This window comes from Miniopterus natalensis, chromosome 7, assembly GCF_054644295.1.
Source record: "Miniopterus natalensis isolate mMinNat1 chromosome 7, mMinNat1.hap1, whole genome shotgun sequence".
In the NCBI taxonomy this organism is placed as follows: domain Eukaryota; kingdom Metazoa; phylum Chordata; class Mammalia; order Chiroptera; family Miniopteridae; genus Miniopterus; species Miniopterus natalensis.
This window is the reverse complement of record NC_142087.1, coordinates 10002146-10267912: the sequence shown is the minus strand read 5'-3', so window position 1 is coordinate 10267912 and position 265767 is coordinate 10002146. Positions and strand designations below refer to the sequence as shown.

Genomic DNA, 265767 nt, shown 5'->3' with positions numbered 1-265767 from the left:
GGTAGTTTGCAGTGATTGGGAAGCGTGGAAAGGATGGGGCTCCCCGCATGGAGGAAAGGGAGGAGGGGAGCAGGAGAGAAAATTCACAGGTCCACGGATCTGGAGGGGGCACAAAGCATAGGAAGGGGCCCACGCGGGCCTGTCCTTCTCCTAGGCTCCAGGGTCAAGGCCAGAGCCCCCTGGACACGAGGGCCCAGGAGAGCACCCCACAAGACCCTGTAACTGGGAGCTAGGCCCTTGCTGGACTTGGGGAGTGGGGGTGTAAAGCAGCCAAGCTGGCCTGTGTCTGGCCAGAATTTTTCTCCTGGGTATGCAGGCTGGGCTGGGGAAGATGCTGACGCTTATCAAACACACCGCTCCAGGCTCCGTGCCTCTTTTCAAAACCTTGCAAGGTCGGCGCTGTGCCTCCGTGGTCTAGATTAGGCGCTCTGGGAGACTGAGAGCTGAACCAACTTGCCCAAGGTCACATGGCTAATGACAGACAGAGGTTGGCTTCTAGCCTGTGTCTTTCTGAATTCCACGTGGTACAGGGGTCCTTTCCTACAGCACCCCTGCTTGCATACCCCCAACAACGGTAAGCTCACTCCTCCTGCCCACTCCCCCAGGCAGCCTGTCCAGTGGAAGGACAGCTCCGACTGTGGGAGTGTGTGTCCTTGTGTAGACCTTGCCTAACTCCCTCAGTCCCACCTTCAGGGCCCAGCTCTGCCACTTGCCTACCTCCTTTCCTCCCAGCAACGACCTCCAGGGTGGGGAGGAATCTTAAAGGTCTCACCCAACTCACTCATTCTTCTGGGGAAACTGAGGCCCATAGAATGGACTAAAACACCAGACTGACACAGAGAGCTGGACACCGTATGGCTGAAATGCAGCCATCAGGCCCTGCCCCCCATCTCCTGCTCCCCAGGCTGAATTACAACTCTTCGTTCATTCTCCCATTGCTTCTCTCCCTCCTTCACTCAGGGACATGTACTGAGGCCCCCACTACGTGCTGGGCTCAGAGAGCAGGAAGGTGAGGGAAGTCAGACCCACCTTGAGGTGCTCACGACCCAGTCAGGGGGTCAGGGCTGCAAAGGAGAGGGGTGAGGGGTGAGCCCCCATGATAGGGAGAGCCAGCCCTCTGGGAAGTGGCCTTGGAGTCAGGTCTGGGGCGAGGGTACTTCAGGCAAAGGGAACTATGGTGGGAGGGAGCATGGTATATTCTAGAAACCGCTGGAAGGCAAAGTGCCTGGAAGTGAGAGTGAGGGGAAGCTGGTGGGAGGTGAGGTCACAGAAGGAGGCTGTTTGGATTTTATTCTAAGCAGCAAAAACCATTTAGAGTTTTCTTCAGTTCACCTCAGGAGGAGGCTGGGCCCACCCCTTCTCCATGCTAACTGTGCTCTGTAGCAGGAAATCTCAAAAAGATGTTGCGACTCAGTGGGAGAAGCGAAGGGGAAATAACTACCGAGAGAGTGGGCTCAGGTGGACAGGCCCAGCTCCGGCTGCTACCTTACTGGTCCTCTTGCGGCCTGAGCCTCCACCTGAGGGCTGCTACAGCAGACGCCTGGGGCAGCGGACCTTGGTCCCAGCCGCTGTGTGCCTTTGGCCCAGTCACTTCACCTCTCTGAGCCTCGGTTGTCTCAGCAATGAGATGGGTTGAACACCTACTACCTCCCAGCCTTGTGGGGATTTAATGAGACAGATCCCAGTGCCTGGCACATAGTAAGTGCTCAGTAGATGCTCACCCCCTCTTCCTGTGTGGGACCTATGGAGATACTAGCCCCAGGCCTCATCCTGGGAGGGTCTCGTCTGCACTGTCCACCAGGGCAGCCTGAATGCCACGTGACTTCTGAACCCTGGAAATGTGCCCAGCCCAAATTGAGACGTGCCCCAGTGTGGAGCACACGCCGGATTCTGACAGCCTGGTACATAAAAGGAATGGAAACTATCTCATGAATAATGTCTCATATTGACTACACATTGAAATGACAACATGTTTGATACATTGGGTTACGTGAAATATATTATTAAATTAATTTCACTTGTTTCTTTTTCTTTTTTAAAAAAGAAGATTTTAAATTACACATCGGCTTGCACTTGATTTCTATTGGACAGCGCTGGTCTAGCTAATTACTCACAGTCGTAGGATGTTTAGACTGGCATTAACCACGCCATTAAAGCCATTTCGGGATTTCGAAAACACTCACAAGCAGAGCCTTGAAATTGGCAGAGACTCTTGCTGCCCCGTCGAGTTTAATAAGCACCCAGTTTGCAGGGTGAAGGGCCCTAGGAACCCCATCTCTCCGATGCAATTAATTGCATTTGATGGGAATTATCATTAGGCTCCTTGCTGGGACAACACAGATACGTGCCCCACATGGACATATCACTGGGTTTGGTAGAACACAATTTATGGTTCAGGTTCAAATTTGAAGGCTAAGGCCTAGAGGGATTCTTTGGACCTTGGACAAGTGCCCCTTTGGGAGGCCACAGAGTTGGGGTGTCTCTGGAAGAGCTGCTTGACTGCAGAGGTGACGGTGGATCCTTTCTGCCCTCCCCAGACAGTGACATGTGGAGGAAAATCCTCACCTGAGTCAGGAGACCTGGTCCTCAGCCTGGCTCTGCCATTTCCTCCCTGTGGGATCCTAGGCTTGTCATAACCCCTCCTGGGCCTCAGTTCCTCCATCTATACAATGCGGGATGGGGGGGTTGATCCTTGACGATCCTTCTCTGCTAAAAAACAGAGATTTTAAATTTTAGGTTTTAGATGAAAATCTTCTCTCTGTGTGACCCACTCAGGCTGGAATCCAGAAGAAAAATCTCAGAGTGACCCAGGGTCTTCATGGGGCTGTGAAGCCTGGCAAGGGCAGAGGCCAGGCTGGATGACCTCCCCCTTGCCCCTGTCTTCTGGCCCAGGTGTGGCCCTGAGCCTGGGCAGGGCTTCCTTACTGGGCCCCGAGTTCTGAGGAGGCAGAGTGCAGATGAAGCCTCAGAACCCACACAGATGGGAGGACCTGGGTCTGCGTGAAGGGGGCCATGTGGGCAGAAGGGCCAGCACCTGGAGGCTCATAGGAATGAAGACGTGGCCTGACTGAAGAGGCCTCTCACGGCTCCCGCCCGGCTTGCGGGGATGTGGGTAAGGAAATCAGCTATGAAAGGAGAGGAGTGTCCCAGACCTGGGTGGGAGATAGCAGCTTGATTTCCTGAGCTGCCCTCCAGATGAGACCCGGGGTTGGTGGCTCCCTCATCCCAAGAGGCTGGCTGGCCCAATTCAAGGAACACAAGAGGAGAAGCCGCTGTTGGAGTCCTCGCTGTGGCCCACCATGGCTCCCTGCATGAGATGCACCTGGGGACTGGCTGGGCGGGCAGATCCCCAGGTATCTCCCCAGCCAGGCTGAAGGAGAACCCCAGGGGTGGGGCCTGGCCTCTGTAGACACAACCGGCCTCTCCAGAGCTTCTGAAGTCCACTAACACCTCATAATTCTGTGTCTGGACTAGTGGTGCTCAAGCCCAGCTGTGCACTGGGATCACCTGGGGAATTTTTTTTAAAGCCTAAGCTTTACCCCGCATGAATTGTGTCAGAACGTCTGGGGTGTGGTCTGAGTATTAATATTCTTTTAAAGCTCCCCAAGTTGTCCCAGTGTGTATTCAAGGGCTGCCCCAGCCCCAAGTCAATTCTAACAGCCTCAAGATGGATGTTTGGGGAAAAGGGAAGCTTGTGTGGCTCAGAGAGGAAAAGTAACTTGCCCAAGGTCACACAGTGAGGTGATGGCAAAGCCAGTCCGGGAACCCAGGGCTCTTTCCTGAACCTGAGCCAATGTGTCTCCTGAGGTTGCATCTCCTTTTACAAACCAGAGCCCAGGCAGGCAATGCCCACAGTATTTCATTTTAATAATATTGGAACCTGATACAATCAGGGCCACCACCGTGATGGGGTGGGAACAGCAATGGTGATTAGCAGAGCCGTAAGTCTCTTGCTTTATCCAAATCTTGGGGAGTAATTTAGGAAATTTAATTAAAGGGGGAGAAATGGGGACACCTCAAGCGCCTTGCCTCCTGTTAAAGTGAGTGAAATACACCAGGCTGTAAAAGGAAATGCTGTCTGAGACGCAGCTCCGATGTTTTATTGCCAAGTTTTATTCGCTGATGTAAACGTAATCACTGGAAACTGGAGCTCTATTAATGCACATATTTTCACATATCTGGGCCCTGCTTGCCTACACCCCCTGGGTTTGTCCCCCCACCTCTCAGGGTCAGCCATGGTGTTTTCTGGGCCTGTCTCTACCAAGTCTGGCTTTCCCTGCCAGTTTCAGCCCTCTCACGGCAGATAAGAGTTTGACAGGATTCCATTGCTCCTCTGAGCTCAGTAATACATTTTGGAAATTAGGCGGATACACGCTGAAGCCATTGTTCCCCCTTATAAATGCGTTCCCTCGAAGCCTGTGACCGAGGGGTCTCTGATAAGCGCTTATGGAGCCGTGCTCCACATGTTATTGGTGTGTTAAAAGGTGCAACTCTGGGCTCACATTGCTCATTGTTAGGGGCTGATACATTTAAGTAGTTTCTCCATGAATCAGGCAGCTTAGGTATTTCCCCCACCTTGGCATTGATAGATGAGCAAAAGGAAGCCATTTAGACGGCACTGTATAGGGTGCTGGCCCACACGGTGAATGATTTCCAATGCCTGGTTTAATTTATTTTTAAATGAAATTTGCTATTGATTCTGGATTAAAAGGACAAATCTTACGGCTGTTACCACTGACAGAGCCATGGTGCTCAAGTGACACCTCTCAAGGAGGGGGAGGGAGGGTGGCCTCCCTGAGTCAGGGAAGGGTGTGGACTCTTCAGGGAGCTTGGGTCAGAGGTAGGGGGCAGTGAGAGATCCCTTGCTTGGGGGGCACTTTTAAAAGATCATCTTTCCTGACAGAAATACTTGACATGACGCTCACCTTCTGAGCTCCACTTGGGTAATGAAAATAGCAGTGATATTTGCCTCCTGGCAGCCACGTGACCACTAGATGCTTGTTTAATTGCCTCCAGGGATGGGAAGCTTACTATCTCCTGGAGCGTTCCTGGAGTGGAATGAGTGACAAGAGTCACCCACCCTGGTGGATTCCAGGAGGCTGTTTTCTGGGGTAGTCTTTGTTTACCTCCTGCTTCCACTAGGCTCCCAGCTCCCACAGCGCCTGCAGTTGGCACTTGGATCAGTGAAGCAGAAAAGAGAGGATGACACGGGGGAGGAATACAGGCTGAGGATTCATCCTGCCACTTCCAGCCTCTGCCCCACCTCAGTGTGCAACCTGTGTTGGATCGTGGATGTGGATGTGATTTATAAACTGTGAAGTGCAATTTAGGTGCCGTAGTAAATGCAAATGGGACAGAATGCTTAGTAAGAGTGTCCTGAGCTGGGGGACAGAGGACCTGGACCTAGTTCTGTCATGGTTGGCTGTGTAACTCTGAGGAATTCACTCATCCTTTCTGGGTCTTAATTTCCTAAGCTGCAAAGAGGGCACATTGAACTAGGCGTGCCTAGGTATTATGCCTAAGAGCACGGGCTCTGCAATCAAACATATTATGGCTCTACAACTGTCTTACTGTGTGACATTGGGCAAGATGCTTAACTCTCTGAGCATGCCTCCTTATCTGTAAATAATAATAATAATAATAATGGCCATGTATCATGTGTCATGTATTTGCTATGTGCCAGCCTGTTCTAAGTGCTTTCCATGTAGCTAGTCATTTAACCCTCACAATAATTTTGTGATGGGGGTATTATTATCTCTATTTTACACATGAGGAAGCTCAGGCACAGAAAGGCTAAGTAACTTGTCTAAGGTCACAGAACTAGCAAGTGGCAGGATTCAAAACGAGAGTCCACACTTGTAACCACAGTATTCTACTTTATATGGCCTGGTTGCTCTGAGGTTTAAGTGAGATAATTAAAGTTCTTAGCACAGTGCTTGGTAGACAGAGATGGGCCAGCAGAGGCTTTGGGACTGGGAGAAGGCAGCAGGCATCTCTTTCTGTGAAGGACTCAGGCTGGACTGTGGCCAATGGGGACTCAGCTAGATAGAGGGGAAGGCATGCATGCAAGCAGAGGGGAGGCACCCGGAGAGGGAAGGACATATTGAAGCCAGGGCATGTCAGGGAGGGAATGTGGAGGGGATTGTGCCTGGAGCAGAAGGTATGTGCAGGAGGTGAGGCTGGGACTTTGAATGCAAACTGGAGAAGTCAGGATTTCTCTAATAAACAAGGCCATAGGCGGGCTTTGAGCAGAGCCATTACAGCAGGAGCCTTTTCAAAGTCATAAAATCCCTCGAGGTCTGTCCTTGAAGGAGCCTTAGAGGTTAGTGGGTTTAACCCTGTCCCAGACTGTGAGGAGAAAGGACTCCTGAAAGTCAGCCAGTGGGTAAGTGGCAGAGCAGCAGGGTGTGGTCCTTCCTCGGCAGCCCCCAGGCCACCTCGTTTTCTCTTCTCTCTTCTAATCTCCTCTCTCTCCTTCTTCTTGCCTGTGCTGCCCTCCCTCCACTCCGTGGTTTACGAGAAGAAAAGCCCTGAATTCGAGCCCCTGTTTTGCCACCACATTCTCCTGGAGAGGCCTCAAGCTGGAAGTAAGAGTCCTGAGTTTCAGTCCTAGTGCTGCTACGTGATCTTCAAGACTCTTAGTTTCTCCATCTTTATAAAGAGGGAGACGGAGTCCTTTGCATTGGGAGCGAGGTTCACACGAATTAAGGAATGAGGGAACGCTTTTGTAGAGTCCAAGACGCCTGGCCATCCTTGGATAGCCTCAATACTACCTCTGTGGGGAAGAAGTGAGAAGTGAGTCAATCCGGCAAAAAAAAAAAAAAAAAAAAGACCTGCCCCTTCCTCCAGTGAATGTGGGCCCAAGACGCTGGGCGAGGGCGAGGACCTGCCTGCGGTTCTGAAGCGGCGCCTGTGGGCTGTGCGGGCACACAGTCCGTGCCAGCGCGCGGCCCTGCAGGGCGCAGGCCGAGTTTGAACGGACTGGGCATTTGCTGGCGACCGCAGGCCCCGTCGGGTGTGCCGCCCGCCACCATACTAGAAGGGGAATGAGAGGACAGTGAAGGCGGGGTCCCCGGGGCTCTGGCTCCATTCTCAGACTTGGGGCGCGGCCTACGAGGCGTGCACAGGACCCGCCCCGGGTTTGGAAGGGGCAGCTGGGCGTCGGCGGCGCCGACGGGGGGCCCTGTCCGCAGTGCTGAACCCTCGCTCCAGGGCCCGCGCGGTCCCCAGGCCTCGGGCGGGCCGACGGGCTGGCGCTGTCCGCCTCCGTGGTGCTGAAACCGCCGCGGACGGGGCTGGGGACGGACAAGGGCCGAGAGGAGGAGGGACCCGGCCCGGGCGTCAGCCAGCTCGCCCCAGCCTCGCCGTGGGACCTCGGGGAAGATGCGTCTCTACCGTAATGCGCCTCCTCATCTTCTAGACGGAAGCACTGGCCCGCCCTTGTGTCTGTACTGAAGGTCTTTCCCAACAGCCCCAGGAAACCGGCCAGGGAAGGGGTCAGAGGATCTAGCTGGATTCCTGCTCTTGGGAATGGGAGTGGCTTCGTTATCCTCGGCCGCCCCCCCCCCGCCCCAATATTCCCTCTAAGCTAACCGTTCTAGGGAGGGAGCCCGGGAGTGCAGAAGGGAGCGCCCCGATCCACTGCACCGGGCCCAGCCACTCCGTTAGAAGGAGCCCCAGCAGCTGGCCTGCCTCACTCCCATTATACAGACGCGAAAACTGAGTCCTAGAGAGGAGCAGCAGTAATAACTATTGAGCCCCTACCATGAGCCTGACTCGCTAAGCGCTTTACTCACACACGGCTTCGTAAATCCTCCCCACGACCTCTAGAGGCAGCTCTTATTCCCATTTCTCAGATGAAGACCAAGAGGCTCCGACAGGGGTAGATCACACAGGAAGCCAAAGGCTGCGGCAGGACTGCAAGCAGGCCTCCTGCGCCCCAGCCCTGGTTCCTGCCCACCTCCCTGCCACCGCCGCCCCCGTCGGCCGCCCGAGCGCGCCCCGCCCCGCTCGCCAAGTTGAGGAGTCGCTCTGCGCGCCGGCCTGGCGGCGGGGGAACGGGTTTCCTTCCTTACCCCGCTGGATGGCATTTCTGCTTCTGAAGCCGGCTGCGTTATGCTTTGCGGGAACCGGGTCCCCGGGGTGGCTTCCTCCACCCCGCCCCGCCCCCTACCTGTGCTCTCGGGCGCGGAAAGTTGCGGGTACCGCTTTAAAAATCCCAGCCTGGGCAAAACTTTGATGATAAATCAAGCGGCAGATCCCTCCGCCGCCGCCTCCTCGGGGCGGGAGGGAGGGAGCGGGAGGGAGGGGGTGCGGCGGCCCCGAGCGCGGTGGCCTTCCGCGGAAGGGAAGAGTCCCGCAGTCGGAGGCGGCCGGCTGGGCGTGCGCTCGCTGCCCGCAGCCGGGGCTGGGCCGGAGCCGGCGAGGGCTGGGGCCGGGTCGCGCCGGGCTTAGCGGGCAAGGGGCGGCGGGCGCAGCCGGGCAGCCAGGCCGTGCCCGGCAGGGGACGGCGGGCGCGGGGTCTGCGGTCTCACGAGCCCCGATGTGAGGCGGCGGCGCCCCCGGCCCGAGCGCGCACCATGGGGGCCCCGCTCGCGGTGGCGCTGGGCGCCCTCCACTACCTGGCACTTTTCCTGCAACTCGGCGGCGCCACGCGACCCGCGGCCCACGCGCCCTGGGACAACCACGTCTCCGGCCACGGTGAGTTCGGTCGCCGCCCCCGCGGACTTCCCCACCGAGCCCCACCCGGCCGCGCCGCTCCAACTTGGCGGTCCCCAGGCTCGAGCCCGCGCCGCCGCGGCGGGCGTCCCGCGGCGCCCTCTGCCGGGTCCATGGTCCTGCCCTGGCACCCTGGCCACCCCTGCGGAGGAGGGGGCACCCCGTGCGCACGCGGACCCGGCTCACGCGGAGAGCCCCTTTCGCCCCCCGCACCCACTCTCGCCGATGCACACCCCCCAGGACCACACAGACATTCACAGCCACGGCACTGCTTTCTCACACTCACAACTATCCTCACACATCTCCAGACACCTTCTCAGGTCCCCTCCTCACTCAGAAGCACTCACACTTATGCCCACTACACACGCATCACACACTATGGCCGGTGGGCTCCCACCCTGCCAGCTGGCATTTAGGCTCACACACTCTGCACAACTCTTGCCTGCCTGCCCGCCTGCAGACATACTGGCAAACACACACACACACTTGTGAACACACTTTGCTCACCCACCTCTCCCTGCCCATCTGCCTTTCCCCTTTGAGGGCTTAACCCCCCAGCTGCCCTTCCCTGCCTCTCTTCTGCCGCTGGGAAACCTGGGGGACAGAAGACCCTGCCTCTTGGTAGCCTGGGGCTGCATCTGCCCCTGTGGGGTGGGTGCATGTCAGGGACGGAGGCTTGGTGGGAGCCCCTCCAAGACACTGGAATAGTTGGGATCACTGCTTCAACCAAAGGCATGGAAGGGAAAAAAGGAGACCAGATGTTTCTGTCTGCCTCTGGGGTGAGCAGGAAGCCCCTGCCATCCTCTGCAGGGTACCACCACTCACCATTATCTTCTGCCTCAGAGGACTGGCATGTGGGAAATCTCAACTCCAGCCGTGGGAGCCAGGGAGCAAGCATTTCCTGCACTAGTTGCCTAAGTGTCAGAGCTCCTTCCAGCCCCAGAGGAATCCAAGTTGGCAGCAGAGTTGGATTGTCTGAGGCTGGCAGCTGTGGGGGCCCCTGTCCCCTGTGAGCCAGGCTCTGGTATGGGGACCAGGGTGTAGATAAAATGGAGACCCTTCCTCCATCCATCCCTTCCCTGCAGAGGCCCCCAGTCTGGTGGGGGAGGCTGGAGCGCCAGGGCTGGGCGCCGAATGCCCGGGGCTGGGGGAGGTTTGCACGGAGGGCCGAGAATTGGGTGATTTATTCTAATGGGAAAGAGTAAACTCTGGGACAGGGGTGGGAAATGGGGGTGGGAATAGATAATCAGAGAGGGCTTTGGCTTTACTCAGGTGTGGCAAATGAGTGGGATTGCTCCAGGGGGGATGGGGGGTTCCGAAGCTCTCCTCGGGGTCCCTGCTCTTTGAGAGCTATGACTCCCTGCACCCTCTCTGCCTTCCCATGTTTGGTAGTGACTGCTCTATGTATCATTTATGCACCCTTCGTATCCCTCATCTGATTCCTACCGATCTGTTTGGAGCAGTGGCAGACAGGAGGATTGTTCCAGTCCTCAGTTTATAGATGGAGAGGCCGAGGCTCAGAGAAAGAAGGGACTTGCCCAAGGTCACACAGTGAACGAGTGGCTGAGCTGGGGCTGGCCCCAGGGCCTGTCGGAAAAGACAACGCTTTTTCCAGGACATTCATCTCCCTGTCAGATTCCCTCCCATTCAAGGGAAGCTGGGAATTCCTCCTTCCGCTCCCCTCCTTGCTCCGCTCATTTCCTTGGCACGGTTGAAACTTACTCTAGGAGGGTTTTCCAAGCAAGGGCTTTCCTGAGCTTGCGGTCCCGGGAGATACAAGGACTGGGGCTCTGAGGTGTATGGTCACCAGTCCCTGGAGCACCACACCGCCCCGGATTTGGGTGCCATTCTCATTCCTGAGTACCCGAGGTGGTCCCCTACAGGGGAGCCAGCTTCTCCTTTGTGTGACACTTTCCACCTGCCCACCGGTGCCTGGTGTGCTTAGGGGCACCGCTCTGTCCCACCAGCTGTAATGTCCCCTCTGAACCCTGGAGAGGTCAGCTACATGGCCCAGAGGAGGAGGGGCTAGGTGGCAAGGATGCAGGAGACTGCTGGGGAACCGGCTTTTTCTCGACTGCCGACTGCCGATGTGGCTCTGGGCACGTGAGTCACCCTTTGGGGCTCCTTTTGCCCCTCAAGAAACGAGGAGCCCAGGCAACTCTGCAGGGGCCAGACTGCCTTTCCCCAACATCGCAAGGTTCAAAGTCACCGAGTAGTGGCTGCTGAGGAGCCGGCACGGCTGCCCCTCTGTGGGGCCAAGCGCTCGCCACCACAGGAAGGGTTTGGAGCCACTCGCTTAATCACAAAAAGAAACTGTTATTAATGATAGTGAGACGTGGTGAATAAGTGGGTCATGTCTAATAAGCCGTTTGTGTTCAGGAGGAGAATACCAATTTGATAAAAGCTGTGTGTGCTGAAAAAGCCCAGAAATTGCTGTTGAGCAGATTGGAGCCTGATCGGTTCATTATCCGAGGCTCCGCATGTCCTCCGCTGATTCAGGAGATGTGGCCGGGTTAGGAAGGTGTCTCCATGTCTGGCGTGGGGGTGGAGGCTGGAAGCGGGGCTCCTGGGGAGAGGCCCACTGACTCCAACTGCTTGCTGGCTGCTTACCTCTCCGGCTCCATCAGAGCCCAGCCTGGCAGCCAGGGTAGCGCCTTCTGCCTGCCTGACCTAGGGCTTGTCACAAGGAGAGCCTGTGGTCAGATGGGTCCTCAAGGACATCTGTCTCACTTCCCATCTCCCTGCTACCTCCCTTCAGCCCACTTCACAGAGGGCTTTTTAAAGGCACGAGGAATGAATGGGGAATGAGTGGTGCATGGCCCTTAGGGGGAAGCATCAGGAATTTGGAGGCTGGGGTGGTGATGGTCAGTGTCTGCTCCTAGTAGGTACTCAATAAATAGCAGCTATCTTGATTTTTCCTGATCAAAAAGGGTTAGCTCACTGCCATGGGCACGGTAGGGGTGGGAGGAAAGGGAACTAACATTTATGAAACACCTACTGTATGCTAGGTGCTGCCAAACCCTGCCAGTACTAACTCACTAACACTGACATTGTTCATGGAAGGCTGGAGTTGGACATGAGAGGATCCTGAGGTTCAGAGAGGACCAATGACTTGCCCAAGGTCACTTAGTCTACAGAGAGCTAGAGAGCTGTGCCTAGAATTAAGATGTGTCTGGCAGGTCTGGGCCTGCTTCTTTCAGGGCAGCCTTGAGGCGGGCTTGGCAGGTCATGCGACAAGACTTCTTCCCCTGCACAGTCCCATCCAAGCACACTCCCTTCCAGCTCCCTAGAGAACTGGTAAAGCAGTGGGTTCCACCAAGAGGAACTGGCTGCTCAGAAGGATGACAAGATCTTGCTGAGGCCACATGCAAGTTAGAAAAAGTCAGCTGGGCTGGACTCCTCCAGTAATCTTCCAGAACTTGTCCAGGGCAGGGCTCCAGAAGGGGATCGTTGTGCGGATCTTTGCAGACTCCCTGCTTTGGAATCTCCCAGAATGTTTATTAAATGCAGACAGATCCAAGCTCTCCCCAGACCCATTGGCCAAAATGATTGTTTATGGAACCCTGGAATCTGCATCTTAATAAGCTTCCCAGCTGATTCTCCTGCAGCCTGGAGTTTGGGAGCCACTGTCTTAAGTATTCACACATGTAGGGGTGGGAAATTGTCTAGCGCCAGGCGCTGCTGGTTTGGTCTGGTTTTGCAAGAGAGGGAGAGGTCCAGGCCGGAGTAGGTAGGTGGACCTTGAGAGGAGCCCCAGGAAGCCTTCCGCTGCAACAAACATCTATTCTCCCACCCCAGCCTGCCACACACACACACACACACACACACACACACACACACGTACACACACTCACACACCTAGGCCAGCACCTTCAATTATTAATATACCCTAGCGCAGACAAAGATCCTGACTTGGCCTGATGCTTTGTCCATTGAGTGATTCACTGTCCTGAGGTTCTCTCTGTTGCCAGGAGGGAGCAGTGGGGCGCTGGGGGAGGGGTGGGGGCTGCTGGGCCATTTGGCAAACAGCCTGTGTACTGAAAAATGACTCTGGCTCTCTCATGTTCCTTACTGAACTGTTGGTATCTCGCCGTCAATAAGCTGGCCAGTTTGGTGGCTGGGAGATGGAGACAACTGAATACTGTCTTCCGAAGGTTATGATGTTAAAAACGTGTCCGCCGTTGTCTCGGGTGTTAGTGATTATTCTATCAATTACGCCCGTAAACACTCGGCCGTGGGCTGAGGGTTTCCTGGCCTCCTGTGGGGAATTGGCCCTCACACACGGTTTTCCCCAAGTCCTTCACACCAATTGGTTTTGACACCTTGCCTATCAGCAGCTCCTGTGGCCTCTCCCCAAGCAAGGGGAGCTGCGAGGGGACAGTAGGATGGGGAATTCGCCGATCGCCATGGTGACAGCGGGGGTGTGGGGGAAGTCTCCTACAAGCGGACACGATCAGGGTCGATAGGAGAGTGGTCCCTTCCAACCCACCAGCTGCTAAGGCAGGAGATGGAGCTCTTGGAATGAATCACCAAGGCCCAGATCCAGCCAGCAAGGTCCCGTGGACCATCTTCGTCATTCCCTTTCACAGAAGGGAAGACCGAGGCCAAGGGCTAGAGAGCATTTGCCCCAAATTTCCTGGGAAGTATTTGACTTTTGGAATCACCTTATTCAAGTCTGTACAAATGGGGAGAGAAAGATACGGAAACAAATGTTTGAATGTCATGTGAGGGCCTTAAATGGCATCATCTCCTTTGATCCTCAGAAGAAGCCTAAGAGGAGGGACTTTCCCTGGGGGTGAGGGGGGGGGGGGGAGGCTAAAAGGCTTGCCTGAGGTCATGCACCTAGCAGGGGTAGGAGCCTGGATCTGAACCCAGGAAGGTGGCTCCAAGGTTTCTGTTCACAGAGCTGTTGAGGCCCCCAGAGAGAAGGAGGGAGAGGTGGAAGGACCGTGGTGGCCTCCACATTCCACACTGGGTGTGGGAGGGGAGCAGCAGCGGCAAACCCAGACCAAAACCCTTTCTCCGTGACCTTCCAAAGGCCCTCTGAGGCTGAAAAAAATCAAATGGCAGGGGAGGGGGAGCACGTGGTGTGAACAGTGACCTAAGTGGCCACATGAGCGTAGGTGTCAGAAAGAGGGGAAAGGTGGTGGCATGAAACAAGCCCACCTCCTGGGGCTTGGCCATGACCTTGGACTTTGGAGACCTAAGCAGCTGATGATGGGGTTATGGGAAGAGTCAGCCTCGAAGGGAGTTTGGGGCCAGCTGGGCACATGGGGGCCAGAATCCAGGCACTCTCACCCCACCCTCGTGTTGTAATGATTGGGGGCCCCAGGGCAGGGACAGGTCAAGAGTCCCTGTGTCCTGGCACCCACTACAATGCCCAGCACAGGGAGGTGGCAGGTAACGAACAGATGGCAAGAAGCACAAGGCAGAGGTCTGGGGTCCGAATTCTTAAACTTTTGCTCATTCCAAGTTAATGTAGTTTTAAACGTTCGTGTAATTTTAATTTCATAAGGAATCCAGTTTTTCAGTAGAAAAATCACAAAATTGGAGCCCCTCCTCATTCTTACTGCCTGTGGCCAGATCATCCATGAGTGGATAAGGCTGATTTCACCTTGCAGTGGGATACCCAGGCCCAGCCCCCTGGGGTGCATGAGATGCTACAGCCTGGAGGGTAATGGGGTTTCAGGGTGTGTCCTTTCCCAGACCCTGATGGGACTCTTCCATCAGAAAAAGGGTGGTGGTCTCACTGGGGGAAGAAATCCACCCCTCTACCAGCTGGTGACCTGGGATCCACAGCCCACCCACTGGTTCCCTCTGGTGCCTGCCCTATGGAGAAGTGAGGTGGGGCTGGGGAGGCAGAGGGGCTGCTGCTCCTCCAGGTCCCCTGCCTGCCGCTGCGTCCCCACCCCTTCCTGGGAGCCAGCGGAGAAGTCTCTGGGAATCGCTCCACCATCCCGAGTTGAAACCCTTCTTTAAGACCCCCAGGAACCCTCAGCAAGATTGGGTCTTACCTAAGAGATAATTTTAGACAGAGTCTAGACACACCTCTTATATTTTAATAGTTATGCATCTACTTTAATGTAGATTAGAAAATATAATCAGCACATCAAAAACTGATTTCACAGACATGATCGCTTAGAATGATACTAATGGGGATATTAAAAAATAGTGGGTTAGTTTATAGGAAAACATTCAGGTCATAATAGCAGGGTGGCACACAGGCACATCATGTGTGGGAATGACAGAACTGGGGATGTGCCGGCCACAGGTCACCCTTCCCCCTCATGCTCTCTACTTGTCATTCTGGAAACCACTGGCCTAACAGGGGCTACTGCCATGAGTTGGAGGTTTCTTCATTCATTCATTCATTCATTCATTCATTCATTCATTCATTCATTCCTTCATTCACCAAATATTGAGTGCCTGCCATGTACCAGGCTCTTTAAGCCACTGGAGACATATCAATGAAGAAGGCAGATAAGTTTCTTGTTCATACACCTAAACCTATAAAATATATGCATAAATTGTGCTAAGAGTTAAGAAGCAGAGATGGTGCTCAGTGGGGAAGGGCGCTCGCCCCGGGCAGTGAGGGTGCTCAGTAGTGAACTGCTCACCACCGAACGTGGGCAAGCTGGGCCCCGCCGGCTGTTAGTTGGAGATGTTGTAGAGGGGATTCCTGCTTTATTTCCCAAAGGACCAAAGCTGGTGGAGTGGGCAGAAGTGAGAACACAGTGAGTGGCTAATAGAGACCTGTCTGCCACACAGCAGTCTAGTGCTGGTGCTGGGATAGGGGCCCACGTGGGTGGAACTCCCAACTCAGAGGATGCCTAGCCTCACACCAGGCGGTGGGGCCCTTTGCTGCCTGCCGTGTTGAGGGGTGGGTTCGGGGACTCCTTTGGGACTTCAGCTCCAAGTTAAAGTGCTAGAGTTGGGGCAGGGGAAATGGGCCTTGGGCTTTTATTTACCATCCCCTGCTCTGCCTTCTGGGTGGCTGGCAGGTCCCTGCCCCTCCCTGGGCCTCAGTTTCCCCACCTAAACCATGCTGAGTGGCTCAAGCTCAAAGTGCTTCGAATTCTTCCAAGCCCCACCTTTTGCTGTCCAATCAGCACTGAGGATGGGGCCCATGGTGGCACGGAATTCACCCAGCACTTGGTGCTCAGCGCTCAGTGGCCTTCGGAGGTCTGTGAACCTAAATACCAGCCAGCGCTCATCAAGCATTTTCTGTGCCTCCCCCCTCCTCTCCCCACTTTCATTTAATCCTCATGCGCCCCATGAGGAGGGTGCTCCCATTTTACAGACCAGGACACTGAGGCTTACAGGGATGATGCCACTTGCCTGAAGGCACACAGTTGTTGAATGGCAAAGCCAGGCTTGAGCTCAGCTTGTGCGACTGCAGAGCTGAAGCTCTCCACCCGCTCATCTGCCCTGCTCCTGGCTGCCAAGGCAGGTGGGCGTACGGGCAGGTGCTTTGTTCCAGGGTGGCGCCCTGGACTCTCAGAGCTCACAATGCCAAGGTGCTGAGAGGCCTGGGTCTGGCTGCAGGAGCATGGGTCTGAGAGTCTAGGCTCCTAGATCTAAGTCCAGCACTGCCAGTGGGGAGTGGGGAGACCTGGGGGCATGCGTGGGACCCTGGGGGCACCTGCCTGGACGTTCTACAAGGGGCTGGTGTTTTCGTCTGAGCGAATGTGTGGAGCGAGTGCGTTTGGGTGGGAAGGAGCCTGGGTGGTCCTTCAGCATCTCGGCCAGGCTGGTTTCCTCTGCCCAGTAGCCTTTGCTTCCATACCAGCCTCCCCACCCCGCTGCAAGCTGTTGCCCTTGGGACAGAGCATAGAGGCTCTGGGAGCATCTGGAAGGTTAGAGCTGGAGCTGGAAGAGGGGGCCTCGCTCAGAGCTATCAATTAGGGGGGCTGACAGTGCCCATCTGTGGCAAATGCTCTGCCTGTCCCGCACTCTGGATCTTTCCACTGGTTTGTCACTCTCTCTCTGGGCCACTCTCTCTCTTTCTCTCTCTCTTCCTCTTTAGCTTTCTATCTCTGTCTTTAAATCTCTCTCCATCTTTCTTTGTCCCTTGCTCTGTCTGCTGTATCCATGCCCCTCCCTCCTCTCACCTCTGTCTTCCCTTTCTCTCTGTCTCTCTGCGTGTGCACACACACAGACACGCACACACACAGAGACGCACGCACACACACACACCTCTCTTCAGATGACATCTTGGATTATACATACATTTATTCTGTATATCATAATGACTTCCACAAGGAGCAGGCACTCAAGAAATGTCAGCTGAATGAATGAAGTGAGCAGGAGAATGAAAGACCAAATGGTGAAGCTACAAGGGACCCTGGAGTTGTGTAGACTAGGGATTCCTAACTGTTTTGGAGATCACAGTCCTCTTGAGCATCTGATGAAAACTGGATCATTTCCTCAGGAAAATGACGCATTGTTTTGCCGAGTTTTAGGGGGTTTGTTGAGGCCCTAGAGCCCACCCATGGTCCTCAGGAGGAACAGCCTTCATTTCACAGGGGGAAACTGAGGCCCAGAGAGGAGCCAGGGCTGGTTTCAGGTCACAGGACAAGTGTGCAGCAGGGCCAAGCGTGAACCTGGAATCCTTCCCCTCCCCCATAGTCCTCTCCCGTGACCTGGGGCAGCCTCTAGAATGAAGCTTCATTCACTTTCCCCAGCAAGTCCTTGGTGAATTCGTGTCTTCAGGGGGTGGGATAATGGAGGACAGTAAACCAGAGAGGAGAGCCTGAGAAATGGCGAGGGAAGGTGAATCATCCCAAGGGAGGGCTCTTTAGGTTTACAGTGAGCGTGGTCACTGTGTCATGGTGCAGTCAAGGAAGACGTCTTGGGGGAGGTGGCCTCTTTCTCAGCCAGTATCAGGGACCTCCAGGGCTGAGAGCTTGGCCTGACGGCCTGGGGCTTGCAGGGGCTTCATTTGCAGAGTGGTGTGTATCTGGCGAAGCAGACCTTGGAGCTTGGTCTTGATCTCCAGGGCAGGGGCAGCCTCGGCAGTTTCCTTGGTGGGGAAGGAAAAGGTGTGGCTGGTGTTTGGGTGGGTATGGCTGTGCGAGTGGGGACTTGGAGAGTGGAGTGTGTAATGGAGAGGCTGCTTGCTGGGGAAGGGGCTGAGTTTGTGGGTCATAGGGTGCTGGGCCAGCCGCAGTGTCCAGGGCATGATGGGAACGTGGGGGGGGGGTGCACGCGTGTGTGTAGAGTGCACTGGTGTCCTCTCTAGTGCTTGAGCACACCTAGCTCCTTCCTCCTCAGGACCTTTTCCCAAGCAATTTCCTCCCCTGGCAGCCTCTCTTCCGACCCCTCCTGCCTCTGGGTCTCTCCTTCATGGCTCATGTAGCTCCTCAGAGAGGCCCACGACCTCCTGGCAGGGCCTCATCGTGGTCACCCCATCAGGGCCCCCGGGCACCCATCAACATACCCGTCTTGCAGAGGAAGAAGCCGAGGCCTAGAGGGGTGCAGTAGGCCAGGGGCCCCACACCTAGTTTAGAGCAAGGGAGCAGAGCCCAAACTTTGTTTCCCCTCAGCCCGGCATGTTGAGGGTGTCTCATGGGGTTGGGGGTCTTGAATGACCCCCTTTCTTAGAACCCTAGGGCTTGGTTCCTGACTGAGGGCGGGGAAGGCGAGAGCAGAGGGCAGGGTGTCTGTTTTGCTTTGTGAGGTTTTAAAAAAATTATTTCCGGCCTCGGAGGCGGCAGCAATTACAGCCAGCTCGCTGGGGAGCTGTTTGCTGGCTGTCATCGGCCCCGGGAAAGGGTCCCTAATGGAGGCCCAGCGGCCAGAGCGCATGGCAGTGGAAATAGCGCTCAAAATGAAGCGGCGCTAATGGTTTCAGGCAGGCAGAGGCTCGGAGGGAGGGCAGGCTGGCTGTCAGCTGATGGGAAGGCCTCTGGGACTCACCAGCTGGTCTCTTTATGCCCCCAGAGACCCTAGGAGTGGTCCCTGACCTCCAGCTAGGCGCTGGGGGGCCCAAGCCCTACCCGGCTCTGCTGCTTTCTGTTATGGCCCCTCTTAGGCAGAGGGAACAGTAAGTGCAAAGGCCCTGGGGAGGGGCAGAACCCTTCAACTAGGGATTCTCTGGTTCTAGAATAGTCCTTGTGCTTGAAAAGGCCTAGGCCAGGCTAGTCTTCTAGGTGAGGAAAGGGAGGTGGGAGCTTTGCGGGTGGAGAAGCTGGAGCAAGACCACCCAGTGGGAGGCCGCTTGAGCAGCACCTGATGGTCACCACCTGATTCATCACCACCATGACGAGGCTCCATGGAGCCCACAGCATGCCAGACATTTACAGGGATGTACGATCCCATTGAATCCCCACAGCACCCATTTTACAGATAAAACTGAGGCTCGGAGATTGGCCCACCATGAGAATCTAGGTCAACCTGATTGGGGTTCAAATCTGGGTCAAATCTGAGGTTCAAATCTGGAATTCAAATCTGGGTCAGCCTGGTTCCAGAACCCACATATTTGCTGCCGCAGTCTCGGGGTTTCCCAAACACAACTGGGCAGGAGTGAGAGAGACTGGGAAGTGGGGGACTGGCTTTCATCCAGGCCAGGTCCTGCAGGGGAGGGACAGCGTGGCCACTCTGCTGTCTGCCCCTGACTGCTGGGCAACCTGTTCTGCTCTGGAGCATCCCTGGGATCTGCCTCAGTTTCTCCCCTCTTCTTGATCTCTGCATCTGGTTTTCTGGTCCCGTCACCTCTGCCTCTCCCCTTCTGCTCTGTTCTCCATGGCCCTGGCCCTCCTGGCTCCACCCTGTGTGCCTCCCCACATCTCTCACTTTTCTTTCTTCTCAGTGGATCTGGGGATGCTCCTTTCTGGGGTTCTGGGCACCTGCTTATCCCTGTGGCTGACGCAGCCTCCCTTTGCTTCCTCTGTTCACCCCCTCTCTGCCTCTGGCAGGCAGCCTGGATGAGCACCTGCCTGGGCTTTGGGCTCAAATCCCGGCCCCACCTCACTAGCCATCCGTGCGCTAGGCTCACCCCACTGACTTTGCGGGATGTGCAGGTGATGAGAAGACATGCCTGTGTGCCTTTTCCCGCGCTGGGTCCCCGCACATTCCCACACTTGCCTCTCTCCCTACGCCTTTCACTCCCTGTAGCCCAGACTTGTGGGAAGCGGGGGCGGGAATTCCACTGGGGAAACCTGCTCAACTCCCACACTCCTGCAAGTGCCAGGATATTTTCACTCTCCTCAAATCTTCCCAGGTCCCCAATTCCACTGCCATCTCCCTCAATATGTGCCCGTGGTCCTGGGAGGCACCCTGCCCCCAGCCCCAGGTGCCAGCACTGCCCTCCTGGCTGTGTCCGGGCTGGCTGGCAGGGGACCTAAGCAAGTGCCAAGCCTCTCTGTGCCTCAGTTTCCCCCTCTGTAAGGAGAATGATGATAGTGGCTACTTTATCATTGTTTTGGGGGTTTAGTGAGATATTTTATTTTATTCAAAAAACACTTCTATAAAAAGGAATACAACATGATATGCGCTACAGTGTGGATGAACCTCAAAAACATTATGCTAAGTGAAAAAAGCCAAAATCTGTGGTCCCAAAAGACCACAGATTTTATGATTCCATTTATGTGAAACCCAGCTTAGGCAACTCCATGGAGACAGAAGGCAGACTGGTGATTGCCAGGATAGGAGAGTGCTTAATGGGACAGGGTTTCCTTTTGGGGTGATGAAAACATTTGGGGATAAGATATAGGTGAATGCACTAAATGCCTCTAATTTGTTCACTTTAGAATTGTTAATTTTATGTTATGTGAATTTCACTTCAATTGAAACTAATTAAATAAGGAAACACCTCTACAGCAAATAATCTGTGCCAGGCATTGCACTTTGTAAATCTTAATGCATTTAATCCTTACAATAACTCTTTGGAGTAGTTGTAATTATCTCTATTTTATCGATGAGGAAACTGAGGCACAGCATCACCAGGTGCTTAGTGCACAATAAGTGCTCAAAATGTTAGCTATTTTAATTTGTATTGGGTGGGGCAGCTCCCCTCTTCAATCAGCCGGGGCTGGGCAGGGACCCCACCTGGGCGAACGTGCTTGTGTGTATCTGAGACTCAGCAGGGAGTGGGTGCCACCAGGTGCTGAGGCTCCACTGTGTCCTACACCCTGAAACAGGCTCTTGACCTGCTTTAGTTCATTGAATCCTCAAAATAAGGCTTTAAGCCATGACACATGTGGGAACTGAAGCTCAGAGAAGTGAAGCAACTTACATAAAAGCCACACAGCAAGTCAGGGTGCCTGCAACTTAGCATCTTCACCTGTAAATCCTGGGCTCCGCCCTCTCCCATTCCCCCTCTTTCCTCCTAGTCCCCTTGTCAACACTCCTGTGCACAGAGCATGGTCTGAGGACCCTGAGGCTGCAGAGATAACAAGGCCTCGGACTGTGTGGGACAGAGGCCCCTGACTGAGGGTTCACCCAGCAGGAGAGGAAACAGCTCCCACCAGGGCCAGCATTTCTTCGATGTCTCGTATTTCATTCAAAATTCATAAATTCTGTATTCTAGTCCATAATATATTCATGTTTGTTTTAAGACAAAAGTAATGTTGTTTCCCCACGTGGGGGAGGGAAGTCAGCGTCTTGGGGAGCTCCTTCCCAGGTTTGAGCAGCACGGACCAGAGGGGGTCCTCCGTTCATTTCTTCGTTCATTCATTCCACGGGCATGCATTCAGACCCCCAGCCCCTAAAATAGGTGCTAGTCCTCCCCACGAGCAAGGCACAGGGAGCCACATGGCGAGCAGACGGGATGCGGCGCCGTGAGCCAGACTGGAGGAACTGGTGGGGTTCTGGTCGCCGAGTGCTGGGAAGGCTCCAGGTATAGCGGCGGCGCAGGCGAGGTCGTGCGGTGGGACTGGGCCAGTGGCCGAAGCCAGCGCCCACCTGCAGCAGGACCTGCATCCCCAACCCCTTGGCATCAAGAAGAGAGAGTCCCTGCTTGGCGCTGCTCTGAGCTTGACGCCTCACTCTCGCCTATCTCCCTTGCTAATGAGAGAAAGTGGAGACTGAGGCATGTAGCCTTCAATAAACAACCTTTCCTGGCTAGAATTTACGAATGCTGTTTGGTTTTCATAGTGTTTATTTTTACACTTACCCTCTATTTATGGCAAGTGATGCTGATTTTTCGTTTATGGCAGTAATAAAAGTCTCCTTTTAAGCTGAAATTTTTTAAGTAAAAAGGGAAAGATGCTTTGAAAATAAACATCAAGTAAATTATAGTGCAGGTGGTACAGAAATCCTGCAGAAACGGCAAAGGTGGTCCCCAAGAGCTTGAGCTTGGGAACCCCTCTCTCGGGTATGCCCTTTCCTGCTCTGAGCTCCCCCTGACTGTTCAGATCCCTCTCAGCCTTCAAGTTCAAGCATGCCCCCTCCTCCTAGAAGCCTTCCCTGACTCTGTGCACACGGGCCTGCCCCATCCTCTCCTCGCCCTAGCACCTTGCACGACTGTGTGTGAGTAATGCACACCCTGAACAGCTGTACGTGGCGATCCAGGCTCAGGCCCGGCCATTGTCCACACAGCAGTCACTGGTGTGTGTGTCTCCTGTGGATGGTGGGCTCCTTGAGGGCCAGGGCCTGGCCTGAGCATCCTGGGAGCCCTGCACAGAGCCTGACCCAGGGTAGGGGTTGTTCTTGAGCTTCTGCTGTGTGCCGAAGCCGGCGAGTTCCCTCCACGCACACTGCAATTCCGTGAGCTTTTGTACACAATGGCCCCCTCTCCATTTCTGGAGAAGAGGAAATGTGTCCACTCCAAGAGGAAACAGCCTTTCATTGGCTCTCACCTCCAGTCCTCTTGCTGCAGGTGGCCGGCCGAGCCAGAGGCCACCCAGGAGGAAAGAGGACACTCAGTGCCTCCCAGGGGCTCAGCCTCTCTGCACCCTTCCCTGGGGGGAGGGGCTCTGGCTGTTGCCTGCTTTCTTGGTCCCTGGCGGCTTTTCCATCCGCTTATCTAGTTGCTCCTCTAATGGACATTTTATATCTCCTGATTTCAGGGGTGCAGTGAGATTCATAGATAATCTGGGGCTTCATTAAACACTCCCTCTATCCTTTCCCCCTATCCAGCCTCCCAGCTGGGAGTTAAGGGGGGGCTACACACCCTTCCAGCCCCAGTACCCAGCTGAGTTGGGCACCGAGCAGGCTCTCTGGAAATCGCCCCCCCAGAGTCACACTTGTTAATGCTGAAGGGGAAGGGGAGCGGGAGCTTAGAGAGGACTCAGCTTTTGGCCTGGAAACTTGCAGTCAGCCTTGGGGTTCAAATCTGACTTTGTTTCTTCGCCCTGTGTGACCTCAGGCACCAACACATCCTCTCTGAGCCTTGGTGCTCCTCCTGTGAAATGGGGCTGACAGTAAACAGAAGCACCTCATCAGGTCATTGGGAGAGTGAAGTAGGGTCCTGTGTACAGTGTCTGGCACAGAGGCGGGTTCCTTCCTTTAACACCGGGGCAGGGGGCTGGCCCCGATCGCCTCCCTGTTCTCTGAGCCTTGGTTTCTCCACCTGTAATGAAGGGACAATGGCCCTTGCACCCTGGGGTTGCTGTGAGGGTTATGTGGGATCAAGCACATCAACTTTCTGACTTGTTGAGGGCCTCTGAGCAGAAAGATGATCCCATAGGGTTGCTGGGGCTGGTCAGTAGACCTTAAGGTTGGACAGGGTGGGGATCTGCCGGTGAAGCAGCCGTGGCCCTTTCTGTACCACCAGCATTTGTTTACTGCCCTGGTGGCATTTCACATGACAGCTTTATGGGCTCTCTCGGGGAGCTGCCAGCTTACCTACCTGTTTGGCTGGGCAGCCCCTCGGCTGGGCCCATGTCGGCCAAGGTGGGCTTGGGCACCGTGGTCCTGAGGGCCACAAGGAGGGAGGGTGAGGGGGGCTGTCCTTCTGGGGCCTGATCAGGACCTCCCTGGTTGCCTGTGCCCATATATCTGTCCCCATCCCTCCTTTGTGAGTGCAATCCCCCCAGAATCTCTAGTCTGGCCCATAGTAAGTGCCTAATAAATGTTGTGTGAATGAGCAACTGGATGAATGAGTGATGACTACCTTTTTTATTCTTGTTTTTTTATTAGTTTCTAACTTAAGTTCTCTGGGTTTCTGCCTGACATTTCTTTCTCACTTTATTTATTCAGCACATGGCTAATAGCGCCTCCTACATGCCTGCTCCATGCAGGAAAATGCAGGGGCCCTGCCTGGGGCAGCTCCCAGGCTGGGGGGAAACGCAGACACCTCACTTACCTGTGACCTAACACACTCTAGTGGGGCAGGGAGAGGAGGACTCGGAGACCATCAGGGGCTACCAAGGAGGGCCTGGGTGGAGGGGTAGCCAAGGGCCTGCAGGGCCACTGGTTCTCCTGCTCTCTTCCCTTTGCCTCTCTCTAGCTCCAGCTCTGCCTCCGTTCCCCCGACTAGGAGCTGCTCCCGCCACCAGTCAGTCCTCCTGTTCTCGCTCTGGCAAAGATTGATGGGTGGGCTGGGGTGCAGTTCCTGTAGGCTTCCTGGAGGAAGCAGCCTCAAACCAGATTTGAAGATCGGTACAGCAGGGAGGACTGTGCAGAGGGAAAGGAGATTAGGGGCTGAACCAGAGGGTCTGGGATGGGGAATCTGAGCTCAGAGACAGAGGGAGTTGGGGGCTGGGCTGGGACTGTCTTTGCCAGACAAGCCCCTAGTGAGTCCCACTGGCTGCTTGGGGGAGAAATGAGGAAGGAGAGCAGGGACTGGACTGGTGGATGAGAGGCCATGGGGCCCAGGCGTGAGTGAAATGCAGATGTTGTGTCCACTGCATAGCCTAATGAGGTTATAAGGAAGCATCTTTAAAGCCTTTCTGGAGAAGATAGAATTTGAGCGAGAAGGTGAGAGAGAGCAATGCTGTTTGTTGAGCGCCTACTATGTCCATGAGGCGTATGTTGCCCTCCCCTGCATCCTCTCATTCTCTCCTTTTTTCAGAGAGAACCCGAGGCTCAAAGAGGTAGAGGGGCTTGTCCTGGTTACACAGCTAGGGGGTGGAGGAAACAGGATTTGAACCCAGACCTGAAGGCAAAGCCCTAGATAGCCCAGGGTCTGAAAGGTTAAGAAGGAGGTCAGGGCCCTGCTCTTGAAGGGCAGGAAAGATCTTCCAGGTCATCCCCTGCCTTTCCCAGAAGTGAAACCAAGCTACTAGGGCCAGGGTCACGAGCTGTTTCCTGAAGGTGATGCCCTGATAACTGGGCCTGGGGTTGTTAAATACCCCCCCCCCCCCAATTAAAAGCAGAAAGGAAGAAGATGTTGCATACAATGAGCCTCTTTCTCCTCCTGCAGAATCCTAATTTGTGGACACCGGTTTTAATTGTCTTCCCAGAGAGCCCAGCCCTGCTCGGGCCCTGGGGCTGGAGAACACAATTGCATCCTTCACAAAAATCTATAATTATACCTGCCTCCCAGGGGACTGGCTGCAGGGAGTTACCTGGCAGGGAGGAGGGCTTGGGGACAGGAGGAAGTCAAAGAGGAGAGATGGATTTTATGTCCTAAACTCAGCAAGGATGCTAATGTGGAGATTGGGGGTCTGGGCAGCTGGAGGGAGGAGGTGGGGGTGGGGGATCGGGAAGAGGAGCTACAGGAGCAAGGTCTAGAGTCCTCTTGAATTGGGTGCAAATGTAACTACCGACTGACTCTTAACCTCTCTGAGCCTCAGCTTTCCCACCTGAAAAATGGGCATCATCATGATCACACCGATTCCATGGCATGGCAGTGGGAGCGTGAGAAAATGTGTGTAAAGTGCTTGGCTCAGTGTCTGGCACGAAGCAAGGACTCTGTATTAATTAGTTTATTACTGTATCGTCATCATCCAAGTTAGGACTGATCACCTACCCGTTTCTGGTGCTGAGACGATGTCCCTGCTCAGAGTTAGGAGAGGGAGCAAGACCCTCTTGCCAGTCAGAGCTGCCCCCTTTCAGTGGAGGTGGGAGGAACTGAGCTGCCCTTCTCTAGAGGTGTGTAAGTGGGATGCAGACGTGTGGAGCCCGGCGGCTGAATTTCACCTGATAATTCAGACCAGGTTCTGATGGATGCCTGTGGACCCCTGCCTGGGTCTTGGTCACAATTACTGGTCAGATGTAGGTTCAAAACCCAGCTGTGTGTGAATCTTGGGCAAGTCATGCCATCTTTCCGAGTCTCATTTTCCTCACCTGTCGAATGGGAGTGAGTGGATTAAAGTGTAATAGAGACACAGTGTCTGCATAGTGCTAGGTATGCAGCAGATGCTCAACAAATGGTGTGGATTTTTATTTTTAAACAAGGCTCTCTGGCTTTCCCTTTCTGCCTTGGCTCACACCACTCCCTTCCTTCTTGCCTCTGCCACACATCCTTCAGGGCCTGGCTGACATGCCACCTCCTCCTCTCTCAAGCTTCCCTTCCCCCAAGTAGAAGCGACCACCCCTTCCCAGTGTCCAGGGCTCTGCTCTTAGGACATACATTACTTTCTCTCTCAGATTGTCTGAGCTGGTGGGGTTCTCGGTCCATGAATTCTAATCCCCATTGTACAGAGGAGCAAACTGAGGCTCAGAGAGGAGGAGAGATTCTCCCAAGGTCACACAGCAAGTCTGTTGGCAGAAACAGGCTCTGTCCTCCATCCCTGGCTCCCAGTCCTGCACTCCGGATGCTTTCCTGGACACCCGGCTTCTCCCTGAGTGATGGCGGGGGATCCTGGGGCGGTGCCTGGAACAGGCCTTCATGTTGCCATCTGTGAACAGGGAGACTCAGATATGCCATCAAATGCACAGAGCCTCAGTTTCCCCACTTGACAGTATGCAAACATACTGCCCCCTTCACTACTAAGGTTGGGGCCAGTGGGTTCTAAGGGGGCCTTCCCCACCCCACCCCACCTAGGCAGCTCCTGGCAGGGTCAGAGGGAATCAGAGCTTGGGACCAGAGCCCACTGTGGGAAGAGCTGGTGGCCACACCCACACCAACTTACCTGGTTCCATGATTTCTTGGAGCCAGACTCTTTCTCCATCTTCTGACCAAAAGTGTCCCCCGCTTCCTGGCTCAGGACTATCTGGGCAACACCTCCTCTGGGAAGCCTTCCCTGCTGGCCTCAGGCTGGGTGAAATGTCTCCTCTGTGCCTGCCCAGGCCTTGCACTCAGAATAAAACAGACACCTCCCCCCCCCCCCCTTCTGCCCCACAGGACCCTGTAAGGTTGGCCACTTCAGACTGTTTCTTTTTAAGGAAAAAGAGCTCTATAACCAGCAAGAGTTTGAATTCTATGGGAAGACTACGGGCTTGGGAGCCAGACAAACCTGGGTTCAAATGCAGGCTCTAAGAGTTGCCTTGGAAGAGTCACTCCCTGGCACTGGGCCTTGGCTGCCACCTCTGAGCAGTGGGGACATGGGAGGGGCGAGAAGCTGAGGCTGGCTCTGAGTCCTCGCCTGCTGGGATGCCAGTCAGACATGGCCCTGAGCACCGGCTGTGTAGTTGGTCTAAACTGAGATGTGTTGTGATCATGTAAAGTACACAGTGGATTTCCAAGACTTAGCAAAACAAAAGAATGTAAAATATCTCATTAATGATTATTATTATTTGAAATAATATTTTGGATATTTTGGGTTAACTAAAATGTTAAAATTTATTTCTCTTGTTTAAAAAAACGTTTGTTTTTTTTGTTAAGCCTCACCAGAGGATATTTTTTTCCATTGATTTTTAGAGAGAGAGGAGGACGGGGGGTGGGGAGGGGAGAGAGAGAGACATCGATTGATGAACCTGCAACCCAGGTACCTGCCCTTGACCAGAATCGAACCCGAGACCCTTCTGTGCTCAGGCCAACACTCTAACACCAAGCCACATGCCAGGCTTTTTTAACTTTTTAAATATGGCCACTAGAAACTTAAAGAGTCTGCATGCCTCGAATTTGTTTCTGTTTCTGTTGGACAGTCCTCTCTATGTGACCATTCCTGGGATTCAAGGGCAGAGGCGGCTGTGTGGTGGGTCCACCAAGGCTTTTTGGGGTGAGAGGGCCTGGCCAAGGACTTGGGGCCTGGGGCCTGACCTTGCCGGCCCTGGCTGCTGAGCAGCCCCAGGCTAGACACTGCTGCCTCTGATCAGTAAAAAGAGCTGGCGGCCAGGGTCAGAATTTTCAGTCATTTTGGGCAGGCCAGTGGACAGAGGGAGACTGAACGAGGGTGAGCAGAAGCCCTGTCCCTCCACAGGTCACCCCCCGATGGAGCCTCCACCCCCACCCAAGGAAGCCCACCTCAGCCCTCCCTTCCACGGGTGTTTCTGCCCTGCTGGGGGGGCCTTGAGGCTGCAGCAGCTATGGGCCGGGTGGGGGAGCTAATGGGGGCCACGCTCCTGGGTGGCCCAGATGCCACCCGGCCCCTTTGTAATCCAGATAACCTGTCCCGAGAAGAGGGAAGGATTGAAATTACAGCTCAGGACAGTGTTTGGAGAGACAGACGAGAGACAGAACACATGGTGGGGAGGGGCCTTCGACGGGTAAAGCGGGGCTTGTTTTCTCCTTCACCTGGCAGCGTGGCGGGGTGCGGGCGGGTGCGGCTCCTGCTGGATCAGGGGATAGTCTGCGTGGGATTTGCTGGGGGAGCTGGGCCCAGGTGGGGACAGCAGGCAGGTGTGGCTCCCACCGCACCTGGAGGCCCTGAGATGATGGAGAATGGCCCACCTGCTCCACACACACACGCAGGGCACCTCCCTACTAACTGTCAGGAACCACGCAGCCCCGGGGAGCCCCGGGTCCCTGTCCTCATGGGCAGTCAGCGTATGCGGTGAACAGACATGTGACGTGACCGGGGTGGCTGGAGGTGGGGCTGGGGGAACCTACTCTGGGTGGTCAAGGACAGTCCGCCTCTCTGCGGGGCCAGGTTTGAGCTGAGCTTTGAGTGGCTTGGCAGGCAAAGAGGGGCCAAGGGAACAGCATTCCAGGCATTGGGAATAGCCAAGGCAAGAGTGAGGTGGGAAGAGGCATGTTCACAGGACAGAGAGACCTGGGGGAGGTGGGCAGGGCCTGACCCCCAACCTGGTGGGTTATCTCCTCAGTGCAGTGGGGGGCCGGGAGGGTTCTGAGCAGGGGTGGCCAGGCCTGATTTGCTTTTACAGAGACAGCGCTGGCTGCTGTGCACTGGGGTTGGGGACAACCCGGGAGGGAACTGGGATGGAGGCGCCTGGAGAAATCTGGAAGAATTAATGAGAAGGGCAGCTTCCTTTCTGGCCTCCTGGCCTCCTTGCTCCCACTTTGCAACCCAGCCCTCCTCTGATCTGTCACTCCCCTGCGTGAGTCTCCCATGGTGCCCACAGGCTCTGGGAGAGAAGCCCGGCTCCGGTGGGGCACTCAGAGCCCCAGGCTGGCTCCTTCATCCTGTCTTACCCCCTGCTGCTCACCCCTCGCTGAGCTGCTCCAGGTGCCCCACCTGAAGCCAGGCGGTTCCCACCTGCAGGCCTGGCTGCTCCCACTCTCCCCACCTCTCCCCCCCACCAGCCTGTGCCCACCGGCCCTGTCGTTCCTGACCCCCGGCCACTCCTCCCCGTTTCTCCGCACAGCCCTGTTCACAGAGATGCCCCACGACATGACGGCGCGGACAGGCGAGGACGTGGAGATGGCCTGCTCCTTCCGCGGCAGCGGCTCCCCCTCCTACTCGCTGGAGATCCAGTGGTGGTACTTGCGGAGCCACAGGGACTGGACCGACAAGCAGGCGTGGGCCTCGAACCAGGTACACCCCAGGAGACGAGAGTTGGACTGGGAGAATCCCGGCCCCCGGGTAGGGGGTGTCTCTGCCCCTCATCTCTTCTGAGGGGCCTGGGCTCCTGCTGTCTGTCCTCTAGCACCCACCTATCTCCCTCCCTTCCCCCTGAAATGGAGGCTTGTTTTCGGGCTGGAGGCAGAGCCAGGCTGAGCACTTAGGACAGGCACAACCAGAAAGGCCTCCAGAGGGCACAGAGTGTAGCTACAGGCGGCTACACTCTTGTGTACAGGTGGGGAAAGTGAAGCCAGAGGGACAGAAGCTGGCTCCAGGTGGGTCTCCTGAGTCACCTTCCATCACTGCCCCAAGCCAAGTGGACAGCTGTTTTGTAAAGGCCCCTGCAGACACAGCAGGCACCGTGGCCCAGCTCACAAGCACCCACGCCCCCTTCCGCACACATGCAGGCCCACCCCGCAGCCGGGCACTGCATGAGCACCTGCCTCTACGCACCGACACGCTCATGTGTGCCCGCCACGGGACCGGGTGCTGTTGGAGTCCCTGCCCACACACCAGGGGGTTGGCAGTTGGCAGTGGGGCTGGTGGCAGGGGGTGGGGTGTACTCCGTACCCTGCCATCAGCCCCATTGCCAACTGCCAACCCCCTGGCTGCCCGAGGATGTTCTGTGGACAGAGCCTGTGGGTCAGCGCAGGAGTACCCATGCCCCCGGGTCCCTGCCCCTCAGCTGGCATCAGTGCAGAAGTGCTGTGCTCTCTTCCTGAGGGGCCCAGCGGGAGCAAGTCCCAGCCGCCCCAGTGGTCACAAGCTCCGTAACACACCCCTCATGACCCTTCCCTTCCCCGCCTCCCTCACTGACTCCCCCACGGACTTGTCCTGGGATCACTCCTAAAGAAACTACTTGCACTTGAGTCCCATCTGGGGGAGCCAGAGCTGAGACACTTTCATTCCCACATTGTGCATGTGCAGATAACATGCAGACGCACACCTCTCTGCCCACCCACTCACATACGAACACGTCCACACACCTTCCTGTGCATACGTGCGCAGGGTCTCACATTCTCAAAGGTTCATCCTCTGACATCTGCACACATACGGAAGAGACTCGTGCTCCTGGGAATGTGGACTCCCCAACGCACGGGCTTAGAGGACTGCGGTGCTCGGAGAAAGCCCGCAGGCAGGGGAGCCGGTCTGCAGCTGGATGCCTCGGGGTCAGCTTGCAGGGAACGGCACGTGGGCAGGGCTCCGACAGCATCTGCTGCAGACACGCGCTCATGTGTGCGACACACCTGAAAATGCAACACACTCGCAGGTGTACAGGCAGACACTCCCACAGACACACCAAGCAGACCCACGGCTTTCCTTCACACATACCCACCCCACTTACCCCCAGATACCCACCTCGCTAAATGCATGGCACACACGGGTTTTGCCCTGACTCACTTCCACCCCCTGAGTGGACACAGAGCCGAGGGACCCCCAGCTCCAGACCCAGGGGCTCCCAGAGTGTCACCTGCTGTAGCTAGAATCTTAGCTGTTGTCCGAACCCCCACCCTGTGGTGCTAATGGCTTGTCTCTGCTTTCTCCACCCCTCCTGCTCCCAACAGCTAAAAGCATCTCAGCAGGAAGACGCAGGGAAGGACGCCACCAAAATAAGTGTGAGTTCTGTAATGACTTCTCACAAGGGCGCTAATGGAGGACACAGCTGTAATTTAAAAAAAAAAAATCTGGTCCAGTACAGTGGGGAGCTTGGGCAAGAAGATGGAGGAGAGGAAAAAAGAAGGGGGGTGGCTCTGATCTGTTTTTTAAAAGCTGGAGATTTTTCAAGTTCATTGAATGACAGGCACAAAAAATGACAGGGGGAGAGAAGACACATTCTCTCCTGTCGGGAACCAAGGCTGCGTGTGTCCCTGATGCTTCATGTCTGTCTCAGCAGCGTTTTTTATTTGTGGAACCAACAGGGCCTAATGAGACTGAGTGGGCTTTTTTCGGCCCCTCATGACTGACAGCTGCAGCCTCTCACGGTCACTTGGGTCCTCTGGCTCCTGGGGCGAGGCGGGTGGGGGAGCTGTGCCAAAGGATTTCAGGACTGGCTGGGCCTTTTATGCATTGATTCATTTTATCATTGCTACACCTCTATAGGGAAGGGCAAGCACTCGCCCATTTTACAGGTGGGGCAACTGAGGCTCAGAGACTTGCTAGAGGTCATGGTGAGGCTGAGCTGACTCAAGGACTTTGTCTCTGGGCTATGCTGGAGCCCAGAGAGGTGGGGAACCCAGAGAGACAGTTTTTGTGGTGAAGGGCACCCAAAGGGGCCTGGAAGAGGCAGGCAGAATTGAGAAAGGAGGTGAAAGGGACTGAGTAGAGGGGCAGGCCTGGGGATACATGTGGCCACAGGACCAAGGTGGGATTGTGCATGGGGCCTGAAGTCAGCTGGCAGAAAGCTAGAAGTCCACCACCAGCACACTCAGCAAATGCAGGTGCTGCAGGGTATAGGTGTGCATGTGTGGGGCATGGCCTCTAAGTTCATTCTTCTGCTGCTGCTTCCACAACTTTTCAAGGACTTGGGGAGCTCAGGACCCCAAAGGCAACCAGACACAGACACATGGAGGAGCCACAGCAGAAGTCACAGTGTAGGGTGGGCACTTGGAGGCAGGCATTGGAGGTGGCAGAGTAGAGGCAGGGAGGCCTGGGCGAGGTTCCCGCAGCTCCTTAGGCAAGAGGTGGCCAGATGAGAAAAGAGGGCCTTAAAAGCATCATTTGTGCTGTTTGCTGCAGGGCCTTTCAGAGTTGGGGTCTGGAAATTTGAGCCATTTCCAGTTTCGGGTGGCTGCTGGTCCACCCCCTGTCTACCCCCAACCCCTCACCCCCACTCTCTCTCCCAAGGGCATGTCCCTAGGTAATGTCCAGTTTCTTGCTCAAACACCCACAGGAAAGTTCAGACAGGTAGGGATCTCTGTGTATATTTATACACCCGCTCATCGTGGCCCTCTCTCCTGTGATTTTGTTTGGGGTTTAAGGAGCATCTCAGGCAAAGGAGAGAATAATCTAATTGATTTAGAGGATTAGAATTTGAGGCTGCTGGGCCCCACGTGAGGGGAATGTGAGGATGCTAATTAGTTAAATAAAATAAATGTGCTCGGAGTGATTGCGCAACCACTGCCCCGCACCCCCAGGCCCTGCGACTCTGTACCAGCTGGGGCTCCGGAGATCTGCTTAGGGACTCAGTCTCAGACCCGGCGCCTCCTGCGGACAGTGTCACACGCGTGACTGCTCTTAAATACACAGACATTCAGCTGGCCGGCGCCTGTAAGCAGCTGCCCACCCTAGTTTCCTGCAGTCTAGGAGAAGGTCAGACTTTTTTTTGTCACCTTCAAGTCTCTGGGCTCCCTGCTCACCCTCTGGGCTGTCTCATCTTGCTTGACCCAGCTCGCCTTCCTCTCCCAGCCGTGCTGCCTTTCTGCCTTCTCACAGGCCAGCCCCTCTGTCTGTCCCTCTCTCTTCCTCCAGCGCTGAGCTCAGGAAGCCAGTCTCCCTGGACCCTGCGACTCAGCCAGAACCCTGACTTTCCCCTGCTGGCTGCGTTTTCGTCTGTAGTTATCCGTTCCTGTGACTCCCCCTGGAGACAGTAGGGCTGAACTGTGCCTGCCTGATTCACGGTTACATTTCCAGAGCCTAGCATGGTGCCTGGCACATAATAGGTGCCCAATGAGAAGTTACCAAATGACTGTCACGCATACATACACACACCCAGGCCAATGGGTGCGTAAACCTGGACAGATTTCGACACACGGACATGGTAACATGGCATGCAGCCCATGCCTGGACTTGCATGTATGCAGGTGACGTAGAGGAGTGAAGGACTCGTGTGGGACTTCACTCCTTCCCATCCTGCAGAACCCAGGCCCTATTCTGCAGGAACCAGCTGAACCAAGTAGGAATTCCAGCCCAGTAGTCCCGTGTCTTCTAAAAATCCCAATTTCAGTAGAGTATCTCCTGATTTTTAACTGTTGGAACCAATTTGATTTTTGGAAAACACCATGGGAGGCAAACAGTGCAGTTGACCAGCTGGGCAGCTTTGGGGTTCTGGGGGGGCTCAGTGACCTGTTGGGGCACCGTGGTTACCCTGAGAGGGTTCAGAGAGGCTGTGCTGAGTGTGGGGTTGGGACTGTGAGGACACAGTGGGGCCAGCACTGAGGTCCTGGGAGCCGAGTCTTGGCTCCAGCTCTGCCCCCTCCCCACGCCTCCCTTTCCCCACTCACTGCTAACACTTTTATGGAAACTGTAAAGTCCTATGGATTTGGCCATGTGAATGATAGTGGTTACTGGAGTGGAAATTTAACATGAGTTTGTAAATCACAGACTCCTGTTCCCAGCACACACCGGGGTTGGAGCTGTGAAAGAGGCCCAGCTTCTCTGCAGGGAACCGGACAGGAACCAAAGGATCTGCTGTGTGGGTGGGAGGACAATAATAATAATAGTAATGCGGATAACATTTATTGAATGCTTGCCATATGCCAGGAACCATGCTGAGCACTTTACATGAATTATCTCATTTAGCTGGGGGCCTGGGGGAGGACCCCTGACCTTAAAAACATCTCTCCAGGTAGTGTGTATTTGCCGGGGATTCCGCCATCAGGGCCTCCTGCCTGTGGCTCAGGCAGATTCTCCTGCCTATCAGCAACTTTCAAGTTCTGGAAGTTTTTCTTTTGATCTAATTGAAGTTCTTTGTTTTACAATTTAGGTTAGTTTCCCCTTAACCAGTTTTGCAAGTAGAGATGGCTCCCAACTTTCTAATTTTAAGATGAGGTGAAATTCTCCACACACACCTTTGCTCCCAGGGGGCCCAGCTGCCTTCATACAGGTAGTTCCTCCTTCAGTCTAACTGAAGTCATTTGTGCTATAGATTCAGTTCACGTAACCCGCTTCGGACTTGAAGAGCCATGGGAAGCCCAGGTCCCCATGTACATGTGGCTCAGTGCTCTGGTCCACTCATCCTAACCCTCCCTCCCTGCCAGCCAAACCCCAAAAGCCAGAACAGCCCAAGAGCTCTCAGGAAGCACACTGCAGCCCCATCATGTATCTCCATATATGGTTAGTTAAAAGGCATCTGCGTTTGTCAGATCAACCAAGTGGCCCTTCAGCTCAGGCCCCTCCTGCCCTGCCTGGCTGCCCCCACCTGTGGTGCACATGTGGGTGCCGCCGGGGTGGGGGCCGGGACCCCTGGAGCAGTCCACGCAGCCTGCGTCCTTCCCAAAGTATTATCAGCCCGAGTGGCGGATCAGGGTTTCCTGTGATGTCATTTTCTTCTATAGACATTTCTATCTTTTCTTGAAATTCCTGCAGTAACTCACAGCACACACAGGGCATTAGGTCCTGCAGTCTGCGAGGAAGGCGAGACGCATGTGGATGCAAAAATCACTCCATCTGTTATTGGGGAAATTGAGGTAACCCTTTCCCCACTGGGTGCTACGGGTGGGGTCCTTAACCATATTGCGAGAAAAAGAATTTTCTGAGGCTCACACGGGATTATGAATGATTTTTATTTATGTGGAATTACATCTCGGGTTTCCAAAGTCCCATTTCCTCTAGTCCAGTTGTAGAAGAGTGTAGTGGGGGCTTCAGTGGAGCTAAAATCAGAGTCGGTGTCCAGAGTTTCCGTTTCATGTTGCAGCCGGGTCCGGTTCAGCATCAGGCTAGTTCATACAGTCCATTAGTCCACTGTGAGTGGGGTCCACATGGCATGGGCCACAGCAGAGAATGCCAGGAAGCAGGAGTGAGAGCCCCGCAAACCAGGAGTCAACCAAGAGAGCGAACTCCTTTGTTTAGGGAATTAAATATCCCAAATTTCACGCCCTTGCAGTGGCCACTCCCATTCTGGCCAATGACCTGTTCCCAGGTGTGACTGACAGGCAATACCTTCCCAATGTCACCCCCATCTTTACTGGGCACTGGGTACCTATCTTCCCTTTGCCCAGACCCCTGGGAGTTGTGTCTTCCTGGAGAAGCTGCCCAAATGACATGCCTATGATATATGGCCTTCCCTTTGTGCCTTTCCTGTTATTAATAATTAGGTTAATTACAACAGTATCACATCCATCCTGGGAATCCATAGAGCAGCCAGCCTGCAGTTGAGGGCTGGGAAGAGGCCTCTTCTTAGGCCATGGTCACACACACCCATGCCCTCAGGGTGCTCCCAGTCAACGTGGGAGATGGATGTTAACCCGATAATCACACGATGAAAAGTCAAATGACAATTGCGATCATCAAAATGAAGAGAACTGCCTGGGAGTCTGAGCCAGTAACAGGACCTGACCTTGCCCGGGTGGGGGGGTCTGGAGGGCTTCCTGGAGGAGGTGTTATTTGAGGTGAGCACTGAAGTATAGAGGAGTTGACTAACAGTAAGGGGAACTTCTCTGGGAGTGTATGTTGGAGGAAATATTGGAGGCTGGTGTGGCCAAGGGGAGGCAGGGGTGAGACCCCAAAGTGCCCCCCCTCCTGACAACCACTTCAGGGATCAGTAGTAGGAAGGGTTCTAAGCTGGGGGCATTTTGAAAAGATCTATCTGGCTGTCATGGGAGAACAGGTTGGAGGGGGCCCAAGTGGCTTCGGGGAGACCCAGGAGGAGGCTGGGGTAATGACCCAGATGAGAGAAGCTAGGGCCTGGCTCTGGCCAGTGCGCGAGGATCTGGATCCTGGAGGGGAGGGGAGGGGAGGGGAGGGGAGGGGAGGGGAGGGGAGGGGAGGGGAGGGGAGGGGAGGGGAGGGGCCCAGTGATGTTTAGAGGAAAGATGGAGATTCGGAGATGGATTGTGCCTGAGTGTGGAAGCTCAATGGGAATGATGACTTGGGAGGGTCAGGCTACAGTAGGGAGGCTTTCTGGGGCCCAGATTTGGGGAGACCCTGAGTTGGGTTCTGAACATGCCGACAGGCCGGTGGAGTGGTTGGGTGTTGCTGATGGAGGCACCGGAGTGGCAGAGCTCAGAGCAGGACCTGGCCTGGGGCAGGGACCATCTGACCCTTGTTCCCCAGCCCAGCCCCTCCCCGGGGCCACCACATCACTCTTAGGCCTCAGCCATGAGGCCACATGTAGGAAAGGTCTGGCACCAGGGATACGCATTGGCGGTGCTAGAGAGAAAAATACCAGCCTGTCTGCTGGATGGCCAGGGGCCTGGCCTTGCCTGGAAAGGCCTGGGCCACAGGCAAGCAGGGAGGAGACTGCTCTTGGCCATGGTGTGGACTTGCCTTGCTTCTTTCAGCATAATTAGGTGCTTAATTGCACCACTAGGGCCTGTCGATGCTTGTGTCGCCGTGATTATGATTTACAGCCAGGCTGCCGCGTGGGGGTCTCTTCTTCTGGCCTCTTCAGTCACATTAGACGTCTGGGCTGCAGGATTTTCTGCCCAATTTGTGAATGATGAGATCCAACAGGATGCTTCTGCCACCCCCAGGAAGCTGAAGCAGGATGATGGGGCCCCTCCCACAGACTGTCCCTGAGAAGAGCTAGGCTCCCCTAAAGCATGGAGGGTTGGGGGCCTGGGGAATGAGGTGGGAGGGGGTGGAAAGACAGACCTGAGGTTTCCTGGTCATGGGAGGCTCCCCACAGATGTGTTTAAGTCTGGTTTCTCTCACCAGCTGGGAGCCTTGGGGAAATCACTTCACCTTCCTGAGCCTCAGTTTACTGACCCATACAATGGGTATCTTAGAAGTGCCTGCATCATGGGGTGTTATCGTGAGGTTTAAATAAGATGTGTGGAGCTTTAGCACGTGATCTCACAGTGGCCATAAACATGAGCTACCAGCACCACTATTACTGTTATTGTTTTATTATTGCCTTCTCCAGACACTGCTTAAAAGCACAGATCACTGGGGTGGGAGGGAGCAGTGTGTATGTGTCCTTCCCCTTCGCCCCGTGAGGTCTGCACTCTGCATGTGACTGTGAGCCCATGCGGGCATTGCTCTGTCACCAGCGCCTAGCTCAGAGGGGGTGCTTGATAAATGTGTGTCAAATGAATGGATGTTATAGCCCAAGAAACCCAAGGCCAGGGAGCTGTGACTGTCAGGGTCAGACCCAGCCTCCAGTACCCCTGCAGTGTTCCTGGTCCCCAGTCCCCCTCCTCCTCTCTGGAGAGGAAGAGCTTCTGAAAGCCACATGTGTTTGCTGGCAGAGGGTGACAGGGAGGGAGGGAGCCATGGAAGGAGGGAGCCTGGCCAGGCCCTAGCGCCCCGGGGCGAGCCAGGGTGGGCAGAGGGGTGGGCCCGCTCCATGCTCCCTCCCTAGGAGCGGCTGCTCCCAGCGCCTCACATTATTACACCATTAGCGCCTTGTAGGGCTGACAAATGAAGGATAATTAATATCCGTGAGGGAAACAGATGTTGAGGTAATTCGTTCCCGCTGTGCATTTGCAACAGCAACCCCTCATCCCCCAGAGCCTGGCAGGGCCGCAGGACCTCTCCCTGCCCTTGGTCAGAGGCCATGGAATGGGCAGGGCTGGCAGCCTCCAGCTGGGCCCAGCCCCAGCCACCACGAAGGGGCGCCTGGCCCCCACCGAGGGCTGCTGCAGGGGCCTCCCACTGCTCGCTATTGGGAAGTTCTGCCTGCGGCCCACGTCATGCCTCATGCTGAACCACAAGCCTGTGTTTTCCTCCTTCCTTGGGGATAATGACCTCGGAATGAGGGAGGATGGGCCAGGCCCCCTGCTGCTGCCCACCTGCCCTCTTCCCTTCTGGAGTCCCACCCCCCTCATGGCCCTGCCAGCTCCTGCTGCTGGCAAAACAAAATAGATATTCCTTCCCTCATGGAATTTATAATTTAGCCAGAGAGAGGAACAAAAATCAAGTCAACAGACAAATCCATTAAGTGGTTCTCAAACTGTGATGACTGCTATGAAGGAAACAGAGGGTTATGATGGAAGGTTTCTTGGAGAAGGTGATGTTTGAGGATGAATGGGAGGCAAGTAGGTGAAGAGAGATGGGGCAGAGCCTTCAGGTACAGAAACCAGCATGTGCAAAGGTCCTGAGGTCAGAAAGAGCTCGGCATTTGGGAGGAGATGAGAAGGACATTTGGGACCAGGGAGGCCAGAGCAGACGAGTGAAATGATTGGAAGTCACATGTGTGAGTGCCCAGCAGTCTCTCAAACAAGTCTGCAGAGTGAACATACCCCTTTGGAAACCATGCTCCTCAATCTGGCTTCCTCACCGTACAGGTCATTAGCAGGGGCTTCCCCCTCCAGGAGTTGGGGCCTGGTGAGAACAGAGCAGCTGATTGTCTTCTCCCACCCTCCATGGGCTCAGTGCCATGGCCCCAGGTCTGGAGCCCAGTCAGCTCTCCCCTGGGCCTGGTGAGCCTGTATGTGAGAGGTGGTAAGATTACTGGGAAGATAAGGGGGTCACCAGCTGGCAGTTGGGAACTTATCTCCGATGTTCTGTCTAGATGGGGGCAGGGGCTGCAGGAGGTGGGGCAGGGAAGTAAGAAGGGCCTAACTCAGAAGGGGCCAGGGAAGGATGGAAGCCCCTTCTCACCACTCCCTCCTCTCCACAGGCCCAACTGCCCCCTTCCTTTTTCTAACTTTTAAAAATTTGAATTGTAGACTTACAGAAAGTTGCAAAAATAGAGTCCTCTGTATCCTCTGCCTAGCTTTCTCAGTGATATATTTTAAATAACGGTCCAGCTGTCTTTTCTCACTTAGTTGAAGAAAACTCACAGTAGCTTTATGTTCATAGCAGACTTACCCCAATGTCCATCAACAGGTGGCTGCATAAACACTTTGTGATATATTCACGCGATGGGATACTACACAGCAATGAAAAAGGACAGACTGGGACATGCAACATGGAGAATCTCGCTGATATCATGTTGTATGAGACAAGCTGCGCAGGAAAGAGTTCAAGAACAGGCAGAACTAATCTATGATAGAAGTCAGGGTAGTTAACCCCATGGTAGGGAGCATTGATGAGGAAGGGCCACAAGGGTGCGCTCCAGAGGGTTATAAACGGCCCTGCCTTGCTCTGGTTGGTGGTTGCACAGGGAAACACTTGAGTAAAATTTTATCAAGCGTGTACTTTACTGTATATAAGTTAAATTTAAATTTAAAAATAAATATTTAAAAACCCAATCAAAGAAATAAACAAAAAGCCAGAGTATAAAGACAAATATCACAGACCCTTGTTTTGTTCCCCCAACGGGGGTGAACAGTTATTAAAATACTGGTATATTTGTGATCCGCCTTTACTTTTTTTAAAGAAATAAAACATTTCGGACTAAGCTCAAACTCACTTTGCAGCCCATCCCGGGTCCACAGCCCTCCCCTGGCCTGCATCCCTAAAGGCAGCCTCTCACATGAGGCCAGTGTTCCCTCCTGTCTATTGTACACACCCAAGTCTCCAAAACCAGTCTAGAGTACTTTTATGTGTTTATTTACAGAAATAGCATCACACCGTAGGAATTTTGCAATGAGATCTCCCTTCCTGCGAGTCACTGGGCTAGCCGTGCCTGGCGCTAGGTTTTCCCTTTTAACTGCTGTGCCGTTTTCCATAGAATGAACTGACTTCCACTTACGTATCTGCCCTGTTGATGGACATGGACGTTGCTTCTGCTCTTTTCCGTTGCACTCCGTGTGCCCTTGTGGGAGTGCCTCTGGGGCCCCGCCCTGGAAGTGGGCTCCCTGAACGCCCTCCTGTCCTCCTGCCGCCCCATGGCCAGGTCACAGTCTCTCTGTCGCCCCCAGGTGGTCAAAGTGGTGGGCAGTAACATCTCCCACAAGCTGCGCCTGTCCAGGGTGAAGCCCACGGACGAAGGCACCTACGAGTGCCGAGTCATCGACTTCAGCGACGGCAAGGCCCGGCACCACAAGGTCAAGGCCTACCTGCGGGTGCAGCCCGGGGAGAACTCGGTCTTGCACCTGCCCGAAGCCCCGCCCGCCGCGCCCGCCCCGCCGCCCCCCAAGCCTGGCAAGGAGCTGCGGAAGCGATCCGTGGACGACGAGGCCTGCAGCCTCTAGACTGATGCCAGCCCCTGCCCCCACGCCCCTAAGGCTGTACAGAGTGCATGAGGAGCTGCTGGACGCTGGGGACGGGACTGCCTGGGTCCAGCCGCCTCCCCATCCCCCAGACCGCCTGTGGCCACCACTTAGGCCCTCTGACCACCACCCCTTTGCTCAGCATGTAAGCCCCACTCAGCCCTTCCTTTTCGGATCCCTGTGGTGACCTGGCTCGGAGGAGGTGGCCCTGGGCACCATGGGGACAACCACCCCGGACACTGGGGCGGGACACCACGCTGGGGCCAGGCTGCCCTCTTTGGTCACCAGCTTCAGTGGAGTCCAGTGTTTCGCTTTGCTTGCTTGTCCCTGAATCCTGTCCCTAGCCTGGGCCTCCCAGCCTTACTCTCCCTCCTCCCCACCATCCCCTGCTTGGACCTGGGGATATGGACAGCGACCCCTCCCCGAATTTGGACTTGAATCTCTGAGCAGAGCTAGGACCTCTCCCCTGGCGAAGAGATGGAGCAAGAGCCCCCTGGAGAGCCTTGCTCTGGGGCTGTGGCCCATTGGCAGGGTCACTCACAGGGGCCCTGGGAGGACATGGAGAGGCCCCACTGCCTCCTGGCGGGTCATTCATGTTCAGCCTCCCTGTCCCACCCTCCGGGAAGGTGGGGGGCCCAGGTATCTCTGCCCCTTCACGCAGAGGGCCTTACTCTTCTGACCCCATGGCCCCATGCAGAGTTTTGCACCAGCAGGACCCCTTTGAGGGTCTTTGAGGCTCTCCCAGGAGCCCCCTCTGCCAGCTCCCAATGTCTCAGCCCTCTCTGGGGGTCCATGCCAAGCCCAAGGGCCTGGGGCTGTTGGGAGCCAAGAGACCCCAGTAGCAATCCCCTCACAATTCATGATCAGGGGAACACCTGCCCCTGGTGATGTGTAAATATTTTATTGGGCTCAACACCCCCTCAGAACTGGCTCAAACCTCTGGCCACCCCTCAGCAATGGCATGGGGGACGTGGGAGAGGCTGAGGGCTTTGCCCCGGGGGTGTGTGGGTAACCCTATATACATGATTCAATCCGTGACTACCAGCCAACCTGAATAAAGTGGTTTAAAAAACCCCTGGGCAGTGTCTTTTTGGGGCATTTGTGTCTGGAAGCAGTGCAGCGGAGGAGGGGTGGGGACAAGGGGGAGGGCTTGGCCAGCCCACACCCACGCCTCACTCAGCATTTTCTCACTTCTTTCTGCGCCCAAGCACAGACCAGGAGCTGGTAGGGACACAGGGAGAGGGCGAAGGAAAACCAGCCTTTGTCCAGCACCAGGCGCTTGAAATTTGCTTAGATTTTGAGGTAATCACATATACAGAAGAGTGCATAAAACATGTTTACACTGTTTTGTGAATAAATTATAAAGCAAGTAAGGGTGAGCCAAACAGTACCCCAGAACAGAGCCCCCAAGTCCAGCCCACGAGTCTTTCAGATCCATAGCCCCTCTCCTCCCTCTCAGAGGTAACCAGCCCTGACTTTCAGGTCATCATAACATTAATCGTTGTTTTTACAGTTTTACTGCCTATATGTATGCTAACTTAAGCAATACAGAAAACCCCAACCAAGAGTCGAGGATGAAGTGTATGGGATTTGCACACCTGCATGGGGGATGGCCCCTTGGTTTTCACTAACCTCCAATGGCATGGCAATTCAGCATTCCCTTCTCTTACGAATGTAAGCAACAAACCACAGCAGCATTAGCAGTAACTTGTGATTTGTCACCGATAGAAAGCACAGATATCATCACATCACAAAACAGTTATTGCAGGTATCTCAGAACGTTGTTTACACTCATCACTACTCCAAATTTATGGTTGTTATTAGCTCTGCCACTGGATTTTGTTATTTAATGTGCTAATAAAGAAGAGAGTTTATTTCTATATCACACTTCAAAAAATATATTTTGAAAACCATATTTCAATATAATCGGTTTGCTTTATAATCCTATCATTTTATTTTATGCAGCTAAATGTGTTATGCAGTTAAAAACACTATGATAAGAAGGGTCCATGGGCTTAGCCGGACTGTAAAAGGGGCCCGTGGCCCAGAAATGGTGGGTGAACATTGTTCTAAGCCAATGCCAGTAATTCCGTTATCCCAGCCTGGGACTAGTTTAGGAAGTGTCATGTGACCTGGGGTGTCAAATTTATAATGAGACCTAGCTGGTCTGGCTCAGTGCTTAGAAGGTCGGCCCTTGAACTGAAGGGTCTCAGGTTCAATTCCGGCCAAGGGCACGTACAGAGGTTGCAGGCTCAGTCCCTGCCCTGATTGGGGTGCGTGTGGGAGGCAACCAATTGATGTGTCTCTCTCACATCGATGTTTTTCTCTCTTTCTCTATCTCTCCCCCAAAGGCAATGGAAAAAATATCCTCGGGTGAGAATTAAAAAAAAGACCCAAAAAAACCAAAAAACACCAAATTCATAATGAGATGCCAGGGGACATCTGCTGGAAGGAGAGGGGAGTCCTCCTGGGAAAGGATCCTTGAAAGGGAAGTCGAGGAAGACATACTTTCTTCCTCTGCTTCTGATTGTATGAGCACAAGCCCTGGAATTTCTTCCACCACTGGGTAACCATAGGAGAGAAGCTGATCCCACTGAGCTGCAGCAACAGCCCAAGGGAAAAGCCTGGGTCCTTGAGGACACGGTTGACCTGGTGAATTAGCCAGATATGGAACCTCTCTACATCCTGTTATCAATAGACCCCTTATGATTTAGGCCAGTTGGATCAGTTGTCATCTACTTGTAGCCAAGAGCATCTTCTCTAGTCCACTGTGCTAGTTTTTTTTAAAATTTATCTTTATTGTTGAAAGTATTATAGATGTCCCCCTTTTCCCCCGCTTTGATCCCCTCCACCCCCACTATGCTAGTTTTGTTCTCTGATGTTTTCCATGTTTTGTCCTGTCATCGGGGTGACCTGGAGAAACAAGCCAGCTCCTTCTTCCATCTGGACCCTTATTTGGATTGGTCAAATCCTCTTTCCTTGAGGCTGAACATCTTCAGGTCCTTCAACTGGACTCAAAAGGCATGGTTTTGAGACCTTTATCTCCCCCTAACATATCTGTCTGTCTAGGTCAGTGGTTCTCAAACTTCAGCATGCATCAGAATTATGCTAATGTTTGTTAACATTAACTTGTCAAAGTACATTTCTAGGTCTCACCTCCACAGCTTTAGATTCAGCAGGGCTGGAGTGGGTCCCAATAATTTGCATTTGTAACAAATTCCTATAGGATGCTGATGCTGCTGGTCTTGGGGACCACAGTTTGAGAACCACTGGTCTAGGTCGCTATGAAAACATGGTTCCCCAAAATGAGACCACTGCTCGAGATAGGGTTTAATTAGTGCTAAGTAGAGTGGAAGTATCATCTCCCTCAATGTCAACAGTATGCTCCTATTATTTCAGTCTAAATTACAAAGTGCTTTGTCATACTGTTGAACTCTGTTGCCAAAACTCTGAAAACCTGTATGTACACAAGGCTCCTAAACTCTCTCTGTACTCTATAGACTGGGAAGCATCACTGGATGAGTGCTTGATATGTGCCAAGGGTTTTTAAAAAATATATGTCTTTATTGATTTCAGAGAGAAGAAGAGAGAGGAAGAGAGAGAGAGAGAAACATCAGTGATGAGAGTTATTAGTTGGATGCCTCCTGCATGCCCCCTATTGGGGATCGAGCCCACAACCTGGGCATGTACCCTGACTGGAATCAAACCTCGATCTCCTGGTCAATGCTCAACCGCTGAGCCATGCTGGCCAGGCAGGGGCTATTATTTTTTAAAAAAAAGATTTATTCTATCGATTTCTAGAGAGAAAACAAAGGAAGGGAGAGAGAGAGAGAAACATCGATATGAAGAACATCGATTAGCTGCTTCCTGCAGGCCCCCTACGGGGGATCAAGCCTGCAACCCAGGCATGTGCCCTGACCAGGAATCGAATCGGCAATCTCTCGGTGCCTGGGATGACACCCAACCAACTCAGCCACACTGGCCAGAGCTATGTGCCAAGAACTTTAATGAGTTATCTCATTTAATTCTCATAAGAACGCTTGAAATGGGTAGTTATCTGTTTCTGGGGAGGCCGATGCCCAGAGAAATAAAGAACAAAACTTCCCAAGGTCACCCAGCTGGTAAACAAATGAGGGACCCAGGATTTGAGCCTGGGTTATAGAACTCTGTAATTAAGAACTCTCCTCCTGCTTAACAGCATCTATTAATCAGCTGCCCTTTGGGACCCAAGACAAATTTACCTAATTGCACCTCATCCAGCTCATTTCTCTTTTTTGTCTACAAGGTCATCAAATGTGATTTTTGTCAAATGTCCCAGGTTTCTTGAACCTCCAATATCTCTTCCATCTGAAATTCAGCCCTTTCACTGCCCTGACTCTCCCCCCCACCCAAAGGAGGTCAGGATTGCTGAGTTGCATTTGCACCCACATGGGTTTGGTATCTGAAAGTGTTAACTGTGGGCACATTTTAATAAAGGCCATTTTCTAGGCTACTGCTAATAAATGTTCCAATTTAATATGCAAATGTACCCCAAGTGATTTAGGGTGTGCTGGGCCTTTATTGTTCTAGTTGCAGTTATTTTGATTTAGCCTGTAGCATTGTGGTTAATAATTTAGTAAGCAACCTTATTTTTTAATCTTCCTTTGTCCTCATGCCTCATCCTTTCCCACATTAAGGGACTTAGGCCTACAAGAACATTCAGTTTGATTAACGATCAATCCTTGAGTAAGTGTAGCTACAAAAGGACTCCATCCAAATGCTAGGAAAGGCTTTAAGTTCATGAGTTTTCACCTTGTTGGTGAGATTCTTGGTTTCAACATAATGAAATATATTGACTTACTTTATCCCTAGCAGTGCTTTTCACATTATGTTCTATTTTACCTTATATTAACATTGTTAGACCAATTTTCTTGGTTAATATTCAGCTGGGATATCTTTTTCTGTCTATGTGCAACATTTCTGTGTCATTGTCTTAGGTATATCTCTTTACATGGTTTATAGCTGAATTTTGATTTTAAAAAAGATTTCACCTGATAGTCTCTGTCTTTAATAGGTAAGTTTAATCCATTTATATTTATTGTGATTACTGATTTATTTGGACTTATTTTCTACAATCTTTGTGTGCGTGTGTGTGTATTGTGTTTTATATTACCATGAGATTTCTTTTTGGGGTAAGGGAAGCACATGTGGTTATCTTTTTTTCTTTATTGACTTTTAATGAATAATATTCTTTAGCACCCATCCCTTTTCCTCCCCACTGATTTGAAGGCTGTAAACCACATTTCTTTCAATGATTTCATTTTAATTTTTTAACAGAGTACTTAACTATATATTTTCCTAATAATATAAAGTTATTCACTATCTTTGTTTTCCTCTCTGTAAGACAACCTCTTTAATACAATGTACCAACTGAACTGCCCCATCCCATCTTCCTTGTTATTGTTGAGAATTTTAGTTCCACTATTTATCACAAAAAGGTATTTATATAGTCAAAAATTAATTAGATTTACCAATATATTTGGCCAGTTTCTGTATGTAATGTTTTCCTTCTTTCAGTTTCCCTTTTGCTGAAGTACATGCTTTAGTAACCCTTTCAGTGAAGGCAAGGGTGGTAAACTCTCTTAATCTATGAAAGTCTGAAAATGTCTGTAATTTGTTTTCCTTTTTCACTGTTTGTCTAGCTATGTATTAAGGTAGGTTGGTAGGTAGTGTTAACTGTGGGCACATTTTAATAAAGGCCATTTTCTAGGCCATCATTTTCCTCAGCACAACCCACATCAGTCACCCCACCCAGGCCCTCCCTGCTCCAGCTACAGGGGTGAGGAGCAGCTGAAGGATGATGCATTCACAGAAGGGGGAGTTAATGATGGGCTCTGTAGCCCAGCCCACACTGCTGACCTCCCTGGGACTGAGTGGCTGCCTTTTTGGGTGCTCTACCTGAGGAAGCTAGGTCCACTCGGCTGCCCTTCCCACTGTCTATCAGGCTTGGGCTCCAGAAAACTCAGCAGACTACAGGGGACAGCCATGTCCCAGACCTGTGTGTCCAATAAGGTAGCCGAAGTTAATAAAATACCATATTCACTTCCCCATTTACACTAGCCACATTTCAATGCACAGTAGACACCTGTGGCTGGTGGCTACCAAACTGGATGGTGTAGATACAGAACATTTCCATCACAGAAGAAAGCTGCATTGGACAGTACTGCCCAGAAGACAGACACCTCAGGTAGTACTGACAGAGGTAGAGTACTGAGAAAGAGGCAGGTGAGGGGGCTGGTTTACACTGTGCCAGGCAGAGCCCAGCGGGATCACCATGGTCCATGGGTTCCATGCTCTGCAGGGGAAACAAATGAGAGAGGGGAAGGGGTTCAGGCAAGGGTAACTGGGGTGCAGAGGGGGCTGGAAACATATCTGTGTCTTGTTTAAAGGATGAGTGAGCATGGGTTCCTCAGAAGCAGATGCTGGGACAAAGACTCAAGAGCAAGCAGTTTACTTGGGAGGTGAACCAGGAAGGACCTGCAGGGAAGTGGGGAAGTGAGCCAGGGAAAGTGTTCATGGCCAGGCAAGTGAGACTGTGAACAGTGGGCTCCAGCTTGCCATGGATCTGGGAGCCAGTGCAGAGCAGCAGCTCAGTCATCCTGCCCGAGGGTGGGGGAGCTGGGGTTTATATATACCAACATTCACCTGTCATTAGCTGAGGCCTGCTCCCAGGGTGTTAATTTTGCCAGGACTTCTGGTCTACCAAGTAGGAAGGCAGAAGGTCTTCTGTACTTGTAGAAAGTCTTCAGGCAAAGAGATGCAAACATGAGGCAGCTGGAAGTTGGCTGGAGCACACTGAGGTGGTGAGGTGGTAAGACCTGAGGGATATGGCTGGGCACTCAGTGCTGTCTGCTACAAAAGAGTAAACCCAACATCTTTAACCCCCAGCCTCATCACACACACACACACACACACACACACGCTTTCTGATTACATACCTCTGACACTGGCTTCTTCTTTTTCCTCAGACTCGCCCTGCTCCCTCCCACCACAGGACCTTTGCATACACTGTTCTGTGTGTCTGAAACACTCTTCTAGTCTTTCCCATCCCTTTTTATCTAGTTAAGTCCTACTTATTCTTCAGATCTTGGCTCAAACATCCCTTCCTCTAGGTCCCCTTCTCTGAGGGACGCCACGGCCCCACCCAAGGACAAGATCAAGTCCTGTTGCATGAGGTCCCAGCTCTCTGTCCTACAAGTGTGTCATTATGTTTGTGAGGATAGTTAATTAACACTGTCTTCCCCATGAGACTAAGGAAGGGATCTTGCTTCTCTTATTTATGGTGACACATAGTAGGTCTTCAAGAAATGCATGTTTAGGTGAATGAATGAATAAGTGAATGAATGAATTCCAGTCAGATTGACTAAGACTCCCAGTAGCCAGAGAGAGAATCTACTAGCTAAAGACCCCAGGAGGAGGGGGCTAATTAGCAATTCATTAGGATCCATTTTCACGTCTGTAGTCAATGCTAATCACTTGTTTGTTTAAAACAGGAAGTTCTGCACTCATTAAATCCATTAGTAGAATAAATGAAAATGTTTCTCAGGGAAGTCTGGCCTCCCACACTGGAGTATAAATGCAAGGGCTTCACCCCCTCTTTTGTATAGACTTGCCAGAAGTCAGCAAAGCCCATGCTCACAAGCTGGAAATAGCCTGGGCTAGGACCCCAGTCCCCTCCCTCAAAGCAAGACCGGAGGAACCTGCCTCTTCCGCTCTCTGAGCTCAGTTTCTGTCCCTGTGAAATGGGCACAATATTCAGTGTCATGGCTCGTTGTGAGGATTAGACGAAGCTGCATGCCAGGAATGTCAGCTCACACCTGGGTATTACCTTTCCGATAGCCCATCGCAGGTCTAACTCGAGAACGTTACCCGGCAGCCCCACCAGTAATCTGACCACTGTCTTGAACTCTATTGGTTCAGTTAACCAACAGATTCCGCTCTCCTTATAAGCAGCCCATGTTTAGAGGATGCTCGCAGGCCTCGGTGTGCTCACCCTGGCCTTGCATTAGCTCATTGAATCCAAACAGCAAGACCAACCAGGTAGCGTTTATGATCTGCATTTGCAATGTGGAAACGGGCTGAGAGGGAAGAGGCGCTTGCCCAGGGCTTTTCTCCTCCCCATGCTGAGCAGCCTCCTCTGGGGAGCTGTCCCTGACCCTTGAGACAGAACTGGTTGCTCTCCCGTCTGTGCTCCATCAGGTGAGTCTTACTCATCCCCATGTACCCAGGCACCTGGTGCTCTGCAGTCACCTTTGCCCGAGCGCTAGCTACATACGAGCCTCCATGCTCAGTGCTTACTTTTCATGCATTAAATCACTGAGTTTTCCCCAAAATTCTAGGGGGGTGAGCTACTACTATTATCCCCATTTTATGGATGGGGAAACTGACTCGTCAGGGTCACGCGACTGGTAAGCGTGATAAAAGACAGAGGCAGCCTGCCTTCAGAGCCCATGCACTTCGCCTCTGGGAGGACTGTTCTGTCCTTGCCATAGGCCTCAAGGAAGGTGGAGGAGAGGCCTTGGCAGTGGCCTGGTAAGGGTGAGCTCCGCCCTCCATCCAACCAGAGCCCTGCAGAAAAGCCCCGCAGAGCAACTCCCCCAGGGCAGTGCCACCAACCCATTCCTCAGGCCCCCATCGAGTGCCCACTGGAAGTAGAGCGCCAGCCCACCTTTGGGACATTGAACAGAAGCCTCGGCCTTTTCTTCAGTCTCCTCACCGACTGTTCCCACCTCCCACTAGTGTGAGCAACACCCCAAACGTGTTATGTGAGCCTCTGTATGCGCTGCTCCCTCGGCCCCGAGGGACCCTTCCCTGGGTGTGCAATGAGAAAATACCGCAAAGCTGGCTTGGATGGCTTCTCCTCCATGAAGCCTCTTAGTTTCCTTTCAGTTCAACTTCATTGTCTTTGTCGTGATGACCAGCTCCTGCAGAGCACTGCCCAGGGGCCAGGCCCAGAATCTGGCACTTTATTAGTCTAATTCTCACCATGCTCTCAGGGAGAAATTATTTCTATTCCCACTTCACCAAGTCTCAGATCGATGAAGAGACTTGCCCACAGCAGCAGGGGCCGGATTCAAACCCAGGCTATCATCTCCAGAGGCTGTGCTCTCAACTGCTGCTCCCGACCTCCTCCCAATACAGGCTTTATTGCGGCCTTCTCGTGATGACTCGTCTTTAGCTCTCCTCTGAGCCGAGTTCCTAGGAAGCCTGGGAAAATGTTGGTTGAACTGAAGTTTCCAACCTGCTTATTTTGGATCCTTTTGCCCAAGCCCTGGTGTCACTGGTCATATGACTCGTCATGTGATGTTAGCGGCCTCAGGTTCGAATCCTACCTTTGCCCCTTTACCTGATGCCTTTGGGCCCATCAATGGATAGCTCAGTCATCCTAATGAGAGGAAGGCGCAAGCCACGGCCCTGTCCAAGGTGCTGAAGATGCAGGTATGACGGCAACCCCTCCATGGGGGAAAAGCTCTAAGCCGCAGACAGCTGTGGCATGGGCTGGGATCCCTGAATTCTTCCTGGGCAGCCAACAAAGGCTCTGAGGCTCAGCCTGCTTCTCTTAGGGTGCTAAGGAGCTCAGATGATCTAGGGCATGAATGGGAGATCATCTCCCAGAATGCACACGGGGGCTCTTGGGGGGCCACCTGCACAGCACACGGCCCAGCCCCTGAAGGGTATCCTCTCTGCTTATTTAGATTAAGTAAAGCTCCCCTCCCCCCAGCCCTGGTTCTCTCTGAGAAATGCAAAGCACAGGTAAGGGGCCCAGATGATGTTAGGCTCCTAACATCAAAATGTGTTCACCATAGAATTTTAGACTCACAAATGCCTTATATTTAATAATAAACAGTTTTGTGAGTAAGTAAGTTACACACATATGTAGCTAAAAATATGTATTAAAGGTATAATGTAAAAAGATTTCTCATCACTGGTCCCGTCACCCTTTCTAGAGGCTGCCACTTGGTTGTTCTGAGAGAAATTCCACACATACTGTACCCCCGTGCCCCATACATAGTAGCATTGTTCTGCTTGCCTTTTGCTTTAATAATAATACATATATATGAGTGTGTATATATATATATATATATATGCAGAGAACTAGCTCTTTCTTTTTAAAGGCTACATGGCACACTACATGTTCGTAAGGCATTTAATTAGCCAGGCCTGTCTGGGTGAACCTTTCATTGTTTTCAATCTTTTATTAATGCAAACAATGCTCCAACGAACATTTTATTTATGGTCTTTGCCTGTGGATAAGCAAATCCCTAAAAGCAGGAGTGCTGAGCCGAAGGGTATGCGCCGTGTAAGTTCTGATAGTTACTGCCGTTTAGTTCATTTTGTCACACGGATGTAACAAGCAGGGCAGGGCAAAAGTGGGCTTTCAGTCCTGAGTACATGACACAGAGTTTATTCTTGAATTATTATTTATTAATTACTGTCTTATTTTCCATAAGAACAACTGTAAATCCACTTTTGCCCAACTCTGTGGTTCATTTAACCAGCCGGTTCCTCCTCCCTCCCCAACACCCTCTCCAGCTTTCTTTTTAACCCCGTCTTTACTTTTAGGAAATAGTGAACAGCAGTGTTGGTGACTCTTGATGTCCATTCTTCAGTATAGAATTTCTGTGTGTGTGTGTGTTGGGGGGGGGGCATTCAGTCTCGTCTGGATGCACGTCTGTCTTGTGATGAAGTTATTTCCTATCTTTTGCTTTCAATCTCTTGAGATATTAATGTAGAGCATTAGGCATAATGCCTGGCACATACTGGGCATTCAATATTTGTGAGTTTCTGTAAAAAGACAACACTGCAGTGAATTGCCTACGCATGCACGTCTTTGTGTGAGTGTGAGTATGAAATTCTTAGGGGTAGAATTGCTGGTCCAAAGGCATGCGTTTAAATTTCACAGATTTTGCCAACTGACCTCTGAAGAGCTTGTACCAATTTACACACCCATTTCCCCACATACTTGCCAACTTTACTATCCAATCACAGATGTTTAAGGGGGCGGAACATGCTGGGAGACTATTTGTCCAAACCCTTTCCCTAGCAGACAGGGAAACTGAGGCCCAAGGAGGGGGAGGAGGTGGCCAAGGTCATCTGTGAGCCGTGGTACAGTTCCATTCCCATGTCCGAGCAGTGTCCTGAGTGAAATGTGTGAGCACCGGGTGGGGACCATGCGGTGAGGAAAGATGTGAGGATGGGTGAAGGGGAGGTGGGGTGCACTGAGGCCTGACTACTCCGCACCTCTGCCTTGGGGGATGCAACATGTTTCGTTTCAAGAAGAAAAACTTCTGCCTCTTCTCCACTACTCCCCCCACCTCCCCCGTCTCCCCAGGCCCCCCCAACATCCTTTCCCTTGGAAACGGCCTCAGAGATCCTGCACGGGGCCGCCTCACTTCTGAGCCCGCCTGTGTGGGAGGAAGCTGAGGACCTGAGGGTGCTGACTGAGAGAGCAGGTGGGGACCCGGAGCTGTTGTGCAAGAAGAACGTGCGTTATGTAAGGAAGGACAGGGGCGTGGGGTGGAGGCAGCCGGTCGGGGTCGTCACTGCTCTTTAACCCTTTCTGGCTGCAGAGGCAGGCAGCCCAGATGCTGGGGGAACGGCTGCGGGGAGAGACATCTTCATAACTGGTTTGTGCTGAAGGCCTTGAAGGGAGGACGGCTTTGTACTCTGGGTAAAACTGTCGGAAAAGGTAGAACAGCTCCTAATCTAGGAGATGATTCCTGTGGGAAATCAGGCTGCTTTTCAAGCGTAATTTGAAAAGCTGCTGCCTCCAAACTTCCGTGGTGGCGCGAGCGGGGGTGCAGAGAAGAATGCCGTTTATAAAGCAATCAACGCCGAGGCAGAGGCAGCCATCACTCAGAATTATTTCCTGAGATTTGGCCTCAACCCCTCACTCCGGAGGGAAGGCAGCACCGGCGCTTTGCTTCCAATCAAGCCCGACACAGGCTGGGGCGAGTCGCACAAAGGGAGAGCCCCCCACCCCCCACCCCGCTCATCTCAGCTGGGGCTGCGGGAAATTATTTCCAGGGCTCCTCGACTCCCCGCAGCGAGCCGAGCCGGAGGAAGCCTCATCAGAGGTCCCATCCATCTCACTTCTTACTTTTAAACTTTAAAGAACATATTTATGTGCCTCAAGTTGCCCATGAACCGCGGCGTGTCAAACAGTTTGGGGTTGATGGAAGAGGTGCATTTTCTCGTCCTGGGACTTTCAGAAACAGGTTTTCATCACCGGTCTCTCCCTTCCAATTTCTCCTGTATGCCACCGCGAGATGAATATTCCTGAAACGCTGCTTTCAATACATTACTCGTCTGTCCAAGAACCTTCCAAGGCCACTCCTTGATCTCTTAAGGCCGGATCCCCAGATTGGCAGCTGAGGCCCTCGGTCAGTGTGGCCTCTAACCTCTCACACACCCCCTCCCAGACTTCCTGGCCCCCACACCTGCCTCGCCCCACAGATTTGGGGTGGTGGATGGATGCCTGTCAATTCTGCCCCTCCCCACCCCACATCTCCATTCCTGAGGACCATGCAGCACTACATTTTGGGGAAAACCACTCACTCCACCCCAGCTCTCTCTCCGTAAGGTTTGGGTGACCTGCCCTGCCCACCAGCCTCCAGGCCTGCCCATGAGAATGCTCTAGATCACGGGTTCCCCAAAATTAAGGCAAAAAAATGCCCCCCCCATTTTGAAGGAACATGGGCTAAGAATAATCTTTTCTTTTTTAAAAGGTTGTAAAAAAAAAAAAATCAAAGACCATGCCAGACAGACTCTATGGCCTGCAAAGCCTAAAATATTTACCAGCTGGCTATTCCCAGAGAAAATTTGCTAACGCCCGCACAATGCCTGGTTCAGTGTGGGGCAGAGAACCCCCGAGCAAGTCCCAGGATCTGAGCTGCCGCTGTCCCACGGATGTGCAGGCTCTCCTAGGTCTGTTAACTGAAAGAACAGAGCCTTGGAGCTACGGTGGCCATCTCTGACACTTCATAGAGAGATGGCTGAAGACAGGCAGCTCAGGGAAATCGGAATCAGAAGAGGGAGGCAGCTGTGGGATCTGGAGCCATCTGGACCTTTTGGTTATGAGGCCAAGACATTTCTTTTTGCTCAAGCCAGTGTGAGTTGGGTCTCTTGTCAGTTGCAGCTGAAGCAGTTCTGATGAGCACGGATATTGGCAGGTATGCCCAGGAGCCTCTGGGCATGTTATCTGGAATGGCCGGTATCTTCTCTGCCTGCCAAAGTCTGCCTGTCCCACCACGATCTTGCCTCGGCCACTGCAGTGGCCCCCCCTCTAGTTCCTGGGTAGTTTTGAGATTTACCCATTCACTTCCTCAGCTACGACTGCCTGGAGGAGTGTGCCCTGGAGGAAGAAACACGCATTGCCGGAGCCCCAGGCATCTGCTAGACACTGTAAACACCACTCATTGTTCCTCCCCAGGCAGCCCCCCAGAGGCAGAGGTGGGAAAATGAAGTAAAGTGAGTCGCCCAAGTCACGCGAGTCAGAGTCAACCCCAGGCCTGCTGAACTCCAGAGCATCCATGTTCTTTTCACCATATGGTGCCTCCTGAGGACCACAGACGACTCTTCACAGGACACCTGTATCCAGCTCTCCACTCTCCTGAATCCTCCAGGAGCCCTTCACTGCCTGCAGATCAGAGCTCAAATATCTCCACCCCAAATCCAAGGGCCTTCAGTATCTACTAACCTCACCTAGTCACCCATCCGTACCTCCAGCCAAACCAAGACTGGAAAATCTGGAGTGAAAGGAGAGCCCCTCGTCACCCAGTGGGTTTTAGTGGGGATACGATCACTTGGTGACGCCTCCGCTAACAAGGACGCACTGAATCAGCTGGACAGGTTCAAAATCAAAGATGCCTGAATCTAATCAGTGGAGAGGCACCCTAATTAGTTTTGTCTTTTTTTTTTTTAATCAAGTGCAACAATCTGCCTTCGGGAATCCAAACGCAACTCAGGATGTCTTAACTCAGAGGAAGAGATGGGTTCCTGGAGTGCCGCGCAAACCCTCCCCTGCAGACCATCTCCTGGAGAGCAGCCCGAGCCCAGCCTGACCCCAGGTGCTTCCCAGGCTCAGGATGCATGTGCCTGCTCCCTGCCTCTCCGTGCACCCCGGGCCCTGGGAAAGCGGCTGCCTTAGTCTCATTGGGAGCTGGGAATGCTCCATAAACGGCCCACCTCTGACCCGTCTGCCAGGATCTGGAGATTGAATTAGCCGATCAGAGCGTCCCTGGTGGAACTAGGAACAATGCTGTGAATCCTTTTACAATCTCCTCAATTAGAGGGTATTTCCCCCCTCTCCCAAAGGAACATCATCCCAGAGCTTTAAAACTGGAAGAATGGTTCTCTCTTTCAGGGGTTCTTAACTTGGGGTCCCTGGGAGTCATACGTGAGGTCTCTGGAAGTGCGCATAGAATGTGAAGCAGGCTGAGCAGGCCCAGCCGAGGAGATGGCGTGACTGCAGTCTTGGGGGATGCGGTGCCCCCCTGGGAGTGACCAGGAATGAGGAGGAATGTTTCCGGGGAGTGGGCCCTCAGATTTCGTCAGATTCCTGGAGGGGCCCAGAGTCCCAAGTCTCTCTCTCTGGCTCAATTCCTCTTTATGGGCGGGAGAAGTGAGGTCCAAAGAGAGGGAGGGTTCCCCAGACCAGAGGCAGGCTGCTGCCACTTAGACCCAAGCTGGACAGCCCACTGCCCTTGCAGGGAAACCCCATGAGGAAATGGGGGGCCTCCCTGGAATTGGCTGGGGACCCTTGCTCCAATATGTCCGCATGCCAACCACCTTCTGGGGCTTTTAGAGCTTGGGGATCACCTAAGTTACTGGAGAAGTTAGCTAGACGGTGCCTCACCGCACAGCTGAGGAAGCACCCACCATTCCCGGCCCCCTCGGCATGTGTGCGCGCGTGTGCACCTGAATTTACATAATCTACGTGTTTTCAATCACCCAGCTAGAAAAACCAAGTACTCATCCTGCCTTTTCCACACAAACTCCCTCAAGGCTACGGCATGGTGGGTGAAGGGAGGGTGCCCTTACACAATACTCCAGCCAAAAGCAAGCGGGCACGGTGGGCCTAGCGCAGCTCCACGGGGCCACCCCGAGGATCGCCGGGGACTGCTAGGGCCACAGGAGATGACATTATATGCCACCTGATGGAAGTGAGCACCACCACCTAGGCAGGAGTGGTGCCAAAAAGCAAAACCAAGCAAACCTGATTAAGGCCCCTGTTCTGCCTCCCCACTGACAGGAAATACAGGTGGTAGGAGGAGCCTGTGCCCTGACCCCGGCAGGGATGTAATGGGTAAATCCAGGCTGTGGGGCATGCTGGGGCAGAGGGCCGTGTTTCCTCAACGTAAAACTTACAGGGCAAAGGGAGGGAGGGGGCATCTATACATGAGGAGCAACGCATGGGGGGACACATGGACGACAGCAATGTACATACCTTATGTGGGCCGATTCCCACACACTGGGAAAACGGAAACACTGAATAAAGTATTAAAGGGCCATTGTTAACTTTTGTAGGCGTGATAATGCTCCTGTGATTGCATGCTTAAAAAAAGGTTTGGAGCCCAGCTGGCGTGGCTCAGCGGTTGAGCACTGACCTAGGATCCAGGAGATCGCAGTTAGATTCCCTGTCATTGATGTTTCTCTTTCTCTCTCTCTCTCCCTCTGAAATCAATAAAGATGTATTAAAAAAAAAAAAGGTTTGGATATGACATTTGGGTTTTGCTTGAAAATAACCCAGGGGTGGGTGGGGTGGGGAGGTCACCGGGCAGGAGAGCGACGAAGCGAGGCTGGCCACGTGCTGGCAACTGGGGCAGCTGCGTTATGGGTACCTGGGGCGTCAGTATACCGGTATCCCCAATCAACAGTTAAAATAATCAATCTACCTAAATCTAAAAAACTGTCATGAGCATTTGCTTTTGGGGAGAAAAACCGAATGTCTGGGAAACGGGAGACAAACTTTCCACTGTTTCTATTTGTGCTGCTTGGGTTTTTATACCACGGCTCTGGATTTTTCATTCAAGAACACACACTTTTTTTTTTAAATCACCCTATTTAAATAAAAAGCTTCAAAGTGAGTTCTTGATCATACTTTTCATCCAAGAAGTGTCTTTATTTCATTTTCTTCCCAAGAAAGGTTAGGTGCAACGATTCAGTCCCATCTCATTATTAGAGGCGAGGGAGGTGTGTGCGTCTGCCATGGTGGCTGTTCTGAAGACTCCTGGGTGAGGGACACTTCCTCGTGGTCCTCAGACACTCAGAGGACACACAATGTGACGCGCAGTACAGGTCTCTGCCCACGTGTCCTCAGCTCTCCGGTGTGTATCTGTGTGTCTGGGGGGGGGGGTGGCCTGTGAGGCAGCTGGGGCCTTGAAGATAGTACGCTAAGGAGTTAAGCCCTTAAGAGCTGCCAGACAATGTCAATTGAAAACACCAGGTATGAAATATAAATAACAGTCAGCTTCTTTCCTTCAGTCCAATTTCTAAGCAGTTGTGTGATCAATTTATAAATCGATTGGTGTCTAATCCACCTTCGAGGTCTTCTCTGCGGCAGCCATGGCCTTCAGCCAGGGTGGAGTCAACCCCTACCCACAGGCGGAGGAGGAGGGGGGAGGGGGGAGGGGAGGGGAGGAGGGAGGAGGGGGGCTCACTGCAGCTCCTGGAGCAGGAGGAGCACGTTGGCTGTGTATGGGTTCTGCTGCCCTGTGGCCCCTCGCAGCTGCACAGGGTGGAGGGCAGGATGGGGGGGGATGAACTGCTCAGGACAGTACAGTTCGTTCAGGAGGAACCAGGTGGAGTCCGGGTCTACCTTCATCAAGTGGAAGAAAACCCTGTGGAGAGACAGACATCAGTGAGAGGGAATGGTGGTGGCTGGGGATACAGGGAGGGGAACCTGCTGGTGTTCTACCCAAGAGGCTACTTACTGGGCTATTTGAGAAAAACAGGTAAAACATCAAATCACTTGAGTAACAGAACCACCTAGTTCATACGACAGGGCCATTTGGATGGTCCCAAAGCCCAACAGAAACAGATGTGAAGACTTTCATATCCCTTGACATACAGAAAAAAAGTAATTAGTCTGAGCAAAACAATATTGACATCAAACAAGATCTTGGCAAAGAAACTGGTTAAGTTCTGGCGTCCACAGCAGGAGTTTTCATAAGGAAGAAAACGGACTGGGCCACCCTTCACGACAGGCTCCGCTTGGCGCACAGGACCAGGGTGGGCTCCCAGTCCTGCTTGGGGAACCTGGGCAAGACCTCCACTTCTGGGTCTGCAGCCCTCACTCAGCCCCCAGCTCACTGCTGAACACTGTAGCTACCCTTTCTGGCCACGGGCAGCCACGGACTCTAGGTGGGTTGGACATGCTTGTACAGGGATCAGATCGTTCTTCTCCTAGGACAGGACCAGCTGAGCCCTGTCCTGTGACCTTTGGCAGAGACAGGGCACTGGTGTCCCCTATACAATACAGACAGAGCTGGAGGGCCGTGACCACCTGACACTATAGACCCACCACGGGTGAGGTTATTTTGGCCTGAGCTGTGGGGTCACAACCCTGTCTCCTATCTGCTCATATCCCATTTCTGAATATCAGTCGTGTGCCCAGGGCCACCGCAGTGGGCAGTCCAAATGTAAATCTCATATACTTGGCTGACTCAGTGATCCAGAGTCTGGCTTTTCAACCCCAGGAAGGATGAGGCCCTTCCGTAGCTGGGCAGCTCTCTCTCGGCCATCCTGCCCATCACAGTTCAAGCATCACGTGCTCAGAGAGGTCAGCCTTCCTGAACCACTGTGTCTCGGTGGTTGCCCCTTATTTATTTATTTTTAGGACAGCCTTCCTAGAACTTATCAACTACCTGTCTATTGGCCATCTCCCTTCCTCACAATGGGGGCAGGGACCGTGTCTGTCTGGCTCACTGCTGCACCCCAGGCACCTGATGGGCCCCAGGTTCTCACAGTGAGTAAGGACTTCTTAGATGGCACACTAATGACGGAAGATGGCATCCCTCTCTGGAATATTTACTCTATAAAGGGATCTAAAGGAGAGGTCAACTGTTCACCACCAGGGAAGGACTAGGGACTGTTACTAACAGGACTTGCATGACCACAGACAACACTAGCTAAGTGGATGTGGAAGATTATTCAACTTGTCTCGGTTTCCTCATTTCTAAAAATGCAAATGTATTTCACTCAGGGCTCTGCAAAGGTTTAAATGAGAAAACACAGACCCAGCCTGCACAGTGCCTCACACACACGATCCCCAACTACAGGCTAATCGAGTGGATGGGCTCTACTTGAGGACCCCATTTTATTCCTAAAGATCATTCCTGGGAGCCTCCCCATACAGCTGGGCATCAAACAGGAACTTACATGCTTGCTAGACGGAGCTAAATCCTGGTTTTAATTATGTTAATCTGAAAAGCCTGTGCACTTTGTTTTCTTCCCAGGTTTTAATGTTCATATGCTAAGGAGGCAAGAGAGGCAGGTGGAGGGGGCACTTTGAAAAATTTTCTGGCCTGTTTTGCACCTAGACAATTCAAGTTGTTTTTACTCAGGATAAGCTTGTGTTCGTAACCTCAGCGGTAGACGCTGGAGAAGTGATTAGAAAATTCCAACTCACTGTCTCCACTTCACTGCAGAAGGAGATGGGGCCTGCGTGGGAGACAAGTTTTGTTTAAAAACAAATATCTTTGATAATTAGAGTGGCAAGGGGAATTATGAAAAAACCGCACCGAAAATGGGAAGCAGATTCCTATTGACACGTGACACAGCTGACAGTTTTCCCTGGTGCCAAACACTGTCAGAATGCAAATGGTTTCAGTTCGTTTTTTTCCCAAGAACTGGAACGATCTCTCAAGCGACAGCATGGCACACTCTCATCTTCAAGGAATATTTTGATCTGGGCAACTCCCAGCAAAGTGGGGCCACAGCTCAGTTCAGACGTAGCTCTGCTCTGACTTGGGGGCATAAAAACGTCGCAAAGTTCATTTTCTAAGCCCTTTTAACATGCTAAATGTGAATGTTGTATTTGCTGGCAGGAAAGGAAAAGCCACCCTCTTGGCCCTGTGAGATCTCTAAATAAGATGTTAACAGGGTAGCAAAGCAAAAACGTGCACAAAGTTCACCTTTTATTAAGCAAGAGCCAAACTCTTGGAAGAATTATTTTGGGTCTCATTTCTTACCCTCTTAAAGGTGCAGAGTCTGCAGAATGACAGGAAACAATGAAGTTCCTTCTCCCACCTCTGGGGCTCAGAGCAAATGATTTTGCCTCTGTGACCTGTTTCTTCCTTTCTCTAAAGGAAGATTATCACACCCGCCCCATCCTTCTCACAGGTTTGTTCCGAGGCTCTAAGGAGATGAGGTGCAGGAAAACACTTTGAAGTGTATGATGAAAACACTGTTCCTTCCAGAGAAAGGGTGTGTGTGTCTCAGGAATAATTATCACTACCAACCCCAGCACACTGCCATGCCACGGAAAACTCCCAGACACACGGAAAAGGGCAGAACGGCTCTTGTTTCACTCCTCATTTCCTTCATACTGACTTGGGGGGTCCTAATTCTCAGCCAAGTGGGTTATAATTTTGTCCACTATTTTAAGGGAGAAACGAATGCAATATTCTCTGCCCTTTGCATGCCTGAGGTCAGGAGCAAATACCTTGCCATGGAACCAGGCGTAGCTGTGCCCTTGCTTGGCAAAAGGTATGCAACCTGCTGAACTCTAAACAACGACACATTCTGAACCTGGATTCTTGTGCATTTTAAGCTCCTGAAAGCTGAGCCTGAGCCCCATGAAATCTTGTCTCAGTACTCAGTAGCCCAGCTTTGCTCCAAACTCTGGTACCACTTGGTCCTGGGCCCAGTTCCTGCCCATCCTGGGTCTCCTGGAGAGTGGAGAGCAGAAAGCTGACCTCAAAAGCCCTTTTTTGCATAATCCAAAGCCAGAAGAAAAGACAGAACCTCTGCTTTGAACCAACTGCCCAGAAAATGTTCCTAATACATCTTGAGACACGGCAGGGATGGCTGCTGAACACGCCAAATGGCCAGCTCCCTCTTTTTTCAAACGCAAAAAGGAACACTTCAAAAAAATATGTATGTACACGATTTAACTTCTGAACAAAAATTTCTTTCTCCATCCCCCAGGCCCAAATCCATGGCTCCAGGGAGGACAGTTATCAGGAGATTATCTGGTCCCAGAGTCTGGGGGGCACTCAGCTGTGCCTCGTGCCTCCAGTGTCCTGAGGCGAGTGATTATCTCTCAATAACCTGTAGGGCCGTGTAGCTTAAATGATAACTTGACTTTAAAAAATTTAGAACTCGCTGTTAGGCAGTTTCTAAGCAACCTCTGTTTCCATGGCAAAGAAGCCTGGTGTTTATACTGATTTTTCACTTAAAATGCGGTTTTATTGAATTTCACTTCATGCAGGCAGCCATTTCCCTGCACTTCAGCCCTACCTACGATTGACGGGTATCAGTAAGTATCTAATAAACTCTAGACGCAAATCCACAGAAGCGGCTCACTCCTTTGAGATCAATATCAGGGTGCTCCGGGTGACAGAGCTGGGGCTGAGGTGGCCTGGGACGGTAGGAATCTGGTCGGCTGAGTTTGGGTCCCATCTCTTTATAGTCTACCAAATGTTTCCTAGCACTAGGTCTGGCCCAGGCACTGTGCCAGGTGTATGGGACACAAGGATGGGTGGGTGGACAAAAAGACTCTGGCCTCAGGCTCCCTGTCTGATAGAGAGGACAGACTAATCGCAGGGGCCCATGGCGCAATTCAGAGAGGGCCCTGCTAGAAGTCACGTGTGGGGTGCAGCCAGGGTGGAGGGGACCAGGCAAGTTTCTTTCTTCTCTGTAAGAATGTGAAGCATCAGATGAGTTCTAAGGCCCCTCTCAGCTCCAACACTCCACAGCGGTTCCCAAGCACGGGCGCTGGATCGCAGGCCCTTCCCCCCAAATGTGGCAAAATGGAAAAGAAACCCCTCTGCTGCAGATAAAAATACCACCGAGTATGTCCTCACCATCTCAGTCTAGACAACATCTGCTCAAAGGGAGCTCTAGAAAACCAGCAGCCAATCAAGGCCCAGTAAAGCCAAGTAAACTGTAAGGGAAACTTAGAGCTCCCGGCCTCCTGGGTGACAGGCGATTCCTTCTCTGTCAATTACCTGCTTGAGGGGGCTGCCGCTGTTGTCTCTTCCTCCGTGTATAAAACGCTCCCACGAGCTGCCTGTGTACATGCCAGTGGTAAAGAACCGTGGCTTTGTGATTTATTTATTTATTTACTTGGGCTCCTAGAGCAGTTATTCAGAGATGTCTCCTCAGGAACATGAGGCAGGCTGTCTCTACATGGGCAGGACGAAATGCAATCGGAAAATCAACTCCCTTGTTGGAAAGCAAGCAGATTCGCAGTTATTTTAGCTTTGCGGTTAGTCCCTCTCTGGCAGAACAGCCTCCGTGCTCTGCTTTTCTCTGGCCAGCTCTTGTCCTGTGACTCCATACATGCTGATGCTACAAATGAGGCTGTCTGCTTCCTCTGAAACAAATGGATGCTTGGGGCATCGACGTGTCCTAGCCAGCAAGCAGTGGCCAGCCGATGCTTCCATACTCGGCAATTTACTCTAATGGGTCTTGGATCACCGGTTAACCAGTATTTCAAGCCTGTCCTTTCTTGCTATTCAATTTAGTGATCTCCCCCTGAACGGAGGTCGTTTTTTGTTTCTAAATGCTGGAAATGGAGGATTATGACTCGAAGCAACGATTTACTCTCTAAATAAATACTACCAATTACCTTTGCAGCTATACATTCTCGTTAGACTTGTTCCAGACCATCCATCTATCAATCTAACTCCAACCCACATACTCATACAGAGACTGATATTAAAATATTTAAGTGCAATGGGGACAGGATTTAAAACCATAAACACCAGTAGAAGCTTATGATGCTAATCGTGCCCCTAAAGTACCACAAGACAAAGTATCATAAATGCAGCGGAATGACTCCATTGCTTTGTGCATACTTAAAAAGATACGGCACTGAGAGGACTAATCTGTTACAGGCAATTCAAAAATAAAACAGAACCTAGAAGGGTTTAAATCCCACTGGGGCAGGATTTAAAAGCAGCCCCTTCCATCTGGCCAGCTCTCCTGCCTCCAAGCCTCCCACAGGCCTATATCCCACAACGATGACATTGCTGCTAGGCGTAGATTTTCCAAAGTGGCCGTGTGCCAAGGACCGAGGCAGCTGGCTTGGGCCTTGGCTCCCGCTGGCTGCACTCTCAGGCCACACGCAGTGTTTCCTGCTCCTCCCTGAAAAATTCGTACCCTTGAAAATAAAGACATCTCCGTAGCTGCCTACCTATTTTGCCCCCTCCCCCTGAACCGTTTCCCTGGAACCCACGCTCTGGCATGAAGCCAGCAGCCTCTGCTGACGGATGCTGTAAGGAACAGCTCTAGGAAATGTATTGTATTTACTGCAAGGGTGGTAGGGCTATTAGTCACAACAATACCCAGTGTTCTTCTAAGATGACCCACGGAGAAATTTTCTTAGGGTTCAGGACCAAGGAGAGCTGTGCTTCTTTCTGAAAAGCTTTCTTTTCTTCTTCCAGCAATGACCAGAATTGCACAACAGGTGCATTTCCCTCTTTGCTCTGTCTGTTAGGAAGCCCAGAGCCGCAATGAAGGCTAATCTCTAGCAACGGTGCAGGGCTCTAAGCCTGCATTTTATACATTAACCTCAACCCTAGCTTCACCTTGTTTTCCTTTAAGAAATTTGCTCACCCCCTATTTTTCTTGTTGCATACACTTAACTTGTAAGATGCCCCAGGTCTTTTTGGGAATCAGGAGGAAGTTTAGGTAATAATAACTACCACTTACTGACTTTTTACTCTGTGCTGATATTCTGTGCTGAAGAATAATCTATATGACTTTACTGAATCCTTATAGTAACTCTATTAGGTGGAAAATAATAGATATGCTTGTTCTAGTTTTGTAGATGAGGAGATGGATACTTTGAGAAGTAAATCACTTGCCCAAGGTTTCACTGCAACTGAGCCGCAACAACAGACCAACGCAGTATTCGCCTTTGAGATCTTTCAACTCTCAACACAGTACCTGCTCACCCCAAAGAATCTTTTATTATTTACTTACTTATTTATTTATTTAAATCCTCACCTGAGGATATTTTTTCCATTGCTTTTGAGAGAGAGTGGAAGGGAAATAGAGAGAGGGAAACATCAATGTGAGAGAGAGACATTGGTTGGTTGTCTCCCGCACAACCCCAGTGGGGATCGAGCCTCCAACCGAGATATATGCCCTTGGCCAGAATCAAACCCGGTCCATTCGGTCCACAGGCCAGTGCTCTAACCACTGAGAAAACTGGCTAGGACCCCCAAAAGTCTTTTAAATAAACACCCATATAATACAATCAAGGCATTTTCCTAGCTACTTTACTAGGTACTGAGATCATCACATTCACTCCAGCCTCTCAGGTGTTCAGAACAGACCACAGAACCTGCAGAGTGATGCCATGGCTGCCTGTGGTCTGCCAAGGCGTGTGCTATCTGAAATCCACTCTGTGCAGGTGGTCCAGCTGCCAGAGCACCAAGAACATCCTGGTTCCTGACCCAGCATGGTGCATACATGCACACGCACGCCCAGGCTTGCCTTTCCCACTGGGTGGCAAAATGGTTGGCATTGGCAGACTATCAATCACATGGCAGCACTGAGGAAGCAGGGAAAGGATGGGTAGCATTTGATTTAAGTAGCACAGAGGTCCCTGCCTTCAGATCTGAAACCCAGCAGCCCACTTTGTTTGTAATCTGCATGGCAGATGTCTCTTATCTGTGACACCAGGAAATCATGCCTATATATGCGCAGCAAACAGCTTCAGATCTGAGTGTATTTTTAGAACAATGAGCCTGGAAAAGAAAAGCAGCAATGCCTGTCAAAAGATGGATAATGGGAAAGCTAACTACTTGGGTCTGGATTTGTCAACTATTAATCAAATGTCGAAAGGAAAAATATCAGGAGTGCCCTCATTTCCATGCTGGGTGCAGTCCAAGGGGGAAACAGCTCTGCGGTCCAAGCTCAAACAAACTGCCCACACCATTTGAGGGGATGAGCTACTAATTTCAAGCTCAGCTGAACTAACGGATCACCTCTGTGGCTTCTGATCCATTCAAATATAATAGGCCCAGGTGTGGGTAGAGAGAGGCACTGGGGCTCTGGCAGGGATGAAATGAACGAGCCTGTGCCAGTCTGCTCGTCCAGGGTTTGAAGGCATCACTGGCTCTTTGATGGGCTGAATCCTACTGCTAGAAAGAAAGTGGGAAGTCCGTCAGTAAATGAACCTTCAAACCAGTCCAGACTTCTCAAACATAACAGGCAGTAGGGGGAGGTGGCACAATTAACATGAAAAAGACCATTCTGAGTGGAAATGCTGTTCCGATTTCAGTCAAGATGAAGCAACAAAAAATGCCATGTCCAAGTGTATATGAGTGTGTATAACATATACATAATAGTCATGCTTGGTGAATTTATATATGGATCTCCCACATAGGTGTGTATACGCACGTAAACATACACCTGAAACATAGGCACCGTTAGGGCAGAAGCCTCCTCTCTCTTGCTCCCCGCCATTCTCAGTGCCTAGGACAGTGCCTGACACACAGCAGCAACTCAGCTAATCAGGGGAATGGGTGAACCCATGCAATTCGTCTGCACAATGACTCCAGGAGAAAGGTGTTACTACCATCCCAAGTTTATAGAGGAAGGAAACGAGGGAAAGGCAACTAAGTCATATGCTCAAGGTCACAGAGCCAGTAAGATCTGAACCTAGGTTTGACCACCTCCAAGCCTGGTGCCCTTGCCCTCATATAAAATGGCCAGGCAGAGGATGCTAGGAGGGCACCCACACTGCCCCCACACTCCGAAGACTGCAGCACCAAGTACCTGCACAACCAGAAGGTGGCCAGCTCGTCACTACCTGCTAGCACCCTGCACCCCCACCTGGATTCTGCGGTTGGGAAGTGGAGGTGGGACAGGGGGTGAAGACCAAGTGTTCCTTTATCGTGAGTCTTGTTGGGCACAGACTTCATCTTTTAAAAATAGGTATCATTCTGTTTGTTCTTATAGCCCCAGGGTAGAAAACTCACTGGATGATTTAAGACCTCCCTGCAAAAGACAGGGAGCCTCAGAGGCTGCTCAGATAGGACTGGGGAGTATGGTTTTAACAAAGTTGAGTTAAACCAGGCTGAAAGCATGCACTGGCTTGAAGGAAAAACACAGAAATTTGGGGTATGTGCTCGCATTTCAAATTCCTTTCATGTTTGGGAAGGAAAAGCTCCATGGCCAGAAAAGGCACAGAACTGTGGAGGCCCACTGCATGCTGGGAGATAAATCAGAGGCTTCAGGGGCTACGTGGGAATTTAAATCAGGGAAGTTGGCCTATGCCAAGGTTGAGAAGGGGGCGTGGCTGATCGGACCTGTTATTCCATAATCCAAGCTTACCCTCAGGGACAGTGCCTTATTCATACCTTGTGGTATGCTGACCCCTCCTCCAGACCCCAAGTATGATTTTCTCATTTGTTATCCATTGAAGTCATTTAACTAGATGCACTTTGGGGGAGCTGGTATTTTTTCCTGCATAGCCAGTTAACAGTGACACCTGGTGGTAACAGACAGCAAGGTTATACCCTGCCCTCTACCCCCATCCCTCCCCCAAGTTGCAAGATTTATGCCCCTCCTTACAAGGCACCATTTGCTAGATAAAAGCATTAAACTGGAATGGCACCTCCGTTCTTAGCGTTTACAGCCTTGGTTATATCAACCACCCCCTGATCAATTTCCATTTCTAGAGTTTACAGCCTGATGTAAAAGCCTGCCACAAAGGCTATATTTAATACGACAAATTAAAAAAGCAAACACAGGCTTGGTCATTCTTTGGAGCCAGGAAAAGCAAACAAAAGGAAGGAAAAAACCCAAGTGTAATGCACACAAAGAGGAATTTTTATGGAGCTGCCGAGTTTGCCTCTATTCCAACTCCAGGGAGGCTGCCCCTCAGGTTCCAACAACCCACACGCAGACGTACAGACGCTGGGGCTCACTCGCCTCCTTTCAGAGCAGCCACTGGCCCTCACGGGTTTCCTCATCAGCCCTGCCAGACAGAGTGGCCACTTCCAAAGCAAGCGGGTCATGTGCCCGGCGTCGGAAATGCACGACCTCCGGGGGAGCCGGGGTTCTTTGGACAGCTCTGGCTGTACTGGTTCTTCTGAGTACTGAGCTAAGGCTAGTTTTGTAACCCTCTGGTGACAGGGCTCCCCCTTGGGCCCTGGCAACGAGCACAGCAGCCTTCTCTTCTCCCAGGAGCGGGTGGGCAGCGCACTGACTACTGCATGGGGAGCACTGAGGGGCAGGTGTGGAAGCAGGAGGCCAGCAAGGCTTCTGCAGTCCTTCAGGGGTAAGATGAGGGTGGCCTGGCCTGGAGGCTGGGAGGTAAAGAGAAGCCGACAGTTTGAAGAGAGGTTTTGTAAGTGCGGTAGAGACAGGCTTCCCTTCTGGGGTATGAAGGAAAGAGAATTAAGGACAAACAACTGGATGGCTGGTGCGGCCACACACTGACCTTGCTCATCAGTCCCCGCAGGTAGGGCTGCTTCCGTGCTAATCCGCCCGCCCACCTCCCTCTCCCCACCCGGTAATGAGGCTCACGGAGAGCCCAGGCTTCCCATTGTCTCAGGCTTCCTCTCCCGCTTAGAGAGCTTATTAATTTTTGAATCGGCATGCCAAATCAACTCCGGATCAAGGCCCACTGATGTTTTCTCCCCTGACTTCAAAATAAGTGTGCAGATGATGTGTTTGTGAAGCAATCAACCCTGCATTTCCTCCCCACCCAGCCGGCCAGAGGGAGGTCATCTGACTACCCCAGAGGAGTGAGTGCCATGGAGCAAACAAAGGCGCCGCAGTCCAGCGGTCTGGCTGCACTTTCCTCCACCCAGGCACCTTGGGCACCTACTCAAGATTCAGCAAAGCCCAATTGTGGGCTTGTGGTTTTCACGGGGAAGATAGAAAAGAAAATGGAAAGATAACGAATTGTGAATAGTGGCTTATGGATGGGTTTAAACGTAAAGGTGAGTGTGGACAGGTGTGGAAAAAGGAGATGGGCAGGGGCTGTGACGATCAGATCTTTGTAACTCTCAGTTGTAACAGGCCCACAAAAGGATTTCCTTCAAGATGAACTCATTATGTTCTTGAACTGTACTTTAAATCACAGCACAATTGGCTTTGGGGTCACTGCCCAAGGGTGACCATTTCCACCCTAAGTTGGTTCTCTAAGGAACAGGATATGTGGGGATAGGAAGCTGGTTAGATGTGCACCCCCCTTTCCCACCCCCCCATGCTGGAGAAAGCATGACTGAGTCTGGCCTAGGGGATGTGATGGGAAAGAGAGAAAGAAAAAATGGAACTGGGGAAATCAAGAGCAAAACATTGCGAAGGGCAATAAATCAATTCAAAAAGGTATTTCCATGGCTCCCAGAGAGTGCAAGGTTTATAAGGGAGCAAGGAGGACCCTCATTTCACAGTCAGAGCAGCCTGTAGCCCTCGGGGATGAGATTACTCCTACTCCATCAAGGAGGACCAGGGCCATGTTTCTGGAAGCCTAAGAAGGGGGAGGGGCTGTTTCTTTGCTTGGACATGTGGAACTGCAGGGACACAAAGCCAGGACACATAGGCTAGCTTTTGCTCCAGCAGCTGACATCCATGGGGTCGCAGTTCCAGGGTGCAGGCTGCTTCCAGCTAAGAGGAAAGCTGGATAAAGGGGGTGAGAGTGCATTCTGGATCTCAAGTCTGGGGAATGCTGCTGTGCTCAGAGTTTTAGCTTTTGAGAAAAATCCTTTAGGACTCAAGGAACCAGATATAGCTTCTTCCATTAGAGGTGGCACAGCTATTCTTAAGTAAGCAAAACTCTTGGAAATGAGAATCACGTAATTTCAGAGTTGGAAAAGGCCCTTTAAGCCATTAGCCCAGTGGTTCTGAACATGTCTTGGTTCACAGACTCCTATTATAATTGGACGAACGGCAAGGACACCATCTAGAGAAAGGTGCATGTGTCTGCTTGCACACACCCAATTTTGCATATAATTTGTGAGGATTCATGGCACCTGATGCCCATTAAGATGCTCCCTGGAGTCAAAGTAGCAAGATCAGTAACCCAATGCTTTCACTTTAATAGATGAGGGAGCTGAGGCCCCAAGAGGTGCCAGGGTCACCTGGCCACCAGACAAGCAGGGCCTAGAAGCAGGTGGCCCTCGGCCAGGAGAGCGCCCTGTCTCCTGGGGTGCACCATCTCTCTGCGTTCTCCCCCTCTGGCATTGTTGCTGATGTTGCAGTAGAGGTAAAGGTCACTTGCAAAGAGAAATGCGTCTAGTAAAAATATCATCTCTAGAGGTGGTGCAGTTAAAAAAATCATCCTAACCTAGCAAGAAGACAGAGAAGAGGAAAGCGCAGAGATGCCTCAACTCTGCTCGCCATTAGCAAATCATATATAATTTAGGACAAACGTAAAGAGATGCAGATGATCAAGCAGACGTACCTCCTGGCAGCCTCTTGCAATTTCACGGGCTGTTTGGCGCTGAGGTAAATCAGGCAGGCATCAGCCACTTTATTCAGGTCACCCTCACCTGCAGAGAGAAAAAACACAACAAGCGCTAGCCTTCAGACTTCATTTGGGACGAGCAGCAACCAACTGCTGTCTGGTGAAACTGGAAGGGCTAGGCAAGAGGCCGTGGGCTCTTGACTCCATCCCACAAGTCAAAACACACATCAGGGTAAGTGGATAAATGAGGCCAAAGTAAGGTCAAAGGACGTGCACATGAAGGGAGATGGGGGAGCATGGCTAAGCAGACAGTACAATGGTGGGCATGAAACAAAATGCAGACTGTGTCCAGGTGAGACTGGCTGGCACCTACCTAGGTCCAGTTTCTCGCAGAGGGGGCCCAGGCCCTGCAAGACAGCCAGCTGCAACTTGAAGGCCAGTGTGTGGGAGTAAACTGGTCCAGCCCTGGCACTGACGGAAGCCTGGGTGACTAAGGAGCCAGCCAGCTTTGGCAGGACATCTTTACAGAAACGGCTTCGGAGGAAATCACCACACTTGCCTCCCAGGGTACGCAAAACCTGCAGAAAGAGCACCCAAGTTGGTGACTGAACATCACCAAGGCAGCAAGAGAGCTAAAGAATGTTTGGTAATACAACTCCATCTAGGTCTCTGCTTGAAAAAAAAAAAACAGAAGTACTGCTGTTAATTCCTTGCCCCTGGTTTGAGATCCTGACAGTTACAAATTTGGAGGTCTCTGTTCCCAAGGTCTGGCTGCCTCTATTTGTAACTACAGATTACACACAGAGTAATTCAGAGGGGTCTTGGGTTGGATGGACATGATTAACCCCTTGATTTCCTCCCTTTTTTGTTAAAAAAAGGTCTTAAAGCACTTCACATAGGTCATCTCTTGAATCTTCCTAACATCCCTGGAGAAAAGACTTGTGTTTTTAACTGTAGCTAGCTGAACAAACACAAACACTGAGGCCAGGCTGCTGCCATGTGCGGGCATTGGGAAGGTGTGGCTGCCTGAGGCCCCTGGCTGAGGAAGGGCAGTGTCCCCATGGTCGGACCGAGTCAGAGTTCCTTCTGTTCCACTGCACAATCTCTATGCACATCACCCTCATGCCATCTTTCACAACAGCCAGTTTCTTTGCATGTCTCATTTTAAACTTTCTCTAGCAGAACATATTGAAATGTTGTGCCCCGCTGCACAAGACTGAGTGTACAGGAGAACAGGAATTTCCTTAAAAATTGGTAAGCAAGGCATAACCAGTGCAGAGAGTGCTTGCCGACTCTGCAGAGAGTAAGGCACTTATTCCAGGTCCTCAGCTGAACTGCACTGACCTTACAGGCCTCAGGTGGCATCAGCATGCCTGGCAGGGGAAAAGCAGCCTTGGTTACAGGACATACACCTTTATATTTTTTCATGTTTCTATGCTTGCTGTCATTTCAGGTAACCTATTACTTTTCATCAAGGAAAGCAGCACATCTGAGTAAGATTTAGCAAGACCTCCACCCCCCCTTTCTTTCTCTCTTGCTCTCTCTACACACACACACACACACACACACACACACACACACACACACATCACTTTGTGTCTGAGAAAAATATTAACAATTGTATATGTTTTAAATGTAGGCTTGTGCTTTGATCTGGTATATGCTGAAGAATCTTACAGAAAACCAAATTACCTTTGCTCAGTATCTTTGCTGCATTCTTGGCGTTTTATATCCCTGCACATCTTTCTTTGCTTCGTTGTGTTCACCTACTTCTGACTTATACTACCTTGTCATGGTAGATGTATCTCTGTAGGATGCTTAAGTGCTTTTTAGAACAAGAAAGAATATAAATAAATCAGCTAAAATATGTGAGCTAATACAAGCCAAACTAAGTCAGGGGGAATAATACTTTATATATATGTAGGGCTTTTAATTTTCCAAAACATTTTACCTAACAGTTCCATTTTATCCTTGACGACACTATGAGGAAGACGGGACAGATGTTCCTAAGCTCAACCTGAAAATGGGTGTTCCTGGGCTTTGCCCAAAGTCATTTTGCCGGCAGAGGATGCCCATTACTAGAATCCAGGTCCCTTCACCTTGACTCTTGGGCAGTGCAAAGAACATGGGTGTGAACTCAGAGATGTGGGTTCTATCACTTGATTGCTGTGCGATCCTGAGAAAATTCCTTAGCTTCTCTGAGCTTGTTTCCTCCTCTGTTAATGACATCTACTCTGCAAGGCTGTTATAAGGAGATGAGCACATGTTTGGGGAAGTGCCAAACACACCACCTGGCACACAGTGGGTGCCCAATAAATACTGGTGGCCCTTGCGCCTACTAGTTCACCCCGCTTCAAATTCAGATGGAAACTGATGTTTATTTTCTTCAATGTGCTTTTCTGATTTTTTCTATACTTTCTTCAAGGTATATTACACTGCAATCAGAGAAAAAGAGAACCAATCCCCAAACACACTGGTGAGCTCTGTGCTCACTCCCCTCTGTCCCCATGATGGTGGTGGGCCGCCAGGGCAGTACCTTGAAGGCCCTGAGCACTGTCAGGGGGTCATCATTTGTGAGTCGATGCACGAGGGGGGGCCAAGCCCGGTGAGCCAAGGGGAGGAGCTGGTTCCTATGGGACTGCAGAACCACCACGCACAGATCCAGCACATCCAAGACCTGAAAGGAAAGAGGGCACGGCTTCAGGAGATAGGAAAGGCTTGAGACCACGGTAATCAAGTCCCCATTTTAAAAGAATAAAATTTAGAAACTCATTATTGGATAAATATTTACTGAGTCCTAACAACACGCCAAGCACTGGCTAGGTACTCGGTGTGGACACACAGGGACAAAATTCCTGTGTTTTCTTGCTTTTGTGGGGCTTATGGTCAACTGAAGAAAGACCTGAATTAGGTACCACCCAAATAAAGGGAAGATCTCCAACTGTGACAGATGCGAGGAAGGAAACCTGTAAAAGGAGACACATGGGATGAGTAGGAGTTAGTCATGAACACAGAGTAAAATGAAAGGGTGCTCCTAGAACTGGAGATAGTGGTGAGGAAGACCCAGAGGTGGGGAGCTAGCAGGGCTTAGAAACAAACAGGGCGTGTGGAAGAGGACAGAGGAGGGTATGGGGGGGCTGGACCACATACGTGTCAAGTTAAGGATTTTTCATTTCCTACTAAGGGCAGTGGGGAGCCATCAAAATGTTTTAAGCAAGAAAGTGGCATGATACAATTCATGTTTTAAAAAGGCCATTCTGGCTGCTGGGAGGAGAAGGGCCTTGAGCGGGGCGAGAAGGAGGAGGCCCTTTAGGGAGCCACAGGCAGGGAGGAAAGCAAGGCACCACAGGATGGAGGCTGAGAAGTGAAAGGATCTGTTACCTGTTTTGGAGATGAAATGGCTTAAACCGCTGCCAGACTCGACAATGGGGAGATGAAGAGAGGTATCAAAAAGAGCTGTGTGGGTTCAGGCTTAGCAAGTGAAGAGAGACAGGTGCTGCTGAATGAGACAGGAACGACGGAGGAGTAAAATCGAGAGGTTGGGGCTCAAGCTGTTACTCCTGAATGGAGAGGTCAAGTGGGCAGCCGAGATACAGGTCAATCTCAGGAGAAAGGTCTGGGGTGGCCTAGATGTAAACTGCACGTTTCACCTTCCTGATCTCTTGTCCCTCCAGGCTCACCAGAAACAGATGCTCTGCGTGGGCATCAAGGGCAGTGGTCAGCATGTAGGCCTCCCTCCCACACAGCTGGGCGACCTTCACAGAGCAGGTGAGGGTGCATGTCTGAGTCAGAAAGACAGAGTGAAGTCTGCCAACGTTGAGCAGTAAACCTTTATTAAGTGCCTACTATGTGCTGGGCACAGTGAGACTGGAACAGAAGCAAAGAACGAAAGAGGCCTGCACCCAAGGGGTGAACAGTTAGGCAGGGGAGTAAGAGAAACCTCATAAACAGTGGAGAGCAGAGTAGCACAGCGGAAAGGGCCCTGGCATCCCTGGCTGGCTTTGAATTTGAGTTCTGTTATTAATCGGGCAAGTTACGCCATACTTCATTGATTCAAAGACATTTTCTCCTCTGCCTGAAATGCTCTTCTCTCTGCCTTTGCCTCTTTGCATGGCTGGCTCCTTCTCGAACTTCTAAGTCTCAGTTTAAATATTACCACCTCAGAGAGGAACTCCTGACAACCTGATCTAAGTCGGAATGTAAGCTCCAAGTCTTATTCAACAGGGGTTGGTAGGATAGGTTCCCAGTACATGTTTACTATGTGGGAGAATTGTTTTCCATCATAGAACCTGCTTACCACCTTCATAGCATTTCCTCAACCTACAAGTGTGTGTTTTTATATTGCCTCTTTCCAAACCACAAGAGACAGGAAGTTCTTTGAGGACTGGCCATGTGTGCTCCACTTCCCTCTACACCCTCTGCCCCACCTGCAGCAGGCCTCAATAAGCTCTGAGTGAAGAGATGAGTACATGAATGAGTGTGCATGTCATACTGGATGCTAACTGTTTTGTATTTATAATCAATAGCCCAGTGAGGTAGGCACCATCATCTCCTTTTATAGATGAAGATGCCGAGGCTCAAAAAGGTGAATTAATTACTTAAGGTCACAAGGCCAGTAAGAGGCAGAGCCAGGACTTGAACTCAGGTCCCTAGGTCTGACTCCAGTGTTGAAGCTCTCAATAACTATGGTGTGTACACAACTGCTACAAAGTCTCCATACAGGGGAAGACACTTCCCTAATGGATCAGCCAGACAAAGCCCTGCAGGGAGGAGGCACTGGAAAAGTGCCTCCTGAATGGAACAGATGCATGCTAGGAAGTGGCTCTGGGAAGACTGAACATTCCACAAAACACAGAGGCTGAGGTTCAGAGAACCTGTGGAGCAGGGTTTCTCAGCCCACACCCCTGAGCAGGGCAATGTGCTCTCATCACTAACAGTAATTCATTGAGGCAGTTGGGTTTCTGACTCCTGCTGGGTGGGGAGGAGTGGGCCAGGCTGTATTATTTTCCTTTGGATGTTAAGATCTTCCCCTGATTGATTCTGAAAGCTCTGTCCCCAGTGCCCACCACACTGCACCCCACTGCCCTGTTGTTGGAGTCACGACCACACAGTTTAAGTCCTTGCTGGTGGGAACACTGCTTGGGAAACTGCCAGCAAAGGAAGATGTAAGATTAAGAAAAGTGTTGGTGTTTTTCCTGGGATGAAAATAGAAACAGAAACAGAGATAAGGGCTAGTGTCAGGCTTGGAAGAATGACCGTTACTTTGAAGTACTAAAACCTACATCTTGCATTAAGTCAGCTCAGAAAAGGACATCCTTTCCAAAGCATATCCCTTTCTTTCCCTGGGAAATTCAATGAATCTCCAAAACTTTGTAGTTTTTAATCCCACAGAGGGGACTCAGCTCCTTTTGGCATCGGAGCTGATACAGAAAGACCTAAGAATGTCACCCCACAGATAAACTCCTCCTGATGCTTCTCCTGGCCACACGCAGGGACCAGGAGATAAGGGCAGCCACTTGCTCATCCTCGCAGTTGCTGCCAACCAGACCGAAGCTTAGTGCTGCTGCTCCGTGAACACAGGGAAAGGGCCACACACTGACCTTCAGGCGGATTCTCAGATTTTTATCTGACAACAAGTGGATGCAACGCTCCATCACATCCGTGGCTATCTGGATGTGCAACGGCAATGGGGGCTCCACGTGGGGGCTGGTGTCATTCTCCTCCACTTTGGGAGGGTCTGGCTGCTCCTCTGGAAAAAGAGCACAACCGGGGACAGTATTTTAGGAGATGCTCGACTTCAACTTGATCTCCCAGCCTCAGATCAGGAATAGGACTTATGAGGGAAAACGTCTAGGAACTGATCCTAAGGAAACCATGTTAAATCTGGGTCAAGATGTGAGTCAAGATATTCACCAAAGCATTAACAGTAACAGATAAAAACTGGGGGGGAACCTCCATGCCCATTCACAGGAAAATGGTTTTATAAACCTTGGTACAGCCACACAATAAATAACACGTAATAAGGGGCCTAACATTTGTGTTTACCAAGGGCTTTAATGACAAGAATTGTTATGAAACAATACTGTGTTAGAAAGAGAAAAGGAGGGTACAGAATTGCACACATTGAGAGCATTATTATAGAAACCTTTATGTAAAGGTGAGAGGGAGTACAACAAAGTATTAACAGAGATGGGGTCATGAGATAATTGATGACTTTTACTTTTCCCCTGTACCTTTAGTCTTTTCTAAATTTCCATGAGTAAATATTTACAATAAAAACATAAGAGAGCAAGGCTCTAATGTGGAGCGCTGAGGCTGCGGAGTTCCCTGGGTGGCCTCTGGCCCTCTATTCTTTCCTCTTGGTTCACCCTTTGACCAAAGGGGGTACATGTCTGTCCAGCCTTCAAGATCTTTTGATGGCCAAGTTTGAGCCTTACTTATTTCTGTATGAGAGAGAACACCAGGGCAGCCTGGTGCAATACACAGGGATGGGGTTTGGTTACAGGTGGTTGGTTCAAGTTTTGCCTGCACAACCTATTATCAATCCTCTCACCACACATTACCTCATCTGAAAAAAGAAATAAAGCATGTATACCTTATTTGCCTGTTGAGAGTTAAATGAGGTGAAGCTGCCAGCTATTATCATTCTTTCACTGCCTAGAGTGCTTTGTTGCATGAGAGAGGTATACATTTGTAAATCAAAACAACAACAAAAAGACTTGAGAGTTTCATGAAACCCAGGCCAAAATCCCTACCCTGAAAATTTTCTGTTTACTTATAGCCTCCAGCGTCCCCCCAGACCCCCACTACCAGCTGTGCTCACTTCCATTAAGCTGAGCATTGCTCCCTTAACTTTTTCCCATTTCAGTTTCCTCTGCTGGAAAAACAGAATCTTACAGTAGAGGCCACACCTGTCTCTACCAGATGCTGAAGAGATAAATGAAAATGCATTTGTACAATGCTTGGGTTTCTTGGAGAAAGGGACCCCAGATACACAAAGTGCTTTTATTGTGGTTAAAATAAAAAAGCACATGTCAAACCAACATCAATCCAAACATTCTTTATCATGCCAAGTGTGTGGCATGTACTTGATGAGTGACAATTATAAGAACGACAGGCTGTGCTTCTCTTCCCAGAGGATTTGTTGTCTGAAATTCACCTGCTGCAGAATGTTATTGAGGGACGCGGATTTTTCCGTTCCTGGAAGAAAGGTTTGATTCAGTCAGTCTGCTCCTAGTAAACGTCAGCTAGAACCAGAAGATCCTAATCATGAAAGAATGGATTCAATGACACTGCGAGAATTTCAAATAAGAGTGGCAAATCCAGATTATGAGAGATCGAGCTGCCTCCCCTTCTTCCAGTTTGAGCGAGAGGTGTAGTTCATGAAAAGAAGGAATGGGTTAGTTCAAGAAACAAAACCGAGGAGAAGAAGCCTGACAGATTTATGATCAGAAAACTCTGTCCTTGGGGAAACCAATGACTCAACTCTGAGTAAATCATTACTCGGGCCCTGTGATGCTGCCCTGCTATTTAGAAGGAATTTGTTGAAGTTAGCTGCATTGAAATACTATTTCCTGTTATCCTGGAAGTACTGACTTCAGTTCATCAGAGTCTCAGAGTAGAAATTGTAAAAAAAAGGAAAAAGAAGAAAAAAAGAGAAATCTGCTCGATTCCAACCTAACAAACTAATTTGGGACTCAGTTCAATTTAGGATAGTTCTGAGACCACCAAGCTCATTATAACTTGGCATTTTATATTTGCAGAGGAGATTCTAATAATTTATTAATCCTTTTGTGACCTGAAGCTCCAGATTGAGCTTGTGAATAAAACAACAGGCCAGAGCTTCAGCTAGCCTAAGCTCCCCTCTCCTTTATCATATAAATTGGTAAGAAAAACACCGAACCCTCCTTCAAACAATAAATAAATGGACAAGCATATGAGAAGACAATGGGCATAAGTAAAAAACTTGTCAGGAAAGAAGCAGAGAGAAAGATGTTCAACCTTTCCACTAATCAGAGACGTCAAAGTAAAATAACAAGAACCATTTTAATTTAGCAAGAAGTAAAACTGGTGATAGCCAATGTTGGGAAGGTTGTGGGGAAACCAGTATCAATCCTGCACTGCTGAAGGGAAGGTGTAAATTGATACAACCTTTCTGGAAGGCAATTTGGCAAGCATAAAATAGTGTTCATCTCCTTGACCCAGAAATCTTACTTCTGGGATTTATAAAGAAATTTGCAAAGAGAAGGAAAAGGTCATGTGCACAGAATCATCCACTGCAGCTCTGTTTATTACAGTGAAAAGCTAGAAGCAACCTAAACTTCCCACAGGGGAATGGATACTTAGTAGCAGCTATTAAAACATGAATTATTAAAACTCTATAGCAACATGGAGAGTTCTTTGTTATATAACAATGCAAAAAGGGCATAATGCATTTAAACTGAGGCCGCAATCATATAAAAATAGGTTTGCCAACAAAAAAGAATGGAAAAAGATTACACAAAAGGTGAGAATGCCTATGTTAGCATGGTGGAGTTATGAGTCACTTTTCTTATTTCCAAACTGTCTTTAACGACATTTCATTGTTTTTACAATAATCTGCTTTAAAAAGAAAAGACCAGCTGAGCCAAAATAAATTATACTGACCTTCCTCATCAAACTCCGAGACATTTCCATCGGCCAGGTCCTTGTCCCTGAGGTAGTTCAGCAGAAACTGTTCAACGTCTTCGGCTGTGGTGTTGTTCTCAAATCTGTTCTGGAGAGCTGCTGATCTTTGGTTCAAATGACTTCCCTCCTCCCCTACACTTTGCTCTTGGAGTTGCCCAAGATCACTTGTGTCTGGGAACCACTGGGCTGTAAATAAAGTGTTAGAATGATCACCTTGGTCATTGAAAAGTCATTAATACTTTACAAGTAGAATAAGCTCTTTGCCATGGTCTGCATGGCCCCTGCATGATCCAGGCCCTACCTGTCTCTAACCTTATCTTCTAACCACTCTCAGTTGTCATACCATCTTTCAGTTCTCCAATGTGCCAGATGTTTTCCTGTCTTAGAACTTTTGAATATGCTGTCTGAAATACTTGACCCTACGCCACATCTGGCTAATTCCAACTCACTTTTCGTGTCTTGATGCAAATATAGCTTGCCCACTAAAGCCATCCCTTGACTCCCCAATCTAACCTAGGTCCCTTATATGCTCTCTTATGTAGCGCCGTGTTCTTTGCTTTCATATCAACTTATCATGATTTGTAATTATATTTGTGTGTACTGTTTAGTATCTGAATCTCCCATTAGACTCTAGGCCCCATTGATCACCACTGGAAATCCAACATGCCCACACACAATGGGTACTCAAAAATATATGCTGAATGAATAAATACACTAGATTGGAGAACATGTACAAGTGACAAAACTCTGAGTACAGGAGACACTAATGGACACATTAGCAGAAGACAGGCTCTACGGAGCCATGAGTGTGAACATAGGCTCACATCTGTATTCCTGACATAAAATGTTTCCGAAGGCTGCCATTCTCTCCCCACAGCTTTTCCTTCTTTAGTGATGCTTCAATACTTCTGATGTGTCACCACAGAACAGCCTTAAACATCACTGAGCTGGTGGTTTTCAAACTGTGCCTTGAGGAGCCCTAGGGCTCTGCATAAATGTCTTGGGGTCACAACAGGGAGGTCAAAAGATAGCAGGCTAAACAGGGTGGGTCTAGGGTTTCCAGCCCTTCTTATCCAGAGAAGCTCTAATTTCAACAATTTTTGTACATTGGAGTCCTGGGGCTTCATTTCAAAAAGACTCTTAATACTTAAAGAGTGAAAGAACAAGAAAAGATCACAGCCAGGATTTTCGCTCTCTTCATGCAGACAGCAGGGAAAAAGCCTCTGATAACCTTTAGCACTTGCTAATCTCCTTTCCATCAAGGAGCATCTGCACAGAGCCAAGCAACAGCAGGTGGGGATGCTGGGTCAGGCAACTGGGAGGAGCAGAGAACAAGTGCTGGAGATGAGAGCCTTCAATTTGGAGGTTCCTACATGTAGGGGTCAATTACAACATTTCTTCAATGCCTCATCCCCAGACATAAATCAGTCCCGTGAGGCACCCTAAGGGATTGCATTCCCAATGAGTTAAAGTCAGGACCAGCATTCACACTGGTAAAAGTAGATAGGCTACGAAGATTATTTTCTAGATTTAAGGCTAGTTCCAGACATTAAAAAGTCTTTGCTCACAAATGGCTTTTCAACATATGAAATGAAGCTCAACCGCACTCTTAATGCAAATTAAACTATAATAAGATGCTATTTTTCTCCTATTAGATCAGCAAAGATCAAAAAGCCAGTAATATACAGTGTCGGTGAGGGCGTGGCATAACTGGCACTCTTACATTGCTGATGGGAGTTTAAATTGGCACGAATGCTTTGGGGAGCAATCTGATACTCTATCCAAAATTTAAATGTAACACTCTCTAAGCCAGCATTTATCTTAGGAATTTTACTCTACTGATATACTTAGACATGTTCAAAATGACTTACAAAGCTATCCATTGCAGCATTTTTTTTTTGAGGTGGTAAAAGATTGGAAACCACCAAAATGTACACCAAGAAAGGGCTGCTTAAGCTAAATTATGGTACAGCCACACAACAGACTATTATGCAGCCATGAAAACAATGTGGCAGCCCTGCATGTACAGATGTGGCACAATCTCCAGGTGCTGAGGTATGTGATATGGATGCTTTCTTTCTTTCTTTTTTTTAAATATATCTTTATTGATTTCAGAGAGAGGAAGGGAGAAAGAGAGATAGAAACATCAATGATGAGAGAGTCATTGATCAGCTGCCTCCTGCAGGCCCCTAGCTGGGGATCGAGCCCGCAACCCGGGCATGTGCCCTGACTGGGAATCGAACCCCGATTGCCTGGATCCTAGGTCGATGCTCAACCGCTGAGCCATGCCGGGCCGGGCGGGATGCTTTCTTTCAAAGCTACCTTATTGTTTTGTTGTTATGAATAAATAATTAGCCAACCAGTAGTTGGTGCTTAGTAGTAATTTACTGGTGATGGCTCTTGCCCTCACTGTGATACCTAATATTTTTCAGTCAGTGCTTATGAAACACTGTGATTACGGTAACCTGATTTCCTAAAACATGTCCTTGTTTCTTTTAAGACATTTTGGAAGTTCTGTGTGACCATACTTCCACTCCCATCTTAAAAGAGTGACCATCAGTTAGACAACTGTATACTTTGATGTGTGCGAGACTGATCAATTCCACTTCAGTACTGCTCTCCATTCAGAATGCAAGTGTATTCCGGGTTATCTCAGAACTTTCAGAAAAGCTATCCCCAACTGTGCTTCTTTTCCTAGGATGCTTTCAAGTCAACCTTACCCACTCTGATTATCTTCTCTGCATTGGAGACACCCTCCTCCCCCATTTCAATTTACAAAAAAAGTGCTACACAGGATTCCTCCCTGAGAGATGACCAAAGACATCATCAATCCAAGGCAATTCAATTTACAAGACCCAAATTGAGATAGCTCCTGAGAGCTACCAATTAATAGGCTTTTTAAAAATATACTTTTAAAATCTCAAATTAACATGTAGTCGAGTTCCCCAAAGTACTAAAGGTATAAGTCTTGAGTGTATTTGGATCATGGAAGTCAGACATAGTCTAAAATGTATAAGCAGTTAGCCAGTCTCAGTAGTGTTTCCAGGAGAGCAGGGACCAGGTTCTTCTTGGTCACTGCTGACATCTCAGGGACTAGTCCAGTACACAGGTCTTCCAAGTGGTTGCAAGATACAATCTGAACTCCTTCCCTTGGTCTACAAGGCCCTGTAGGGTTTGTCCTTGCCCACCTTTCTAATTTTACCCTGTATCAGCCCCTCCACCATGACCTTTCTTCCATCTCCAAAGACCCCAAGTCCTTCCTTCCCTCAGGCCTTTGCACCTGCTGTTCCCTTTGCCTGAATGTCTTAAAAACCATAAAGAGGATGTTGACAGCTCTGTATGTACTGGTGGGCCCTTCTCAGTCTTCAGGTCTCAGCTTTAGTGCCACTGCCTCAGAAAGGCCCTCTTTCACCACTTACTTTTATCCAAAGAGCTTATGTCTACTTAAAATAGCCTGTCCCTGACACTCTCTTGTATTGTCTATTTTCCTCACAGTGCTTCTAAGATTCTGAAATGAGCTTAATGACTTGTTTAGTTGTTCATCATCTCTCTTGAGGCAGCAGGGAAGCTCCGTGAGTTTACTTGCCTTGTTCCCTGCTATATCCTGGTTACTTAGCACAGTTCTGACACATGGCAGGCATTCCTTACTAAATGAATGAACACTGCCTGTGAATGTTCATGAATGAGTGAATGAACACTGGAAATGGCATTAGCTACAGGACCAGAGGGCTGTCCCTGTTTCAGTAATCTCCCAAGAGAAAATTTCTTACATGGTCTTGGTTCTCTCAGCTGATAAGAGGAGGTCAGTGACCTTTCCATATACTTTGGAGGCTATTAGCAGCACTGAAATAAGTACTGGTGCTATGCTCTAATTTAGATAAAAGGGACTCAGGTATACAGCTCATTATTTTTTTCATTCAAAGATTGACTATCCAGTTGAGGTATTCTTTTTTTTGTATAATCCAAATACTTTACCATTTTAATGGTGGCTAACACCTCTGACACACCTCCAACATGATCAAAGGGAAGGAGAGAATCTCAAATCACCTCACACAATTAAAAGGTTAAAAGAAATTTTCTAGACCTGCTCTGTCGAATATGGCAGTCACTAGCTACATGTGGCTATTTAAATAAAAATTTAAAAATCCAGTTCCTCAGTTGCACTAGCCACACATAGCTAGTGGTTATTGTATTGGACTGAACAGGTACAGGACATTTCCATCATAACAGAGTCCTACTGGACAGTACTGTGCTAGATAATCTGTGGACTGAATAATTCATGTTATGCCTGTTCTCCATTAGCATAGATACTGCTCATTCTTAAGTATCGTCAGGAGCAGCTTGGTATATTGAAAAGGAAAAAAAAATCATAAATCCTGATTTTTCTCCTTATTAATTGTGTGACCCTGGCTAAGTAGGAGCTCACCGAGGCTTAGCTCTTATCTGTAAAACAAAAATAATATTTGCATTTAGTCTGCAGGGCTTATGTCCCTGGCACGGAGCAGAAGCTCAATAGATGGTAGAGATTATTAAAAGTGTGTGTGTGTGTGTATATATACATATATATATGTGTGTGTGTCTATATATACACACACACATATGCATACAATGGAACCCTACCATAACATGTGGGGCTGGACAAATTCAAATAACATTCCAATTTAAACAATATTAAAATAATGTCCTCTATAGCATAACCACAAAGAAAAAAACAAGGTTAGGCAAATAAGGATACTAGTCCTTCCCCCAAACAGCACTAAAAAGGGCTCTCAATGTACCTAATGCTGCCAGCAGGGCGTGCAGAACACTGACAAAGGAAGTAGCCCTCTTATCATAAAACTGGTCGAGGGCGGCCAAGATGTCCTGAACCACATCTGCCACCAAAGGAAGCAGGCTAGCATCAGAGTTCCGCAGCATAACTTCCAAGACCTTTGGGGTGTGGGGGTGCAGAGACAGATGACGCAGATTTAAAGAGATCCCATTCACCAAATAGTCTGAATTTTGATTGATCAGGTGCTGTGGGGAGTCGTAGCCACAAGCATGGCAAATGTCCATCATGGTGCTGGTAGCTGCCTGACTGATGAGCAGGGTTTGGTCTCCAGCCTTCTCTAGTACTGGGTAGAGGGCTGACATCAAGAGCAAACGGAAGTCTGTTCCTAGTGCATATGCAAAGTGGCCAATCCCTTCCAACTGGATGCATATTTGCCAGATGTTGCTGTTCATGGAGCAAATAGTGGGACTTGGTTTTGAGAAGGCTGGAAAAGATGTAACTTGGCAGGTGTGTGCGCCAGATGTGATGGCCTGGGGACCTGACTGCTTCATTGTTAGCTCCTCTCCCATTTCTTCAGCTTCAATACAAGTGACCAAATACCAATTTTCCTGGCTCGTGTATTCTTCAAGTAGAGATGTCACAATCTCTCTCAGTTCCTCTGGGCTTGTTTTAATGTGTTTTTCATGAAGATTTTCCACTTCCAGCCCAGCAGCCCCCACAACCAGTTCATTAACGATCATGGCGGCTTGCTTTCGGTAAACCACAGATTCATGATACAGCTCCATAAAGTGATCCACAAGCAAATAGAGGTTCCCATAAAAACCAAGAAGCTGACAGACCTGTCGCAAGAGCAGAAAAACCCTCTCATCAGTAAAGAAGCGGAAATATCTCCTCTGGATCTGGCTCCTTGGCTGTGCAGCTGAGGTCTTCGGAGAAGCAATCAGATGACTGGAGTTCCAACGCCGCTCTTCAACAATTTTGACGTCAGCCACATCTAATTCTAGAACTTGGATAAGCGCTTTGGAAAGGCGCTGGAGGTGGGCCACAGAGTTGAGGACAAAGTTCACTTTGGGGCCCAAGAGTTTCAGGTAACCAAGTAACAAGGAAAGAGTAGAGAATTTGCCTTGATCATCTTGGGAGTTCATCAGGCGGGGAAGAGAGGTGGCAAGGGAATGTAGGTTTTCTGACAAGATGTCAGCAAAGGCTCTGCTACCCACCACTACTTTCTGATCTGCAAAATGTCTCAGAACTTTATTGCACTGGTCTTGAACTTCAGGACTCTCATCATTTAGTAGACCCACCAAAGCCTTCAGAAGGGGACCAGCTGATTTGACCAGTGACTGACTGCACTTCAAAAGAAGAGCCTCAACCAGGTCTATCAGCTCCATCCTCACCTTCCAGTGTGGGTGAACTGAAACGCACTCGATTATCTTTTTAATAAGGACAGTCAACTTGTCGCCAGTATTTTTTACCCAATTGGCTTCCCGATGAACCATCAGCTTTGCTACTCTGTGCTCCACCGCAGGCTCTGCTTGGACCTCGGAGGTTCTTCCGAGCTGCTCATCAGCCATAACAAAGCCCACTGTCCTGTAAAATATCTTTAGGGAAGATACGACGATGCTGTGCCCTTGTTTAAAGTCTCCTGTGATAACCCTGGTCAGTGTGGTTGAAATTCCAGGTAAAAAAGAAGCAAACAAGTCCCCCAGCTGCTTCTGCTCAAGCACATCCCAGGACCGCGGATGGGCATCACAGTCACACTGAAAGAGTAGAACCTGTAAACATTTTAAGGCAGCAATCTTAATTTGCTTTGACCTCTCCTGCTCCGCTAGGCCTAGAAGTAATGATACCGCAAACCCTAAACGAGGCAGAGTGGAGGGCTCATAAAAAGTCAGAATGATGTCCCCGTAGGCCGAGTGCATTAATGTGCTAAGGCCCTGGATCACAGCCAATTTCAACTCCTCGGACACAGCAGCGGGTTTTTGGGAGCTGGGGGAATACAGACAACAGGAGAGCTCCGAAAAGAGTTCCCGGAGAAGTTCCTGTTCCTTCACACATGTCGAGGAGAGGACAAATGTGAGGCACTCCACCACGCTTTGGATCAAGCGCTCCCTTTTGGGACCTGGGGCCTTCAGGGTGAACCGCAAAGGGAAGAGCACATACTGCTGGAGTTCCTGAAGGGCCGAGCCACTCACGGTCTGCAGCTGTGCCTGCAGCTGCTCCACCTTCTCCACGGTCTGCGTCCTCGTGAGCTGAACACAGATGGGGCGTAAGATGCCAAAGGCCTCCTCAGGAGTATCACACACTGCCATTGTGCACTTTCCCTCACAGAGGAAACATCCTGCAGGCTGGAGGAAGGAAACTCTTCAGTAAAGAAGTCAAGTTCAAAGAAAATACAAAGTGAACTTGCCTTCATTCATTGAACAGGCATGTAGGGGGGACTATGTGCCAGTCGCTGCCCAATGCGCTAGGGGAGATGGTCCCTGTTCTTCCCAGTCTAGTGCGGGAAGCAGAGAGACAGTTACAACACAGTCTGTTAAGAATTAGGATAGGCCCATGCTTATGGTCCTAAGTGAGTGTGGAAGACCCATGGGCCAGAGCCCTGGAGAAGCCAGGATGGGTTTCATAGGAAATGCTGGAGCCAAGAGTTGAGGGAGGAATGAACAGGAATCTGTGGTCTAGTCTAAGGAGTCTGGATTTTAACTAATGAAGCACCGCTTAAAGTTTTTTTTAACTTGAGGCATAACATGCACACAGTGAAATATACTAGTCTTAAGGAATTTCTATGTATGTAGAGACCCATGTAACCACTACCCAAAACAAGGACATTGAAGGGGTGGAATTGGTGAAACTTACCGAAATGGTAGAATTAAGAAAGCAGAGAGTCTAAGGTTTGTAGGTCAGGTGAGGACCATCATTCGTAAAGAGATACAAAATATTTCCAGCACCCTGGAAAGCTCCCTCATGCCCTTCTGCAATCAATTCCTATTTCCCCTGCCCAGAGGGAGCCACTATTCTGACTTCTATCACTATGGATTAGTTTTGCCTGTTCTTGTCAACCAGAAGTTTTAAGCAGGGGAAGATAAGATCAACTTCATGCACTGAGAAGATCCCCTGGCAGCCAGTAATTCAGGAGAAGAATCAGAACTCGTTGAGACTGAAAACAGAAACAAAATGGAAAAGAGTGACCAGAGAAATGGAAAAGCCAGGAGTGCACATTATCACAGAAATCATGGGAGAAAGGGACTCAAGCAGGATGGGAAGATGGATGGCAGGCAGGCGCGCAGGCAATGAAAGGAGGTAGGTTTAAGGTAAACGAAGGAGCTGAGCCACTTAATACAAGAGAGTCTCTTTTCTCTGTGAGGAGAAACTCAAAGTCATGGGCTGACAGTGGACAAGAAGAAGGGTAAACAGAGGGCTTGAGGAGGGAAAGAAAAGTCTCAAATATTCCCTTTGGGGAAGCAGAGCATGCTGGGAAGACATAGAAGTGTGGCCCAAGGGTACTGAGGACTGAGCAGAAGCTGGAGACCATAAATGTGTACAACTGTAAAATGCAGGCACTGGATGGAGGCTTAGAGACCATCTAGTCTGGTGGTGTCTCTCTTACTCTTTTCTTCCCTCTTCCTCTCCTCCCCCCCATTTCCCTTCCTTTCTTCCTTTCTTTTGGCTCTACTTGCTAGGGCTTCTGAACAGATGATGGACCAGACATCTCTCTTGTTCATCTCAGGAGTTTCAACAAGATAACCTTGGGTGTGCTGAACTATGTTCTCAGATTATATGACAAAAACTGTAATAGAGCTAATGAAGTGGGAACATTATGTCTAAAACTAAACTTATCTGCTCTTTCTCCTGTATTCTCTTTACGAATGATGGTCCTCACCTGCCCTACAAACCTTAGACTCTCTGCTTTCTTAATTCTACCATTTCGGTAAGTTTCACCAATTCCACCCCTTCAATGTCCTTCAAATCTGTTGATGATGATCATTTATTTAATGTTGGACTGACTATAGCAGTTTCTTCTCTGGTTCCCTGCCTTGTGTGCCTGCCCTTCTTGAGTCCACATTTCATGATGACATGTAAGTAATCATTCTAAACAAAAATCTGATCACCTTTTTTCATGCTTAAAATTCTTCAACTGCTCTCCGTGCCTGACAAAAGTGAAAACACTTTTTTACCATGGCACACAGGCCACTTCACCATCAGGCCCCTACTTATCTTACTGACCTCACCTCTATTGCTTCACCCATCAAACTTAAAACTGTATCCATGTAAAATTATAAAACTTGCAATTTCCCACACAGGTGACGCTATTTCACATCCGCCTCCTTTGTTCTGCACCGTATACACCACTACTATCGTATTTAGCATCCTGTATTACTCTGTATACGTCTGTCTTACCTACCTTAGACTGGGCATACCTACAGCTTCAGCCTTCTTAGAAGGGCATCTGGCACCTGACAAGCACTCAAAAAACAACTATACATATTCTGTGATCAAGTAGGATATAGTAGGGTGTGGCAGGCCAATATTCCTGCTGACAACTTTAAAAAAACAGATAAATTACAAAAATCATTTCTTAAAGCATCAAATAGAAGTGGAAGCAGCAACATGATGGACTGATACTCTAGTGAGGGTGAATGTTCAGAGTGAGCCAACAATCAGGAGCTTCTTTTTCCCCCTTGGTGCATTTGCTGATCCTGGACATGAGCTCAGGATTCTGGTGTGGCCCAGGTCAAGGGCTATTACTAAATGAAGAGAAATTATAATGCTTTTAATACAGTCATGCGGGGTTGGGGTGGGGGGGAACTGCAGTCTTCAGGGATCTCAAAATACATGACTTCTGGGAGAAGGATGGCAGAGAAATGACTGAGAAATGTTCAAACAAATGTAAGAGATCAACCCACAGATTCATGAAGCTCAACAAACCCCAAGTTGACAATACAATGAAAATGCTGAAAACCAAATACAGTCAAATACTGAAAACCAAAAATGCAGCGAAAAGTCTTTAAAGTAATGGAGCAATAAGACTGACAACTTCTCAACAGAAATGATAAAATCCAGAGGACAACAGAATGACATCTTTAATGTGCTGAAAGAAAATAACTACCAACCTTGAATTTTACATTCCACAAAACAATGTTCAAAACTGAAGGTAAAATAACGATGTTTTAGACAAACAAAATCTGAGAGAATTCAATGCTATCAGGTCTGCACCAAAGGAAAAACATAAAGGGAGAAAATGAACCTAAACAGAAGCATAGAAATGTAGGAAGGAATGGAGACCAATAAAAATAGATCAATATAAAAGAGTATAAACTGTACAAAAAGATAATTATTATGTCTTTTGTAGTTTAAATATATATATACACACACAAAACCAAAATGCAAGACAATAATGCACAAAAGGGTTGTGGGGGGTATTAACAAATTAAGTGTATTAAGAGTCTAGCAGTATCAGAAAGTGGTAAAATAATTTGTATTAGACTATAACCTGTCAAGAATGCATGATGAAATCTGTAGGGTAAGCTCCAAAATACTGTAAAAGAATATATACCTAACAAGTTCAGAGAACAGTAAAAATGAGATGACAAATATTACTGATTTATCCCCACCAAAAAGGGTAAAAAAAAAAGGAAGCAAAACCAGTAGGTCAAGTAGAAAACAAATAAGACACCAGCTGCCCTGGCCGATTTTGCTCAGTGGTTAGAGCGCCACCGGCGGACTGATGATTCCTGGTAAAGGGCACGTGCCTCAGGTGCAGGCTCAATCCCCCGGCCCCAGTCAGGGCATGTGCAGGAGGCAACCCATCGATGTGTGTGTCTCTCATATCGATGCTTCTCTCTCTCCCTCTTACCCTCCCCTCCACTCTCTCTAAAGAAATCAATGGGGAAATATCCTCAGGTGAGGATGAACGGCAGCAACAAAAAAGGAGAAGATGGTTGGCAGGAGCCCTAATGAAACAGTGATATTAATTCAGTTTCTCAACGGAGGCACTATTGACATTTGGGGCTGGACAATTATTTGTTGGTGGAGGGTTGTCCTGTCCATTGTAAGATACTTAGCAGCATTTTTGGCCTCTGTCCCCCAGATGGAAGCAGCATCCCCTCAGGTGCAGACAACCAAAAATGTCTCCAGACGCTGCCAAATGTCCCATGGAGGGCAAAAATCGCTGCTGGGTGAGAACCACTGGTGTAGAGTCAACATAACCCGTCAAAACTCCAGCAGGATTTTTGTACAAAGTAACAAGATGATTCTCAAATTTATATGGGAATGCAAAGCATCTAGAACAGCAAAGACAATCTTGAAAAAGGAGGATTAAATTGGTAAGCTGTGGCAGTGTAAGTTCTGACCCCACCTGATTTCAAGATTTACTGTAAATGTACAATAATTTAAGGCAGTGCAGTGTGTTACTGTCATAAAGAAAGACAAAGAAGTTAGTGGAACAGAAAAAGGCCCAGAAATAGCCCCCACATATAAAATAGAGAGTCCATATATAGACTCACATACCTGACAAAGGTAATGCTGAAATGAACTGAGGACATCTGTACTACTTTCAACAATGAAGATTTTAAAAAAGAAGAAGAAAAGAATGGTCTTTTCAATTAAAGGTGCTGTGTCACTTGGCTGACCACATGAAAAAATATATGTGTCTTGGTTCCATTTCACACCAAATTTAAATGTAAAATGTAAAAAAAATAAAGCTTTCCAAAGAAAATGGAAAACATCTTTGTGATTTTGGAGTAGGCAAAGATTTCTTTAAAAGGATACAGAAAAGGGCTAACCCTTAAAAAAAAAAAAAAAAAGAATAAATCTGACTACATTAAAATTAAGAACTTGTGTTCATCAAAAGACACCAATAATAAAGGGAATAGACGCTATAGTGAGGCAAGAGATTTCCTATATATTTGACAAAACATTCATATTCATAATATAAAAGATTTTTAAGTAAATTAAGAAAAAGGCAATCCAGTGCTTCCTTCTCCTCCTCCTAAAAACCTCTCCCACCCCACCCCCAACACACACACACACACACCCCAAAAACAAAATAAAAAAGAAAGAAAAAGGTAATCCAACATGGAAAAGGGCTTGAACAGACATATCACAAAAGAGGATATTCAAATGCCCAATAAACATATGAAAAGACATTCAACACCATTAGTCAGGAAAATGCAATTTAAAATCACAATAAAATACCATTATACACCTGCCAGAAGGGTTAAGCTGAAAAAAAGGGATAGAAAGAAAAAGAAAATATTAGGCGTTGGCAAGGATATGAAGCAACAAGAACCCTCATTCAGTGCTGGCAGGACTGCACCTATTATTCTAAAGGTGAACATGCAGTGCTCTGTGATCTAGTAACTCCATTCCTTCATGCATACCCAACAGAAATGCATGCACAAACGTATCAAAAGATGTGCCCTGGAATACAACATCCACCATCGCCTCCCAACAGAAACTACCCAAATGTTCATCTACGATGGAGAAACTGTTATAGTCTCTCAACGGAGTACTATACAGATGAAGATTTACCACAATCGAAATCTTCAGAAGAATGGGTTACAGACTCGGAAACACATAAACTAGATTTCTGTGAGGAAGACAGTATAACAAACTGCTACTTTGACATGACTATAAAAGGCAATCATATACCTTTATGGGATGGCCATGAAATCACACTTGTGTGACAATATGTCAATTACAGAAGGAACTGTTTAGAGATTTAGAGCCTTAGGAGTCCTAGACTCTATTCCTATAAAATACAACTCTGATTATTCAAAATAGTGCTGCAAAGTTTGATGTTGATATAACTGACAGCAACAGGAGCACTCTGGCCCAGAAAGTGATACTAGGATGAGGCATTCAGAACAAGCCGATTCTCTGGGTGGGCAGAGAAAACAAACTAGAGTTCGACTGCGGCGGAAAGTGGCTGAATAAACAAAGCCTGAATAACCAGTTCTTGACTGCTGATGGCCCTCAAAACCTCTCCTAGTTCACAGTTCTGCTGCGGTGGTGGAAAGCAGCCCCAGGGGAGTGGACCCATTCCCCCTGGTGGGTGGCCTTATCCCCTCCTCCCCATCTCTGTCTGTCTCTTCACGGGCCGGCTATGTAAGATCCCTGGGCCATGGTGCTGGTGGTGAAGACAAATGGGACAGTCTGTACAGATTGCTATCTTTATAGGCACTTAAAGGATAAGATTGTAGATCACAAGGTACTTACTGTATCATACAATCAAGAAGTGAAAAAGGGAGAAAAAAAAGAATTGCAAAGGAATTTGGACAAAGAATGAAACCAGCAGGTAAGTGTTCATGGAAGGAGGAGACTATGTTGGGGTTAGGAGACTAAATACTTGGGGCTATAGAGGAGGCTGCTCAAGGTAAAATACCCGTCACAAGCAAAGGCTAGAAGAAAACTCATAGTACCTAATGAGCCAAAGAGACAAGACAAAGGTGCCATCGAGGCAAGTGAGCCACACCTCACCTAGGCATGACATCTGACGACTTGTTCTGGGCCTTTGCACTTGCTGTTCCAACATATATCCTCATGGCTCATTCTCTCTCCTCTCAGGCTTTGCTCACATGTGAATTCTGAGTAAAACCTTCTCTGACCACCCTTATTTAAAACTGCAACCTATCCTCACGCCTCCTCACCCTGACACTCCCTTATCTCCTTTCCCTGCCTCTCAAATTTCTCCATAGCACTTAACACCATCTGTCAAAACGGATGATCTACCAATTTATTTATTGTCTCTCTCCCCTCACTAGAATACAGGCTCTATGAAAGGAGTGATATTTGACAGGTCTGTTTATTGCTTCTGGCACAGAGCAGGTATTCAGTAAATGCTTGTTGAACCGACAGCCATAGTCTAAGGTCTGGCTCTCTCATTGGTAGAACTTTAATATCAGCTATGTCTGAACTGGATTCTGGGTAAAAAAATGCCACACTCTTCCCTTGGCATGAGTTATTCCCAATAGTCGTTGATCTGACCCATTATGGGAAGATCTTATTAGATGCATTCTCAGGGGCAATCATAGCTCTAGATTTTGGCTGTACCCAGAGGCTTTTTCATACAAATGGCCTCTCCTGCCTCAAACAAACAGCATCTGGCCTCTGCATACCTAATACCTCTTGCTAAGTGGCCCCAGACCTGGCACTAAGAACAGCCAGCCTTGGTTTGCAGCTTGACCTCTCCTGGGCACCTCCAAGCCCAGCACAAGTACCAGTCATCTGTAGATCACTCTGTAGGTTGTTCTGGGTGACCCCAGGCTGGGCACAGGTGGTGGTGACCTTGCACCTCCTGGGTGGACCCAGAGCCAGTATACCCAGTGGACAGCTTTAGACCATGCTGAATTACAACCCAACCACATCCACGAGTGATACACTCAAGGGGCAGAGTTGGAGAGCACCAAAATCCCATTGAAGCAAGTCCTGCTCCTCCATTGTACTGGCAGCTGGTCCTCCCAGCTGATCAGTCTGGGTTCAATCCCTCCCAGTGACACCAAGAGCAATCAAGGCTCAACGACAACAGAACAGTGCATACAGCCCACATAGGAAGACACCTGGAGTGCCCAGCTTGGGTAACTGAGGAGGCTGCACCACTGGGCCCTACAGGACACCTACTACACAAGGCCACTCTACCAAGTCTGGGAGACACAGCAGCTCTACCTAATACATAGAAACAAACTTAGGGAAGCAGCCAAAATGTAGAGACAAAGAAACAGGTCCCAAATGACAGAACAAGAGAAAAATCTCCAGAAAAGAACTAAATGAAACGGAAGCAAGCAAACTATCAAACAGAATCTAAAACAATAGTTGTAAGGATGTTCAGGGAACTTAGTGAGAACTTCAAGAAACTTAGTGAGAATGTCAACAGCATAACAAAGGACATAGAAACCATTAAAAAGAACCAGTCAGAAATGAAGGATACACTAACTGAAATAAAGAATAATTTACAGGGAATCAACAATAGAGTAGATGAGGCCAAGAATCAAATCAGTGATTTGGAATATAAGTAAGCAAAAAACACCTAAGCAGAACAGCAAGAAAATAATCCAAAAAAAAAAAAAAAATGAAGACAGTGTAAGGAGCCTCTGGGACAACTTCAAGTGTACCAACATTTGCATCATGGGGGTGCCCGAAGGAGAGAGAGAGAGTGAGAAACTGAAAACCTATTTGAAAAAATAATGAAGAAAACTTCCCTAACCTGGTGAAGGAAATAGACATACAGGTTCAGGAAGCACAGAGAGTCCCAAACAAGATGAAACCAAATAGGCCCACACCAAGATACATCGTAATTAAAATGTAAAAGGTTAAAGACAAAGAGAGAATCTTAAAAGCAGCAAGAGAAAAGCAGTTAGTTACCTACAAGGGAACTCCCATAAGACTGTCAGATGACTTTTCAATAGAAACTTTGCAGGCTGGAAGGGACTGGCAAGAAATATTTAAAGTGATGAAAAAGAAGGACCTACAACCAAGACTACTCTACCCAGCAAAGCTATCATTTAGAATCTAAGGACATATAAAGAGTTTCCCAGACAAGAAAAAGCTAAAGGAGTTCATCACCACTGAACTAGTATTACATGAAATGTTAAAGGGGTCTTTCTTCTTTAAGGAGAAAAAAAGATAAAAAATATGAACAATAACATGGTAATAAATACATATCTATTAACAAATGAATCTAAAAAGAAAACACAAGATAAATGAAGAAGTAGAACAGAGAACATTTTGATGGTTACCAGATGGGAGGGAGGCTGGGTGAAAAAAGTGAAGGGATAAAGAAGTACAAATTGGCTATTACAGAATAGTCATGGGGATGCAAAGTACAGCATAGGGAATATAGTCAATATTATTCTAATAACTATGTATGGTGTCAGATGGGTACAAGATTTATCAGGATGATCACTTAGTCATATAATGTCTAATTACTGGGGTGTACACCAAGAACTAATATAATATTATATGTCAACTGTACTTGGAAAAATTAAAAAATGATTAAAAAAATAAAATAAAGAATACCAATTCTACACAATCTTCCTAGAGAAAAAAGAGGGGGAAATATTTTCCAATCCATTTTATAAAGCTAGTATCACCATGATACCACTCAAATCTAACAAAGACAATACAAAAATTTAAAAAGATTGCAGGCCAATTTCCCTCATAAATATAGATGCAAAAATCCTAAACAAAATATTACAAAATAGAATATAATCAGCAGTATGTAAAAAAAGTTATACACCATGACAAAGTAGGGTTTATTCTAGGGATGAAAGGCTGGCTCAATATTTGAAAATCAATCAGTGTAATTAATATTAACAGGCTAAAGAAGAAAAATCACGATTATATCATCCTCATCTTTCAGACCTCTAAATGTTGAAGTGTTCTAGGACTCAGTCACACTGGGCCCCTTTTCTTTCTACACCTATTCCCTTTCATGACTCCCACATTTATACCTCTAACCCAGATCCCTCCCCTGAACTCCAGACCCATAAATCCAACTGCCTGCAAGACATCTCTACTTGAATAGGCATTTCCAACTTGATGTGTACAAATCTAAACTCCTGCTCTTACTCCCCAAGCCAGCTCTTTCCTCCATTCAGTAAATGAAAAATCCATTCTTACGATTGCTTAGGCTAAAACCCTTGGGGCAATATAAACTCTGGTCTTCCTTTTCCACCTCATATCTAATCTGCCAGCAAATTGTTACTGGTTCTAAAATATCCCCAGAATCTGACCCTTTTCACCACCTCCATCCTAGTCTGAGTTATCCGTTCACTAGAGTTATCACAACAGCTGCCAAACTGGTTTTCCTGCTTCTGTCCTTGCTGTCTATTTTCTACTTAACAACCACAATGCTCTTCTTTTATTCAAAACCATCCAATGGACTTTCATTCACTCATATTGCCTCAAGTCCCCAAGTGATGTGGTCCCTGGCTACTTTTCTGAGCTCATTTCCAGCCTTCTGGTTCATATCACTTCAGCCTTACTGTACTCGTTGCTGCTCCTCAAAAATACCCAGAGTGGTCTAACCTCAGGACTTTGTACTTGGTTTTCCCTCTGTCTGGAACAATATTCCACCACATAGCATATGGTTTGTTCTCTCATTTTCAGGGTTCTGATCAAATGTCACTGTATTAGTGAGGCCTTCTCTGCCCAGCATATACAATAGCCTCCTATCCACCCATACATACATTCCTCACCCCTCTTACCCTCTTTGATTTTTATTTAAGGCACTCATCACTTTCTGACTCATTTTATACTTGCATGTTTGTTTATGTACCTTCCCCTATAGAAGTTAAGCTTCCAAGGACATGGATTTTGACTGTTTGCCAAGAATAGTGTTTCAGACATAGATACTCAAAAAATTATTCGCTGAATGAATGAGTAAACCACTGGATCAGGAGTGAAGAATTTGGGATCTGACATCAGATAACCTTCCTATGTCCAAGTGACATCGGACAGATTACTCACCTATGTTTTATGTTTTCTCATTTATCCAAGAGTGATAACACTCTCCACCCCATAGGACTGTTGTAATGATTAAATAAAAGATTGTATGTAATGTGCTTAATACAAAGTGGTTTGGAATAAAAGTGCTCAGTATATGACAGTGTTACTTAATACACAAAGATAGATACACTAGATTTGGACTTAAAGACAATAGGTTATAATTATAATTAGATGTTGACTGTGTGAATTTAGGCTATTCATCTCTTTTATAGTAATTCACTCAATCAGCCATGAATCAGGTGCTGGGGTAAAAAAAGATAGAAAGATAGAGTCCTTTTCCTCTGATTTAGTTATGTGGTCTTGGGTAGGTCCCCTAATCTCTCTCAGCCTGTTTCTTCATTTGCCAAATGGGAATTACAAATACCTACCTCACAGCTTTGTCCTAAGAATTAAATGAGTTACTATGTCTGGCTCACAGCAACTGTTCCCTATGTTGGCCATGATTATGATTCTAGTCTGGAGAAGCATCTAAGCAAAAAACTACAATAGTGTTAAAAGCAAAAACAGGCATCAACTAGAAGACCGTCTCCTAATTGGAGTCCACCCACAAGTAAGTTCCTTGACAATCAGGAAATAACTTCCTACCACCATCCCCAGACCAGAAGGGCAAATTTCTCTGCTGATTTGATAACTGGAATCTAAAACTTCTTAATAACAGTTCAGGGGTTCAGAGTCTGAAACAGTGTTTCTTGTTCTTTTTTTTAACCCTCACCCGAGGATGTCTTTTCCGTTGCTTTTCATATAGAGTGGAAAGGGAAAGGAGGAGGGGGAAGGGGACGGGGAGAGAGAGAGAGAGAAACATCTATGTGTCTGTTGGTTGCCTCCCGCACTCAACAACTGGGGCTGGAGATTGAGCCTGCAACCGAGGTATATGACCTTGGCTGGAGTTCAGCCCGGGACCCTTCAGTCCATGCGCCGAGGCTCTAACCACTGAGCCAAACCAGCTAGGGCATGAAACACTATTTCTTAAAGGAAGTCAATGGACCCACTGACTTCTCTGCCTCCAACTCCCTCGCAAAGTTAGTATTACTTAAATATAAGGAACAGTAAGTGGGCTCCCAGAGGGCAGCATGTACTTTCCCCAATAAAGCAACCAATTAAGAGCCAAGAGGAGAATAGAGTGTTTTATGGTGGTGCTGTCAGACCTGAGGTCAGAACTGGACATTAAAGGGTGGGCCCAGTGAGGAGAGGAGCCACCTTTGAAGAAGGAACAGCAAGACCCACGGCATGGAGGCGTCAAAAGTGCATGCACGTGGGTGGCTTGGCAGAGCAAAGAGCTTTTGGGGGGGTGGGCAGCCCGGGAGCAGTGTACATGGGGGAAGAGTGCGGCCTGGACCCGGTCAGGTGAGAAAGCCCCCCTCCCACACCCAGGCCCTGCTCTCTCAGCTTCAGTGCGCCCTCAGGATCCCCCTCTAGGCGCTCCCAGTGGCTGATCTCCCTCGGGCTCCCGCCTCCCTTCCCTTACCTCGCCGTCCAGCCTTGCCCTCGCTCTCCCGCCTCCTCCGCCCCGCCGGAAGTGACGCGCTAACTCGCGCGCCGCGCCGCGCCGCGCCGCGCCGCGCCAGAAAGGTTCTGCGGGAGCCGCGGAAAGGGTTCCGGCGGGACGCACTGCGCCGGCGTGCGCGGGAGAGCGGTCCGAGCGCCTTCCGGAGGCGGCCGAACTGCGTTCCTTCTCCCGGCCTGTCGCTTTCGAAGTGCCCTGAACGCGGTTCAGGGAGGCCGCCGCCGCCTCTGGAGGGGCGTTTCTACAGCTCTGAGACCTCCCGGCGTCCAGCTGCTCCGGCCCGTGCCCTTTGACCCTGCCCGCGGCGGGGTGAGAGGTCGGTGGCCATCTTGTGGCGGCGGGCGCGGGAGGCTGTTACTGCGGAGACCCATCCCCCCTACCCCCTGGCCGGCCTGGCAGTCTGTCAGTGAGTAAAGAGTCCCGCGGGCGGTCCGGTGAGGCCTCGGCCTCGTGCCGTCGCTCTTCCCGCCGCACTGGGCGGCCCAGGCCGCTCCCCGCCGGGCCTCGTCTCCGCCACCATGTCCTCTTTCTCGGAATCGGCGCTAGAGAAGAAGCTCTCGGAGCTGAGCAACTCTCAGCAGAGCGTGCAGACCCTGTCCCTGTGGCTCATCCACCACCGCAAGCACGCGGGACCCATCGTCTCGGTGTGGCACCGCGAGCTCCGCAAAGGTAAACACCCTCCCCCCGCCTCCGGGGCCCTCCCGGCCTGTCCTCTCCCCGGGCCTCTGACTGCGCCTCTGAGATTGGAGACGGTGTTATCCCTATTTTTCGGGAGAGGAAATGGAGGCCCGGGAAGGTTTTAGGTACTCGTCCGAGGTTCCGTCGCCCAGACGCCCGGTTAGCCAGCCGTTTGACACTGGTACTATTATTATCCGGGCAGCGTGCGGCGCCTTGGGGATATCTGGCCCTGGCCTCTTGTGTGCCTGGCGCTTTCCTGGGCATTTGGAGCGAGAGCCAGCAGACTCTGGAGTAAGACTGCCTGCATCGAGTCCTGGCTCAGCCACTTACTGGGCGATATTGGGTGAGTTTCTCCATCTCTATGCCTCTTGTTGTCTCATCTGTAAAATGAGGACTGGGATAGCTGCCACTTACAGAGCCCTTATTCTGTGCCAGTCCATTATGCCAAGGCCTGTACGTATCTCCTCGCACTCAGACCCCAGAACAGCCCAGTGAAGAGGGTAGTTACTCCCGGTATAGAGAGGTTAAGGGACCACACCACGTAGGCTCCTCTTCTCATGCATCTTTCACCAATTCTCGACCCTGCTCACATCTAACAGACATCCCTTGAGCTCAGCCTGTTATGTACCAGGCACTAGGTTGGGTGCTTGAAAGCATGTTGGCTCCAGAGGCCAACTATCTGGAATTTCAGCCTGACTTGGACATTTACTGTCCCCAGCAGCTTAACCTCTTTGCCCCTCTGATTCCTAACCTATAAAATGGAGATGACGGTGTTTACCATGCCTTTATTATGTGCCAGGCCCAGTACTGATATCTTTACATACATTGTCATTTTCTTAATTGTCAGAGTCCTGTGAAGTAGAAAATTTGCAGATGAGGAAAATCTGAGGCTGTAGTGAGGTGTAGAGAGAATAATGTAAGTAAACATCTAGCCTGGTGTTGGGCACAGTATAAGCATTCAATAAATAATGGTGAGAGGGGATTACTGATTGCTCAATATGAGGCATGGTCTTCACCTTCAAGTTGCTTACAGCCTGGTGGAGAAAGATGGTTACCTACACAGTTCTCGGATAGTTCCCCGATGAGTTCCACAGCAGAAAGCTGAGGACAAGAAGCTTAGAGCTGTTTTGGACAGCCTGTACGTGTGGTAGGCCCTTTATAGCATAGGAAACAACCTTTCTCCTGTTCTCTACTACTTTTGAGGCGGGGATTCCACTCTGTTTTACAGATGAAACTAAAGTGGCTAAGTGGTGTATATATTTTTTAATATATCTTTATTGATTTCAGAGAGAGGAAGGCAGAGGGAGAGAGAGAGAGAGATAGAAACATCAATGATGAGAGTCGTCATTGATCGGCTGCCTCCTGCACGCCCCAAACTGGGGACTGAGTCCGCCACCCGGGCATGTGCCCTGACCAAGAATTGAACCAGGATCTCCTGGATCCTGGGTCAATACTCAACCACTGAGCCACACCTGGCTGGGCAGCTGAGTGGTATTTTTAAGGCCTTGCAACTAATGAGGCTCAGACTATATCAGGCTGACAGACACCAAAATTCAAGATTCTTTCAGGAGACTCAGTTCTAGCTCTCTAGCAGACACCCACCCCCAAATATCATTACTATCCTGAGATAGGGGTCATTTCAGCCTTCTGGGAAGTTAGGGGATAGAACCTAGAGCTCTCAGAACCTCCTTTATGTAGCCCACTGTGCCATTCAGATATTTCCAACATCTGAGATGGGAAAAAATGTGAATCACCTCTATAGGATCCTATCTGGTAGGATCTGAAATGGGTCCATCTTAAATGTCACTTGTTTTGTGAAGCCTTCTTGATTCCCCACCTCACCCTACTTGAGTTAATGGGGGGGGGGGCAATTTAGAAAGTGCGTTCATTTATGAAGCTCCTTTAACCATAATCTCATGTGATGGAAAGTTATGTTATAAATGGGCCAGCATTATTATCCCCATTTTATAGATGAGAAGATAAAGGTACAGAGAGATTAAGTGCTTTGTTCACGGCCACACAGCTAGGATGTGAGCCCAGAGCTCTCTGACGCCAAAACTTGTGTTTTCAAGTACCCAGTGCCTCAGTGCACTTAATAAGTGAAAGTGATCATAACCTTCCAACCAAACCTGTAGTATTTTTGTTTATTAGAATTAATCACTGCCTCCATTGCACACCAATTTAGCATTTACAGTTGACCTCTGTATCTGTAGGTTCTGCATCCAACCATGGATAGAAAATATTCCAGAAAAAAAGTTATGTTGTAGCTGACTAAGTATACTGTGTAGTTAGGCCTAGGATCGTGGTCTGTACTGAACATGTACTTACTTTTATTTTTCTAGTCATTATTTCCTAAACAATACAATGTAACAACTATTTACATAGTGTTTACATTTTATTGGGTATTATAAGTAATCTAAAGATGATTGAAAATATACAGGATTTGCTTAGGACATGCAAATGCTATATATCATTTTATATAAGGGACTTGAGTATCTATGGATATTGGTATTGGTGCAGGGGTTGGGAGGGTGGGGAGGCCTTGGAACTAATCCCTCCACACATAATACCAGGGACTACGGTATTTCATTCTTTCTAGCTATGTCTTTTTCACTAGGTTGTGTTTTGAGGGAGAAACTAGGCCTCTTGTTTCTTTGTAACACCTACAGTATTTAGCATGGTGCCTGTTACAGTTAAAAAGTAGGTTAGGAATTAAATTGTGGTCTCTGACATTTTGAATGAACAGCACCAATACAACTTTCTGTGATGATAGAAATGTTTTGTATCTGTGCTGTCCAGCAAGGTAGCCACTTGCCATAGGTGGCTATTGAGCACTTGAAATGTGTGACTAAGGAATGAAAGTTTTAAGTAAATACAGTAAAAAATTTAGTTCCTCCATTTTGCTAGCCACAATTCAAGTGTTCACTCGTGTGGCTAGTGGCTACCATATTGGATAGCGCAGAGCTAGAGGATGCTCTTGCAAGTATCAGGATACAGCTTCCTAATATCCAGGCTGTCTTCATGAATTGAAAATGCCCCCACACTAAAGTGGAAAAGATTTTGTGCCCTAATGTTCAAATTGACCAGCCCCTTTGGTTCTAGCCCACCCTGAGTCTTTATAAGCAGACATTTCTATCAATGGTCAAGTCATTTTCCCTAAGATTTTCACAGACTTCCTCTTAGCTGCCTTCAGAAATATTTACTAGACTTACAAAAATTACTTTTTCTTGCTTAAATACTACTTCGATTGCTGATATATTATTTTATAGGACTAATTCTTAATTTATCTTTTTGAGCTCTGTTCTCTCCTTTATGGAGCCGTTTGGTATAAAATGCTCTTAGATGAATATTTTTTGCTAATGTTTTTGTATCTTGGCCTGAATGCAAATAAGCTTTTTTTCCAAACTTTTCTAGATGTCAAAACCAGCCAAAAAGTGAAATTTTTTGGCTAACTAGTTATTTAAACTTTGCTCAATAACTTATTCCACCCGGTTTGGAGTAGGCATAGGTAGAGTGTGAAAAGATCTATTTTGTCATATTGGAGAGACATATGAACAAGTGAGCTGTCACCTGGGGCTGGAGTTGGAAGGTGTATGTGTTGTGTGCATTATGACTGTGTGTTCAGGTGCTCTAGGGCTTTGTCATATCACCTTTACACTCATGATGCTTATGTTGACTGTTCAGGACTGTGGAGGGATAAAGTTTTATCCTAAATAAGACCCCATTGCTAAATTTAAGGATGATGAAAATTAATTGGCATTGTAGATAGTGAAAACTTTGGCTCTCTGGCCTCCTAGCTATCATATTTGTAGTATTAAAAAATATATCAAGTCTTTCTTGAATGGCCATGACATTTTATAATATGAATTCTGGGTTTTTTAACCATTAAGTATATGGAATCTGTAAAGCTTCAGATATGGAATCTGTAAAGTATATGGAAGTATATGGAATCTGTAAAGCTTTTGTGAAGTTACATTTGCTTTGTTGAAGTTCTGTTTTACTTTTGAACCTGTTAACTGTCATGGCATTATAGACTTGGTAGTTTTACTGGCTGTGACATCCCAGAACAAGGTTTGCTTTTATAATCACACCTTTATAGCAACATAGCCCCAGGTTTCCAATATTTCTCACCAATTGGTCATCAAAATCAGGTTTAATTTTTTTGAGCACTCTAAGTCATCAGTTTAAACTGTAATATGCTTTTTAAATCTTATTTTTAACTTGGGTTATTCTTCTGTAGCTACATTTAAAAATGTTAGATCTTACGCCTGCTGTGTCAGAACTTATACATACTGTGTGCATTTCAAAAGGACGAGCGGTTTCTGAGAGGAAGGGCTAGGTGTGTGTAAAGGTTGACACAGGGCTTGCTTGAGTTTTCTAGGTACTTTGGCATTGGAGAAAACTTAGTGTTTTGAACTATCTGATTGTGTTTTTATTTCTTTTCAAAGAAAACTGGGATCAAAAATTGTAATGATGTAACTTTACGGTTGAGAAGTTATGTGCATAGTAGCCAGGAAATTCAGTAATGTTCCCCCAAGCAACTGTAACTCAGACATAGTGCATGAAGTTTTTATGGTTTAATATATGATACCATATAGAGTAATAGGAAGTACTACATAGAGTATGTATAAGAGTGAAAAATTACTGTTTTTGTGGGAGTCATGATTTTGCACATTCAGATTTCAGATGTGTAAATTTTCATTAATAATGTAGCATTAATGTATATTTGTATTTGAGATAAATGTCCATTGGTGCATCTAGAGATTCCTCTGGATTGTAGAGTTGATGTAATTGACTGATGGTGGTTATTAGAATGTTCAAAGAGAAATTCTCAGTCTAGGAACATAAATTACAAGACCCTAACTCAGTCTTTCATTCTGTAATATTTGATAATTAAGAGTGAGTTAGAGAAGTTCATTTTTACAATAGAGTAAATGAAAACCTTGGCTTTAACATGTCTCCTGGAGAATATTCACTGCTTATCCTTCAGGAATTTTCCTCAGGTTATCTTCATCTTTCCTGCTCATTAATACCCTGGTTAAAATAGCACTGAAGTAAAGATGGCCCATTCTTGTTTTGTTTTTTCCAAAATCGTGTTCTCAAACCTCTTTTGTCAGAGGTGTCAAGGTGGTTTTTCAAACCTGTAGCAGCCTTGGCCTCAAGTAGATAATGCTTGTCTTAATGTGTATTTTAGGAGTAGCTTAGGGTGAAATAATTGTGAATTGAGAATTTCCTTGGTGTAAGTTAAATTGTCTTCTTTTCTTTTTTCCAGCCAAATCAAATAGAAAGCTTACCTTTCTGTACTTAGCAAATGACGTCATCCAAAACAGTAAAAGGAAAGGACCTGAGTTCACTAGAGAATTTGAATCTGTCCTTGTGGACGCTTTTTCTCATGTTGCCAGGTATGTTGTCTCTCTTTTTGTTTTGGTTTTAAGTACATTACCTTTCCTCTTTTTTGTTCTTTCCTTTTACAAGGTAACTTTTGTTAATTGACAACTTGTACTTTATAGAGATGTGCTTTACAGGGTGGTGCAAAAGCTAAATTATGGTTTTATGTTTTGCTGGGCCATTAAAAACTACCTCAGACATGTAAACATTTTGATGCATTGGGAGATTCAGTCTAGCACTTGAAAGATCCTTTCCCTAGATGTGGTCATTTGTTGAATTCATTTCTTGAATATGGTATATTTTTCTTAGTTTGGCTGAATTGTCTCATTAGCTTATTGTCAAAAAACAAAAAGCCAAATAGTACAAGGGAATCTTCCAGTAACAAAACCTTATTAGCAAGAAATTAGTTGCTTAGGCATTTATTTTTACCTCCTTCCTTCTGGATGTCTAGATGTCTGGTTTACTAGAAATAGTGGTCATTACTATAACTGCAAAGATAATTACTAGTGTGGAAAGTAGATATTTGCTCTGGCTATATCATATGAAGTCTCTGCCACTGTCATGTTTTATAACAGAGAGGCCTGGAGCATAGAGCACACATATAACTAGTATCACAGAAAACATGTATTTTATTAAAAGTTTCATGAATCATTCTTTTCATTTAAGAACAAATGGTTTTTCCATAGACACAAGTTAGTTGCCTAGGAAGAGCAGAGAAAAACTATTTTTCACTAGACTATTACTCAATAAACATATAAAAATAATAAACGTCTTTGCAAAAGGAAATTGGGAAGGGCGCAGAGGAGACTGGTGGGTTAAATAAAAATTATTCTAGTGTCTTAAGTGTAAGTGAAAGGTCTTAAATGTGAAAATAAGTGGCGTTTCATGAAGATTTGAAACATTTGAAGGAATAAAATGAGAGACCCAAAAGAAAGAAATGACACCTAGCTTTCTAGAGATGGAAAAAAAGACTTTTGTTTGTCTACTACATAGCTGGCTCACTCTTTTGATGAACGTGGGCGCTGAAGAAAACGTGTTATGAATTTGAATAAATACTGTGTCCTTATAATAGAGAGTAAGCCTAGAACAAACTACTAAAGTAGCTGTTTAAAACTGCAAGACAGGCATTTTCTTGTTTTGAGATTTAGTTCTGTTTCTTAGGCATTGGCTGTAGCTCTGCCTCCAACACTGAGTGACTTTATATGTGATACTTAGCTTTTTGAGCCCAAGTTTCCTAATTAGAGTTGTGAGGCTAAGGTAAAACAGTATGCTCACCCTGGCTGGGTAATTCAGTTGGTTAGAGCCTCATCCTGATACACCAGGGTTTGCGGGTTCCATCCCAGTCAGGGCACATATAAGAATCAACCAATGAATGCTTAAATAAGTGGAACAACAGACCAACATTTCTCTCCCCCACCCCCCACCCCAAATCAATAGGGGAAAAAATGCCCTTGCTGGGTAGCTCACTTGGTTAGATAGAGCCTTGTCCTGATACACCAAGGTTGCAGGTTCAGTCCCTGGTCAGGGCATATACAAGAAAAAAATAAAGTATGTTTTCAAAGTATGTTTGAAAGTACATAGTTCAGTGACTGATTTAAGGTCTTTGCTCCTTCATAGGAATATTACTAAATTATAAACTGAAGAGAAGGGCCATTTCTTTTCTGTGTTATTTTTTTTCCTTTTTCTGTATCCTAAGCGCCTAGTAAAGTGTCTGGCACAGAGCTGCTGGGTTATGTGGCTTTAGGGGATACCATTTATGTAGCTTTGCTATGGATGGTGGTGTCCCAGGAGCTGGGCAACATTGTGGTCTGCCCTGGCACAGAGAGGGATTCAATAAATATTTGATGAATTTATTAATTAATTTAGGGTATAGGAAATTGACTAAAATAGTCTTCTACAGCATTAATAAATATAACATTTTTATGTAAAAATTGAACACTAATTGTTAGCTGCCCCAAATCCAGAAAAGGGTAAGTAGAAAGGGGTGAGAGAAGGGGAATGGACAACACTGGGATTGAAAATCCTTTTTCTGCTTGGTAACATCTTACGACCTATCTAGGAGGAACTGTGGCATTGTGGAGAAAATAAACTTGGTCCTTTTTAATTTAAAAAAACCCTAATTTATTTACTTGATTGTTATTTATTTATTTATTTTTTGCATTCCTCTAGTTCTTTTAATGTCCTATTTGGGTATTATATTTGGGATCCCCATGTTTCCAAGCCCCCTCCTCGCCCCTTGTTAGAAGGGCCAACCACTCCACTTCAATGTTGATGTACTTATCAACAGCTAGACATGCTCTCTGTATGGTTTTCTTGTGGCCAATTGATGAGCAAAGATAGTTGGCCTATTAATATTGACCAAAATTGATTAGGAATCTTTTATGATAATTTTCTACCTCTTCCCTCACCCCCCAAAATTCCCAAACCAAACCTTTCAAATCAGAGAAAGCTGCCAAGCTCATAGGGTAGGTTTAATTTGAATAGCGGTTTAATTAACCAGATTTTGCACTTTTTAACCACACACATGCTTCTTGTTTTCTTCTCAGTTTGGAGATGGTTGTGCACCTTATTTTTCTTTCATTCAGCATGTCTCTGAGTGCCTTCTGTGTGCCAAGAACTGATCCAGACAGTCGGGAGCAGCCCTGAGTAAGGCAGGCAAGGACAAATAAATGAACAAGATACTTTGAGAGAGATAAGGTGGACGTGATAGAGTAGAATAGCATTCTAGAGCAGGATCTTCTCTAGTGTGGTGAAGGCGGCCTCTCAGGAAATGACATTCGAGGTAATTGTGTGAAGTAGGAACTTCAGGTAGAAGTAATTGTGGCACATTAAGAGGATCAGAGTGAAGACCAGTGTGGTTAGAGCACTGAGCAAAGGGGAAAGTGGCATCCATATGATATCAGAGAGGTAGGCAGGTGCCACTCACATATGCCTTGTAAGTATTGCAAGAGAGGATTCTGTTCTGATGGGATGTCAGAACTGAAGTGTTTTAAACGGGGGAATGATATATATTCCATCACATTGTTAAAAGATCCCTCTGGCTTGGTTTGGAGAATGGATTATAAGGGCCAAGGGAGAGGCAGGGACATTAGTTTGGAGGGTCTTGCTCGAAGACAGTCCAGAGGTGACATGGCTAGGACTCAGAAGCAGTGAGAAGATTAATAATAGCTTCTGTTTATTGAATGTTGACTTTGTAGATGGATTTGCTTCCCCCAACCCCCCAAGTGTAAACTGATAGGGTTTATGGGAGTGGAGTAGGAGTTGGTAGTGAGGGAAAAGAAAAATCAAAGAATATTTTTAGGTTTTTAATATTAAGGGGATGGCCAGTGGTACCCTTTATTGGGATGAGGTTTGAGGAAAAGGTGATAGAGGAAATCAAGAGTTTTGTTTTGCCATGTTAAGTTTGATGGTAGATATTCCAAGAGGCAGTGCCACATAGGCAGATGGATAAAATACAGGCATACCTTGTTTTATTGTGCTTTGCGTTACTATGCTTCACAGATGTTCTTCACAAATTGAAGTCAAGGCCCTCCACCAGCAGCCCTAGCCGGTTTGGCTCAGTGGTTAGAGCGTCGACCCGTGGACTGAAGGGTCTCGGGTTCGATTCTGGCCAAGGGCACATACCTTGGTCAGGGAGCAAGCGGGAGGCAACCAATCGATTTGTCTCTCTCGCATCGATGTCTCCCCCTTCCACTCTCTCTGAAAAGCAATGGAAAAAATATCCTTGGGTGAGGATTTTAAGAAAAGAAAAAAAGACCCTCCACCAGCAAAAAGAATACAACTTGCTTTATTGAGATAGCTACTGAATTGTGGTCTGGAACTAAAGCCGCAGTATTTCTGAGGCATGCCTGTCATCTGAATCTCAGTAGGAAATTGATTTCTGTAGACAAATTTGGAGTTAGCACCATGTACGTGTTTATTTACCATTGTGCCATGAGTCCTGAAGACCACTCCTAGGTTTGGTGATTTGTTAGGAGTACTCACAGGACTCAGTATATAGTTGTACTCAATAGTCGATGGTGTCAATGAATCAAAATTATACTGTTTTTTTAAAATCCTCACCTGCGGATATGTTTATATTCATTTTTAGAGAGAGAGAGAAACACTAATTGGTTACCTCCCATAGACGCCCCAACTGGGGATCGAATTCCCAACCTAGGTATGTGCCCTGACCAGGAATTGAACATGCAGCATTTTGGCGTACAGGACAATGCTCCAATCAGCTGTGCCGCCTGTCCAGAGCTATACTTTATTTTTTTTGTCAGATGGGCAAAAACATTTTTTTGGTGTGCCGAAGAATTTAGTAATTAGTTTATGTGTGCCATGAGATGAAAAAGGTTGAAAATTGCTGCAGTGGAGTCATACAGGATATGTACTTAATTCCTCCTGCATTGAATTATGACAACACGTGTGAAATGTATACCTGGATGCTCATTAGAGACTCAGTGCCCAGTTTTTATTGGGATGTGCCACAGGCATCCTCTGCTAATATTTCAAAAAGAAAGCAGGTGTTCAGCACATAAACAATATTGTTTGAACAATTTAGGCACAGTAAACCACCCTTATTAGTTAGGAAATGGCAGGAACACTTCTGAAACCCAGGTTCTCAGATGCCTGCCAAGGGCCAACCTTATAAGCAGGCCTTTCTAAGGGCAGCAGTCTCAGGCTTGCTATGTTAACTCTTTTCTGCACAGTTGCAGAGGAACATTTCTGCTCCAACTATACATGAGGTGCTATTGGAAGTGTTGTAGATACTTAGAATTCTTGCCCTTAGTAGGCTACCATAGGCCTACAGTACATGGGATAAGACAGAAACACCGAAATTATAGCAGTTGTATCAAGGAAGTGCCATTAAAACTGCAAAGGAAGAAAAGGCCCCCAAGCCCGGCCAGTGTATCTCAGTGGTTGTCTACCCATGAACCAGGAGGTCGGGGTTCGATTCCTGGTCAGGACACATGCCCAGGTTTCGGGCCTGATCCCCAGCAGGGGGCGTGCAGGAGGCAGCTGATCAATAACTCTCATCATTCATGTTTCCATCTCTCTCCCTCTCTGAAATCAATAAAGACATTTTTTTAAAAACCAAAGAAAAGGCCCCCAAGCTGGCCTGATACTTCAAGCAGCAATCCTGTGTGTATAATACACACTTTTTGCTTTTTAGATCAATTTTACAGTGATTCAGTTTATAATCAGAATTAAAATACATACTAAGTTGTGTTCAACATAACAAGTTATGTATGTAATTATCACCTTCCAGTGTATTCATTGATGGTGGCAATGATTTTTTTGTGTTTTTTCACTTAAAGATTTCTCAATTTAGAACGGAGTTAGTGCAACGTGAAAAGAGAACTCCTTCTATTACAAAACTACTTTATTGCTTTAGCAGTATCCAGTTCTAGATGCTAAAGTGACTTCCTTTTTTTGGAGCTATGGCAAAACTTCATCAGTAAAAAGATTTCTTGACTATTATATCTGTAACTTTTAAACTTATTTGGCAAAACCTTGACTTAATATAGTTCTCAAAGAATTAAGCTATCCTGGTGAATTACCTATTAAACTAGAGCTCCCTTTTGGATTTAGCCTTTAGTAGTGAAAGCCTATTGAAAATGTCCTTAGGTTATAGCAGGTTTGAGCATCAGTTTCCATTGTATAGTAACATGGCTGAAGCTCAGTTGTAAGTCTTGATTGAGTCCCAAATATCCCCAGGGATGGTTGGTGGGTGGGTGCTGTCCCCTCCCTCCCCCTCCTTTTTAACTAAATCTTAGATAATAATTGGTTGTCATGATTAAGGTTTCTCTTTTAAGTGAAAGGAGAATTTGCAGAGAACAATTTTATGTTAAAAGTACCAACCAGTTAATTAAGTTCTGATTAGTTATGATTTGGTTATACTATTTGTAATGACTTTGTTTTTCTAAACCCTACATTTGATCACATCAGGGACTTCCCTTTGCCGTCAGGATAAAGGCCACATGCTTACTATGGTATTCAGGGCCCTCTATATTCTAATTCCACTCTGTCCCACCAGATTCTCTGCTATTTCTGTACACTCCCTATATACTTAAGCTACCTGAATCACTCACAACTTGTCCCTCTTCTCCTTGTTTTACTTTGAGGGTTCCATTCAAAGGAGGGGAGATAACATGAGCAAAGGCACATGCACAAGAAAGAGCAAGTTCTGAGTAGAAAATCAGTGTGGTCCAATGTTGCTAGAATGTGAAGTCATAGGTAGGGTATGTATGGAAAGGTGAAAGGCTACTGGGTCAAGCCCTAGAGATCAGGACCTAGGCCTAATTCTTTGTATTCCAAGCACAGTATTTCATAAACTTTATTGAATGAGCAGGTGAGTGCTTAGTTGATGTCTGGCATGAATGACCTTGATGTAGTAAGGTGATTGCTTTAAATTAACTAATTGTATGGCTTACTGAAACCTATCTAAAATTTTTTTAAAAGATTACAATTAGACAAATGTTATTGTACTTATTCTAGGGTAGATAGCATTGGGCAGGGGGAAGACAGATCCCTGCCCTTATATTAAAATGGAAAGAGTGAAACAAGTAAACTATATAGCATATCGGAAGATAAGCAATGTGGAGAAGGGAGTGTAATTTTAAATAGGGGCATTAGAGAAGGACTCACAGTAAATGTGTTGTGTGAGCTAATACACACCTAGAGGAGAGCAAATGAGCCATGCCACCATCTGGGGGAATGTGGTTCCAGGCAAAGTGAACTTTAAATGCAAAGGCCCTGAGGAAGGAGGGCCAGGGTAGCTGTTTAGGGGAGGGAGGAGGTGAGGCCAGAGAACTAATGGGCTTTGTAGGCTTTATAAGGACTTTCACACTTTTATTCTGAGGGATAATGGGGAAGAGCTCTGGCAGTTTTGAACAAGGGTGACAAGGTCTGCTTTAACGCAACAGCTAGAATTCTATTTTTTAAGTTTGTTAATAGATTGTAGGAGGACAAGGGTGGAAGCAGGGAGACCAGTAATGAGGCTGGATTGTAATAATCAGTTAGGAGATGATAGTGGCGTGGATCAGGTTGATAGCAGAAGAAGAGGTAAGAAGTAATTTGTTTCTAGATATATTTTGAAGATGGAGTAAAAGTGTTTTATCACAGATATCAAATAATTAGTTTATACCTTTGTTTTATAAACTATTAGTAGAATTTTTTTCTTACCCTCACCTCAGACGAAAAGAAAAAGGGTTAACAACAGCAACAAATTAATTTGTATGTACCCTGATTTAGTACTTTAATCACAATTCAGTTAAATTTGACACTAATAATTCATAACTAATATAGTCTGACCAGATTAGGCTGAAAACTTACCTCACCTTAGGTATTGACATAAATTTGAGAAAAGTGCTGTCAGGGCTGAGGGTGGAAATTCTCATCTCAGTTGATTTGGGATGATTTCTTCTTAAAGTTCCATTAAATTTAAGATACTGACTTAGTTATGCAGATGTCAGGTTATCTCTCCTTGTCATTCAGTGTAAGATCATTGACGTCCAGATAGCTCTACAGTCCAGAAAAATTCATAGTTACAAGTGGAAGGTGAGGGAATTTGTTTCCCTTTCAGAAAGCCTTGCCTGGCTGGGCGTGGCTTAGCGGTTGAGCATTGACCTAGGATCCAGGGGATCGAGGTTCAATTCTGGTCAGGGCACATGCCCGGGTTGCAGGCTCAATCCCCAGTTGGGGGCGTGCAGGAGGCAGCCAATCAATGACTTTCTCATCATTGACGTTTCTCTCTCTCTCTCTCTCTCTCTCTCTCTCTCTCTCTCTCTCTCTCTCTCTCTCTGCCTCTGCTTCTCCCTCTCCCTCTCCCTCTCCCTCTCCCCCCCCCTTCCTCCCTCCCTCTCTCTGAAATCAATAACTATTTTTTTTAAAAGAAAGAAAGTCTTTCCCCACTCTTCCACTTGCTGTCTCACACTTTAGGTAAGCCACCAGTTCACTCTGAATGCTAGTTACAGTTACCTCATTGAAAAACTATCTGTTTCAAGAGTGTAATATGTCAAGAAAAAACTGTCTAAATTACTAAGGACTGTATTATGCTCAGTGTGTTCTAAGATTATCTATTCAATACTTTTGTGTGAACATGGAATACAAACCTAGCCCAGAATTAAGGTAATTATGAAGCAATTAATTTAAAGTTGAAATCAGTCTTGGCATATATGTATATATGATTGTATTTGTACATGTAGAGGTATTGGTGTGTTAACACTGATGAGTAGTAGTGACTTTATTCCCCATTTTAAACATTTGTATTTTTTTAATCTTTTTTTTTTCTATCCTTAAAACTTTTGGTCCCCTTTAATTTCCAGCAGAATGTCTGGCACTAGATTTCAGTTAACGTCCTCTTGAAAAGCAGGCTGTCACAATTGATGGTATCAAATCTGATTATTATGTCTGTAAAAATCCGCCATTGGCTTTTTGCCCTATTTGCCCCATCTTTCAAAGGGGATAAAAGACACAGATTAATCTCTCACTCCGACACAAGAAGAATATAGTTTCCTGGTCAAGTTTTGGGTATCCACTTATTACAATATATACCTTACTTTTCCTTCTGTTTTAAATGTGTAAATCATTTAGTCAGTTGTTGATTATTTTTTTAAGTACATCTATCCTAATTAAAAACAAAAAATCTTAAGCTTATATATATCTTTTCATCTTTTCTGGGCAGAGAGGCAGATGAAGGCTGTAAAAAACCTTTAGAAAGATTGCTGAACATCTGGCAAGAAAGAAGTGTGTATGGCGGCGAGTTCATACAGCAGCTGAAGCTGTCTATGGAGGACTCCAAGAGCCCTCCCCCCAAAGGTAGAAACATCACCACATGTTTACAGCTCTTGGTCTTTGCCTACTTTCGAATCAAATATGAAAAGCTGCAGTGGGGGTTGCTGTGAACCACCAGCGATTATATGATTCTTCAAAGAGATGATCATAAACGATGGTGAGAATTTATGTAGTGCTCGCAGCGTGCAAGCCTGGTTCTAGTATTCATGCTATTCATCATCTCACACCCTCACTTTTGCTCTGTGTTCTCCTTGGCTCTCCTGCCTTTCAGACTTTCTGTGTACCAGGGAAAGACACAACAGCATTTTTTAGAGTTGTGAGCAACTAGGAAGTACCCTGGACTAAGATTCTGTCCTAGCTCTTCCCCTAATTACTGTAGGATCGTGGATAAGTCCTTTAGCCCTTTCAGAACTTGGTTTCATTAACTACCAATGTTGTTTTGGACCATACTTCTGATGATTGTCACCTTGCTGTCTGAAATTGACTTTGGTCTCTGTTGAACTCGGGATATTCTTGGGAAGTGTATACATGTATGCGAGTTTTACCAAGTCCTTGAGAGCTTATGTTATTTTCTTTAAAGAGAAGTAAAGACAAATGTTATTTGGTTCTTTGGCTTCTAGTTAGTTGCGGTTTAATTTTAGCTGACATGGAGTGACCTGCACACATACTCGTGCCTAGAGGATCAAGTCCACGTACTAATACGTTCTCTAGGGCTCTTGAGAGTCTGGCTCGTCTGCTTTCCTAGATTCTCCTGCCGTTCCTCTTTGTATACCATATTCTTTTGGCCACACCCAGTAATTTCCCCTCTGGATGCTCTATTGGTGCCTCTTCCTTTGCATTTGTTGTTACCTCTGCCTGAGATGTCCTTCTGCCCCTTTCACTGTGTGGTGAACTCATTCTTCGAGAATGCTACTCATCCTGACACCTTCCCTAGTTCGTCTCGCACATGTGGCCATTCCCCCCACGTTCCTCTGGTACTTCTTAAATGATTCTGCTGTAGAATACAACCATAGTAATAGCATTCATTTGGCAACCCGTATTGTGTACCTCCTGTGATCTCTTCCAGGTCTGAGTTTATATGCATTTGAAGTGGGATAGCTTTCCTGTGAAACTAGAAGTTAGAGACTCTCCAAGAATGATACAAGTGCTTTCAAACTACAGGTCATTGTTCTTTTACTTGGAATTGATTTAAACCAAAAAACAATTTTGGAGCCGCTTTGCACAGTAACTTCTGAAAAGCAAGATGTTTCCTACCTTGGAATCTGGTGATGTTTGTATTGTGTCCTGTGGTGGTGTTCTGCACAGCATTGAGAAATTATTCAGCACTCTCTGCCTTCAAATTCATTGGTAAACAGTGCTGATTTTTAAAAATACCTTTGGGCAAGTAGGAGAGCTCTGAAATACAATGTTTGAAGCTAAGCGTTGAATTTCAGTTAAACAAGCAGTTGCCAGACATGTGCTTTGAGTAAACAGCTATGCTATAGGAAAGAGAGGAGTGAGAAATAGTTCTGCACTTAGGGAGCAGTCAGACAAATTGGGGAATTTGTGGCCGTGGTAGGTTTGAAAATACCTCCATTGGGTTTCTTAGTCTTTTGAGCATCTTGATATTAACAACAAGAGAGGCAGTATTCCTCTGTGTGGAGGATAATGCTGATCTAAAGATAGTTTCTCCTCTGTTCTATAAAGACGGAAACACATCGTAAGGGTCCAACATGTGTATTAGTCCCAGTCAACCACTCTGTCTTCTCACTGTCTTCTTTGGACCCGAGTTATCAGAATATTTTACCACAATCCTTTCAAAATATTGATGATCTCTCCAGAAGTTTATTTCCAAATTTAAAGTCTTCTTATACTTCAGATTTAATTCATAACTTTAGAATTTATCTTTGAAATAAAAATTTTCCTGTGTAACTTTGACAGTTCTACCATTGGAGAATGCGTGAGATTAGGAATTTTGTTTTAGAACTAGACCATTCTTGAATTATATACCCGTCTCCCCAGGTGCAAGACCCAGGGTTTCTAAGGTTGCCTCTCTTTTTGGAAATACTCAAGCTTTTGCTTGACTGAATGGAACTTTATTACTTACCTGAGTCATACATGAATCACACAATATTGTATAGTTGTAGAGGGATTTAGAAAGGAAAGGCAGATACAAAGGAAATAGCATTTATTGAGCATATATTAGGTATTAGCCTCTCTGCTCACTGCTTTTCATGTTAGTTTATTTTAGATCCTTACCACTACTCTATGAATTTGGTATTTTCATATTTCAGATGAAGATACTAAGGCTCACAAGAGTATAGTAATTTTGTCCAAATACATATAATTGATAATGGAGAATTCAAATCCAGATCTATTTGACTTTAAAGCCTGTGCTTTTTATATCATACTTTTTTCTGAAAGCATAGCAGATTTGAATTAGGGTAAGAATTCATGAGTAGTCACCCAACTTTCCTGGGTCTTAGTGTGGTTACGTTAGCTATTCAGAGCAGGGTTTTGACATCAGACTTCCAGAGTATGAATCCCAACTTTGTCATTTCCAAACTTTTAACCTTGAACACAGCATCTGACCTATCTGGGCCTCAGGTTCTTCAGTGTACTTTATGGCTGTAGATAGTAATACTTTATAGGGTGTTTGTGAGTATTACTTGAGATAATGTAGAAGATGTTAAGCGATGATGTGACTTTTATTTGTACCCCCCATTCTAATATTTAATATCCTGAGTTCCTAAATACGAACTCTAGCAAAAGTAGAAGGAGACTTACTAGTATTTTTAGTTTCTCAGATTTTGTGCAAGACTAGAAAGCATAGTGGTTAAGAGCACAAGCTCTAGGTTGCACTTCCCTGGGTTCAAGTCTGGCCCTGGCCACTCAGTTCAGTGAGGTGATCTGGATAAAGTGCTTTCAGGGCTATGCCTCAAGTGTCAGCCCTTTGTTTGTTGCAGTTTTTTTCTTTCTTTCTGTGAGCAAAGTTTAATGTGCTTTTTAAATTTTTTCTTTATTTTGCAGGGAGGGAACAAAGAATGAGGAAGCTGTTGCAAACAATATTTCCTGATTATTTTCTCATTATAAAAGAAATACAAAATTTATGGGTTTTTGTTTCCTTTTCCCCAGAAAATTTCAAGTGCATTCTTTAGAAGATCCAGCTTTATAGGCAGATGACTACATTTTGTAATGTGACTTGAGAACCTTCAGACTAACTTTTTGCCTTAAAATTAGTTTCATAGTCTGCCATAATGTATGAAATTCTACCAAAATTCAGGTCTCTAAGAGGCATACCATAAACACTTAGGTAACCAGGATTACTTGAAAGTTAGGTGAGTACAAGTTCCGCTGGAGACACAGGGACAGGTTGGAAGATAGAAGAGAAGATGTGCAGAATGAAGGCAGAAGATTTCGGTCACTTGTAGTGTTTGCCCTGCCTGTAACAGTGTTTGAGTGAGTAAAAAGAGTATAAATACTGTGGTCAGAAGCCAGATTGATAGTGGAAGGGTGCCTTTTCTTAAATTTAGATGCAGGAAGGGGACTGACAGATTTCCTAGGTTATTTCTAATGGCTGTGTGATTAGATTGAGAATACTGGGCGTCATGACTGCTAACTTTGTACAGATGAGTCAGGGTAGTCACCAGAGCAGGCTGTCCTATTTGTGTAAAGGAATGCAGTGATAGTCATTTCTGGTGCAGCACTAGCGTTTTCCAAGCTCTGTGCTTCCTCTCCTTCAAGGGGTTTCAAGCTCAGGCCTGTTGACGCCTTCCTAGGTGTTACAGGGATGTAAAGGAATGTTTCTGTCAGAGGTAAGGTCAGTGTCTGCCTGTGACCATGCAAAGTAACAATGGCCACATACTGTGGGAGTTAGAGGGAGATGATGCCTGAAAGAGAGAGGGAGTACTCAAGATGGTATTACCATTACCATGTGTAAGTAGGCTTTGCACTTAAGTGGCCAGACATTCCACGTTTTTTAATAAAGGCACAATGGGGTGAGAGCTCAGCTTTAGGAACGTTAATTTAATAAAAGTGTAGTCTAAGTTGGAAAGGGAGCTGCTAGAGGCAGGGAGACCAGTTGGGATATTGGTCTGGACAAGGCATGGTAAGGGGCTATGGGAAGGAGCAGAGAGGAGATATGTAGGAGACCCCTCAGAGCTGTGGAATCTGCTAGAAGTTGGGACTTTGGGAGAATATTCTGGTGGTTCCAAGGTATCATACTTGGAAGGTGAGGCCAGTAGAAGTGTTCATAATGAAAAGTAGCTCAGAAAAGATGATCCCTATGGGGGAAATGATGAGTAATTCATTTCCAGTAGGTCCTCCAAGTGGAGATTGGTGAGAACTGGAAAAAGAGGATAATAATGGTTATCTCCTATTATTGCTTCCTCTTTCATCAGAATGGCAAAGGTCAGAAATGCCCCTAAAATTATTTGCGTCAATTTCATTTCAGTCTGTGTCACTCTGCGAGTCAGTGGCAGCATGAAGTGGTAAAAGGAACTCCAGCCCAGCTAGAGTGGCTCAGTTGGTTGTGCACCAAAAGGTTGCTGGTTTGATTCCCAGTCAGGGCACATACCTGGGTCGCCGGTTTGATAACTGGTTGGGCAGGTGCGGAAGACAACTGATCGATGTTTCTCCCCTCCGTCCGTCCCTCCCTCCCTCCCTCCCTCCCTCCCTCCCTCCCTCCCTCCCTCCCTCTCTCTCACTTTCTCTCTCTCACAGCATGTCCTCAGGTGAGGATTAAAAAATAATTTAATAAAATAAAAAAAAGAAACTCCAAATTAGGAGACAGATGACTGGCTGTAGGACCCAGACCGATGAGTTCTTAAACTTTGGACAAACCACAGCCTGTGGGCCTTGATACTCATGAGAAATAAGGTGGGGAAAGCAGAGACAGGAGTTTATCTAAGGCCTGCCAGTGCCCAGTCAGTGATTCTGAGTATCTTGAGGTATTCAGTGATGTGTGGTTTTTATATATAAACATTTTTGTATGAGAGTTTGAAAACTGAAGGATTCAAGTTTTAAAATTTTTTCTACTTTATTTAGTATATTTAACAATTTATTGAGCGTTCTTCTAGGTGTTTGGAAGTGAACAAAATAATACAAATTTGTTTTTTTTGTTCTTATGCTGAAATTCTTAGTGGCTAAATGCCTATGTGGGTCATACCACATACTACACATTCATTAGGCAGCTACTGTGTGCAGATTGCCACTAGATATTTCATATGCAAAGTATATCCTAATAGACTTCTGTTTTAAAAATACAGCAGCCCTTGCATCGCATAGTAGTCAAGGACTGTAAAAGTGACCATGGATGCTGAAACCACCATACCAAGGGATTTTAATAATCAATAGAGGAAGTTATGATTGTTCTGCAACTTTTAAGATTTTTCTGTTAAAGAATTAAAATCTCCCTGTTGATTACAATTGTATATATAAACAAAGATAGTAAAACTAATATTAGGGTGCTCTAACAAAAAATTAGAAACATTGAGAATTGAAGTGTTTATTTCTTTGTAACAAACTTATCAAAAGTGATTTTAGCAGAACTTGCTTGTACAGTTTGTGATCCAGAACAAGCATCTTTTCTGTCTTAATGAATTGTCATACTGCTTTCTAACTTTGGATCAGCTTCCAACATTTTATTCTTTATTTTCAGTGTCATGAAAATAGCTTGGAGAGTTCCTTTGCTATACAGCTCTTTGCCGGCTGCATTCCCCCGGACGCTGTCGTTTTCATCACAGCCACTTTCTTCATTTGTGTTGATTAGTTGGCCTTCACTAAGTTCCTCTGGCTTTGAATCTAGAGTCTCTAGAAGCCTGCGGCAGTGCCAGCATTCCCACAGCCAGCCATTTCTGCTACAGCTCCATTGACGGTCCTTTCAGATTGCACTTCCAGCATTAGTTTTAGTTTTAATTTCTTTGCTGCTCTTTCATCTTTGACCAGTCACTGACCTTGAAGAAATGATATGGTCACCGATCATGATGCACTTCCATTATTTGCATAGTGATTTGTGGACTGAAGTTAGTCACAAAGCTTGCTCTTTATGCAATTACTCATAGTTAATGTGCCATGGTAAATGAAATTTGGACCATGTTGTTGAGGAACTTGTGGTGTTTAACTAAATCATGGTAACAAATCTGTGCATACTAGAATTGTACAAAGTGAGGACTGCCTGAATTGCAAAAGTTGTTTCTTATTTTAGTAGAACAAACACACACATTAAGAAAAAATAAAATTCATGATACTGACTTGGCTTTCATATCAAACATAGCTTGTCCAGTTAATGTGTAAGGTAGAAAACAGGAACTGTGTCCTTGGTTGTAGAAGAAAATGTTCAATTAAGCAAGAATATGTTCTGTTGATAACATCCAGAGTTCTGAGGTAGGTGCATTGTGACCCCTCATTTAACAGATGAGAAGATAATTGTGTGGTGCTAAGTCAATGTGACTGCCTTGAAAACAGCACAGATTTTTTTAGTCAGACCTTTAAATGTGTTATTTAACCTCTCTGAGTCTTCATTTTCTCACCTGTAAAATGGAAATATTACATCTTAGAATTGTTGGAAAGATTAAATGTAAAAAAACTATTGCAATGCCTGGCCCATGTTAGGTATCTGAACCTAAATTTATTACTTAGATTTATGTTCCACAGTTGTTTGGCATATATTTTGTATTGTACAATTTGATGCAAAATGGATGATCTTGGAATTAACACATCTATCATAACAAGATAAAAGCACACAGTACAGATAAAAATGTAACCTGTTAGTTTCAAAAGTGGTTAATTTTAAAATGGAAACTGAAGTAATTTCTCCTAGTGATATCTATCATATTTTTCATTAATGGTTATTTTTAATTTTAAGGTAAGATTGTTTTGTTTTTAAAGGGATAGTTTAAAGGATATTTGTATTTAGAATTTTTGACACAATTTCATTGATGGGTTTCTCTCTACTATTTATTTTCTGAACTTATCCTAGAAAGCATAATGAATCTTATTTATACGCAGTATATTCTTTATAAACCCTTGCACACATCGGCTTACTTCATTACATTGTTTGATGGATTTCTTACCATTTTACTTCTTCTGTTAACTGTTTTTTAAGATGAGTTGGTAAGTTTCACATGATTTTCAATGCTTGTTTTGAGTAGTAATTTTTCCAGTGAGTGAATCTGAGATGACAAAGGCCATTTTGACTCTTTTCAGTAATGTAGAACTACCACCAATTTAAAATAAAGGTTAATGTTACACTATCTCTGGAAATGACCCCTCCTGCTCTTTTTTGCATGTGACCATTGTACATAACATTTGACTCTTACCTTTGCAGGCTTTGGTGACTCAAATTTGTCACTTTTTTGTTCCCTGTAGCAACAGAGGAGAAGAAATCTCTGAAGCGAACTTTTCAGCAGATACAAGAGGAGGAGGACGACGATTACCCTGGAAGCTACTCCCCACAAGATCCTTCTGCAGGACCCCTCTTGGTATGTCCTGCCCCCAGAGGATAGGGCACAGTAGCGTGGTGAAGTGACCTCTAGTTGGAGATTATGACCACAAGGTGGCGCAGGCGACCAGCACTGTGGAATCCCCAGAGGGTAGCTCTCAGGGCACTGGGTGCAAGATCCACCTAGCGAAGCTTGCCAGACAGCAGGCTTGACTTTGCAGGCCAGGACTTCGGCATGGATTTATGTTTTATAGTGTACTTGGACCTGGCATTTTTTCACTCCTAGAAATTGAAAATATTCTTTAAAAATAGATTTTTGTGACAGGATGTAGAATTTTATTCATGGTCTGCAATGGGCTTTTAAATGTCAGGAATGATCTTTTTTAGAATTTGCCTCCACCTCATTTAACTCCAACTAATTTTTTTAAACCCCATGTGTTAACAGATAGTGTTGTGTTTTATTGTATAGACTGAGGAACTAATCAAAGCCTTGCAGGACCTGGAAAATGCCGCATCAGGGGATGCTACTGTCCGACAGAAAATTGCTTCTTTGCCCCAGGAAGTGCAAGATGTTTCTCTATTGGAAAAAATAACAGGTGAGAAGGTAGAATTTGGGTAAAAGATGAGGGAAGAGGGACATATCTCTAATTCATCAAACCCTATGGCATACTTAGGTCTGCACTTATAGACTCTCCATTTAGTATTTGGTGCTCTGCCATCATGGGATTTGGAAACATAGCTCCATGCTAAACAGTGAAGCTGCTGGAATAATCCAAGCTTGACTAGAGATTCTAGGAATTACTGCAGAAATGCTGGTGTGCCACAACTTGTGGCACTCTAAGGTCTGTTGAAAACATAGTGCAAATTGTATGGGCTGGGGACAGAGGGGGGAAGGCATTGAACTCATGACCCTCTTACTAAAAAAAAAAAATTATAATTCAGTGCTGTGTAATTTATACATTGCACATTGACACACCCCATAGATCAGGGGTGAGGAACCGTTTTTGTGCGAAGGGCCATTTGGATATTTATAACATCACTCATGGGCCATACAAAATTATCAGCTTAAAAATTAGCCTGCTATATTTGGTCATTTAATTAACTCACCAAATGGGCCAGACCAAATGATTTCGCGGGCCTTATACGACCTATGGGCTAGACGTTCCCCACCCCTGCATAGATGATAGTGTCTTCAGTGCCAAGAACTCTAGGTGTGTGTGGTTGTGTCAGTTTCCCCTATTGATGATCACTCCCAGTTAAACAGGGAGGGGCAGTTGACATTATCCTCACTTTATGCATGGGAAATTGAGAGGAAGGAATGAAGCTCTGTGCCACACACTTCTACTCTTCGTGCTAGTTAATCTTTGGAGACAACTGAATGTAAGTCCCTGTATTACATAGGAGGAAATTGAGGCTTTGAGATGTTAGGGGTCTTGCATGAGTAGTGGCTCTTGGGTTTTCAACCTAGGCTGCAAAGCCTATTTTTTTCCGATGACGAAAGCTCAAACCTTTCATTCCACTCTTTTCTGATGGCCACTGTTTTTTCCCTTTCAGTCCCTTGACTTAGCTGCTTCATTAACTTCCTTCATATCCATTTAAAGGAAATTGAGGTTGCTCATGAAATATTTCCTTCATTCAACAAATATTTGAAGCATACTGTGTAGCAGATGCTCTTGGTTTCCTACCCATATCTCCTCATGGCTTAAGTGCCAAAAAGAAAAATAAAGCAGGGGTGCGATGGTGGAGATAATTGAAGGATGTACTATTTTAAAGTTGGTCAGGGAAGGCTTTTCTGGTGAGATGATCTTTGATCAGAAGCCCCCCAAATGAGGAAGCAGGCCATGAGGTTATCTGAGGGGAAGACATGCTCCCAGGCAGAGGGAACAGTACATGGAGAGACCTTTAGGCAGGAGTTTACTTAGCTGGAGAACACAACACAGAGGCCTTCAAAATCATACAAGAGTAGATACTCTCCCTCCAGAGAGCAGGCTTGTACTATTCCTCCAGCCCCTCCTTCCCACTCTCCTCCTCCCACTGACAGGTATCCCCTAACCTCTAAGGGACCCCATGAAACATGCAACCAGGGGAGCAATGGGCAGCGCAGCTGGTCCTGGGCTAACCCCCTGAACCTGTTTCCAAGGCCCCCTTTTCTCCGACTTCCCTGTGAGCCAAGGCAGCCCAGCCCAGGCTCTCCTATCTCTTCTTCTATGCCCTTTCTTCCTTCACTCTCCTAAGTCTATTTTTACTGTGGTCAATAAATTCTTGCTTGCTTTTCTACAAAAAAAAAAAATCATACAAGAGTCATTTCAGCTTACTCTCCCTGCTTCCCCAGCCCTGACAGTGAAACCTTACCGGATTCCCAACCTTCACTCCCCTTATGTCCTCATTTTCTTCTTTACTTAGCTTAGCGTTTTTATAATCTTAAGAGTACAGTTCAGAAGTATTAAGTACATTTCAATTGTTGTGCAACCAATTACCAGAACTCTTTTTATCTTGCAAAACTGAAACACTGTACTCACTAAATAAATAACAACTCATCATCCCATTCCCCACCCCTGGAGGCCACCATGCTTAGATCCAGCTTTTCATCTATCTCTATCCTGGATCTGCGCAGCTGAATGTGGCTGAGGAAAACAACACACACTGGCTGGCTGCCTGTGTGGACGGCATGCTCTTTTCTAAACCAGCTCCTCTACTTGTTCCTTAGACCTGTTCCTTCTCACCTACTCGAAGACATTGCTCCAACAGATCTCTCCTTTTCTCTTGCATCTTCCAATTTTTTTCTTCTACTGGATCATTCTTCATAGCATAAAAACATGTTTTTTTTTCCCATGTGGGAAAAAAATTTTCTTGACCCGTATGTTCCCCTAGCAGAATATCTTAAATAGATTGCCTGTGTTCATCTGGCTGCATTTTTCCTCCTCTCATTCTCTTTTGATTCTACTTTACTGAAACCGCTCTTACCAGTGTTGCTGATGACCTATCTCTCCGTTGCTAAATTCCATGGTGAATATTTTGCCCAGTCTTAACTTGAGGTCATCTTAACTTGCCTTCAGTAACATTTGGCCCAGTTGGTCATTTTTCTTTTTCCTGAAAATATTTTCTCACTTCCTGTGGTAGACAGAATAATGATCCCCTCAAAATGTCTGTATCCTAATCCCTAGAACCTGCAGATATATCACTTTACCTGGCAGGAGGGACTTTGTGGGTGTGATTATGTTAAGGATCTTGAGATGGGGACATTGTCCTGAACTATTTGGGTGGACCCAGTGTAATCACATGGTCCTTATAAGAGGGAGGTAGGAGGGCAAGAGCCAAAGGAGATACAATTATGGCAGCAGAAGCCAGGGTGATGCACTTTGAAGATGGAGGAAGGGGCCCCAATAATAAATGTTAAGATAACATGTTTGTGTTGCTTTAAGCCACTAAGTTTGTGGTAATTTGCCACAGCAGCAAACTAGGACCTGTATTTTAGTTTTCTCCTCTCTCTGGCTCTGCGCTTTGCGTTCCCTTTGCTGGTTTCTTCACTTCTCCTTGACCTCAGTGTTGAGTCCTTAGCCCTCTTCTCTAGCAGGCTCACTGACAGTTGAGCTCATCCAGTTTGATTAAATAACAGGTGTTTGTTTTGTTTTTTGCTAAGGATCCCTACTTGATATCTCTAGTGTTAACCTCTCTCTTGACTGAGGCCCATACATCCAACCTCCTATGCAGTGTTACTAGTTGGCTATCTTGATAGACATTTCAAACTTAACTTGCCCAAACCAAACTTCTGATCTCCCCTCCAAAACCTATTTCTCTCATGATCTTCTCCATCTTAGTAAATGGCCCCCCCATTATTTCTGTTGATTGGGACCAAAACCAGCATCTGACACCTTGCCACCACCTCCGCTGCCGCCACCTGGTGGGAGGCACTGCCGCCTTCATTTGGAGTAGCAGTCACCGCCTACCTGGTCTTCTTGTTTCCTCCTTGCCCCCACCATCATTCTTTTCTCAGTACAGTAATCAGAGTGATCTGTTAAATGGAAGTTGGATCATGTCTCCCTCTGCTCCCCCAATCCCCTAGAATAAAAATCAGACATTCAGTGGCATCCATAGTTTGGCCCATTACCACATAGACTTGCACTACTTTCCCCTCGCTTGCTGCTTCAGTCACATGGGCTTCTTGCCAGTCACTCTCCCCTCCTAGGGCTTTTGTTCCTGCTGTTCCTTCTGTTTATAATGGTCTTCCGCAAAGAGTCCTGTGTTCTTCCCCAGGTAGTTCTCTAACTTCCTTCAGGCAGTGGTTTACATATCCTCTCAGTGAAGCCTACCCCAACCACAGCTACAGTTCTCCCTTCCAATGCTTTGTTCTTCCTCTCCTGCCTAATTTTTCCCCAGAGTTCTTATTTTCAGCTGATAAATAAGGAAAATATAGTGTGTAGTTTCTCTTTCTACCTGAGAATGTAAACTTGGGGGCAGAGAGGTTTTGTCCTTTGTGTTCCCTGCTGACTGATAGCCTAGAACAGTGTGGGGCACTCAATAGAAGCCCAGATATTTGCTAAGCTAATTGGAAGGTTTTGAGCAGAGGACTGACAGGTGTAAAAGTCTAATTGGAGTGGGCTTAGTGACCGTGGGAGGAGAGAGGGTGGGTACCAGGAGTGCTGTAAAGAGAGCAGGGAAATGGGCAGTAATTGGAGAGTGACCTGTGGTCTGAAGGTAGAGCATTGTGTTTGTGTGCTGCTGGTGGTGCTTCAGGAGAGGAAAAGAAATCAGACATGGGGAAATGGGGGACATTTGCAGAAACAATCTTGGAAAACAAGAGGTAATGGGATGCTTGTGTACAAGTGGATGGCTGGCTAAAAGGCACACAGCGGTTCATCCATGAAACAGGGAGGGCAGAGCACCTGAGGACCGCCACAGGTAAGTTTTCTGAAGTAAGCATCTTGCTGCTACTTTTTTATTGCATTTTTTCTATAGCTTATAAAACTTTACAAGTTATTTTTCTGGGTTGTAATTATTTGTGTGAATGAATTATCTTCCTTGTACAAGTTCTTAGAGAATGAGTATTGATATTTTAAAAATCTTAAATATTTTTGTTTGTGTTGTCACTTTTTGCCATGAGTACTTAAATATCTTAATGAATTAAACCTTAATGAATTGAAAATTTTCATATAGTTAAACAAAGCCTAACCACCCCAGCAACTTATTCTCAGACTGGACAGCCACTATAGAAGAATAAGTTTCACTGTCCTCTTTACCCTCTGTGACTGAGATTGCTTCTTTGTGTTCCTGCTGGTTCACTCCTCCTTCATCAAGACCATCTTTTTGTTTCCCTATCCCTGAAGGGAATAGAAGTGCCTGATCATGGGCATCAGACTTAATTCAGAGTCCCTCAACTCTTCATCTCCCAATATTTATATTAAGAAGGCACCTACACCCTGGCCGGTTTGACTCAGTGGTTAGAATGTCGGCCTGCGCACTGAAGGGTCGTGGGTTTGATTCCTGGTCAAGGGGCATGTACCTGGGTTGCAGGTTCAATCCCCAGCCCCGGTCAGGGTGCGTGCAGGAGACAACCAGTCAGTGTGTCTCTCTCACATCGATGTTTCTCTCTCCTTCCCTCCCTCTCTGTAAATCAGTGGAAAAAATAGTCTTGGGTGAGGATTAACCAAAAGAAAGGAAGGCTGCACCTAAAAGCCAAACAGTTGCCAGAGAAACGGTGCTGTGAACTCTTAATTCCCAATTACCTACGAGAGTGCTGAGGTCTCACCTCTGACAACTTGTGATAGTTACGACATATCTGTATCACTGTACAACTCACTTTAGTCTCATAGAACTACTGGAGTCCCTGGTGCTCTTTGTGTCAAACACCCATCTATTGTTTCGATCTTTAAAGGCCTTTTTTAAAAAATGAGCTATACATATTTAAAGATCTCATGTTATCACTACCCATGTGTAATAATTATATTTGCTCTTTTAAATGTAAATCGTCCCTTTGTCTCCCTCTCATTTCCTGGTGTTGGACCTCTTTCACCACTTCTAAGAACACCCTTTCTTATGCTTTGGTACTTCATCAGTTTCCCCAAACAATGAGTTGCAACCCACTAATTAGAAATGAATCAGTCTGGTAGGTAATGACTAGCATTTTGTTTTTAATGGAATAGAAGATAGAACACTTCACACATAGTAAGGATAAGTACTGTTTTATGAAACTTTTGTTTCTTTTATTTTTATGTGTTTATATAAAGTGTATTTCTTACTGTGGGTCATGTTCAAAAGCACTTGAAAGCCTCTGTTTTATCAGACCTGATATTTTGCTGAACGCAAGAGAACTCATACCATTTCAAAGTTTGCATAGTTTAAGAGGTAGAATCCTATAGGTCTATTTTAGAGACCTGGTTTTGAGCCCCAACTCCTTAGCTAACCTGATATCAAACCTGTTACGTCGTGTGTGTTTTTCTTACAGTTTCCACATCTAAGGAGTGCTAGCTTTTGTATTCTTTATAGTGCTTGTATTTTGCATTTCAGAGGATTGTTCAAAGAATACTTAACAAAATAATAGGACTGAAAGTCCTTTTAAATTCTCAGAGGCATGGAAAAATTATTTCATGTATGACATTAAATATTTTTCTGTTTATTTGTAGAGCTTTTGCAGGAATAGACACCTAGAAATGTTTGCCAGATTCCCCTCCTTGTAAATTTGCCTCACGCCAAGTAATTCAGAAATGTCCTGTCTTGTTGACAGGAGTGAGTACCTTTGGATCTCTCCATTGGCCAGTCCATTTTTTATCCGCAGGTTCTGGCTTATTCTGGACTCTCTACTTTTAGAGAAAAACTGTCAACCTCCCCCAGAAATGTTTGCAATGGTTCCTATGTGATTTGTATATTGTCTCTATTTTTTGGTCTTATTTGTACTTAGACAAAGAGGCAGCTGAACGTCTTTCAAAAACAGTAGATGAAGCATGTCTGTTACTAGCAGAATATAACGGGCGCCTGGCGGCAGAACTGGAAGACCGGCGCCAACTGGCTCGGATGTTGGTGGAGTACACCCAGAACCAGAAAGATGTTTTGTCAGAAAAGGAGAAAAAACTAGAAGTGAGTACATTGCAAGGCAGACCTAGACTTCCCAAGTTTCCTTTCCTGTACACCACTTTAGGAGGTTTTTATTATGCCTTCATTAGCACTTTGTTTTTCGTTTTATCTTTTAAAACTGCATGAGATGAAAACATTCAGATACTGCAGTTATTTGAACCTAATAGAAAATTGAAGTCACATTTTTATATATCCAAGAAAGAACAAATTGGAATGCAGGAAACACACAATGAACTCTTAAATCACAGTGTTTAGGATCTTAATGTTGTTTTAGTTTGAACTCAAGTTTTTAAAAAATCGTAAATTGAGGAACAAAAAGAACAGGAGTCAGCAAAATCAAAGACTTTATTTGGTGGTGTTTAGGAAATGCTTAAAATTTTTCTTTCTTTTGGATTATATTGAGATTTATTTCTCACTTGAATCATGCTAAAACCAATAAGTAGTCTGCCTCCAAGCCCTGTCTGCAGTCAATTCTAAAATTTCTGTCATGTTTATGGAGCCCAGTTCTGAAACTATTGAGAAGGAACTAATTTTTACCCTGAGTTGACATTAGTCTGAATACCTTTGGGAAGGGGCTTAAGAACTAGTTCCTCACCATGCATTTATTTGGCTTCTTAATTAAGTACATGGTGGTTCAACATCGTGCTTAGTCCCTTGGGATAACAGCCTCCAGTGTGGGCCTTTGGGAACTTTTGCTTGCCCCAGGCTACTAGGCTTCCTTTTCAGTAGTGTCTGCATCTCTTTTTTAAAAAGAGACATGAAGAAGAGTTGCAGCCAGTGGTTTGGGACAAGGGGACAGTTTTGAGTTGGAGAATCAATCACATATTACAAGAAATACCAGAGTAGATGAGGGAGAGAGGGGATAAGCCCACCCTGACTCAGGAAACACTGTTCTCTGGTACCTAGGGAGGGAAAATTGTGCTAGTCCTGTGGCTGAGATTGTGTTTGCCTTTGAACACAGTCATCTGACTTGAGGGGGGAATTGAATGATGGACACTTTTCATCCTATCCTTACCTGCAGTGATTATGGGAGTGATGATGGGTAGTGGGTATTGGGAACTTCATATTCCTAGCCAGCTTGAAAGTGGGAGATGGGAAACAGCTGCAAAAATAGTACGGCTTAGATTTAGAAATCGACGCTCACCAAAAATCCTAAAGGGAGCTTCGCAGGCAGTACCAGACGGTCATTTATCTGAAATGCTCGTCTTTCACTGAGAAAGCATTTTCAGCATTGTGCCCTGGGACTAATAAGAGAGTGTAATTAATGATTCTGGTTGTAAGTCACCATGCCATCTGTTGAACTGCCCCCTTGGCGGCACATTAAGGGCTTTCTCTGATCTGTCAGACATTGATTATCATGAGCAGCTGTTGTTGGGTGGCATGCAACCATAGAGGACAGTCTTTGAGAGAGATATTGGGTTGGTAGAGTGGATTAACTGTTTGTTCATTTCCCTTCCTCACAGTTGCACTTTTCTCCTTATATGGGGGGATTATTCTGGTTTGCTAGATGCCATGAGGGGTCATTAAGGCAGAGGGACGATCAGAGATTGGGGTCAGTTCTGTAGCTTTCCAGCCCAAATTTCACTACTTATCTAGGCATTGGAATTCCATTTCTTAAGAATCAGAGCAGGAAGGACCCACCACTGGAAAGTACAGATTCTGAACTAAAGATTTCTATCCCAAACCATGTCTCTCGGCCATTTGAGCAAAATCAATTTTTGTAAAAATGGAGCTAAATTTCCTGCATTTAAAAAAAAGCAAATGACTAGATACAACATAAGATGTTGAGAGAGGTTTCAGTTCTTTCCTTATGCTTGCTAAAAATGTGAACAGTCTGCTCTCTAGATTCTAAGATTTTTCTCTCACATCCTATAATAGACTGATCCTATTTCATTATCTCCTCATGGTGGTGGTAAAACTTGCTAATATGTGCCACTTGAAAGATACATTATTACTATGAATTCTTCCAAATCTTCCAAAAGACTCTTATTGATGAGGACAGCACATAAAGCACATCTATCTTTTTTCAACATTCATTTTTAATACTGCCCATTCTTGTTTTTAAAACTGCCACATCAGAATGCTAATGAAATCTTACATTTTCATCGCTTCATTGCCTTCAGTGTATAAATACATGGAATTCTTAGAACTTTGGGAATGTAATTATTTAAGAGCCTATTTTCTTCCCAAAGTTCTAATTTCTTAACTCATTTTTTCTTTATAAAAGTTTATAAATATTTGTTTTGTGAGTGGAATTCAGCACTTGATATAATCTTTTTCTGTGTAGAAGAGGGTTTTAAGTTTGAAAAGTGGTTTTTCTGCAGATATTTTTTAATTGAGAAATATACAGAACATTAAAAGTAACCATTTTATAGTCCAAAACATTTCACATTTTATTATACCAAAAGAAAACTCCAAACCCATTAACCAGTCACACCTTGTGCCCTGCCTTCTCTTAGCCCCTGGCAGCCACCAGCCTGCTTACTGTGTATGGATTTGCCTGTTCTGGATACCTCATAAAGTTGCATTTGGTTTCTTTCACTTATCATAATGATTTTGAGGTTCGTCCACATTTAAGCATTTATCAATACCTCATTCTTTTTTATGGTTAAATTGTTCATTGTTTGAATATGCAACAGTTTGTCCATTCATCTGTTGTATATGTGGATTGTTTCTCTCTTTTGGCCATTGTGAATAATACTGCTGTAAACACTGTGTACAAGTTTTTATTTCTCTTAGGTATATGTATGCCTAGGAATGGAATTAGAGTCATACAGTAATTCTGTCTTCAATTTTTTTGAGGAACCACCAAACGGTTTCCCACAGCAGGTGCACTATTTTACATTCTCACCAGCAATGTATGGGATTTCCAGTTTCTCCACATCCAAGTCAATACCTGTTACTGTCTTTTTTTAAAAATCCCAGCCATCCTAGTACATAAGAAGTGGTAACTCATTGTGATTTTGATTTGCGTTTTCCTAGTGACTACTGATTGAGCATCTTTGCTTGTACTTGTTGGCAATTTGTATATCTTTTTTTTTTTTAGAAATGTCTATTCAAGTCCTTTGCTCATTTTTTAATTGGGTTGTTTATTGTTGAATTGCAAGAATTCTTTATACTTTTTAGGTAACAGACTCATCAGCTATATGATTTGCAAATGTTTTTTCCCATTCTGTGTCTTAATCACTTTCTTAATAATGCTCTTTTTGAAACATGTAAGTTTTGAATTTTGATGAGTTCCAATATATGTCTGTTGTTGTTACTTGTGTTTTGGTATTATGTGTAAGAATCCATTACCAAATCTCAGGATGTGAAAATTTACTCATATATTTTTTTCTAACAGTTTTATAGTTTTAGCTTTTATATTTATTTAGGTCACTGGTACATTTTGAGTTAATTTTTGTATATGATGTGAGGTAGGGACCAACTTCATTCTTTGCGTGTAGATATCCAGTTGTCCCAGCACCATTTGTGGAAGAGACTGTTCTTTCCCTCACTGAATGAATGCTGGGCACTTTTATCAAAACTCAGTTGGCTAGAGATATATGAGGTTATTTCTGGACTCTCCATTCTATTCCACTGATCTGTCTGTCTATCCTGTGTTGGTGTCACACTATTTTGATCACTATAGCTTCATTTTAGTATCAGAAAATGTGAGTCTTCAAACTTTATTCTTCTCTCTCAATATTATTTTGGCTATCAGAGGCCTCTTGCAATTCCATATGAATTTGAGGATCAGCTTTTTCATTTCTGCAAAAAAGGCTGTTGGAATTTTAATAGGGATTGCATTGAATCTGTAGATGGCTTTGGGGACTCTTCGCCATCTTCACAATCTTAAGTCTTCAATCCATGAGCATGAGATTTCTTTCCATTTTTCAGATCTTTAATTTCTGCTGCAGAATTTTTTAAAAGTATGCTAGGGTGCCACTTACTGATGCATTTGATATTATAAAAGCCCTGTTTATGTGCTGTAGGTGTCAGGGACCACTGTACAAGGCAGTAATGCATGTCACCTTTCAGTAGGCTGTGTTGATCCCACCTCTAGAAGGTAATAAGTACATATGCATGTGTGCTCGACAAAGTTACTGGGCACAGTCATGACAGCCAGCTTTGGCACGTAGAGGCCCGGATGTCTAAGTGAAGCCTTTAACAGGATTATTGAGCTGGATGTAACTAGAGATCATATAGTCTGACTTCCAAATTGGTGAAGAAACTCAAGACCCAGAGATGGGAGTTAGCCACAGACCAGGAATAGAATCCAAGGCAGACATCTTGGTAACTCGGTCAGGTTTGTGTTTTTGTTTGTTGTTTTGTTACTTCTAAATTTAATTCCATAAGGTCAGCAGCCGGAAGACATCCTACACAGAAGAGTAACTAAAGTTGAATCATTTCAACAATTCGCAAGAATCTTGTTTTAAAGAAATGACATCTTATGTAGGGGGATTAAAATGGTTGCATCATGTGTTCCAGAGTGGCCTCTAGTATATACCCTTCTAAAGCTTGAGAGTACCCATTCTGCTACCAAGATTCTAAATACCTGGTTCTCCCTGTGACTTTGCATGTTTTTGCTCTGAGAGGGAGGATTGGCTCATTGAACTTGAAACTGCTGCTGTTTTCCCTCAGCTTGGCACCTCCCCCTTGGTTGTAATAAGTACTCAGGAGTAGAGCCTTATACTTCAGACAACACAGCTGGGAAAAGGGAAATGGCCCAAGTGCCTTGTGATTCTTCATATTTCTGTTTGTAATTTGGTTATAACAACTTGAGAAATTCTTTGGCTATAGCTGCGGGAGTACTAAACCAAACTGATGGCCATCTGTTGTTTTTGGCAGCATCCCCCACCTTCCTGCAGGATGCAAATGGTTAGAAGCATTCATTTCAGTAATGGGATAGGCAATAGGTGGAGACAGAATCAACTTTGGAGTAAATTCTCCCCAATTCCCATGACTGGCCATCAAGGCCAGTATCTCATTGTCCATTAGGAACAGATGGGACCTGGTGATCTAATCCTCATTTTAGATGAGGAAACAAAGCTCCAGTCTTCTATGAGCAGTTAAGGTGACAGGAGATCACAAGGACCACAACCCCAATCTCCTGACTCCTGACTCTAGGAAGGAACTGAGAGGCTCTGCCTACAGCTGCCTCTCACAGCTCTGTAGCCTAGCCCCACCTAGTCCTTTGCACTCACTGCCCTTCCTTCACATATAATTCTTCCCTCCCAACACTAACAGTGCTATCAGCACCATGGGCTGTTAGAACAGTTGTTGAAAAGGTCAGTCTGCTTATACTGGTCAGGTGGTCATGGGGTCTTGTATTCATCCTTCCTTACATAGCAGGCCATGGTTTGCACTCTGCTTTTTCATCCCTGTTTTGATATAGGAGCCTTTTCCCCCCCAGGTTTTCCTCCAGTAGGTGAAGACTTTTCTTGAGTTGTGTTTCTGTGAGTAATACGGAGTTTAGAGGCTGTATGTTGGGGCCTTAGATTCCTTTCATGTCAGTCACCACTGACCCTTATAGCTCAGGCCAGATTTACAGCTAGAACATCAAGGTGCATGTGTATGTGCATTCTTTCTATATCACAATGTTTGTTCGTCTCTTCATTCCAGGAAAAAGAAGACACATTATAATGTACTTTGCATACTGGTTAACCTAAGGGCATGAGACTTCCCATCAAAAAAGTGACATGATTTCAACACCTAGAATTATGTGCTTTTAGCCATAGCATTGTTTTCATATGTATAGCCCAACTTTTGGTGGTTCCTCCTCCTTTCTGGAACAGCTCCACTGAGTTTTAGCTGGTGTATGTAGTACTAGTTTTTTATATTTGTAAAGTATGTATATACACGTAAAGCCAAAACATCATCTTGGCCCCTTGTCACTGGGCTCATCTGTCAGAACAGTAATCCTTAGTCAGTTCTTTCTTTATTTCTTTTATTCTGATTATAAAAGAAACACATCACAGGAAACTTGAGGGTGAAAAATCATATCTCACTGTCCAGAGATAACTACTTTTAATTTTGGTATAGTTCCTTTATTTTCCTTCCTATTTTAAAATTAAAATGATCATAATGTGTGTACAGTTTTCTCTCATGCCTTTTTTCCCCACTAGATCATGTTCCCATATGAACAAAAACTTTATAAGCATTTTAAACGACTGAATACCTGTAGTTGGGTATTCAGTGATTATTTTTATTGAGCTTATGTGTTTCTTTTTTTTTAATTTCCTTTGGACTAGCTTTCAATATTTGGATTATTTTTTTCCCTGTAAATTTCTAAATACAGATTCTAGGTGTATGTGCAGCTATCTGCCTCTCTTATAGTATGCTGAGGTCGTATATATTTCAAGGTCTTTGCCACCAGTATCTTAGACATTCTTGTTTTTTTGGTGTTTTTCCCCAAAGCACCTTAAGCACTCTAGAATTTCATTGAGTTTTATAAACAGAAGATAATGTGTGTGTAGACATATACATACATACACACATGTTATGTAAAGACTAATCTTTGTTTTATGAAGGAAAGAACAGTGAATAGTTTAATTAGACAACTGGACCTCTCTTCTGAGTTTTAAATTATCTGTTTACATTTGAAGCAGCTGTGGGAAAAATAGCACATACTTATGATAACATCAACTTCAGTTAGCATAACTTTGAGAGCAGAGTTCAAATTACAGAAATTTGAGCTCGTGTCTGAGTGTCCATTTGACCCAATGGGTACATGCTATTTTAAGCGAAGATCTAATTTTAGACTTTATGAGTATCCCTACTACAGGCACACCTCGTTTTACTGTGCTTCACTTTGTTGCACTTCACAGATGTTAGATTTTTACAAACTGAAAGGAAGACCCTCCACCAGCGAAAAGATTACAACTCACTTTATTGTGGTCTGCAGATGAACCCACAGCATATCCAAAGTGTGCCCGTGCTGTTATGGAGGGCTTCCTACTCCCACTTCAAGTTGTGACCTTTGAAGAAAGTCAAATTGGTGTACTTTGCAGTCTTGAAAATTACATCTCTAACTTTGTTTTCCTCTCCATGAAATTCGGGGCTTGAAATAAAGTCAGAAAGTCTTTTTCCATGATTAGGGTAAAAATGTTCATGGTTACAACCGGGAGTCAAAAACCTTTGCCAGTGAAGCCCACGAGCTCTGGGGCGTGGCTTGCCTCAAGTGCTGGAGTGGTGGTACCAGCCAGCTGTCCTTAGGGCTTTGCTGGCCTCCCTATTTGTTCTCTTCCATATTCAGATCATGTAAGCACCTTTAGGAAAAAGTGTGGGCAGTTCTCTTTCCATTAGCTACTTTGAAGATTTTAAGCAGAGTAACTTTGCGAATTTCAGCTCAACAAAAATTTACCAGTGGCTTTCTAAGCATTCTTGGAATTTGGGTAGTGATTTTGAATGGACATATCCCTTTTTTCCTTCATGATGTCAGGTATGATGTATTTGGTGCTTTTTCAAGTCCTGTTTTGCCCAGCGTTTTTATTCTGGGCATAGACTTAGCAGGAGTGATTCCCATAAAGCTACTATTACCCCAGTTGTGATCCAGTGGTGAGCATCTGTAATGCCCATGCCAGGTTCCTTCTGCTTTCTCGGGGAGGCCAGTGACCCTCATGGCCTTTTATCTTTGCTTTGGTTTTCATTTATAAGGTAACAACCTTATATTCACTTGGGACAAACAGGTTCCAGTACTTGTTTGACATGAAGTTTTTAGTATCTGCTTTTCCTTATCATGCAGGGCCTTGAAGGCCAACTTATTTTCCTTTCTGCGGAAGAAGTCTCCAGTAGACTGGCTGAAGGTGTCCTCACAGACAGCATGCTTTGCCTCTATAATATATACATATATTTTAAGATCTCATTCACACAAGCACACCCTGCACCACTACCGCTCTCCCTTTTTAACTATGACAGTATCTGTTTTCCCTTGCTGCCTCTACTTTTGAACCCATTGCAGCATGGCATGCATACCTACATTCCTCTGAAGGAGCTGTCTTCAGAATCCCCCACCTGCGGTAATTTCAAAAACCAAGAGATACTTCTCATTCTGTCTCGGCTCACTTTCTCCTCTTGGCCCTTTCTGTGGCATTTAATACTATTTATTACCCTCTATTGTTTTTCCGTCTCCAATTTCTTATACCCACTCTCTGTTAGCTCTAGTTTCTGTTGTTTTTACCCTTTAATAAGCTTTTCTCCATCGTTGTCCTGTTAATGTTGATTCCTGTTTCCTTTTTCTCATTCTGGACCTTTTGCTTGAGTGGCATACTGATGGCTTAAATATAGATCTCTAGCCCAGACGCTTCCTTGTAGTTTAGACCCATATATCTTATTTCCACAGACACCTCAAACTTAATATGGCCTTCCTTGTAACCTTTCCTTTCCTTCTCTTTCCCTGTCTCGTTGGAGAATTGCATCGCCATTCATCAAAACCAGACACTAGGCCTCATCCAGTGTTTCTCCCCTATTTTCCTCATCTCCCAAATCAGTCAGTTCAGCCTCCTCTTACCCTAGACTCTCCCTCAGCTCCTCTGCTGCACGTCTGCCGTACGACCTCCCATCATACGTTTTTCATATTGGAGTAACCACCAAGCCATTGTGATTTTCATCTCCTCCGTTTTTCTTGAATCTGTTCTTCTTGTCTTTGTCTCTGTCTCCACTTCTACCACCTTAGTCCAAACTCATCTGATCCCCTGCAGTAGCCTCATTACTGCTCCATCTGCATTTGTTCCTATGTCCTGCAATCCATTCTTCACATGGCAGCCCTATGATGTTTTCAAAATGCAGCACTGAGCATGTCATTCCCCTGCTTAAACACTTAAATGGGTTTTCATTACTCCTAGAACATAGGCCCAAATCCTTGATGGTCTCCCCTGCTACACACACCCCATTACTTGGCTCCTGCTGACCTCATCAGCCACATATCTCCTGCTGTGCTCCATTGCATGTCTTCTGTGCTGGCCTTTTTTGTCTCTGGTTTACCTGTGCTAATCCCTCTGCCCAGAACTCTCTGCCCTTATGTCCCACCAGTTAACCTTACCTGGTTGATTCCTGTTCATTTTATATCCCAAGTCAGAGAGTTTTTCCCCGACATCCCACTCCCATCTCTACCCTGTAAAGCAGGGGTGGGGAACCTTTATTCTGCCGGGGACCATTTGGATATTTGTGACATTATTCTCAGGCCATACAAAATTAGCAACTTAAAAATTAGTGTGCTATATTTGGTCGAACATTTAATTAACTCACCCCCAGTGTGATGGCTGGAACTGCTTCTCTTCGGTGAGGCCTTGGCAGGGACAGACCGTATATGGCCTGCAGGCCAGACGTTCCCCACCCCTGCTAAAGCTACATCTCCCCCCAACCCCAGCCCCATCCCCATACATACTGTCATAGCTCTCTGTCTTTCCTTCAGAGCACCATGCAGTTTGTCATTCTGTTTATAGGCTATTTGGTTATTTCTCTGACCAGATCATAAAATCCTCTCTGTATTGTCATTCTTTCATCACCAGTCCTACCCCAGTGACAGTGTCATGATCTCAGGTGGCAGCTCGGTTCATCTCTAGGCTAGGTCAGAGTACAGTTGACCTTTGAATAACACAGATTTGAACTGTGTGAGTCCATTTATACTCAGATTTAAAAAAATATATACAGTTGGCCTTTTGTATGCTGGGGCTTTGCATTAGAAAATTCAGCCATCTGCAGGATCAGAAACAGTATTTTTGGTCCATAGTTGGGAATCCATGGATGTGGGGGGCTGACTATGCATTGTTCTTTCCATTTTATATAAAGGGACTTGAGCAGTTGGGGGGGAGTAAAAAGTTATATGCAGGTTTTCAACTGCTTGGGGAGTTGGCGCTCCTACCCCATGTTGTTCGAGTCACCTGTGTACCTTTGATGGGGACTCCTTCCACGTTGAGAATGTTCCCACAAGATCTAGGCTTTACTCTGTACACAAATTTTTTCTCCTCTCTTCGCCTTAGATTGATAGGATTGGACTAGGGTGCCACCTAATTGTGACTTTTTCCCCCATCTTGGAGGCCAGGGGTCCTTTCATTTTCTCAAGCCATCTTCTAGTAAGTGTGCTGAAGTTTCAGGACACACTCAAATAGTTTGAGAGAGGAAGGATTTTGTTTCCCATTAGTAATTCTCTTTTTATTCAACTCTAACATATAAATTAGATTAAATAATGCTCATAAAATAATAAACATAGGAGGAGTGTTCTTTCCCCCTTCAGATCTGCTAATTCAAATTGAACAGTTTAGCAAGTGCCTGGTCTCATTCAAACCCCACCCCATGGTGTAGACATGATTTCTAATCCTGTCTTATTTATAAGGACACTAAGCCTCACACAGTGAAGTCATGTCACTATAGGCAAGTGGTAGGGTAGGATTTGAACTTGGATTTTTCCAACTTGGAGTATTTTTCTGTTCTATCATAGCAGCCTCTCTTTTTTTGTTTGCTAGTGGAAAGGAATTGACGTCTTTTTATTACTTGTAGAGAGAGCTGTATTCAAATACAGTGCAGTAACCTACAGACTGACTACCTTACCCCAGGCCGACCTTCTAGCACCTAAAACTGTAGTAAACTGTGCTCAAAATATTTTGTGTGAGAAGGGTGCCTCTCCTTTCTACCCTTTGCTTCTCAGCTGCTCCCCAGGAATGCTGGACTACCAGTGTTTGGCTCAGAAGGAGAAACAGCTGAAAGGTCTGCCTTTGATGTATGTCCACACAACATCAGTAACCTGGCTTTCTATTCAAGTGGTCCTGAAGGAAGCCAGTTTGTGGGGCTTTGTTACTTGTGTAAAACTAAATTTTTTGACAGTTAACTTTAATAAGAGATAGATAGCTAATTATAACTAATAAATAGTTCTTGTGCGTTAGTGTTTGGTCTTATATAATGAGGGACCTGTTACATACGTAATGTAAACTTTTTTTTTTTAAATATATATTGATTTCAGAGAGAGGAAGGGAGAGGGAGAGAGAGAGAAACATCAATGATGAGAGTCATTGATCGGCTGCCTCCTGCACGCCCCCTGCTGGGGATCGAGCCCACAACCTGGGCATGTGCCCTGACCTGGAATCAAACCCCGATCGCCTGGATCCTAGGTTGATGCTCAACCGCTGAGCCACGCTCAGCCGGGCTGTAATGTAAACATTTTTGAAGGCCCATGTGCTTTTTAAAATAAGTCTCTTTCAAGGCATTTAATGGACATCTGTTTAAGTTGTAATTATTTATCTTTATAATTATATTTGCCCAGTCCTAAAATTGATTTTATTTTTGTTACTTTAGTTATGTGTAAGTACTAACTCTTTATTCTTCCTTGCTTTTGCAAATCCCTGTCAGAGGGGTTTGGTGGCAGCAATATAAGCTTCCTGTGAACCCTGTGTAAAGGGTTCTCTGGGGGGAAAGAAAACACTTGGTTTGTGGTGACTTCAAGCCTAAAAAGCCCGTTCTTGTTTGAGTCCTCCAGTGGGTGGGTGGATTGCTCTGAGAACATTTCTCTCGTCATAGCCATTTTTTCTTTTTTCCTTCTGGGAAATACTTTGTGTGTGCCTTTATTACTGGTTTTGGTAATGGAGCTGAGAAGCCCTGAGCACTGGAATTGGAGCGACAACTTCCTCTTTCCTTGTATCTTCCCCAGCATCTTACTCAGCAGCTCCAGCCTTGCTGTGACACCCCAGAATGTATCATTTTGAAATGTCGCAGCTGCCACTAAGTCATATGGGAGCGTGGAGCTTGCTGGGAGAAAGGTGCAGGTCAGTGATGGTCGTCTGTTCCTGCATAGATCCTTGAAGAAAAATTAGAAGTGGCATTTTTATTTTCAGTCCAAAGATTTATATGTTGTATTTTCCTTGAAAACAAACAAATAAGCAAAAAACAAATGAAAGAGAAGGGAAGAAAGAAAAAAATTAAGTTGTGGTTTTAAGTAGAAGCTGTGATTTCTAAGCATAGGTCCTTGTGAGCCTTATTGGCTGGAGAGAAGCCCCCTGGCAGGATGAGGGGGTGCTGAGTGGGCATTTTAATGTTGGAGTGAGAGCCAGTTTCCCCCCTCTGCTCGACTTTCCCAGCCTTCATGTGATGAAGCAGTTCTTTGACTTAAATTCAGTGTGGCAGGTCACCTTTAAAACAAGTCCTTCATAAATTGCTTCATGCATAATGACCCTTCAGGACTCTTAACTAGGAGTAGCCGAGCAATGGGTAATTTTTATGTACCATATGCCCTGTAGCCCAGGAGGGCAAGATAAAGGAAAACATGAGTCTTAATACTGGAAATCTTGTTTCATCAACTCAAGCCCCTGCCTGTGGTGTTATTTCTAACACAATTTTTCTTACGTAAATACTTCCTAGCAAGAAAAATATAGGCTTGACAATGTTTACATTTTGCTCAGTATTTCTTACATGAGTTGCTAGAGGAAATGCTTACAATTTTGTTTGTTTTGAAAATGAAATTCCTGCAGAAGGGTCATTGCAATGTCAGCCTTTGATCGTTTTTAACCCTCTTATCCCAGAGCTGGTCTGCAGCATCTGGTCTAGCTTACTGCTCTAACCAAAAATGGCAAAGAATGTGTAAGCCTCGCTCCTTTCAGCCAGTTGTCTTGGTGGTCTGTAATGGGCTGTGTTCACACAGTGTCAGCTGGATCCACTGGAGCAGGGTGATGTCAGAGACACTTTCTCCTGCAACTTTGGACAGCCTATGAGCTGAGATTCCAAAGCTTTGCCAGGAGCATAAATCCTAGGCATTATCTCAGAACTACATATTGGGCCTTGACCCTCTTCATTTTAAACATGTCTTGGCAGCCAGATAAGCGCAGGCAGTTTATCACAGATGCCCACTTTCCCCTCCACCTCCTCCTCAAGGATCCAGATACAAGGGTAGCAGCAGAAGTCTGATAGAACTCTTACCTGTTTCACGGCTCCCCGCGGCCTCTCTGGGGTGAGGTAGAATTCGTTGCAGTAAGTACATGTAGCCAGGTGGAGGACTCAGCTCAACCCCTCCCCTCTACCACCACCCGACTATAAATTATACATGAACAGGAAAGAAAAAGCAACAAGACTGCTTGAGTTTGCCTTGTCTTTTGCTTGCCTGTTGCTCACTGGTCACGAACTGACTCGTGTTTCCATTCCCAAATGTCATTGACCTCTTTTGGATCACTTTATCTCGAAATTTAAATCTTTATATATACCAAAACAGCAGTTATTGCTCGAAGCAGTGATTCCATGGAGAGGACGCGTCAGATCCAAGAGACGTATAATCTGGCAAAAATAATAAAATACGGAGTTTTAGGATGCTTTATAAAAGTGAGAGTGGCTGTAATTTGCAACTTTGAGATATATACGGGTGAGGGCAGAAAGTCACAACAGGCTGTATTATCCATCTTACAGCCTTTTCTTGATTCTCAGCATCATATTTACCAAGATAATTACTACAACAGGTATCTACAGCTGAACTGTTAAGAAGAACAAGACATTGGTCTGTGGAGCAATGAGGGAGAGCCATGGGCTGCCGGAACTACTAAAAGAAAAGTAGCCGGCCACCCAGGGGAGTTCTGGCTCGAAATAGCTGATCAGCAAGGTGTTTTAAGATTGGTAGTGGAGGAAAGGCAAGTGCCTGAAGACGAGAATACAAAAAAGAGATGTGAACTGTGGTTGAGATGAATCAGCCGATAGGGAGAGAAGAGTGAAGAGCAGGAGCAGTGCAGCAGCGTCATCCTGCTGATGGAAATTGTGTCTTGATCCTTCGAACTCCTGTACCAGGCAGGTAGCATGAGTGCTAGATTAAAGGCTTAGTGCTCTATCACACACAAGTGTAAGGTATTTCACACAAGGCACATGTAACCACCTTGCCCCACATCATTTCTCAACCTGACTGGTGCTCGTGTGCTAAAGAGATTGTGGGACGCAGCACACTTAAGCAAGTCAGAAGAATTTGAACGGTCTCATCACACTGAAGTTAATTTTTTTTTTTTATCGTGAGAAGAAGCCTGGCGTGGCCGGACATGGCTCAGCGGTTTAGCATCGACCTAGGATCCAGGATATCGTGGTTCAATTCCTGGTCAGGGCACAGGCCCGGGTTGTGGGCTCCATCCCCAGTGAGGGACATGCAGGAGGCAGCAAGTCAATGACTCTCTCATTATTCATCTTTCTATCTCTCTTTCTCCCTCTCCCTTCCTCTCTCTGAAATCAATAAAGACATATTTTTTTACAAAAAGAAGGGGGGTGGAAAAGCAGCAGCCTGGATTTCTTCTGAGAACAGGAGTTGCTGAGGGCAGTTTAGAACCTTGTAGCAGCAGAGCTTGTGGATCACACTTTAACCAGAAGGCAGGCTGGTAGGTTGAGAACAAAGATGTTCTGATTTTCTTGAGGTCTGTTTCCTTAACCTGTCCAGAACCAAAGAGAAAACTGGAAAGGCAGCTATTGAGGGAGTGCTGTGACCCAGCCAAGGCAGCATAAGAAGGGGAAGAATTGAAGGCGGGAGTTGTTGTATTTGGGTGATAGATTTGTTTGGATTCACTCTTAATTTTTTTGTTGGTCTATGGAAACATATAAAACTATAGATGACTTTATATGGAAAAAGGCTAAATCTTTTTTGAAAAGTGGCAGAGGTGGGGGAGATCACAGTCAGTTACCACTGAATCTCTTTAGGGACTATAAAATTACTACAGCCTCAGTTTGACCTAGTCAGAGCTTGCTGTGAATTCTAACCTGCTCATCTCTCCTCAAGGCATAAACAAGTAACACGTTTTAATAGTTTTAAAGACAATCTTTGCCCGCATTTGGGTATTCAGAGTATATAAAATACCTACACACTGTTGCTGGTGCACTTACACCACTTGGCCCATAGGGTTTTTTTTAAGGCTATTTTTTAGAGCAATTTCAACAAAATTAAGAGGAATGTACAGGGATTTCCCGTGTCCCCCACTATCAGCATCCCCCACCAGAATGGTACATTTGTCACCATTAATGAATCTACACTGACACATCCTAATGACCCAAAGTTCATAGTTTACATTAGGGTTTACATTGGTGTACATTCTACAGATTTGGACATACCCATAATTACAGTATATTCACTACCCTAAAAATTCTCTGTGCTCTGTCTATTTATCCCTACCCTCTCCAACTCCTCTCTCCATAATTTTGCCTTTTCCAGAATGTCATGTAGTTGGACTCTTAGCCTTTTCAGGTTGGCTTCTTTCACTTAGTCTTATGTTTTTAAGGTTCTTCCATGTCTTTTTATGGCTTGATAGCTCATTTCTTTTTAGTGTTGAATAATATTCTGTTGTTTGGGTATACCAAAGTTTACTTATTCGTTCACCTACTGGAGGACATCTTGGTTGCTTCCAAGTTTTTGCAATTAATGAGTAATGCTGCTGTAAACACTCATGTGCAGGCTTTTGTGTGGACATAAGTTTTCAGTTCCTTTGCTTAAATACCAATGAGCGTAATTGCAGGATCCTATGGTAAGAGTATGTTTAGTTTTGTAAGAGACCACCAGACTGTCTTCCATAGTAGCTGTACCATTTTGCATTCCCACCAACAACGTATGGGAGTTCCTGTTGCTCCACATCCTTGTCAGCATTTGGTGTTGTGTTCTGGATTTTGACCATTCTAATAGGTATGTGGTGATATCTCATTGTTTTAATTTGCATTTCTCTGATGTCTTTTGCTAACATGCTCTTGACAGTATCTTTCACAGAGCAGGAATTTTTTCATTTTAATAAAGTCTAGCTTGTTAGTTCTTTCATGGGTCATGCCTGTGGTGTTGAATCTAAAAAGTCATCACAAAATTAAAAATCATCTAGATTTTCTCTATGTTGTCTTCTAGGAGTTTTATAGTTTTGTGCTTTACATTTTTACCTGTGATTCATTTTGAGTTAATTTTTATAAAGGATGTAAGACCTATGTCTAGATTCGTTTTTTTGCACGTGGGTGTCCAGTTCCAGCACCAGTTGTTGAAAACACTATCTTTTCTCCACTGTATTGCCTTTGTTTCTTTGCCAAAGTTCAGTGGACTCTATTTATACGGGTCTATTTCTGGGCTCTCCATTCTGCTGCATTGATCTATTTGTCTGTTCTTTTGCCAGCACCACACTGTCTTGATTACTGTAGCTTTATAGTAAGTCTTGGAGTCAGGTAGTTCTGATTTTGTTTTTTTCAATATTGTTTTGGCTATTCTGAGTCTTTCCCCTCTCACTATAAACTTTAGAATCAGTTTGTTTCCACAAAATTGCTGTGATTTTGATTGGGATGCATTGGATCTATAGATAAAGTTGGGAAGAACTCACATCAGAACAGTATTGAGTCTTCCTCACCATGAACATAGAATCTCTCTGCAATTATTTAGTCCTCTGTTGTTATCGGAGTTTTGTAGTTTCTTCATACAATCTTGTACATACTTACCTGAGTATTTCATTATTTTGGCTGCTAATATAAAGACTGTGTTTTAATTTCAAATTATCAGTTCATTGCTGGTATATAGCAAAGCGATTGACTTTTGTGACCTTGGATCTTGCAACTCCGTGTTTTTTAACCCTTGTCAGTGACTGTCCCTTTCTTTCCTAGTACAGCCCTATACCTAGGCTCATGCATCTGCTCTCAACTAGAATTCCCTATGGAAAGAGTAACCGGCAGCATGAGGAGGTGTGGGCAGGACCCCTCAGCTTTCAGAGTGGCCTGCAGAGAGGACTTTCATGTGGAACATATTTCTTTTTATTAAAATGAAGGATTTTTTATGATATAGGGTACTACAATAGTAGCCTAATTATGAGGAGATAACCCCACCCGAGAAGAGCAAATGGGATTTCTGTTTGTTTGTTTTAAAGGTTGCCTGGGAGAGAGTTATTTGAACTTAAGGTGGTGTCTAAGCCGATCAGCTGCCTTTCCTTTTTTCCTTCTTAAAGAAGGGCGCATTTTCTCTTTTTTATTTTTAATTTTAATGTCTTAATTGATCTTAGAGGAAAAGGAAAGGACAGCGAGAAGCACCAATTGGCTGCCTTCGCATGTCCCTGCTGGGGACTGAGCCCAGAACCCAAGCATGGGCTCTGACCTGGAATCGAACCTGGTACCTCCTGGTTCCTGGGTCAGTCCCACCACGGAGCCACACCGGCTGGGCAGAGCTGCCTTTTACCTCAGATGGACTAGCTAAATCAGTCTGAGGATCACCCAAGAGTGAGAAGCCTCGGATTCTAATCCCAGCTTAGCTCACTAGAGACTCAGTGACTTTCAGACTGTTCTTGAGGAATTCCTTCAACTAAAGTGCCCTGTGGCTGCCAGGAGAGCATGGCTCCAAGTTGAGGCAGCTTTCATTTGTCAGCTCTGGTCAGAGGATTTGGGAAGGGAGTAAGGGGTAGCTATTTAGTAACTAGTTTACCCTTTTTCTACCTAAAATTCAGGAGAAGTGAATTAAATGAATCCATGTCTAGTAATAGAGAGTTGGTCTTCTCTATTAATTTCCCTTGAAGTATGTAAAACCAAGGAAGAAAAATGTTTGTAGAGGGAAGGACAGGGAACCTTGATGTTTTAGATGCTCACATTTGAAAATAGTCTTCAGTTTAAGATTTAAAGCTGATTAATGTTGTGTACTTGCTCATAATATTATGTTTTATATATTATTAATTCTTTGGGCAATGGTGTTGGACACGTACTGTTTAGAGCCCTGCTGGGCATGGTGGATGCTGGGTGAAAGTAGATGGGTCTGGTTCTAGCCTCCTGAAGCTTTCAAGTTTGATGGGGAGTCTTTATTAATAACTTATATGTCATGGTTTTAGTTGTATTAATTATACAAATGGAAAGAAATGGGGTACCCAGAGAGTTTACTTTCTTTCCCTGTCTCTTCATTTGATGACCTGTGTGAGCAGCCATCATTTCAAGGGAAGGCTGCCTGCCTGCGGGAATGTGAGGGCAGAGCCTCCCTGCCCGATGCCTGATTCCCCTCTCCCACTCCTTGCTTGGACTTCATCTTACAACTTGAACTGAGTGTTCTTCATTGAACTTATTTCATGTCTCATCACTCTTCTCAGGAGTGCTAATGCCCTCAAAGCCTCTGCCTCTCCAAGAGTGCATAAGGTGTTGGCACAAAGGAATCTAGAGCCTAAAGAAAGATCTTATAGGTGACCCAGTTCCTTTATTTTCAGATAAGGAAGGTGAGGATGAAGGAAGAGAGAAAACATGTCCACAGTCACACAGCACGTTAGGGTCAGAGCCAGAACTAAACCCAGGTCTTTGAGTCTTAGCCCAGTGCTCTCTGTTATGTTCCTGCAAGAGAGGCATTAGTCAGCAAGGACCCAGTCTCAGGAGCATCCTTGTCTTTGCGGGAACACTAAGGAGGGTGGCATAGCTAGAGGGAAAAAAGACAAGCCCCACGGGGGCCGTAAACACAGACTTCACATGGCTGGTGGTGGTTCTGTACAGATCTACCAAGAGGGCCTGCGCTGGGAGCTGGGGAAAGAAAGCAGTATACTCAGCTCCCGCCATCAGGGGAGTCATAGTTCAGAGGAACATGGAAGTCTAACATGTACCGAGAGAGTACCTAAGAGCAGCCTGCTAGGGGCCCAGGTGTCCACTCAGTGCCCAGGAGCATTCCAGAGCAGGCGGAGATGGGGACCAGTCTCCTGGGTGAGGAGGGAAGATTTTCCTAGAGAAGTGGGACTCAGGGAGGCAGGACTTTGCCTGGGACCTGGAAAATAAAGACATATGTCTAGATTGTGTTCCCCTCTGGGTTTGAGGAGAACCCTGAACAAATGGCCCTGCTGGCAGTGGCCTGTGCATCAGGGCGTGGGAAGGTGTGAGGAACACGGGTGGCAGGAGCTCATTTTAGAAGCCCTTGAGCTCTGCGCAGTCGTGGAGATGGTGCGGTGCCTTTCTTCTTTCTCGGGATGGGGGGGTGACTTGATGAAAGCTGGGCTTTGGAAAGATAAGCTGGTTTGTGTAGGGGAGACTAGAAGCCCCCTCAGGGACTTCTCAGGGATGGAATAAGGAAGTCCTGGACACAGGTAGTGGCATTGGGTGTTTTGAGCTCGTGTAGTCATTGCGAAAATGATAAATCTGGTTTAATCTCTTAAATTTAACACAGAAAGTATAGTTTTATAGTGCTTTTTCTAGCCATGTCTAGGTGTAGCCTTCAAAACAATTGTAAACCCTAAGTGTCTATATTTTATTTTATAAGGCATTTTGAAATAGCTAAGAACCAAATAAAAGACATTGCAAATACAAAATGTCACTTCTTTTTACTCCCAAATATCAAGTGCTAAGTGAAATAGCATTTCATGCTGTTAGCAGTATTGAAATCTGCTTTTCTTTTTCATATAAAGTTGCCTTTTTAAAAATTTTTTTTTTTATTTTAAATTTTATTATTGTTTAAAATATTACAGATGCCCCTTTTTCTCCCCATTGACCCGTTCCACCCCGTTCCTTCCCCCTCCCCAGTCCCTCTCCCCACCATTGTCCATGTCCTTGGGTTGTGTATATAAAGTTGTCTTTTGAGAGTTTGAAAGCACCCGCACTGTCCTTTAGCTGAGTGGGGGGGATGGTCTGGTGGAGGGAAGTGAAACACGAGGGCGCAAGTGTCTGTACTGGCTTCTTGGACCTGACTGCCAGCACCAAAGACTTACGCATTGTTTTCTCTTTGTCTTTTAGGAATATAAACAGAAGCTTGCTCGGGTAACCCAGGTCCGCAAGGAACTGAAGTCCCATATTCAGAGCTTGCCAGACCTCTCATTGCTGCCTAACGTCACAGGGGGCTTGGCCCCCCTGCCCTCTGCTGGTGACCTGTTTTCTACTGACTAGGGCAGGTGCCATGCCCCAGATTCCCATCTCTACCAGCAGAAAGAAGAGGGCAAGTCATGGTTGGAAGTAACCTTGTAGCCCCTGGTTCTATCCCTCCTTCCGCCTGGCCCCCAGCCTCCAGAAAGAACCACAGACTCTGGTTCTCCTCTCCAGCCTCTCCTGTTGAGCACAATTCAGAACCGTGGCAAGTGGAATCCAGTTTAGGTTGATATTTGGAAAGAATACAAACTCTCCCACTTTGTGTTTTTATGCCCCTGTTGGTTTTCCATTTTTAGCTCTCTCTTTATACTCAAGAAGTTATGAAAATCATGTGTACTTCTGGATGGTTTCAGAAGAATCTTGTCCTTGATGATGGCATTGTGTCACAAAAGCAGCTTCTGTCTGAGCTGGGCTCATTCAGGTTGAGTCAGGCTTCCACTGAGGGGCTCGCCCTGGAATCATTGGCTCTCCTGACTCCATCAACCTCAAAGGGAGGCACAGCTGTCGAGCAGCTTTGTCACAAGGAGTTTGCCAAATATGATTCTCCCTTACCATTACTTCTAGCGATGTATAGTCAAGGGTTTAGGTGCATTTGTTTTGTAAGCAGACTAGAGAGCCTAGCAAGAAAATTCGGAGCTGATCTGGGACATAAAATCATAGTTCAGAGACAGAGTAATAGGAATTACAAGGATGAGTTAAAACTAAGTAACTTGCTTCAGGTTCCTACACACAGCCTTCCCAGGCTGCCCTTATCAAAGACCCACCCAATGTCATTGAGCACGTTCCTAAAAACAATCTTTTGACCCCAGTTGGTTGTGAAGGTGCGTGTTAGAAATGGCAGTGGTGGGCCCCGAAAGCTAACGGCATGCTGAGAGCCTGGGCCTGTGTGGGTGTTGCTTTGGCCCTTTCTCTTGGGGAGTAGGGCACACACTAACAGTTAATTCACTGTGTGGGCATGTGTCCTCAGGACGGTGACTAAACTTGAATATCTCCCTTGCAAATATGATACCGCGTGTTCATCTGCCTGTCAGTTCACGCCCTTGCACGTGTCCCCGTGCCCAGGAGTACTTTGCAACAGATGTTATTGACTAGCTCATCTTGGGCAGGGGAAGGGGGAAAGTTGGGGATATTAATTTTGGGTTTTAATTCTATTATCATGCCAGTTGACATTACTACTATATTATGTAGTTAGAGAGGATTTTTACCTTGCTTTTAGTAAAGGTTAGGCCTGCTAGCTATAAATCATTCTAATTTGGCAGGCTTGTTTTTGACATTGGAAAGGGCAGAAAACAATTTGCCCCAATAGTGTAATAGGAATTAATAGCCCAGAGGCTGAAATCCCAAAGCTATAAAAAGGGATCCAGTGGAGGGGGCTTCAGATTCTCCATTATTCTGAGGATTACCAAAAAGCCAATTACATGTAATTTTACATGCTAAACATGTTAAAACATAACCTATGTTTTTAAAAGTACAGCAGGCTTCCCTTGAAGGAGCCCTCCTGCCTGCCAGTGAGAACAGTGGAAAGTCATCGCAGGTACTCGGTTTAACTCTGTGTAGAGCCTAGTAGCATTTAAGCTATCTTTCAGATTTGAGTATGGACTGTGTGTTTCTTACTGACACTGCCCATTGTCCTGTCCTGGTTAAATTAATGAGTCTCTGTATAAAGTTTCCCTCCCAGAGGCCATAGGGCAGTGGTGACTTTACTAACATTGCGAGATGAGTTCCAGTCTTTGCTGTTTGTGCACAGGTGCCCCTCCCCATGCGTGTGCTGCTTCAGTCCTACCCAAGCATGCTTCTGAACAGACCCCGGACATTCTGTGTGCTTTCACCAAGGAAGCAAAGTTTTACTAGCCACAAACCAACCTAAAAAAGGGCATGGTAGATGCTGTTCTGATCGGCTAGATGAAATGTTAAAACAGAATGAATCTTGCACACTGATGTTTTATCCGATTGAGCCTAACCAGCCATTGGTGCATAATTATTACAGCAAGAGCAAGAAATGAAACTAGCAATTATGTAAATGAATGTGTTGGCCTCTTATCACCTGTTACTACTAGTGGACTTCCTGTGAGGAGGTTAGTTTTGGTGTTTTGTTTTTTAATGAAATGCTTTTGTTTTTTAAATCTGATTGTTCCACATCCTCCCCAAGTGTGCTTTACTTCATTTGTTTAATTTAAGGATCTGGTTGGGGGGAGAGGGCTTTTGTTCTGTTTTTCTTCTTTACCTAGGGCATCGGTAGACCTCAAAGGACCTTTCCTTTAGGTCGTATTCCTCAGAAAGTCTCCGTTCTTCCCCCTTTTTTTCTTAAAGAATATTTTTAAAGCTTAAATTTGTATATTAATTTAGGACTTTATTTAGAAGTATAGGCTGTCTTTGGTGGCAGCAGTATATTCTGAAATGTCTCATAGATATATATTTTTGAATAAAGATGGTGTTGTTGGACGACATTGTGTGATGTTTCCTTTCCCTGCCCTTTTGCAGAACACTCAGTGCTCTCTTTGTGAGCAGTGGGTAATTAGAAATCACCAATAGGGATTGTGCTGTCTGCACAGAATCTTGTCCCCTAGGAGTTTTTGTGGCCCTTAGTGGCCCATAAATACTCAGCATTTACAAGGTATTTTCCAGGGGCCTAATTAGCTTTAATTAGGCAGCCCACACAGCACCCAGAAGAGGCACCTCCGCAGTTTTATCCTCGTAGGGAAGTGGGTACCAGTGGAGAGAATTTGAATGACTTTCTCCCCAGTACCACAGTCTCTGACAGGTTAAGACTTGCAAGTTCTTTGATTCCAGAGCTTTTGTTTGCACCACCAGGCCTCCTGAGAGGTTTGATTTTGGCAGTACAGTGAAAGTCACTCTTGAGCAGTGAGAGGAAAGAGGCATGCCTTTAAAAACATTTTTGCTGGGTTTCCTTTCTCCTTTTCACTTTTAAATTCAGTGAAGCGTGTTGACTAAGTATTGTTGGTTAAAACTCAAAATAATAGATGTTTTTAAATAGTTCCTTTTGAAGTAATTGGTGTTTGGAAAGATGGTTTTAACCTTTCCACTGGGTGAGGGCAGCATTTGCCAGGAGTAGGGTTACCCATTTATCTCCTGATGCAGAAAACTGCAGTGGTTGGTCCTTCAAGACTAAATGCAACTCAAGCTGGAGTCCAGAGTTAGGAGAGGAGACTGCATTACCCAGGTTCTGTCTTAAAATATAAAGGTTCAATGTAATGTGTGGATCTCGAGAGACAAGATCTCCTTCTGTGTCCCCTGGTTTCATGGCCTAGTTAATGTCTTCACTCCTACCTATAAATAGTAAGTCCATAATTCCTCCAGTTTAATTAGCACTTCAGGCTACAAAATGTGACTCTGAGGTCCTCAGAGCTGAAGATGGAACTACCCAAGAGTCCATGAATCTGTCAAAATGCTTAACTTTCGTGATTAGAGCCATTAGCTCTCTGTGTGACCTTCCTGGGCCAAGTTTGTCCCTCTGGGCCTCAGTTTTCTTATCTTTGAAATGTGGTAGTGGACTCAGTTATTTCTAGGTTCTCTGCCAACCCTAAAATCTCATGATTGTTGTGTTGCATGAGAAGAATGCAGGGCCGAAGTCAACGCTGGATGGCATGTCCTAGGTTCCCATATCAATGAATAATATCACCATTGTGCTAACGTGTAGAAAGCATATATGAAACCCTGGAGATCGTCATCTAAAAGGATCATAACACAGAAGCCTGCCAAGACTGGGAAGATGGGGAGTAAAGATCTTAATTCATTGGGCACAAACAATCTGCATTTGGTCTATTTCAGATCTTTAAGAAAAAGCTCTTTTCCAGCCTGGTTTGCTATCTTACTTTCTCCTGGGATCATTCATCTGGCTCCACTCATTCTCATTGCCACCTCCACAAGATTTCCATTTAACAATTCCTCTCCCACTCTGAGGCACAGATTCAATTAAGAATCCGTTCTTCCACATAGTAGATTGGGATCCCTACAGCTTTATGTGGTGTTGCAAGCCCAGTTCAATTTTTTAGACGCCGAAATAGTTTGTGTTAAAAATTCATTTCTACCACTGGTTTGATAAATATTAAAATTAGCAGTATAAATCAGCACTTATCTAATATTTTTTTATGAATGAGAAGAGGCAGCTGTGCCCAGTGATAACCCACATCTCTCACTGCGATGACCTTGGCAAGTCCCTCAACCTCCAGCCTTTCATGACCCCGCAGCTTCTTGAGGAAATGAGTGAGGGTCACTCAACAACCTCTGGAATCCTCTCCACGTGTGAAGTTCCATGACTAGGCTTCAAAATAATTTTTCTACCGAAAATCTTACTTACAATGCACTCCACAGATTTTTAAATGCCAGTTACCATAATTCCTAGTTAGGAAAATGATAAAGTAGTTAGAAACATACTTATAAACTTTACATGAGATGTTTGTAAAAAGGGCCTAGTACCATGTGTGGGACAAATTAGGGGCTCAATGGTAGCTGTTGGTACATTCAGCAATGAAAGTAGGCATTTAAATTCACATGTAACAGGAGTTTAAAATAGATTTTTTTTGTAAGGCAGCAGTAGATACCACATGCCTACACCATATGCTATTTTTACAATGGAGATGGTCAAAAACCTGTAGCCGCCTTGAACCCAGGTCACCCACATTAAGGGTATTAAAGAGGAGTTAGAGTTGAAGGAAGGCGCTTTTGGGCGAGGATTTCTTTGAAGAGAACCATTTGTGAGTTTTGAGTCTCCTAAGGGAGGGCAGCAAATGCCACCTGCCTCTGACCGCAAGGCTGGGCAAGGGGCCTCAGCGGAGCTTAGTATGTTTGGTGTAGGGAGGTGATCCGGTGGACTGGACCCCTGCCTGGGAAAACCTAAAGGGTAAGATGCCAGCGGCTGGCCAGGAGCTTTGAGGATGGAGCCAGGGAGAGGTGGGTGCAGCCTCCACTCCTAGAGCCTGCCTCCTGCGGGCCAGGCGTGGACGGCACGCTGGGGAGCCGGCGAGGGTCATCTCGGAGCCTGACCAAGAGCCAGGGCCTGGCTCATGGGGGTGAACTGACTGGCCGTGCCGAGGAACAGGCAGAAAATAAAGACACAAGGGGTAGGCACCATGCCTGAGAGGCGCCTGGGCGAGGACGAGCCTCCCAGGGTGTCGGAGGAGCACACTCGAGAAAGTAGTGAAAGGGGCCGAGCCGGTGCCCAGCCACAACACCTCGAGCAGGGACTTCCTCTGCGGCGCCTGCCTTTCCTCCCTGCCGCTGCCCTGAGCAGGCCCAGAAGAGCTCAGCTTCCGGGGGTAAGCTATTTTTGATTATAACATGGGCTTGAACATTTAAATTTCTGGATTGGAGCTGTTTTGCACCTTAAGGGTAACTATGGGACTTTCTACTACTGTTATTACTAAATAAGATTGACTCGAGAAGTTGTGGAAACCTGAGTTTTCTTCCAGAGCTAGCAGGTGTACAAGTCCCACAAATTGGATTTCAAGGGACAGATGGAAACAAAAATAAAGCTGCTCTGTGGCCCTGGCCAGTGTGGTTCAGTGGTTAGAGTATCAGCCCACACACCAGACGGTCTGATTCCCGGTCAAGGGCATGTGCCTGGGTTGCAGGTTTGATCCCCAGCCCGTCAGGGCCCGTGCAGGAGGCCACCAATCGATGTGTCTCTCCCTCCTCTCTCCACCCCCTCCTTCTCCCCCCTACCTCCCTCCTTTCCACACTCTAAAAAAAAAAAGTCAGTGGAAAAAATAGCCTCCGGTGAGGATTAGCAAAGAAATATAAAAATGAAAATCAAGTTGCTTTGTGAATGGAGTTGCACAAGCCTGCTTATTCATTGCGATGGTTACCCACATGATTGATTCTCGCTTCATTGTTCTGTTGGTGTGAACTTGGAACGTTCGCTTCCACAGCTGTGGCTGGCTTCTTACTTAGTGAATTTGTGAATCACCCTTCTGCGTGTACTTGGGACACATGGTTTTATTATTGTGGTAAAATACACATTACATAAATGTACCATTTTAGCCATTTAAAAAGTGTGAATCAGTGGCATTTAGTATTCGTGATGTGCGAACATCACCACGATCTAGTTCCAGAACATTTTCACCCCTCAAAAGGAAACCCCACAGCCATTAGCGGTCACTCTCATTCCTCTGAGCCCCCCACCCTGGCAGCCACTAACCTTTTTGTCTTTATGAAATTGCCTGTTCTGAACATTTAATATAAATTGAATCTACGCGATGTGACCTTTGAGCCTCTCTTCTTTCACTCAGCAGTGTTTTCGAAGTTTATCCATGTGGTAGTATTGTCCGGATTTTATTCCTTTTTATGGTTGAATAATATTTCATTGTATGGATATGCCATATTTATTTATCTATCAGTTGATGGATATTTGGATTGTTTCTACCTTTTGGGTATTGTCAGTAGGGCTGCTGTGAACATTCTTGTACACATTTTTGTTTGAATACCTATTTTCAATTCCTGTGGGTACATACCTAGGAGTAGAATTGCTGGATCATATGGTGACTCTATGTTTAACTCATTAACTCATCATATGCTTTTCCATAGTGGCTGCACCATTTTCCTTTCTATCAGCAATGTATGAAGGTTCCAATTTCTCTATGTCCTTGCTGTGTTAGTCAGAGCTCTTCAGAGAATTAGAACCCAAACAGGGCGTGCATATGTAGAGAGAGGGTCAGATTTATTTCAAGGAATTGGCTTACACAATTGATGAGGCTTGGTAAGTCCAAAGTCTATAGGGGAGGCCCAGCAGCTAGAGACCTAGGAAAGAGCTGCAGTTCAAGCCCAAAGGCAGGCAGTCTGCTGGCAGAAATTCCTTCTCGCTCAAGGGCCAGGATGTCAGTTTTATTAAGATCTTTGACTGATTAGATGAGGAACACCCACATTAATGTCATCCAAAAAACACCTTCATAGACACATCCAAAATAATGTTTTACCAAATATCTGGGCACCATGGCCCTGCCAAGTTGATACAAAACTAGCCATCAACATATTCCAACACTTGTTATTTCCATTTAAAAAATTATACCTTTGTTAGTGCTCTAGGGCTCTGTAATAAAGTACCACAAACTGGGTGGCTTAGAACAACAAATTTCTTGTCTCGGTTCTGGAGGCTAGAAATCGGAAATCAAGGCATTTGCAGAACCATGCTCTAGGGGAGGACCCTCCCGCGCCTGTCAGCTTCTTGCAGCCCAGGCATCTATCATTCCCTGGCTTCTGCCTCCACCTCCTTCTGGGTTTTTGTCCAAATTTAACTCCTTCTTATAAGTACACCAGTCATATTGGATTAAGGTCCACCTTAACAACCTCATCTTAACTTTGTTAAACCTGTGAAGACCTGATTTCCAAATAAGGTCACATGTACAGATCCTGGTGGTTGGGACTTCAGCATACAGTGTTTTGCGAGGGAACACGACTCGGTCCATGACAATAACCCTCCTAGTGGGTATGAAGTGATACCTCCTTGTGGCTTTGATTTGCATTTCCCCAGTGACTGAGGACATCGAGTGTCTTCCGTGCTTGTTGACCATTTGTATCTCTTCTTTGAACAGATGTCTATTCAAGTTCTTTGCCCATTTTTGAATTGGGTGTTTGTGGAGTTATAGGAGTTCTGTATGTGTCCTGAATAATAGGCCCTTACCACATACATGGTTTGCAGATATTTTCTCTCACCCGTGGGTGTCTTTTTACTCTTTCTTGATAGTGTCCTTTGATGTCTATAAGTTTTAATTTGGGTGACTTCAAAATTAAGTTTTTAATTATTTAATTAAGTTTTCTTTTGTTGCCTGTGCTCTGGTCTCACGTCTAAGTAAACACTGCCAAATCCAAGGTCATGAAGGTTTACTCCTGTATATTCTTCTAGGATTTTATGCTTTTAGCTCTTGTGCTTAGGTGTTTGATCCACTGAGTTAACTTTTGTGTATGGTATGAGTGAGTTCATCTTTATTCTTGCACTTCCTCAACTTTATTCTTGAATTCTAGAGTTCAACTTTATCCCAGCACGATTTGTGGAAGAGATTGTTCTTTCCCTTTGAATGGTCTTGGCACCTTTGTCAAAATTTCGAACACTTTTAAAAGTGAATTTCAGAATTAGCTTAAGCACAGGCGTACCTTGGGGATGTTGTGGCTTTGGTTCTGGACCACCACAATAAAGCGAGTATGGCAATAAAGTGAGTCACAATTTTTTTGGTTTCTAGTGCACGTAAAAGTTATATTTATACTATACTGTAGTCTGTTAAGTTTGTAATAGCATTATGTCTAAAAAAAACAATGTACATGCCTGATAAAAAAAATACTCTATTGTTAAAAAATGCTAAGCATCATCTGAGCCTGTTGGAAAAATGGTGTTAATAGACTTGCTTGACCCAGGGTTGCCACAAACCTTTAGTTTGTAAAAATCGCAATATCTGTGAAGCACAATAAAGTGAAATGCAATAAACCAAGGTAAGCCTGTAATGGTTAATTTTTGATTATTCAGGTTAGCCTTGAAGATCATTTCCTAGCTCTACATTTAAAAAATTTTTTTTTATTGATTTCCCAAAGAGGAAGGGAAGGGAGAGAGAAATGGAAACATCAATGATGAGAGAGTCACTGATCGGCTGCCTCCTGCACACCCCTCACTGAGGATTGAGCCTGAAACCTGGGCATGTGCCCTGACCGGGAATCGAACCGTGACCACCTGGCTCATAGGTCGACACTCAACCACTGAGCCACATGGGCCAGGCCAAGCTCAACATTTTATAACAATCTTGACAGAGCCTGGCTTCCTGGTAGAATTGTAAAACAAAAATATTCATGAACTAACTCCAAACATAATTTCCTTAAAGGTCTCTAACAATCTTTGACGAATCACCATCTATTAGTTAAATAACATTTTAAAGTATAAACCAATAACGAAAACAACTAGTGTAGAGTTCTACCCACAAAAGATTAGGTGCTATGGGAATGGCCCTCCACCATAAACAACTAGAAAAGCAGACAAAATATTTAAGACAAATGTTTTCAGACACTGGACATCAGGAAGCACAGACCTGTGAGGCCCTGAGAAAAGGGAAACCAACAGGGAAGAGAGGATTACCCCATCTTTCTCGTTGAGGGTGCTTCCAATCTGCAGCCCAGAGATGGGGACCCAGAGGCCCACTGTATCGCTGCACCGAGGAGACAGAGATCAGAGTTCAGGAAGGCTGATGTGGGTAGAATCTGCAGGGAGAAATAACAGAAAAGAGGTAGCTGCTCAGAGACAAAGCTGCTCAGAGACAAAGCTGAAAATCTTGATCCTTAAGTGAGTTCTGATCAGAACGTGTGTGTGGGATGAAACTCCATGAGTCCAGGGAAAGAACAAACAGCAGTAGGCCAGATAATTCCCTGAGATCACATAGGTCTGGGAATAGTTGTAGTTCCTGCTAACTAGGGTGGAGAGGCTTGTAATACACAGAGCATTAGATAGAATCTTCAAAAGGTCATGCCTTTGCAGTGGGGCTAAATTAGTACTAGCGTAAAGGCTGCTCTCAGCCTGCCAATAAAAACTTAATAATTAGCCTCAATCTGATCTGCCAGTAACTTAACTTCTTCGCAGAATAAAGTCCAACATTGTTTGAAGAAACACAATAAAACCCAGGATTCAACAATGTAAAATTTACTATGTTTGGCATTCAACAAATAGTCACCAGACATGCAAATAAAAGAATGGCCAGAGCTAGGAGAAAAAGAAATCAATAGGTCCTAAGTGACGCACTATAAAGTTAGCCAGCAGACATTAAACAGCTACTATTCAGATAATAAATAGTCAAGGATATAAAGGAAGGAAATCATGAGCACAATAAGGAAAGACATAGGCTATATATATATATTTAAAATCCAAATCAAATTTTTAGAGATGAAAATACAATATCTGAAATTAATAAACTGAATGGGATTAACAGCATATTGGACACTGCAGAAGAAAATATCAGTTAAATTAAAGAAATAAACAGAACAACCTGTGGGGATAATACCAAGTGTCAAAAATATAGAACAGGAGAGGAAAGGGAAAGAGATAGAAAATATATTTGAAGAAATAATGGTAATTTCCAAAATATGATGAAAACTATAAAGTCACAGATCCAAGAAGCTCAGCAAACCTCAGGAAGAATAAGTGAAAAAACACTACCCATGCTAAGACACATCATAGCCAAACTGCTGACCCAGTGATAAAGAGTGAAAAGAAACATAAACAGGAATGAAGATCGGAAAGGCCACAGACGTCTCGTCAGAAACTCTGCCGGCCCAAAAGGACGGCCTGGCATCTCTAAAGCATTGAGAGGTGGGGGAAACCCTGTCAACCTAGAATTTTGTATTTAGCAAAAAACGTCTTTCAAAAATGAAGGCGACGTAAACTTTTCCAAAGCAGCAAAAGCTGAAAGAACTTATCACCAGTGGACCCGAACAATAAGAAATGTTGAGGGTCCTGGCCGGCGTGGCTAAGTTGGTTGGGCTGCCTCCCACACACCAGAAGGTGGTGGGTTCGATTCCCAGTCAGGGTGCGTACCCAGGTTGCAAGTTCAAAACCTGGCCGGGGCGTGTGCGGAAGGCAACTGATGGATCTTTTTCTCCCACATCGGTGTTTCTCTCTCTCTCTTTCCCTTCCTCTCTCTGAGATAATCCATTTTTTAAAAAAAGAAGAAATGTTAAAAAGGAAGTTGTTCAGACAGAAGAAAAATGATACCAGATGAAAATCTGGATCTACACAAAGGAATGAAGAGCACTAAAGACGATAACTATTTGGGGAGAGAAGTATATAATTTTATTTTATTATTTAAATTTCTTTAAAAAATAATTGAATATTTAAACAGAAATAACATATTTAGGGTTTATAACAGGAAAGCAAAATGTATGACAAGAATAACTAAGTCAGAAGAAGGAGAAATGGAAGTATATCATTATAAAGATATAGTATTTATGGAGTATTATGTCACTTAAAGGTAGAACGTGGTAAGTTAAAGATGTACATTTAAAAACTTAAAGTAGCCACTAGAATAACAAAGAGTTATAGCTTAATGGAACAGATTGACGAATCTCAGAGGGAAGGGCAGTGCAGTGGGAAGACAGTAACCGAAGAACTTACATGCATCTATTCATCACCCATGGACACCGAAAATAGTGTGGTGGAGGCCTGGGGGGCGCAAGAGTGGGGGGAGTGTCAATGGGACGGAGAAAAAGGGGGACATGTGTAATACTTTCAACAATAAAGATAAATTTAAAAATAGTGTTGTAGCTATAAGTCAACAAAGGAGAGGCAGTAAAATCATAAAAATTACCCAATTGTTCCCAAAGAAGGCAGACAAAAAGGACAGATGAGACAAATAGGAAACAAATAGCAAGATACACTAAAACCTGATCCTATCAGCAATCGTATAAAATCTAAATAGTCCAAATATCTCAAAAGGCAGAGATGGGCCCGGCCAGCATGGCTCAGTGGTTGAGCGTTGACCTAGGATCCAGGAGATGCTGATTCGATTCCTGGTCAGGGCACATGCCCGGGTTGCGGGCTCGATGCCCAGTTGGGGGCACACAGGAGGCAGCCGATCAATGACTCTCTCATCACTGATGTTTCTCTCTCTCTCTCCCTCTCCCTTCCTCTCTCTGAAATCAATAAAGACATATTTTTAAAAAAATAAAAGGCAGAGATGGTAAGCTTTTTAAAGTGCGTGGTTTCAGGTGTCAAAGTCACCAAGAAAAACACAACTCATGTAGACACACCCCTCCGCTCTGGTGCTGCAGATGGAGGCCCCTGGTTCCTCCTGCTGGGAGCAGATACAGCAGTAGGGTTCTCCAGGTGCCGTAGGACGCACAAAAAAGTACACATGCAGCCTGTTAGTGGGGGACAGATACTTCCCACCAAGGAGATTCACCAGCACAGGCAGTGAGGGCTCCTCATCCTCCTGTGAGGAAAGTTTCGGGTCCCGGGTGCGCTCTTATGCAACTGTGCGAAGGTCACCAGGCTGTGTATGACTGCCTTTCCCAACATGTTTACTGCCTGGCCTCTTGCAAGAAAGAGTTTGCCCGTATTTGGATTAATGTAATGTGCACTTCAGCCAAGAGACCATGATGACTTCTGGATCATTGGGCTGTGAATGAATGGCGTCTCCATTTATTTTTCCTAACTTGCACTTTTATTTATTTTTATTCTTATTTTCTCTTTTGGCCTCAATCAGAAGGACTCTGCTCAACCCGCACCCCCACCCCCAAGCGGCGCCCAGGGGTGAGTCTACTGACATGTGCACTTTTTTTTTTTTTTTTTGCACTTTTAAAATGTCAGATGCCTAGGCTGGGTAGTTACCTCCCTGGCCCAGGGACCCACCGGGTAATTGTGTCCTGTCAGATATGCATGTGGACTCCAAGCCAGCCACTTCTCTGAAGAGGATCTTTGTGATATTGCTGCCCTAGAGGATTCTACTTCAGTTAAGTCAGATTAGTTCACTCAGCATGCTCTAGGCTAGAGCAAAGAGCCTGATTTTGGAACTCAGGTGAAGTCCCAACTCCATCACTGCGGAGAAGTCAGGATGGGGCAGACTAATCAGGAACACTTGGTATTTCCAGATCTCCCTGGAAGCTTTCAATCCCCATGTCTAACACTGACAACTACATGGAGAGGCGGCACCGATTACGAGCACCAGCTGCAGACTCCAGTGACCTGAGTTTGATTCCCAACCTCCCCACTTAACTGGCACTTTGGCCAAGTGACTTCACCTCCCTTTGTACTCTGGGGATGAGAGTAATGGACTCTCTTTCAGAGGGTTATGGGAATTTAATGAATCAATATTGCTAAAGTAAGCTGAGCTAACTAAGTATTTGTTAAATAAATACAATCTGTTTGCTGAAACGGAACAATCTGTGCAAACTCTGGGCATGTGAGCCTAGGATGTGGCACAGCTGGGCTCAGCCTTTCTTCCCTGGAGGTCCTGGAGCAAGAACTACGTCCACTTATTTTATTTTATTATTATTATTTTTTTAGAACTATGTCCACTTAAAGTCACAACTGATGTGAAGGTGCTGAAAAGGGACACTGGCTAATTGCAGGAGGGCGGCCGGGCTTCAGCATCAAGGCCTCCCAGGATGGAATAGATGACCTGGAGTGGGTTAGTCTGCAGGCAAGGGGAGGGCAAGTTTGGTGGTGCTCATGGGCTATAGATGAAGACAGGCCTGATTCTTACTCTGAGGGCAGGAGATGGACATTTAGTGGGGAGCTACTTCTGGCTCATTTTCAGGGAGATTTGTTGCCCCGCCGGGCTGGCCTACTCTTCTTGTCTTGGGTGCTATAGGGAGCTTCGTGATGCAGGTAGAGAGTAGGACGAGATAAAACATAGGAGGCCCCTCCCAGAGCTAATAGTCCCAGACTCTAGTAATTCTGCTGGCTTTGAGGTATGACTACTGATAAGTGTGGTGGGAACGAAGCCATTGCTATTTTAAAGCTCCAAAGTTTGATGCTCGCCAGGAACTCTATTAAGAGTATCTGCCCAGATTCCCCAGGCTGCCTCTTGATGAAGTGCTCAGCGGCCTCACATGGCTAGAGGAACCCCCACACACTCGTCCCATAGATTATGAAACATGGGTGGTGGCGACAGCCCCTGGTGAGGTCAGAAAGGCAATTTGAGAGCTGCCATTGCTCAAGAACCCAAAGACAGACCTCCAACCCCTTTTTTTAATATCAGCGGTGGCCGTCTTTGAAACTTCAAAAGGGCCATCCAGACCTGGCCCCTAGTTTGCCCAGAATGCAATGGCATCTGGACTTCATTTCCGTGGCCTAGAAATCTGTGAAGCCATTCCCAAGAGTGGCCCTATTACCTGCCTCGGCCAAAACAAGCGTGAGAGACCTGGTTATGAGGCAATTAAAGTTTATAGGCTCTGGAATTACATTCTGGCATGACCTGTTATATCAAGCTCTCCCTTCCCACCACCATCTTCTTGACCGGCCATGGAACAGACTGGTAGTGAACTCCCCATTCCTGGAGGCATGAAACAGAACCAATGGGACCACTTATCCAGGGAACAGGTTACAGAGGTGATTCTCAAATCCGGTAGAATAGATGCCACAAACTCAAGTGCCTTCGTGGCCTGGGAAGGCGATGGAAAGGTTGGAGTTTGGGCAGCTGTGGACAGGTGAGTGTGTGACAACCACTCCGCAGTTCAGCCAAGTGTTGGCATGACAGGAGGCAGAATGAGTGTTGCCAGGTGGTCTGATTTTTCTCTGAGAAGATGGAAATCTGGATTTGTAAAAACCTCTCCGATTTTTAAATGCTGGCAAAAATTTGAATGCCAGCGGGGAATTTTTTAAATACCACTTTGTTTTTGCAATACCGGTTTGTTTGCAGTCTTGGTGTGTTTGCTTGTTGTTTGCTTGTTTTGAAATGCTAGTTTGCCGCTTTTGCACGTCGAGAGTAACTCTCTGCAGAGGATCTGAGACAGGAGTCTGCAAAGCTGACCGTAGTCTGAGGAGGGAGCCCTGATGCTAAGAAGGATCTGTTAGCCTCGGATCAGAGCCTGCAGGTGCCTTAAATCAATCCCATCCACTTCTTGCCACCGGCTGCAGAGGCAGGAGCACTGGCCTGAGAGGGGGAGGCCTGGATCGCGGCCTCTGCCCTGTCACTGATTCCCTGTGCGACCTTCTCAGGAAAGTCACTGGCCTTCTCTGGCCTCAGTTTCTTCTGCCACTGGCCCAGGTCACCTCAGTCCCTGCCTGCTCAAAGGGTCTAGGGCTCCATGTGGGAGGAGCCCAAAATGGAGACTTTTCAAAGGCAGGGCTGGTTCTTGATTTGGGGTGAAATGGCTGTTTTCAGGGCCAGTCATGCATTTTTAAGTAGTTCCAAAGCTAAGAGAAGAATTTACCAGAAAAGAGGCTTTGCGAGAATTTACCAGAAAAGAGGTTTCTGAGTCTGCGCCAAGGTATCAGGGCTGATGGCAGTGATCCGCTAGCATTTGCCAGGTGCCAGTGGGGAGCTTTAGGTGGTGATAGAAGGCAAATGGGGCTCATGACAGATGGACAGTGGCAGGTGAGGGGTCACCAGAGGCCTGGCCTCTCCTTGCTGTTCTCACTCGCTCTGTAGCCCGGGAAGCCCTTCCCCATCTCGGCCTCAGTTTCCTCTTCCCAAAACAAGGAGGTTGGCTGACTGGTTTCTGAGCCTCCTGTAAGCCCTGGAGATCTGTGATTCTAACAAATTTATGTTTTTCAAGTTGTAGTTTTATCATCTGCACAAGAATTTTAATTTTTAAAAAATTCAACAGATGTTACTTACGTGCCCACTGGTGATGGGCACTATGGGCGCAGCTGGCAAAACCAGATACAGTCCCTGCCCTTACAGTCTTGGGGGGTAGGGGGTGGGTGTAGACAGTGACCAACCAGATAAAGGAACAGTGTGCCTCACCAAGAGCTATGACAAGTTTTCAACAGGAGACTGGAACTGAGTCAGGGCTAGATGGGGGCAGCTCATTCAAGGAAGCAACCCTTGAGCCAAGATCCAAAGGGTGATAGGGGTCACCTAGGAGAAGGAGACAAGAAAAGCATTCCTGGAAGAGGAACAGCATGTGCAAAGTCTATACCAGGAGGGCACAAAGCACGTTCAATGCACTGAAAGGAGACAGTGTTGCTGCGGGGTGAGGCTGTCAAGGCTCGGGGTGAGCCAGACCTCGCAGCATCTTTTTGCCTAAAGAGAACTTGGGTCCTCATGCTGAGAGTGTGGGGAGCCTCAGAAGGGTTTTCAGCAAGGAAAGGCAGGGTCCGATCTGAAAAGACTCCTCTGACTACTATTAGGAAGACTCAGGTGATAGTAGAAGGGATGGGTGGTGATTGAGGGGAGCAGAATAGATACCGAGGTGACAAGGGAGGAAGTGGTGACATGGTGACCACATCCGGGTGCAATATAATGAGGGCCTGGCCAGAACTGAGACAATCAAGAGAGAGCAAGTGGTCAGACTTGAGAGCTATTTAGGTTTCTGAATTAACAGGACTTGGGAGTAGATGAAATGAGGAGTCAATTCCTGGCTCTCTGGGCAGGTGCACCTGAAAGTGAGCTGGCCTCAGATCTGTGTGTGTGTTGCAGGAGCAGCCCCCCGATGTAGGCAGCCTCTGAGATGGCCCCCAATGACCCCCTATTCCTGTGTTTCACACCCTGTGTAATTCCCTCCTGAGTGTGGACTTAGTGACTTGCAGTGAGCGAACAAAGTACGTCAGCAGTGGGGATGAGGGGTTGGGTTATAAAAGGACTGCGCCTTCCATCTTGGGTGGGCCTCTTGCTCTCTCTTCACTGCTCGTGCTGGGGGAGGCCAGCTGCCTTGACAAGAGGTGGCCTGTGGCGAGGCCCAGGTGAGTGAATCTTGAGAGATGACTGCCACCAAGATTGGCACCTCGACTGAAACCTCGTGAAAAACCTTGAGTCAGGACCACCAGGGAAGCGCGGTTCAGATTCCTGCCCCACAGAAACTGAGAGCTACTATTTGCTGTTTGCAGTTGCTAATTTGGTAGTAATTTGTTAGGTGGCAGTAGATAATCAATACAACCCTCCCTCACGTAAGCTGTGCTCTCAGCTCCCCTGGGCCCGGGAAGGGAAGGGTTAACCCCAGAGCCCAGGTCTGGGGCGGGAGGAGGGGGTCAGCAGCAAGGTTAATGCCTCCAGCTTGAGGGCAGTCCATTACGGAGTTATCTGCTGGCTCAGCCTACGTTTGGGTCCGCTGCCAGCTGTCGGCCGTCCTGTGGTGCCTGTCAGAGCAGGGCCCAGGGCAGGGGCATTCTGGAAACTGACAGATTTATTAGCAGCCTCGCGCTCTGCATCTGCCCTCAATGTGCCAGCTGCAATAGAGCCAGTGAGGCGACGGCAGTGTCCGTGTCCGTGTCCGTGTCCCTGGCAGGGTCAGGCCTGCCTCACCTCCTGGGCTGCAACATCTTCCCGAGCTCGTGGCTCCAGCTCTGCTGTGTTGAGAGTCCCGACCCCAGAGGCTGCCCATAACCGCAGCCAACGTGTATGGAGCAGCCCCTGTGTGATGAGCCCTTGCAATCACCATCTCATTCGACCCTTAATAACCCTGAGAAAGTGGGAATACCTGTTAGCCCCATTCCTCAAGTAAGCAAACTGAGGTCTGAGATCCCGTAGCTGGAAAGTTCAGGGCTGTCTGACTCCAAAGACAGCAGCTCTATTGCTCCATGTTGGGCCCTTAGAGGACCATGTACAATCCATTTGAGAACAGCCATAAAAACATACCCAGACCGACCCAGCTAGCATGGTGCTTCAGGACGTGTGGTCTGAAATGAGACTGTCCCAGTCACAGGTCCCCACTTACTATGTGACCCGAGGAGCTGGTGATAGAGCCTACCTCATGGGGCTGCATGGGGGATTTGGAGAAGTCAAAAGCATGAAGCCCGTAGCACAATGCTGGGCACCTAGAAAATGCTCAGTGTGGCACTGTTTGCAAGGAAGGATTTGCCTTTGTAGACGGGGTCTGTGGCGTTGAAGAAAAACAGGACCCAGCAATAGGGAGCCTTTGAACAGAGTGATCTTTATTCTCTGTGCTTGTGGAGAAGCCCCAGCCCAACACCCACCACACTCGGGGGCTGTGCGCTCCACCAGAGAACTGGAACGAGGAAGATGAGCCTGGTGGGGCAGGCCGGGAAAGAGCAAGAGAAATGTCAGGGGTGGGTTTTCTCTGAAAGCAGAGCCTAGGAGAGGGGAGTTAACTCTTGTAAGATTAGGGATTGTTACAAATATTTCCTGGGGTTATAAATCCTGACTCATTTTACCAGTTTACCAAAGAGATTAAGTTGATTTAGAGAGGAGCCAAAAGAGGGGAGAAAGGCCACCCGGGGCTGAGTGTAAGAAGAGCTGAGGTCCAGCCGGGGAGGGCCTAGCCTCTCACTCTGAGCCCAAGTTCTTTCTCCAGCATCCCTGGACGCAGCCCATCCTGTCCCTGCTTGAACCCTTCCAGTAACGGGGAGCTCACTCACACATGGAAGAGCCTATTTCAACAGGTTCGTCTTGGAATGTTTAAAACAGCTTCTTGCCCCAAGTGCAAAACTAGCCCTCAGCAGCTTCATCCAATAACTCAGTAGGTTGTTGTATAGAAACATATTTTTAATATATTTATTTTGTATCTAATAAAAAATGCTAAACATTCTTGTTACTTTAAATAACACAGTGGTCAATTATTTTGAGGTTTCCATATACATAATTATATCACCTCTGTCGACATAAGGAATTTGTAGAGGATTTTTATGAGTTTATTTAAGCCAAAACTGTTAGCATGCCGGGAAGCAAGATGTCAAATGCTCCGGAGAGTGACAGTTTTACAGCTTTTCACGAATTCGGAAAAGGAGGGAATGTAAGGAAGATTACAGAAGGTGGGAGAAAGCCAGGCAGGGATTGGATTATGGGATCGCTAACAAGATTATGTGCTGCCTTGAGGGTGGTTGCTTCCCAGAGGTCTGAAAAAAGGGAATTACTCTGGCATCTTAAAGGTGTGTTAACCTTGATGCACAAGAACAGGGCTTGCTTGAGGCAAAGATAAACCTTTCACTAAAGAAGTTATGGGTCTGGGCCCTGGCCTGGTAGCTCAGTTGGTTAGTGTCTCCAGGTGTGCCAAGGTTCTGGGTTTGATACCAGGTCAGGGTACATACAAGAAGCAACGAATGAATGTATAAATAAATGGAACAACAAATTGATGTTTCTCTTTCTCTAAATATCAATCAGTCAATCAATCAAGAAGTTATGCCCAGCCGGGCGTGGCTCAGCGGTTGAGCGTTGACCTAGGATCCAGGCGATCGGGGTTTGATTCCCGGTCAGGGCACATTCCCCGGGTTGCGGGCTCGATCAATGACTCTCTCATCATTGATGTTTCTATCTCTCTCTCTCCCTCTCCTTCCCTCTATCTGAAATCAATAAAGGTATATTTAAATAAATAAAAAAAAGAAGCTATGGGCCCTGGGGAGTGACTACTCACCATGACCTGCCAAGTTAGGAATTTATGATCAGATCACCCAGTGAGGTTACTTTTTGTAGAACCCCTTTTTTTGTCCACACCTTTGAAAGATGACTGTTTTATTTCTTCTCCAAATCTTACCTCTTCTATTTTTTTTTTCTTGACTTACAGCACTTGTAAGATCTCCAGTAAAATGTTGAAAAAGTGGGTGCCATGGGCATCCTTGACTTGTCTCTGATCTCAAAGGGAGAAATTTGCAATATTTTACCATTAACTCTTTGCTGCAGACATAATCTTTATCAACTTACAGATATTGCCTTCTGTTCATAACTTCCCACAATGTTTTTAAAGTTTTAAAATCGTGAATAAATATCAATATTTTATCAAGTGGTCTTTTGCATGTTGTTTTTGCCCTTTAATCAGGTTATGTGCTGAATTACATGAATGGGGCCTCAGCCATCTTGAGAAAGAAGAACAAAGTTGGAGGGATCACAATACCAGATATCAAACTATACTATAAAGCCACTGTAATCAAAACAGCCCGGCACTGGCAGAACAACAGGCATACAGATCACTGGAATAACAGAGAGCCCAGAAATCAACCCAGATGGGACTACATCAAACTAAAAAGCTTCTGCAAGCAAAAAACAAAACACCACACTAACAAAATGAAAAGGGAAGCCACTGTGTGGGAGAATATATTTGCCAATGATACATCTGATCAGGGGTTAATTTCCAAAATACAAAAGAACTTTTACAACTCAACACCAGGAAAACAAACAATTCCATTTAAAAAATGAGCAAAAGACCTGAATAGACACTTCTCCAAAGAGACATACAGATGGCCAAGAGACATGAAAAAATGCTCAACATCACTACTCATTAGAGAGATGCAAATTAAAACCACAATGAGTGTTTATTTTTATCAATTTTCAGCTCCTCTGACAGGCATTTAAGACTAGAAATCTCCTTCCATGTATTGATTTACCTAAACCTATAAATTTTTATATGAATTTTCTTTGTTATGAATTGATTCAAAATATTTTCTGGCTTCCTTTATGAGTTCTTCTTGAATCCATGGGTTATTTAGAAGTGTAGTTTTAAATTCCTTAGCATATGGAAAATTTCTAATTATCTCATTATTGATTTATACTTTAGTATATAAGGAATAGCTGTTTAGATAACATGCTCTATGTGATTTGGAATCTTTAAAACTTCATAAGACTGGCTTTCTAGCCAGGTTACAGTCAACTTTTGTAAATTATCTTATGTGCTTGGAAATAAGGTGTTGGATGCAGGGTGATCTATGTATGTCCATTAGGTCAAACTTGTTCATTGTTTTGATGAAATCCAGTGAGTGGAGACTGCAAACGCTCACTCCTACCTAGTTCTTCTCTCTTTTCTGGAGACATAAGCAAACTATTCTCAGTACCCTTGGAGATAGGAGAGACCATGTGACCAGTTCTAGCTTAAGAGATGTGAATGGGCCCTGGCCAAATAGCTCAGTTGGTGAGAGGGTCATCCTGATATGCCAAGGTCGTGGGTTCAATTTTGAGTCAGGGCACACGCAAGAATCAACCAAAGTATGCATAAATAAGTGGAACCACAAGTCGATGTTTTTCTCTCTCTCCCTCTCCTTTCCTCTCTCTCTAAAATCTATAAAAAATAGAGAGAGAGAAAGGTAGATGGAAGCAAGATGTGTAACTTCTGGGCCAAGACATTTAAAGTCCGTGCCACCTTCACACTTTCCCTTCTTGAGAAGCATTTGTGGAAACCACAGGATGAATTGGCAGAAACATGTGGTGGGAGAGCCTGGATCCCTGGGTCACTGCATGGAGGAGAACAGCCCTGGCAATTGCCTGATTCCATTGGACTCTGTGTGAGAAATAAACCTGTGCTGTATTAAGTCACCAAGACTTTGGATCTTTTTGTCACTGTAGTATCTCTATCTGGTAAATACGTCTTCTATATCCATACTGACTTTTTATCTTCATGTTCTGTCAAAAACTGAGAGTTGTATTGAACCTTCCATGATGATTTGGATTTGTGCATCTCTCCTTAGAGCTCTATCAATTTTTGTTTTGCACATTTTGAACCTATGTAATTAGGTTACAGAAAATTAAAATAGTTATATGTTCTGGTGAATTAAAACATTTAATACAGTGCCCTTCGTATCTCTAGCAATACTTCTAATGGGGTCCTTTGAAACACAAAAGTTTTAAATGTTTATAATGTCCGATTTATCAGTCTTCTCTTTTATCACTTGGGCTTTGGGTGTTGTATCAATTGTTCTATTTTTTAACCTGAGTCCCATGGTGGGTTCAGTTTGTGGAAACTCACGAGGCCGTTATAACCTGTGCACTTTTCTGCATATGTATGAAAGACTTCAATACAGAGTTTCTTTAAGGGGGTAATAATAACTGCAGCTTCTTCCACTGGGTCATTGTGAGGACTCAGTGGGTGGTCAGATGAGTGCACAGTGCTTAACAGAGTGTCTGGCACCACTTAGTGCTAATACAATGGCAGCTGCTATTGTTATTATTGTTAAAATCTAGCTCTGCCTCTTATTGGCTTGGTCGTCTTGGCCCCAAGTCACTTCACCTCATCAGGTCTTGCTCACCTCATCTGTATAATGGGTTAGCACCACCCACTTCACTAGAGCCATCAGACCCTCAGTGACACAAGATACAACATCGTCAAGCTTGAGGTCGGCTCCGGGGAGGTCCTCACAAAAGCTTGGGTCAACAAAACAGGAAAGAAGAGAAAGAAAAACCAGAGTCATGACTGAGAGAGACAAAATGTCAGTGTTGTGAAGGCCAGGTGGCTGCCAAGATCTGGCTGTGAGCTCCGTAGAGCTTCCATGAGCAGGCTGGCCAGCCCTGGGAAGGAATGAAGGGGGAGTTGCGAAGAGAGAGTTACTTCTAGGTGGAGCCCAGCCTGGTGGTGCCAGGGCGCCCGGCTCATTGTGTAATAATCAGAAACCATACCTACCTCCCTCTACCCACTAGTCCCCGGCACTGGTTGCCCCTATTTTATTCCAGTTCCCCATCTTTGCCCAAACAACCCTCTCCACCCACCTCTACTTCCTCTATGCCATTCTTGCCCTTGAGATCCCAACAAGGAAAACTTCTCTGCCCTTCCCCCTCCCTGGGCCACTCCATAGCCACTCCCAAGTCCCCACTTTCACCCTCGCACAGTCACCCCTTCCCTGGGGCGGCTTCCTAAAGCATCAGGAGATCATATCACCTTTCTCTCATATCCTCCAGCAGAATAGAATCCAAATCCTCTGATCCCGTGAGCAGGTCAGAGAGCGTGTGAGATCTTGCTCCTCTGCGTATGTCATCAGTTTGGCTCTTATGAAAATCTTCAAAAAAAGGGGGGGGTCAATGTTTCCAGGGGCTTGAAGCTTATACCATTGGGGAGATTTTTTATAAAATATAACATGCGTATAGAAAAGGCACACATGCCTGGCCGTGTATCGCTCAGCGGTTGAGCGTCAACCTAGGATCCAGGCGATCGGGGTTCGATTCCCGGTCAGGGCACATGCCTGGGTTGTGGGCTAGCTAATCAATGACTCTCTCATCATTGATGTTTCTCTCTCTCTCTCCCTCTCCTTTCCTCTCTCTGAAATCAATAAAGATATATTTAAAAAAAAAAAAAAAAAGAAAGAAAAGGCACACATCATAAGTGTGCACCTCTATGAATCCCCCCGAACTGAGCAGGCCCGTGTAAATCAGCACCCGGCTGAAGAATCAGACCATTACCAGCCCCCTCCCAGACACTCCCCTGGCTCCCCTTCCAGTTGCTACCCTACCCCTAAAGGTCACTACCACCATCTGACCTCTAACATCATAGACGAGTTTTGCCTGGCGTTGAACTTCACACTGAACCATGCGGTGTGTACCTGTGCCTGGCATCTTTGCTGGATGTGTTGTGAGATTCAAGTGACCGTTGCACACAGCCGTAATCTGTCCCTTCTCCTTCTTACACTATTAGTTTGAACGTATCCGTCCTGGCGTTGAACTTTCAGGCTGTGTTCAGCTTCGGGCCACTCTCGCACGTGTCTTCCGAGGGCACGCTGACTCGGCGCTTCTGTTGGGTAACCGTCCACGAGGGGAGCTGCTGCCCGTGGGAAGATACCGTGGATGGTTTCCCACGGTGGTCCTGCAATGTCTGCCCCTCTGCCAGCCGCACGGGAAGGTTTACCAGCTCCCTCTGTTCACTGGCACATCGTGTGGAGGCGGGCAGGGCAGGGGGCTTATTCCTCCTGGCGAGGAGGCCGTGTTCAGACACCGTGGTTTCCATTTGGGGGGCACCCTCTTTAAGGAAAAGCACATAAAATGGTGAATATAAAATTGGGCACAAAAGTGAATATTTATTAAGAATATGAAAAGAAATCACAGCAATTGCTGGAGATTTTCAAGCCTCGGATTCCTTTCTTCTGAGCTTTCCCAGAAATGCTTACATGAAAGTGCTTCCCGATAACAACCTGGCCCCCGTCCTGCCTGCAACACGCAGCAGCTGCCTCAGCGGCCCCCGCTGTGGCCGGGCGGCGCGGCCAGGGTCCCGGGGCCTCGCCTCGCAGCCTCCTGGGGAATGGCCTCTGCCTGGCCCTCACCACCTCTGCGCCCGCCCGCCCTCACCATCTCCTGGCCCGACTCCTCTTACTTAAGGGATCAGCTTCCACATTAGCTTCTCAGAGGCCTTCTCTGACTTCCTTGTCAAAGACCCTCTAATTTCATAAATCCATGTCACTTGACAGGTGACAACAGAGCAGGAGGTGAGCAAATGCTGTGGACCCAACCTGCCTCGTTGGTGCCCTGGCTCCAGTATTTTCTAGCTGTGTGACTCTGGATATGTCATGTAACCTCTCTGGGCCTCAGTTTCCTGGCCTGTGGAGTGGAGAAGGCAATGCTAGGTCCTGCCTCGCAGTGTGCTGTGAGGGCTCAGCAAGTTAATGCAGGTGACGCCTCAAGGGGATGCCTGGCACCCTGGCTCACGATTGTAGTGTCAGCCCCATTTTCTCTCCTGGCACACCTCACCTCGCACCGGCGATCTGCTTCAATGCTCATCACCCCCCAAAAGAAACCCCATACCCTTTAACCACTACCCCCTTCCAATCCCTCAATCCCTCCAGCCCCAGGCCACCATCAAGTTACTTTCTGTCTCCATACATTTGTCTATTCTGGACATTTCATATAAATGAAATTATACAATATGTGGTCTTTTGTGACTGGCATCTTTCACAGAGTATAATGTTTTCAGGGTTCGTCCATGTTGTGGCATGCACTAGTGCTTCACTCATTTTCATTGCTGAATAATACTTCATTTTATGGATATACTACATTTTATTTATATTCATCAGTTGGTGGACTTCTTGGTTGTTTCCACCTTTTGGCTCCTATGAATGATGCTGTTATGAACATTCATGTACAACTTTCTACATGGTCACATGGTGTCATTTCTGTTGGGTGTACAAGGATCAGAATTGCTGGGTCATGTGATAACTGTATTTACGAGCCCAGCCTTCTAGCTCTGGCTTTCTCAGACCCTGGGGTGCTGATGGGGGTGGAGGGGTAGGGGGTGCTGACAGGGGTGGGGGTGGGCGGAAACTTGCCATTTCCGTTGCCCAGGGTCTTCGGACTGCCGTCAACTTTCTGGGTGACGTCTAGTGAGCTGTCTTATATCTCTGAGCCTTAGTTTCCCCTTTGGGAAATAGGATGATCATCTCTCTGGCCTGTTCTGAGGAATGGCTGAGATGATAAAAACCCAGCTTCGTGTCCATTCATCCAACACATTCTGGCTGACTGATGTACTTCGCGCTCTTCACCGCAAATGAGCCTCACAAGCCCTGCCCTTACCGCCTGATGATTACCGGTGTGACATCTTGTCCCAGCCTCACAGTATCACTGGAGGAGTCCCCTGCTGGCATCCCATCTCCCAGAAAAGAAACGGAGAGAACTCCAGAGCTCAGTCCCTCGCCTCCATCCCCCTTTGGACTTAATTTTAGAGCCTTCGAGAACTGAATTTTTTGAAATTTTATTGAAGCAGGCCATACATACAAAAATAGGACCATTATATAACGATATAGTTGGCACATTCTCACGGGCTGAATGTGCCTGTTTAACCAGCATCCAGATGAAGAAAATCAGGGCCATTCCAGCCCAGGCTCCCGCCGCCAGGGAAAGCGGCCCGACTTCCGAGGCCCATGAGCTCCGCCTGCCCGTGAGCGCGCGCGTGCAGCTGTGTTGGTAACAGCCTTCTGCGTCTGCTTCCTTTGGTCCCCTTCGGTCTGCGAGGGTCTCTGGGCTGTGTCATTACGGATCCTGTGTTCTCGAGGCTGATGCACCATCGTTTTCATCACTCTCCTTTGGACTCTGGCTCTTGAAACGGTGCAGGGCTTACCAGCTTCCCGGGTGTATGTTCCTGTGTCTCTGCCCAGGCCCGAGGGCAGGCGAGCGGGCGGCCGGGAGAGTGAGCTGACCCAGGCCTGGCCTCCCCCCGGGCGCGCGTGCTTCCCGGGCGCTCCTGCCTGGCCCTCCACCCGCAGCTCCTCCCTCTTAGATTCTATCAACGGTCTGTTATTCTGGGCTTGGCTTGAGACCAGGGGGTGAGCTGGCAGGCATCCTAGGCAAACAAGAGCAGCTGGAGAGGACAGGAACTCTAGGGGTGGGAAGGTGGCCCCAGTCAGACCTGCCCACACCATGTTGGCCATCAGGGCTTGCGTGGGGGCCTCTGCCCCGATCATTCTGGAACAATTTGGGAGGGGAGGATTCAGGTAGAAATCGGGCCTCCTCTGGGCTAGGCTGTGCTCTGGGGAGGGCAGGCTGCCTGGGTTCAAGTCCCAGCTCTGCAATGAAATCTATAAAATGGGGGGAAAACAGAGACTGTTGTTTGAGGAGTAAATAACTCAGTGCACGTGAAGGCTCCTGACCTCGAGTGAAGTTGGCTCTCAGGGTTGCAGTGTGCCAGGAGCAGCCCGTGTTTTCTGGGCACCATTCTAGTGGTCCTGCACATTGGTCATGAAAGGAAACTTCATATCATCCTCACTCAGCAGATGAGGAAGTGGAGGCACAGAGAGGTTGCGAATCCATGGCAGGGCCAGGCTTCGATCCTGCGTCTGTGAGGCTCTGCCCTCCGGGAGCTCCGGATTTAGGGCACACACAAACAGCTGTTCCCAGCTCAGGCTGCTGAGTGTGGTAAAGGGCTTCCTCCAATGTGCTGAGGGGAAGCAGAGGCTGAAGCAGATGGCTGCAGTCCGGGAAGGCTTCACCGAGGAGCAGGGTTTTGAAGGCTGAGTAAGAGTTCCTGAGGTGTTCTTAGCAGAGGAAGCAGCACTAAGTATCAGATACTCAACTCCATCGCCTTCCCCACCCCCAATGCCTAGCCATCTCTGTTTTCAGGGGCTGGAGCCTGAAAATGATATTTTCCAGAGCCCCTTGCCAACTAGGTTCTTATTAGGATCTGCCAGTGGGGAGAAGGCAGGAGGGTGAGAGCTGCCAGCCTGCCCATGGCTCCTGCCACAGCCGACTTCAGCAGGCTTGGTAGATCCCAGCAGCTCTGTGGGTTCCAGGGCTGCAGTGACCACACTTCCAGCAGCTAGGTGGTGCGGACAGGATCCTGGGCTCCTGGGCGACTGTCTAGGTGGCAGCTCCTTCCTGATATCTGCTTAGCACGCCTCCCTCTGTTCTTCCTGCCTTTCAGATGCCTTTGCAATCAGTTTCCCTTATGAACTCACTCTCTACCTGAAATAGCCAGTGGTTTCTGTTTTCCAGTGGGTTACTAATTGATAAAATGTTCAGACAGTCCAGGCCAGAAGCAGGGTGTAGTGTTCAAGGAACAGAAGGATTCAGCACCCAGATAATGTAATGTGTTTATTTTGATTTATTTTTTAGGTGCATGTCATGTCTTTCAACATGAGTTCCCTGAGGACCAGAGACTGTCTTCTATCATCTATTCAATCAACAAACAGTCAGTGCTTCTTTGGTGGGGAATGAGGTGCATGACCAAGTTCCCACACTCCTGGAATCACAGTCTGCACATGGTGCCATCCCCTATGATAGCCAACAGCCACCTGTGGCCACCGAGACTTGAAATGCAATGAGTCCGAACTTGAGACAGGCTGTCAGTGTGAAATGCACACCACATTTCAAAGACCTAGTGTGAAAATAAGAATGTGAAGTATCTCACTAATACTTTTTATATTGATTACATGTTGAATGACAATATTTTGGACATATTAGATTAAATAAAATGCATTTCACCTGTTTCTTTTTACTCTTTTTAATGTAGAAAGATTTTAATTACATATGTGGCTTGCATTGGGGGCTCCTGTTACATTTCTTTTGGACTGGTTTTATGAGAACTGACTGAGTTCAAACACATTGAGTTACCAGTTCAGAATTTATTAGTGCCTATTTCAGAGACACTTGGTCCCTGCCCTTGAGGACTTCAGATAGGATGGCGAGGGGACAGACATACCAACATGGAACTAAAGTTCACCAATAAATGTTTGAGTTGGTCCATGTTTCAGGGCTCTGGGGGCCTGAGAGGAAATCTGCGAAGATTTCACAGAAGAGATGACTTTGTTGTTAAGCATTATAGGATGAGTAGGAATTCACGAGACGGGCAAAGAAAAAGAAGGCATCTGGGTTCAGGGAGTGACACATGCAAAAGCTGAGAAGTTGGCAAGTGCACATGGTGTTTGGAGAGATACAGGAAGTTCATTGTGGCCCAAACATGTTTTGTTTGAGAAAGAGACTAGCGAGGGAGCCAGACCGTGCAGAGCCTTGAATGCCAGTCAAGTTAAGACCTGGCTGGTCTCAATGTGAATGAGCTCACCCACTCGCCCTCTTCAAAAGCATGAAAAGGACCAGACCAGACCTTGTTTGAATGTGCAAAATAAATGCTTTTATTTCAGTGCTTGCTCTCTGTGGCTCAAAAGCCTATCTACTGCCTGATTGGAACCCAAAAGCATTTATAAAACCGTAGAGAAACAGAACAATATTTATATAGAACATAGACTTGTCGGCTCATGTTGTGATTCTTCCCTGTGCAAAGCAGCAAGTTCTAAGTGCATCAGCGTGACTTTCCCCAAGGCCCTCTCTGGGCTTTTGGGGGCCCTGGAGGCTGTGACCCCACTGCAAGTGGAGAATGCTCTCTTTTTCCCTTGTCCAGCCTTAGGGAGGCCTGGTCACGTGGGGAGTGTGGGAGATTAAGCCAGAGATGACAGCTCATAAGCTCTCTGAGCTGTGTTCCAGGGCCCCAGTCCTGCAAAGAGGGGGTGGCCGAGGTGCTGACCTAAGTCAGTTAGTGAGCAGCACAGGCAGTTAAGGCTCGTGTGGAGTCTAGGCATTGTGGTGGGTAGGCTCATGGGTAGGACAGGGGCCTCCGGGGCTCTTTTCCGTTGGAACTGGGGTCTGATGGAAGGTGCCTGGGCACAGGTATGGGGCCTGGTTAGGGCTGGGGGCAGAACAGTGACCCTGGTCATGGTTTCACTCTTAGAAACACCCTGGGCATGTTGTCTGAGGCTCTGTGGAGCCAAGGAGTAGGACCTGCTGTCATTTGCAAGGCTGGGTCATACAAAGCACCATAAGCGCAGAGCTGAGAGGGCCTCGCAGACAAGGACACCAAGGCCCAGAGAGGAGAAGGCAGTGGTTGGCAGGACTTGGGGCTCTGACCTCTTTCAATCCTTTCCCACTTGCTCACCCCACCTAGGTCCTTTTTGATCAGGTCCCAAATGGCCTCTCTGACATTCTCAGGTCAAGGTTGGTGCCATGACCTGGACACTGGACTCGGAGTCAGAAAGCCTGTGCTCTGCTCCCTTACCTTCATGTTACCCAAACTTTCCAATATCCACAAGCCCACCCGTACAGAGTGGGCCAGCTCCCTTCTCTGAGACTCAGTTTCCTCACTTTGAAAGCAGCTCCCACTCTGTAGTTTCCCATGTTGATCAAATGGGTTGGTGGCCGTGACAGTGCTAGCAAGTGCAGGAAGCACCTGGCACGTAGGTGCTTCACAATAGTGAGGAGGGTGAGGGACACTGGGCCAGAGCTTCTGGAGTGTAGGCGGAGCTCGAGCCTGGCCTATCCCTGGGACCCTCCCCACCCCTACATGTGCTGGCTATCCCAAGGGTCCCTGGGGCCTGGCATGGTCTGGGGAAGGGGTACAGGGCACTGCTAGGCTGGTGAGTTCCCTGACCCAGCCAATGGTCACACTGTGTCTGTTTTGCTTCAAGGGCCTATGGAGTAGATCCAACATTATGTGGGTGATAGTCTCTCTCTAAATGGCACCTGTGCTGGAGGAGTAGGCACGGGTCCCTTTCCCCATCCCAAACCCAGTCAACCAAGGTCGGGGTTCCCACTGAGGAGGCACAGACACTGCTCACAGGTAAGGGGGTGGGAACCAGGCACAGGGGACAAGATGGGGCTGGGGCCCAAGGAGGGACTAATTTTCCTTATTAGTTTGAGATAAAGATTGGGGTTCAAGTTGGGGGCTCTCAGCTGCCTGAGGTGGAGCTGAGCACGGGAGCTCCTTAGGGGGGGCCAATGATGACGTTCCGGTAGCCCTTCACGGCCTTTAGCTTATTGCTCTCAAAGTTGACCACCAGCTTGTGGCGGCCCACGTGGACAGGCAGCAGGTCCACTCTGACCTTGACTTCCTTCCCCGGCTCCACGGGGTCCGGGCTGTGGAGGGAGGAGAAGAGGTTGAGGAGGTGCCCAGGCCTGTTCCCCACGGTGGAGTCAGGCCAGGATGACCCGCGGCTACGGGCAACTTAGCCCAGAGCCTCCATATCCACGGATGCACAGCTCAATGCTGACAATAATGACAGCAATAGATGGACCCACTCACTGCTCTCTGAGGGCCCTGTTGTGTATACAGGGGCGTGTGTGTGTGTGTGTGTGTGTGTGTGTGTGCTCATGCACACGTGGAAGTGGACCATGTGCTTGGGGTCAGAGTGGGTGTACTCAGGTAACCACAGGTGTGAAAACACTGAGCTGTACGTGTGTGATTTGTGTTCTTTACTGTATGGAAGTTACACTACACTAATAAAGTGAAAAATAAGAAGTGTATATGCTGGTATGGGCACAGATGTGCATCTAGGACACACGTGTGGACAGTGCACACAGGTGCAGAGCCTGTGTTTACGTGAGGGCCTGTGTGTTGGGGGCAGGTGCTTAGTGACGGGATGCGTCGTCGTTCAGGTTTGTGAAGACACTAGTGTGGTGTGGATGTTGAGGGGATGAGAGGGTGGGAACTCTGCCCAGAGGGTATTTAGGAGGGGACACAAGGGTGTATTAGGCAGGTGTGTGGGTGGCTGTGAGGAGGGGTTATGGCTGGAGTTTGGTGCCCATCAGCATCTGCCCTCTGCTCCCAGGTTCCCACTGGAGTGACCAACACTTACATGTCCACCGTCTTCTGTTTGTCAGTCAGGCCAGCCCCCTCCACAGTGATGGTGCAGCCTTCCAGGGGCACGGTGAGTGGGTTCTGCAGGGACACCTCAGCCACCAGCTTGCGGTTCTGCTTGGGCTCTCCCAGGATCTGGGATAGGACATAGGGCAGATGTAACGGGCAGCACTGAGAGAGGGGGCCCAGAACCCCTCAAGGGCAGGCAGGGTCCCTGCTGGGCCATCTCTCTTATTTGTTGCAATTTAGCCCAATGTTTGCTGAACAAAGCCATTCCCACTCTGCCACTCTCACTCCCTGCCTCTGTACCTCAGTTTCCTCATCTGGAAAACACAGGTGATGATGCTGGCCCAGGCCTCCTTCATGGAGCTCCAGGGAAGCTCCATGCAACCCAGAGGGGGTAGAGTGCTTCCCTTGTTCTAGGGTCTAGAGTGGGAGGATCACAGGCTTTGGAGCCAGCTGATCTCTGCCCCTTCCCCACTGTGTGACCCCCTGAAAGTCATGACCCTCTCTGAGCTTAGTTTCTTCATGGACGAGAAATGCCTGGCCGTAGGGTTCTCATCAGGATTACTGAGCTAACAATGTGCAAGCTCCCAGCAGAGTGTCTGGCACACAGTGCTTACTCCCTCAGCCTCTGCTCTTTATCATTTATTCATAACTGCTGCATTTGGGGTTTGGGGACTGTGGCTTCTTGAAGTGAATCACTATGATGACAATGATGATGGTGACAATAGTCAGCTTTTATTGAGCCCTTACAATGTGCTGTATATGGTTCTATGTGCTTCTTGTGGTTGCACGTTTAATCCTTACAATGCCCATTTTACAGATGAATAAACTGAGGCACAGAAGAGCAAAGTAACATGCCCAGGGCCACCCAACCACAAAGACAGGCAGTCAGACTTCAGAGTCTATGCCCTTGACTCCTCCACCTTCCCTGCCTCATCAGGGCCCCAGGCTCTGGAGATCTAGCTCTAGGAGTTCTTCAGCTTCATGATGCTTTTCTTTGATGAAGCCAGAATTTGAGGATCCCTGAGGTGTCAAAAAGCTTGAGGGTGCAGGGATGCAGGTGCACTCGGCCTGCCCACTCCCAGCTCTGGGCTTGCCCTGGGACCCTGCCCTGCCCCACCGGCGCCCTGCCAGCTCCTTACCCGGATCTTGATTTCTGGATTCTCCAGATAGATGTCCCTTTCAGCCAGCATGTAGATGTCGGCCGCTGGCTCGATGAGGAGGCCCCGTACCTTGATAAGGTTCGACTCTGTCAGGTAGTCACAGTACTTCTCATAGAGGATTGGAAGGGCAATGCTCTTCTCTGTGGGGGGTTGGAGATAGAGCACATTTAATGACTGAGACATAGCCCCCACCTCTCCTCTTGCATTTCCACAGGCACAGAGAGAGGAAGGACTGTGCTCGAGCTCACACAGCTGGTGAATGGCTGGGCAGATCCCAGGCCTCTCTTCCACCTGCCCTGGCACCAGGTGCCCATGGGGAAGCAGCCCAAGGGAAGTGAAACAGCTGGTGGGGAAGCGCTGGAGCTCCAACAGGCCTGGATTCTAATCCTGCCTCTGCTCTTTGCTCACGGTAATGCTGGGCAATTCACTCCATCTCATAGGACCTCACTTCCCCCCATGAGGTTGGTAAGATTGTACCCATTTTACAGATGAAAAAACACTTCTGCCAGTGAGTGCTCAGATCAGGAGACCTGGCCCTGCTTGGCGACTGACTGGCTGTGTGAGCCTGGGAAGATGACCTCCTCTCTCCATTTTGCCTGTCCCCTCTTATTCCCCCAGACAATTGGCACCCTTAACTCTAGCAGAGCTAACACCAGAGGTCCTTTCAGAGCAAAACCGCACAGTGATGGGGGAGTAAGCAAAAAGGCAGCAGGATCAACCTCTCCCACTGCAGAGAAACAAAGTGTGATTTTTAGCTCATTTTTCTGACACGAACACTGAGGCCTGGAGGTACCAAGGATCTGCCAGTAGGAGGCAGGAAAGAGCAGTGAAAAGAGCACAGAACTGAGAATCCACAGGCTGAGCCTGGTCCTGCTTGTCCCCTTAGTCACAGAGAACCTTGGACAGATTCCTGTGTTCCTTGGGCCTTCCCATCAAACAGGATCATCGGAGGGACGGTCCTTGGGCTCCCTAGAGTCCAGCCAACCTCTCCTCATCATCCCATTCTTATGACAGGAGGTGCTATTGCCTCTTCTTCCGCCATCTCTCCCCTCCCAATCCCACCCCCACTAGACCAACGTTTCCCAAACTCGAGCCATTCACATGATTTTTCACACATATCTGAGTATATCCTAATTATTTCTCATTATTTTTCTTTCAGGCCATTCACTTTATATTTTCTAGCCTTTTCTAACCAGAGAAAATTTTCACCATTAATTGCGGCAAACCAGTCTGTTACCATAAATAGAAGGTAAACTGGTAAAAATAAATACGCGCTAAGTCATGCTTATTCAGTTCCTCGAGATGGTCTTGTCAGCTGAGGGCTCTCAGTTTGAGACCTGAGCTTACTGTTCAAAGGGCAGATTAGCAAAGGTTGGGATGCTAACACCAATGATGGGGACCACCGAGACATTCCCCGCGAGGTCCTCTGAAGGACGGTGAAGACCTGAGTCACTTTCTCACCGAGAGTCAAGGCCTGGACCTTGGCAGACACACGGATGATCCACATCCGCCCTCTGGAAAGTGCTGCTTTAGTGTGCCCAGCCCTAGCCGTTCATTCCCAGGGCGGGCCTGCCCAGCCTCTGATCGATGACGTTAGGAGAAGAAAACCTACTCTTCGGCCAAAAGGGACAAAAAGGAGTGAAAATTCCTGGTGGGGCAGAGTGGAAAGTCTGACCAGCTCCGCAGGAAAGAAAGGAAACATTGTCCTCCAGGAGCCTGGAGGGCATGGCCCCAGCTGTTGACTTTTCCAGGAGGCTGGACCAGGGTGGGGCTGGGCCTCTGAGCGGGGCCTCTGCGGCGCGGACCCTGGCCTTGGGCCAGATGCTGGCTGAAGGGAGGGAACTTGGGTGGTAGTTTCAGCCATTCCTTAGAGGATCTGCCCTGTTCTGGAAGGTGCCGTGGGCAGGTGTGATTACCAAAGCCACACTGGCCGCATTCCCAGCCACCCACCTGGAGGGGTGAGGGAGGAGAGACAGAGAAAGGGGGGAGGGCAGGAAGAGGGAGGTAGGAGGCAGGGGTGGGGGGCGCCTGGATTCTGTTCTGCTGTCCTGGGCCTGGCTTCCTGTCCATTAGCACATGGAAATCCCCCAGGTCTTATCATCGAAAAATAACATGCAACCCAGCCAAAGTTCGGGGTCTTCCAGAGAGAAAGAATCTATCTCAGGTTGGGCTCCGCATTGGAAACCCCCTTAGGGCACTGGGCTAGCTCCGCCTTGTAGCCTGAGGGTAACAACAGGACCCCTGCCCACCCCTCCCCTCTCCCGCAGGTTGTGCCCTCTGTTGTGAACACATCCCCAGGATGGGGAGAAACACCTCGGGCTTGGCTGAAGCCTCCTTGGAACAATGCTCCGTGGGCCAATGGTATCTCGGGAGGCAAACCGCTCAGCAGAGGCCAGGAGGAAATCATTATCCCTGGCTCAGGCTGAAGTTCAAGTCTTGTCACATATTCCAGAAAGGACACTTCCTCCCTTTGAGGTGGTTCTGACCCAAGAAAGAAATGATATGTGTGCATTCTAGCAAATGGGCCGGAAGGGCTCTTCAGAGATGAATCAGAGTTTGTACAAAAGGGGAGCCTGAGGCCTGGGATGGAGAAGAGAAATGCCCAGGAGCCCACAGCCATCACCAGAATTATGGGAACTAGGACTTGGGTGTCCTGACCACCCCACACCCCTGACATTTAGGGCCTAGATGCTGAGGTCCAAGCTGGGTCCTTTCCCGGCCATCAGGGTAGCAGGGGCTCAGGCACAACTGAGCCCAGCACACAGTAGGTGATCAGGAAAGGCCTAGGGGACTTCTCAACCTCCCTACGCCTGTTCGTACTTCTCAGCGAGGAGTGAAGGTCCCACCATGTCCAGGCACCACTTAACACTTTCCAGACATCTCCTGAGCACACATCTTCTCCTTCAGCCCTTGCAGGGGCCAATTAGGTGGGTGTGCTTTTGCCCATTTAATGGATGAGTGGAGTTGAGGCTCAGGGAGCATGGCAGACCTGCCCAAGGTCCTGCATTAGGAGGTGGTAACAGCCAGGTTCAAAGCCAGTCTGACTGGCCTCAAAATACATCTTTCAAAAGTGTAAGTGTTGAGGCCCCAGCCTTGGTGCCAAGTGACGCTCTCCCTGAGGGCTTGGCCCCTGCTCAGGGACCTTAACAGTGTCTGCTTTGGGAGTGTGGCTCCAGGGGTGCCCATATGGTTCCCAAGGCAAAACCAGGAGGTGACACTGTTGATCCCATAGACCCCCCAGATGGAAACACAAACAGGTCTCCTTAGGAACCCGATGGCTGTGTGCTAAATGCCAGCCCAAGGACCAAGGGCAGAGACAGAGGCAATGAAGGAGAGGAAACATTCAGGCTGCCAGGCAAGAGTAGAGGGAAGGGCCAACAGCTTCATAAATGCAGAGCACTCCTGCTCTGGGCCTCACCACCAGCTCTGTGTATTAGCATACTAGTTCCCAGGTATTAAGTGCCTACTGTGTGCCCAGCCTCTTTCCTGCCACAGTCCCACACTGTTGGGTAGTGGCTCCCATGTGTCTGATGGGGACACTGAGGTTCTGGGAGGCAGGCCTCTGGCCAGGTGATACAGAGAGCAGGACCCTCAGAGCATGGTCAGTGTCTCACGGCACTGCTCCTGGGTCCTCTCACAGCTCCATGACCCCTCTGCCCTCCTCATGCCTCTGGCTCCCCACGCAGAAGGCACATTGGGCTGCTGGGCAGCGGGGGACAGGCTCTGGGCCTCCTTACTAAGTGACCTCAGCAGCGGCCACGCCCCCTCTCAGGGTCTCAGGCTTGTTTTAAGGAAGATAACCAGGCATGGCTACAAATCTAGGCAACAAAATGGGACCAAGGAGATGACCATGCAGGCAGAGGCTCTGCCCAGGGCTGAGGGCTGGGTCACCTACTGACATTATTTTACCCCAAACAGGGAATACCCGGAGCTAGGGAACAAAGGGAGGGGGGTCTACCTCACAGGGAGGCCAGGGCAGGTGCAAGGGCCATTTTCAAAGAGATGATCAGGGCGAGGAGGAAAACCCTCTCTCCAGAGAGGACTGGATGGCCTCTCCTGTCGCTATTACAGCTACACTGTCCGATATGGCAGCTCTGGCCATGGTGGCTGTTTAAATTAAGTGAGATGAAAACTTTAGTGCCGCAGGGGCATCAGTCACTGCTCAAGTGCTCAACAGCCACATGAAACCAGCTGCGGCCGCTCTGTGCAACACAACAGCTCATCAGTGCAGGGAGTTCTGTGGCAGCAGTGGTCTAGAACCTCCTCTCTCAGAGGCTGGGACCCTCCGGAGGGGAGAGGCTCCCATGCGAGTGTGAGAGTGGCTGCAGACAGGAGAGGAATTAGCTGGGAGAGAATCTGGGAAAGTAGTCAGGTGTCCCAAGAACATGAGGTGGAACAAAGCAGTATAGTTGCTGAGAGTCCGGGTTCAAGTCTCAGTCCTGTCACATACTAACTGTGTGGCTTTGGGAAAGTTACTTAACCTCTTTGTGCTCAGTCTTTTCACCTGGAAAATGGGGAGGTAAACACTAAGGGCTCAGGGCCCTACCTAGCACATCTATCTGTGGTCATTAACTGATCCAGAAACAAAGGCCTTACCGGAAGAGGGCTCCAGGGAAAGATCGAGCAGTTCCTTGGTGCCACACATGGGCCCTAGCATCCCGTTGTGGCTGACAATGCGGGCGCAGAGCAGGAGGCGGCAGGCATGGTCCTCGGTGGTGTTGTTGGTGATATGGGCAAAGACATCAAAGTCGCTGCCCATTTTCATGCTCTGGGCCACACGGATCCGCATGGCCAGCCCCGTCTCCTCTTTGTCAACCTGCCTGTTCAGGTGGTTGGCCCTCCTGAAGGCTTCCCTCTCCTCTGGGGACCCTGTGGAGATAGGCAAGAGAGCTCCTTCATGGCTGGCACTTATTCCAATGAGAAGGAGGCTGGAGCAGAGGAAGCTGGCCTCTCAGAGTCCTGGTGACTCAGAGCAGCCCTGAAAGAGCTCTTCCTCTACATTTCTGTGTCAGGAGGAAGAAAGAATATTTTCTTCATTTTTCCAAATGAACTCCTATGCATCCCTCAAGACCCAACCCAAAATGACCCCTTCTCCAGGAAGCCTCTTGATCACTCCTTCCCCAGGATGAATCAGTCACAATGTTTTTTAGAGTTCCAGAGCTGCCTATTTATAGCCAATTATGGATTTTTAGGTCACAAAATTGTTTTCTGTTTATGTGGTTACCCTCTTGAGTCGCTGAGGACTAAGACTGTGTTTACTTATCTTTGTGTCATATAAATAGTACTTGGTGCATAGTAAGTACCAATACAATTTGAGCTTTCTTACCTGCAAGCCTTTGCACAGAGATTACTTCTCCCAGAGTTCCTTTCCCTCCCCCCCACCCCTAGAGCTCCCCAGCAGGAAGGGCTGCCTCTCCTTTATGTTCATTACCTCTCTTCTATGCTCCTTTCATCTTTCCCCCCAAATGTTGTTGGGTGCACTTCTAGTTGTTCTACCAGACCATCAGCTCTGGACCTCACAGAGGCCAGGGGAAGCATCTTTTCCTTCTGTTTTGTCCTTTGCGCCTAGTGCATGGCCACTTAATACCCAACCCCAGTCAGTCCTGGAAAGTCAGTGGGGGTCAGATGTGGAAGGAGCTATGGTTTCTTAGTCATCTCTGAGCCCCGCTGTGCTTGGCACACAGGAGATGCTTAGAAAACATCTATCGCATTGGATTGGCTGTCAGATGTACTCAAATCCAATTTTAAAAATAAACCATATCCCTTTCCCCCCCACTGAGTTAACGTTAGTAGCAGAAAGAAGCCTCATTTTTGTGTCTGATTGAACCCATCTTATCTTTAAATTTCTCTTGGCCCATTTCTCTTTCATTTAACCCCTCCCCATCTACCTTCATGCCCAATTCCCCAGCTGTATGAGAAATGCTGCAAAAATAAACAGGACCAAGTTCCAGAAACCCTTCTTCGACGGCCCCTCCAGATTTTTAAGCCTCTCTGCTACAAATGCGTTGCAATGAGAAGGTGTGGACTTGCCCAGCTATGGTTGTAGGTCCCGCGACTGATAAGCGCTATTAATGCACAGCATTGGCATCATTCATTTTGGTTACGATGCTTGCCTCTCCTACAGAGCAGCCATTACCTTCAGTTTTATTGAGTCAGCCCCCTCCCCAAAAAAGTGAGGCTTAAAGACCAACTGGAATCCTTTTGTGGAATATAGAATTCTTTTCCTAAACAAGTAATCTACCACTGTCTTCCAGTGCATTTGGTAAGTTTGCACCTGTTCCTAAGGGATTTTTTGGAATGGAGAGTAACCTACAGTCATTGTTGTATGCAGGCTGCCAAATCACACACACACACACACACACACACACACGCGCGCGCACACACACTGGGCTGGTAAAACGGGTGGCTTATCTGCAAGACCGTATTGAAGGCTCTTGGCACCTACCCTCGGGGTACTTATAGGTGTGGGTGATGTCCTCCCGCTCGTCACGGCCCACACTCTTAGTGCTGATCTTCAGCCCCACCACCAGGGAATTGTTGATGGACTTGTGCATGGATCCATCCCCCTGCCGGATCCAGTCTACCACGTCCGCGTTGACCTCGGCAAAGACGAAAGGGGCGTCGTACTTGGTGCTCAGGTCGCCCTCCTTGATGGCACGAACTGGAACCGGGCCACAGCAGTATGTCCCTGGTTGGGGGAAGGAGGAATGAGAGGTGCACCTGGGATGAGGGTAGGGTGGCACCCTCCAAAACCTTCCACAATTCAACCACAGGGGGCAAAAGGTCTAGAGACCATAAAGCCCTTTGACTCAGGGACTCCACTGCCAGGAAAGCGGCCTAGCATAAGAATTAAGGATGGAGACTCTGGAGCCAAATTTTAGGGTTCAAGTCACAGCTCTTATTAGCGGTGTGATGTTGCAGTACTTAGCTTCTCTGAGCCTCGGCTTCATGTGGGGATGATATTTATACCTACCTAATGAGGATTTGCATATACTAGATGCTATGTAAGTGATAAATAAAACAGAAGGCTATCCCAAAGCACCCTAAGGAACTGAGGGAGCCAAGCAGCAGCCTATTTGAGAGGGCAGGGCAATTCGTCTGGCTTAACACCCGTGCCAATGTTTATCTCAGTGTGGTTTTACAGCTGCTTCAACCCGGTCACAAATCCAAACACTGAGGACTAGAGGCTGGGTAACTATATTGCAGTGCACCATTTGATGGAACACTGAAATTCAAATTCAAATCACAGAACACTACCTGAGAGAGAAATGCTGATGGCATATGGAGAAGTGAAAAAGCCACATAAAAGGCCACACACAGCCAGAGTTCTTAACTTGGGGTCCATGGACCCCCCAGGTGCAACAAATAGAATTCAGGGGTCCATGAACTTGGATGGGGGAAAATGAGATTTTTATTCTCACTGTACTGTGATAGCATATTCTTCGAAAGCAGACAAACCATGCTCCTAGGTCAACTTATGACTCATGGCCCATAAAAACCACAGATATTTTCATATCGCTTCATAGCTGTCACAGATATCTGGAGCTATTGTTTATGCTCATCTCTGCCACCAAGTTATCAAATTTATTAATTCCACTACTAGATCTTGTTATATAAAGTCTATGTGATTATATTACAAATTTTTTTTTTTTAATTTTTGATAACTATATTTCAGTGTAATTGGCTTACTTTGTAAACCCTCGGCATTATATTTTATGAATTTAAAAATCTTGTTTTGATAAAGAGCTCATTTGGCTTCACCAGTTTTGCCTGGGTTCTCCCTTCCTCACTGACACACACACACAAACAAGCATGTAATCGGAGATGACTGGAAGCTGTGCATGAATTTAATGCTGCTGCTTTTCAAGGGAGAGGACAAGGTGCTATTTGATAGTTTCTTTATGACTTTTCAAATAATAAAGAAGCATATTATAAAATACCAGTGAGGTCCCCCTGGCACTCAGCGGACTAGCCCATGACCTTGGGAGTCAACTGAACCTAGGTTAGAAAGCCAGCCCTGTGCTCTCCAGCTGAGGGGCTCCAGATGAGTGTTTTCTGAGCCTCAGTTTCCTCATCTGGGTAATGGGGACACTCTTACCCACCTTCACTTTTCTCCTGGGGCGTGGGGTCGAGGGCCTGCCACCCTTCGTACCCTGGCTGCAGGTCTGGCCTGGTCATCCACGACTCCACCCAGCAGTGGAAGTTCCTGTAGGAAACAAAGCGGAATGTTGGTCAGGACTCAAACTCATACCTTCAGTCACCTCCCGCCACGGTGCACACTCGCCTTGTCCTAAGCTTAGCCCAGCATGGCGCCCTGACACTACTCTTTGCTCTTCCCTCTGTGGGCCCTAGCCAGGTGCTCACTCCTGCACTGAGAGTCATTCTCAACTCCTCTCCCCATCCACCCCTCACCCCTTTCAGTGGCTCCTCAAGTTCAGCTGAGGTGACTTCCTAATTTCTCAGCTCCTTCCCTTCTTTTCCAGCCTCTGGAAGCAGGTTCTACCTTGGTTCAGGCCTTATCACCAGCTTCCTGGGCCACACCCCAAGCCCCACGTCCAATCTCTCCCTCCAGACCTGCTCCAAGGTCACCAGCATGTCCCTCTCCCACTGTGAAGCCTTTGGTGAGGTGACAACCCTTGTCTTTGGAGGCCCAGACCCCCTATCCTGGCATTCCACACTGCCAACAACTTTTTCTCCCTGGTGTCATCCATGCATTGTACTCTGACTTTCCTCCTCTTGGCCTTTGTTTGTGCTATTTCCCCTGCCTGGACAGCCCCCCCCAAACCCTGTTTCCCCTTGTGCAAACACTGTTCAACTTTTAAACCCAATTCAAATGTGACCTCCTCTGAGAAGTCTTCCCAGCTTTCCTCCTCAGGAGGCCACTGGGTCCTACCCCCAATCCTGGGCCCCATCTCACCAGATCATCTCACTCTTGTCACCCTCGTACTCCCCAAACTCGTTGCGGAAGTACTCAATGAGCAGGTTGCTGTTCTGGTCGTGGGCCGAGTTATAGTTGGTCACAACTCTGGTGGGGATGCCCAGGCACCGCAGCACTGGGAGGGGAGACACAATGGAGTGAGGGGTTAGAGATTGGGCTGAGGATCTGAAGACATCTGTCCTGCTGTGGGCATCCACATGCCCATCTGTACCCCAGTGAACACTGCACCCACTCTCCAGGTGGTGAGGGTGTGTGTGCCATTTCCTTACCCAGACAATGGCGTACACCTTGCTGGTCACCACATGTCCACTCTGCCCCCCCCCGCCCCCCCATATCACAGCTAACAGAAGAAGACTCTAAAATGACATCAACACACCTCTGCTAAACCTTCAATGGCTTCCCATGGCCCTCGAGGTCAAGGCCAGACCTCCAGCTGCGTCCCTTGGCTTTCCAGGGTCTGGCCCCTGACTGCCTCCTGCATACTTTACTGCAACCACATTGGCCTCCTTGCTGCTCCCATGCTCCCACCAGCCACAGGGCATTGGCATATGCTGTTCCCTTCTCCAGGAAAGCCACCCACCAGGTTTAAATTGCCCCATCGTTGGCATTCATAACAAGACTAGAGCTTCATTATCGTTCTCGATGTTGGGGCATGTGAGGACAGGGAGGGATCTGTCTTATTTTATGTCCCCAGAGCCCAGCATAGGCCTGGCAAAGACTGTCTTGTCACATGGGATGAAGGTGTGGATGAAGCAGAGAGAGGAGGAGGAAGGGTGGAAAGGAAGGAGTACAGGAATGAGAGAGATTCAGAGCAGGGAGCAAGCAGTGAAACAGGCAGAAGAGGGAGCAGAGGTCAGGAGACCTCCATTCAAGCCCTAGCTGCTTCCAGCTGTGTGACATGGGACCAGTCCCTTCACTTCTCTGGGCCTTGTTTCCTCTTCTATAAAATAGGGTCAGGGTGCAGGTGCGGTGTTGGCAGGCGTGTGGGACACCGTCGTGGGTGAGGGGGGTCTTGCATTTATGCCAGAGCATACGGAGAGGAGAAGCCCAGGCATGAGTCTTGCCCAAGTGGCTATGCTGGGCGCTCCTGGAAGATGGAATTATGGGGGCTTTTACTCCCTCATTAAAAAAAAAATTTTGTGTGCTTTTTAACGTATATTATAAATATATCATGCTCTCAGGGTATGATAAAGAAAGTAAATATCTAAAAAAAGAAGTGAAGAAAAAGAACCCTACTAAATGTAACCTATAGGACTTCTGTTTCACTTTTAGTTTTGACTGAGGTTGAGTCACTCAGTCAGGGGGAGGGACAGGGATGTGACCTTTGTCTGCCATCAACCAGGGCAAGAGCCTCAGATGGCCCTGGCTTCTGGCCAGATGTGTGGGAGCTGGGAGAAGGGAAAGGAGCAGCTTTGAATCTCCACCTCTTGCCTGGTTCCTGGCCTTGAGGCCTGGACAAAGGCCCGACTCGCTGCTGCCCTCAGCGAAGGCTGGTGTCCCAGACCTAAGCCTTGCCTGCCATGCCACCAGACTCCTGTCCCCACTGCCCAAGGAGCAAGGCATCACTCCTTTCCCCAGGGATGGTGTCCTGGGAAGCCTCACCATCGCACTCTAAGGCCGGGAGGCTGCCCCAGAATCAGGCACACCTGGTTCCAGGCCCAGCTATGCCACCCACCAGCTGTGTGGCCTTGGACAAGCCACTTCTCCTTTCTGAGCCTCCATTTCCTCTTCTTAGAGGAGCTAATAATAGCAGCTTGTCAGGATGTTGTGATGATTCAGAGAGGTGCTGGGTGTGGGCAGACCCGTCTGCCAGTGCCCAGGGTGGACCAGCAAAGTGTGTCACAGTGCCCATCGCTGCAAACGTCTGTCTAGTCAGCGCTGGCCAACTCGCAGACATTGAGAAAATGCCCCAGGATCCCGCCGAGGAAACACAGCTTCCCCTGGAAACCCCCACGGAAACCTGGCCTGAGCAGGAGACTGTGCTAAGGGCCATCTCCCCAGGTTCCACAAGCTTCCTGCGAATTAAGTCAGTCACCACTGTCTCCATTTTACAGGTGAGGAAACAGAGGCTGGGTAACTGACATCACTTCTCTTGCCCAAGTCCACCCCGAGGTTGGAGGTGGAGCTGGGGCCAAGCCAGGCAGTCTATCCCTGGCCCCATGGACCAACCCACCATCTGGCCTCCTGAAGAAAGGCAGGAACCAAGGGAATCAGACAGACCCTCATTTGCCCACGTTTTCTTGGTTCCATTACACACCACGCCTGGGAGGGGGCTGCAATGACCCTGACTCAGCCTTGGCCGTGGGGAGAGGGCAAGATCCCATGGGGTTCTCTGAGCAGGTGAGCGTTAGGCCCCTCAGAGGAAAGGACCTAGGATGGGGAAGTTTCCACGAAAAAGAGGAATTCAGAGGTCACCGGGGACAGACAGTCATGGAGCAGAGACGGGGACCAGGGCCAGGCTGTCCCTACACGGCCTGACAGAGTAGAAGACAGTTCTGGGGCTCTTAGGGACCCTTTTCTGGACCTGAGCACTGGTCTCGGAGTCAGAAAATCTGGGAACCTGAAATCAGCCTCTTAGGTTTCCTGAGCCCGATTAATAATAATAATAATAATAGGCAGCAGCACTATGTAGGTATTTGCCCTTATGCATCTGAAATCATTTTTAACATTTCACTTATGCTAACTCATCTAATCTTTACAACCACCCCAGGATAAAGGCTCCATTACTATCCCCATTTGATCTATAATAGAGCCAAGGCTCAAAGGAGTTAAGTGATTTACACAGATGGTAAGAAACTGAGCTAGGGTTTGAAATCAGCCCTTGACTCCAGATGCCGCGTTCCCAACCAGGATGTGATGCTAACCCATTCTCATGAGCACCATGGTCAGCTCTGGAACAATCTTCTGAGCTCAAATTTTCAAGATTTTTTTAAACTATTTTTCCCCCTTTTTTGGTTTTAAATTGACTTTCTCTTTTCCTCCTCTGCATTTCTCTTTCTTGACATTGGTGATATTATTATTATCAACTTATTCATAGGTCTACCGAGGAAGACCTGCACTGGGCCAAGTTCTGTGCTGAATAGCTTTATGTCACACCCACCCTGGGAGGTAGATCCTGTTGTTGTCCCCCTTTTACAGGTGAGGAAACTGAGGTTCAGAAAGAAACCATCTGCTTGAGGTCACACAGCAAGTGAGTGAAAAGGTAGGGCTTTTTAATTCAGGTGGGCCTGGTTCCAAAGTCCATATTCTCAACCCTGAGCCCATGCTGCCTTCCAAATAACATCCCTTGCTGTGGGCAAAAGGAACAGAGAGGGGCAGCCACTGGCTCCAAGCCACACAGTACGTTGGTGGCATTGGTGGCAGAGGTAGGATGAGACCTGGGATCTCTTGATTCCTACTCCGGGGTTCTCTGTGTCCCTCTTCAAGGGTTCATGGAGCTAAAGGAAGGTTCCAGGCCCTCCCACATCCCAGCTTGCTGCTCACCTGTGCAAGCCACAGCAGCAAAGACCCAGCACTGGCCATACTTGACCTTCTGGAAGCTGTAGTTCTTCCAGCGCCGCAGGATGTCCACACTGCCGATCCAGAACATGGGGCTGATGCCGTCCACGTAGTTGTTGTCCCAGCGTCCCAGCAACACACCCTGGTCGTCATTGCAGTTGACCTGCAACCAGCAGGGTATCAGGGGACCAAGTCTGGGGACAGGGTGGTGGCTGTGCCAGGTTGAGCACAAGTCCAGCACGTAGTAAAAGGCAGGGAAGGGAGTTTCAGGATGAGGGAAGAGCAGGTGCAAAAGTACCAAGGTGTGTCAGACTGTGGGGTACATCAGAGATGGTTGGGGCTGGCGCCCAGGGTGCAAGAAAGAGAAGGGGAAGGGAGGAGGTAGAGAGGGGTCAAGGCCTTGAAGGCCATGCTGGAGATGTGAACTTGTCTACAACAGGGTGGCAGGGGAATGACCCGGTGTGATCTGAGTTGTACAAAGACCACATCCGGCCCCTGCCCAGATTGTGTCATTCCCCCAACTCCCATTCCCTCGAGAATAAAATCCAGGCTTCTGACCATGGCCTGCAGAGCCTGTGTGGTCTGGCCCCTGGCCACCTCTGCAGCCCGGCTTGCACCCGGCTCCCCGCTCACGCTGCTCCACCACACTGGCTTCCCTCTGCTCTTCAAACCTGCCCAAGTCGGCACCTCCTCGGGGCCTTTGCACAAGCTGTACCCTCTGCCGGGAAGGCTCTTCTCCTCCCAGTTCGTATACCAGCTCAGGGATCATCACTGAGGGAGAACCCCCACCCTCGCTGAGGTTAGGCCCTGCGGTCAGACACGCTCACACATCTAGGCGCCTTCAGCGCCTGCATCATTATTTATGACTGTGCACTCACTCACACGACATTTTGGTTAATGTCTGTCTCCGCCCAGCCTCCCACTGGAACATAAACTCTACGAAGTTACAGACCACACATGTCTTATACTGGCTGTTTCCTCGGTGCCTGGGACATAGTGACACTTGATAAATATTTGCTGAGGGAATGGATTGCTTTGAGGAATCACATGGCATTACCCTCATTTGTGTTAAATCTTGTCTTTCTCAATGCAAGCTCTCTCAGCTGAGACTTATCCATCCCCTGGGCAGCCCCACTGTGCCGTCATGGGCCCCTGGGGTGCGCCGTGCGTTTCACTCACCATGGCACTCACCACCCGGCCCACATAGACGGGGCTGCTGCGGCGGGAGCAGTCACGGCCACTGTTCTTCAGAAACTTGGGGTTGACGTCCAGGAGCATCAGGCAGATGTCCAGGATCTCATCTTCAAACTATGTCAGAAGAAACAAGAGGAGGATGAGGGGGGTGAGGAGTCACCTCCTCCAGGAAGCCTGCCTTGAAGCCCAACAGCTGTGGGACCTCTCTGCTTCGTCTCACACAGACTGTGATGGCAGCTTTTCCTGGCTCAGGAGGGAGTTGGGGTGAGACAAAGACTGAGAGTGTGAGAAAGGGAAAGGGGGTGTGCCTGGGGGGCCTGGCTGGGGGGGTGCTGGAATTTGGAGTAGAGATCACAGAGTGGGGAGCCCAGCGTCTCTGGGGATTCGCTACCCTCAGAGTCACCTCAGGCTCTGCCAGTGTCCCTTTGCCCTCTCTGCTCAGCCAAATCTCCCACTTCCCATAAAACCTGACTCACCCTGCAGAACGGATGAGTGCCCCCCGCTACATAAACTGCTCTGACTGGAACTGAGGTGGACTAGAAAGATCTAAACCTAATCTCATCACCCCTCTGTTTCCACCCCAGCTGAGGCATGTGCCCTTGGCCAGAAACGAGCCCAGGATACTTCAGTCTGCGGGCCAACGCTCTAACCATTGAGCCAAACCAGCTAGGGCCAGGGTACGTACCCCCTCTTTGATCTCATCTCTCACCCACACTCACTCTGCCCTCAGGGCCTTTGGACTTGCTATTTCCTTTGCTTGGAAGGCTCTTCCTGCTGCTCTCAGTATGGCTAACTCCCTCCTTGTCATCTCATTTGGACCACCCATCTCTCATGTTCAAAGACTTCTGTCTGTCCTGTGCTCCCCATCTCTGTGTTCTTGTCCCAAACCAGCTCTCATCACAGGCCTCCCTCCATGGCTTGAGTCCTTCTGTGGCTCCCTATTGCCATCAGCCTGACATTAAGGCTACTTTACAACCTGAACACTGCTGACTTCTCCCACTTCATCTCCAGGGGCTCCTTCATAAACATGATGCTCCCCAGGCTACAATATAGTTCTTAGGCATAAATTTTCCCATCTATGAGCTTTTGCTCATGCAGTTCCCTTTGCCTAGCGGACCATGCACCCACCTCCTTCAAAGCACAGCTCAAATGGTGCCTATTTCAGGAACTGCCCTGACCCCTCTGGACAGTATTCCCTTCCTTCACACCAGGAGGTTGAGGGGCCAGGGGTGAGATGGTTCTTGTTTCATGAATTTTCTCAGCAATGTCTCAAGAATTTTTATGGGAGGCTGGATGGTAGAGGAAAACAGCATTGGTTTGGAGAACCAGTGCAGGCTGGCCTGGAAGAATGAGGAACCACATGGAACAGCGAGAAGCCATCCAGCTGAGGTCAGACAAGTTCAGTCTAGACAGCCATGCCCTGGCTGACCCAGAGATTTATAGAAATAGTAAATTATTGTTGTTTTAAGGTTTGGGCTCGCTCGTTATTCAGCAGTAGCTAGCTGATACATCCCGACCAGTGGTTCCCAAGTATGGACATGAGATCAGAAGCATCAGCATCACCTGGGAACTTGTTAAACATGCAGATTCTCAGCCCACACCCAGATCTACTGAATCAGAAACTAGAGATGGGATCCGATGTATATTCAAGTTTGAGGGCCATTGATCCAGATAATAGTTTAAAACCCCCTCTCAGCACATGCTTAGCATGTAGTAAGTACCCCCCAAGTCCTGCCTATTATTTTGATATATGGCCTTGAATATTCCCCTTCTCCCTCCTGGAGTGACTGCTTGCCCACAACTCCTAAAGGCTCTCCTACTTCTTTCCCACCTTGACTATCTGACGCTGCTGCCCATAGCAGGTAGGGCGACGCTTTGCTGTGTGACCTCAGGCCTGGCCCAGGCTCTCTCTGAGCCTCTAACCATTTCAGGGACCTTGAATCCCGACAGCATGGGGTGGACGAGTCTGAGACCCCATCACACCTTTGCAGCTTGACTGCCTCAGACCCAGGGCCCAGCATACAGTGGGTCTGAGACGGCTGGGAAGGGCAGGGTGTGGCCCTACCTGCCCAAAGTTCCAAGGGATACTCTTGATGAACTTGGCCGAACCCTGGTAGATGAAGCCCTGCTGGGTGAGAACGTACTCCTGCCGCTGCTCCTCTGAGTCCAGGTACACAGCATCCGCTGCGGGCGGGAAGGAAGGGGCCTCAGCTTTGGGTCTGGTGAGGCCCAGGTTTCCCACAGACATGGCAACGTGGGCGCCAAGTCCCCTGGGCCAGGTCGGTGTCTCAGTAGCCTTTCTAGCATTTAATCTGAAAAACTAACCATTAATGTATGACCCAAGGTCAATGATATAAGGTGTTCAGTTAACAACAGCAATGGCAGCTGCCTTTCATCCCTTTGTCAAGTGCCCGGATTTGTGATAAGCGTGTGGCATACAATAGCTTGCTTATCCTCGGCAAAAGCCCTATGTGAAAGGGACCCATGAAAGCCCCATTTTACAGATGGAAAAACCGGGGCTCAAGAACATTTTACCAACAGGAGGCAGAGGAGCCCTGGACAGGAGTCAGGAGCCCCTTAGCTCTGATCCTTACTTGCCGTGTGACTTAAACCGGTCACTTCTTCTCTGCCCACCTCTCTGTGTTCCTTGCGAGTAAAACATGCTGGCAGATCTGAAAGATGCTTGTAAGCTAAAGCCAGCGAGAGGAAGGAGCACCACTCAGGGTGGAGAGAAAGCCAAGAAAGGGTGACTGAGGCTGCAGGGAGGTGGGGTCCTGTCCAGTCGGGGGCCAGGCACAGCACCTGGAGCAGGTGGTGTCTGATGCTGTGACGACATTCTAAGCAGAGGAACAGAGACAGCAAAGTTAGGGCTGTTGAAAGATGCAGGGCATTTAGTTCCCTGTGACTAGTGAGGACAGAAAAGGGGCTGAGGTAGCTGGGGCCAGAAGGCAGCAGGTCAAATGTCAGGCCGGCCTTTACCCTCCCCGTGTCAAAGGTGAAGAAACTGAGGCTGGGAAGGGGGAAATCCAGAGCCATGTTATGCCTTTGGTGGGCCCTGGGCATTTTTACTTCCATAAAAAAATATGTTAAAAATTTTTTATGACTGCATTGGTACAATGATGGCTATATTAATATTATATATTAAAGCATATTCTCTAGCTTAAACGTTTATTGTTTTCTTCTGATTTTAAAAGCAATTAACATATTTTCGTGGGCCCCTGAAAGTATGGTGGCCCTAGGCCCTGTGCCTACTGAACAGTCTGAAAAAGCACAGTCCACGCTCCTGGCAAAGCTGGGCCTAGAATGCAGTAGCCCCGACCCCCGGACCCCACGGCCCCTGGGCTCCATCGGCCCATCTGCAGTGGCCAGCACCCCCACTCCTATTGCATGGAGAAAGCAGATGTGAAAATAGCTGAGTGTCTTACGTATCCTGCTCTTTGGCTCCGGAAATTGTGCAATAAAAATTAGCCTTACGATAAGTGTACTATGTGGTTATAAATCAGCAGGCAGTGTGGGAAAAAGAGTGAAAGAGAAAAAGCTACCCACGGTGTTTTCCCATCAGAGTGAGAGTGTCAGCACGCTAGGGCGGCCCCAGCTCAGGTTTTCAGCTCAGGTAAGGGTGGGGGCGTTGGGGACAGAACCCTCACATATAACTGCACCCTAATCCTGTCCATGTTGCAGCTCAGGGACAGGAGGGTCCCTTTCATGGGCAGATCCTGCCCTCTGCCCCCAGAGGGAGAACAGTACCTTCATCCAGCGCCCCTCCCCCACGGAGCCCAAATTTCCACCTCCCAGTCACCAGCCCCACTGCTTCCTCGAGGCTCCCGCCCTGGGATGTGGGTCACTTTAGTCACTGTGCTGCTTGGCTGACCGCCATACCAACCCCTCCGGGCAGGGAGGGGACAGTTCAAGAGGAAGCAAGACATCCCCCAGAGCCTCGCTCCCTGGTCTCTGGACTCTGAAATCCCAGTGTTGGGTGGGAAGAGGAGGACACTGGTTTGTTCCCGCTCCCCCAGCTGGGCTGCCAACTAGGTGCAACCTCTGCAGTGTCAGACGCTCGCTCAGCAGCACATATACTAAACCGAGCATGCAGCAGGCTCCAGGAGGGCCAGTTCTGTCCTAAGCAACCATCCCATGTGGCCACGCAAGCAAGGGTGCTGGTTGTGACATGCTCCCTGTGATGAGCCACTGAGGTGAATGCACGAGCCGCGTGGACAAGATACAGCACTTGGGTGCTTAAAAAAATGAGCCCATGTGTGCTGATGAATGTGGAAAGGTCTTCAGGACATATTGCAGAGAGGAAAACAACCCAGTAGGTTGATGTATATGTGGGATTCTTTTACGTGTGAGAGAGACAGAGGAACTCAATGCAGAGAGACCGAGAGCTCCAGGCACATGCGCCCCAGCCCGAGGAGATGAGGCCTCCAGGGTGGCTAACGACGGTGCTCCCCAAGGAGGGGAGTCTCTCGGGAGTGCTTGAAGCTTTTATAAAGAGGTTGTTCTCCTGTCTTATTGTTATCATGAGAAATAAAAGCCAAAGTATGCAAAAGAGAAAATAAAAAATATCTCTGCTCAGATATGTTATAAAATGCCCCCAAAATGGAAAAGAAAATAATAAAGAAGTGGTTCTGTAAGAAGCTGGTTATCTGACCCTGGAGAGGCCAGAATTTCTGCCTCCGGCCCAGGCTTTTAGGGGAGACACCCCATTCTTAGGCTGAGGCCCACCCACAAGGTCTTTCTCTCTCTCTGCCTTGCTGTTTAGGAGCAGGAAGGAAACACAGCTAACTGCCTTGTCAGTCAGATGGGGAAACTGAGACCCAAGGAGTGTTATGGCAGCCCCTGGCTCCTCCCATCTGCTCAAGTCAGCCTTAGTTCTTCCGAGCTCTCCCCTTTGACTCTCTAGCTTTGTTCAGCGTGGTCCACTGACTTACTGAAGGAGCTGCCAAAAGCCACTTCGCTTCTCTGGGCCTCAGTTTCCTGTCTGTGACATGAGGATGCTGACCTCTCCCGTCGGGGCGGTTGAGAGGAATGATTGAGAGGGTGTACTCGGAGACACCTAGGTAACAAAACTGCTCCGACCCACCCCTCCTGGCTACCCCACCCCTGCACCTCCCTCAGTTTTCCTTCCCCAAGACAGTCTGGTGAGATTTAAAACAGAATCCCATGAAACAGTACCAGGCGGGAGCCATGGCCCTGGGCACCCACTGGGCACCCCACTCTTGAATGGAGCTTCTGAACCCAGGCCACCTCCATGCCCAGCTCACGGGGCTGTGGGAACACCGACCAAGATGTGGGATAAGACTGCTTTGTAGCTGGGCGGCTCTGAGTCGCTGGGCCTCTGCGAGCCTGTCTCCTCTGCACGTGGGAATAAGGGGAGTCCTCACATCACAGGGTTTGGGGAGGCTGAGCACGGAGCTGTACAGGGTGGGCCTCACTCACCCCACAGTGATGTCTCTTCTGCCCCGTTCCCCTGCCCACGCAGCCCCCGTGTGCGGGTCTCGCCCTGCCCGCCTCCCACCTGCCCGTGGATGGAGCGCGCCTCACCTGGGCACCAGGCGTTGAAGAGCAGGGTGAAGTGGCCCAGCATGAAGCTGGAGCCCTGGTAGCCCGTGGAGGCCTCCAGGCTGAGCTGGTATAGGCCGATGGGGGCGTGAGGCGGGGCGCTGAGCTGCAGCGAGAGCTCGCCGCCCTGCTGGTCTACCACGGAGGCCGTCCAGGCCCCCTCCTCCACGGCGTCCGACAGCGGGAAGCGGGCCTTGGTCCCCGCCTCCTCGCTGGGGGCTGGGCCTGTGGAAGGAGAAAGCAGGAGTTATGTGGGGGATCTCGAGGCTCAGGGAGGTAGAGAGGCTGCCTCAAATAGCAGCTTTTTCAGGTGGAGAGGAGGGCCCTGCCCATGCAGGCAGGTCTGAGTCATGCGGAGGGCGAGGGCAGGCCAGTTACCCTTTCTGGACTTGGGTGGCAGAAAGGAGAAACAGAACCTTCTCTGCTCGACTGGGCAGCTGCCCAGGAAGGTTTATTTTTAATCTTCCACCTCCCTCCCTGTAGCTCTGTCCACTGCTGCTGACAATACAGGGGCCTGCTCACTGAGGGGCTCCCTCCCAGCACCCAGGCCCCTTCCCCCACCCATACCCAGGCCCAAATATAATCATGAACTAACAGGCATGACAGAGGCCTCTGGGACCCTGTCTGGGTGCCAGGAGCCAGCTGTGAGCCTTTAAACGCTCCCTGCCTTCTAGAGTCGGCATTTGAGGGAGGAGTCCGGCAGTACTGGGGCCCTAGAGCTGATCTTGTTCTGGTTCCCCCACTCAGACCCTGAGCACTGTATGACCTGAGCTAAGTCACCAGGCTTCTCTGATCTGCAGTTTTCTCATCAAAGAAGAACATAGGTTTTGGCCACATGCTTGGGAGGGTCTGATTCCAGATCTGAAACTGGTTCTGTGACTTTCGACAGTTATTTAGCTTCTCTGTGCCTCAGTTTCCTCAGCTGTAAAACACAGCCAATTGCAGTACCTTGTCACAAGGTCAGTATGAAGCTAAAGAAGGTGAGGCATGTAAAGCACCTCACAAAGTGCCTGGCACATAGTAAGTGCTCAATAAACAAAAGTTATTGTGTATTGTCACCACCACCACCTCCTAACACTGTTAAGAGGATTCAGTGAGAAAGTTCATAGAAGGCATTTAAAACAGAGACTAGGAAGCAGTAATTACGTAGTAAGTGTGAGCTATCCTCAGTGTCATCAAAAGGGACCATTAAAAATCAGGACTGGAGGACTGGAGTGAAATGAAAACTGAAACCAAGGGGGTAAATTTGGGGTGAGCCTATGTCCCAGTTTGCCGGGGCAATATCAGTCTATGCCTGTAGTCCTAGTATAATTATTAATGACATCCCTTCCATTCTCAGAAATGTTCCTGTTTGGAAGATCAGTGATCTGGTCACCATGGTTATAACCTGAACCAGGTCCCATAGCCACTGTCACTATTGACAAACCAGCCCCAGGGAAAGGTTAGGAAACATACTTCCTTTTCTCTCTGTCCCAGGACAGCCAAGCACCTGTGCACACACACACACATACACACCCCTTTCTTCCAAGGGGCCCTGGAGAGTGGGATGAAGATGGGCTGTCCCCCCCAGCCTCACCATTGCTCGCGTAAGCTGGCTTTGAAAGTTCCTGGGCGGCGGTTCCACAGGGTACTCTGTGAGGCCAGAGACACTGGAGGGACCTCTCTGGGCCCAAATGACTCTGGGGACCTGAGGGGTCCTGGTCACTATCCAAGACCACGGTGGCAGGAGGCCAGGTGTGGTGGGTGGAGGAACTTTCCAGAGCAGAGCCTTCTATCAGCCTCATAAGGGTTCTTTTCACTCCTTCAGGTAGGCCTCACTCCCACCTCACTCACCCCCAAGCCCTGGCCCTCCCTTGGAAGGAAGCGTAGCTTTCATTCTGTAACAAAGATTGTGTTTGTCTACTGTGTTCTGCCCCCTATAATAGAGCCTGGGTGGAATACACAGCCCTGGGGTATGTGTGGGGTCAGGCCGCACACTTCACTCGCTGAGTGACTTTGGCCAGCGATCTCTCCCTCTGGGTTTCAGTTCCCTGAAGAGGTAGGACAGGAGGGTCACAAGCCCAGCCTTGAAGTGAGAGGCCTGGCTTCCTTCCATTGTCCTTCAGGTCTCCCTAGGCCCGGGGAGGAGCTCAGTTGCTCAGATAGGGAAGCTGTGTGCTTGCAGAGATACTGTGACCTCCACCCATGCCTGCCTGCAGAGGCCGTGGAAGTGACCGGGGCAGGCTGGCTACGGTTTGGGATAACTTGGCAAGACTGGAGAACAGAGATTAGTTGCTGGGGTGGGAAGGCCAGGTACCTCCACAACCCTGAACTTGGAACCCTAACTACCTGACACCAGGCTGCCTAGACAATAGAGGAGAAAGAAAGGGGACACCTTGAAAATGAAAGAAGGCAGAAGAAAGGGGGAACCATAGGCTGCCAAAGGTGGTAGTTCCTCTGCCATCCCATTTCACAGAGGAATAAATTGAGGCCTGGCAGGCACTTGAAGGTGCCTGCTGTGGGGTCACAGTGACAAAAAACTTCGACTCTATGGTTGGGTTTGAATTCTGCTTTTCTCCTACTCACTGTGTGACCCAAGCAAGTAACTTGACCTTTCTGAGCCTCACTGTTCCCATCTGTAAAACGGGGGCCCCTTATGCTCCCAAGGTGGGGGATTTCGAATGAACATGCAAACAGCAGGTGTTGCCTAGGTGTGAATGTCATCATCCTAAGCTTGACTTTTCTCAGAGCACCACGGTCATGTACTCCAACTTGCCACTTTACAGAAGGGAAACTGAGGCTAGAAAGATCAGAGACTAGCTGGAGGCCCCTTTGTTAGACAGGGAGCTGGGTGTGGGTGGGTGGGTGGACTTTAGGTAGCGGCTGTGTCCCTGAAGAAGGGGAGGGAAGGGAGGAAAGGGGTGCAGGGGATATCCGTGGCCTGTCTGCGGCGCTGTGATAAGCCTTATCAAACAGCTGCCAGGTAAATATGGGCCTCAGCCAGGTGGGTGCAGTTAGTTCCTGACCTCAGAGACCGCAGAAAGAGCAGGACTTTCCCACTCTTGGGCCAAAATCCCAGCCAGGTGGCCCCTCGCTGACCTCAATGGAGTGGTTCTCACTGGAAAGCAAAGCAACTGATTTGGCATTCAAGGCCACTTTCCCAGGATTGGGCACTGGGCATCCCAGGACTGGGCACTTCATAAACCTTGGGGCGGCTGGGGCCTTGATGTTCCTTTGTCCATTGCTGGAGCTCCTGGAGCAAGGTCAGCAACAGCCACTAATATCTACAGGGCACTCCCCCAAGTCAGGCCCTTTTCATTTAACAACCCTTCACCAAGACTGCTTTTCACATGATAAAACTCAGGCTCAGAGAGCCTAAGCAACTTGCCCCAGGTGACACAGCAGGTAGGCAGCCCAGTCTGCACCAGAACCCAGGTTTATCTGGAGCCCAAGGCAGCCTCCCAAGGGCTGGAGCCAGCTGGGTTCTTTCCACCACCCAGATCTCATTTGGGCCTGATCCCAGAGGCCTGGTCAGCTTGCGTGGATTTTGGGAAGCAGCTATTGATAAGAGTTTGAAAGTTGTTTGGATGTGGGAAAGAGCACACAAGATCTTGACCCCAACCCAGGTGATAACAGGTTTTTAGGAACCCAGGTGTCCAGAAGCACAGACTTGTTTACAGAGCTGAGTGGCCTGGGGTGACATCTCTCACCTTTCTGGACCTCAGTTCCCTCCTCTGTGAAATGGAGCTAGTGGCTGCCGGGAATTTTCCAGGGAACAGAGAGGAATGGAGTGAACTGTTCCATTATCTGTCGGAGACAGTGAAATCACAGAGCAGGACAAATTCAGGGGTGTGTGTGGGGTGGGGGTTACTTACCAGTCAAGACATTGAAGGTGAGGTGGTCCACACTGGCCTCGTAGCTTCTGCCCTGAAAGTGCAGAGTTAGCCGAAAGGGCTGGCCCCGCCGCACCACCAGCCTCTCCCTGCACAGGTCTGCCGTGTGGTGGTCCCGGCCATTGGCCTCCAGCTCCAGGTCCCATTTCTCCAGAACCAGATCTACGGAGACAGTAAGGGGCATGAGCCTGGGGGGCATCCCTCGCCAGCTGCGACCCCTACCATGCACCTTCAGTTATCACAGTGCCTGGTGCATAGTAAATGATTAGTAAACTCGAGCTATTCTACCATTATGAGGATTCTTTTGGTTAAAGCAAGAGCAGTATTTGGGACAGGTTAATTACACAGGCTTTGCCTTTTGGTTTCAATTTTCAGTTTACAGGAAATACAGAGGGCTGAGGAACATTTTAAACAAAGAACCAGGACCCAATAAAAAAATTCGTACTCAGGGAAACAAAAGGCAAGGTATTTGGTTTCTCTAACAACTAAATTGCAAGAAAAAAAAGGGGGAAAGAAATTTGAAGGAAGAACCTATAGATTATGAAGAACTTAAGAGACATTCCAACCCACTGTGCTGTGTGGGCCTTATTTAGATTTTTTTAAAAATAACTATTTTAAAACATTTATTACACGTATGAGATGACCGGAAATTTGAATACTGATGGTATAATTGTGATTAAGGAATTTTTGTTAATTTTTTAATGTCTAAAAAAAAGTCCTTATCCTTTAAAGATATATACTGAAATACTTACAGATTAAATGATGCTTCCAAATAATTTGGGGGGGTCAGATTGGGGTGCAGGAGGCAGATGTAACCATCAGTTAGTGGTAGATGAGACTGGTGAGAACATACCCATTTATCATGCCATTCTCTCTACTTTTACACATGTTCAATATTCTCCATAATAAAAGGTTTTTTAAATGACGGGGATTTTGGAGTCTTCTGGACCTAGGTTTCAGCCCTGCTATACCACTGTGTGACCCTCAACAGGTGTCTCTCCCTCTCTGTGCCTCCTTTACTGAAGCCTCAAAAGGCTCTGTGAGTTCTAGCAGAGGATCTTGGGACACTCTCTCCCCAGGGCCTGGTCCAGGGCAGGAGTTTGCTATGTGAAAGTTCTATTTATAGTTTCAGAGGGAGCTGAAGACCAGGGCAGGGGTAGGGGTGGTGGGGTGGGCGGGGATCTGAGGGAACACAACTTCATAAACCTTGACAAGCTCAAGATCAAGACTGGGAAGCCCATAGAGTAGGGGAAATGGGCAAGGCAGACTCTCAGAGTTGTGGGGCCTTTGGGAAATACGTGGTCCAACTGAGGCCCAAGGGTGGGGATTTGCCCAAAGTCACCCTGCAATTAATCCTTCCACTAGCACTTTGATTCAGATCTCCTGCCTCCTACCCTGGAATATCCAAAAGTGAGGTGCAAAGTGCCCAGTGACTACAGAGATAAACATTCTGTGGCCCCAGGTTCCAGGGCATTTGGCAGCTTTGGGGTTTGAATGCAGGGCTATAGATTCTGGAGGCTACGCTGGTAACCACCACACAGCTCAGTCTGTTCATATTCCCCCCTCTCCTCCCCTGACCCCCCTCCCCTGTTGTCTCCCACTGTGTCTGAGTTATTCTGCAGCCAGGGAAGGGACATTGGGAAGCTGAGCCCCTACGATCACTGAGGAAGAGGTCTTCATAGAGAAGACAGAACTTGCACTGGCCTGCTTAAGTGGGAAAGGGCACTGCTGTGTCCCTGGAAGGTCTCCGAGAGATGGCCAGTCTCTGCTCTCAGGCTATTGTCTGGAGGGGGATTTCCAAAAGTCATGCCCAGCTCCAATGGCGCAGAAACACCGGGGGCTGAAATCGTGGGATTTCTGCACTTAGAAAGGACTGGAGGTCTTCGGCCTTGGGGGACCCTGTAGGAAGTGGCCCCTCTGGCCCTGGGGCATGAAGCTCCTCATAACTGGCATCTCCAAGGCCTCTCAGTCCCACTGAGACTCACTCTTGGGTATAGGGATAAGAAGTTGTGTTGGGTACAAGCGGCCACCTTGGCGACATGTCACAGCCAGCCCTGAGTTGGTTTTTGAACCTACACATTGGGAACTGGGTCCCGGAGAGGGACAAAGGTGACCTGAGATCACACAGCAGGTCAGGCAGGTTCATGGTTCCTCCCACCCGTGCCTCCTCCAAATGGCCCATGTCCCTCTCCATATCCCCTCGCCCGCAGCACCTTCCTGGGACTACAATGGTGCAGGGGTCGTTTCAAATGGAGACTTGACCCAAGGGCCAGCCGGGATGCAGGGCCCAGCAGCATTACTGCAGGGACATCCCTCATTGTAGAAATGCCCTCCCCCAGCATGGTGACATGGTAGTACTGCGTGTGTTTGGGGGGGGGGGGGGGTACAAAATTGAGCCCCTTTTTCACTCCTCTCACCCTCACAGATGTACCAAAAGCTGGCATTATCACCCATGTTTTACAGTAGGGAGCCCTGGCAGGGTAGCTCAGCTGGTTAGAGTATTGCCCTGATACACCAAGGTTGCAGGTTCGATCCCCAGTCAGGGCACATACAAGAATCAACCAATGAATGTATCAATAAGTAGAAGAACAAGCTGATGTTTCTCTCTCTCCCTCTCCCTCAAATCAATTTAAAAAAACAATAAAACATGTTTTACAGAAGGGGAAACTGAGACTCAACAAGTGGCTAAGGGTTGCAGAACTCGAGAGCCGGAAGGGGCGGCAGAGAACACGCCTGCTCTGGGCCCCTCTCCCACAGGGGCCGGGAGCCTCCTCTCTGCCAGCCAGGGCGGGCTTGCTTGCCACCGGGGGCGGCAGGCACGCTTCCTTACAGCTGGCAAGGACTAACCAGAGCTACGTGTTCCGAGGCCAGGCGGGCAAGCCCAGCACAGTCTTATGCTGCTGGACACGCAACAGGGACCCAGCCACACTATCTGACAGAAGACAGGAACAATGGCCCACTAGCACCGTACTTTACAGTTTACAACGGGCCTTCACATTCCATTGCCTCACCTGATCCAGAGAGGCAGGGGTTAATGATTACCCTGGCGATGGGGAAACTGAGGCCCCAAGCCCAGCCTGAATGAGGAACCAGGCACCCTGCACGTGGCGCAGACCTCACGTTGCTCTGGAAGATTTGAGCCCCAGCCTGTCCTGACCCCACTGCACTGGCACAGCACCGAGACCAGGGAAGGACAGCAGGGCACAGGGCACCCTGAGTAGCAGCAGCCCTGACCCTAATACTCACCCTCAGCCATGGTCAGGTGGTGGCAGTGTCTCCTCAGACTGGTGGCGGGATCCTCAACTGTGCACCACTGGCAGCCCGCACTGTGGAGGAAGCTGAGCGCGAGGAACTTATAGCCACTTTGGGGCGGGCCGGGGGTGGGGCCAAAAGGGAAGGCGGGGACCTGGTGTGGCCGCTATTGCCAGTCTGGGTCCACGTTCTGGGCTGGCCAGCTAGGGCAGGAGCCCCGAGGAGGGAGGGAGGGAATGGTAGCCAGGCAAGGGCTCCCCCTGGGGGAGCAGACTGCGTGCAAGGGGACAGCAAGGACAGGGGCACACAATTAAATCAGGACACAGGCACACCTGGACCCACAGTGTCAGAGCTGGGGTAACAGACACCCGGACAGAAAAATACACACATACAGCTATACATACACGTGGAGCGGACACAGACACAGACACTCCCACACATACAGCAGACAAACCTGGACATAGAGACATGGACGCAAAATCAGATTAAAACCGGAGACCTGCCAGGACATAGACACGGGCAGACACACAGGTGCCCACCAAGAGCCACACACAAATATGCAGGTGTCCAGACGCACCCAGCTCACAGACACACACAGACAGACCTCACAGACACCAAAGTGCCATCAGATGTGGACACAAAATCAGGCTGAGACACCTACAGACAGGCAAAAATGCAGATACTCGGAGATGGGCACACATGCGGACACAGACTCATGTAAAGATGCACACACAGACTTGTGTACTGGGGTCCCTGAATTTTGGAGCAAAAATGCCAAGTGGCCCTGAAGGACAACAAAGGTCCAGGTGACCAGGGGCGCCTTGCCCCACTCTGGGGCCTCAGCTTTCCCATCTGTTCAGGGGGACTGGGAAACCCTGCCTTGTCTTACCTCATTGCTCAAGTAAAGGTTCAAAACTCCAATTTACTGAGGGGAAAACTGAGGCCCAGAGAGAGTGGTCATGGGCTCAAGCTTCCCCTACAGTACAGGCAAGGGAAGTGCGTGCAATGGTTAGAGCAGGCAGTATCTGAGGTCATTCTTGGCTGTGTGACCCTGGGCAAGTTACTAGACCTCTCTGAGTCTCAGTTTCCTCCTCTATAAAATGGGTATAATAAGAGTCCCCACCTCCGGGGGTTAGAGACAATGTCTATTCAGTGCTGAGCACATGGTAGGTGCTCAATAAATGGTTCCCAAAACATTTTTATGTGGAAGTTAAGATCAGTACTCCCCTTCCCCCACAAAAAAATGAGGTTCCTATGTGTAGGTGAAGCAGGTGGCAAACAATGTAGAATATTGGGGGGTGCTCAGAACCTTTACTTTGGTAGGAATGCCTCCCAAATAAGTCTTGTACCCAGGGTCACTGATGCAAGGACCTCACCATTAGAGAGATCAGTCCTTCACTGTCTTTCTTTTTTAATATGTTTTTATTGACTTTAGAGAGAGAGGAAGGGAGAGAGAGAGAGAGAGAGAAACATCAATCAGCTGTCTCCTGCATCCCCCTTCTGGGGGTCAAGCCCACAACCCAGGCATGTGCCCTCACTGGGAATTGAATTGGCAACCTCTGAATGCATGGGCTCAGTGCATTGAAAGACGCTCAACCAACTAAGTCACACTGGCCAGGGCAGTCCTTCACTTTTGTAAGAATTTCCAGGCCTTGAGGTAGAGACAGGTGAATTTTTAGAACTTTTGAATATCCCATTACCAGCCAGATATCCCATTTAAATCTCATAACATGATTTTTTGTCATTTGTAAAATGAGGAAGCTGGGGCTCAGAGAGGTAAAGTGACTGGCCCAGGGTCACACAGTCAGGAAGTGGGGCACAGAGTCTGACCTTGGTTCAAAAGCCTGCTCTGACTCTTTCATGGTTCAGGGGTCAGTCCTATATCCTGCCCCGCCCCTCCCCACCCCATGCTTCTGATCTGTGGTGTCTGGTGGACAGCGGACATTCAATGAATGTTTGTGGCATGAGAGAGAGAGGGATGAGTCAGAGCTGAAGGGAGAATAGAAGGAAGAAAAGGAAAAAAGATTAAGGTTCAGAGAGGTTGGGGAAACTGCCTGAGGCCACACAGCACAACTGGGCTCCCAGGCCCTGGTGTGGCTGAGCCATTCCCCAAGGACGAGGGGTCCCTAGGCAAAAGATGGCCCTGGGTGGCTGAGCTGAGAGGAGAGGGAGGACAGGGCAGTAGTGGGTGGAACTGTGATAGGGCATTTGAAGGCTTCAGCTTTCCTACCAACTGGTGACTAATGGCAGATGAGCAGCGTCTGGCATGAGCAAGCCCAGGGAGGGAAGGACCAGACTCCCCTGAGGTGGGATGGGCTGAGGTAGGAGTGAGAACAGGAGACTTGGAGAAAAGGGCAAGAGGTAAGTGTGACCCCTTTGAGAGGAAGCATGGCTGATGGCCTGTCGGAGGCAGGGTCTATGTGCCCCAGGTTGTGAGGAGCAGAGAACAGTGCACCTGATTGAGGTGGCCCTCCCCAATGTGTCCATTTTACAGATGGAAAAACTGACCTGCTCATGGTGTCCTCAGCTCCACCATCACAATGCATCCCCCTCCCACTGCCCCTGCCCCCTGTGTAGGATCTCAGCCCCAATTATGCCACTTAAGCTCTGTGGGCCATGAGCACTTTAGTTCACCCCACCGAGGCTTCAGCTTCCATTTCTGTAAAAGCAGAATCACATCCCAGATCTCACAGGGTGGTGTAAAGAAGAGAGGGGATCTTCTGATGTGCAATCTGAGCTCGCCCCTCCCCCACCAAAAGCCTTCAAAGGAAAATTTGGGCTTCTGGACCTGCATATGAGGCCCTGCAGATCTGGCCCAACTTACCCTCTGAGTGCATCTCCCACATTTAACCCTCCAGTCTCATCAGACACTCTACTAGCCCCCAAATGCAGGCTGCAATTCTACCCACCTCTAGGCATTTTTCTCAAGCTATACCCTCTACCTGGGATGCCCACCCTCTTCACCAATCAAAATTTCACCTGGGCTTTAAGCCCCAGTCAAAAGGCACCTCCTCCCAGAGTCCACCCAGAGCAAGACTTTCTTCTGGCCCCAGCACCACAGTCCACAGCCACAGTCTGCCTTGTCTAAGGACCAGTGTGTATGGGTCTCTGTCTCCCTCCACCCACCTGGCTTTAGTGGCTGTTCCGTAAATGTTTGTTGAATAAATAAGTGACCTGTGGCAGAGAGGGAGTGGGAGGACTTGTCCAACCCTGGCCCAAGCTCTGGGGGTTAGCCCAGCTCAGAGCCTTGGCTGGCAAGATTTGTGGTGCCAGTTGCCCATGGCAGGACCAGGAGCCAGGGTGTGGTGCTGGGGCTTCTAACATGCTGTGTTGCCTCCATCAAAGATGAGAGGTCTGAGCCCAACTTACTCTCCAATCACATCTGTTGGAGGAGGGAGACCCATTGCTGAGCCTCAGAGACCTGGGGCAAGCAATTTCCCTAGGCCACGCGGCAAGTTAGAGCAGAGTCAGGGTGCTCCAAACACTATGGAAAAGCAAGCACTGGCCCTGTGCTTCTCCCTTCAGTGTTGAACATTTAGAAAGCTGCTCTTCTCCCATTTGCAAATGGGAATTGCATTGCAACGGGAATGAGACGGAACATGAGGCTTGCATGGTGTCATCGGAGGTGAGCTGGTGTGGCAAGGGCTGACGTGGAGTCCAAAAGCTCCAGGCTCCTCCCCTGGACCCCCTCTTATTGGCTGTGTGGCCTCAAATCTCAGTCTCCAAATTAAAGGGACTCAAAACTCCTAGCCCACTGGGCTCAGAGAAAGAGATCCTAAAAAGAGTGAACGCCCCTTCCAAGGATAATAAGTTGATTCTAGTATTGTCACTATTAAGTGCTTCCATTTCTTAACTGTCCAGACACTCCAGGGAATGGGGAGTGTTAAGATTTTTAGAGAGTGGAGTCCTGCCCATTTCAGGCAGCAAATTTTGCTTTACTCATAGGAAAACCCGCTTCAGACCCTTACTCACAACCAATTATCACTTACTCCGCATACAATTTTAATCAAAATGTAACATCCTGCTCGACTAGACTGGCGTGGCTCAGTGGTTGAGCGTCAGCCTGTGAACCAGGAGGTCACAGTTCGATTCCCGGTCAGGACACATGCCCGGGTTGTGGGCTCGATCCCCAGCAGGGGACGTGCAGGAGGCAGCAGATCGATGATTCTCTCTCATCATTGATGTTTCTCTCTCTCCCTCTCCCTTTCTCTCTGAAATCAATAAAAGCATTTAAAAAAAAAGTAACATCCTAACTTGATATAACAGCCCCCAAAGATGAGAAGTTAAGACACCAGAGGTGGGAGGTGCCCAGACAGGGAGATGTCAAAAAAAAAGCACAAGAGAACCCAGAACCTCCGACTTTGGTAATATCTGGGGCCAGTTGGAGTTGGGTAAACTGTCCTGCTCACTGCGTCCAGCCTCACAGGGCAGTCATGAACAGTCATGACAGTGACCTAGAGGCATCCTATGAATAAAGAGACTTTGGGATGAGTACTTCAGGCCCACGAGACACTTTTCACTCCCTTCTTGCTACTTCTAGCAGCAGCGTGGCTCAGCTCCAAGGACACAGGCTTGGGAGCTCCACAGACCTGGGTTCAAGTTCAGCTCTGCCATTTCCTTTCCTGTGTGATCCTGCCAAGCCCCAGTTTCCTCATCTGTAAAATGAGGACAATAGAGTGCCTACTTCATAGGCTTTTTGTGAGGATTAACACCATGCCTGGTAAAGGGTAAGTACCCCCAAGAGGGTGGTTGATTATATGACAATAAAAAGAAGTAAAGCACTGGTCCATCTACAACATGTGGGAACTTCAAAACTAGTATGCTAAGGGAGAGAACCCAGGCACAGGCCACATGTGATGTGATTCTATTTACATGAAATGCCCAGAATATGCAAACTCACAGAGACAGAAAGCAGATGAATGGATGTCGGGGACTACAGCGAGGGGACGTGAGGATGACTGCTCATGGGCTTGGGGTTTCTTTTGGGAGTGAAGAAATGTCCTAAAATTAGAGTTTGGGGATAGTTGCACAAATCTGTGACTATACTAAAAGCCATTGAATTGTACACTTTAAATAAATGCATTTTATGGGTATGAATTACATCTTAATAATATGGTTTTTTTAAATGGTGGTTTAAAAAAAAGCCAATAATAAAACTCTGGAAGCCTCTGCAAATATTGTCCCATTCTCCCATCAAAAACCTAAGGGAAACGCTCTTGTGTGTGCCCCAGGGATGTGTCCGGGGGAGTCTCTACAGCATTATTTGTTATGGCAAAAATTGGCTGCAACCTAAGTGCCCAGCAAAGGGGAATGGATAAATAAGTTATGCCTGGGAATATTAAGCAGCAGTTAAAAAACAGAAGAGGACATGGAAACAATTCCAAGTCATAATTTTGAGCAAAAAATAAAAATAAAAACACCAAGTAGGGAGGGGACATTATGTGATGGATGATTCCACGAGACTCTTTATTTTCTATGAGAACAAAAATGCAAATATCTATAAGATATGTAAATGTAGACATACAGAAGAAAGTTTGGAAAAACCACTCCAAATTACTGACAGTGGGGAGAGGGGTCCTGGAGGCCATGACTGGGGGCAAGTACGGGTGATTGAAGCTGGTTTCAGAATTGCCTGGGAGGTGGGAAAAATTTAAGTGGACAACTATTTTTATGTACCACTTTGGTAATTAAAGATTAACTTTCAAAAGAAAAGAATAACCTGTTTTACATTTAGCACTGAGCTTTCGTAAAGATGGATATACTCCAAAATAAAGAAAGTCTGGCAAAGAAGGTAGAAAAAAATATAGAAAGAGATAAAAGAGAAAATTAATGTGTCCAAAAAAAATTTCACCACCAGCCCATTAAATGGACTTTGTCAATATTGGCACAACCTTACGAAACCAAGCCCACAAGCACAGCTCATGAATAAAGAGGAAATTCATCGTCCCCCTTTGCCGGAGAGAGTTCCCACAGCTGAAGTTGAGAAATTCTAAGATGGTACACCGAGTTTTGCTTTATTTCACAACCCCTATTTATGTCTTAATATGCTTTTGGACCACCTGTGCACACACACACACACACTTAAAATCCAAGAAAGTGCTTGAAAAATCTTTTACTTTGTTAAAAGGAGAGTCAGAGAGGTGAAATGACTTGCCCAAGTTCACACTGCTTGGAAGGGACAGAGCGAGTGCTCCAAAGCCCATGCTTGGGACTGATACCACTAGGATGTCGTGCAGGGGAAGTTAAGCCTTGGGGAGGGTCCCTGGCCAAGCCCCCATGGCCATTTGGGGCTGCCAGAGGGAGACTGGGGGAATGAACCACCCATTGTGCAGCCTTCCCTCGCCTCTCCCCGCCTTAGGCTGAGTCATTGCTTGTGTCTGCCTGACACACCCATCTCAGTCAATAAGAGTGGAACACACTTTCTTTCATGGAAATAAATGACACTCCAGGGCAGTGGCTGAACACGTGTTTAGATGAACTGACCACTTGTGTCTTCTGCCTGTTTGATGAGCCACTTGAGTGACCGTCTGCCTGAACCGAAGGCTGGTAAGTCTGAAGCCACTCTCAGCTTGACCCAGTTCACCTGAAACCTGACTTTCACATCCGAAGGCGACCTGCAGTCACCATGTCCCAATGTCACAGAGAGGGGAAGCTTGGTCTCTTTCTTAGAAGGGCAGACGTCAGTGTTGGAGAGAGTAACCCCAGCGCCTCCAGGCCTCTGCAGTGCATGGAGCCCTCTGTAGAAACAGCTCCTCCACCGTTTTGCTTCTGGGGGAGGCCCCTTTCTACGGCCTCGGGACCCAAACTCAGCCCACCTGATTCTCTCCTGGGACTTTGAACCTTACAGCTCCGACACAAGCTCTGAATCGAGGCATACTTCGTTTCACTATTCTTCCCTTGTGCTTGGCAGATACTGCATTTTTTTTACAAATAGGTTTGTGGCAACCCTGCATCCAGCACGCCTATCAGCGCTATTTTTCCAACCGGCTCTGATGATGCTTAGCATTTCTTAGAAATAAAGTATTCTTAATTAAGGTACATACATTTTTTTAGACACAATACTACTGCATACTTAATAGACTACAGTATAGTGTAAACGTAACTTTTATATGCACTGGGAAACACCAAAATCGGGAGACTCACTTCAGGTGAGGTTCACTTTATTGCAGCGGTCGGGAGCCAAACCTGCAATATCTCCGAGGTGCGCCTGTAATGGTTAAACTTCACTGGTTCATTCCTAGAACCACTTCATTTCTTGTCTTTTCTGGAGCTAAGCTTGTTAGCTTTTTGTTTGATTTTTTTCAAGTTGGATTTATTGAGTCACAATTTACATGCAATTCACCCTTTTCAGGTGTACAGCTCAATGAGCTGACAAACATATCCAGTTGTGTTACTACATCAAAGTCATGCTATAGGGCATTTTCATCACGACCCCCCAAATTTTTCTCCTGCTCTTTTGCAGGAGATTCTCTCCTGTCCTCCCTCTGTCTCTGCAACCATTGATCTGGTTACTGTTCTTATTGTTTTGTTTTTTCCAGAATATCCTAAAAATTACATCCTGTAGTATATGGCCCTTTAAGTCTGGCTTCCTTTACTTAGCATAATGCATTTGATATTCATCCATGTTGTTGTATATCAGCAGTTTGTTCCTTTTTATGGCTGAGTAGTATCCCACTGAATGGATGTACCATTGTTTATTTATGAATTAACCAGTTCAAGGACATTTGGGTTGTTTTGGGCAATTATGAATAAAACTGCTATAAACACACAGGAACAGCTCTTTGTGTGGACAGATGTTTTGGTTTTTTGGATAAATACATGTGAACCATCCCCATGTCCTTCCAATGGGTTTTTTGGATGTTGTTAAGCTTCCCTGAGTCCATGTCTGTTCATGCAAACAAACATCTGAATAGAGGCCTTTACCTTTCCCTGCTTTAACTTTCCCAACAACTACGGAGTTTACGGAGGAAACCGAGGCTCAGCGAGCCTAGATAACCTTCCCTAGACGACACAGTGGGAACTTAAGTCCAAATTAGTCATTAAGGTTGTCCAGCTGCCTTTCTAAATCCTTGGTCTCCTTGGTAGGAGGCGAGCAGCTTCATCACGTGGGTTCTAACCAATGTTTATTGACTGGCAGTTGATCAAATGAGTGCTTCTCTCCTTTTCTCTGCGCCTGTTTGCCCATTTGAAAAATGACAAGGTTAAACCAAATAATGAATTTCTGATGCCTGAGAGTCTGTGATTTCGGCTTGCTGTGACTATGAGGGTGGAATAAGCAAGGCCTTATCTCCTGATAAACAATCACAGGAAATGGAGCAAGTGGGGGATGGGAGCCCACCCCTGCTCCCACCGCCCCTCCACCCCCACGGATGGCTTCCTGAGCTGGCACCCCAGCTGGCTGACTCCCAGAACAGCAATTTTCAGTCTGCCTTTCTAGCCAAAGAAAAAAATCCCCCTGTCACATTGGATTAGCATCTCCCTTCTTGCTGAGAATCTCCTCCGGGATGCAGCCCCCTTTCTTCCTCAGTATTTTCAGAATGTTCAGGTTTCTCAATGAGACCTGACAGCTGAGCTCTTCTCCATCTTCTTCCTTTTTAGGCTTTTGCAAAATAAAGTGAATCAACCTGTGCACGTCCTGAGCAAATTATATAAACCTGCCCTTTCCCAAGCAACAGTGGGGCCTCGGGCTTGCTGGGGGCAAAGAGGGAGAAAGGGCGGGAGTGACTGATACCTCACCTCCTATCAGGACAAGCCCTACAGCAGGACCCACCTTCTTCTCAGGTGACCACCCTCCCTGGGTGCTCAGAATGGCCCCCGGGCTTATCAGGAAGCCTGTCAGCAGAGCTGATGGGAGCCTTCGGGGGGACAGCTCCCAGCTGCACAGCCTGATGCCGACACCCTCACATCTCTGCACCTCAGTTTTCTAACCCAGATAATAGGAAGATGAGAGTGCCGAGCTCCCAGATTCAAGGATAAGTGAGTTATGGCAAGGGCACTGGGCACAGGAGAAGGCGGTGCAAGTGTCGGCGCTTCGCATGACTCTTTATTTCCAAGGACTTCAAGGCCCTCCTTTCCATTTGCTCCCTCCCGTTGGCTCTGGGGCGTGGGTGAGAGGGGATGCTAGTGTTCTTGTGCACCTACTGTGCGCCAGCTCTGCATGCAAAAGATTTATGGCTTTTTCTCGGTTTGTTTTCCTCTTCATCTGGCCTCACAAGACCCTAAGTTGTCATTGTCTCTGGTAGTTCTCTGTCCACATGATGAATGGTTCTGATACCCAATTTCCAGATGAGAAGAATGAGGTTCAGACAGAGTAGGAGCTTGTCCCAGGTCACTGGGTGACACTTCCGGAGCTGGGACAGGCCCTGGGGTCTGTCAAGGTGAGTTCATGCTCAGTCTGTCCCTTCCCTGAGGGTCCCAGTCCCATGTTCTGACACATCCCATCAGCTGAACCCAACAGGCCACCTCTACTCCCCACCCCCCACAGCCACCCCTGCCTGAGTGCCATCTAGTAGCCCTGGGAAAAGTGCATCTCCCTAGACCAGCAGCTCCAAGACACCTCCAGGATGGCCTCACTGGAGCTCAGACAGGACAGCCACTGAGATGCCCCCCGGGGCAGAGGCAGGCAGAACCCTCGCCTTCATTAATCCCACCCCGGGCTCACAGGGAGCAGCAAACCCCAGCTCAGCCACCTCCAATGGCTTTTGTAAGTGGGGAAACTGGCACACCTGCATAGGACCAGGCCTGCCCAGCTCCAAAACCATGCTTTTTGCAAAATGCCTTTTTCCTGTAAGGGGCAGTTGTTCCGGGTGTGGCAGAAAGGACACGTGGAGAGCAGAGAGGGGGCTGGCGTCAGTGTCTCAGCGGGACGGGATGGAGGCGGGGCTCGGGAGGCCGTAGGGCCCGGCGCTCACACCTCCGCGCTCTGCCCAGGCTGCTCCTTGCGCTTGCCAGTCCTGCACAGCTTAACCCCAGAGTCACATGTCCTGATGACAGCTGCCACATCAACAGCTGCGTGGCCATCATTCGCTTAGCACTGACAGTGTTTTTCAGCCATCATCTCCATCAGTCCCCACACCAATCCCAGGAGGAGCTCAGCTGGCCTGGGACCTTTGTGGACGATAGAGGGACCACATGCTAAACCTGACAGGCTCAGGGAGGCCTGCACGGTGACCTTACAAACTCGGGGACCTACAGTAACCACGTAGGATGGTCTGAAATCAAGACTTTCGAACTAAAAGCGGTTCATGGCAGGTAGTCACGTCCTAGGCAGGTATCTTCCCTGACCAAGGTCAATCTTTACCTTACCTGAGCCTGTCTATTGTCTCTTTGCATCTAAGATAATATGGCTTTGGAATGTCTGAGTAATCCCTTTATCCGGACCCCTCAGGGCACAATCTCTGAAAGACCACGGAACCTCCCTTGTTACCTCGCTTCCTGCATGCCATCTCTATGTGCTGTAATGTTCACTGTTAGCTCTCCTGCACCCACCAATGTAAAAGAAGTGCGCATCTATCATTTTACTCTGTCCAATCCCAGAGGTCGCCCCCGCTTTGCTTCCTCCCGCCTCCCTAATCTACCGCCCGTGGATTTCATGTGACCCCCGTATGCCTTCTCCTTTGATTGTCATGTATAAAATAAGGTGCGAAACTCATCCTTGGGAGCATTTTCTCAATCTGTTGAGACTTTGCTTCCTGGCAACTGTCATCAGTTTGGCTCAAAAATTCTTACAAGCTTGGACATTTCTTACGCTGACACTTAGATACCTTCTGTGTAGGATGACTCACACCTTTGCATCTTCAGCCCTGTCCGCTCTCCTAAATTCCAGACCTGGCTTCCCCATCGCCTCCTCCACTCTCTGGCCGCCCCACCCCCAGCCTGGCCCTCCCACAGCCTGCCCCTCTCAGAGGATGGCAACCCTACCATTCCATCTGCTCAGGCCCCAGACCTCAGAGTCAACCTTGACTTTCTCTCCTTACCCCCCAGTTCAGGTCCCACCCCCAATATGTCCTGATGGCTCTGCCTTTAAAATGTCTCCAGGATCCAGCCCTTTGCAACAACCTTTACTACCACCTCTCTAGTCCAAGCCACTTGTATTTCACCTGGAGTAGGTCTCCCTGCTTTGTCCCTTGCCCCTCCCCTCCACCCTCACCCACCCAGCAGCCAGAGGGATCCCTTTAAAATATAAGTCCGATCATAGCCAGTACTTTGCTCAAGAACTTGCAATGGCTCCCCATTTCACTCCGCTTAAAGCCCAAGTTCTCATCAGGCCCCTATAATGCCATGGCCTCACCCTGCTGTTCTTCGATCTCCTTCCCCCCCATTCTGACCTCCTTGCCCTTCCCCCAGCATGCCAGCGTGCTCCTAGCTTAGAGCTTTTGCACTGGCTGCTCCCTCTGCCTGAGAGGCTCTTCCCTGATGAGGGGAACTGGGCAAGGTGTGGGTGCCGGAGAAATGTGTGCTGTGTCTGCAGAAGTATGTGACCTCAAAGGAAACTCAATAGTGATGGGTGAAGATTTGGCCCACACACATTAGATGCTGTGTAACCTTGGAGATTGCTTAACTTCTCTGCGTCTCAACTTCCTCTTTCGCCGAACCAGCTTTAGAGTAAGATGATAGCATCACTGGGGTCTCTGTTTTGTCACAGCCTGTGGGGAAAGAGACGTCATGCCCTCAAGGGTCATGCCATTTTATATCTGGGGACACTAAGGCCCAGAGAGGGCTCACATTGTCTGTGGGCTGAATCATGAATAAGACACAGTTCCTACTGTCAAGGACTCTCGGGTCAGTGGGGGGAAATAGGTTACAAGGTGCTTGCAGTGTATACAGTCATTCCCATAAGCGGTGTTCAGGGTTGTATTGGAGGAGAGCTTGGGGCCTGAGGAAACCCAGATGGGAGAGAAACTCTGGCAGATCAGGGCAGGCTTCATGGAGGAGGTAACACTGAATCTGGGTTTTCCAGTATGCATATGAGTTAGGCAGATAAGGCAAAGAGGAGCATTTGATGCAATGGGACCTATTGTGCATATAGCAGGGAAGTCTCAGAGGTGAAGAAGAGTAGTGAATTTACAGAAAGGGGGTATCAAAGAGCGTGGCTGGAGTTTAGGAAGACTTGCAGAAATTAAGCCTGGGAATCTTAGGGGACCCAGACCATAAAGAGCCTTGCGTGCCAGGCTCAGGCCAGGCCATAGGGAGGCATGAGAAAGCTTTTAAATGGGGAGTGACCCGGTTAGGGGAAGATGATGTTGTGATCAGTAACCATGGGATTTTAGAGGCTCATTGAGTGATTACCATAATTGCTGGGCCCTGTTTTAAAGACAAGTAAATTGAGGCCAAAAAGGGAAATCTCGCCCAGCTGGTCAGGGGCGGAAGCATTTTCTCCCACATGGTCTCTTGAGGTTGGACTGAGCCTGAGGCTGGGGTATGTTTGCAGGTCCTGCGAGGGAAGCTGTACCTAAAAGGACCAGTTCCCACCCTTCTGTGGCGTCCCTCTCTCTGTTTCTCCCCTCTAGTCCTACCCTGGAGTCTCTGAAGAGCACGGCTGACCTGGGAGTGCTCTCTGTACATGTTCCTTTTCTGGTTGTGTGACCTTGACCATGCCCCATCCCCTCTGGATCCTCAGTTTTCCCATCTGGCTAATGGGTGTGATAAATGAAGTGATGGCTTGTGCTGACTATCAAACATGCTGGGGCCCCAGTAAGGCCCCAAAGAAGACAAAGACCAGCCATCACCAGGTCTCCTGTCCCTGGCAGAAAGTATGAGTTAGAAGCTGGCTCTTGGGTGAGATGGGGAAACCATGGCCAGTACTCTCCCCCTCAGTGATTTTCGACCCTTTCCATCTCATGGCACATAAACTGATTACTAAAATTTTGCGGCACACCAAAAAATATGTTTTTTGCCAATTGATTAAAAAAGTTGTGTAATTTTTATTCATTCACACTGGATGGTTATTGTTGTGTTGGCTGTTGTCATTTTTTTTATTTGACAATCTAAGGTAAAAGAAGTCAGTGCCCCCGACTAAATAGTCAGGTGTCGCATGTTTTAAAAATTTTGCAGCACAGCGGTTGAGAATTGCTGCTCTACCCCAGTGTGACTCTGGGTGGCAACTGGGATTCTTACTTTTCTCATCCTGGTCTCTACACTTTTCTCAATGTGACCTAAAATTTCAATAGCTGTGTAAGTGAAAGTGGTTGATACCATGCACTGAGGGACTCCTCACAATACTGAGGGGCAGCCCTAAGAAGGGCAGATCCCCCCACCAGCTCCCACTGAGCCTTTGCCTGGCTGAGCCCAGCTGGTAGCAGTGATGTCAGGCCTAGTAGCCAAAGCAGCAATGTCCCCAGGGCCTGACGGGTATACAAGAGGAGCTGAATCATTGATTGACTCTTAAAGATTCTTGAGCATGACTTCACCCTGGCACAGCCAGCCGATGCCAGCACTTGAGACGGGCACTTGGGAAAGGTCACATGGCTTTGGAAGAAGCACCACCGTGCTAGAGTCAGGACTGCCTTAGAAGTTTAATTCCACCCTCAGGCTCCTTGAGAGTGGCCCAGAAATCCTTCAGGTAGCAAGTGGAGATGAACTCATGTGGCTGCCAAGCATGAATTGGGGCCCACTCTGGGCTCAGCCCTGTTTCAAGCCCTGTGGGAGACAGAGAAATGAGGCAGGCATGTTTTCTTTAACAGAACATCTGTGGTTTTTTCCTAATTGATTTTAATGAATGTTCACTGTTCAAAATTTGTAAAATACAGAAGAGCCAAAAGAGGAAAGTAAAAGTCACTCCAGAAATCACCACCAGAGAGAACAACTGTTAACATTTTTTCGCATTTCTTTCAGTGTTGCTATATCATATTTAAATCATGTGTATATGTAAATGGTTTTTATTGAATTTATAGGGGTGACATTAGTTAACAAAGTCATATAGGTTTCAGGTGTACAATTCTATAATATATCATCTGTATATTGTATTTGTATTTACCACCCCAAGTCAAGTCTCCTTCCATCATCATTTATCTCCCCTTTACCCTTCCTTACCTCCCCCATCCCCCTTTCCCTCTGGTTGTAAATGGTTTTAATTTCTAAAAATGAAATCACTTTCAATAACCCCAAATTTTTTATTGAGCATCTACTCGGTGCTAACCATGTGCCAAGCAGTGGGATACACAAGTGGACAAGACAGAAGTGGTTCCTTGCTCTCATGAAAGCTGCTTGTAAGTACTATTTTATCACCTGTCTTTTTTCAGTGTGCGTCTAACATTTTTTAAGTCACAACATGTATTTCTAAAACACAAATTTATTCATTGTCTAAGATTTCATCCAATAGATGAAGCCTAATTTATCAAACACCTTCTGTTGCACACATCGGTTGTTTCCCACAGTTTCACTATTGCATACAGTGGTCATCCTTGCAGCCATTGGTTATGGTGGGTTGGCTCATTCAACATTCATTTCAACTTCTTTCTATGTACCTTCCTGCACTGCAGGGGCTGGAAGGATAAGGATTGCATTTACCAGACTCCCTTGCAGCTAGGGTTTAGAGACCAATTAGGTCATGCCCATTAAGTACACGTGTGTGAGATGTGCAGCTTTGGCTGTTTCCTGAGGATTATGAAGGCATTCAGATTTCTGCAGCCATGGTCTCAGTGTTGTTACCAGCTCACGGGCGTCCAGAGATGGTCAGGGTGTATGTGTGAGGGGTGTGGGGGGTCAGTAGCATCTGATCCCTAAAAGCTAAAATGACAAATTCCTGAATACAGCAGTCCCCAAGCTTTTGGGTTGTGGCAGTGGCAGAAGCTTCCATGGGTAGGCAGTTTAGCGATGATGTTGTGAGTCATTCCTGGAGGCCCAACCCACTCTCAAGGTTTTTCAATAATTTTGCAAGAACTCAACTTGCTGTATTAAATTTCTTTCTGTTTAAAATATTAAATGTGGTAAGTTTCTAACCATGAAATCAGGGATTCACCCTTTGTTTAAAAAGTTTTACCAAGATATAATTAATGTACCATAAAATGTGTCCATTTAAAGTGCACAGTTTAATTGTTTTTAATATATTCAGAGTTGTGGATCCATTACCAAAATATATGGAACATTTTTTTCAACCCAAAGAGAAACTCTATACCCATGAATGGTCACTCTCCACCCTCCTCTCTATCCTCAGCAACTACTAATTTATTTTCTGTCTCTATGGATTTGGCCATTCTGGACATTTCACATAAATAGAATCATACAATATGTGGGTTTTTTTGTGACTGTCATCTCTCACTTGGCGTAATGCTTTCAAGGTTTGCCCGTATTGTAGCACATATCAGAATTTCATTCCTTTTTATTGCCAGATAAAACTCTATTATATAGATATACCACATTTTATTCATCAGTTAATGTACATTTGGGTTGTATCTACTTTTAAGCTATTGTAAATAATGCAACTCTGAACATTTGTGTACATGTTTTTGTGTGAATGTATGTTTTAATTTTTCTTGGATATATATCTAGAAGTAGAATTGCTGGATTATATGGTAACTCTATGTTCACTTCTTGAGACACTGCTAAACTGTTTTCCAAAGTTGTACTATTTTACATTCGCATTAGCAATGTATAAATTTCTATTTTCTCTACATCCTCTGCAACATTGAATAATGTCCCTCTTTTTTTTATTATCGCCATTCTAGCGAGTGTGAAGTAATATCCTACTATGGGTCTGATTTACACTTCCCTAATGACTAATGATGCTAAACATCTTTTCATATGCTTATTGGCCATTTGCATGTCTTCTTTGGAGAAATGCCTCTTCAGATCCTTAGCCCATTTAAAAATTGAGTTGTCTTTTTATTATTTATATAAGTTGTAAGTGTTCATTATATATTCTAGATACAAATCCCTTATAAGATATGTGATTTGCAAATATTTTCTCCCATTCAGTGGGTTGTCCTTTCACTTTCTTGATGGCACAAAAGTTTTTAATTGTGGTGAAGTCCAATTTATTTATTTTTTCTTTTGCCATTTGTGTTTTTGGTATTATATCTAAGACACCTTTGTGTAACCCAAAGTCAAAAAGGTTTACTCCTGTTTTCTTCTAAAAGTTTTATATTTTTAATTCTTACATGTATGTCTATGATCCATTTTGAGTTGGTTTTTGTGTATGATGTGCATGTGGACATTCAGCTGTCATCACATCATTTGTCGAAAGGCTTCTTTTCTGCCCTGGCTGGCATGGCTCAGCTGATTGGGCATCAGCCTTCGTACTGAAAGGTTGCCAGTTTGATTCCTGGTCAGGGCACATACCCGGGTTGTGGGCTCGATCCCAGGTAGGGAGAGTGCAAGAGGCAATCGATCGATGTTTCTCTCTTACATCAATGTCTCTCTCTCCCTCTCCCTTCCTCTATTAAAACAAAAATCAACACAAAAATTATTTTAAAAAAAGAGAAAGACTTCTTTCCTCCATTGAATGGCCTTGGCACCCTTACTGAAAATCAATTGACCATAAAGTCTCAATTATATTCCCTTAATCTATTTGTCTATCCTTAATGCCAACACGTATTGTCTTCATTACTATAACTTGTAATTAGTTTTGAAATTGGGAAGTGTGAATTCTCCAACTTAGTTATTCTTTTTCAAGATTGTTCTCACTATTGCAATTCCATATGAATTTTAGGGTGATCTTGTCAATTTCTGGAGGGGAAAAAGCCAGCTGGAATTTTGATAGAGATTGCATTGAACCTTTTTTTTTTTTAACCCTCACTAGAGGACATGCTTTTCATTGATTCGAGAGAGGGAGGAAGGGAGAGAGAGAGAGAGAGAGAGGATCACCTCTCTTGATCTAGTTACAATATTCCTACTCATACAACTTAACCTGGCTCTATGGTGACTGTAATCATAATGTGAGTTCCTAAATTAGTGGTTTTTAACCTTGTCAGCCCAAGGACCCCCACCTCCCAACAACTTTTTATTGAGGTAAAGTATTTTTGTGTGTCAAGTTGGCTGGGTCACAGTAGGATGTTTTTTAGATGGAAATAACATTTTAATTCCCATTGAAGATTTTGAAAAAAGCAAATTGCTCTCCATAATATGGGTGGGTCTTTAATCAACTGAAGGCCTTAACAGACAACTGACCTCTCCCGAGGGACAACTCCACCAGCAGAGTGCCTTCAGACTCAAACTGCAACATCAGCTCATCTCTGGGTCTCCAGCCTGCTAGTCTACCCTGCAGATTTTTGGACTTGCCAGCCTCCGCAATTGTATGAGCTAATTCCTTAAAATAGTGCACCCAGCCCCATAGCCCCAGCTGCTGTGGCTCAGTTAGTTGGAATGCCTTCCAGTGCACCAAAAGGTGGAGGGTTTGATTCCATGTCAGGGCACATACCCAGGTTGCAGTTTTGATCCCCAGTTGGGGCTCCCGCAGGAGGCAACTGATCAGTGTTTCTCTCTCACAACAATGTTTCTCTCTCTCTCTCTTCCTCTTTAATATCAATTTTTTAAATTATAAAAAAAATACCCCCCATATACATAGATAGATATATCTCCCTGTGTGAATTTATATATATATATATATATATATATATATATATATATATATATATAACCTATCAGTTCTGTTTCTCTGGAGAACTCTGACTACTACAAGCATATATGCAGAAAGGTGCACATAACGGTACAGCTGGATGAATTTTCACAAGCTGAACATGACAGATCAGGAAAAAGAACATGACCACCAGCCCAGAAGCCCTCCCTCCGCTTCCATCCAATCGCTAACCCCTGAGAGGTGACCGCCATCCTGGCTTCCAACAGCACAGGTCAGTGGTCTGGTTTCCGAACCTTGTAGAAACGGCATCGCTCTGAACGTACTGTTCCGTGTCTTGTTTCTTTCACCCCGCTGCGCGCCCAGCCAAGATCCGTCTACACCGGGGCGCGGCTGCAAACAGCTCGTTCTTGCTGCGGAGTGTCCCGCGTGCGGCTCCCCTCGGCCTACGGGTCCACCCAGCTCTGACGGACACCCCACTGCCTCCAGTGCGGGACAGCTGGACACGTGCTGCTGTGAGCATCCTTGCACGTGTCTTTTAGTGAACGCGTGGAACATTCTAGTTGGGGATAAACCCCAAAATGCAATTGTCAGAGCCCTCTTCTTTACAGCAAATATTTTATGCTTCCTTTCATTTTCATTCTCTGAAATGAAATTCACCTACCCATACACATGTACGTCATTATGTGTCCCAGACTGTAATAGAAAAGAGGTATAAACGAGTAATTTATAACAAAATCCTGTGCGTTTCCATATGTTCTTGGACACAGCCACTCAAGAAGTTATAACAACCGGTATCTACCCATAATGAAAAGTCTGAATTGCAGAGACGGCCGCAGCTCAGACGTTCTTACACACAAGCGGCGCGGGCAAGGACAGGCAGAAGGCGCAGCTGGAGTGAGGCAAAACCGGGCCCCGCTTACCTGTGCGTGACGAGAGGAAGAGAGAAAGGACCTTTCCTGAAGGAGGGAGGGCACAGCAGGACACGCTGCAGCCCGTCAAGGGCGAGAGGAAGGACGCCGAGCGGCCGAGGGCGGCCAGGGCCCCTGTTTCGTGGCTCCGGGCAGGGCACCGGTGCAGCCGTGCAGGAGAGCCGTCTTCCTTAGGACCCCACGCCTCAGCAGAGGGGGGCACTTCACCCGCAGGACTTTAGAAGGAGAAACGAGCCCTCTGCGACCGCGTCCCTCATTACACAGAGGTGAAGGCGACAAGGGGATGCATCACAAAGGCAGCTTTCGGTCCAAGCCACAGAGAAGCTGGGTGCGCGCCTGTGGGGGCATTTCTGAGTAAGGTTGAGAAACAACAAGCAGCCCCCAAATAAATCGTCTCAACTTTTAATGTTCCCAATAAAGATTCAATACAGTTATCCCTAAAGAAATTCCATGAGATTTCTTGCATCTCTAATTTACTAATAACTGACTCTAGGCCTATAAAAATGGAGTTACAGATCTCCCCTGTTAAATCTTTACAGCTGGTTCCACTGTTTTTCAGTAACCGCGTGAATGCCCTGGAACCTTTCCCTCTAATGCAGTTGGTGACGGTCCCACGCGTTGGCTAGACAGGCCGGGCAGAGAGAAACGTACCCAATAATCGAGTTACTATCCTCACTGCATTATGCTCCCCAGTCAATAACAACCTTTTCCTAAGTTATTAAGTTTTTCATGTTACTTCTTATTTAAAAAAACAAAAAACTTTGAGTTTTGTGATGCACTAAAGCTCAACCTATTCATATCTGTCGTGAGTTTTCATCTGGTGGGCACTTGAAAGTTGTGAGGGTTTTCGGGAAATTTTCAACAGTGTGAGATGGTTCTGCGCATTGTGGGTTTCCCGGCGTGCTTGGTCCTTGCCCTCTCAATGTCACGAGAGCCCCCTGGTTGTAGCGACAGCCAATAATAACCCCATGAATTTGTAAAGTGTCCCCTAGAGAACCCCTGACTTAAACCTGCTTCATCTCAACCCTGTCCCCTCATCCCAAACTCAGTTGGTGGCATTTGGGTTCAAGGACGGGTTGACATTCGCTCTTAATATATTTCATCTTCCTATATTCGGGCCGTAGGTCCTGCTCCTCAAGGTCTTTGGATATCCTGGTTCTGATATCCAGTGTCTTATTACCCCTCCTGGCCACACTGTAAAAGGCCACCTTTCCACCTCAAGCTGATCAATAGATGTGATGAGCAGGATGGGGCTGGGGCCAGAATCCCGTGGCATTCCAACCTGGACCTTTCCTCGAGCCAGCAGTGAGCTGATATTCCGTATCTCCTGCCTTCTGGTTATTTTTCGACGTTGTAGGATGCAGCTCATGTTTCATCGACTTGTTCTTAGAATGTTTAAATGTTGGAACTCCAGAGGAGTGGAATGAGTGCAACTCCGATCAGAGAAGTGACCTGTCCAGGGAAACTTGGCAAATGAGAATAAGAGCAGGCTGCCCCGGGGCTGACCCACTCCAGGCCCCAAGAGAATGAAATTCCTCTGATGGCTACTCAGAAGCCCAGAGTGGACTGTGCACTGCTCTGATCTAGCCTAAAAAGGGGTGGAATCCAGGCCGGGTCCCAGCCAGGCACACAGTGTCCACATGCCCATTTTCTCATCTGGCTTGTCTCTGGAGAGCAGGCAGGCAGCCAGTGCTCTGTGAAGAGGGTGTGGTGAGCAGTCCCGTATGATTAGACACCAGCAGCTGCCTGCTCAGGCATCTGGGACGGAGTGGTGGACAGAGCCCCCGAATGGGTCACCTGCACTCCAGCCCCATGGGCAAACTCTCCATGCTCCAGTCCTCTGTTTCCCTGCCTGTAAAGTGACCACAATCCCTCCTCCCTTGCTCACCTCTCAGAGGTATTGTAAGGAGCCAACAAGAAGAACCAGGCTGTTTAGGCCTTCTAGAATGTTCCAAAGACACTGTCTTTTACTCTAAGATGGGAACCATTGAAGGAGTTTGAGCAGAGGAGACAAGCCATCTCACTTAAACAGTAACAGAATGTTCTGGATTCTATGTAGGGAGTAGATTGGACTGATGGGGGAGGCTCAAACCAATGGAGGAGTTAGGGGGTCACTGCAATAATCCAGGCAGGAGATGACGGTGGTAGCTGGGGTGGGGGGCGGTGAGAAAGGGTCAGGTTCTGGATCTATCTTAAAGGCAGCACAGGTCGGATGTGCTAACTGATGGAAGGTGAGAGTGAGAGAGGCATCCAAGATGATCGCAAGGGTTTTGACCTAAGGAAGGAGGAACTTGTCATTTTCTGGGGTGGGATGGCTGTGGGAGGAGCTGGTTTGATGAGCGAGAGCAGTAGTTTAGTTCAGGATATGTGAAGTTAGAGTTGCCTCAAACGTCCAAGTGGGAATGTCAAGTTGAACTTCATTAAATAAATAAATGCTGTTGCTGCTCTCTGAGGAGCACATGACTTCCACAGCACGCCCTAGACTTTCTGGTGGTAGCTTGGTCTAAAGTCGGTGTCTACCTCCAGAGCACCTAGCCCCCTACCGCTCCCTCATCTCCCACCTGCCTCTCTCCTGTGCCTCGGTTTCAGCCACACTGAAGGGTAGCTGCCTTCTCCCTGAGATGCTCTGAGTAGACCTGAAAGCCCAGAGTGAGTTCTGAGTACTCAAGGCGGCCTAATTTAAAATCAGATCATCCCTACCATGTAAAAATCCACTCAGTTGTTTTTGTACAATATAGTAACAAACAGGCAGTCTGTTTTATTTAAGTGGATTCTTATGTTTACAGAGGGCTCGAACCCATCCCTACCGCTGAAGGTGAGGAATTATTACTGACCCATGTAGTCTCTGATCCTGTTTTCTCATCTGTGTAATGGGCGTAAGGTCTTTGCCGGGGCTGAAGGGAAGAGAGAGCTGTGTCTTCCCGCCACTGGCACAGAGTTTGACAGGCTCCTAGGCTGGTTTTCTGGGGTCTAGCCCCAACCATTGATTGTGTTGGAAGCAACCCCCCAAGACTAGATGGCTCTGGCTCCTGGTGTCCAAGAAATCAAGGGCCTAGAGATGAGCAGTGGCTTTCCTGGGTCCCATAGCAATGCAGGTCTGAGCTGGGGCTGGGGCCCAGGCTTTCCTGACCCCAGTCCAGGGCATTGCCTTCACCCCTGTCCGACCTCAACCACATGCTCACACTCTCAGGGGCTTTTAACGCAAAGCAGTCCACCCTCCCAGTCAAAGAAACAACCCATCCACCTACCCCATGTTCTACCCTGTCCAGAGCCTCCCTCTCCCCTCCCCCCTTCCTCCCTGGACAATCTCCCTGCGTGTCCTGCTGCCCATGTGTTTGGCATTACTCAGGCCCCAGTGAGCTGGACTTTCAGAGAAGGAGCTGAACTTCTGGTCTCCCACAGGTCCATGGACTCAACCAAGTGCAAGCTTATTATAAAGCACTGGCTGTGTGCTAAATGCTGTTATAAGCAAATAATCATGTACTATTAGCCTCATTTTGTAGATGAGTAAACTGAGGCCCGGAAAAGTTAAAAGGCAGAACTGAGATTCAAAAGAGTGGCCACCAGGCTCTTAACCACCATGCTATGATATCCAGAAATCTTACCTTGGTCAATCCCTGTGGTCACTGCTCCAGGCAGCCCCCTTGGCCCTAACCACTGCAAATCCCTAGTCTAAGGGAGCCAAGCCCCTGGAGGTAGCCCTTAGGGAAAATGTGACCCTGCTTTTTAAATCAGGGAAGGCCAAAGCAGGGCCAGGTCAGCATCAGGGCAAGAAACTGGGGCCTGGCCAGAGTCATCCCCTGGTACCTTCAACCCCAGGCAGAGGCCTGGCTGTGCCAGGGGCTGGGCTGAGCCTTGCAGGCCAAGGAGGGGCCGCCCCCAGGGAAGGCCAGGCCCTGCAAAACAAGCCTCCTCCCTCTGCCAGCTCAGCCTGCCCAGCCCTGCTGGGGGCCTCAGTGGCAAAGCCACCCTCCCCTGGCCCAGGCTAGGCTTGTCAGGACATTCAGCCCCAAGACTGTGAGGCCCTGACACTCTTGGGGCTAAATGACACGTATTTTGGCCCTTTATTTTTCCCAGGGGCAAGAGATTGAGAGAGGAGCTCCAGAATGCCTGCAAGGACCTCAAATTGTCCACTTAACAACTGGGGAAACTGAGGCAGCAAGCTGGGAAGTGACTTACTCAAGGTCAATTAGCTAGTAAAGTGACAGGCCTAAGACTCCAACTCAGATCTGTCTGACTTTGAGTCCAGCTCTCCACAGCACTGCAGGACCTCACAGAGAAGGTGGGAAGAGGCTGGGAGGGTACAGTGTGTGCTGGGAACTTCCCAAAGGGGAGGGTGTCAGCAGCTCCCCCAACCCTGCCAGGTGTTCCTGTAATGTCAGGGCCCGCACATTCCTGGTAATGACAGAGTTAGGGCAGGGCTTTTCAAGACTCAAGTCATTTCCTTAGAAAATGAAAAAAAACAAAAATGAAACAAAACCCAAACCAGGCAAACCAAGATGAACAGTTGCACCTACCCCTATCCCACCCCCAACATGTGAGCTACAGACTTAGCAGGGAGATCTGGAGTGTGTTCATCCATCCATCCATCCACCAAACATATGACCACCTACTCTATTGTAGTCCCTGTGCTGAGAGTTTGGGATTCAGTTGTGAGCAAACCAGTCCCAGTTCTCCGAGAGACAGAAAAAAAATGCACAAATGTGGCCAGGTCTGTGTTGGGCAAGAACAGGAGATGTGGGCGCCCAGAGAAGGCACTAAATCCAGCCTGAGGAGGAATGTGGTCTCAGAAGTCTTCCAGGAGGAGGTATAATGTTAGAGCTGTGCTTTGAAGGATGTGTAGGAGTTAGCCAGGCAGGCAAGTGAAAATAGTGGGTACAAAGACCTAGAGGAGCAAGAGAGTACAACTTTTTAAAAAAATATTTTTGTATTGATTTTAGAGAGAGGGGAAGGGAGAGGGAGAGAGAGAAACGTCGATGAGAGAGAAACATGGATCAGCTGCCTCCTGCACACTCCCAGATCAAGCCTGAAACCCAGGCATGTGCCCTGACTGGGAATCAAACCAGTGACCTTTTTGGTGCATGGGGCGATGCTCAACCAACTGAGTCACACCAGCCAAGGCTAGAGAGTAGAGCTTCTTTAGGGAACTGCCAGGAAGCCAGTACAACCAAAGCAAGGCTTAGGGAAAGATGAAGCATGGCCAACATGAAGATCTTCTAGGGCACCCAAGCCCTGATTGTTCATGTTTCTGACTTCCCCAGGACCTGCTCTCACCCAGACAAGGGTCAAGAAGATGCTAGTGGGTGCTGGGGACTGGGCCAAGGACACTCAGTAGGGGTGGGAAAGCTGAAGGCCAGGCAGTTTCTTTAGAACTTTCTAGAACAGATCCCTGAGCTCCTGGCACGTTCACAGCGCAGGGCCAGGGTGGCTGCTTTTCTGAACTTGTATTTTCCACCCGAGGCTTCAACAGGCAGTACACCCAGGATGCTTAGAGTTAGGAAATGCTGGTGGCAGTGATGAGCACTTACCCCTCACTGAGACCCACGGTGGGCCTGGCCCAGGTCAGACCTTCACAAGTACCATTTCTAACTCTTGTCACAGTCTCTTGCAGAGGTGGCCAGGGAGGTCAATGAAATTGCTGAAGGCCACACAGTTGTCAGAAGCAGTTGGTGTAAGACCCAAGTATGTGTATGACTCATTCTTCAGCCAGGGGTGAAGGGGGTCCTGAGTGAGATGACTGTCTTAGGTGGGGCCTCCAAAGCAAACCCCGAGACAGGATTTGTGTGAAAGTGGTTTATTAGGGAGTGTCTCCAGAAAATACCAGAAGACCAGGGGGAAAGTGAGACAGAGCAAGGCAGGAGGTCAAGCAGGGGTGTTATCAGCCAGGTAAGTCCCCTGCTGAGCCAAGGTACAGATACCAGGGTCTCTCTATTACCCTGTACCCAGCAGACCTTAGCGGGGGACAGGGTGTGACCCCCCAGGAGTGGCAGGGGCATCAGTTCCCAGGCACTTTCAGCTCCCCCAGGGCATAGATATAGGGGCTCTGACAGTCTGAGCAACCCCCAAAAGACATGCAGGGACAGGCTGCTGGAAATGAGTGCATCTCAGGAGCTGGTGTGCAGGAAACCGGCAAAAGACCCGAGGATATGGGCAGAGCCCAGCCCGAGAGCTTCTGCTGCCGGCATGAGGGAAGCTGAGCGACCATCTCAGTCCCCAGGCCGTTCCCTGTGGCGGCCTCGTCATCTGCATTGGCCACCTCCACACATCCGCACACTCTACACACGTTCATTCAACCAACAGTCACTAAGACCCGGCCATGCGCCCACCACGCACCAGGCTCTGGGGTCAGGGTGGTGAATGGAACAGCTTTGCCCGGTCCCTGCCCTCGTGCAGCTCAGAGCCTGGCTAGGGGCACAGATGGCAGATCGTCACTATGAAGAGAGACAGGCCCTGAAGGGAAAGACTGATTCTCTGAGAACAGAGGAACTTGACATAAACCAAGCGTATCAGTGACGGCTTCCCTGAGGAAGTGACGACTGAGTGGGTCTGAAGGGGAAAGAGGCACGACGCAGGCGGTGGGAACAGTCTGCGGCCCTTCCCGGACTGGGTGGCTCTCAGCCCAGGAGCTCCTGTGAGAGGCGGGCCCTGCTCAGGACACGTGGACAATCCAACTCCCGGGGCTGGGCCTCAGTTTCCTCATCTGTACAATGGTGCAGAAAAGGCTTGGGCTTCCAGATCTGACCCCTGGCTCTAAGTGTCACTGAGAAGTGGGAAGAATGGCCATCTCAGGATGCACAGTGGCCTCTTGTCCCTGTGACCCAGACCTTCCTCTCTGTACCCTCCGTGGCCAGACGGTGACCTCTGGGCTTAGTCTGACTCTCAGGGCCCTCCAATATGACGTCCATGTTGCAAAACAACTGCCAGTTTCCCTAGAAGTCTATCAGTTCTGCTTCCTTGCCCACACAGCTCGTCTTACCTGCCCAGGAAATATCAGGCCCCTGGGGAAGCTGAGCTTGGCTTTTTCAGAAACAGCCCTATTTCTGGAAAAAGCCTGGCCTCACTTTAGCAACAAACCTGGGTCCTGGATTCAGAGCTGACAGAGCCTTGGGGTAAGCCCTTGGGCAGCCTGTGACCTCTCGGCCGTCATATCTAATCCTTTCAGGGGCCTTTGATTCTTTGATGTGAGTGAGTTCATTAACTCGAGAAATGTTTACTCAGGACCTACTATGGCCAAGCACTGTTCTAGGCACTAGGAGAGAGAGCAGTAAAAAACAAACAAACACAAACACACACACACACACACAAAACACCACAAGCCCAAAACAAAACTCCTCCCCTGTGGAGCTTACATTCTGCTAAGAGAGTTTACAATGAACAGATAGACAAACGTCTACTATAATGTCGGGTGGTGAAAAGGGTTTTGCAGAAAAATGCAGAAGGATAGAAGCTACTAAATAAGACAGGGAGGTCAAGAAGTATTCTTTGAAGAAGTGACGTTTTAATAAAGACCTGAAGGAAGTAAGAGAGGGAACTATGTGGTTGTCTGGACAAATGGTATACCAAGCAGAGGAAAAGCAAGCGCAAAGGTCCTGAGGCAGGAATGTGCTTAATGTGTGAGAAATGGCAAGAAGGCCAATATAACCAAAATCCAGAGATAGAGATGGAGAGTGTGTTGGACATTGGGGTTGAATTTAGGAGTGCATTTTGTCAGTGTGTGTGTGTGTGTGAGAGAGAGAGAGAGAGAGAGAGAGAGAGAGAGAGAAAGAAACCTGAAGATTCGTAGTCTTTCACTTCCCTTCCCCATCTTGGCATCGTCAAAATTAAGAGATGAAAAAACACAGATGATTAAATGGTTTAAATGGTCAAGTAAAATAACACCTCAGTGAGCACATTATGCAAATCTATGCAATTAACATTACAAATGAGGTGAGGCCACCAGGGCCCAGGAACTAACTTCCCTGGGGGCTCCAGCTCCATTCTTGCGCCGCACAGAGCCGTCTCCGGGTGGAAGGGAGGGGAGGGTCAGCACCGGTGGGGGTGAGCCAGAGATTGCGCAAAGAGGGGCCTTCTCTCGTTACTTCCTCCTTCCCCCCAGCGCGTCAGAGGCAAGGAACAGTCATTGTCTTATTTTGCAGAAGAAGAGAGTTGGAAAGAGATTTGAATCCGTGAGTAATTTGGGTCTCCTTAAGTCAAACTTAGAGCTTTTTGCTAAAAATGTTCCAATTTTTACTTTCTGTAAAAGGCCAGGTAGTCACAAGGCAGGCCTGACAAACTTGGTGACCAAGAGTAACCACCACAGGATGATCTGATCACAAGTTCCTAACCAGGCAGGTTTTCGTGGGCTGTCACGTCCCAGGCCCGTATCTTCCTTAGCAAAGGTCAGGCTTTACCTTAAGTGAGCTCCGTTCAGGAAAACATGCCTTTGAAATGTCAGAGTAATTTTCTTTCCCTCCCCTTAAAAGGCATGACCGCCAGCACCAGAGAACAAAGCCACGGAGCCCTCACGGCTCCCGCGTCCTCCCAGAGGCCACCTCTACGTGCCGTAAATATTCCTTGTTCACTACCCTGTTCCCACCAACGCCAAAGAAGCTTGTGTCTGGGCGTTTTCCTCCTATCCAGGCCTGGAGATGGCCCCACTGTGCTGTCTCCTGCCTCCGTAATCTACCACCGGCTTCCCTGAACTACCTCGTATCTTCCCCGATTCTTATCTTGCATATGATAAGCTACAAAACTGTCATTCTCTGGAGCACTTGAGATCGTGCTCTCCGGCATATGCTGTCAGTTTGGCCCAGATAAACTCATAAAAATTCTCTACAAGTTTGGACAGTTCTGTTTTGGGTTTTGTGGGCCGTACTCAACTCTGCCCTTGTAGTGGGAAAGGCAGTGACATGTAAGTGATCTGCATTGTTACCTGGGGAACTGGGTGTCTTCTTCCCCACTGGGGGCTGGGAGTGGGATCCGTAAGAGTTTTCTGAGACTCGCATGGGTTGATGAGTGATTTTTATTTGCGTGGAATTACATCGCTGGGTTTCCAAACCATTTCCCTTAGTCAGTCACAGAAGAAGTGTAGCTGGGGCTTCAGTGAAGCTAGAAGCAGAGCCAGTGTCCAGTTGCCCTTCCATGTTGCAGCCGGTCCCGGTCAGCTTCGGGGGAGTTGCGGCCCAATAGTCCATCGTGTGCGGGCAGCAAGGGCCTGGGGGCCCCGCCACCAGGAGTCAAGCGCGACACTCCAAGAGGAGCAAGTTCCTTTGTTTAGGGACTAAAGTATCCCAGATTTCCGTGTACTTGCCATGGCCAAACCTCTTCTGGCCAATGACCTGTTCCCAGGTGTGACTGGTGGGCAAGTTCCTTCCAGATGCCAGCCCAACTTCACTGGGCCTGTGTCTCTCTCCTCCCTGTCCAGTCCCTTCCCTCAGTGACCTGGGGAATAGACCCTCAGTGCTCCCTGGGGAGTGTAAAGCTTTAGCTTCCTGGTGAAGCGGCCCAGATGGCATGCCTATAATGGCTGGCTTCCCCCTTTGCTCCTTTCCTGTTATTAATAACTAGGTTAATTACAACGGCATCAGTATTACAATAAAACTATTTACAGCCCGGCTGGGCGTGGCTCAGCGGTTGAACATTGACCTAGAATCCAGGAGATGGTGGTTTGATTCCCAGTCAGGGCACATGCTCGGGTTGTGGGCTCGATCCCCAGTTGGGGGCGTGCAGGAGGCAGCTGATCAATGACTCTCTCATCGTTGATGTTTCATCTCTCTCTCCCTTCCTCTCTCTGAAATCAATAAAGATTTTTTTTTTTTTTTTTTAAACACCTCTATTTACCAAAGTAGGCAATGGGCCAACAAGGCGGCTGTCTTGTTGATTGCTCTGGGATCTGGTTTAATCAGAGCCTCTCCTGTAGCCGGGCAGCTAGCCCCTGAAGGCTGTGGGGCCCTAGGCAAGTCTCTGGCTCCTCTGAATCTGTGTCCTCGCCTGAACAATTAGGGGGTGTTCTGGGTGAGGTCCAGCGATGAGAGGGCATGAGGCTGACTACAGTGAGGGAGGGTCAGAACTTCTGGTGGGGCAGCTCCCTGGAAGGCACACTGTTCCGGTTCCACCTCTGAGTCACAAACTGCCCAGAACTTTGAGGTAAGATGACCATTTTGTAATACTCCCAGATTCTTTAGGTCAGGAATTCGGATCTGAAACTATTTGGAGCAGTTTGTCTTGATCCACGACATCAGCTGGGAATACCTGAAGGGGACTCAGTGACTGAAGGCTGGAGCACCCTCACTTGCAGGTCTGGAGGCTGGCGCTGGCTCTCAGCGGGGAGCTCCGAGTGACTGTCGCCAGAACACCTCCGTGTGACCCCTCCAAGTGGTCTCTCTCCACATGGACTAGTTGGGGCTTCCTGGGCTCCAAGAAAGCAACGTGGAAGTGCATTTTTATGTCCTACCTTTGAAAGCCACATGGTGTCACTTAGGCTGGTCAGAATCACAAAGGAGGCAGGACCTAGACCCCACTGCCCAATAGACGGATAGTTAGGGTCACAGCATAAGAAAAGCACCTGAGTTTATTCCCAGGTGTTTTATTGTTCTTGTTGCAATTGCAAGAGAAATTGTCTTTGAAATTTCTTTTTCTGAATTTCATTGTTGGTATGTAGGAAGGCAATGGGTTTTTGTGCATTGATTTTATATCCTGCAACTTCACTATATTTGCTTATTGTTTCTAACAGTTTTTCAGTGGAGTCTTTTGGATTTTCTATATGTAGAATCTTGTCATCTGCAAAAAGTGACACTGTTACTTCCTCATTCCCAATTTGTATGCTTTTTATTTTTTCTCGATTGCCTAATTGCTCTGGTTAAAATTTCCAGAACTATGTGGAATAAGAGTGGTGAGAGTGGGCATCCTTGTGTTGTTCCTGATCCTAGAGGAAAAGCTTTCAGTTTTTTACCACTGAGGATGATTTCAGCTGAGGGTTTATCGTATATGGCCTTTGTTACGTTGAGGTACTTTCCTCCTGTACCCATTTTATTGAGTGTGTTAATGGAAATGGTTGTGGATCGTATCAAATGCTTTTTCTGCACCGAATGATAAGATCGTATGATTTTTGGCCTTTCGTTTGTTAGTGTGGCAGATCACACTGATCCACTCACATGTGCCCTTGGAATGAACTTGATGTGTTATTTTTTTAATGTATTGTTGTATCTTATTTGCTAGTATCTTGCTTAAAATTTTTGTATCTGTGCTCATCAGAGATATTGATCTGTAGTTTTCTTTTTTTGTGTTATCCTTGCCAGGTTTTGGTATCAGGCCTATGTAGGCCTCATAAAATGTGTTAGGAAGTATTGCCTCTCCTTCGATGCTTTGGAAGAGTTTGAGAAGGACCGGTATCAATTCTTTGAATGCAGTGAAGCCATCTGGCCCTGGACTTTTGTTTTTTTTGGAGATTTTTGATGGTTGTTTCACTTTCCTCACTGCTGATCTATTTAGATTTTCCAGTTCTTCATGGTTCAGTCTAGGAAGGTTATATATTTCTAGGAAGGTATCCATTTCTTCTAGGTTATTGAATTTGGTGGCATATAGTCTTTCATAGTATCCTAGTGTGATCCTTTGTATATCTGTGATGTCTGAGGTGACTTCTCCTCTCTCATTTCTGATTTTGTTTATATGGGTCTTTTTCTTTTCCTTACTGAGTCTAGCCAGGGGCTTGTTGATTTTATTAATCTTGTCAAAGAACCAGCTCTTTGTTGTATTAATTTTTTGTACAATCTTTTTGTTCTCTAGTTCATTCAGTTCTGCTCTAATTTTTACAATTTCCTTTCTCCTGCTGACTTTGGGTTGCTCGTGTTCCTCTTTTCCTGGCTCTTTAAGATGCGGTGTGAGGTTGTTTCCTTGAGAATGATTCCTCCTGTTTCTTGAGATAGCCCTGTAATGATACAAACTTCCCTCTTATTGCTGCTTTCACTGCATCCCAGAAGTCTTGATATATCATATTGTCATTCTCTATATATCTTTTGATCTCACCTTTTATTTCTTCTTTGACTCAGTCATTTTTTAGTGACTTAACAAAGGCTGTGAAGGACCTATATACTGAAAACTACAAAGCATTACTAAAAGAGATTGAAAAAGACACAATGAAATGGAAAGATATTCTGTGTTCATGGATTGGAAGAATTAACATAGTTAAAATGTCCGTTTTACCCAAAGCAATATACAGATTTAATGCAATCCCCATCAAAGGAAAGATGAAACACTGCCATTTGCGACAACATGGTTGAAACTCGAGAATGTTATGCTAAGTGAAATAAGTCTGTCACAAAAAGCTAAGAACCATATGTTTCACTCATATGTGGGATATAAAACTGTAACTCATAAGGGGGTAAGGGGTAATAAAGGGTAAAGGGAGCCAAATATATGGTGATGGAAGATGATTTGACATTGGGTGGTGGGCACACAATGCAATATACAGATCATGCATTATAGAAATCTACACTTGAAACCCATGTAATATTATTAACCAATGTCACACCAATAAATTTGTTTTTTTAAAAGACTTTGGCCCATGGTTCTCTCAAAAAAAAAAAACAATAATAAAAGCATTGAGCTCAAAAAAAAAGAAAGAAAGGAAGAAAAGCATGCGAGGACCCCATAGTGGGTCAGGGCCCAGCGTCTCCCTTTGTGGGTTCAAGGCCACATCAACGATGCCCTGGGAGCCCATGCTGCTCAGACCCCTCCTTAGCACCCAGTCAAGCTCTTTTTGGTCACATCCAGCCCAAGCCCAATCTTGGATCTATTTCTAGAGCTAGTCCTGGGCTTTTCTTACTGTGGGAACATATTAACAGTCAGCGTGATTAAGCCTTTTTCTTACAAACAATGAAGGAAACAAAAGCAAACACCCCACCCACACAACTGCCCTGGTGACCCCGCATTTGCAGGAAGGTTGGCCAAGCAGATGGGGAAATGCTGAGACGAAAGCAGCTGCGAATTGCCTCCCCAAGCCAGAGGATGTGATTACATGTTGAGGGCTGGAGGTTGGAGTGGGGTCCTGGCCTTGATCCATCGAGTGGAGAACCTCAGAGCCGATGGTGGAAATAGGGCCCCTGAAAGAGGCCAGAGGCACAAGTTCAGAGTGGAAGGAATCATTGAGATCAGGGATGTTAGAGCCAGACCAGCCCCCAGTTAGATTAACAACAGCTTTGTTCCAGATGCCACCTCCCCCATCACTGATACTCAGCCCAGCAATGGGAAGAGAAACTAGGCCTCAGAGAAGGGGGGGCGGGTTGCCTGGGGTCTCCCAGGAAACCAGGGACTAGCTGGGCCTGGAACCCTGGGTCCTGCCTCCTTCCACTGAGGTGGTCCAGCAGAGGCCTCTTATGGTTCAGAATCCCTTGCTTAAACTGGTCTAATTATTACTGATAATGCCACCTCCCACCCAGGGCACTTCGTGTACTGAGCATCTCTTCACCCAGCCACACAACTGGCACCCCCTGAAGGGAAGGATACTGGTACCCACATTTTCCAGAGGAGGACATGTGACTGTACAGGGAATAAATGGTTGAGCTGGGGTGAGACCCCAAGCCTGGCACTCACACTCAGGAGCACATTTAGAGGGAGGGAAGTGGCCCTCCCTGAGGGCGCTGAGGATGCTGGAGTATTCCCAGCCCTTGCTCAGGTGCATTGGAGCTTTCTGTCCCAGGTCATTGGAAACTAGAATCCCCAGGAGCCCCAACCAGACTTGGCTACATCAACAGGAGCTCCTTAGGGGTGCGGAAGCAGGTGGGCCCCATCTGAGAGAGGTAGCGCTCTCCTAACACCCTGGCAGTTGGAGTCAGGATAAATTCTCCCCATTTAAATAGATGGACAAACTGAGGCCCAGTGAGGAAAAAAAGTCACCCCCACTTCCAGAGGACTTGAGAGTAGGAAGCAGAAGCTGCAGCTGGACCCTGGCTGACATTCCCCAGCGTGAGTGGGATGCATGGGAATGATGGAGAAACAGAAATGAGCCAGCAGCTCTCTACTTGCAGACTTCAGCTGGTCAGACAGTCCTCATGATTCATCCCCGCATCCTGCTGGCCCTGAGGCTGCTCTGGCCTCAGCCCTCCTGGCCCAGCCTTGTTCTTTAGAAGAGAGGAGGGCACCAGACCTGCTCACACCCACCCCCCATTCCCAGGGAGGGACTGCTCTTCAGAGAAGGCACCAGATGGGCAGGGTAACCATGTAATTTATTGTCCAAACCAAAACACTTTGGGAGCTATTAATAATTATGTGGGGACAGTAGGCATTCACGGAGACTGTCTTAGGCAAACAGGGATGTCTGGTCACCCTACTGATGGGTTGTTGCTTAACTCAAGTTATTAGAAACACAAATGTCAGGCACCAAGGCACCAGCCACAAGCTAGGGCCAAAGAGTTCTGGGGTAGGTATGTTTTTGAGAACTCAAGTCATGGGGCAGCCCTAGGGGATTCAAATCTATATGGAGAGGTTCGGAGCACATACTCTGAAATGACACAGCCTGGGTTCACGGCCTTGTTCTATATCTTATGGCTGTGTGACCTCAAGCCTGTTACCTAACCTCTCTGGCCCACAGTTTTCTCATTCATAAAACTGACTCACCCCCATAGAACTGTTGTGAGAATGAAATGAGATAACCCAGGTAAATCATCTACAACAATGCTGGCACAGAATAAATGCTCAGTAAATAAGAGGCTGTTGTTATTTTGTTAGTTTTATTGTTAACTAATGATGCCATGTACCAAGAGGGGCAGACCTGCAGACCATACATACAGCCCTGCCCTCGGGTTGTACACAGCCTTGTGGGAATAAAGGCCAGGTTAAGGGAGTGAGTGCTGGACATGAAGGACAGACAGAGGAGTTTCTGACTTGGGTGGGGGCATCAGGGCAGGCTTCTTGGAGGAGGTGGCCTCTGGGCAGAGTTGTATCATAGTCCAGGCTCTTTGGAAGAGAACAACAGCTCCTATTTCTGAAGAGCTTCTGATGTCCCCCTTTCTCAGTACAAGTACCAGAAGAAGACAGTTCACTGAAGTTTGGCTTTTTATCTTCATGACCAACTTCCATGTTCTCTTTAAGATGTCAAATTCTTTGCCCCCTAAAGTTCTTTTGGGGTCCTTGAGCTCACAGTTCACCTGTCTAATGCTTTGTCCTGACTGCAAGGAACGTAAGTCCCTAGAGGTTGCTGAAGCATGAAGGAGGAGGCAGGGCAAGGTGGTGTGGGGTGGGGTGGTGAACGGTGGAGCCCGTGGTGAGCAGGGCAGCCTGACCTGACTGGGGGAGGGGAGGTCGCTGCCTCTGGGCCTCTGGAGTCTGGCTCTGGCCCATCAGCTGTAGTCCTTCCCCACCGAGGACTTCTTTTGTGCCTTCTATGGACGTGGTTGGACACAGTGGCCTTGCCCTTGAGTTTACGCATGCTCAGTTCAGAAGCGGCCTAGCAGCTGATTTTGAAATCCAAATCCTGGAAAAGAATCCTGCTGGTGAGCCTGGGTCATGTGTCCATGTCGTCATCCAACCAGCTTATGGCCAACCAGCCTGCGATGTAACATCAGCAGAGACATAATGGGGGGGGGGGGGCTTGGACATTCACTCTCAGCAAAGGGAGGCTTTCCAGCTGGAGGGCACAGCCTGGGCAAAGGCTGAGAGGGGGATCCGGGCTTTGCGTGGAGAGCCCTGAGGGCTGCGTTGATGTCAGCTCTCCTGTGGCTGTGGAAAGGCAAGTCACCAGTGAATCAGCAGCAGGACCAGAGCTCGGGCGCCTCTTCTCCTCTAGCCCAGGCTTGAGTGCCTGAGGCGTAGGAGGGAGTGGCAGTGAGGGAGCAGGGAGAATGAAATAAAGAAACAACCGCCTTCCCAGGAGAGATAATGACATTTTAACTTGAAAATTGCAAGGAAACAGGGCTGTGGAGGCGTATGCAAATTTACATGCAGATGAGATGTAAATGAACCTGCCTGCTCTTGCCAGGCACACCTGGATGTGGCTCAGTGACAAATCCTAAAGGGCATTGCAAGGCTGTGTGATTGATTATCAAAGCCAGCTGGGATGACAACTGCCCTCCCCTCCTGGGAGCCGGGGGAGAGATGAGGCTGTTTCTAGAGCGCCCTCTGATGGGAGACCCTGAGGCATAGCCCTGTCTAATTCAGGAATGGCAAGTTTGGGGCACATCTGTTACCTCTCTACCCTGCTGGCATCCATGGCAGACATGATTAATCGATCATAGAATTTTTTTCTTACCGAGCCAACCAGGTGCTCTAGGCAGTTCCCACTTATCCATCAAAGTTGGCATTCATTCATTCATTCATTCATTCATTTTCATTCATTTATTCATCCCATCCATTCACTTCACGGTTTTGTTGAGTTTCTTCCCTGTGCCAAGGATACATTGAACAGGCAGATTCAGTTCCTACCCTCAGAAAACTCACAATTTAGTAGGCGATACAAGCATTAGTAAAATACTACAAAATGGCCATTGAGATAAATACCGTCGAGGTACATGGTTATAAAAGGCTCTAAGTACGTGAAGGAGAAGTACATGGTTTTTATAAAAGGGAGTTCTTACTCATCCAGAGAGGCCAGGAAAGGTGGCCAGTGGCTGACAGCTGAAGGATAAGGGAGGCTTAACGAGCTGCGGAGGGAGGACGGGGGAGAGAACATTCCAGGCCTTGCGACCAGGAAGAACTTGCAAGCAGATATTGTTGGTGCTACACCCAGGTGTCCTAGGATCACTTTTTGTTTCCTTGTATCCCTTCTCTGGCTTTTAAAAAAATAGTTTTATTGACCTATAGATCACATTACCATGCAGTTCCCTCATTTAAAGTGTACAGTTCAATTATTTTTATTTTATTTTACTTTTTAGTGTATTCACAGGCACGTGTAACCACCATCATCACTTCTGAACCATTTTCGTGAAATTCTTTACACTTTAGGTATCCATACCCTCCCACCCACGCTCTCGGCTCTGAGCAACTGCTAATCTGCTCTCTATCTCCACAGATTTGCCTGTTGTGGGCATTTTATATAAATGGAATCATACCCTGTGTAATCTTTTATGACCGGCCCTTCTCTTAGCCTAAAGTGCATACGGTTCCTCCATGTCGTGTATGTATCAGTACTTTATTTTTTTATTTTTTTTTAAAATATATCTTTATTGATTTCAGAGAGAGGAAGGGAGAGGGAGAGAGAGAGATAGAAACGTCAATGATGAGAGAGTCATTGATCGAGCCCGCAACCTGGGCATGTGCCCTGACCGGGAATCGAACCCCGATCACCTGGATCCCAGGTCGATGCTCAACTGCTGAGCCACGCCCGGCCGGGCTGTATCAGCACTTTAAAAAAATTTTTTTTTATTGTGCTAAAACATACATAATATAAATTTTGCCATTTTTACTATTCTTGAGTGTATAATTCAGTGGCATTGGTTACATTCAAAATGTGCAAACGTCATATTTCCAAAACTTTTTCATCACTCCAGACAGAAACCCTGTACCCATTAAATGATAATTCCTCATTCCGCCCCCTTCCCAGGCCCTGGTAACCTCTAGCCAATTAGTGTCTCTGTAAACTCACTTATTCTAGACATTTCATATCACAGGATCATACAGTACTGATCTCTTTTGTCGTCTTAATTCACTCAGCATAACGTTTTCCAGGATCATCCGTAGTGTAGCATGCATCAGAACCTCGTCCCTTTTAGGGCTGGATAATATTCCATTTTGTGTAAATACCACACTTTGTTATTCACTCATCTGTCGATGGACACTTGGTTTATCGCTGCCTTTTAGCTATCGTGAGCAATGCTGCAGTGAGCACTGGCATGCAAGTATCTGTCTGTGCCCCTGTTTTCAGTTCTTTGGGGTGTGTACCCAGGAGTAGAATTGCTGGGTCATCCTACGTTGACCTTCTAGAGGGATCGTCAAACTTTCCCACAGCAGCTACACCACTTTACATTCCCACTAAGTGCACAAGGGTCCCAATTTCTCTACACCGTCTGCAACGTTTGTTATGTGCTGCCTTTTTTATTATAACCATCCTTGTAGGTGTGAGGGGGTATCTCACCGCGGTTCAATTTGCATTTCCCTGATGACTAATTGTGCTGAGCATCTTTTCATGTGCTTATTGACCATTTGTATCTCTTCCTTGAGGAAATGTCTAGTCAAGTTCTCTACACACTTTTAATTGGGTGTTTATCTTTTAGTTGTTGAGCTGTAGACGTTCCTTATATATTCTAGATGTTAAACCCTCACCATATATATGATTTGCAAATATTTTCTCCCATTCGCTAGGTTGTCTTTTCGCTTTCCTGATAATGTCCTTCGATAAACAAATGTCTTTCATTTGTATTGAAATTGATCCATTTTTACTCATGTTGCTCATGCTTTGGTGTCAGCTTATTTTACATTTTACAAAGGTCCCCCTAGTTTCTGTGTGGAGGACAGATGAGTGGGGCCCAAGTGGCTGCAGGAAGGCCATCAAAGGTATTGTTATAGCTGTCGGGTGAGGGTGGGGGAAGTGGGAGGAGAGAGAAATGGAAGGTTAGAGAGAGATTAGGGCAGGGGTTGATTTAGAGGCTCTGGGGAAGTTCAGGGAGAACTTGCAGGTTTCCAGCTGGGTGCTTGGTTGGATGGTCAGTGAACAGAGAGGGAAGCAGGACTGGGAGGGCAGATCAGGAGTTCCAATGCCTGGTCTGGCCCCCCTCTCCAGTTCACAGGTGGGGAAATTGAGGCCTAAATAAGTACAGTGGTTCACCCAGGGTCCCCCATCACATGCCCTAGGGAATGGGACTCTGGAAGTCCAGCCACCCAGCCAGAGCAGTTACTGTCCACGGGGTCACAGGCTCTGGCCTCAAAGAGCTATTTTTCAGCTGGAAGAGGGTGGGGTTTCAGGCCAGATGACTTTGTCCCAGGCTGGTGCCAGTTCACAGCCCCCAGAGAACAGAGCAGCTCTGTTTTACGAGGGCTGCCTGTACCCTGACCCCAACCAGCTGTCCTGTCTGGGTCTGATGTGGGTAACTTGAGGGTATAAGGGTGTGGGGTGCCCACCTTAGAATGCTGACGCGATGGAGGCTCACCCACACTCCTGGGCTGGCGTCAGTCAAAGCCAGGCTCAGATTCTGAGGTTTCCCCTCCTCTATCCCTTCCCTGGCCATGCAACCTTAGGCAAGTCTCCTCCCCTCTCCAAGTCTCAGCCTTTCCATCTGTAAAATGGGGACATCTTAGAGTATGACTTTTGTGCCCCTCAAAGTTGTAGTAAATGTGGGACGAGGAAATGGATGGGCAGAAAAATACTCTGAAAACTGTAAAGTGCCTACCTGGGCCCAGTCCCACTTGTGCCCCATGCCACTGCCCAGGGGACTTCTAAGGCTTTGCTCCTTCACAAGACACCAGCCCTCTGGAGAAGAAAAAGGTCTGGTTTGGAGCTCAGGGCTCCAGAGCTCTTATTATCCTGGCCCAGCAGGCTTGACCAACCCACTGGACAGATGGGGGAAACTGAAGGGCAGCCATCTGCTCAGAGTCACCAGGCTCTTAAACCTGGATTCAAAAGCAGGGCTCTCTGAGTCCAAAGATGAAAAAGATCCTTATCCATCCAATATCCCCACTGGATAGACAGGGTAAACTGAGAGCCAGGGAGGGGAAGCAACGCGCCTGGGGTAACACAGGCAGTCAGGGCAGAAGTGGCACATGAAGTCCCGAATCCCAGGCCATGCTCCTTCTACCACCCCTTGCCCTAAAGGCCCACCCTCTAGGAAGCAGGGGCTGGCTTAAACCAACCCCTAGAGCTTAAAAAGGGGCTCCTATCACAGTGGGATATTCATAGTCACTGGCAGACTTGGGGTTCCTTGTCAGCTATCTTCCTCCCACCAGAACAGGCTGCACACTTTCTCAAATATTCCAGAGAGAGAGATTTGAGAGAGAGAGAGAGAGAGAGAGAGAGGAAAGGAGAGAGAGAGACATCAATTTGTTGTTCCACTTATTGATGCATCCATTGGCTGATTCTTGTATGTGCCCTGACCAGAGAGTGAACCTGCCACCTTGGTGTATCGGGACAATGCTCCTACCAACTGAACGACCTGTCCAGGCTCAGAGCAGCCTTTTAGGGGCTGAGGCTTCACTGACGCAGAGCATTGTTGTCACTAGTAGGGAATCTTGGGGGGAGACCACCCATGTACCCACCATGGGCAAATTAGGGCAAAAGTCAATACATCAGGTCTCTTTGGCCTTCAAGAGACAACTGGGTTCCAGAAAACTAATTAGGAAATCTATACGATTCAAAGAGTGAAAAGCCCCTAGGGAAATTATTGGCGGCCTTGGAAATTTGTTCCTTGATTTGTCAGGTAATGGAAACAGGGGCTGGCCGTGCTGATACCCAATTATAATACTAGATACCATTTAATGAGCACTTTCTATGTTCTAGGTACCTCTCTAAGGGCTTTCTACCTATTAACTCCTTTAATACTTACAGCAAGCCTCAGCAGTCTGATTATTCTCATTTTCTGGTGAGGGAAGCAAGGCACAGAGAGGTAGCATAACTTGGCCAAGGATTCACAGCTTGTGAGTGGTGGGGCCTGAGCAGGAACTTGGTTCATCCAACTCCAGAGCCGTGTGACTGACCATGGGACCACACTGCCACGTGTGCTACAAGAGACTGGATGTTAGTGCTCTCCAAAGGACCAAGCCCAGCTCAGCCAAAGCCCCTGGGTACAGGGCAGTGACCAGGCACAGCAGGACTGCTGAGGGGACAAAGCCTGTGGCCACTGCAGACCCAGCAACCAGCCCAGGCTTGTCCAAGAATGAGTTAAAAGCATCCGTTGTATCAAGTCCCAGCTCTGCCACTCGCTGCGTGTCACTGGGCCAGGCCCCACCACCTCTCTCTGAGTCTCAGTTCCCTCCTTATTAAAATGGGGTGAGATTAGTACTGGCTTCATAGGGTCATTTTGAACAATTCGACGAGCCCCGTAAAGCTCTTAAAGGGCTTAGGGGCACACTAGGCACAAAGAAAATGCAGATAAATGTTAGCTATTAGTGTTAGTTATTATTCATTATTATATTTCATTTCTGCACCTTTCCCCCAGGGACTCCTGTAAGTAGACAAGTTGGTTTTTTTTGAGACAGAGGGACTCACAAGATGGCTTTGGGGACCCCTCCCTCCCAAGGATTCTTGGATCACCCATCCCCCTCCTCAGCCCCCCTCAGCCCTCACAGTAGCTATAGTCTCTCTGAAGTCAGTTTCCACCCTTGCACCCCAGGTACCCTGGCTCCCTGCCTGTGGTCCCCATTTGCTGGATGCTGTTGCTATGGCAACAGCATTTTCAGAGCCTTCGGCCCCCCTCTGAGGTGACAGGCTTAGATGGAGATGGGCTGATCAGCTGTCTCCTGCAATCTCAGGCCTGTCTGGATGGAAAGCAGGAGGGTGGAGTGTAAGAAGGAGAGCTGGCTTGGGGTGGGGGCTCGCTGAGCCCTCAGCCCCCAGTGTGTGCAGACAGCGACGCACACTGCGCCGTGTCACACGGCAGACACCTGAGCAGTTGGCTACAAATGCAGATTCCAGCCACCGATGGCCCCAGGGGCTGATCTGGATGATCTGGAGTGGGACCCCTAGGAAGCTGCCTTAGGCCCAATCTGCTACTGGCTCTGAAGCAGACAGGCCCCAAACCACACTGGATGAAATCTTGTCTTGGAAGGTTCCTGAAGTCATTTTGGGCATTGAGGTGTGTGTGGCTCTCTGCTGAGACAACTCCCAAGAAACCCTGTGTGTCCTCCTGGGCCTGCTCCAGTCCTGCCTCCCTCTCCTTCCACAGCCTCATCTGTGGGAGGACGGTACCCCACCCTCTTCCCACAGCCAGGAAAATTCCAGGGCTGGGCTGCCAGAGGCCCGCTGGTAATGCGCCCTAGGGCAGAGGCTGGGTCCATGCTCTCCTGGGGCAATGATGTGCAGGGAGGGCGCTACAGGGCTTACTCTGGGCGGGGTGAAAGGCTCGCTGTCTGCCACTCTAACTTCAGAGGAGCAAAAGCCTCTGCCCATTGTCCCCTTTCTTTCTGCCAGCACCACCTGCTGAAGGAGACATGGCTCCCTACCCTTGTCCCAGCCCCTACCACCAGCAGAACCGGTGACTCTGGGCACCAGAGGCTGTGCTAAAGGCAGGTGAAGCCTGGGGGGGCAGCGTCCGAGGAGTCATGGTGGGGAGGGGAGAAGACAGAACATCAGGGGTTGAGGGTGCTCTCTGGAGTGCAAGGATAAGGCTGTGGGATCCTTGAATTTGGGATCTATGGTGGTTGGGGTTGCGGAGCCAGATGAGAGAGCAGAGACATAGAGGACATTCCCTCCCTCCACTCTCCTTCCCTTTGCCCTTCCCCCACACTAACCTCCAGCAGGTGACTGATTCTCTTTGCCAAGGCCAATGGCACAATGAACAGCATGCAGTAATTTGCTGGACAACACCCCCTTTATTCCTTTCCCAGTCTCACCTCCCGCTCCTCCCCCCGTGGTCCTGGGGATGAACAGCCAACTACACGTGCACCTAGATCCTAGCCTCAGGGTCTGTTTCAGTGGGACCCTAAGACCAGAAGCCACTCCCAAATCTCGCTCATGGTTCTGCACCAGGGCAGCGATGCCCTTTGTGTCCCAAGGGGAAGCTGTGTACCCCTGAACTCCGGCTGGGCGTGTGGCCTGCCTAAGGCTGAGACCTCTGGAAGGGTTTGCACTGGGGTGAGGGAGCCAACCCCACACTCTGTTGCACCCGGCCCTGACCTCCCGAGGGTCAGTCTTCCCAGAGTTCCCTGGTGCCGGTTCTTGGCCCCTTAGCGCAGGCCATGCTCACACTGAGCGCTCAGGAGCCACATCGTGATGGGTTCAGTCCCTCCGCAGCTGGTCCCAGCCCAGCACCCCTGGAGCTTGGTGCAGTAGTGGGGGCTCCCAGCTAGAGGGAGGCAGGGGGGCTTGTCTGAGGCGAGTCCTCCAGAGACGTCCGTGAATCTGTCCCCTCGGAGGACGAGCTGCCCCCGGTGGGGTGGGGGATCTGCCTCTGCCTGGGGAGCCGCTGCCAGGAGAAGAGGGTAGTGAGAAAGCGCTCGGGGGCAGGATCAAGGGGCTCCTGAGGGCCCTTGCCTTCTTCAACCTCTATGGCCTGGCCTGCGTCCAGGGGCAGAGGGCCTGCCTGCAGATTTCTGTTCTGCCCCCATCTTGGGGCCCAAGGAGGCCAACGGGGTTTTGGTGAACGATCCAGGCCTAGGGAGTCTTGGAAGGGCAGTTCCTGCCTTCCCTTGGAGGCGACTTCTCCATTCACACCCTGGCCCTTGGCAGCTGTTCCTTGTAGTTCCAGGTGTGCCAAGTGGGCAGTGGGGCCCAGTGGGCACGGACACTGGGCCAATGCCTTCTTCAGGAGGGTCTGGATCTCCCCATGTCTCACCTGGGCCTCCTCCCACAGGTCCTGGCCCAGGCCATCCTGGCTCAGGGAAGCCACCTGCAACCCCATGGCTGTGAGCTTCTCAGCAGGGAACTCAGACGACAGTCGCTGCAGGTAGCGGTGGAGGCGCCGCTGGTCCCCACTGCTGGCCTTTTGATCCTTGCCCAGCCTGAGCTGGGTCATCAGGTCCTGACAGTCCATGTGGAACCAGGTCATCTGGGAGACAAGGGAGGGAGGTGGGGTCAGGCTAGGAGTGGGACCGCGGGGGTTTCGTGAGGACAGGATGGGCTCCTCTAAGCAGAAAGAGGACTCGAAGACTAAGCACTGCTGGATTAAATTAATAACATGCCCCCAAAATGCTAGGGCCCCCAGGTGGCCATGATTTTTTTTTTTTTTTTGGCCATGATTTTCTTTGCTGACAGTGATGACAGTGGTGTCCGTCTCTTCCCCAGGGTACATACACTGGCCACAGAGAACCAGTCCCCAGCACCCTAGGAACTTCAGGCAGTCAGTCTAACACACCTATGGGCCAGTAAGGACTTGTGCCTCCCTGGGGCTCAATTTCTCCTCCTGTAAAATGGGAGGTTGTACTAGGTGATCATAAAAAGCTTTCTGAGAGCTGAATATTCAGGCTCCTGGACTGCATTAACCCCTCCTGGGTGGTGCTGAGGGAGGAGTCTGACTATCGTTTGTTGAGCACCGCCTGTCTGCCAGGCTCCGTGCATCTCCCGTCTGATCAAACTCAACTGTACCAACAACCCTTTTGACAGAGGAAGAAACAGGCTCAGAAACGTGAAATCACTTGCCCAGGTCACACTGCAAGTCAGGGAGGACCTGGGGTTTGAACTCAGAGAGTATCTTCCAAGTGTCTCCTTGCGCAGGAGAAACTGGTTCATGCAGGGCCAGGCCCTCGCTGTCATCAGCGAGACCATCAGCTAACCTGGCCCAGCAGCCCCCTCGCCCCAGCCCCTCTACCCCATTTTTGGACTCTTCCTGTCCTCACTTTACCCACAAAATATCTGCAGGCTGCAAAGGGGCCAACACCTTCCCAGCAGCTGTGAAAAACATAATCTTTCTCTCCATTAATTTAGAAGCCGACAGTGAGCTGTTAGGCTGTGGGGATTGCAGAACCATTTTCTCCGAGGAAACCATCTTTCCGTGGATTAAGGGAACTTGTCTTTAGATAAATGGCTTCATATTCGAGGAAGCACACGGAGCTCATGGCTGGGAAAGGGCTCCATAAATCTCCGTTAGCGGCACCACCGTGTTGTTATTATTTAGTGTTGAAGCTGCTGCACGTGCCGTCCGCCCAGCCAGGACCAGCACTGGGCTGTCCTGGGTGTCTGTCTGTCTGTCTGTCCAGGGCTCCATCTTCCAGGCTGAGCTGGACAGAGATGGATAACACCTCAGAAACCATCTTGCCCAAACCCTTGTGAGGGTTGAAATTCAGGGCCAGAAAGGAGAGGGGGCTTGCCCAAGTCAAACAGCAAGAGGTGCCACGTGGGACTTCCGATCAGGGCTGGATCCCCCACAGGATTTCTAGTCCTGGGTCAGACTGCACATTCCCACACACAGTCACAGCCTTCCTTCCTCCAGCCACCCGGCCGGCCACCCACAGCGTTCACCGAGCCCCTCAGCCTTGGCCTCATGCCAGGCCTGGTGGACTGGACCGGTTGCTGCCTTGGGAGCTCACCTCACAGGCGACAGACAAGAGACAAGCAGGTGACGAAGCAACAGGGTAATTTCAGATCACAAAGGGCCCCATGATAGGCACAGAGTGATGAGGGAGAACGGGGGCAGGAAGGGTCTCTGAGGAGGGGGCATGTGAGCTGAGCACTGAAGAAAGACAAGAAGCCAGTCCATCAAAGGGAGGGGTGTTCCCAGCTGAGGGAACAGCAAATACAAAGCCTCAGAGCGAGAGCAAGTTTGATTTCTCCAGGGAAGGGCAATGGGGCTGAAATTGGCTAAAACTGATGAGCAAGGGAGAAGCTTCCGATACCCTTCACCCATGAGGCATTACTGTTACTAATGATAATAATATTGGTGTTAAAAATCATAATTCCAAATTTGAGCAAAGTCCAGGGTGGGTGGGTGGGGGTTACGTTTACTCTAATTCTCTCGGCAATTTCATTCTACCTGGGAAGGCTGGCACTAGAGTCAGATGATCTGGGTTTGAATCTCAGCTCTGCCACTTCCCAGCTGTGTGACCCTGGCTGAGTTCTTTGACCTCTCTGTGCTTCCTTGTGCTCAAAATGAGTATAATAATAGTACCTGCCCCATAGGGTTAGTGTGACAATAAGCGATGTGTAAGATGACTGGAACCAGGGCACATCCTAAGAGCTACAAAAGCATTGGTTGTCATCATCATCATCATCATCATCATCATCATCATCATCATCAAAAGGAGTGGAGGCCCAGAGCAGTGAGGCTGTCTTCGAGGTGACACAGCCATGCAGGCACACGCTGCCTCGCTCTCTAACTTCTATACAGCTGGGAGTGGGGGGATCCCTTTGATGTCACGGCCCACATCTGCCTCCCTTGCCTGCTGCCCCAGGGAGACAGAGGGTGGGCTGTCCTCCCAGCACCCCTGGTGTGATTGACCAAAGTCGCTCCCATTGCCCTCTGAAGCATCCTGTTTTCTGTCCCCTATATGATCGGCTGGTGTGACAACTGAGAGGCTGGGGTCAGGCTCTTCTCACACTCTGACCTCAGTGGCGAGTGGCAACTGAGGGCACTGGGCCCAGGCCAGAGATGTGGGCTCTTGTCCCAGCTGGGTCCCAGTTCTCCCAGGCTGCTCCCCTGTCCCCCTAAGCCTCAGCTTCCCCATCAGAAAATGAGGAGTTTGGGAGAGATTTAGGAGAGGTGAGGGCTCTAAAGTCAAATCCTGCTTGACCATCAGCCCTCTGGGGACCCTGAGCCTTTGGGCTTCAGTTTACTTTTTGGGTCACAGTTTCCTCATCTATAAAATGGTGAAATCTGAGGGTCACTGGGAGGTTGCCCGGTGTAGTGGGTCAAGCTGGGGTAGGGGATCAGCTGGACCTGGATTCAGGAGGGTGACTTAACCTCTCGAGCTGCAGTTCCCTTCTGGGAAATGGAGGTAACGGACTATGGAATGAATCATGCAAAGAGCCCAGTGCCGTGTCTGGGCTGCTCCCTGCCTCCCAGCTGGAGGGGTGGGCCATGCAGGGAGCCACGAGCCTCACCTTCTTGCAGAAGTGGTACAGCTGGAGCAGCGTCTCCAGGTCTGTGCGCTGCCGCTCGGCGGCCATGTAGAAGTGGGTCAGCTTAGCCTGGAAGGTCCGCTGCGTGGACGCAAAGGCTGCCAGCTCCGGCAGCTCTGTTCCCCCTGCGTTGCTGGCCCCTCCGGCTGAAGATCCCAGCTGGGCCGCCTGCTTGGACAGCTCCAGGCCTCGGCGGTACTGGGCCTGAGTGGGGAGAGGAGGGGCGTTCACTCAGCTCCCACCGTAGCTGAGGCGCCCCCAGAGTCAGAAACCTCCCACTGCCCCGCTGCTGAGTGACGAGACTCCCTGAGCCTCAGTTCCCTCATCTATACAGTGGGGACCCGGGCCTTTGCCGAGGCTGTTTACTTCACTTAGCTGGGACCCTGCTTAGTGTCATCTTCTTCTGGAAAACTTCCCCGACCCCAAAGTCTTTGTGTCCCCACAGTTTTCCCTTTCTGTCTGTTTCCCTGTTTGTGCCCTACCTCCATCCTCCCCCCCCCCCCCGGTTCTGGGGGTTCCCTGAGGGATTCTGAGATGAGTCGTCTTTGGATTTGGTGGTCCCTGAAAGCTTCCCGGAGGAGGGAGCATCTAAGCTGAACCTGTTATGATCCAAGCTGGTCCCCTCACTGTCTCCAGAAGTTTGCTTGCGCTTGTCCAGCTCCACACCTTTGCCCTAGCACGCTGCCCCTCTATTGCCCTCTCTCCCTCTGCTCCTGTCCTGTCGCTCAGCTGTGGGAACGCACTGCAGCCTGGAGGAAGAAGTCCTCGAATTCGACGTGGGCTCTCTTCACTGTCTCCAAGCTCCCGTCCCTGGGGGTTAGCGCTCGCAGGCACCGGCTTCCTTCCTGCTCCATCCAGTCGCTGACCTGGGACAGGGAGGGAGGTCTGGATGTGAGGGGCTCATGTCCTTACACCAGAGCAGGAACCTGTCTGGGGCAGGCCTGGAGCAGAAGCGCCACATCTCCCAGGCCAGTCTCCCCTTTCACCTGCTGGATGGCCGTTTCCAGGTGGCCCATGCGGACACGGAGCTCCAGCCTCCCCAGGAGGTGATTAGATGCGGTGACCAGGACATGCAGCTGCTCATCCACAAGACTATAGAGGGCAGCCGCTTCAGCCAGGTGGCTCCTGGGAGGCAGAGGAGGGTGAGAGAAGGCCCGAGACGCACCCCTCCCCAGTACTCCTGCACAGTATAAGCCTGCCCCCCCACCCCACCCCCAGTTCCCAGTGATTTGTGGCCCTCACCTGGGTATTCTGGCTGCTGACTTGCTGTGTGACCCTAGGCAGGTCCCTACACCTCTCTGGGCCTCAGCTTTGGTCTTTTATGGGCCCAGGAGGACCAGCAGACATAGCAGGAAACCAAATGACCCTTTCCTTACCTAGGAAGGTATGAACTGAGTTGGACAGATCTGGGTTCAAATCCCAGCCCTCCTGCCTTCTAGTCATGGGACCTTGTGCAAATTTCTCAACTTTTCTGTGCCTCTGTTTTTTCATGTCTCAAAAGTAGAGGTAACAGAACCCACTTCACAAACTGCTTGCAAGGATTAAATGACCTAACACACCTTGGCTCTTGACCCTGGCTACAGATTAGAACCTGCCCTGGGAGCTTTAAAAATCTCGATGCCCAGGCCTACCCCAGGCCAACTTCAGGTCTGAATGCGGCCTGGACACCAGCACTTCCTAAATCTCCTCTGGAGGTCCCGGGGCGGGGGATGGAGGGGATGGGGGGGAGGGCAGCCGGGGCTGAGAACCAGCCTTCACATATTCAGAACACTTAGCACAGTGTTTGCTGCTTGTTATTTCTATTGCAGTGAAAGTGAGTAGCTATAAGACCCCCTCACCTGGGTTCCACTTTAGAGATGGGAAAACTGAGGTCCAGAGAGAGGAACTGACTCTCAAGCATGGCAGTCTGAATTGGAACCCAGCCCACAGCTTTTTCTGAACATAATTTTTAAAAATGGTCAAGCCAGCAAGGCATACATGAAGGATTGTGGAGGGGATCCAGGACTGGTAACACTTGGGTAAAGGGAGGAATCTCGAGACTTTTCCAGCGCCCCTCAAATCCCATCCACCCTCCTCTGCCCTGGGGGGTGGGGTGGGGGTTACTTCAGACAGAAAAGGAAAGAGATGGAATGAAAAACCTGCTTGCCTGGAGGGAGTCATGCTCTGGGCCTCCCCACCTGACTGCCACTCCCCATGGGTCACTACCCTTCCAGGTGAAGGCTCAGGGTGCATGAATGGGATGGAAAATGCCCCTGCCTGGCAGAGGGAGGGGGGAAGGAGCAGTAGGCTGGAGCAGCAGGGACCCATCTGCAGAACTAACCTGCATAGCGGCTCACATGGGACCACAGCGCCCCCTGGTGGAGCTTTCAGTGAGCAGTGGCCTGGAGGGGCCTCTGGTTGACAATAGGGGCCTGGCACTCAGCCATTGAAATGGGGACATTCTGGGAATCACAGCACCATCAGGCTGCATGAGGGGCAGGGAGACAACTCCACACCTGGCACCAGGGCCCACTGCTGCCCAGTGTTCATGTCAGCATGACTGCCTGTGGGCACAGCTCAGGGTGCTGTGTTCAAGTTTCTGGGCCAAGATGCCTGGGTTCAAGCCCTGGCCCCACCACATCCCAGCTGTGGGGCCCAGGGCAAGTCACCTAACCTCTCTCTGAGCCTCAGGCTCCTCCACTGTAAAATGAGGATACTACTAGGATCTACCGCATGGGTAGGAATTAAACGAGTTACTATTTGCAAAGTCCTTAAAACAATGTTGTGCTCATACTAAGTGCTATTTAGGTACTGGTTAAATAAACAAATTGTCCTTGAGTTTATGCAAACTTTGGAACTGTGTGTTCTTTCCAGGAATATTTATTCTGTAACTCTGAGACCCCTCACCCACCATGAGGCTCTCCTGGACAGGCTCAGCTCAGTATCTGGATCAGAGAAAGTGCTTGGTCTATGAGTGTGACCAGAAACAGGCAGGGCTGTCCTCCAATGCCCACCCCAGGCTGAAGATGACCAGGGCTGAAGGAGGGCAGCAGAGAAGGGACAGGATAATATGGGCCCTGTGTACATCCTTACTCTGGGCATCTGCAGGGCCCACCTATGTATCCCCAGCTCCAAACCCCCATCCAGGAAACAGGGTGGGTGGGAGAGGGAAAGGCTGGGTGTCTGTACCTGACATCTGGGTTGAAGTCCAGCCTGCTGGCCTCCTGCTGCAGCCTGGCCAGGGTGGCTCCGCCTTCCCGCTGCAGGCTCAGCAGACCTGGGTCCCTCAGCACAGCCTCCATCAGCTCTTTGGACTTGTTCAGACACCTGGAGGCCTCCTGCCAGTGTAGGGAGGTGGCCTGAGATCCAATCCCCACTCTCCCTCTAAACTTACCAGGGCTCCCCACACCCTGATCGTGCCCAACTCCCCTAGTTTAGCATTCAAGGTCCTACAGAGAGTCTATTCTTTCAATCTCTAAAATATCTCCTCAAGCCACTCCTCGCATTGCTACAGCAACTTCACTGGTCCAAGTGCCATCATCTCCTTCTCTTTTTTTAAAAAAAAATATGTTTTATTGCTTTTTAGAGAGAGAAGAAGGGAGTGGGAGAGAGAGAAACATTGATGAGAGAGAAACATTCATCAGCTGCCTCCTGCACGCCCCCTACAGGGGATCGAACCCACAACCTAGGCATGTGCCCTGCCCTGGAATCAGATTGGTGACCTCTTGGTGCGTGGGACAACACTCAGTCAACTGAGCCCCACCAGGAGGTGGGGGGTGGGGGATGGGGGCATGCCATCATCTCTTGCCAGCACATCCATCCCAGCCTCCTCACTGGTCTTCCTGCTACACTCTGGCTCCCCCTGCAGTCTGTTCTCTACAGGATCTGGAAGGATCTCAAAGTGCAAATTTAGTCCCTCTGCTTAAAACTCTCCAGTGGCTTCCCCGCCCGCTTAGAAGGAAATCCCCAACCCAGCTCCTCCTTGATACAGTCCCCATTGGATCCAGAAGATCTTCTAGTTTTCTCCTCACCCCTCTCCCCCAACTTACTCTGTTCCACACTGGCTTCATGCTATTCCTGAACATACCAAGCACAATCCCACCTCGGGGCCTTTGCACATGCTTGCTCTCCACCTGGAGCCCAGTACCCCTCCTGTTCCTCCTTCTCATCCTTCAGGCCTGAATTTAAATACCAAACCTTCAAGGAGCCCCCCTCCCATTATACTCAATCTTATTTTCACAGCATTTGGCACAATTTGTAACTAGATGTCCATTTCTTTGTTCACTTTTTAACAACTCCCTCTACCACTGTTCCATGAACCCATGAGGGCAGGGACAAGTCAGCTTGCCCCAGTCTGGGTCTCTGGGTGCACATAGTGAGTGTCCCATAAATACTTGTCAAATGAATGAATGAAAGACAGAGACGATCATGCCCAGCCTGGCTGTCCTCTTCAGTGAGCCCTCGGTCTGTGGAATCTGGGGTGCGTCATGACTTCCCCATTCCATGCTCTGGCTCACCTGTGCCCCTCCAGGGAGGTCACCCTTCTCAAACTCCTTGATGGACGCCTGTAGCAAGGAGGAGGCCCGGCGGAGGTCAGCAAGGAAAGGATCCGACTTCTGTAGGACAGAAGGCCAGAGTGGGGGTGTCAGCCTGGGCCAGTGAGGAGGGCACCTCCCCCACCCAGGAGGACACAGCGGGGGCATTAGGTGGTGGTTTTCAGACTCGAGCTGCATCAGCATCACCTGGAGAGCTGGCTAACATCCATGCTGCTGAGCCCCACTCCTGTGTTTCTGATTAGTTCCTCTGGGGCGGGGCCTGAGAAAGTGAATTTGCAACAAGTTCCCAGATGATGCCCACACTCCTGGTCCAGGGAATACACTTTGAGAACCACTGGTGCGGGGATTGAGGGAGAAGACAGGCCTAAGCAATCCCCAGGCCAGCGGGGGTGCCTTGGGGGAGAGGGGAGGGGAGATGGAGGGCAAGGGTGGGGGGACATCCTCTGCTGGGTCCCACTTCAGCCCAGCTCCACCACTTACTCGCTGTGAGGCCTTGGGCAAGTTATTTAACCTCTCTGTGCTTCTGCTTCTTCCTCTGTAAAATGGGATCACAGTAATTCTTGCCTTGGTGTGAGGATCAAACATCATTACCAGTTTTATATTCTGGGTCTATAGATAAGATTTCATTTAAACGGAAGGTTTTAAAACAAAAGCATAGTTTGAAAGTCACTGAATTGATTGGAGAAGGCGACTGGGGCCCAGGGGACAAGTAGGAAAGGAGATTTTTCAGTGCCCTTTTGTACCGCTTGAATTTTGAACATACTGCCTATTTCTAAACAGACATGATTTTACAAAGAAGAGGACCACGTTGTAGATTGTTATAGACCAGTGGTTCTCAGTGGGGATAATGTTGCCCCTTAGGGGACACTGGCAATGTCTGGAAACAGTTTGGTTGTCATGGTCAAAGTGGGCAGAGGCCAAGGATGGTGCTAATCATCTGCAATGCACAAGACAGCTCTCAACAACAAAATTATCCGGCCCCAAATATAAATAGTGCTGAGGCCGAGCAGCCTTGGTCTAGAGGAAGCCCCTGTGGACGCTGATGGACACGGCTTCAGTGCAGTTTGTGCTGGTAATCTCCTGCGTCCTGCTGTGTGAGCCAGCCCATCCTGTGTGTTCTCATGTTAACCTGGGCATGAAATGCCCCCTCGAGGGCTGTGGTGAAGAGGGATTGAGGCCACACAGGAAAGGAGCCCCATGCTGGCAGTTTCTTTATTTCCTCCCTCTTTCAAGAGGGAGTGTGTCTGCCTCCCCCACCAGACCCTGAGCTCCTGAGCTGTTTGCTGGGTACACAGAGCAGATATCTGTGTTTATTTTCAGTTAACATACACATAGCTCTTAACCTGTGCCAGGCACTCTTCTAAGCTCTTTACTCCCATTAACTCAATTACTGCTCACAACAGCCCCCAGAGGAGGTACTGTGATTACGACCCCCCTTTTTATAGATGAGGAAAAGGGCTCAGAGAAGGTATGTAACTTACTCAAGGTCACACAGCAGACCTGGGGTTGGAACCCAGGCAGTAGGGCCCCAGAGCCTGAGCTCTCAATCACTCCACTCTGCACTTTCATTTTAAATGTTTGTTGAATGACTAGTTTTGAACCTGATGGTGTGGATGGACCGATGGGACAGGGTAGTGAAGGGAGGAAGAAAGGGAGTGAGGGACAGGGTTAAAGGCTGTGACGGTCGACACCTGGAAGAATTGCACCCACTCGCTGTGGCAGTAGGTGAAGGAGCCTTCCAGGGCTGTGGGCAGCTGGCTGGGGTCCACGTGGTGGCTGAGGGCCTTTATGGAGGTCAGCACCTCTACCTGTAGACAACAGAAGCAAGTCAAGAGGACCGGGAGTCAGTGTGGGAACAGACATTTGAGAAGGTCCTGTCCAGATCCCGGCCCCAGCACCACTCCACTTCCCACAGGTAAGTCTGGCCCTGGCTTTAAGAGTTGCTTTCTGGGCAATGAATCTTCTCTGGGAATTTTGAAAAATCAAAATTCAGAGCCTTACCCTGGGTGAGGAACAGCCAATAGGCAGCACTCGCACTGCGACTCTCCCAGCCTGCACCCAAGGCAGACATCATTAATCAAGCGCAGCACTTGCTCCCTCTGAGCAGGGCTCTTACCCAGCCCAGCTCTCCAGGCAATCGCACAAATTGATTGAAGCTGGCCCTTGTCATGTAATTTCTTTGTAATCCTTGTACCATTCTCTGGTGACCCACCAAGGTACTGTCTCCTTCTTGAGAAAGGTCACCAAATCCTAAAAGTCTCCCCTAAAACGTGGAGGAGGGGCTAGGTGACTGCGTCTCCCAGGCAGATACCTAAACTTGGAACTGGGCAGGTTTGTGGTTTAGGGGTCCCACTAGTTATCCCTGGTGCTCTAAGTGTGGTCCATGGACCAGGAGCAGCAGCATCACCTAGAAGCATGTTAGAAATGCAGAGCCCCAGGCCCCGGCCAGAATTATTTCATTGGAACTTGCACTTTGACAAGATCCCTAAGTGACTCATAAGCACGTTAAAGCTTGAAAAGCAAATCTCTAGCTCACAATGTGCCTCGTCACTAACCAGGAGTAAGGGGCTCTTTAAAATCATTTCTTAAAGCAGGGCAGAGCACAGGGTGCCCACACTTATGACTGGGGTACATAGCACTAACTGAAGGGAGCTGCCTGCAAAGTCCCAAATCAACTCTGCATCTGAGCTGGAGATGCTGAGAGAAACTAGGGAGAGAAATACTGGCAGATTGGGAGGAAAAGGCACCTCTGCCTCCACCCTGCTGTGTGGCCTTGGGCCTCAGTTTCCCCATGTGAAAAGAAAGGGGGAGTGGTTGGCTAAATGCAGCTTTTCAAAAAGGTTCCATGCCATGTGCAGCTCTCAATTGTGCGGTGGTGCCACCAGGCATGGGTAGGATCGCCAGAGAGAATAATTCTGTGACACGGGGTGGGGGGAAAGCTGTAGCACATGGAGCCTTGTATTTGCTGACTTGCACTACCTTATTTCAGGGCCTCTCTTCGCTGGTGACTCCTGCAAATCTTCACTCAGCTCAGCGCAAGCCCAGCATCTCCTCTACCTCGGCTGACACTGCCAGCCCCTCACCTGGCCGTTAGGTAATGTCTCCAGTGGAAGAGCAGCCTCCTTCTCACCCAGGAAGAGTATGGCACTGATGGGAGCTGGGTCCAGAGCCTGTAGGAAAGAAGCATTTCAGAGCTGCTCTGCCCAGGCCTTCTCTGAGCCACTGAGCTTCCCCACCAAGATGCAAGCAAATAGGCCACAGGGCCGGGGAGAGGAGGGGTCCCCGAGGCTGGGACCCTTGTGTGGTATGTGTGAAGGGTGTCTTTGGACATCAAGGTCCAAGCTGTGTTGCAAACGTCCTAGATGACCCGCCCCCTCTGGGCTTCAGTTTCCCCATCTATGCAGTGAGCAGGAGATCAGGCCCTAAGGTAAGCATAAGCCAAACTTCCATTTAATCTGCTGCCCGTCATACCATCTGGTTAGGAATCTCTCCCCTCCCCCATCCTCAGGTCATGAGGTTCATGGGACCTAAGTCTAAGCATTCCCCTGGTCACAGAGATTGGTTGATGGGCAGACACCTGAGCCAGCCAATCAGGGTTAAGGAGACACAAGAAACTTTTGCTGGGACTTCTGGGGAAAGAATCTCTCACTTTTTCCTACTGAACTTGAAGGAAAGCCCAGCAACTCCTCTGCCTCTTCTAAGTTAGAACTTAGCAGCTCTGACATGTGAACTTCTGGGAGCCAGACTGCCACCAAGAGCAGGGCCTGGCTGAGAAGGGCACCCTCCCAGGAGAACAGGGCCAGAAATGGAGAGAAATGGATCTTGGTGACAATATGTGAGTCCCCAAATCAGGCCATACTTGAAGTTGGATTTAAGTCCTGGACTGTGAAGTCACATGAACCAATGAACAGCCTTTCTCTTTAAGCGTGTTTGGGCTGGTGTTTCTACTAGTTGCAACTAGGAGTCCCTGCCTGGGGGCCCTGGACCCAGCTCTGAGCCCCCTGGGCTCCGTGAATATCAGAAGGCCTTTGGTGCCCCCAAGACTTGCTAGGCTGATGTTGTCCACCTGCCACTCACCTGGGTGGCCTTGAGGGCACTGACCAGACCAGGGTGTAGAGGCTGGTTCCTGGCATCAATCATCAACACGAGCCCCTTGGTTTTATCTTCTGGCCTGTGGGTGGTAAACAGAATTGGCAGTCTTGCTGGATAAACCAGGCCCTCTAGAGGGAAGGAACTAGTGGAAGGTGAGGGAAACTGGCTGCTAGAAGCCTTGATTAATTGGTGGACTCTTCATCCTGCAAGACCACGACCCAATGCCCTTCCCTCCAGGAAGTCCTCCATGATTCTTCTCCAGAGCCCATTGCTCTCTCTTCAGTGCCCCCACAGTACCACACACAGCCCTCTCTTACACCCTAATAACCATAAGCACTATCCCAGTCACAGTGGGTAGGTCACCCAGCACTCACTCATCCTTTCTGTGTAGGCAGAACTCTCATTTTGTTCAAAAATCCAACTTTCTCCATAAGACCATGCGCCGCCCCCCCCCCCCAACCACAGGGGCTAGTTTCTGATTGGTTGAGGCCAACAGTATAGATCTAATTCCTCTGGCCAATGATTGGTTTAGATAGGGGTCATGGGACATATTTCTGGCCAATGAGACCTGAGGAGAAGTTCGCTGGGGGTCTCTGGGAAAGAAGTCTCTCCTTCAAGAAGTTCTTACAAAGAGCTGTAAGGCAGAGACGCAGAATGATAAATTTCCTTACCAGGTGAGACATTTTAAATTGGAACTTGTTACTTGCAGCCAAAACACCCTAACTCATTCGCACTGCACTTTCAGCAATCACCTTCGATTTCCCAAACTGACCAATTGTCGGGACTTGTTAAAATGCCGATCCCTCACCCCACCCTCACCCCATCCCCCCAGACATCTGGGCCTGAAGGGTGAGGCCAGAAGCCTGTGGGCTTCCAAGTGCCCTCGGCCATCCTGCCAATCAGGCAGGTTGGGAAAATAAACCCACTGCCTTCAAGCCTTACAACGAGCCAGTTCGCAGACAGAACCAGAGGTGGCCAGCGAGGGGTGGAGCTGTGGCACCGCCGCAGTATCTGGTCACCTGGGCAGGTTGTTTCATTTGGCCGGGAGTCCATTCCCCATCTGTAAATGGGGGTAATGCTGGTTTTGGCCTCATGGGACTGTGGTGAACACCAATGAATTCATTACTATAAAGCACTCAGTGACTGCGCAGAGTGAGAGGGAGGTAAATGTCTGCTATTATTACTATCTTCCAAGGGGAAACTGAGGCACAGAGCTTCAATGTGAGAATTGAGGCACAGAGCTTCAATGTGAGAATTGAGGCACAGAGCTTCAATGTGAGAAGAGGTTCTCACAGGTGACAGCAGGTCTCTGACTGCATGTCACCCGCCTCGTCTGCCTCTGGCTATGCCCCTGCTGAGAGAGTAATTTGTTTCCACACCTCAGCCACCAGCCTGGAGGCCCCTAGGGCACAGGACCCACTGTGAGGAGCCTCTGGGTCCCTAGAGTGCCCCAGCACGAAGCCAGGCCCAGAGCAGGTGCCCAGCAATGTCGGTTACAGCAGCAGAGGAAAGCAAGCCCAGCACACAGGAGCCCCGAGTGCACCACCTCCTGCAGCCTACGCAGCGGCTGACCCCCACCTCTTATGGACACACTTGGTCCTCAGAGCCCACTTGGTCATCCCCTTGTTTTCAGGTGAGCCTCAGAGAGGGGAGGTTAGTGCCTCAAGGTCACACAGCAAGTTAGTGGGATTCCAGGGTTTTGTGTACCACGCTGGCCACTTCTCAGCACCAAATAGGGGGTCCCATCTCCCTGTCAGATCAGAAAAGCCACTCCACCTTGGATAAGAAGAAGAAAAATCTCAGCGGCCAGCTGATGGTGGTGATGCCTCCCATGGGGTGGCGTGCATGGAGAAGGTTCCGTCAGTCCCTCCACCCCCTGCCCCTAGCAGCAGAACCTCTAGGTTGGGTTGGGGTCTGTAGCCATAGCCCTGAGCAAACACCACTTTTGAGGCTGTCTGATTAGGGCTGGGACTCAGAGGAGGTCCGAAGGGGTGGGGGTTAGAAATCAGCCCAGATCACTCATCACTTACTCAATCTCTCACTCATTCTTTCACTCTCTCACACATTCATTCATTCATTCACTCAATCACCCTCTATTTGTTCAACAAGTATTTATAATTCAGATGTCAGCTCTCAATTATCACCTCCTCGGAGAAGCCTTCCAGTTGGAATTAGTCCCCTCGCCCTTCTCACTCTACAACCGGTGGTCTGCAGTCCAGCAGCATCAGGATCACCAGAAAACTTGTTAGACATGCCAATCTCAGGCCCCACCCCAGACTTACTGAACCAGGAGCTCTGGGGGTGGATCTCAGCGATCGGTTTTAACAGCCCTCCAGGTGACTCTGACCCAAGCTCCAGTTTGAAAACCACTGGCCCACAGCAGCCCAGTTTTCTTCACTGCACAACACTCTTGAGAGTTGCCGCCCATGGTTCATTTTTGGCTCGTCTGTCTCCCTGACCAGCCTGGGATCCTGATGCCGGGACTAAATGTGTCCTGCTTTGTCTCCAGCATCCAGCTGGGGACTGGCTCTGGGAACAGACGACTGGGAAGGATATGGTGTCTCTCTACTAGGTGCCTTGTCCTGAGCTCTGGGCTGAGAAGTGGGCGGGGTGGAGTGGTCAGCCAGCCCAGCCTCTTACCTGGGGACAGCGCACAGGTAGGAAAGCAGCTTGGTGACCTCTGAGGCTGTGCACCATGGTGTCTCCCAGGCCTCCTGGGTGGTTGACACCAGAAGCAGGGGCCGCCCCTCCCTGTCCCGACCTCCTGGAGGAGAGAGGACACGTGCACAGTGAGAGCTTTGGTGCAACCTCTCTACCTGCTCTGTGGCCTCCAGGCCTTTGCCCACACTGGTCCCTCTGCTGGAAATGCCCTTTCTCTCCCCACCCTCCCCCCGTTAACTCTGGACTCTTATTCATCCTTCAAAACCCAGCTCAAAAGCCACTTCCTCCAAAATATCATCCCTGAATTCCTCCTCCATGCAGAGGTAGCCTCACCCTTCTCTGGACTCCCTCTGTCCTGGGCATCCTGAGAGGAGAAGCTCGTGCAATGAGCTCTGGGGTCACACAGACATCTGTCCTCCCGCAGCCCCTTGTATGGCCTCATGGTCACAAGGTTTTTTATACTGAGTTGTAATAACCTGTTGATTTTCTCCACCACTAGAATACAGGCTTCCTAAGAGCAGAGACACATCAGACTTGATCCCTGCTGAATCCTCAGTGCTACGCTCAGGGCCTGGCGCACAACGGGTGTTCAGTAAATATTAACTGCAAAGGTGAATAAATATTAATAATGTGCTAGATGCTGTTAATGCCCCCCCAGACCTCCCCATCAGGCTAGAGCACCCATCCCCCCACAGCTATAAGTATTGGCTGTAAATGGCTCATAGATGCCCTCTTCTCTGAAGAACTACCCTGGGCTGAACTGGATCATGGGCTCACCCTGCACCCATCCCAGGATCAGCCTCAGTTGTTGACCAACAGATGCAGGCACAGAAGGCCAGTCCCCTGCACCTTCAGATGGAACCAGCTCTGTGGGATCAGGCCACAACCTTGCTTAGTTCCTCCCCAACCCTGACCTGCTTCCCTCACTCCCCTTCCCTGGGGGCAACCTTCAATAAAACAAATCACTTTCATAAGGATCCCTGTCTCTGGTTCAGCTTCTAGGGAACCTGACCTAAGACACCCACCTTGCCTGCCTCGTTGAAAGTAGAATGGTTGTACATATATATATATATGTTTGGATGGGTAGATAGATGGGTATGGGTGGATGGATGGATGGATGGATGTTTGGATGGATACCTATAAATTGCTTTTATATGTATAATTCAACTTCTTCATTGGAAAGATGAGAAACTTGAGTCCCAGGAAGGCTCGGTCCAGAACACAGGCCTCCAGAACTTTCCCTGTCTTCTTCCACACCCACCAGCATCTGAGGATGCTCAGAGACTCCCACCCCAAACGCCCTACCCTTCACCAGCCCCTATAATCCCGAGGACCTGGCAGGCACGCTATCTTGGAGTGGACGATCTCCATACTCAGAGCCCCAATCCTGGGCTCGGGCCCTGGCGGCTCCTCATCCAGAGTGGGGCCTCTCTCTGGAGGGCCTGTAGAAGCTTCTGGGAAGTCAGCCTTCTCTCCAGTCAGTGGGCCTGAGTCAGCAGCTGAGCCAGATGTTTTTGTCTGAGTTGTCCCAGCTGGAGAAAAGCAACAACAAAAGAAAGGGTGTAAAGCAGAAGATGGATTTTCCCAGAAGGGGATGGGGAATGTCCTTCTGACTAATAATCATCACAACTATTGATCTCTTACTGTGTGCCAGGCATTGTGCAAAGCTCCTTCCTCCTGGTGTCTCTGAACCGCAAAGCAACTCTGTACGGCAGGTGAGATTCCCACTACTCAGAGAGGGAGACCTGAACCTTGAGAGGTCACCTTGACCAAGGTCACCCAGCCAGTGTGTGGTGAAACTGGGGTGCGGACTCAGGCTGTCATAACACCTTGCTCGATTCCAGAACCAAAAGACTTCAAGCCCCTTGGCATGATACCTCATGCTCCGAACTGCTGAGACTGAGCAGCCCAGGTGGTCTCTGTCCCTGACAGCCCGCACCACCTTGTCACTTGATCCCATCCAAGAACAGTTCCCCTGTCCAGCTAAGCAAGTGGCACCTTACCTTTCCCCAAGCACTTGGCTCGGTTGGGTCTGGGAGAGTAGAGTGAATACAAGACCTTCCGGGGCCCGTCATGCTGGAGCGGGGCTTTCTCTGGGGGCCTGGGAGCTTGCCTCTGCCCCTTCAAGAATGAGAATTTGAGCCCAAGAGTTGGGGATCTGGAAGAGGATGTGTTTCGACTAGGGCCAGTCCTAGGCTTGGGAAATCTGCCGTTCCCTTCTTTGGTCCTCTCTCCCATTTTGGTTTCAAGGGCTGGAGCAGCAGGAGGAGAAGCTGGGCATAGCCGGGGAGAGGCTGCTTGTTCTGGTCCAGGCCTGAGCTGTTCCATATTCTCTGCGTTTCCCAGGGGTCCCTGTGTCTTGGAGGCAGCTGCCTCTTCTGAGGCATCTGTCCTGAGGCCAGAGGCACAGTGTAGTGGGCTCTCGAGGACGTTGAGGTAGGGTTCCTGGGGCTGGCCTTCTGAGTTGTGGGAGGGGGCTCTATGGTTGCCCTTTCTCCGCAAGCCCAAAGCGCACGGCTCCTCCTCCAAGCTTGCCATCTTTTCACAAGCACACTTTTCCAGAGAAGGTTCCTCACTGTCCCCTGAGAGAGGCAGCATCTTTTGAGAGAAAGGGATTTCTTTAGTGCCAGATAGCTCCTCCAGTGCCCCAAGAGGACACCCATGGGGTGTGTCCACCTTCCCACTTGGAGATTCTCCTCTGCTTTCTTGGGAAAAGTCCAGGAGAGCCACATAATCTCCCTCTAAGACCTGCCTGGCCACATCGTCCATCCTGAAGGCCACCTCCCCAGGCCTGGCTTGCTCCACCTTGATGAGTCCGGGGTATTTAATCCCATGTGTCCTGCCCTTACCCTTGGCCAAGCTCTGGCCAAAAAGGATCTGGCTGCCTGGTGACCTGGCCTGGTGCAGCTCTTGAGAGCCACTCAAATCGAGTGCCTCTAATTGAAGAGAACCCCAGGCCGGGGAGAGGACAGTCATTGCTTGGGGTTTGTCATTCACAAACTCTGGGCTGGTTATCTTGGTCCAGGGTATAGGAACAACCCCCTCTTCTGAAGCTACTAGGCAGTTGTGTAGGGGACTTCTCTCAAAGTCATTGTTGAAGGCCTCCAGCCACTCCTGGGAAAAAAGTGTGGAGTAGGATGACGCAGGAACAGGCTTCATGTCCACTGTGCGGAGGTCTAAGGAGAGGCACTTGATCATGATGCAGACGGACTGCTCCTCCTGGGGCTCAACTTGAAGGTAGAAGTCACCTTGGCGCAATAAGAGGGGGTTGAGGGGGGCCAGGTGGACCACAACCTTGTCCTGCAGGCACAGCGGCCAGCCCTGATGCAGGAAGAGGCAGTGTGTGTAGGGGGCCTGCAGAGAGAAGGGGATGATGTCAGAGAATCTGGCCCTGAAAACCCCACCTGTGGGTCTGCTCCCTTCCCTCTCCAAGAAGGAATCTTGGACAGGTTGGGGGCTAAGGTGAGGCAAGAGAGGTGCCTAGGATGTAGCATCCAATGTCAGGGTCCTGCAAGTCACACAGCCCTGAGAGTGAGTGCCTCTGAAATGTTGCACCTTTGGTGCCTCTTGCTTCACCCTGGTCCTGGCCTTGACCTTAAAAATACTTGCTAGCCTACGGGCCTGAGGGAGAAAAGCTTGAGTTCCAGGCACTAGTTAGCAAACACCTTTCCCATAAGGATCATCTCACTGACTCATGCTCCCTTCTCCTCCCCCAAACTATCCTCTATCCAAACTCCTTTCAACCCAGCTCAAGCCTGAGCCTTCTGCTGTAAGGAAACTTGGGCTCCAAGGTCTGAATTGTAAATGTATGCAAATTAATTAACTTCTTTGAGTCTCATTTTTCCAATCTGCAAATAAGAATAATGATGCATATTTGGATTATTAGGCTGGTATGAGAAATAAGGGCAATGATATATATATATATATATAACTTGATACAACAACTGGCATATAATAGGCATACATTTAATACATATTAATTCCTGCTCCCTTTGATAACTTTATTCTATGAAAAATTGTGGGGATTTTCAATTTAAAAAAAAAAAAAAAAAGAGGTCATTTACTGCTTTTATGCCATTCTCTAATTTCTAAGTAGGAAAATTAAAAAGCGAAATAGAAACAACAGTGAGTGAAAGTCAGGAAATCTGACCCTGCCTCTAATTTGCTGGATGACTTTGAAAAAGGCATTCCACTATTCTGGGCCTGAATGTCTATTATTTGTTTGTTTCTTTATTTGTTTATTAGTTGTTTATTTGCCATTAGTGGTAACAATATGGCAGGTGAGGCAAAACTTAAAAAAAATTTCTTTTAGAAGAGTTTATGCGAGTAAATTTTCTATATAGGTAGTAGATAGAGCAAGTTACCCTGGAGCAGGCCTGGACGCAGTAATCCCATTTAGTTGAGCCTCTTCAGTGGGCTTTGCCAGACCAGTGTTCAACAGTGATACCGTGTGGCCACAACAGAAACCACTCTCCACCGGACTGACACAGTTTATTCTCTGTCTGGCTTTTGGAAAAGAGTCTGTAGACTGAGTAGATCCCAGATAATCTTATATAATCTGGCTGCTGTGATTGGTCCAGGGATGGTCATAGGATCCAAGCCTTGCCAATCAGGATCCTTCCTTGCAATTTTTCTATCTGCAGCTGATGGGAAGGAATTCATTTTCCTCTCCAGGAAAGGATTTAATCCCAGAGCTGTCCTGGGCTCCAGCCTTGTGGGAACACCTAGCATCTAAGAATGATGCTAGCAAGCAAGGAGAAGCAGAGACAGAGGCAGAAAGGGTCCTTAAGGGAATTGATCAGTGGACAAATTTGGGTCTGAGGCCAGATCACCCTGTCCCTAGCTGAGCAAGGACCTGTCATTTGCAGTCAGTGAGTCCTGCCTAAAACATTTTTCTTTCCATTTTGCCTCAGGAGACACCTCTTGACATGTAGGTTTGAAGGGATCTGGGGAGAAAGGCCTCAAGGGCTCCAGGAAAGGTCTGGAACATTCTCTGCTATTTACATTGAAGCTGCTCTGCTTCAGCCAAGGCAGCCTGGGGATGCCCACAATGCCAGCCCTAGGGCAGGCTCCTGGGGGCCAGGGAACCCACACGGATGCCCTTTATCCAGGCTTCCTTCCTGCTAGTGAAAGTGCAAACATGATGGACGCCTAAAGGCCAAGGGGCCACCCTGCTCCATTTGGAGGGCATCTCTTCTGACTTACACAGGCTGCTTCGCGTACTTGCTCACACAGGCGCTTGGCAGGGATCAGGAAATCCAAGAGGAAGCGCAGCCCATCCCCTCGGAAGTCAGAATCCAGGAGATGGAACACCTGGCCCAGGACAGTGGGCGCTGTGGCCTCAAACGGGGGATAGAGGCTTGCCAGGGCGTTCTGGATGGCTGCGTCCAGGGATGGGGGGTCCTGTGGGGGACAGGAGAGGAGGGTGAAAAGTGATAGTAGCAGTAATTACAAGGGTAGTGGCCACTTCCTATGACCTTCCAGGCCCCATATGACTAAGTCCCCTGCTAACTCCCTCATCTCCTCTCCTGTTCCTTCCCCTGGCTCACCTCCACCAGCCACATTGGCTTTCTTTCCTGTTTCTCCAATACCCTGGGGACAATCTCACATCAGGGCCTTTGCACTGGCTGTCCTCTCTGCCTAGAGTACTCTTCCTCAAGACATCCTCATTCCCTCACTTCCTGCATGTCTTTGCTCAAATGTCATTCTCTGATCCAAGGTGGAATGGAGGAATGAAGGCAGGCATCCAGGTCAGGGCCAGAGGAAAAGGGGTGGTCAGCATCCCCAAATCCCACCACCTGGATGACCTGTAGACCTGCATTTTGGAGCTGAGCTACCACTGAAGCCGAGCTTAGATCAGACAAGCCCCAGTAAGTGGCGGCTGTTTTTTACCACTGAGTTTTGGGGTGGTTTGTTACACAGCAGTAACTAATTGATATAAGTCAATATAATTAATATATGAGCTCCAGACTCATATATCCAGCTGCTTTCTGGACACCTCCCCTAGAGGTCCA

The 265767-nt window shown here is 48.1% G+C and overlaps 5 protein-coding genes across 6 annotated transcripts in view; 2 read left to right on the top strand and 3 right to left on the bottom strand.

The window, feature by feature from the left end:
- The first annotated feature begins 8579 nt into the window (after nucleotides 1-8579).
- On the top strand, nucleotides 8580-40604 carry VSTM2L (V-set and transmembrane domain containing 2 like). Its single transcript, XM_087818552.1, has 4 exons — nucleotides 8580-8700; nucleotides 29254-29423; nucleotides 31016-31066; nucleotides 40136-40604. The coding sequence occupies exons 1-4, from the start codon at nucleotides 8580-8582 to the stop codon at nucleotides 40406-40408; spliced, it is 615 nt and encodes a 204-aa protein (XP_087674678.1). The 3' UTR covers nucleotides 40409-40604.
- Nucleotides 40605-57101: 16497 nt separating this feature from the next.
- Nucleotides 57102-96482, bottom strand: TTI1 (TELO2 interacting protein 1). Its single transcript, XM_016219386.2, has 8 exons — nucleotides 96467-96482; nucleotides 82508-84845; nucleotides 77709-77915; nucleotides 74663-74811; nucleotides 71599-71739; nucleotides 69436-69640; nucleotides 69060-69147; nucleotides 57102-57306 (listed from the first exon to the last, which is right to left on the bottom strand). The coding sequence occupies exons 2-8, from the start codon at nucleotides 84807-84809 to the stop codon at nucleotides 57123-57125; spliced, it is 3276 nt and encodes a 1091-aa protein (XP_016074872.2). The 5' UTR covers nucleotides 84810-84845; nucleotides 96467-96482; the 3' UTR covers nucleotides 57102-57122.
- Nucleotides 96483-96612: 130 nt separating this feature from the next.
- Nucleotides 96613-148031, top strand: RPRD1B (regulation of nuclear pre-mRNA domain containing 1B). 2 transcript variants are annotated; one of them, XM_016219347.2, is made up of 7 exons: nucleotides 96613-97174; nucleotides 102456-102585; nucleotides 111243-111376; nucleotides 118700-118812; nucleotides 119242-119368; nucleotides 125668-125843; nucleotides 145458-148031. In XM_016219347.2, exons 1-7 carry the CDS (start codon nucleotides 97024-97026, stop codon nucleotides 145605-145607), a joined length of 981 nt encoding a protein of 326 aa, XP_016074833.1. In that variant the 5' UTR covers nucleotides 96613-97023; the 3' UTR covers nucleotides 145608-148031. The 2 variants fall into 2 exon arrangements, with proteins under 2 accessions (XP_016074833.1, XP_016074834.1); XM_016219348.2 differs by lacking the exon at nucleotides 145458-148031 and adding an exon at nucleotides 137464-138643.
- A 27025-nt stretch (nucleotides 148032-175056) lies between these two features.
- Nucleotides 175057-204307, bottom strand: TGM2 (transglutaminase 2). The gene is made up of 14 exons (XM_016219297.2): nucleotides 204303-204307; nucleotides 203408-203523; nucleotides 200144-200323; nucleotides 196272-196514; nucleotides 192793-192911; nucleotides 190713-190841; nucleotides 189519-189696; nucleotides 186015-186150; nucleotides 185200-185303; nucleotides 183543-183785; nucleotides 181694-181966; nucleotides 177077-177237; nucleotides 175927-176063; nucleotides 175057-175207 (listed from the first exon to the last, which is right to left on the bottom strand). Exons 1-14 carry the CDS (start codon nucleotides 204305-204307, stop codon nucleotides 175057-175059), a joined length of 2175 nt encoding a protein of 724 aa, XP_016074783.2.
- Nucleotides 204308-243656: 39349 nt separating this feature from the next.
- The window catches only part of KIAA1755 (KIAA1755 ortholog), a 32060-nt gene continuing 9949 nt past the window's right edge, over nucleotides 243657-265767 (bottom strand). The window contains exons 2-14 of the mRNA XM_016219401.2: nucleotides 264959-265156; nucleotides 261757-263107; nucleotides 261088-261285; nucleotides 259733-259856; nucleotides 257078-257171; nucleotides 256084-256170; nucleotides 254692-254808; nucleotides 252962-253060; nucleotides 251634-251782; nucleotides 249452-249590; nucleotides 249209-249331; nucleotides 248448-248669; nucleotides 243657-245460 (exon numbers count right to left, since the gene is read on the bottom strand). Of these exons, the coding sequence (XP_016074887.2) occupies nucleotides 244759-245460; nucleotides 248448-248669; nucleotides 249209-249331; nucleotides 249452-249590; nucleotides 251634-251782; nucleotides 252962-253060; nucleotides 254692-254808; nucleotides 256084-256170; nucleotides 257078-257171; nucleotides 259733-259856; nucleotides 261088-261285; nucleotides 261757-263107; nucleotides 264959-265156 (3603 nt within the window). The 3' untranslated portion in view covers nucleotides 243657-244758. The remainder of the gene's footprint in view (nucleotides 245461-248447; nucleotides 248670-249208; nucleotides 249332-249451; nucleotides 249591-251633; nucleotides 251783-252961; nucleotides 253061-254691; nucleotides 254809-256083; nucleotides 256171-257077; nucleotides 257172-259732; nucleotides 259857-261087; nucleotides 261286-261756; nucleotides 263108-264958; nucleotides 265157-265767) is intronic.

Excerpts from the sequence above, each read along its gene's own strand:
- VSTM2L (XM_087818552.1), top strand. The coding sequence starts at position 8,580 with ATGGGGGCCCCGCTCGCGGTGGCGCTGGGCGCCCTCCACTACCTGGCA. Across the intron at positions 8,701-29,253 it reads CAACCACGTCTCCGGCCACG|CCCTGTTCACAGAGATGCCC; the intron begins GTGAGTTCGGTC and ends TTCTCCGCACAG. Across the intron at positions 31,067-40,135 it reads AGGACGCCACCAAAATAAGT|GTGGTCAAAGTGGTGGGCAG; the intron begins GTGAGTTCTGTA and ends TGTCGCCCCCAG.
- TGM2 (XM_016219297.2), bottom strand. Across the intron at positions 190,842-192,792 it reads TCCCTTGGAACTTTGGGCAG|TTTGAAGATGAGATCCTGGA; the intron begins GTAGGGCCACAC and ends CTTCTGACATAG. Across the intron at positions 181,967-183,542 it reads CACCTATAAGTACCCCGAGG|GGTCCCCAGAGGAGAGGGAA; the intron begins GTAGGTGCCAAG and ends CTATCTCCACAG.
- RPRD1B (XM_016219347.2), top strand. The coding sequence starts at position 97,024 with ATGTCCTCTTTCTCGGAATCGGCGCTAGAGAAGAAGCTCTCGGAGCTG. Across the intron at positions 102,586-111,242 it reads GCTTTTTCTCATGTTGCCAG|AGAGGCAGATGAAGGCTGTA; the intron begins GTATGTTGTCTC and ends TTTTCTGGGCAG. Across the intron at positions 125,844-145,457 it reads AAAAGGAGAAAAAACTAGAA|GAATATAAACAGAAGCTTGC; the intron begins GTGAGTACATTG and ends TTTGTCTTTTAG.
- TTI1 (XM_016219386.2), bottom strand. The coding sequence starts at position 84,809 with ATGGCAGTGTGTGATACTCCTGAGGAGGCCTTTGGCATCTTACGCCCC. Across the intron at positions 77,916-82,507 it reads CGCCCTGCTGGCAGCATTAG|CCCAGTGGTTCCCAGACACA; the intron begins GTACATTGAGAG and ends CTTTATTTACAG. Across the intron at positions 69,641-71,598 it reads CAGTGCTCAGGGCCTTCAAG|GTTTTGCGTACCCTGGGAGG; the intron begins GTACTGCCCTGG and ends CTCTTTCTGCAG.